Source organism: Rhipicephalus microplus, chromosome 7 (assembly GCF_043290135.1).
Source record: "Rhipicephalus microplus isolate Deutch F79 chromosome 7, USDA_Rmic, whole genome shotgun sequence".
Lineage (NCBI taxonomy): Eukaryota > Metazoa > Arthropoda > Arachnida > Ixodida > Ixodidae > Rhipicephalus > Rhipicephalus microplus.
The window spans coordinates 153,139,604-153,427,961 of record NC_134706.1 but is presented as its reverse complement, the minus strand read 5'-3'; the positions used below and the strand labels follow the sequence as shown (position 1 = coordinate 153,427,961).

At 44.8% G+C, this 288,358-nt stretch overlaps 1 protein-coding gene and 1 long non-coding RNA gene across 2 annotated transcripts; both read right to left on the bottom strand.

Moving 5' to 3' along the window:
* Positions 1–46,752: 46,752 nt before the first annotated feature.
* LOC119184696 (uncharacterized) lies at positions 46,753–279,771 on the bottom strand. The gene is made up of 7 exons (XM_075870148.1): positions 279,634–279,771; positions 252,934–252,952; positions 250,171–250,251; positions 138,302–138,495; positions 53,463–53,663; positions 51,353–51,570; positions 46,753–48,408 (listed from the first exon to the last, which is right to left on the bottom strand). Exons 1-7 carry the CDS (start codon positions 279,769–279,771, stop codon positions 47,760–47,762), a joined length of 1,500 nt encoding a protein of 499 aa, XP_075726263.1. The 3' UTR covers positions 46,753–47,759.
* On the bottom strand, positions 190,098–192,618 carry LOC142767675 (uncharacterized). The gene is made up of 3 exons (XR_012885092.1): positions 192,326–192,618; positions 190,917–191,002; positions 190,098–190,552 (listed from the first exon to the last, which is right to left on the bottom strand). It is a non-coding gene; the product is annotated as an uncharacterized LOC142767675 (long non-coding RNA).
* Positions 279,772–288,358: the final 8,587 nt, after the last annotated feature.

Sequence of the window (288,358 nt, the reverse complement as noted above, 5' to 3'; positions counted from 1 at the left end):
CTAATGTTTACTATGTAGAAAACCTATACCTAAACTAAGTCCTAAACCTATACCTAAGTCCTCCTGTGGCTTGCAGGAGCTCAACATTGCTCTAGGAGCCATGCCAATCAGTTCACTGAGTGATCGACGAGGTTGGTTATAAGAAATGTCTGAGAGATGCGGGAAAGGGCACATACATCGCCAAAATGGGCCAATGTGTAAGTGATCGACTTATGAAACACCAGTTTTCAATAAAGAACGCACAAAGATCTAGGACCGTATTCCCAAAGCTTTCTCTTGGCTACGCAATTTTTTAGCCAAGAATTCTGTTATCTCGAGAGAATACGATAGCGCGGGTACTAATTTAACTTTTTCGGCAATTAGGAGGACAAGGAGGACACACGAAAGCTGATGAAACGGCAAGGAAAGAAAGAAGCGTGAGCCGATAATAGCAAGGTAACACGCAAAGCGTCTAGCATAGAAAGCATAGAGAGGATAACCAATGATTTGCTGCACCTGAGTTTCAGTTCCGCATGCGTCTGCTACTGCGCTTACGCAATGCCGCGTCGTAATAGACGCCTGGTGTCCTGCGAAAAGCCAAGTGCTCGCGTTTCGTCAATGACCGTAGCTAAAAAAGAAATTGCTCGAGGCCCTTAGGCAATAATCCATGCACTGTCCCGCCAAGTACAAGTAAACAACACTTCAGGTGCACCACATCAATGAAACCACACAAATATTGAGGCATTCAATGTTTGAAGTTGTACCTTAAAATCTATTTCCTTGTTTAACGAGACCAGTGTCACAGAACGAGCGCTAAAAAAGAGCGCGCCGCCAAAGCCTTGCGACAACGGGCGGCAGAAACGCCGCGAGGTAAAAAGAAAAAAAAAGAAAGCAAACATCCAGGGCTCCCGGGCGCGCGCTCTCCCCGCAGAAGCACGGCTTCGCAGACGATCCTCCTCACCCCACATCGGCGGCCCAGCAAGACCGCGATTTTTCTAGAACGAAGGAGGCGGGGTCAGACCGAGTGAATCATCCTCCGGAGAGGGCAGTCGAACCATCTCGTGCCTCTCCCCAGCCTTCGCTGCGTATCGCGCCGACGAAATGACGAGAAACATCTGGAAAGTCGCGCGCAAGGTATTTAATCGAGCAGCCGAGACGAGAGAACAGGAGAAGACGGAAAGTTAGCGCCGGAGCGCGTAGGAATTCCGCCGTGTAGTCGGCGAAGGTTCTGCCCGTAGTGACAGAACAGGAGGAGACGGAAGTGAGCGCCAGAGTGCGTAGAGATTCCGCCGTGTGACTAGTCGGCGAGGTTTTGGTCCGTAGGGACGGCTCGAGCTACAGGCAAGAGCGTGGGTTTACCGCTATCGAGCGAAGACGCGGGCAACAGCTGCGTGTGTGAAGCCGACGGATTTCCGGCGAAGAAGTTTGAAGCTTGGAGAGTGGCCATTTGAGGACGCGAGGTTTCCTGGAAGAGAAACTTCGAGAACTACGGAACGACAACAACGCTGGACTTTGAGTGAGTGATTCTCGGAAGAGTATCATTCAGACTTTTGTTCCAAGGACTTTGGACTGAATAGGTTTTCTATCTCTTTAGTCCTTAAGTGTCTTGGTTGTTCAATGCATGCGACTGCATTGTAGTGCGTATTGTTGTCTGTGTCCGTTGTTTCAAGTGTGGTTGATTGTACTGTGTAGTACGTTGTCTGTTTGGTGACGTATTGTATGTAACTATTGTGGAGTGTGCATACGTGTGTATTGTTTTGATCTGCCGTTAATGAGAATATAATTTTGTTTGTTTATCAACTCTCGGCTCTGACTTGTTCTTTGGGCCACAGCCGGCGTCCGCTGGCGCACCAAAAAGGACCACTTCTAAATTGTCCACGCTTTCGTGGTGCGGTTCGGGGGGCCGATACTTCGGCTCTTGGAATTAGCCCGGCGATTGCCTCCCTAATAAACGGGACAGGTGTGACAACCAGTTAACTAACATTTTAATGAAGCTGCGGTGCTGCTCAACTAATATGACGTAATCGAGCCCAATAAAGTGTTGAACGTAAGGGTGTTTTGTAGCTAGACGATATATGGTGGTTTTGGAACGTTAAACCCCACATATCAAATCCAATTACCTAGACGTACATGGTTGCCTTTCTTACAATAATCTTATAACAAGACACAAGAGTTGTTTTTGTGCCTGCGTACTAATTCTGCACAAAAATAGAACAGCAGTACACAAATGAAATTGTGATTGCGATTTCGCAGGTTACATGCACCGCAGCATTTTGATAAAGCTGGAATGAGAGAACGTGCATACGCTTACGTTTAGATATGTGTCTACATAAAAGGAGGAAGACTCGGCGGCGGGTGTTTCAGTGCTAATACTTTTCAGAAAACGTAGTGCAGTGACTTCGTCCAGCAGTGTTTGAGTGAGCAAACAAAGCAAGGGACGTGTATACGAATCTTGAAGTCAAGAGACGTTACCATGCATTTGCGCCCCTCTCCATAATATATGTAAGTATATAACCGAAGTAGTAAACTTTCCATGCTTGAACTTAACATAGGGAATCTATGCATCTGCTGGGCTAAAAAATTTGCACATGTTATAGTGCTACGTGAATAGCAACAAATTTAGTTCCGCCAGGTCAACTCACCGATGGCAGCATTTGGTAGCCGTGAGTGTCATCGGGACCAAGCGTGCTCTGGGGCATAGTCAAAGAACATCTGCAGAAGGGAAGCTGCCGATGACATAGCAATGAAAGTCTCTCCAGACGTGCACGTCCATTGATATAGAGTAAGAACTGGCCATGAGCCGCTGTTTTCAAGGCTCTAGTGCCATGTAAAACGATGGTCACACGAACTCGAAAACCTGTAGTTAGCCGGTGTCTGCCTACAACTTTATCCAAACAAGCCACCGGTTATATCTTTGCTCTTTCTGAGGCCTGGAGGAAAGCGTGACGTTCACGGGCTCTAGCTGGCACATAGAACCGAAGAACAGTCTAGGCGGGCTGGCAAAGCAACACGATCCACAAAAGAATGTAGTATCTCACAGCTTCGATTGGTCACATATTGGCACTCAGACTATGGTTATCACAAAAAGGAGAAGTAACAAGTTAACAAACAAAAACGCCAAACCCCACCGCCACAACATCGCAGGGCAAAACAGTTATCAACGCTCTCTTTCAATATTCGGTCACACGAGCACAGCCTCTTCAGAAGTCTTGCAATTGTCAACACAGCACCACTGTTCACAACGAACATCATTTCACTGCCGAACACTGGACTGCTTACAAGGAAATAAAATGGCGCCGTATCTGCATGATTCTGCAAATGTCGTCGAAAGACGATAGTCTTGCGTGTGGAGAGAGTGAACAAGTCATTTATTTGATGTTCTGCGTGAGAAAATCGGTGAGTGGTATTCTGGAGGCGCTGCATTAGAGTACCTCGAGCGTTCAGCGGAGGCGAACGAGCGCATCAAGTCACGTCAAACGTGAGACATGAGCGTCATCTGGCAGTTTCCTTTAAAAACAAAGCGCATGGCTCTGAGATGGGTGTGTGTGCCCATCTCAGAGGTGATAAGGTGTAGAAGTCAAGGTGACGGTAGGTGCCACCAGCGTCTCGTCTTAGTAAAGCGTTGGAAACACTCCCCGTTCCATGCAAGCGTTGCAAGGTCAGCGCAGCGTGATAAGAACTACTGTCCTTCAAACTAATTATGTATGCCTTTTCTAGTAAAAGACGCACATGCAAAATATATACGTGTTGTTATGGTGCCCCAGACATGCGCAATAAGTGCTTTTTAATTGTCGATTGCACAAACATGAACGCTCAATGTTTAGCAACATTGGTGGGCGCTGCGGATGGGGTCGACCGTTTCAAGTATCCGATGACATTAGGGGTTGACAAACAGACAAATGTACAGACAGACAGACAGACAGACAGACAGATCAAAATTTTGCGTCGAAGGCCTCCAAGAAAGACTGTCGTCTTTAATAGAAGCGTACGGGATAACCAGTGACGAAGCAAGAACCAAACACAGCGCGTAGTTGATACGTTTTCGTACGCACGTGTTGGTCACTCAAGTAACGGGCCAAAACGCTGTCAATCCAAAATGTCACACAGAACCCAGCTGGAGACTGGGAAGTGAAGCGAACGAACTGTAACCAGCGCACAAACACACAATGCAGCCTTCTCGAGTGCTAGTTGTCGTTGCTGCACCTGCGGCGATCTCGCTTGATAAACACACCGAGGCACAGTCTTCGGCACGCGTCACCGTACACCAATGCACTGCCGCTGGTATTTACATGGCTTAATAGCACCGAAAAAGCAGCGATAATCAAAACACATTCAGTCGAACACTGAGTGAACTCAAGCGAGACGCGTTTGTTAAAGTTCGCACCGACTGATACGCTGTTTACGACGCCATGTCGTTTTAGACGACTGCGCAGCACGTAAGAAAGCTCTTAAAAAGCACTAGCACACTTTTCACAGCCTGACAATATTTGCTTTTATGTGCTAGGGGGGTGGTATGATGAACGCGACAGGCGTGCCAGAGCTAATGTTGAGCCGACAGGCGTGCCAGAGCTGATGTTGGCAACGTCACGGAGTGAGCTGATGTTGAGAGTATTGCTTCACAACCAATCACAAGCTGCACTTGCCGACCAAGCCGTCGTCTGCTCGCGTTTGTCGTCTCATTCAATTAGAACATGCAACGGCGTTTCTGCCTTCGCAACGCAATCATACCCAGGTCAAGTGGTCCCTGCATCACGCAAAATACATGTCAGTGGCTTACTCAACTTTGAATAATATTCGTGCGCCAAGTTCAACGCCTGGTAATTGCCTCAGAGACGAATTCAGCCAAGCTTTGTTTCATAATCATGAGGGTTTGCACATTTCCGTTGTCATTTAAAACTACTATAGGGTCATTTTATCGCGATTTCTCGCCATCTTATCACGGCTTATATCGCTTTCCGAACAATGAAGGCGGAAAAGCTTGATTTCTTTGTAGTTTACGCTTCAGTTTACAAAATTACGCGCCGTTCCAGATCGCTCTAAAGTGTATCGACAGCTATATTTGAGAGATAGCACCCATTGGTCAGTTAGAGTCAATCAACTTACACTAAAGCACAAGCTTTATGAACCGCTAACTCAAAAGTTCCGCTGATTTTTATATTCAATAGCGTGCAAGGAAGGTGCTCCTATAGACCTCTTTGGTGGTAATTTCCACGAATGAGGCAAGGCTCTCGAGATGTACTTTTAATTGGATGAAGTGGGGTGCAACACAAAAACATAACAAATAAGGTTGATCATATGCTGTGCCGCGTTTGAATGCACCAACCATTCACGTAACACATTGGTTGTCATCCAACCACAAATCTCTACATGCATAATTTTACGCTATTGACGCCAAATAGGATTTTTTGTTACTGCGACTGCAAACTTATTAAACGGCGGTGGTTTTCAATACAATCTACTGCGTACAAGGGAAGCATTCGTTTCGTGAATTCACTTACGCTACAAAGTTTCTCTTGCGAAAATTTTTTTAGGTAAGTGAGTTTTGTGAATACGACCCCTGATCTGCCTCTTCACTACAGCGCATGCCCGTTTACTGCTTGCGGTGATTGATGGCTGCTATTCCAAGCTACAGTTGAAATTAAAGACCTCTCGTCTCGTCCGATTGTTTGATATGATTGATGTGTGGGGTTAAACGTCCCTAAACCACCATATGAGAAATGCCGTAGTAGAGGGCTCCGGAAATTTCGACTACCTGGGGTTCTTTAACGTGCACACAAATCTGCGCACACGGGCCTACAACATATCCGCCTCCATTAGAAATTCAGCCGCCACAGCCGGGATTCGACCCCGTGACCTGCGGGTCAGCAGCCGAGTACCTTAGCCACAAGCATACCGCGGTGGGGTCACTTCTCGTCCGTGTTTTGTCACCTTGTTTAAGGGTTTCCCAATATTTTCACAATACACTGCTTACACTTATAGCAGGATAGAACATTTCACTCGATGTGATAGGTGCTATGGGTTTAAAGGTAATGAAGGAAGTCAAAGAAGGAAGAAAGCGAAGAAAGTTTGCATGTAAAAACGGTTTTACACTCGAGTCCTCAGTCCAGGGCTCTATCGACACGAGCAACTGACTGAGTCTGGTCTAGCAGAGCTATGTGTCCCTGTTCTCTTTCGTTCGCAAGCCATGCGTATATTTCTGACTGTCTGTTAATCATGTCTGGTTCGTTAATAAAAGGCAGTACAGGAACACGAAGGCTTCTTCATGAACGTGTTGAACAGTAATGCTTTCTCAGAAATACCGCAGATATCTTTTTAAAGAAGCATCCCGTGTATATGCAATTTATCTTGAAAGGACCACCAGGTGACGCCGTATTGTTTGACTGGCCGCATACAGTGCTCCGCTTTCACGCGTTCTTGGCCCGTTACCAGGCCCCGCCCGTGTCTGTACAAGCTCACTATTCCTTCTAGAAGACTTCCGGGACACGCCGACACCATCCGGGCCCCGGTCCGACCCGAGGCTGGCCCTCCAGGCCCCTTCAAAAGCACAAAGCGGCGTGGCGCCACACTAACCCTTACGCGCCGCGCCTGCACCTCCACGATGCAGCATCCCGCCCAGCACTCCACACCAACGACAACTGACGCCCTGTCGGTAAGCCCAGCCTCCTCCGGTCGTACCGCTGATACAGCCGCGCCTCCGCTGTCAACATCTGGCAATGTCACGAGCCCTGCGCCGACAACAATACAGCAACACGCAGCGTTACTCAACAGCGCGCACGGTCTAGCAACGTGCAACGCTGGTGGCGTCTCTGCCCCTCCCAGCATGATAGCCACGCAAATGCCGGAGCCCGAGAGCCGTAATGCAGCGTTGGCGTTGCAATCAACGACGCCTCCTGCTCTCCCCACCGTATCTGCGTCTGGCCTACCCATTGGGAATTTCGAGTCTGTCGACAAGCGCGTTTCGACGAGCATCGTTCCTTCCATCGCCGAAGTTTTGCCTTTTATCACTTTAGCTGACGACTTATCGACGGAAATGGACTTCACGGCGTCGCAGGTCAACGAAGACAATACGCCATCCCCTGATGGCAGCTGGTACACCGTTAGTGCCAATCGAAAACCTGCCTCGACCGCCCGCCCCGCTCCGTGCTCATCACCGTCGGAATCCAAATTCCACCCAGAACACTCACGCTGAAACTGCCTCGCTATGGCCTGCTTTCTGCCATCATAGCCACCACAAATCTCTCTCCCAAGACCAGTGCGGAGGTCACCCTTCAGGCCAAACCTGCTCAGAGCCTTGTGTTTCTAAGAACGCACTCACCTCTCACTGCCCACCTCCTACTGTTCCTTACAAGTCTGGAGCCTAATGGTAAGCCGATCACCATTAGGCCCTATGCCCCCAGTCCTCCAATATCATGCTTAGGCGTCATACACAACGTCGGCGGTCACTTCACATTATCTAAGCTCTTGCATGACCTAGAATCCTTTACTTCAGGCATACTCGCTGCACGTATGATCGGCTCCACTGAAACCGTCCTCATAACATATGCTGGAACAATCATCCCTCGCTTTGTGTACTTCAAACGCGTCTCTTTCCGATGCCGTCCACATAAATCTAAGCCCCCTACTTGCACTCGGTGCCTTGCTATAGGGCACCGTGCTCATCAATGCACCCAACACAGCGTTCTGGCCAAGTGCCACCGCTGTGCGTCTCCTCTACCAGCAGATCACTATGCTCACGTTTGCGCCCAGCCCTGGTGCATCCATTTCCAAGTCAACACCCACTCATCTCTCGACTCCACCTGCCCCTACCTTCTAGCTAAGCAACGCAACTGTGCCCAAGCAGCTTCTCTCCGTCGCACAGCCTTTCTCCGAGCCACTCAGCCTTCGCCGCCCTCCTCTTCAGCGCATGAGTGTTTATCACCTCCCGTCACATCCCCCGCAGGCTCATACGCCGCTAAGGTTAAGGGCACACCTTCTGTGTGCACTTTATCAAACACACCTTCACCATCCTTAAGTAACGAGAGCCGCTCCTTCGATATGTAACTGGCTATGTTGGAGCGCAACCAGAGCGAGTAACAACGCTTCTCAGATGAGCTACATCAGAAAATACTCGCACTGAAGCAGACACTAGCCACTACCACATCCTCTCTTACCTCTCAACTCACGGAGCTAAATAAGCAACTCGCCACACTCACCACCCCGACCTCCAGCTCCCATGTAACCAAATTGGCCGACATGGTCGAAACCACTACCACTGCGCATCACACTCGTTTGGTCCAGCTGGAAAATTCAATTGTCCGGATTCTTACGACCCTCGAAATCCAATCCTAGCAACTGGAATTTTTCACCTATATGCCTAACTCCCTGAAGAGTCGCTTCCACCGGCAAAAAAGAAGAAATGCGCACGCGCAGGCGCTTCCTCTACTTCAAAGACCTAGATGGCGCGTGAAAAGGACCTCGATATTTTGCAATGGAACTGCCGCAACTTTCGTCATAATAGGACCCCTCTCCACCAATATCTTCTCACCCGCCAAACATTACCCCATTTTCTCCTTATACAGGAGACTCGGACGGCCCTTTCCTTCGCGGGCTACCATGCATATCACGCTACGACGGGAACGCCACTTGCGTCTATTTATGTACGCATTGACGTTCTCGTTGAACCACTAGACGTACCCTCCCCCCTCCTTAAACATTTAGCTGGTGTGGTCTATTACCAACCATCTACCCGTATTTCTCTCGCTCTGATGTCCTTTTACAACCCCCCTGTCACGTCCTTTTTGTTTATTGCTAATGGCAAATTCCTGCACTCCCTTCCATCGACCACCCATATCCTCCTTGGGGGTGACTTTAATGCTTCTCATAGACTCTGGGGTTACCCCCAAACACTCAAACCAGGTCGCCTTCTACACTGCCTCGCCCAGGAACGCCATCTCACCCTTCTTAATACCCCTGACACCTCTACTCGAGCGGGCACTGTTTCACAGCGCTCCACTACACCCGATCTCACTTTCTTTCAGAGTTCCCTTCCTTTTCACTGGCAGGTGTCCGCTGAAAACCTTTTCAGTGATCACTTTCCCATACACATCACCACCCCTCTTTCCCACAACAGGCGGAAACAACAAGTCGCTCACATTGACTGGGAAGCATTCCGTAATAACCTTTTGTCTGACTCATTTAAAACTAACGACGACTGGACGTAGCGGATCTCTGCAGCAATGACATCCTGTAGTTGCCGCGCTCGTTTTCAACTCCCCATTCCTGACCGTGATCCTCACTTCCTCCATTTATGACGATGTCACCGACGTTTGAAACACGCTCTTCGCTCCCAGCCACATAACACCCAACTTTCCTTCCGCATTGATGCTCTGCGGGCTGAAATTATCGCTTACGGCACTTCTCTCGAACACTCTCGTTGGAACATGCTGTGTGACGGCCTTGACTCCGCAATGGACTCGCGCTCTACATGGTCTCTGTTTAGATCTCTCTTACGTACCAAGCCTGCCGTTGCTCCCACCCTAGTTAAAGCTCTCACTCAAAGGACTCCATCTGATGTTTTTGACAATATAAATCTCTGTATCTCCCCCCCCCCCTTACACCTTCCTACCCAGATTACTGTGGCGAAGCTAACCCAGACCTGACCGCCCATTCACGCTCAGGGAGCTGGAAGCTGCCTTAGCCGCTCAATCTACCCGCTCGGCACCCCGTGAGGATAAGATAACATATACTACACTACGTAATCTCCTCGACAACGCGAAGCAATTTCTCATACACACATTCAACGAAGCAAGGAACAGTGGCTGTCTTCCGAGCTCTTAGACATCCTCTCTAATTTGCATGATTCCGAAGCCGGGCAAACCTCCATATCTCTCTAACCTACGCCCTATCTCTTTGACGTCATGCGTTGGCAAGACTCTTGAGCGAATGGCCTTGACTCGAGTGTATGATTTTATTGATGCGAAAGAGTTTTCCCCTCCTCTTATTGGCTTCCGACGCCACGTATGTGCGCAGGACATGTTTCTTGTTCTTCAGTATACTTTTCTTTCACTTTCTCGTAGTCAGATCCATGCGCTTGTAACCGTCGATGTACGGAAGGCATTTGATGGCGTGAGTCATGACCACATACCCGCTCAGCTCTCGTCCCTGTCATGTGGCTCCCGCATGTATTCTTACATCCGATAATTTCTTTCCAATCGAGTTGCTCGCTTTAGAGTCGATACTCGTTTGTCTAACCCGCACTGCCTCACCAGCGGCACTCCTCAAGGTGCCGTACTATCCCCTACTCTATTTAAAATGGCTATGGCGCCCCTTGCCTCCCAACTGTCCCAAATACCTGACCTCCACCATAATTTTTATACTGACGACATGACTCGCTGGTGTACGTCTGGATGTCCCGGCCACGTGCAGGATACATTGCAACGTGGCCTGGAGCTTATCGCATCATTTCTCGCTACTGCTGGCCTGTCCACTGCACCGGAGAAATGTGAACTACTTTTGCTAAACCGGTCTGCGCACCTGCGCTTCCACAATGCCCTCATCTCCCTACATCTTTCTAGCACTCTCATCTCCACTGTTCATCAATGCAAAGTTCTTGGCTTCCCTTTGCACGCGTCAAACAACGCGCAGGCCCTACATCACGCTGTGAGGACTTGCCACTCGGTGACCCACCTCCTGCGACGCGTTGTCACTCGGCAGTCGGGGCTCCACGAGGTTCATGCGTGCCGGGTTGCACATGCGCTTGCCCTTAACAAGTTCTTGTACTTTGTACCCTACGTTCAATTCACCCAAACACAACTCAACACACTCGAAAGAGCTCTATTAGCCCTCTACAATACAGCTCTAAACCTCCCTGTCACTACCTCTACCACTAAGCTCTTTGCCACAGGCCTCTTCCATCCATTTACGTTCTCTTATTTCTCTGCACCACGACTCTCAGATTGCCCGTCTTTCTCTCACTCGTCAAGGCCAATGGCTATTAGCCCAAGCCGGCATCCCTCACATTCCCGTTTCCGTTCCCACCTTGCCTTCTGCCGCTAGCATCGCTGCTTCCAAGCTTCGCATCCTTACCCTACCATCTAATATGTCTCCCGTTCTTCACGCCGGCAAGCGTCATGCGGCAGCATAGCACCATTCTGCTCCTCCCTCTACACAGGGAGTTACCTAAACGGATGCCTCATACATGGCTCCTCGGGGCTCGTGTGGCTACGTTATCTACCATCCACACCTTTCGGCACCTGACACGCACACCAGCGGGTCATACTTGCACCCGCCAAACGTACTTTCGCTTGAGGTCTTTTCCATGGTCCACGCCATGCAGTCATTTTCCTCCCTCCCTTCTCTACTTGAGTACACGATTTACTACGACTCTCACGCCGCCATCCATCACATACAGAACAACACGTTGCCCCCTGCTCTTCAACAGGAGGTCGAGCGAGTGACCTCTGCTCTTCAACCCTCCACTGTCTTCCTCCGCTGGATTCCTGGGCATTTAGGTGTTAACGGCAATGAGCTAGCTCATCAGCTTGCCCGCGATATATTGCACTGGGCACCGTTCATTCCCTGGCCCACACCTTCGGAAGACAGTGAGAGCTCCGCGAATAACAATGGGTAGATCTCCTTGCGTCACACTATCAAGGATGTATATCTCCAGCTCCGGCTAAACAAGCGTCTTTACCCTCCCCCTCATCCATCACTTACTGCGCTCGAGGCTCGAACACTACGGCACATCCAAATGAACTGCCTGATAACCCCATCTCCCCTTTTCCTTTATAAATATAGGTCTAACCCCTGCTGTCCTAATTGCCGCTCCCCATACGCCGACCTGTCACACTGCCTGTTTTACTGCCCAACTGCTCAGCAATCCAGCTATTACCCTCCTCCATCCCTTTCCTTCACCTCCTGGCTCGACTGGATCGGCGCCGAAGGGGAAGAAGAACAGCGTCGACTGGTCGCACAGGCGGTCGAAATGCTCGGCCTGTAAATTGTGGCTGAATAAAAGTCTATTACTACTACTACTATCTTGAAAAACAAATCAGTGATTGAAATGACAAGTCCGATAGCTGTCCCTATTTTCAAAGGCGGGGCAATATACCTTACGTCAGTGAATCACGGCAAATCTTGTCCCTTTGTCAGTTAAAAAATCTTTCTCCACAGGGTAAGCGATGCTTTGAATTATTCACAAAAAGTTGATCTCACCTGGGAATTGTGCAAAAGCGTAAATTTGACTTCGTCTGGGGTTCTTTAAACCTTTACCCCCCCCCCCCCTCTATACAGGGTGGCATTCAAATCTTTAGAATCGTAGTGTTTAGCGAGCCATGGTGATCCGAAAGTGCCTGTCGGGAATGCCCCGACGAGAAATATATAGTACCATGCCAGAAGCCATGCAAAGCATATGTATGCATCACGTTCCGTTCGTGGGTGCAGCAAATCACACAGAATCGATCTATCATGTCTGACAGCTCTCTCATCGTCATCGTCATTACGGACTTGCGCGCACGTTTCTGCATGCATGGTTTTTTTAGCTCTGATATCGCTGGTTTTAAGTGGATTTCGTGCGGGTAAGCTCCCTGAGTCATTTCTGCGCGATGTGTCTTTGCATATGCACAGTTCTACTCATGAGCTGCACTTAAGAGGTTCCTCGGTATTAGCCGAGACGGATTCGCTCTTCAGAGGCGCCTGCCAATATGACGTGACACGAGTTGTCGCTTAGCAGGAGCGTGCGCGAATGAGCCCTAATTTAATTTGCTATGGTGCGAGCGGATTGGCGGGCCTCGTACGTTAAGTACTTGCTGCAGTGCATGTTTCATTACGTCGTCTGCGAAGGGAAGTAGAGATAGGAGTTATTTCTACGTGGTTATCATTGCGCGCTGTGGAAAGCATAACTGCATTACAAAAAAATTAATGCCAATTGGTGAAACGATTATTTGCCATAGAGTGAGGTCCTCGAGAGATCAATATATGTCACTCAAATAAGGAGCACTGATATAAAAACAAGCTTTTATCAAACCCACGTTAACAACTCCCTTTCGAAAGGGCAGTAGTTGGACGAATAACCATTATTAAATTAACCCGATAAATTTAAAAAGTTCGTTTTGCAGAAATTCGGGCGTCAGCTTCGGAATCGACGTCGTTGGTTGTGAGCGAAAAATCATCATCTTATGCGTGATCAAGAATCGAGAACAATAAAAACAAAATAAATTATAAAGAAACTCTGCGCCGGGCTAAACTGCGAATCTGTGGAGCGCAGTCGAACGTTCCTGCAGTAGCTGGTCCCTTCGGACTCTTTCTGAAGGTGGTTTGGCTGAGCCTTGGGTGAATTCGACCTGTTGAAACTAGCTGACGTTGCATATTACTTGTTAAAGCAATCGAATTAGTGCTAATGTCTAATTTGTCTCCTGGCCAAGGGCACAGCCTTTGGTCAGCCTTCTAGCTTAATGATGACTTGCCATTGGAATATTTTTTCCGCAGTGGTGTTGGCAGCATTTCTGTTAAGCTGGTGCCCTCGAGTGGTGGGTTTATTAGGCTCAACAACCCAATGGGTATCCAGGCGGAGTTGCAGGCCATGACGCTGCACTTCCAGCAGATAAGTGATGTTCGTCAATTCGGAAGCGGTGGTTTAGTATACAGATCGTCAGATCCTTCATGCGTTTCTGACATCCTAAAGTGCAAGACATTTGCTTCGGTACAAGTGAGTGCGTTTATCCCGTCTAGTTTGGCGCGCACTAAGGAAATTGTACGAGGAGTCGACTCTAGAGAAACGCCCCCTGAGACTCTGCAAAAGCTGTCTGATGTTGGAGTCATAGCTGTGTACCGGTGCGACCAATTAGCTAACGTTGAGAAAGTCCCCACTGAATCGGCGATTGCTACCTTTGCCGGCACTTCCTGTCCATCCAAGTTGAAAATATGGCCACTCATTTTCAGAGTCGAACGTCTCGCTTCTCGTCCTATCCAATGTCAAAACTGTTGACGTTTTCGTCACAGTGTAGGGGGCTGTAAATCAAATTCACGTTGCCGCATCTATGGCGATAACCATCCATCGAAGGAGTGCAACGCCGAAACCGAAAAGTACTGCCTCTGTGCAGGATATCATGCGGCCGTTACCTGAACTCTACAGCAAGGTGCAATGAAACGCAACTGCTAAAAATCACGGACAAACGTCGTTGCTCGCGGCGAGAAACAACAGCAGTTGTGAAGGAAAGAACCTTTGGATATGCCGGAGTCATTTCGAGGCACGAACAACTAAGCGAGACGAAGATTCTGAATCCTAATGAAGCTGCAGTATTAAAGGCGATGTCGAAAGCGCTGGAACACATAGTTACGAGCGTGAGTGCATCTCTCAAGTGTTTTGCTCACAGATGACACAGCTGGTCTCTGGAGTAGCAGTACCGATAGCCAAGTCGGCACCTTGTGCAGCGGAAGAGACGCCGAATTTATCCCCACAGTGGCAATCCCGAAAGGAAAAAATCCCAGTTGTGTCTGTACCTTCTACGGCGACCCACGCGGAGGACCAGAATGAAATGGACGTATGCCAAGAACTGAGCCGTCAGAAGCGCACTGGATTTACTGTAAAATCTCCTTGCCCAAACTCAAAACCTAAAAATGGCAACGAAAATGCCAGTGCACTAATCAAAGAGACTGTTTCAGAAGCTCTAGTTGCTGAAGTGTTTTGCTCGTCAACATAGATACCTTGAAAGTAGTACCGTGGAATCGTAGGTCTTTGATCTCTGCTTCTACTGACTTACTTTGCTTAATTAATCTATTATATCCAGGTATAATCTTAATACAAGAAACCTGGCTTAACGTCGCTCAGAATTATCATGTAAACAATTTTACAGCAATTCGGCTAGACTACCGTCACTAGGTCTAGTTATACTAGTCTCGGATAAGTTTTGCCGCACAGCGAACATAGCTTTTCAGCTTATGTCCTCAGGCTGTGAAATTTCGGCAATAGACCTCAGTCTGCCATGACACCACCCTTTTTCACTTATAAATGCATATTTTATTAAGGGTTTGCATAACAATCAACCATTATATACTGCCTTAGCTAATTGTAAGAATGACTTCCTTCTGACTGGTGATTTCAACTCAGATCATGTTTTGTGGAGATTTCGAACAGACCCTTCCGGTACTCTTTCGTGGGATTGAATGATTAATAAAAACCTTAACTGCCTAAATGAAAGACAGCATACATTTATTCGTGGACGGACAGGATCGGTATTAGATCTTACATTTCGCAGCTTGAGTGTTTCAATAAAGTCTTGGAAAACAATTGATTTCTCTTCAAACAGTGACCGTCTTCCTATATACCTTGAAATCTCATATGCTGTGAAATATATTGAAAGGACAGAGCAAATATTGATCAATAACAAAAAAATTAAAGACTGCTTGCGTTCAAATATTAGGGCAGTGTCCAGTGGTCACAATGAGGATCTTGGCAAAAATGTCTGTTCCGCTTTAAAAATCTTCAAGAAGACTTCAGACTTTGTAATTGCTTTAGCGTCCACCAAAAATGACCAACCTAGTAGATGGTGGAATAATGAGTGCACACGAGACTATAGAAGAAGAAAAGCAGCATGAAAAGACTTATATGCACTCAGAGTCCAAAAGATTCGAAGGATTATCAGTTAATTGTGGCAACATTTAAACGCACTGTATCGTGAGCGAAAGAGCAGTAGGACCAAGAACACTTCGAGTACCTGTCTAAATCGAAAAACAAACGTGCTTTATTCCATTTCCTTTGTAGTAGGAAGACCCCTATACCAGGAAACGTTGACTCAGTAGTTCACAGGAATCATAAAATCAATTGGCTGAACGATTAGAAAACAGGTTCTCAACGCGTCTTCCTCATTCAGCTTACACAACAGCCATCTATGACTACACAGAAATATCGACTTCCGAATTAAATCACGCTATAAAAATATTGCCAAATGGAGCACCAGGTGCCGATGGGATAACAAATACAATGCAAAAAATACTACACAGTGAATATCCAAACGATCTTTTAGGTCTCCTAAATTATTCCCTTAGAAAAGCATGGATCCCTTGTGAATAGAAGATTGCGAAAATTATACCATTGCTTAAGAAACGGGGGCAGTCTATAATTTGGACAACATACGACTAATAGCCTTAAGATATAATGTAGTAAAACTTATTGAAACGGTACTTCATGGTCGTATAATTAGGTTTAATAATGAGAAATGAGACTTCCTCCACCAGGGGGCCCGGGTTGCTTGAGCGGTTGCCCAACAGCTCAGACTTCGGACCTCAAGTCCCCGTCAAAACTGTGAGTAATAATCTTAATTTCCTTGCATGGTTTTATGAGGCTTCGGAGCACTTTGAGGAGCACGGTTTAGCCACCCAAATCAGTTACAACTTGAGAGATTAACGACTCATACTTCGGTTAGGCCTAACAACAGCAGCCACTGGCTCCACTTCGATCAAATCAGGAATCCCGCAAGAAAAGCTACTACGGACTTCTAAAACCACCCTCGATTCTTCTTGGGACGTTCCGGAGCCTCGCCGCTACCATCTTATTTTGAATTTGCGGGAAAAAACGGTTTTTCTTCACCGAAAATCAACTGTGGGTAACACGTGTATCCGCCCAACGGGGCTGCCATGTTGACAGGGGAATTTAGCACCTGCCCCCTCAAGCTCAAAGATTGAATGAAAAGGCAAAAGATCACAACAAATATTGGTAACATTATTAAATCACGCAGAAGGAAGATTTCGGGCTCTGAGCTCAATCTTACCTGTTCCTGACCGGCCAAAACAAACCCACAAGAAATTTTTCCCACCTTATGACCATATGGGGGCCGCCATCTTGGGTGGGACCAGGTCACTTTGAGGACAACGAGTCATATCTCGGCTTTTACACACCCCAGGACGACAAATCAGGTCTCAATTGAGTCATTAAAATCCAGAGATAGCCGTAGAAAAAACCGCGAGCGCCCAATTCAACTGAGAGCGTCAAAAGAGACTTATTCAGGAAGACACACTCAGTGTTGCCGGACTGCTGTCACTGCTTGAGCGGGGTTTGGCGAAACAGCTTCCACAGCGAATTAAGACCACCGGAACTGCTCCTCCACCTCTTAGCCAATAAGCACAGATTATTCCAACTGCGGGAGCGGTAGCGGCCGCGTCAACAGCACGGGTAAGTGAGCTCTGTACTTATCTACCTATAACTTTAGCAATTTTGGTCCTAGGAGGGTCAGCGTGGTGTCTATTTGTTCGTGAAGATACAAGGAGTTTAACCGCTACAAATACTGCTATTACAAACGAAAATTTTAAATTTTAGGAGCGGGAAACAGTGTGAATCTGTGAAAACAACAACAGTCGGACCACGTGCCCAGTGCTGCGCAGTTCCCAACCGGGAAGAAAAAAAACCCGCGAGTTGATGGAACTGCATTAAGAGGCCTGAGGTGCGGCCTCACCGGTAACCACCGCCGGGAACGCACTCCCTCACCAGAGAAGGATTGGCCACCCTGGTGCAGTATATGGCCACTACCTCCCACATGGATACGCCAAATACCTCATGGCCCTCAGTCCTCAGCAGCTGCGAAGCAACAGACTACGGCGGCGGTCAGATCTGCAACGCAGCAAAGGGTGCTAAGAATCTCTGGACTACAGGCCGCCATTGGAACCTGAACTTGGCAACGTTTAACGCTAGAACCTTATCTAGTGAGGGAAGTCTAGCTGTACTATTCAAGGAGCTAGAGGGTGTTAAATGGGATATAATAGGGCTCAGTGAGGTTAGGAGGACAGATGAGGCCTATACGGTGCTACAGAATGGGCACGTCCTTTGCTATCGGGGCTTGGCAGACAGAAGAGAACTGGGAGTTGGGTTCCTAATTCACAGAAACATAGCTGGCAACATAGAGGAATATTATAGCAATAATGAAAGGGTGATAGGTATTGTAATAAACTGAATAAAAGATACAAGATGAAGGTAGTACAGGCTTACGCGCCTACATCCAGCCATGATGACGCTTCAGTTGAAAGCTTCTACGAAGACGTGGAATCGGCAATGAGTAAGGTAAAAACACAGTATACTATAGTGATGGGCGACTTTAATGCAAAGGTAGGGAAGAAGCAGGCTGGAGACCAGGCAGTAGGAGATTATGGCATCGGCACGAGAAACGCCAGAGGAGAGCTACTAGTAGAATTCGCAGAACGCAATAATTTACGGATTTTGAATACCTTCTACTGAAAACGAGAGAACCGCAAGTGGACATGGAGGAGCCCTAATGGCGAAAATAAGAACGAAATAGACTTTATAATGACTGCACACCCAGGAATCGTGCAGGATGTGGAAGTGGTTGGCAAGGTACGATGCAGTGACCATAGAATGGTACGGTCTCGAATTCGCCTAGACTTGAAGAAGGAACAACAGAAACTGATACGCAAGAAGCCAATCAATGGGCTAGCACTGAGAGGGAAAGTACAGGAATTCAGAGTGTCGCTGCAGAACAGGTACTCGGCCCTTGGTAAGGAAACCAACCTTAGCGTAGACACAATGAATGATAATCTGACGAGTATCATTACGGAGTGTGCAGTGGAAGTTGGAGGCAGGGTAGTTAGACAGGACACTGGCAAGCTTTCCCAGGAAACGAAGAACCTAATTAAGAAGCGTCAAATCATAAAAGTGTCAAGTACAACAGACGAAATAGAACTGGCAGAGCTTTCGAAGTTGATTAATAGACGTGAAGTATGCAATGTAAGAAGGTATAACATGGAGAGAATTAAACACGCTCTGAAAAACGGAGTAAGCTTCAAAGCAAAGAAGAGGAAACTTGGGATAGGCAAAAGTCGGATGTATGCACTAAGGGACAAAGAAGGCAAAATAACTACCAATATGGATAGGATAGTCAAAATAGTGGAGGAGTTTTACAGAAATCTGTACAGTAGCCGAGACAACCACGACCTTAATACGATAAGAACTAGCAAAAACCCAGATGACACCCCACCAGTAATGATAGAAGAAGTCAGAAAAGCTTTGGAGAGCATGCTAAGAGGCAAAGCAGCTGCTGAGGATCAGGTAACATCAGATCTGCTGAAAGATGGAGGACAGATTGTGTTAGAAAAACTAGCCACCCTGTTTACAGAGTGTCTCCTGACGGGAAGGGTACCAGAGTCTTGGAAGAACGCGAACATCATCTTATTACATAAGAAAGGAGATGACAAGGACTTGAAGAATTACAGGCCGATCAGCTTGCTCTCTGTAGTGTACAAGCTATTTACAAAGGTAATTGCTAACAGAGTAAAGAAAACATTAGAATTCAATCAACCAAAGGAACAAGCAGGATTTATAACAGGCTACTCAACAATTGACCACATTCATACTATCAGTCAGGTAATAGAGAAATGCTCAGAATATAACCAACCTCTATACATAGCCTTCATAGATTACGAGAAGGCGTTTGATTCAGTAGAAATATCAGCCGTCATGCAGACACTGCGGAATCAGGGCGTAGATGAAGTATATATAAACATTCTGGAAGAAATCTACAGGGGATCAACTGCTACCATAGTGCTTCATAAAGAAAGCAACAGAATACCAATCAAGAAGGGTGTAAGGCAGGGGGACACAATCTCCCCAATGCTATTTACCGCGTGCTTACAGGAGGTTTTCAGAAGCCTAGAATGGGAACAGTTAGGGATAAGAGTTAATGAAGAATACCTTAGTAACCTGCGCTTCGCCGATGACATTGCATTGCTGAGTAACTCAGGGGACGAATTGCAACTCATGATTACGGAGTTACACAAGGAGAGCAGAAAGGTGGGTCTTAAAATTAATCTGCAGAAAACGAAAGTAATGTACATTAACCTCGGAAAGGAACAGCGCTTCGAGATAGGTAATAGTGCACTTGAAGTTGTAAAAGACTATGTCTACTTAGGGCAGGTAATAACCGCACAGCCTAACCACGAGATTGAAGTAACTAGAAGAATAAGAATGGGATGGAGCACATTCGGCAAGCACTATCAAATTATGACAGGTATATTGCCATTATCCCTTAAGAGGAAGGTATATAACAGCTGTATCTTGCCGGTAGTTAGCTACGGAGCAGAAACCTGGAGACTCACAAAGAGGGTTCAGCTTAAATTGAGGACGACGCAGCGAGCAATGGAAATAAAAATGGTAGGTGTAACCTTGAGAGACAAGAAGAGAGTGGAGTGGATTAGGGGACAAACGGGGGTTAAGGATATCATAGTTGAAATAAAGAAGGGGAAATGGACATGGGCCGGGCATGTAGCGCGTAGACAGGATAACCGCTGGTCATTAAGAGTAACTAACTGGATTCCTAGAGATGGAAAGCGGGTCAGGGGGAGACAGAAGGTTAGGTGGGCAGATGAAATTAAGAAGTTTGCGGGTATAAATTGGCAGCAGCAAGCACAGGACCGGGTTAACTGGCGGAGCATGGGAGAGGCCTTTGTCCTGCAGTGGACGTAGCCAGGCTGATGATGATGATGATGATGAATGAGAAAGAACTGTTGAGTTCTTCCCAAATTAGCTTTAGAACGGGACATTCCATATGGCATGCACATGTAGATCTGGAAAGTCGTAATCATATTGCACGTCACAAAAAGCAGGTTGCGGCTTTAGTAACGCTAGACATCTGTAAAGCATACAATAGTGTAGTGTATTCTATCTTGGTTAATCAGTTATGGAGTCATGGAGTTCCACCTTATATTGTAGCAAGGGTGACGGAATCTTTAAGTAGAAGAGAATTCTATTGTTATCAAGGTGGTTTCTCTTCCTGTAAGCGCAAGCAAACTCGAGGTGTACCTCAGGGGTCAGTACTTTCCCCCGAGTTATTCAACATATTGCTTAGTACCATCCCCGTTCAGCCAGATGTGAAAACCTATGTTTATGCCGATGACATTGCTTTCTTTGCTATGGCACATGACTTCCCCTGTCCTTACACTATCTTCCAAGCCTATCCAAATGAAATAGAGCATTCGCTGGATGGATTCATGTTGAACCTGAATACCAGTAAATGTGCTATTCTCGTTTTTCCTTTCCGAGATCCTGGGCACATATCTATTAGTTACAAGCTTCAAGATATCCCACAAGTGCAATCATTGAAATATCTTAGAGTTATGTATAATGAACATCTCAATTGGCGCTCTCACATTGAATACATCACGACAAAAGCAGTACGGGCGATGGGCGTATTGCGGAGGTTGAGAAATTGTAGATCAGGTATGAGAAGGAAGGCACTTTTGATTGTATATAAAATGTATGTCCGACCTGTGTTAGAGTTTGGCTGTGTTCTTTTTTCTGTGCGCCAGCCAACAAACTTTGGCCGCTCGTTCTATTGAAAAGAGAGGCTTTACGGCTTCGCTTTGGACTTCCAAAGTATACTGCAAATTCAGTGTTGTACCTTGAAACACGAATAACAACCCCGTTATGTCGCTTTAACATTTTTACTCTGCAGACCTTTTTACGACTATATGAAGCACCATTTAACCCTGAACAATCTTTTTTATTTCCAATCCTGATCTATTCTTCTCCGTGCATTGGCCCAGATTTCACAAACCATAAATAGTACTTGTTCAATCGTTATTTGAGCCTCTAAATGTACGAGTTCGTGATATGATTCCTTTAACTGAGCAAGAGTCGTTTCTCAGACACCTTTAGACACACAGGTATCGTCAGCAGTTGAACAGCTGCTACGGGACGGCTTTATTTTCTCCCATAGTAGAGTACCTGGTACTCTAAATTGTTAACTACTTTCTCTAAACACAAATTTCGCCAGAAATGGTTTACAATGATATCTTCCAGATTCACGCTAAGCTATTGCCTACAGGCATTTTAAATTGTTTATGGCAGGGCCATATAAGTAGTCTGCCAACAAATGTCATTATTGCAACGGACGCATCGCAATCAGATGAAAATTCAGGCATTGGAATATATTGCCCCATACTTGATTGGTCATTTTCACTTTGCATACCAGAATTTCTTCCTGTCTTTCTGGCTTAACTTATGGCAATAATGTTAGCTTTGCGAAAGGTAAGTACTTCCATTCCAGTCGTAGCAGTCATAACTGATTCATTATCAGTGTGCTCTTCTCTGTCCGCATCCGGTCACTCACCCACACTGAAACTTTTAAATCATTGGCTTCCTGTCATCTCCGTATTATTCATTTATTCTGGGCACCAGGGCACAAAGGTTTGTTGTTAAACGAAATAGCCGATTCACTTGCGAAGGCATCACTTTCGACACCCATCATTTCTATTTTCCCTCATACAGTACACATTACGGTGGCGCGATTTCGCACCCTTAAAATCAGGTAAAATTTTTCAGACCCTGCACTGACGGCTTCTCCGGAGTACAACCACTTGTTATTTTTCTGGCGTAGTTAACTGTGTAATTCAAAGATGATGGAAGTTGTCATCGCAAAATTTCGTTGCCGCTTACCTCTCAATTTTTATTTGCATAGATCAGGCATACTGAATTCCCCTCTGAGCATTTACTGTATTGAAGACGAAACGATCAGTCATTTTTTATTACATTGTCGCCGTTTCAATTTATTCAGGCAAAGCGTACTAGCACCACCTCTTCAAAAACTGGGCTTGCAATGATCACAACCTGATCTTCTTTAATTTGGAGCCTCTACTCTGGGTTTCAACCACAAGGATGTTTTATTCACCGTTCGGTAATACATCACTGCGACTAAACAATTTCCCTTGCCAAATTACGGTTTCACTATTTTTTTCTTTTTTTTTTCTGCAAATTCGCAATGGGCATTTCAAATCTGAATTAAATAACAAAATTTTTTTAGGAATGACGCAATGTTGAAAGTATGCGGCAAACTCACTTTATAATCGGCCAATCCCCTCCTTTGGGTACGAGCCATTTGCACAGGGAAAACACAACAACAACAAAAACTCTTGGTCAGTATGGGAACCAAACCAGGGCCGTTTTGGTCCAAGTTGGAATCGAACCCGGGTTGTTTGGGTGGCAAGTGGATGTTCTATCACACGATAACATCTCTGCTCGTGATAACAGTGAAAAGAACTTTCTATGCTTGAAAAAGCAGTGAAAGTAGCTTTCATGCTTCACAAACACACGCGTCCAGTATGAATGCTTCACAATGCAACGTAAAATATTGCAGTCCCCGCCGCGGTGTTCTCATGGCTGATGTACTCGGTTGCTGACCCGCAGGTCACGGGATCGAATTCCGACGGCGGCGGCTGCATTTTCGATGGAGGCGAAAATGCTGTAGGCCTGTGTGCTCACATTTGGGTGCACGTTAGAGAACCCCAGGTGGTCAAAATTTCCGGAGCCCTCCACTACGGCGTCTCTGATAATCATATATTGATTTCGGGACGTTCAACTTTACATATCAATCATTCGACGTGAAATATCGCTGTAATAATGCTTGGTTCAAGCGCCCACTCCCAGAGTGCTTCGAAACATGAGATTTTCATAAAGGCTTCAAAGTTTAAAGCCGGTCACCAACTACAAAAATACACACACTCTGCGGCGCCTATTCCCTTAAGGCCATGTAGTGGGTGCATAACAAGTTCGAAAAGGTTTCATGCACTAAGTATTTGAAGCACGCACAAGAGTTCGAATATTTTCAACAAAAGGAAAGTTCATATCTGCCTTGTGGAATCTGGATTGAGCTAGAGAATGTAGACGCTGCAAAGCTGCATAAAAAAACTCCTTACCAATCAATGTCCTACTAATTCGAGAAATTATTTATATGCTAAAGCTACGTTTAAAAGAACTGTTCCCTTATAGAAAGATGGCTATGAAGAAAAATTGGTATAGCTATTTATTCAAGAGCGGCAACAAGAAAGATCTATTCAGATTTCTCCGTGATTGTAAAGCTATTGCGGCAACTGTAAATATTGACTCAGTTATTCTTTTTCCAAAGGAGTTCGAAGATATATAACTAAAATTGTATTAGGATAAGAGAAAAGATTTACATCACAAATACAAATAATGTTTGTAAAACCTGCACTCGGAAATGATTTTATTGAAGCAAGTAGGAATGAGCTTGCGCACGTCGTTCGTATTCTGCCAAACACAGGTCCTGGACCAGATGGTGTTACTTCAGGAATGTTAAAAATTTTATTCCACATCTCTCCTGAAGACCTCGTTAACGTTGTCAACGATTCACTTGAAAATAGTTGGATAACTTCCGACTGAAGACTTGAAAAATAATACCACTTCTTAAAAACAGGGACATAGAATGCAGATAGATAACATTAGGCCAATCGCTTTAACATCACATGTAGTTAAGTTAATAGAAAGAATACTTTACAATAAAATTATAAAGTTCATAAAATATAATGCAATACTCAGAGCGAGCCTGATTGCATTTAGACCAGGCTACTCTATATGGCGGGCGTACGGTGATTTAGAGGATCGTATAAAGCTTGCTCGCCACATATGGCAATATGCGGCCCTAGTAAACCTTGATTTAGCCAAGGCATTTGATAGTGTTGATCATGCTATTCTTATCAATGCCCTGAAAGACCTACCCTTCCCCCTTCCCGCAGTGTATAACAAATTAGATTTACGTATTTTTAAAAGACAGAAAATTTTATTGCTCCCAACGAGGTGTTTCCACACCGAAGTATAGCCAAACGAGAGGTGTTCCTCAAGGCTCTGTTCTATCGCCAGTGTTATTTAACATTTTCTTAAGTTCAATACCACTGGGTGATAAGGTACAAGTATATGCATATGCAGATGATATTGCGTTTTTTGCATCCGACCGTGATACTCATTTACTGCATTCGACTTTACAGTTTCATTTGGCAACATTAGAAACATGGTTTCAGAAAATTCATATGAAACTGAACGTAACAAAAAAATGCTATAATAGTTTTTCCATTGGACGTACCAGTTTCTCTTTCTCTTCAGTAACATCAAAAAATAATTTCCCAAGTTAACTGTATTAAATATCTGGGTGTATTGTACGATAAAAACTGAGCTGGCGTGATCACATTGAACATAATAAAATTAAGGGTACACGCGCTGTTGGGATGATAGGTAGGCTTGGCCGCCTCCGTTCCGGTCTTCGCAGAGATACGCTGATCATGATTTGTCGCATGTACGTTCGTCCAATTCTTGAATTCGGATGTCTACTATTTTCTGGCAGACCAGCATACAAAATAAACCCCTTAGTTCTATTAGAGCAGAAAACTCTTCGAAGTTGTTTAGGTGAGCCAAAATTTACAGCTAATAATGCTTTGTATCAAGAAGCTCAGGTACCCACTCTTGTTTGCAGATTCCGTATTTTAAAAGTTAAAACCTATTTAAAATTTTCGGAATCCACTTTAAGAAGGCGGCAATTTGTATTCTTTGCCGAGCCCGGTATCCTTTTCAATGACCATTGGTCTCGTGTATATTAACGCCAAGTGCTATTTGTTCAAACACTTCTCGATGCTTTATATGCTAATATATTCGAGATCAGATTATCTGACAAACCAATCGGCTAACTGCAAATATTATTTGACGATATCTTCACAATGAATGCTAAACACTTGCCCTCTAAAATTTGATTGGCTTATTAGAACACCTGTCTCAATTAGGTACTAATATAGTATTTGCAACGGATGCATCTATGAGTAGCGAGAAGGCAGGTGTGGGCAGGGCATTTTTTTTCTCTCTCATTATTGTGGTCATTTTCATTACGCCTCCTAGATTATACAAAAATATTTGAAGTGGTATTAATGGCCGTTATACTAGCTATTCGTAAACTTCCTGCGACTCATTCGACAGCTGTGATAGTGACTGACTCGTATTCCGTGTGTTCATTTTTATCATTGTGGTCGGCATCAGTAGTACTAGAAACTTTTAAATCATTAATCACAGCAAACATTCGTCTAGTGTGAATGATATGGGTGCCAGGCCATTGTATTATATTTATAGATGAGATGGCTGACACACTCGCACGAGCATCCCTTGATCTTCCGATTGTGCCAGTCATGCCTCTTATAGCTTATGTAACAGCAGCGAGGTTCAGAAAACGTTCCCTTCTTGAAGACTCATCAAAAATTGCGATACCAAATCCATATTTCTCGCAACTGCACTTCGCATGGAATAATAAATCGTGTCCCATGCGTAAACTGGAATCCTTTCTAACAAAATTACGTTGCCGTGTACCACCTCCTAATTTCTACATACATATGTCTGGTCTGGTGCCATTTCTTCTGTGCTCAAGCTGTAATGAACCCAAACATATCGACCATTTTCTTCTGACATGTCACCGTTTCAAAAATCAAAGCAAAATTTCTTTCAAAATTTTATTCAAGGAACTAGGAATATCACTTCTACTTCTAATATTTTGTCTTTTCGGGCCGCTTCCTTAGGACACAGCGACAGGAACATCTGTGGGGCTCTCTGCGAATTCCTATGTATCGCAAGAAGATTACCTTGCTGAGCCAATGATCAGCTCTCGATTTTTACTAGCCAAACCAAAATTTATTATTTAGCTATTACACTTTAATGATTTAACCTTCAGAAGAATTTCAAATAACGATTACACCTGAGATAGTCAACAAATTCTAATATTTCTCTTCTTTCCTTTTTTCACATTGTGCCAAACTAATTTCACAGTCAAAACAAAGTAATCCTAATCCCCTAGCCTGGATAACATGAAGGTATTGACTTGCATTAAGCACCGGCTTCTTGGCCAATCCCCTTTAGTGGGTGAGAGCCACAAAAGAAAGAATCAAGCAAGCAAGCAAGGATATCGCTATCGCGTTCAACTTCTAAAGGCGAAGCTTCGGGATCCCCTAGTTTTCGATTATACTGCGCAGTAACAAGCACAATTCAAGAAGGTTGTATAGCCGACCAATTAAAGCGTTGACCGCGCTCTTTTGCGGTCACTCACAGGTCGCCCCTCTGCTGATCACAGGGCCGCAAAAAAAAGGTGACGCTAAGCTCATTTGACATTTTTCAGCTGAGCTCAGATCACTTTCCCTATGTTATAATAATCATCAGCCAGACGACCCCTCCCCCATGCATGGCAAAATCCTATCTCATGTTCCTTTCATGAATCTAGACCTGTGGTTGCAGCTGCCACGTTATATCTGCAAACTTCCTAATCTATTCTGTCCACCAAATTATCTGTCTCCCATGGTGCATCTCGCGTGCGGCTTCTTTTTAGTCTAGTGAGTTGTACTTGAATACCAGCGGTTTTACTTGAATACCCTGCATACGCGCTACGTACCCCGCCTTTGAACATGTATTCATCTACATTTCAACAATAGTGTCCTCAACACTCGTTTGATTTGACCCGCGAAACAGCAGGAAGAAGCTGTGGCAAGCAGCTAAAGCAAAGAAAATGCAGGTGAAAAGGTAAATCTCGTATTTAACAAATTGAAAATCAACGGTGAAGTATTTGGATGGGATAAAGAGGCAAACTGCATTCGGCCTATTAAGCGCAACCCTCAGCAAAAAACGAAGAAACTCAACTGCGCACTTTGCGACCACGTGATACCCAGAAACGCACCAAGTAAAGTTCGCAAACATAAACGTTCGCAGCATTACTCTCAAGACAACCTGGCTAAAATCTTTTTAAGGGCGAAGCTCCTTAAGGCGTGGGCTGTGCGTCTCCTGTATGTAGCCACCTCTCGTTTAGTTCTTGCAGTGTCCACTAGATGGCGGTACCGTCTCCCGTATGTCGCCTCCTCTCGTTTAGCTCTTGCAGTGTTCACTAGATGGCGGCACCGTCTCATGCATGTAGCCACCTCTCGTTTAGTTCTTTCAGTGCTCACTAGATGGCGGGACCTGTAGCTGATGATGAAAAGATGCAAGATGTTATAAACTAGACGGCGGTACTTGTAGTTGATGATGAAAGGTGCGAGATGTTATAAAATAGGAATGATGTCACATATGGCACGTGTCATTGGTGGAAGGCAATCGTTCGATTTAGTGCGGCGACGTACGCTAGGGGGAGCATTGTAATAAAATCGAGTAGGCAAAATGTACGGAAGATTCATGGTTTACCAGGTTTTCCTCCAGAGCTTCGCCCACTCATCATCATTCACTTCGTGGATATGGCGGCACTTTTTTACTTGGCACAGATCCCAAATTCGTCGCACTCGCTGAAACGTGGCTGTCAAATGATGTCAGGGACTTCGAGATAACGCCGCCAAACTACGTAATCTTACGTGAAGATAGGACTACACGTGGGGGAGGTATGGCCATCCTAGTTAGAAAAAATATCGCCTTTACAGCACTCCCCGATGTCGAAGGAGTAGAAGCGGTATTCTGTAAAATCCACTAACCACTGTGACATACTTTTCTTCTTCTTCTGGCACGACACACTTGGGACATAAGCTAATAGTGGGTAGTCTGCTGAGGAGAAAGAAGAAGTAGTTGGAACAATGGCGGAGATGCAGTAATAAACCGCGCTGTGTTTTCGGAACCGCGTTTCACAGTGCCATATTCATTGGTGACCCGGACTACGAACGCGACTTTCCATGGAGCAGCGTGAGCATCTCGACAGCCTCAGCCCTGGTACCACTGCCACTGCACCTGGCAATGTACCCTCTTTGGGTGTTGTTGGAGGTACTAATACCATGTCGCTACCACAGCTGTGGCTTGCCGATCTCTCCTTATGGTTCATTAAAGTCGAAAACAAATTCCGCATTCCTGGCATCACGTCCGAAGTTCGCAAGCATGAGCTCCTCGTTGAAGCGTTGCCGCCACAGGCAATGGCCGAAATACGCGACATCCTCGAGGGCCCGCCTGGTGACACTCCATATACGACAGTCAAACAGGCTCTTCTTCACCGACTCGTTCCGCCTAAGCATCGGCGCATTCAGCATCTTCTGTGCAACAAAGAGCTCGGGGATCGCCGTCCCACACAGTTTCTACGTCACCTGCAGCACCTGCTTGGGGACCAGCCGGACGGCTCAGAAACATCCATACTACGTGAGTTGTTTCTACAGCGTCTTCCACCTGCCATGCGAATGGCTCTTGTCTCATCTCAGGATAAGCCGCGGTCGTAGTTGGCAGAAATGGCCGATGACATGATGGACGTTGCTCCAGCAGTCATAAACGCTGCCCACACCTCTCCGAACTTCGAAGCAGATTCCCTTCGAGAAACGGTAAAAGATCTCGCAGCTGAAGTCGCTAACTTGCGTCTGCTATTGCTGAGCATTCGCCACTTAAATGACCAGCCTCGTCCAGATCGGCCATCTCTCACATCGGCTGCTCCGCAACGGCCCCTCCACCAGCCCGAGCACTGCTTTTCACCGCAAAACAAATACTATTATCACCGGCGTTTCAGTGCCGCGGCTCGCAGATGTGTGCCACCTTGCTCATGGCGCATGGGAAGCGCTCCGGCCGATCGTCAACAACAGCGCCGGGCGATCAAGGCCAAACATCAAGCCGCCTCTTCCACATAACCGACAGAACCACAGGTCTGCGCTTGCTCGTGGACACTGCAGCAGAAGTCAGCATAGTTCCAGCTCCGCAACGGCCCCTTCACCAGCCCGAGCACTGCTTTTCACCGCAAAACAAATACTATTATCACCGGCGTTTTAGTGCCGCGGCTCGCAGATGTGTGCCACCTTGCTCATGGCGCATGGGAAACGCTCCGGCCGATCGTCAACAACAGCGCCGGGCGATCAAGGCCAAACATCAAGCCGCCTCTTCCACATCACCGACAGAACCACAGGTCTGCGCTTGCTCGTGGACACTGGAGCAGAAGTCAGCATAGTTCCAGCGTCCAAAACTGACCGGCGTCTTCGCGAGAAGTCAACTCCTTTACAAGCGATCAATTCTTCGGTCATCGCAACTTACAGACAGAAGTCTCTGACCCTTGATCTTGGTCTTAACAGGAAACTGCAGTGGTTATTTTGGATAGCAGAGGTACGCTATGCAATCTTAGGTGCCGATTTTATAAGGCATTTTCATCTGCTCCTGGATATGAACCACTTTCGCCGGGTGGATAGCTATACCGGCTTATCGGTCAATGGTTTTCTGTCACGCGCTACGGCCCTAAACCCCACTTTTGTGAAACCCCCCACGTCACCATATACAGCTCTGCTCAACGAGTTTCCGGAGATTACAACGCAGTCTCCCGTGAATAAGACCCCCAAGCACACTGTGACCCACTGTATCGTTATCACAAGACCACCGGTTCACTGCCGCCCTCGGCGACTTGGCCCTGATAAACTACGAATTGCTCGCAACGAGTTTGAGCATATGTTACAGTTGCAAATCATTCGTCCGTCATCAAGCTCGTGGTCGTCGGCACTACACATGGTTCCCAAAAAGAACAACGACTGGCGGCCCAGTGGTGATTATCGGGCTCTCATTGCACTCACCGTTTCAGACCGATACCCGTTACGCAATATTCAGGATTGTACTGCCTTTTTAACCAGCACCCACGTCAGCTTTTCACTCGACTGCGTGATTACGACCTTGTCATCAATGTAGATAAGTGTTAGCTTGGAGTCTCGGAGATACCGTTCTTCGGACATCAGATCACTAAAGATGGCATCACTCCTCTAGCTGACATGGTTTAAGCTATCCTTGAGTACCCACCTCTCACATTCATACGCAGTTTACGACGTTTTCACGGACTCGTCAATTTTTATCGCCGCTTCATGCCTACATGCTCTACACTGCTGCAGCCTCTGGAAGCACTACTCTCGACTTCGCAAGCCGAGTCAGCCGCACTTCGCTGCGACACGGTCGCGGATCAAGCTTTTGCCGCCGTTAAGACCAAGCTCGCCCAGGCCACTCTCCTGCACCACCCTTCACTAACTGCTCCCACTAGCCTCGTGGTGGATGCTTCTTCAGAAGCAGTTGGGGCCGCTCTTCATCAATTAATCGATGGTGCATGGGCTCTAATTTCCTTTTTTTCCCGCAAGTTACGCGACACTGAGCACAGATATAGTACTTTCGGACGTTAGCTCATCGCAGCCTACCTTGCGGTGAAGCATTTCAGGCCCTTCCTAGAAGTGCGACAATTTGCCATTTTTACCGACCACATGCCCCTTGTTTTGGCTTTACGTTCTCGCAGTGCCACGTACACTCCTAGAGAACTTCGACACCTTGCTTTCATTGCCGAATTCACCACAGACATACGCTATGTAAAAGGCAGCTTTAACAGTGCAGCGGACGCTCTCAGTCGTATTACCATCAATGCCGCGACAGGTACCACCGACCTTTCGTTGTCCTCGCTCGCGGAGGCACAGGCATTAGACGATGAGCTTTCACGACTCCGATCCTCTACTTCCCTCTGACTGGAACAAGTCAAATTCCCCGACAACGACTTTACGCTCTGGTGCGATGTTTCACACAGCTGCACTCGTATCTGGGTTCCTTCACAGCTTCGTCGTGCTGTTTTTGACACCCTCCACTCCATCTGCCATCCAGGCGTAAGAGCTACGCAACATCTGGTCACTGAACGCTATGTCTAGCCGCGCATGCGCGCTAACATTGGTGACTGGGTTCACACTTGCAGAGCATGTCAGCGTATCAAGTGCAACGGCACACCAAGCCTCCACGTGGAAAATTCCCTCTCCCTGATGCACGTTGCGACACCATTCATTTGGACATTGTCGGGCCATTACCTCCATGTCGGGGATATACGTATTTGCTTACGTGTATTGACAGGTACATTAGGTGGCCTGAAGCAGCCCCAATGCCTGACATCACGGCAGGAACAGTTGTTCGTACCTTTCTTGCTACCTGGATTAGCCGTTTCGGTGTACCATCAACGGTGACTACTGATCGAGGCAGACAGTTTGAGTCAGCGCTTTTCTCCTCCGTCACATCTCTACTTGGTTGTGTGCGTATTCGCCCAACTGCGTATCATCCAGCATCAAATGGCTTAGTAGAGAGACTCCACCATCATCTAAAAGCAACACTCGCCACGCAGCCTCACGCCGAAGATTGGGTATCACACCTCCCCATCGTGCTTCTCGGCCTGCGTTCAACACTTCGGCCAGAACTTGCCTGCTCTGTAGCCGAGATGGTTTATGGCTGCACACTCCGTTTGCCTAGTGACGTCGTCAGCCCCCTTACTACGCAGACTGTTTTGAATCCACCTTCTTTCGTTCAGCGTCTGCGGATCTTCATGCAAAACTGGCGCCCATCACCAGCTTCAGCTCACACTAAGAACGACGTTTTTCAGCCAGCAAACCTACAGACATCTTCACACGTTTTTGTTCGTGTCGATGCGTCTCGCCGTGCTCTTCAGCCTCGCTATAACGGTCTTTTCCCAGTCACCAAGCGTTCTGAACATCATTTTACAATCCTGCTTAATGGGCATGAAGACACAGTCAGCATTGAAAGGATCAAGCCGGCACCCATTCTGACAAGCTCCGTCTGATCATTTTTTCTTCTTCAAGTGCCCACGGCCACTTGTCTGCAGGGGGGGCCTATCTGTGGCATACTTTTCTTCTTCTTCTGGCACGACACATTTGGGACATAAGCTAGTGGGTAGTCTGCTGAGGAGAAAGAAGAAGTAGTTGGAACAATGGCAGAGATGCATTAATAAACTGCGCTGTCTTTTTGGAACCATGTTTCAGAGTGCCATACCACCTATTCAACGATAACTGGTTGCGTTTATCGTAGTCCCTCATCCCCTTTAAAAGCAATGCATTCATTGTAATAATAGCTGCACCTTCACGCTCTTGCAAGTAGACTAATACTTGTTTGCGATTTTAACCTTCCCGATGTCGACTGGCTCACCATGAACGATAAATCACCCTCGTCCGACATTATTATTGACACTATGCTGACATTTAATTTGTCTCAACTTGTTAAAGAGCCCACACGTGTGCAGGGGTGTTCTTCAAATGTGCTTGACCTAATTTTTATTAGTGACCACTTCCCCGCAGATAAGGCCACCATTGAACTTACACGTGGCATATCTGATCACAAGATAGTGCTGGATTCCCTTAAATCAGCGTGCCAGGCATTCCAACTCAACTGTGTCTTATCTCGACTTCAGCATTGCTGATGACACTAATATACTGGACCACTTATCACCCGACTTAGCTCATTTGAGCAGCTAGCCAGTCATCCGGATATTGATTTGGAAGCCTTGTGGCAGAATTTTAAAGAAATTGTATCTTATTGCGTATCCCGCTACGTACCAACTAAAACAAAGAGGAAAAGACGGTTCAATCCATGGCTAAATCGTGACATTATTCATGCAAAACGTAAAGTAAAGCGCCTGAGAAAGTCTTTAGAACAAACATAAATGCCATAAAGACTAAGCGCCTTACAGACACCATTTGTTCTATGAAGTCTCAAATTAAAGCAGCCAAAAATTACTACCTTTCTTCCACTTTACCCAACTTTTTAAATGATGCACCTCAAAAGTTCTGGAACTATTTAAATCCAAAAAATGAAAAAGATAGCATAATATCTCCAGATGAAAGCAGAGAACGAGCTAATTTGTTCAATAACTACTTTAATTCAGTTTTCACCACAGACAACGACATCCCTCCACCTCTCGAAATTCATAGCAACATTCCCATTGAACCTGTCCGCTTAAGCGAAGCAGGTATATTTGGCTTTTGCTAAAAACAAAGTTCAAGAAACAACCAGGGCCTCATAATATACCGAATCAGTTTCTCACCCGTTATGCCGAATGGATAACCAAATATCTGTTGATCATCTTCAGCGTGTCTCTGACAAAATTCTCACTTCTAAATGACTGGAAAGTGGCAAGAGTCGCTCCAATTCTTAATTCAAGTAGTGAGGTTGACGTCGCTAATTATCGCCCGATCTCCTTGACAAGCACTACTTGCAAAATACTAGAGCAAATTATTCTTAAGCATATCAATACTTACCTTGAAACAGAGCACATTTTGTTCCCATTTCAGCACAGGTTTCGTAAAGGCCTATCTACCGTTACGCAACTCACTGAATTAATACATGAGCTGTCATCGGCCATTGACCATCAAAAGCAGATTGACCTTATTTCACTTGACTTTCCAAAAGCATTCGACTGGGTTTCGCATCAAATGTTAATTAAACTGCAATCTACATTATGTAAAGGCCCAATAACAAAATGAATTAGCGCATATCTGACCGAGCGAACACAGTTCGTAAAAATAAACCAGCAAACATCGGAGCTATCAAAAGTTACATCAGGTGTACCACAGGGCAGCGTCTTAGCGCCTATTTTATTTCACATATTTATTAACGATTTGCCCCAGTCCATTGGAACGAACATCAAGCTTTTTGTCAACGATTGTGTTATTTATAAAGAAATTACCTCTCTTTCGGACCATATTGCTCTTAGCAACGCCCTATTATCGGTATCTAATTGGTGCACGAAATGGCCGATCACCCTAAACGTAAAAAAATCAGCTTTGTTATGAATATCGCTTAAACAAACGCTATCATATTTTGACTATACTATTGACGACACACCACTAACTTCCCTATAACAGCATAAGTACCTAGGACTAGTGATTTCTAATAATCTTAGATGGTAGGCACATGTTAACTATGTTACGTCTTCAGCATTAAAAAGATTATTTTTCCTAAATAGACGACTACGTTCTGCACCACCTCAAACAAAACTATTATCCTATAAAACCTTCATCCGCCCATTATCAGAATACGCCAACTTAGTCTGGTTCCCGACAACAAAGAACCTAATGAAAAAGCTAGGAGGGGTACAAAGGAAAGGTTAGATTTACCTATAATAAATGCAGTTTGCTCGACTCACCCTCTGAACTGATCGCAAAAGCCGGGCTACTAACATTACGAAATCGCGCTAAACTTACACGCCTAAAAATGCTTTTCCAACTTAATCATAGGCAGCTAAACATCGACAGCTCGAGATTCATATCTACTTCAGAAACCTGACAGACACGCCATAAACATCCACTAACATTACAAGAATACCGTTTCAGCACCAACTGTTTCAAGTACTCCTTTTTCCCACAGTCAATTAGATAATGGAATAGATTGCCCACTTGTCTGACTAATACTAAAGATTTGAATACTTTTTTAACTTTGCTTGAAAACCACATTCGTGACACTCTTATCTGAAAGGATGTTTTTCCTTTCTATGCTTTTCTTTTCGTTTGTAAAGTTCCGGGTGCTTCTTGAATATGTCATTGTTACCAGTGCATTACGTAATATATTATTTTTGTGTACACCTGCCTGACATAGGTTGTGTTTTTATACTCTTCATGTATCATTATAAAATATCTGCTGTCACGCATTCTCGCTTGTAAGTGCAAGTGTATCTATTGTGTATTTGGTTGTATATGTATTTATTTTTATTTTATTTTATTTACAGTACCTTACAGAGCCATGGAGGGGCATTGTGTAAAAGGGGCGGTACAAATAATATGTTAGAAAAATACATAAACATAATATCTACACATACATAGGCAAATAATGCATATAATAGAAAATGCAGTTCAACTTATGAACATGTAAGCAAAATACATACTAGAAAAGCGAGTTACAGTATGTGAAGGTGAAACACAAAAAAAAACTATTATGACAGTAACTACAACCTAGCAATAGTGCAAAAACATCGGCAGCAGTCCTATAAACACAGATGATTACGAAGATGCGATAGAGCAGTTTTTGGTGCATATTATTTATTTTTAAGAGTATGATAGAACTTTGTGTGGTCTTGTTCTGACGCAAGATTATCTGGCAAATCATTCCACAAACGAATAGCTCGTGGAAGAGCCGACTGGTTGAAAGCGTTAGTATTGCCGTACATGCGTGATAAGCTAATGGTGTTATGTAGTCTGCTCGGAGTTCGATGTGCTAGATTAAGGTGAACAGATGACATCATGCTGGCTGTGGATGAGTTTGTGAAATAGTGATAAAAGTGAGATGTCGCGGCGAATTTTCAGTGGCTCGAGTGCAAGACTATGTTTAATCTGTGTTACGCTGGACGGGTAGCTGTGATTACGCGCTACGAATCGACTAGCTCTGTTCTGTATACATTCTAACTTATCTATGAGGTATTGCTTATATGGTGACCAAATGGAGGATGCGAACTCCAGTTGAAGACGGATTAGAGCAAGATAAGCCAGTTTGCGCACATCGGAGGGAGCACTGTATAGATTTCGGCACAGAAAACCTAATGATCTTGATGTGTTGGCACAGATAAAAGTGATATGTGTGGACCACGAAAGTGTAGAAGTTAAGTTTATGCCTAGGTATTTGTAATGATCAGTGCGTTCTACAATGCTATTATCAATTTTGTATTGGCTATTAAAGTTACCACGTTTGCGACTAAAGGTGATTAGTTTGCATTTGGAAACATTAAATGTCATCTGCCACGTTTAGCCCCACTCAATTATATGCTCGAGGTCTTTTTGAAGAGCTTGATGATCGCTATTGTTTCAGATGGCACGATAGATAATGCTGTCATCGGCAAATATACGCATACATTAGGATAAGTTGTCAGGCAGGTCGTTAATGTAGATGAGGAAAAGTAAGCGATCAAGAACACTGCCCTGTGGTACACCAGAGGAAACGTAACAGAGTGATGAAGAGTGATTGTTGGCGAGAGTGAATTGTTGGCGGTTAGTTAGGAAGTTTCTGAGCCATGTTAGCGTGAGTGAATCAAGTTTTAGTGATGACAGTTATATCAAGCGACAATGAGCACGATGATCGAATGCCTTTGCAAAATCAAGAAATAAACAATCTGTCTGTAGATTACTGTTTATGTTAGAATGTAGGTCGGTGGTGACCTCAAAGAGTTGAGTTTCGCAAGAATGACCCTTTCGGAACCCGTGCTGGTTTGAGAAAAAGAAATTGTTAGATTCTAGATGCGCATAAATGTTAGAAGCTATGATATGCTCAGGCATCTTGCAACATATGCACGTCAAGGAAATGGGGCGATAATTTCCAGGTGAACTTTTACTACCAGTTTTATGAACTGGCACTACTTTCGCTATCTTCCAGTCAGAAGGCAACATTCCTGTAGCGAGCGACTGCAGAAAAATGTGAAACAGGATATTGCCAGACACATAAACAGTGTTCTTTAATATTTTTGAATTGATATCGCCACTACCAGAAGATGATGACATCTTCAGATTTTCAATAATTTTAACTATGCCTTCAATTGTGATATGTATAGATGACATGAATGAGTAATCGCGTTCAACAATTTCTGGAAGATGATCATGCTCGCTAGAAAACACGGATGAAAAGAATGAATTAAAGACATGTGGACAAGCAGTGTCGGCAAAAGAAGTGTTATTTAGATCGTGTAATGAAATGAAGTTATCGTCCCGATCAGGACTTATTACTTTCCAGAATTTTTTCGGATCAACGCATCTAGTGCCTTTAAATCAGTTTTATTGATCTCCTGGAAAGGAAGACTATATGTTAGACGACTGCATCTCATGTTTATCATGCTTGCACCAGTATCATACCTTCGTCATCCATTCACGTACCGTACTATCAAATTTGGTATATGTGACGCTAGCGAAACGGCCGCGAGTGCATCATGAGTGTCACATGTAGTCATGTTGTTAAATGACAGGCATGTCATGATTTTCATTTTGGGGTCTGTCGCTTATGTTCGCCATTCAATCATGTTACCATACCAGTTTTGTAACATGCCATGTGAACGAAACCATCGCAAGAGCTACAGGACCAGGAAATGTAAATCGTGACATTCATGACATACGTGTCTGGATTTCATGTTACGAGTAGTCAAATATGTTCTCCATAGAGTCATGTTAAGCCATACCAAGTTTGGCATCGATACCGTTGTTGAAACGGCCAGAGAGAGAGAGAGAGAGAGAGATAAAGATGCAAAGAAAGGCAGGGAGGTTAACCAGACGCACATCCGGTTTAGTTAACCTCCCTGCCTTTCTTTGCATCTTTAAAAGTCGTAGGCAGCTACATAGATAGATAGATAGATAGATAGATAGATAGATAGATAGATAGATAGATAGATAGATAGATAGATAGATAGATAGATAGATAGATAGATAGATAGATAGATAGATAGATAGATAGATAGATAGATAGATAGATAGATAGATAGATAGATAGATGGATAGATAGATAGATAGATAGATAGATAGATAGATAGATAGATCTAAAGTTACCGAAGGTCGCTAAGAAATGCTTTGCATTCAAATGGCTACAAGAGCGTGTGTGGCGTTGGAAACGCATGTGGGACATTAGCGACGTTATCAGAGAAACAGCGTGTGCGAACACGTCATCGTCGCCACTCAGTCAACATGTTAACAGTGCAGCGACGTTACCATGATTGTCGTGCTGTATTTTTGCCAACTCAACACACTCCTCCCACAGGCGTGTTCGTAAGAGTGTGTGCTTCTTCGCACGGGTTCTTTCATTCCACCGGAAGCATGGAAATTCCCACTCTTGAAGGCAGCAAGGGTGCACGCAGCACTTTCGTGCTGTTCGCTTTCGCTCCTATCAAGTATTTCGGATAAATGTAAGGACAGGTGGTCAACAGGGGCGCTCACATATTGAAGGCAACGTGGCTGTGCTTGGATACGTCGTGAGCGCGGTGAAATTAAATGCGAGAGATCATAGCCGCGTTATCACTTTTACTTCTGCGTGCATGTGTGCATAGTCTGCGCATCAAAGCTGATAGATTCTTCATGCTGCTCGACATGAGTACTGCTCCTCACCAAGAGCAAACGTGGTGGGCGTACCCGATGTTCACCGCGGGCGTCTGGCGATCAAGCTGATGGACGCGTGAACTCGGATACAAACTCGTTGATTCTGAGAAGGCCGGAGTTCATCTCGGGACTGTGATGGGGCTGGTGTGACTGTCAAGCGTTTGATGTGGTGAACGCTAAGCGGCAGCTCCTTTGCATATAAAATGTTTTGGTGACCTTACACTACTTGTCCTAGGCTGGAGCCATGGTGGAGATAACGTAGCTCCTTGCAGCTTTTTAAGGTGGTGGTCTACTCATGTGGATGATTGGCTTCGAAGTGAAGACCGCATCAGCTGTGTCTCAAGTTTTATTTGAGCTAACTGACTGAGGCTTAATGACCATTACACTGAGCTGTCTTGTCTTTAGTGATAAGGCTTCAAATAAAATGCAATGATCTCGGGCGCATTCATCAAGGTGATAATCAGCATGAAGCTATTAAACGTAATCCTGATTATCAGTATACTAATTGCCATATGATTAGTAAGGGTTAATTAGCGCGGTTTTACTTAGTGTGCTCATATTTAACATTGTGTTAATTTTCATAGTTAACTTAGTTCATCAACTAGAACGCAGTAATTAGCCCGGTTCTAGCTTTACATGGCTTCATCAGCACGGTCTTCTGAAGATCTGGCGTAACTAACTGGGCTTTGTCAAGTCTTGGCGTAATTCGCTTGGTCATAGCATGTTCTTGCCAAACTAGTAAAATATAGCGTTCAGCCAAATTGCTAATTAGCCGGCCACACGCGCCCGAGTGCAAGCAGGTGTTGACACCATAGACGACGCGCAGTGGCCGACCAGCACGCTTGAATGTACGCGCTGACACGTGACCTCGCTAGAAAATACAGATCGACACGTGGCCTCGGATTTAGCGGCTGTCACAATGTTGTAAGACGCTCGGCCAATACTGATCTTACAGACCACCGTGCTGATTATTCTAAAACAGACTTAGTGCAAGCATTAAAAGCTTCAAAATAAATATAAACACCACTTCCTCCGAAAAATATTATCACGAAACGTTTTTCGCACTTCTATTGCATCGATGCACTTCTGCACTTAGTGGAACGACCAAACAAATGAAAGAAGATGCGTCTGGTTTGAAAACACTGCCCAACTTAGTCAAGCGTCCTTGAAGCGATGACTGCTTCATCGTAACCAATGAAACGCAGCGTGCTGAGGGGTGGATTTGACTTTTTCGTCCTGTTGGCTCCTTTATGAGAAGGTGTCGCCAGAGCTCGGGAATATCCCAAATTTCTCGAAATTCGGCCGATCATGCATATCACCCCCCTCTATTTCCCATTGCGCCCACCGAAGTGCCAGTGAATCCCTGAACATACCAGTGCTACTACCGTATACCTGCGTCCAAAAACGTACTGTTATCACGCTGGATAAGCTGGATTTGGCATTGGGGGTGTCTTTATATCTTTTAATACAATAAATTATGTTGAGTGATGACCCTCCCACTGAATATCCAAAGGCAAAGTCCTTTGGATATGCAGTCACCCATACTCGTTTTTGTGTGTTATCTCGTCGGGAACGTATGTCTTTTAATATACAACTAAAGTAGAATTAACACTATTATATCAAAGCCACTTGATCTCTAAGTGGGCACTATCAGAAAAAAACATGTTTCCACCATCTTGGCAGTGGCAAAAGATGGCTTCACTTCTGCTGGCAAGGCGTTGCGGGAGCTTCCACTCCAGCAATTTTTTATTTTTAATCCTCCTTGGACCCTCCAAACAGAGGGACAACTCTGTCTATGAAGACCGAGTGCTTGAAAACATGGCGACTTCACTCTCCGCTGATAAATTCTCCCTGCTTGTTCGTACTACTCCAAGACTTAGCGGAGCTTTTCTCTTTAACGTCCACGTTCCGTTTTATATATTTTTTTACAAAGCAGAAGAAGTGATTAGGCAAGCCTTTTTCTTTCTTTAGGGAAGGCGGGGATTTTACGCTTATCATACGCAGGATTTTATCTATACATTTTTTTCTGTGGTAATGTAAAGTGAAAGTTGGGTGTACACGTACATGAACTTCATTTTTTTTTTCAATCTGTGCTATTGTGAGATCGCATTATTTCAGAGGCGAGCCTTGCACACTCTTAAGACGGAGGGAGTCCTGAAATAGGAACTGGTATTTCAGAACTCATAGCAACTCACTTCTTATACTTAAGACGAAGATATTGCGTGCATCGCATGCAGTAGTTTCTTTTTTTTAAAAAATTACCGCTATATTTGACCTTCTCCCTTGCAAGCACATTACAATACCCGTTTGTGCCAGGTGACTAGCCTGTGTGTAAGGCAAAACTAAAAGTTGTGAATATTCGTTGTTGCGGCTATTAGGCACCGTGGAAAATACCATGTACATACTATATGCACACCTGTAATATTAACACTGAACAATATGTACAATGATATATGCTAGTCTTCTGATACTACTTGTATTTTACGAAGAAAAATCATTTGCCGATATTTTTTCTAGCGAGAAGGGACCTTAGTACAAAGATTTTGAGGCCTTCGTTGCGGCATGAAGTGGTTGATTAACCATGTCTGTAGTTGGAAGCTATATGAAGCTGAGCACCGGAGCCGGTCACGGGTATTCAGTGGGGATTGAGTGTAAACCCAGATTAAAACGGATACCACAGGTGCGATATGAAAGGCGTGTTGGCCACAATAGAGAACATACAGTGAGGCGCACAGCTCATGTAGGAAGAAGGTTAAATACGAGTTTGTCACCAGTTGACAACCTCGCTCTGGTCAAATTATTGATGGAGGGTTCGGCTTACTTCTGTCTAGTTGGTAGCATAGCTTTGTTAAGTCAGCAGATGGCGAGTGTCCTTGCCCGACCCCCGTATGTCACCATGTACTCAGATGGCACTCGTCCCAGCAACAGGAGTGGGCCCGCTGATTTCAGGGCGTGGATTCATAGACTGCGGCTCACATTACAGTTGTTAGGTACAGTGCGGCTAGATATGTTACGGAAAGCGGTCGCGAAACATAGGATATGTGCTCGTCTCCGTGTTCGCTGCGTGCCACTTTAGATTATGTGCTAATAACGTTGCGGTTGGCCCTTGTCGTCAAGGCAACCGTAAATATGACAACCACAGTAAAAGCGAAAAAGGGTGCAGTATAACACAGATGAGAGGACACGTGTCATCATGAAGGCAGTTTAATAAAGTGCCATTCCTTTCTTACGGCGAAAAAGGAAGTGGTGCTGTGAAAAAACCAAAAATATCATCTCTTAGTGCATACAATCACAACAGACGAAGAAGATTTAGTGAAAGAGCGCCGAATGCGAGATTGTAATGATGTGAAAAGAAATGTCTCATCAACAGACTTTTTCAGTGTGTGCAATCTCGCAGAACTTACAGGCAGACAATATTAGGGGTGTGCAAATGTTCTAAATTTCTGAATAATATATGCTATTTCGCTATCAAATCGAATATATGTAATGTGTTTATGTTGATGTTTTTAGTGCTTTTCAATCGTCCAACTGTGTCTATTGCATTCATATAAGTGCACACTTGGTCATGAAGTATAATGGTTTTAAACCAGCGTGTTCAGCGTGTGTATAAAACATGAGAACTAACCACAACTTAGCAGACAATGTCACTCCGGAAGCCACACTTTACCAGCCTTGTAGCAACCATTTTATATTAGGTAACTTATTCCGTGTTTAAATCAATATTCCTACTTTTACTTGTGAATCATTCACCTTGCTAGCGCTAAAACTAGGAATAAAAGGACGTGAGCGTGGCCCTGACAATAATTGCCAAACATCTGTTTAATATTCAAAAACTACACGAGCATTATCACTTAGGATTGCTGATAGCATTAGAAAGGTGAAATCATAATTCGCACCCTTCTGTCAAACTGGAACAATTGATTTATATGCGGAAGTTTTCTCATATGTGGAATTTTCTCACGTCCAAAAAACCTTGTATATCTGTCATGCCTAATGTATGGTCGCTTTTACGGCATTTATAGCTTTCACTAGAAAACAATATTGCACCAACAAAACCCCGTGGTAGTAAATTGGTAACAAATGAAAGCTTACTTTTTACTGGCTACTCATGAAGCCTCAGTTTGTTAAGTTAATGAATTTACCAACTCACTTTATGAATTACCGTCGCTCTATTTGTGTCATGATATGCATTAGAAGACACATGATGGTGCCAACAGTGTAAGTGCTAAAAGGCATGACGGCGTCTGCAAACCGAAATTCTTCAGATATTCCTTTTCTTCAATCTTTATTTATATTTCTTTCCAATCAAGTCGTTTGAATACTACTAGACAGGGTGTGAATGAAAGTGACAATATACCACGCCTTTCACAGACTCCTTTCTAAAGCATTATCTAGCTTTTTTTGAAGACAAGCAGAACATCCGGACACGCACTCTGTTGTATATTTCCTAATGCATTTGAATGTTAATGGCAATCCTTGTCGACGCCAGATCTCCGGAACAGCTGCTATCTCTGCCGAATCGAGTGTACAATGATAGTGTATAAGTGTTATTTTGAATTTTTTACTTATCTGATTTCTCAGTCATTTGAATAACCACTTCAGGGCTGATCACGATAGCCCATCCTTTCCTGAAACCAGCTTGTCCTCTAGATTGAGTAAAGTGAAGTAGATTTTGTACTATACAAAATTTTGACCCTGATTATTTTGTACAATGCTGCAAAAGCTTCATGGGTCTGTATGTAGTTTTTCAAGCTTCCCCCGCGTCCCTATTTCGTGTATTACCTTTGCCTCCCAAATGGCAGGCACTCACCGTGTTCCTCTCTGTCCCTCTCAATCACCGCACTCCACACTAAAGTAAGGAGCATCACCTCGCGTGCCCGCATACCGTGAAAGGGCGCATTCACTGAGCGTTCCGGCGGCGGCGTAGCACGCGCCCGAAAGGAGAGCGCACGGGATTCCAGAGAGCGCATGTTTTGTTGCCACTTACGAGCGAGAATGACTAGACTGCCACAATCTTCTGGGTACACTTATTACAAGTATTATTTTTAATACTGCATTTATTTTGGTCTAATTTACGAAGAAACACATGAAAACTGCTCAATTTTCCTGACATAGATCATTGTAACGAGGTATCAATTCGTCTGTAGCAGCACTACTTTTTTTTTTATTATGGCCCGTCAATTTAGTCTCGGTGCTAAATACGTCAATTTTAGAAATATAGACGCATTGTAGGATCCGTCTTTTTTGAAGACGTGTATAACTGTTTTAAATATTGTCGTTGAATCATGTTGCTCTCATATCGTTAAATATTGCCCTCCTATCGTGATATTTTACTATTTTATCGAATACGAATATTTATGAGGTGATCAACCAAAGCACAGTTACGCTGTATGTAACTGAGTGCCCTGGTCATGTCATCGAAATTAGGTACGTGAGAAGCAATTTTGTAAAAATATTGAAGAATGAGTAAATTAGCCATCCTACAGTTACTCCGACGTCGTTCACAGTGAAACTGCCTGAGTTTTCATCGTCTCTTTTTTCATAATCTCAATTTTGGTTATGTTCTAATAGCCCAAATGTTTTATCGCTGTCGAGTTCAATTACACTATACTCTAGGCAGCATCCAGATTAATGGGTCGCACATACAGCATAACGACGTCTTTCTGAAGAAAACTAAATAATCGTTGGGGTAAACTACTGAAGAAAGAAGGGCAAAGTGTCACTGCTATTTTACGCGCAGTGTTTTATAGCAGGTCCAATAAACACTGAACGCACGTTGCATTCTTCTTGAACAAGCGAAGATTTTCATGTTGTTCTTACCATGCCCAACGTATGCACTGAACACTGTAAAGCTCCTAGTGCGTAAAACTCAGAGTCTGTAACCAGCCCGTGTTCATCGCAGAACCGGCAATGTTCAGTCTAGATGTAGTGTAGACGTATGGCGACCACATGCACCCCTTCTCTTTGTCTTCCGCTTCTACTGCTTGACAGGAGGTAGCTGCATCGAAAGGGAACCTGGGGAAGCCTCGCGGCCGAGTGCGAAGTGGGATGCGCTATGCGAGCGCGGCATTTGCGTCAGCTGTGATTACATGAATGTGTCTGCGATGATTCCTGAAGCGGCTTTACGATGTAAAACAGGTCTAGCTCCATGAAAGAAAAGATACAGGAACCCATTTATTCGAGTGTTACCCATGAGCGCAGAACGCAGCAATTTTCTTAACTTCGCCTACGCATCCGGCTGTCACTTTTTTTTCTTCGCCAGTGCCGCCATACCATACAGTACAGAAACTTCGAAGTTGTTAAGTTTGCCGCACTTACGTATATATTTAGGACCCATCGCGATTGTGATATGCATGGCACCAACCTGCAGCAAATAAAGTCCGTTTGAGTATGTATACGACTGAGCATAGACTTTGCCTCTCGTACACCATAAACCGACATTTTTATATGAGCGGCAGCCTATGTATATGCGCAAAAGCATTTTTTCCTCACCAAATGCAAGCTGTGCCAACAGTGTGGCTGCCTTTTCAGCCCTCTGTGAAAGCGCCGCGGTGTGGACATAAGAGCGCGCCACACCCGTCTCTGGACACGCGCTCTCGCCATGCGGTAGGGACGACTGGAGAGAAACGCGCCACCCGCCCACCATCTTAGAGGCTTTGGTTTCAATTATATTTTCACTGTTTTAGATGCGGAGCATCTTATACTCGCGCCTTGTAGTGCACCGTCCGCGCCGTCCGCGCCGTCCGCACTGCTTCTCGAACATTCGACAGCTGACGCGCGCGCATGCGCCGTCGCGCCGTCGCCCACTCTTCCACCATCTGTGCATCCCTTCCTCCTCTACACACCGCGCGCGCTTCACTCCTCCACCATCTGTGCACCCTTCCTCCTCTACACACCGCGTTCGACATCTACAATTCTCCTGATTCTCCAGTGGACGCGCATGTGGCGTCGCGCTTCGAGAACATTCAACAGCTGACAGTGCATGCGCCGTCGTGCTGTATATATACTCAAGGTCGGCGCTCGCACGCTCAGTTGCCGCTCGTCGGTTGGTTTGTACGGCGCGTCGACGTCCAAGGTCGCGGTGAAATGAATTCCAACGAATCCACAAACACAATGATCGACGTCCCTTCGACCAGCGCCGCCCTTTCGCATACGTGTGTACGTGTTCACTCATTTAACACCCCCTCCTACAACCACGTTAACCAATTTAGCCATCGACCCAAGTAAGTCGCAATTTAACACCCCATTTCACAACCACGTTAACCAATTTAGCCATCGACCCAAGTAAGTCGCACTTTAACACCCCGTTAACCAATTATATGGTCCGCATCCTCCTCAGTGTTCCCCCGAGGGAAGCTGCGGGCAATTTTTTTCAAATGTATTGTATATTTTAATATATAAAGCAGAGCGCGTACAGTGTTTTAAAGTTGTCACATACAACGTCTTCTAAATTGCTTAACAATAGGGTTGTTATGAATTCTTCCCAGGGCGATTTTTCGCTGTAATTTCTTTAGATATCTGCTAAGTTCAACAACAGGTACTGTTAAAACTCGCATGTTTTTTGTCAGTTTGCGTTAGGTCTATTTTATTGTCTTTCTGTTCAATTGGTCTAGTTATGTGTATGTGGACTCAACCACATCCATTATACCATTAAAATTGTAATATCAATTCCCTCATTTTAACGGCTGTTTTATAGTGTTGTCAATAATTTTAACATACGGTTTTGTTTGTGACACCCCCTCTCCTGCTATCTCTGTTTCAAATAGTGGTATTTCATGTCTCTAGATCCACTTCCATCGGTCACATCGGAACAACTAACCATATTCCACTTTGTCCAATGACGTAGTATTTTGACTCGTTGGCATCATTTTCTAATAAGTCTGTATTGCTTACACACAGCTGGTTTGATTCCTGAGTTAGTATTTTATGTCCAGTTAAGTGCTGCTTCAGGATAGTATACATTATTGGGGTTTTGTTCGTATCCTTGATGTCATCTTTTCCATCTTGTTTATCTTTAACTATTCTTTTCGTTTGCCTCGACAATCCAGCAGTCCTCTGCTATTTAACAGAGAATAAACTTCGAAAATGCCCGCAAGCGCGGTATCATCCTCCAACCTAATTGATGAATACATACGCTGTATTAAATCCTTAATTTCTTCTTCTTCAATATTGCGGTGGAATACAAAACACAGGTAAGAATTGAAAACAGGTCAATCTATTCACGAAAATGACGTAATGTCGCTTTAAATCACACAACCATCTTCAGAGACTTTCTTTCTTGACTAAGTCACAACGTGGGCCTTCCTTGTCAGAGAAAAAAAAATAAAAAAACATACCTGCGTCATCTAAAGTTCAAGCACACACATGCAAGCATGCAAACAAGTACACACTGACGCATCATTTCTGGTCTTCAACAGCTAATTTACTAAGTTCTGACGTCTTTCGTAACCCCAAAGATACCCGCACCCACATTTGCACTTGAAAAGAAGTTGTAACGAAGACATATACATAATAAATAGAGAACGAAAGAACCACAATGTCCCTTGCAAAATCTAGGCAAAGTCACTGTCGCACATCGAAAAATGTGAGACCAGAGAATCCACACCGCACGATTGCAAAGGCCTGTTGGGCAGCAGACACGACCACAACACTGTTCATTTCAAATATGTGCGAATGTCACATGAACAGGAGTGCCTCAGGCAGTTCCGCCAGTGTATAGCAGATTCTTTCGCTTGAAAATTAGGCACAGCTTACACGATTCCACGCTTCCCTCACGACGATGGAATACAAGCCGTACTGCGCACAATATGTACCGCCCAGAGGTGCCTTTGTGTTTGTAATTTATCATGGTGACGATTACGAACAATTCCCACTACCTATATATTATTTCTACGACGGTCAACTGAAGCCGTGTGTTGCACTGACTGTTTCCCAATTTAATATTTCTGTTCCACTGCACTGTTTTGTTTGCGACTGGAACCACCTTGAGTTGGATTCCTCGATTGCTATTGGATCTTTTTTGGCATCTTAAGCACACGAGGCAATCAGGGCCAAAATAATAAAAAAAGATCCTCATTGGTCTCATTCATTGTCGAAAGGACGTTGCATGTCACAGTAGCATACGATATGTCTTCGCTGCTCATCAAACCAGTGCATCGTCGACGTGTGTCGGGTGTCACTTCGTGGTTCCGTCACCATCCTTACCACGCATCCCTTTCGTCATCCCCGTCCACACCGTCGTCATCGACCGCTACGTGGATGGAAGCCGATTCGTCCTCAGACACTACGTCCCTGTTCCTGTCCCCACGCAAGGACACGTCACCATCGTCGTCAACGCGAACGTCCCCACCACCGACACTAACGTCATCGTCGTCGTCTGCTAGCTCTCTTCTGGAGGTCCGTTTGCTGCCCATTTGCGAGATTGAATCCTCGTCCTCGCAACCGGTGACGTCAGGATCACTGAAATCGTCCTCAGCTGAGCTGCAGCAGTCCCGCTGCTGCTGTTGCTGACGTTGCTGTTGAACTCCTTCAATGCTGATGTCACCTTCATCATTACAGCCGCGTTCCTGGAGCTCAGGACGTACCAGAAAGCCCATTGGTTGCTGGACTACGAGTGGAAAGCCGCTCGCCGTCGTTGTCGCCATTGGTAACCGCAGTGGTGTCACGTGTTTCGCCTGTTCTCGAGAGCCTCCTCGAGACGCCAGGAGACTTTCGATGCTGAAGGCGGACGACTTGCCTCCGCCATTGCCACCACTCACGACGACGCCTCCTCCAGGTGGAGTGCCGGTTGCTAGTAGAGTCATGAAGCGATGAGCTGGCACGTCGGAGGAGCTGTCATCCGCAGAAGATCTGAAAAAATTAAATGAAATAAAAGTGATGCTGCTGGTTAGCCCACTCCAATTATGAACTTCGACGTAATAAGTTGGTTAATAAGATGATTAAAGAAAACACTACTTTGTAGTGATCAACTAATCACTGACGTGTTTCTTTAATTAGAAGTGACTGTCAATGTTAAACTTTCTTTGATCAAGCAATGTCGATTCTGATTGAGTCAAACCTATAAGACAGTCACAATGAAGTATAGATATAACAAGCCTTATAAACACATTTCAGAAAAAAGCTGTAAGATTCCTATGTCATCGCTATGACCGCGACTTTTCACCCTCTTCTACTATTTCTTCACTGAACTTAACTTCGCTCTCTTCGCGTCGCCGAATAGAGTCACTAAAATTCTTGCATAGCATTGTGACGTCTTCGGTTAAACTTTCAAATGACAAGGACTACATAAACATTGCACCCCAGTCAACGACAAGAAGCTATCACAACTTAAACTTAACGCCTTACTATGCTCGAACTAATATGTTCAAGTTCAGTTTTTCCCCCCGTTCTATTGAAGGCTGGAATTCGTTACCTGGTACTATTCGTTCACGCCCATCATCCAATTTTCAAGCCGACATCCATGACATGCGTCTGTAACATACCCTCATCTATTTGCCATTGGTGTTAGCTCTTGAGTTGCATTGTATCTTTATTCTATTTTCATTCATGTTAATCACATGTTTGTGCACTTTTGTCCTTGTATAACCACACATCTGTATTATGTTACCTGTTTACATAATTTTCATTCCTGTCTGTTAAAATACCGCGTATTTTGTACACCCACTCCTGCCATAGCGCACTTAGCGCTGCAGTATGTGTAAATAAATAAATAAATAAATAGCTCTGCTTGCCAAGGAAATGTGACGCACAAATAGAGGCCCATATTAAGACATAATTTATTAGTTGTTAATATTTGCCAGCTGTGCTTCATACTCAATTTCTATCTGATATTGTAGGAAACGGTAATTTTTTAAGCAAAACTGCAATTCGGCCTAGTTGGAGCATACCCATCTTGAAATATTGGCGCAGGCACACGCCCTGACATTGACAAGTCTCTTGGCAGAATGCCAAATCTCCATCAATGTACTAGGGCTTAAAAAGTCTCGATCTTTTTACACGCACAGAATAAAAAAGGTAGCTGTAAGGAAGGATGTCAACGTGGTGTTTTCAGCCAAAAACAAATTTGTAGGAGAGTGCGCGTCAGTGAACCAGAAATGCGACAAAGTGAGAAGGATACATAAGGAATGCAGCATAACACACAAGCGCCCAATTTGTTCAATGTGCACACAAGGTGGTGTATTGTGTATCTCTGACGTCTGGCTGTGTATATATAGGGTAGGCTGAAAGATGTAATAACACGAGCCTAAGGAAGCATATGTCGAGTCTGAAAGGTCACTTGAATACACATTTATCACTTCATTGCGATCAGTGCGCATGTTCTCCTTGTTTTAGTGAAACTAGCTTGTAATACAGGCATCAAAATAGAATTTTAAGAGAAATAATGAAAGCCTATCTGATAGACAAGCAGAGAGTTAAGTGTTTTAGCCAACTTTTGGTTGCCCTACTAGCGTAAGAAATTGCGCTCCGGTCTTGTGATTGTAAGCTGCTTTTGATATGCGCGCAGTTGAAATGGTTTTGGTAACCAGATGGCGCAAATCTGGGGGTATTAGGCGAATGTTTTTCAGAACATAAACCAGTTGTTAGATTTTGCCCGTTTGTGTTCTCTTTTGTGTCCTCATGAGCCTGCGCAAATATTTCAAGAAAGTCATTTCTTCCCCCACTGGGAGCAATAATCACGGCTTATTTGGCAACACTCTTGTTTTGAGAACAAAATGCTTATTTCAAAGTGTGCATTTTCTTTAATTTTTCCTCCGTGCCTTGTCGAATTGGCTAACCTATGGTAATACTATTTAAATTAAAGAAGCTATTTTTGTCAGATATAAAGTGGCAGCAGCGGATTCTGCATAGCCCAACAAACCTCAAACGTCTAACTTAAGTTAGTTATGGCCGAGCTAAGTAATACTGGTTACAACAGCTGTAAATTGATAAAAAGGGATTTTTTGTAGAACTACGACGAAGAGTTCTACGATTGAATACGCAAACATATTAGCGGCAACTCGGCAAATATGTAGGTACCCGATGTACGTACCCGATGCTAAATTTATTTTGTTCTATTTATTTTGTTTGATTTGATTTGTTACCAACCATCGTGTTATAATGTTTAGAAAACTATGCAGGCACCTCCCCCCTTCTTCTTATGTAACGCTTTCGGGCCCCTAACGTGTAATAAATGAAACAAATAAATAAAATTTGCAGGGTCCTCCAAGTAGATGATATAAAGTTTTGTCGTGTTCTCGTTTTGGTAAATGGTACGTGGAGTACAATTAGTACGACTTGACTACGGTGTCTTGATTTTGAGTGTTTCGTATGTTTGGTCTTGTGCTCCAAAGCATATATAAGTGACAACCGAATCAACGCGGTTGCTTACGGGTAGAACACAATCCTGTGGCCGAATGGTTAGAGTATTGCATTGGTGTACAGAGGACCCAAGGTGAACCTCCTTAAACATTTATTTGGTCTAGTCGTTTCTAATTTTTTAGGGGTTAAGCCTCACTGTGCCATACCAATGTATGGCAATGTAGTGCCTGTCGTCGGCGCAGAGAGATGAACCACTGGCACAACACGTTAGCTTATAAACGGTATGATAACTCAAACATTTTCACGTGAGGTGGCGCTAAGTTCGTTGCGGCTTTAAATAAAGTGCTCGCTTCTCCAGTAACTTCTTGTTTTGACTCGTTGCAGGCTAAACTCCTGATTGTCCTTCACCGTGCCTAGTCTCCCTTCATTAGGCTACACGATATACATCGTGTGGCCGTGTTTCGGGGTTAGACGCGAATGCAGCCTATACACTAACCTGGATGGCGGAGCCCCATCTTGTCGCCGTGGTGGTTCAAAGCGAGCCCGCGAAAGGACTTCGATGACGTCGAAGCCGAGCGTCTCCAATAGGCGGAACGTTTCCGGGCCAACCAGGGTCCGTGGTTCCTTGGTCGGATTGGTGTTCCATAGTTCGGTTAGTGATTGCTGGATGGTTTCTCGTAGACTCGCAAGGTTGACGCCAGGCTTGAGGCGGGCCTGACGGAATTCATGATTGAAAAAGTCATAATTAGATGAACAAATACAATCGTAAAGGAGGAGAAAAATGTGGTGACCCAGAAATAGCCGGAAGAAGGGGCAATATCATAGCTACTAAAACGAGCCTAAAACTTGATTTTGCCAATATGCACGTAAGACAAGGACGAAATAATGTGAGAAACAATGGTTCACCACGTGTGTCATAGTTCCTTACCTTACTCTTTTGGTATTGTGCTAAATGCACTGCTTCCTAAGGTGAATATTTTGCAACTTGCTAAAAGTAAGTTCTGCTACCCCGCGCATATTCGGGATTCAAACCCCCCCAAAAAAATATGAACGCTGGTGAAAGACATCGAGAATTTACACATGTCTAAAGAAGCAAACGTTATGGCTCGTTGGGTTCTTCAGAAAAGTAGGAGCAAAAATTGCTTGACTATATGTTCTAAACCTCTACGTAGTTATAAAGAACTACACAGTGGCAGTCTCCTTATTTTGCACCCCTGAGGGTCTTTAAAAGTGCACCTAGTTCTAAATACACAGGTGTCCTTACATTTAGAATTCATTTCCTTACAACCACCATGGCCATTATTTCAACTAGCTAAAGTTTCGCAGCTGCTTTGTATTGCTAATTGCTAATATTGCTTCGATTTGCTAAATTACCTAAACTTTTGCCAAGAAAACCACATCAAGCCTTGATCACTCCGCATATTACTTACAAATGAATATCTGGAAATTATTTTTGAACATGAGGCCACATGTCTTTGTCCCTAGCCGAAAAACAAATGGAGAAGTGTTTCGCAATGTTCACAGCGTTGTATGGGTGATGGTAAATGTGATACCCAAATATTTTTATTCGACCGCCCTGTACGTAAACTCATTTTTATAATACGAAACTCATATCCAGCATGGCGTTCGTATGATGTACTCTAAGATTGCTTTTTATTCATAGCATATGTGCGTCATCTATGGCCATTATCCACCATAACGATGGCAAGTTATTCCTCAGAATGAGGAATACTGTAGTGGACATCATGGAGTTTTTTATAAGTACATTAGAGGGAATGCCAGTGCTAGTGTCTATGAGAGCGGCACTGAACAGCGCTTCCGCAAGCACGGGACATCGGCAGAGCACAAATTTGTGTAATCTTCCTTCTTTCGGCTCCATTCGGCTCCGCGTGGGAAGACAAAGGGCGAATGTGCAGAAGATTCAATTCGCCACCTTTTAGGCCCACCAATTCTAATTGGGTGTCAAAGTTGACAACGCTCCGTTCTTTTATTTTAAACAAAACCAAAGCACAACAATAAACGAAGTGCCTTTGAAACTACAAGTCCGACGACTGGGCAAATTTGTGTACACCAAGCATCTCTTTGGTTGCTGAATGATCGCGACGCGAGAGTACCCTATTGTTAAATTTAGGAAAGTCCATGGCAGACATGCTGGAGCCATGGTGAGCTCTATTTTTTTTCTTTTTCTATCAAGTAGGAAACCTCTGCGTCTGCGTCAAGCTGAAAACTCTGAATCAGCACTGAAAGAGAGCAACTAATTAGATCCGTATATGCACACACCTGAAGGAAATTCTTACCCTATGCAGCTGTTCCCGTGCATTCTTTTTCTCTTTCGTTCATTCCTCACAGTACTTCTGTACACCCAGAAGCATAGGTTGCCAATATGTACTGCAGGGCGGGCGAACGGCTTAAGCCGGGTCAACTGTCTATTCAAGGAGACACCACACCATACTGCCAAGCATGTCTCCAACATATCCAATGCACTATGGATCCTTATGATAGGAAACATTTCATTACGACGATAATATATGGTAATAGACGATGAACAAACTTTCCATAGGGTTTCAAGAAAAAAATGCCTCGAAAGTGACACGTTATAGGCGCACCTGCTGCAGCCTCTTGGCCTGCCTTTCGAGCTGCTTCCGTAGTTTCTTCTCCCGACGGTCCCTCTCTCGTCGCTCGATCTCTTCGGGAGGAATGGGTTCGCCCGAGCAGGTCTGAGGGTGCGCATTGTGAGCTGGCCGACCGGGCCCCTTCTTGGTGTTCTCCTTCTTTCGCCACTTTGCACGACGATTCTGGAACCACACCTGCAAAGTAGAACAGACAGGAAAGGCGAGTTTAGCGACTGCAGAGACTGACGCGAATGAATTCTCCCTTTTATTGTACAGAAGCAACACTGTCTGATCTTTGTAACCAAACACCGGCAGAATAGAAGCTTTCCCGTTCCTGACACTGCCAACCACTTCTGCCTGACTCTCACTTGAAGTCCCGCTTTTCGTGCATTTACGGGGCCATTTTACACAGCAGCGTTGAGTTTTATTATTACTTGAAGCATGTAAAACACCAAAATGACCACTGTTCTTTTGACATGATGCTGCGGAAAAGAAGAAAATGTCGCAGAAACGAAATACAGATGGCTACGACACCATAAAATGCCCGTCATTGCTAACCCTTACAATGGTTTACGCAATAAATTTCGGAAGTCTATTTTCAGTTCCTCGCCAATTTTGCGTTCTTCTGTAGGATATGCGTGTAATATAAAGAACTGAGCAAGAACTCAACGAATTCAATATGTTTCAGCAAACTTTGGTGAGTCATAGCTGTCTACATGCAAAAGAAATTGAATAATGGTCGACCTTAATGTGGAGACGACTAAGTGTGTAAATGATGATACCATAATACAGAACCACCAATTCAATGCGACATGCAGTAGCGCCATAACTTCAATGGAAATTAATGCACACAATGTATAGCCCAGCTGTGCGCTATCGATGCAACGAATAAGCAGCCGTCATGCTGTGAGAACAGAATTATAATCCACACAGTGATCGCTCACGAAAATTAAACATAAATATTGTTACATTTCTGTCAGCGGAAAAAGAAGTCGGAACTCTAGCTTTTACCAGCATGTGGTCAATTCACTCCGACCAAAGCATAAATGCAATTGAGATTCTGTTGATTGACTTATTCGGCGAAAAGGCGAAAAAAAAGGTAAACGAAACCTCTTGAATAAGCGGACCCATTACCTAGTTTACACATCCGTTTCGCCCACTTTCCGTCCTCTAGGCAGCATCATACCTCCAAGTGGTTACAATAACATCAATGGCGGGTCTTTGAGACAGAGAGAGTGGCGCATAATGTAGTCGCTGGCCAAGATTCAAAGAAAAAAAAAAACAAAGAGAAGTTGTACATTTGGGACTAACTGATCACTATCTCCAGGGTCTCGCAGTTCCTCTCCTTTTCCATAGACTGTCTATTACATCACCCTTAATCCTCCCAAGTTCATTTTTCCCATCGGTTCGAATCATTTGCGAATTTTCCTCAAAGCGCCCTAATAATCAACAGCATCTTTACCTGTACGCGTGCAATGCGCAGAAACGTCACACGACGACTTAAGCAGTAGCACATCTGCGTTTCTAATCACCGCATTGTTCCTTGTTGAGTGCGTGTGATTGCAGGGGTGTAAGCAAGAACTTTAGAACTGAAGTTTCCCGGTTATATAATAGATTTTCTTGCAGCTTCGGTCTCCTTTTGTTAACACATTATACCTCTGGTGTATAATGAACCCCCAGCGATGCCTACACGCTCATAACGCCAGTATTTATATACCTCAGGTTACGAAGAACTTAAACCTCCGATTTCAAAAGTGGTTTTCCAATCAATAATTTTCACATATGTAGAAATTTGTGCTAGGAATACGCCAGAGTCAAAAAAGAAACCGCGATTTGTGTTCCTCTCAAAAACATCAATAAGAAATAACACGAGTGAATAACGGATCTTGTGCCAGATCTTGCTAGCAATGGAAAGAAAACATAAAGACGAGAAAACCAAGAGATCATCTGAAAGTGAAATAATCCTCCTTTTGGGGACAAGGAAAGCCAGAAGCAAGCACTCATTCAGCAAACCCACAGAAAGAGAAATAAATCGACTAGAAAAGAACCAGAGCAAACAGCGGTGGTTGCAAAGGATCGGTGGTTGACGGGGAGTGCACATCCGTGGCTCTGTTTTCGGGCGTGATCGGACGTGCGTGAACGCGACGGGCTTCCTCCTGGCGACAGGCCCCATCATTCAGGAGACAAAGCAGCCGCAGCCCCGGTAGGCGACCGCGGTGGTGGCTCGGGCTGTGGAACTCCACTCCTCCTCAGGCGGACGCCCATGTACTGACCACAACGGGAGGTACTGCAGGGCTTGCAGCGTGCATCAACGTGTTTGTCTGCTTGCACATTAGTACGCGTGAATATCGATGTATTTTCCTTACACCCACGCATCCTCACCCCCCTCGTATTACCAAACGATGGCCACACATGCACTATTCACAATTCAAGCACAATATGACAGGTTTGGTATGGCTGCTTGCTGGACAATCGGCAGCACTCAAACCCTATAATGATTCAGATAAATCTTTATCACACACCAAGAGCAAAACTATGAAACAGCAGATCATTCTTAGTCTGTTGTCGGCGGCACTGTACAAAAATCTTGCATGTTCATTTTAAAACACCGCAAAAGACGAAAGACACAAAAGAAAAATTAACAAGATAAAGGCTGTGTCATTCATCTTTACCACTGTCTCAAAATTAACCCGAACCTAATGACTCAACTCTCACTTCTGCTGCAAACGTATATGCATTTGTGGAGTTTTCACAGAAAGCACATCTCTGGTATCATGTAAACTTCTATTATACAATTTTTAGAGATAACCAGCTGCGAAAATAGTGGTCGTTCATTATTAAGTACCCATCTTTATCTGAAAGCAGGCATCTATTTCCGCTTATGATATTATTCTAAGACAAGATGGAAGACGTGTAAACAGCATAGTGAGTGTATATGATGAACCGTATTACACAGCAGATAATTTGAGCATTATGACGCGGAATTTACTGGTTAGCCTCAACGTTTTTTCCGCAGTATTTTGTTTTATTATGGGCTCCGCAAAAACATTTCCAAAGAAATACTGTTCAACCGTTTTTATTCCCGTTAGTCACGAGCTCAAAACGTACGTAGTTTCGCATTTTGTTCATTTGTTCATTTCATTAGGCAAAGGTATCTTGTTCAGACATTACTTGAGGAGCTGGGTAGAAAATGGTTACCCAGACACTACAAATTTAAACTAGGATCATCTCAATCAGTCACGCTATATTAGCGGGATCATAATAGTGGACTTCGTAGGGCCACTCATTAGAGTGCCTTACTTTGCCCAGAAAAACAGACTGTTGAAAGAAAATCATACGGTGGAAGCGGTATTACCTATGGGGAAGCTAGGTGATTGTTTGGAAGATCTAGGGCGGAGTGCTCCCGACAATTTTTCCTCCATCATAATTCCTAAGAACTTCTGCAGACCACTAGAGAAGTTAATATTTCCACAAGACGGAAAATAACAACTTTTTTTTACTTTTTGAATTCCGTAAAGTCTTTATAAAAGTACGACTTATAAGCGGGACTCTATTGAAATACGAACCCACGCAAGGCTGCCTCATTCGATGCCTTGGTAAACATACGTAACCAGACGATGGTTCAAATGACAGCATTGATTCCGCTTTAGGAGGGTCAGTCATACTCTCCATGCAATCATCATGTCTGACAGAGGTGCAAGCAAAAATTAGGGGCACGTTTCAGGGTTTTGTGCTGTCTTTAAATAGATTCGTCACTGTACAAGCGGGATAGGAAGACGTAGCGGAAGAAGAACCTCGTTCGCGACAACAGCCAGGCAGTGGCTGGTCATCCATCGTCGTACAAAGTGCGTGGCTTGCAGCATGCGTGCAATATTGAACGTATAGCGGCATGCGCGCTGTGCACTTCGTTGGAAGAACGAGTGAGTGCTCCTGCTGGAAAGGAGAGACAAATTGTGTTCGCGCAAACAGATCACGCCCACTTGTTCTGCACGCCTTGGTGCGGGTGAGAAAATAAAAATGGCAACACCATTTACAGTGATTAGATTTCACGCGTTACCATTTTGCTCTTGATCCCCAACCGTATTCGATATGAATGATAGTTACGTGCGACGTTTCCGGTTCTCAGTGGTTTCGTGCATTATGACAAATTATTGAAGAAAACATTCATATGTTTCCAGCACCTTAAGTTAATGAAAAACCACCATATGTAAGTTACGAGGCAGATATGGGCGCATACTTCCGGAGTGAGCTCGAAAAGTGATGTAGGAGTCTTTAAATTATCGCTAGTTTATGTTGTAGTAATGTAATTACGCACACCTGCGCCTCTCAGATGTACTGAAAAAAGTACTGGAATAAAAATAATATCTTTTGACGAGAGGTCTACGCTTGTTGAGCTAGGCACACTTCCAGCCTCAGCCTGCCTTAGACACTCTTTCGGAACATGTTACCAACCTAATGTGAAGCTTTCGTATGCTAAACCTTTGGTTGTTGTTTCTTTTTTTGTAATCCCTCAGTAACTTAGCTAAAGCGATTAAATTACATCTTAGTATTCTACATTTCAAAATGGCCACGAGACCTACTGTAATGGGCAAAGCTAGAATACCTGTATAGTTACCTAGTGTTATTAAGAGTACATGAAACAAAAACTAAGCAAAAGAACTTTCCTGCATGTTGTCAAACTTGAATGTGGTGTCCTCTGCCCGGAATCAGACCCTCATTACTGATCATCGCAAATATTTTGTGTCATTTTTAGTCCGCTGGCTAAACCTATCGGTAATACTCAGGCTTGCCTCAAGAGATTTCTATCAAGCGAATAAACTCATGCAAAGCTGATATGGAGGCCTATCAACACCAGGCGAGTCCTCGGCTGACCTTTATTCCCTATCGCATGTCTCTGAAGTGCAAGTTGAGCCTCCAACCAGATACATGCGTTGGTTAGTGCGGGCACACCTTTAAGAGACACTAAAAATCAACACAATTCTTTTTTATTTTAGTAAACTACTCTTTTACTTTACCAAAACCACAACGACTGCTGAAAGGGTACGATTAGTAAACGAAAAAGTGTGAAACGAAAAGAAAGTTTGACTGGCTGCGCTACTTCACACCATTCGCCAGGACGAAACTTTTTTTACTGGAAATTCTTGGATCAGCGGAGTTTTAAATAGGTAAAAAGGAAGCAGGTTGTCCTGGGAGTTAGCCAGGGACTTCACATACCAAGTTTCAGGAAATTTACTTGCGCCCAAATGGTGCCGAAATGCGTCAAGCACACTTCGAAATTCGTCATGTCACGCGTAGGGATTGTGTCGTGTAATTTAAAAAAAGAAATGAACTCTGTTTCTGCTTTTTAATAACTAGTCTATAGGATAGAATTACCAGAAATACAGTTCTCAAAACACAATTTATGAATCTAAAACAATTAGTCAATTTTCTCCGCATCGCATCACACCCTGTCTTTCATGGGTTCCTTTGAGACGACGCGCGAGTTGATGCGCGTTTTTATAATGACGATGCAGTCTTGCTACATTGCGATGTTTGAGGTGGTCCATGGCAGTGTCAGAAAATGAGCACAACGTAAGATACGATGTTCGGCGCCCGACCTGCAGTACAGTAGAGGTGCAACTGCACCGGCGTCATTGTTGTGCAAGCCTGTTCAACTGCATGTAATTGCAAACAATCCGAGATTTTGCATTACTCCCCGCAGCAGTGATCGCTTTGCATGCAGCTGTGGCGAGCAAACACTTCCGCGGGTGTCGCAAAACGCTACAAACACTCTCGCTTCACAGGTGCGTTTGCAGCGAATTCAGCGTCGCGCGAAGCGTTCTTCTGCAAATCACGTCCGCGTGCCAGGAGGCAGACGGGTCATGACGTGTGCGGTCATCACGGTAGGTTACGGCGCCAGACGGGAGAAGCTCGCTGCACAAGTCATCGGTGTCGGCGCACGCAAACACCCGATTCGGGCTTCACGCCTGTACGTCTGGTCGGGGCGTTAGATGATACTGAGATTTAGTGGCGGCTCTTTCAAGACGCTCACTCTCCGTGTACTTGCGTTCTTTAGCACTCTACCCGCTTTTTAACGCGATAGCGTTAGAAAGCTCGTGCCGCAGAAATTTCGCCGTTGGCACCATTGGTAGTGAGCGAAAAAGGGTCCGTGAGCGAAAAATCCATAAAGAAGCAAATAAAATAAAGAATAAAATTTTTGGTACCATTGAAGACTGAATTCGGGCCGTTCCCGTGGCAACCAGGTGTCCTACCTCAAAGGCACGATGCTATTTGCAGCTGCTTTGGGAAAAAAACACTACATAAATGCCATGTAGTGGAAGGAGTCTCCTTGAAGCGTTTTGTTCGACAGGTGTCTCGACGAAAACGAGACGATTCGGCAACTTGCAGGCGCATTTGGGTGGCCATCAAACTACGTCTAATACTTCTGTCACACGAGAAAGTTTCATATCATTTTAGTCTAATGACATTCGACACATCGAATGACATTAGGAAGCGAATGACATTAGAAAGGTATAATGCCACTTGTAAATGATGGCCATTGCAATGTCGCGAAAACGGGACTGAACAAAGGACAGTCGCAGTCTGTGTAAGAAACTTATTATGTATACTAAACAGTATAAAAATGTTTCCACGTGAATGAAATTGAGGATAAAGGTTCAATTGCAGTTTTTGAACATCGAAAGAAAAGCTCGTAGCTCATACTTAGTCGAGGCGCGACTAGAGCGACTATCGCTCTTGGGTCACATGGTAAATGTTCAATATGACTGACATGGCGGAGTGCATGTGAGAAAGCCGCTGCAACTTCTCGCGTGATCTGATAAGAAGCGTTGTCGTGGCGTATTTCTCCCTTCGTGCCAATCATGTTAACCAGAAAGGCCGCTTCACATCGAAATCGAAGAACAGGCTAGTAAGTCGCGATATGTTGAAAACCGGCTACAAGCTTCAAAGGCTAGCGTAAACACTGAGCACACAGCAGACATGACCAACATGGCCGGTGACCTTTTTAGAATGTCGCTGTAAACAAGAATATTCAAAATTTTTTCTAACGGTTCAGCTGAATCGAATGCAAATAAATTAAAAATATTTTAAATAAAACCATAATAATACCTTTTACGATTTATTAACCCGTTCATATATACTCTGTTCACGTCCCTCTTCCGGCGAGAGTACATCTTGGCGGCGAAAACTCATTCGAATGAGTTCGGCTAGCTCATTCGTTTTCCAAGGCCATTTTCTTTCAATGACATTAAACGCCCCCATGTGACAGTCAACTATTGTCACTAAATGTAAATGTCGTTCGGTGCAAATGTCATTAAACCTTCTCGTGTGACAGGGGCATAGAAAGGCCTGAATAGTGGAGCCATCGCCGCTAAAAACACACAGTAACTTTCAAACAGCTCTAAAAATGGACAACTATGTCCATAAAGCGGAAAACATGACATGCCTTTCCAGAGGCGTTGATCAACCAAACAGCAAACATTAGATAATGTGCTGCCATCTGTGAGGCATTGTGAGACTCCTTATGGACTTGAGATGGCGAACGCGCGGCGTGTATCTTGGATGCCATGCGACTCTTGCCTTATATCAAAAACCTGTATGTACCATTCGTGCGTGCCCGCGTGTGTGTCTGTGTGCCATGTGAGACATTGTGAAAAAACGTGTCTGGACTACAGCAGAGCGGGTTATAGCAGCAGAAAGAGGTCACACCGCACAGTAACTGCACTGCTACAGATACGTCGCGCTTGCGCACGTGTGTGTGTGTGTGTGTGTGCGTGCGTGCGTGCGTGCGTGTGTGCGTGCGTGCGTGCGTGTGTGTGTGCGTGTGTGCGTGCGTGTGTGCGTGTGTGCGCGTGTGTGCGTGTGTGTGTGTGTATGTGTGTGTGTGTGTGTGTGTGTGTGTGTGTGTGTGCGTGTGTGTGTGTGTGTGTGTGTGTGACAAAACTGATTATTGAGCATGCACTTCGCGGTAAAGGGCGCACTAGAAGCCGGATTTCTCTATTGCGTTCGACTCTTAAGGGGAAGCTTAAGAGTCCCCCAATTTTTAAATGCGAAGCATTTCTTAGTGAACTTCGGCAACTTTGAGCGTATCTATCTATCTATTTATCTATCTATCTATCTATCTATCTATCTATCTATATATCTATCTATCTATCTATCTATCTATCTATCTATCTATCTATCTATCTATCTATCTATCTAGCCGCTTACGATTGGGTGCTCTCGTGGTCACCTCCTTAACCAGGCGTGAACCAAAACTAGCTTGGGGGGTAAGAAAATTTGATGAATATGATGCGCTGTTCAAGACATGAATAATGTCACAACCCCGTCGTGCACGTCGTGAGACACTTCCCGCCAGACAGTGGCACATACCTAAGGGCGAGTATGTGCCGTTGGTAAGCGGGTATGTGCCACAGGTGAATTACACTTAGTATCTACCCAGGAACGACGAGAACAGACATAGGAAATTTTAACGCGTGAGCGTTAAGCAATACCCGACATCGGTAGCGTCGACCCAACGAAAACATAGAATAAATGTCATGGTTACAGCTGAAATCGAACAAAAGCATTCTGCGTGGCATTGAAGCATTCTACCACATAGCTACGCAGGGTCTCGGAACTACCTTTCAAATAGACGCTAATTTTCGTGAAACGTCAGTAGTGGTTGCCAGGCTGCCTACCCAATGTTATAAACTATACATATGTACTCTTCCGATAGTGTCGTCACATCGAGTTAACGTCAATTGTGGCTAGTCGCCATGCGCTGAAGTTGATTTATGTAGCAATGTCCAAGACCCAGCATCTTCGAAAGCATCAGCGCTTAATATCAGCTTCCGGTGTTGCTAAGACGCATGTTACAGTTGATATTGTTGTGCAAGTGCAAACAGCTGGTTATATAAACACCTACAACTTTTCAAAATATCTCTGTGCGTGCAACATTTGTACATATATTTAGCATCATTTCATGACCTGTCACTCAATAAAAATTTGCAACATGGTCACCTTCCCTCTGCATACCTTGCATAACGTAGATTCTCAGGTACGTAAGATCTGCCAATTTTTTTTTCCTGTTCCACGGCCGCACCCAGCAAGAATACAAGTGAACGCAAGACCTTGGGCTGCGCAAGTCACTTGTAGGTCACGACACTATCATTCCTTGATTATTAATGTGTAGACCTCCAAGTGCCGAATCCACGACACGATTATGAGGAACACCGTTGTGGAGGGCGCCGGAAATTTTCACTACCTTCAGTTCTTTGACGCGCTTTTGTATTGTGCCTTGAACAGTCCAAAGGTGTTTTAAGTTGACATTGTTCTTTTAAGCGTGAGTTCGTGAACGGCAAGTCCTGTTACCCTCAAATTGTGACAATAAGCTGCGATACTGCTGCTGAGCACGATGATCCCTTATTAAGCATAAGCTTGGTACCACTGTATCTTATTTAAATAGTGGTATACCGCCACGAATCCTGTATCGCTCAAGACCAAAAGGCAATAAACAACACTATCTCCTTTATCATTTCGGTGGTTATTCCATGGGCCAGTAATACCAGAGCTCATGATTCAGCATCGGTTCTGCTTTCTTGTGCAAGCACGGGCTGCCCATTTAGGTCAACAAGAGTTTTCGCTACGTCAATAAGCAATGACCAACTTCAATGAAACGTGAAAGCATGGCTAGCCAGCGTAGGCCGGCACTTCATTAGGCATTTACAAGTGGACCTGGAGACGGTTAGTTTCCGAGTAGAGTCTCGTACAAGTGCATCCGAATCATAGAAGTTAGCTTATCCGGGACTTTAGATGGGAGAAGCGTGCAAGCCCAGAGATACCAGCTTGAGCTCTATACGAAGACTCGGCTCCACTCGGAACAAGGCTCTCAGTCATTCATAGTTGGATCCGAAGGCAGCGCAGCTGAGACTATGCGAAGGACAAAGTCGAAGTAGTTCCACTTTCTGTAAGCTCCCTCCTATACTAATATGCCAGGGAATAAAGCAAGGCGGCCCGTTGGAGTTTCGGTAAGCCACGTAATGCGTTGTATGGGATTAAGCACCTCGGTTTTTGGTCATATGTTCAGTGCCTACAGGACTCTATTATTAGTGCTTTTACATTTTGCAGATTTAGCGGATTGCCGTGTGAGCATCATACCTGCAGTGCAAGGGGTTAAGGCTGCATTAACAAAAGGTAGCATAGTTAGTAATCTAAAGAAATGCAAAAATTGATCACATAATCTGCCGAAATACAACACAAATGGCAAGAGCAAAAACCAATGGCGAAACCAATAAAGCTGAAAGCACACATGCTATTCGTTGCAATCGCAGTGGTGATCAAGATAAAACCCCCTGGCATTGTTCGTGGCTAGAGTGTGCCAAATCGGCTGCTTTGGCACCCCATTATTATCATCATCCTTATCAGCCTGACAACGCAGACTGATAGAAAAAAGCCTCTCTCATTATGCATCAATAAACCCGGTCTTGCGCTTTCTGCTTCTACGTTATAACTGCGAACTTTTTTTTAATCTCATTGACCCACCTTGCCTTTGATCTTCCCCTCGTGCGTTTGTCTTTTCTGGTAATCCACTCAGTTACCTTTAATGACCAGTGGTTATCATGCCTACGCACTACCGTCCCGGCCCATGTCTATTTCTTCTTCTCGATTTCAACTATTACGTCCTTAACTCCGGTTTCTTCCCTGGTCTACTCTGCTCTCTTCTTGTCTCTTAAGGTTACACCTATCATTTTCTTTTCCATCGCTTGCTACGTCGTGCTCAATTAAAGATGAACCCTCTTTGTAAGCCGCAAGTCTTTGTGTGTGTGTGTGTGTGGGTAAGTACCGGCAAGATTCAGCTGTTATGTACCTTCTTCTTGAGGATTAGTGGTAGTTTACCATTCAAGAATTCAGAATGCTTGTCGAATTCGACCTACCCCATTCTTATTCTTCTAGTTATTTCACTCTCATGACTCGTCTCCTGGGTTACTATCTGTCCTAAGCAGAAATATTTCTTCACAATTTCCAATGTCTCTACACCTATCGCAAAGCGCTGTTTTCTGCCGAGGCTTTTGCGCATTACTTTAGTATTGAGCGTACTAAGTTTCAGACCTAATATTCTGCTTTGTTTCTCCGGATCAGTAATTATGAGCGGTAATTCGTCCCCTGAGTTGCACATCAAGGCAATGCCCTGAGTTAGTCGCAGGTTACTAAGATACTCCACCTGACGACAAAAGTTTCAGGTTGGCTCCACGGCTTGTTTGTGGCTAATTTGAACTTCAATATTGACGAATGAAGCAGCCACTTTCTTCAATTTTTTTCGTACCGAATGCACTGTTCTCGAGCTTTTCTGTCGTACCTGCTATTGTGCGTGCATCCTCACTTCACCAGCAGACTGGTGCTCATCGACGCAACCCAGAACGAGATGCGGCGCGTCGCGCATGTATGCCGCGTGAATAGCATGCACGCAAGCGGATGATCCCTCCCTGTTGATTCTACGGGTAGGTTTCTATTTCCTATGCTGCACGCGTGTTTTAGGGCGAACTTGACAAAGATATATATCTTCAAGAAAACGGCGGATGGTTGTTCATCTCAAACCGAATTCCATTGTGTGATGCTAAACTTATACAATGAAAACTCTACAACTCAAATTGTTTAATGGACTTGTTTCAATGTTACCTCGTACCTGCCGTAAACTGTCTATTTCCCACAGACTATATGATGATGCTGATGACGATGATGATGATGATATGTAGTCACACTTAACTTATTACATTTCATTTGTGTGCTTCTTTTCTTAGCCTTGAAGACCAAGCAAGAAACGAAAATATTTACCAAGGACCTCCGCAGCATTAAACGCGTTCCTTAGGAGTAAAAGGCTAAAAATGAAATAAAAATTTACAAAGGTATTTTTTTTCAGTAAGCACATTCCATTGGTTCATTGTTCATGCAGAATGAGTTAATTAACACACATGATTGTCTTTTCAGGAGACTCCGGCATTTCGCAAACACAATCAATTATCTGATATGTAATGAAGTTTCTACAGGTAAGATTTTTGTGTTTTACTTTTATTATATTGCTCAGAGGTTAAAAAGGTAATGTGCTTATTATTTTGGGTAGTAAATGAAGTCTATTGCATTTCAGCAATTATTGCGGTGCACAGTTCTGCCCCTCCACCACAAGATGAACCTATCAGCTCGGATTTGAGTTCGCTCCGGAGTCTTAATGAAGCAATAGACGTGTTCTCCTAAATTGCTGGCACACTGGTAACAAATACCATCAGTTCTTAGTCAGCATGCGAACATTTTATATTCTTGGAACGGCCTTGCTTATTCAAAATTATAAAATTGTTCATTGTCCACTAGTTAGCCTACTGGTGCGCTTATGTTTGTTCTGGCTACATAATTCATGTTAACTTGGCTGGGACGGCTATCTTTGGCGACAATTTAGTATTTGCACTTTTCCAAACCCAGCCAACAGAAACTCTGCACTCTTGTGCCTTTGTTGATGTCTTGGCTTTGAGCAACCATCATTGTCACCTACAGTTCATAGTTCTTAGCATGGCCATTTCACTGCTAAAATTGACTTATGCGACGGTATGGCCGGCTGTTGAGTGATACGAACTCATAAACTGAGAATAAGGCAATATGATTTGTAACTTGTGACCCTACTATACGCGACCCCATGCAAATGAGCATAAGTCATGTGCCTGCACACCGTGCCTTAGTACTCATGCCGAAGAGCGTTGAGGTAGCGTTAAGCATACTTTGTTTCCCTTCATTTCTAGAAACTCCCTCCTGTGGCAAACCGATTCGCGGAATCGGAAATACCTGTCATGATTGCTTCGTGTAAAAGCCTAAGAGTGAACGATGCAAAGGTCCTTGAATCGAGTAGTTGAAGTCACTAAATTGAGTAGGCGTAACTTTGGTCAACGTGTCCATGCAAACTTTCTTCATCTTCGAGATGGACAGCAGAGTAATTTTCAAAATACCCGTTTGTTTTATCTCCTTTTTCAAGACAACAAACATCAAGTGATTTCTGAACGAACGGTTGGGTCACCAAAGTGACGTGCGGATTCGAAGTAATACAACGAAAATCGAAAAGTGGCGAGAAAGTTCCTAAAACCTTATCTCAGTACATAAAGTTCAGCGTAGACGTATAGCCTTATTTGATACTATTTGATTAGTCATTCTTTAAAATGTTCCGCTCCAATATCTTTCTTTTATTGCGAGCATCAATTCAAAACGGCTTCATTTTATCACTCTCCTATCACTAACGAAAGCACGAAATGAGCCGTTCAAAGAAGGTGGAGTCGAAGAAAGTTAGTGACATGGGGGTGAGGACTCTGAAGGCGCTACGAAGACGCCGACAGAAATAAACCTGGAGGTGGAGCTGTGGCGAAGGATAATACACTAGAGTGAAGGGGGGCGAGGGTTGCAAGTAAGACTGCAAGAAGCGATAAATAGACCCGCACACGCGCGCTCGGACGGCGGTGCAAGCCTCATTCACAGTCCCGCTCAAGAAAGCCGCCTTCAAACTTCACGAGAGGCGCTAATGGAAGCGCCTCTCTCCCGCTCGCGAAGATGCCCCCCTGGGCTGCCAAGTTGCCCTCTTGGTGTCTTAATTAAACTCTGCCCGCTGCAAGTGAGGATGTTGGTGTCCCGGTCATCAGAAGGTCGCACGCGAAGCGCCTCTCGATGAGCACAACTCGCACCTGGTTCCTGCAGGAACCCTGGCTTCACCATACGACGCGTAAATGTTGGGCGTGTCTACAAGTGCTGGTTGCGGTAAATTCGTTGCTGGAATTTATTTTTTGTATAGTTACGTGAACGCTCGCATTCCACGTCAGCATTAGAAATTTGAGCGCTGCGTCAGTGCAGATGAAGAGCAGCGTGTTTGGCGTCGTATCGTGTAATTGCCAACATGCGTTCAATTTTAACGCTCTGCTTTTGCATGCGTTCCCTTTGGGTGCCTGGATAAGCGCCAGCCTGCTGCTGGGGGAGGACAAGCGGGCGCGAAATAAATGCTGGGAAACACTGTATCGTAAATATTAATTTCTCTAATTAGAGACGTGGCCACTAAGTTAAGTGTATCAAAAGAGCAGGCGGGTCATCAACCCGAAGTTTTCGTCGCCAGATAATCAATTTGGCTCAATGTTGACACCAGTGGCGACGCACACAAGCTGACGGGTATTGCCCAGTTGCAACTTATTTCAAAAATTTTCGATAACGTTTCTGTTGTCTTGAAAACAAAAAGAAAGTATGAAATATACTGCTAGTTACCGACTACCTCTATGCCAATACTTTACACCAACATATAGGTAGAGCGTGCACCTCCCTGTTATATTCGGCTATGTGTAAAGTGATTAACACACTTTATCACCAGATGGCACTGTACTGCAAGCGTTCTTGCTCCCTTATATATTCCCGGTAAGCGGTCAACGGCAATAAACGCATGAACAAAGTAAAGTTCTAAATAAGAGAGTTCCAGTTTGCCCGTGAACTAAATTTGCGTATTTAGGTAGCCGTAATAGTGTAGGTACAGGGCGCTGCTGGTAGCGAAACCTGACGACTCATAGCTTGAACATATACACGCAATGCGAATGTTGTGGTCATTATATACCTGCAGGTACACAGAATTCCCATCCCCGTGGTGCTTTGTCTTGGCACTAGTTTTCCCATACTTGCTTACTGTGCTAGAACGTTACTGATAAGACTAGAAGACAGGGAGCATTGAACAAAAACAATCATGTAGCCATGAAGTACGAAGCGACACAAACCAGCTCAATTCATAGGACCCGCCGCGGTGGTCTAGTGTCCAGGGTACTCGGCTGCTGACCCGCAGGTGGCCGGATCACATCCCGGCTGCAGCGGCTGTATTTCTGGTAGAGGCGAAAATGTTGTAGGCCCGTATGCTCAGATTTGGGTGCACGTTAAACAACCCCAGGCGGTCTAAATTTCCGGAGCCATCCACTACGGCGTCTCTCATATTCATATGGTGGTTTTGGGACGTTAAACCTCACACATCCGTCAGTCAATCAATCAATCAGTATTAATGAAGACTTCTCGTTATTATTGTATCTGACAAAGAGCACGAGCACTTGAATTTATTACTTCACTATCGGGTATGATCAGCATTACCATCAAATAAATCAAACTGTGCACAGCCTATATTCCTCAGTGCAACCTCCTCTTTCGCAACCATGTCAGACTTTTGGGAGGAGGGGTGCTCGTTGGAGGGCCTTTCGCTGTCTCGAAACAATCTTCAACGCCACGGCTCGTCTTCAAAGACTCATGGTGTGAATGCGTAATTATATTACACGCCTGACGAGCATCGTGGATGCTTGAGCACTGTGTTTATTTTCCTTTACGCAAAGCTTCCTCTCTTGCATGAACTCTATTAGCGCTCAAGCTGACCCACCAAGTTTCGTGCCATAAGCTCACTCATCCCCCCCTTCCCCACTCCGAGCGCTGTTCACTGCAACCACGACCACCTTCCCGCCGCCCCTTTATTTTTTCGCGCGGCAAAAGAATCACCTTTTACGAAGCTTCCCTCCTCCCCACCTCTCTGTAACACCTCCATAACTTCATCTGTTTTATGTAAGTTGCCTTCGTGAGGAACGCACACACTCCATTCCCGACGCAATTAACAAGTGGCCCCGAGCGGCCACGCCCCTCCTAGCAGCTTTCTCGGTTGTGTGCATACCACCGCGCGCGGCTCTTGTGATGAGGCCGCCACAGCGCACGCCTCACGGCCGCAGAGGAAGATGGGTGATAACACTCGGAGATTACGCGCTGCGTTTTGTGTACAAGCAGTTGCTGTATCCATTGACGAGGCTTTCCGGCGTAAGCCCTGCAACTGATCCGGTTAAAATTAGGAAATAGAAAGAGAACATTCTATGTAAAGAACTCGGGCATCTCTTAAACATTTAGAGAACAAAACTTCCCTGTTTAAACATCTACTCCAGACTACATCACGGATTAGAACACCTCACAGTACGGTCAACCGCTCAGCGGCGTAATTGAAACCATATTCATGAAGATTCGACCCAGTAAATACAGTAACCTCTTACGGGCAGATGGAGGAGAGAGAGAGCTCGCCATTTTAATCATGGCCCCGCAATTAACGTGACGTTTTAATCACCTAGCTTTAGCGCCGCCTATTCCTGCGCTCCCCTTTTTAAGTGGCAATCATTTGCCTCCGCCACAAAGAAGCCGCCATCGCAGCAGCTCATGCCAGCCGCTTGGTGGCGCTGGAAGCATACGCCGTAGAAAGACGAAGAAAAGGGCGGCAAACCAAAAGTGCTCAACTCACCAGAGCCACGGCGCTGCCCGTCTGATGGAATTGAGATAACATATTTCGGCTAGGTGTAAGGAAGATGAAGGGGATGCCACACGCTTCCAGCAATTAATAACTTTCCTTCGGCAAACTCGACAGTTGTTGCCTCATTGTATGTTAAAAAAAGCAGTGCTAAACGCAGCGTCCATGCACGGTCTTCTTTCCCCCTCGCATTATCTTGCGAAGAACGAGTTCAAACGGGAGCGCTCTGCTGTGAAGTGTGCGACTTCGCAAGGTGCTGGACTCGGCAATGTGCACTGTAAGAAAAAAAAAAGTCACAACTTTGCCGCGAAGGCAAATCATTGTATGCGACAACAACATACTGGAATGTGACGCGAAGAGTAGCAAGCGAATGAGAACGTACCCCGTGTTTCTCACGAAGAAATGGCGCACGAAACGTACTTACAGGTACAGATGAACGCGAATAAGTGTCTCACTTGTTATTTCACAATGTCTGAAAAGCGCGCCCTTTTCGCAAACTGAGAATGCGCAGTGAGTGCAGTAACCTTTGTGCGTCTGGTAACTACCACAGGATCATTCCGGTAAAAGCCTTTAACGCTTATGATTCTCCCCACTGCGAGTTAAGCGCGCGCACGCTTTAGCGTCAACCACCGCCCCATTCCACGTGGCAAAGTACGCATGTGAGATCAATGAGTGCGACATCGCTTCGTGAAGATCTAGCGACGTGCGCTTATTGCGCCGTCTCGCTGTTAATGCTGCAGACGCGATAGTTCCCCCGAGAGGCGCACGCCACCGTAAGGGGTAGATATAAATAGGTGGCCGTTTCAACGTTGAAGGAGGTACTCCTTCGTGGCTAAGCGGCTAACGCCACACACAAGAACGCAAGAACGTGGTGTTGCAAATATTCCCTCGTTAGTGTTTTTGATGGCTCATGATTGTCCCTGCATTGACAATCAATCATGTGCGAAATTAGGTGTTAACTTATTCTTTCCAAGCAGTCGTGAACTTTTTGTCGCTAAGCCATTGTGCTCAATGTTTTTTTTTTCTAAAGCGACTTATGCTGCTGCTGGCATCGTTACGCAACCGTAAACATGCGACCATTTAACATATATCTGTGCGCACGATGCTTTTATGTATCTTTGGCGTTCTTTTGAAACGTTTCGCTCAATAAAAAAGACAACACAGTCACCTTACCTCTTCACGCTTCGCATAACATCGATTGCCAAGACACGTCAAATCTATATTTTTTTTAATGATGCATAGCAATTCTTACAATTGAAAATCTTTAGCTGCGTGAACGTCGTTTCATAGAGGGCCCTCTAGGCATCGACGCATCGAAACAGAGACAAGTCACTGTTGCATTACGATGGAATTGTTGAACATACGTACGTCTTACAATGAGGCTGAACAAGTTCCATCCAACAACAAAACCCAAGCATACAAACGCGAGCGCGCGCAAGCACGCATTCCACGTTACGCATACCGATGCATGCACACGTACGCATGCAAACATAGAAATTGCACATCCATGTGTGTACACAGACTGATGCGCATGACTTCCTACGACGGAACGCCGATCAGCGCAGATGATACGTCTTCTTCGCCTGCCTATACAAAAGCAACAAAAACAAACAAAAAAAGAAGTGGAGTCTCTCACAGGACGCGGCATGTCCACGCAAGATGAAGTCGACAAGGGCGGGAACGAATCTTTTGCCGGCTGACCGCACACCGATGCGTGGCGGCATCTTGAAAGACTCGCCGGCTGGTCAGCAAAAAAGAAAGCAACAAGAATAAAACGCGGTCTTCAAGAAGTGCAATAAAGGAACAGCACGGCGCGCGCACGCCCGTGCCTCGTCACAAGGTGCGAGAACGTAGATAAAAATTCATTACGGTCGGCGGAGAGACCAACACTCGGGGTGTACATAGATAGGTAGCAGGCGTGAAATTCCGGTTCCATCGCTAGCCCTTGCTTCGTTCTTGACCGTTCATTTATTCTGACACCCCTGACAACAACTCCAACACACCCCATCACGGCGGGAGCCCAGTTTGCGAAGTGCCCTCGGAAAATAGTTTTTCGCGGTGTGCAGGACGGGAAAAGAGAGAAGCGAAGGGGGACTACGCTCTGCTTGACGAGAAAATGAAGCGAAGAACAAAACTTTGGACGTCTGTATTGAGAGCTGCTTAATGAAGCCGTCCAAGGCGAGAAAGCTCGTTTGTCTCTCGGCTCCTTTTTGTGCCGTGACCAAAGATGTGAGGGGCGTAGAGGTTGTTTGGTAAAAGCCGCGTTCCTTTATGGGAAAGCATTTGGACAACTCATCTCTATATTTTGCGCGCCTATGCTGTGTGTATGTGTTGGCCCTAAACGAACGCGCTGTGATAGCCGATAAAACATAGCCACAAAAAGTTGGCAACATAAATACGTCTTAAAACTCGAAGGCTTGTTTCTGCGCTGTAGAATGAGCGTGCGCACGCTGGAACGTTACGCAAATACTAAACACAGCAGCGCTTATTATAAGCTACAACATGCTGCAAAGCACTCAAGCTGGTGGTGGTGGCGACGCGAAAAACTTGTTGAATTAACTGCAATACCGTCTATGGGCCATATAATTGTCATGTTTTTGTTCTGTTGGTTCCACCTCATGGTTTAGGCTATGCGACACTTTTGCTGTGGCCATTACAATTCAGGTTACACTGAAAGCGACCGCATTTACCTGTATAGGTATGTTTCTATAGTACATTACAATTACATACACATACATACATACATACATACATACATACATACATACATACATACATACATACATACATACATACATACATACATACATACATACATACATACATACATACATACATACATACATACATACATACATACATACATACATACATACATACATACATACATACATACATACATACATACATACATACATACATACATACATACATACATACATACATACATATGCTTGTGAAATAATATTATCGAAAATAGTGATTCAAACGCTTTAGGCCAAAGCACCCCAATAATTTCAATTTATGTCTATCTCTTTTGTAGTCGATATCGATGCTGTCACGATTGAGTAAATATTTCAAGCCAGCGATTTGTAGACCAAGGCATCGTGGAATTATAGGGTCATAAACTGAGCTACAAAGCGCCTTCATTGTAAGAATGAAAGGAAGGCGTCTGGCAATGCGTACAAATGATTGTGCAATACGTAGACAGGTGCCGTGCATGCAGCCGCAGAGCGTGAAAACGGCACGTCCCGAGTCTGTGGTACGAAAGGAGAAACAGCGCTGCAATACACCACCACCCCTTCCTCCCCTTTTGCTCGTTGTCGATGCTTGATTTGCCTATAACCTGCGGATTACTTCGAGTAACGGAACACAATCAATGGAATGTCACCCGTAGTTTGTGATGGCGCTTGTACGAATACAGAAAATAAAAGCGCGAGAACGGTACCAAAGTTCCATAAGATGTCTCATTTAAAGAGAGATGCATTTTCGGATGGTTGCTAGGGTTTAGGATTCGCGAACGCTAAGGGTTAAAATTATATGCAAATTTCAAAACTGCGTACAATTAGCATGCAAAGACGACACGAATATCATATATCTAAACCTCTTTCATCCGGGCTTAGTTCCCTTTGCACGTCTATAGCATATGCTCGCAATGTTACAATGCCTCTCGACTTCACACCCTCCTAAAAAGTAGATCCGTTTCATAAAACTTCGTGCCACAGCCAACACGACGAACACTGAAAAAAACGGAGTATTTGAGCCCGATGATCTTTTTCAGATGCGTCAACAATGAATCTAAGCTGACTTATTCACACGTTAGACGCCGTTTCAAGCAGATACACCCATAAGCACTGACGAATTACGTCTCACAGATATTTTCTCTCACTGCGGCACACTAAATTTGCGAAATTTCCATACCATTGTAGTTGGTAATGCTGTCACATTTTTGCGTGGAAAGCGTTTAATTTCCCATATTTAGGCCACAGAAGATCGGTTCAATCTGTGACAGCGCACTATTTCGGTCTCTGTGCTGCTTTTTTTATATAATATATATGACCGTGGTGCTTGGACACTCTTTAGAGCAGCACTTGTGAATTGAAGAAGCCTAATAAATTAATTAAATTCATACGAGATCGGGGCCTGGTTGAACACTCAGGTATTTAGTAATAAAGTTACCTTATTAAACATATGACCCCTTTTCTATAAGTTCAAGCAAATTTTCACTTTACTCTATCAACTTCATACCGTGACTAAATCTCAAGCGCACCCGTGGGGGGCGATGCGGGCGGAGAAAAAACACCGAGCTTGTAACCATGGCTATGCTGTGTATGAAAGAGGTTTTTTTATTCTTTTTCTCTCCACTTTGTTAATCTAATCATTTCTTCAGCCTACACTGTACGTTTTAAAAAAGGTGGTTGAACTCACTGGCTGGCGCACCTCATTTGCCATCTGTCTTTCTCTTTCTCTCTTATTACACACACACACACACACACACACACACATATATATATATATATATATATATATATATATATATATATATATATATATATATATATATATATATATATATATATATATATATATATATACAACATCAAGACTGAAGGCATGAAACTTTAGCAGTGTAAGCTGCCTTGTTCAAAACTTGCTGGTTAGCAGCCGAATGCCTTATCCACTTCACCACCGTGGCTGGTTCTTGTTCAAAACTTGGTATATAGAACGGTTGTGTCGTGTTTCGTGCCTATCATCCTTTTTTCTTGGTACGATAGGTCGGAAAACTGACAGGACTTATTAATCGTCATCATGCACAAACGAATCATAATTCTCTTTTAAACGCGCGGATAAGTTGGTGAATTGTTTTCTGTGCTCTTCCAACAGTTCGGTACATGTACGTAAGCACCTAGTCAAAATACATGGCAGTGCACATGATAATCGGACAAAGCAATGCCGTTTATGCATGTCCATGAAGTCTACAGATATATATAACTTGTACACGTGTAGACTGTTGCTTACAGTAAACGGCCTCAATTTTGGTATTTTCTGCGACTGGCAGTTGAGTTGGGGTTGGGGACAAAGAGGTGGTGATGTTCTTTAAGTGGTGATTGATTGAATGCAGTCCATTTTCGCGTACGTCAGGATAGAGCCTTTACCAAGCGCTCTCTATTGGAGTCTGCTGTCAGTCCGATTTGAACCCAGCAACTGTTATGCCAGTGACTCAAACCCATACATCATTGATTCGGCAAAGCATTCAAGCTGATATAACGTCTGATGAAAGTGGCGTCAACTTCAGTAGAGCAGCTGATGCAACCAGCGTCAATACCAGTGAGCTGCCTAATACAAAGGGCGTCAGACAAGTCGCCAGTCTCATGCAATCCACGGCAAGTTTTGCGGTGCGCCTGACGTATCCGACGGCAATATTCACGCAACGTGTGGCAAGCCCTCTCATCTACGTGTTCATATCCAGAATGCGACCAATGGCGGTTCCTGATTGGAGGCTTCGAACCATTGGCTGTTCCTAGCGAACCCCACAGGATGTAAAAAAACCAAGGTGCCCAAAGCCGCAAGAAAGCGACTGGAGAAATCCAGAGTCGTCACCGCATGCACCTCAACGCGAGTTTAATAAGCAATCGGCAGCAGTGCCGAATATGTAACGCCTATGTTTATACTGTACATACATTCTTGCCTTAACTCACCGTCACTTTAATTATCCGCCTATAGTCTTCAGATCTGCGCAGGGGCAGCCCCAAGCTGAGATACCAGATATCCAACACAACGCAAGCTCAAATGGACAGCTCACTATATCATATGCGCACCTGTGTTTGTAAATTTCACCCCAAACGAAAAAGCGATCACTGTTTACAATAGTCAAAGCCGTACCCTGGTTTTTCAAAGCCCAGAGCCTTAATTACTAGCTCTACATCGGGGAATACAATATCCCTTGCACTATTAGGCACTAAAGCAAAATATGTACCGAAAGACATGAGTGCTGCATTGCGTACTCTGCGTGTACGACGCATATCCTCATTGCAAGAAATAGCGCGAAAAAAGTTGGCCTGAATGGAAAGGGACATGTCGCCCATGTTTGCCTTCTGGGTGTGGTGCAATGGGAAAACAAATGCATAATAAAATCATCAGGCTACCGGTCATGCAACTGAAAAGGTTGGGCTTCATTTACGCGGCCATAATTTATTTTAATATCAATTATATTATTACTATTTGCCTTAGCCAGGTCTGTACCGCAAATACTTGCGGTGCCAGTGGAAGGTGACTGAGCCATTTGAGTTTACCTCGCGGCTTTGCTACTAATTTTCCGCACGACACGACTCGTTAGTCCTTGCCGTTAAGTGTGTTTGCCGCGAGCAGACGATGACCTCACCCTGATGGTGCTCCTCTATTGTCTATACGAGGCACGCGATCGTTTGTGGTAGATAAATACTTCCTTAGTGACAACTATGACACTTTAGTCATGAAATATAAATGATGACGCAGTTACATGCAGAAGACGGAAGAAATCACTTTGCTTTTTCTTCTGTTCAACTTGTTCTAGTTTGTGAGCAAGCATTTATAAAAAAATGTCGAAGCTGAAGACGCAGGTGCCTAAGTATATTAGCGATAACACTCAGCCATTACTGCGATTGAGCGAATCTGCCAACGATGTCTCTGGTGGCCAATGTTGGAGGGGCTGCTGTGGTTGATCGAAACAAAATGGCGCTTGATTTAGTGCTTTGCCAATGACGCCTCTGGTGGTCGGTAATGACTGCATCCCGGGGGTATTTCCCTGACCCGCTGCCCTTCGGTTCTATGAACTGCCAGAAGTGGGATCACACTGCTACGAAGGCGTCAAAAATATGTTGACCTGAATCGTGTGCCTGGTTGAGTACTGTTTTTTGTCATTTTCACAAGCCTGCGACCCCTTTCTTACCGACCCATTGTGCACTGCTTATGCGAGCTGGGAGACTCAGAACCTCGACCACACAGCTACTATTCGTTCCTCCCTCGTTGATAGAGGTCAAAGGGGCTGTCACGATGGTCTTGCTGCCGCCTGCACCAACGACTCCGCCCTTGTAGTTCGAGGTTGGAGCTTCTGATGAGCGTGGGCACGATGGTACAGTGTCCTGCAGGTCCTTCATAGCAAGCATCGAAGAACGCCCCGCGACGAGGCACCGACACTGACACAGCTCGTTAGGCGGGCTTCGCGATCCACACCTGAGACTTCGTGTGTGGATTCATCTCGCGACATTCCTTGACGGAGCCTAATACTATCACTGAGCAGCCAAATTCAATGCTGTCTATCGCAGGCTCTTCGTCACTTGAACACGTGAAGAGGCCACAGCGATGTCCTAGACCTTACGGAAACGCCATACATGGCCCATATATGAGTTATATCTGGCCATATATAGGCATATATGGCAGCATATGTGGCCATATATAAGCATATATGGCAGCATATGTGGCCACATATAAGCATATATGGATGTATATCTGGCGGAGTCGGTTCATGTATGGGGTTATATACGGCCATATATGACGCGGTTGGCCCATATAAGGAGTCAAATCCGACAAATAAGGCACGGCCACACTATATATAACATATCAAGTGGATCCTTATATGTGGAAGTGCTCTCTTATTTGGGATGAACCACGTATATATTTAGCACCGTGATCACACTTTTATGCGAATTGTAATATATAACAATTTGTACACAAAACTGACCTGCTTATTTTTCATAACAATAGGAGTATTAAATATATATGTTGTTTCTTCCATGCAAAAAAACCGAAATTTCTGGTCAGCTTTGTGTACGTGATAGTTGCAACTCAGTTGAATGCATATATGCATGCATTCGTGTAATTTAACTCGTACATTTTTCATGGCATTTAGGTTTGAAACAATAAGTTGTAATTATTACGACGTAAATAATGTATACAAGAGCAGACATGTTTTACGAGGAAGTAATCGTGTCAAGTCACAAAACGTATTGAAGCTTCCGAACCTCGCTATTATTATAGAGCAATCCTATATAGTATTGTGTAAAGACAAAATGCATGCAACTTATATTGTTCACATTAATGCATTGTTTAAAGTGGCAGCAAGAAATAGTAATTTCAATGCACTTTTAGCTTCCACATCGGTGGACAAAATTTCTGATTATTTGAAAGTTTTGATGGCTATATGCTCCCTTCATATAACAAGATTTCTATTAATCCTGTTGACCCCTCATCTGTGATTGCTTTCAGCAGCCATTTACTATAATTGCATGCGCAGTGCAATGTTTAAGGGAGTATTTTGAAAAACAAAAAGAACTTACGTGAATGCAACTTGCAGGCACCATTATCATTACATTCAAGATGGAAGTTGTACTAATTTATTGCAAAAATACATCTTGCATTTCCTTTGGCTACGTATAATGTTCATGGCTGTGCACATAGTAAATTTATCGAAAATTTTATGATTGCACAAGTGAACAATTAATTTAGTGTAATGTTTGCAAGCGTCAAATAAATCCCACGTCATACACATGTACGTTAAAAAAGGTGCAACTGACTCACACGTGATACATATTTAATGGACCATGTAATGAAATGCTGAAGCTTTATAGCAACATTTAACGTAGGCTGCCGAATTCACAAAACTTCTATTTTGTGTCGGTGTGTCATTACTTGGTCGAGGTCACTAAAGCGCACGTGCCATCATCAGGATTAGCCTTAACATTGCCTTGTGAATACAATTAGTATGACACATTTTTTGCGGGCTGGCGTGATACCTAAGCCAAAGTCTACATTATGTAAACAGCCCCTTGCTGTGCAGGCGCGTAACGATTCAAACTGCTTGCGAACATATCCTTTCAACACCAACACGGTAGTGCACTTACTTATAAAATATGTATGCCGGTACATACCCACCAAACTGCGCAAGTGCACGCTCGCGTATAGAGATTCATGGGCACCCGGACACTGGCATTTTATTCAATGTGGCTAGATATTTTCGGCCTTGTCAGAATGATATGAGTGTATTATTATTATTGTTATTATTATTATTAATATTATTATTATAGTTGTTGTTGTTGTATTTCGCAAAACGTCCAACAGCAAATCCATATGCTGTCATACTGTGTCGTTATGCAAGTTTTGTGAGATCAGTTATCTTGGTGTTCTTTTTGATAGCATGCTGAATTTTTTCTACTTGCATTAAATGTGCTGCCATGCGAGGCCTTCATTCTCTTCCTGTTGGCTCAACATCTCGCGAGAATCCGGTTCTCCTACAGCCTTCTACAAATTGTACACCGCGATATGTCGTGGCCAACTTGAGTACATATGCATATTTGATTTGGAATGGCCTTGCTAAATCCAGCAGTAGCGCCACTGAGTGAGTCCAGAAAAATTTCATAAGCATTTGCCCCCATCGTTTCACTAGAATCCTTTCAACACTGCTAGAATATTATATTTGCCATCAGTTAACGGCCGGCAAAATTGCGCTGAGCTGTTATTTCTTTACAAGCTAGTTCAGGGTGAGATATTCTGCCCTTCTTGGTTGTAATAATTTTGAAACTCCGCGTAAGTTATCGAGAGAGAATCGACCGTTGCATGTACCTGCCAGCTTCTTTCAACACTCTATCCTTTACAGAATACCGAGTCTATCTAACGTCAACTTTCTTAATTCGTTATGTTTTTCATAGTCTACAGTCATTTTTTTTGTCAGTGAGGGCTGCCCTGTCCTAACGTAGCTTTGCACATGCACAGATTCTTCCCTTTTCTGTCTTTCAGGAAGCCTTCGGCACGGTTATGTATATTCCACATTATTTTTCAGTCCCATTCCATGAATATCTACTCTTTTATTTGTTGTTTCCATTGTGCGTTGATTTCTTTTCGACTGCTTGTTTTTGCTCTTTTTATTGATTTGCATTTCTGTGGACAGTCTGTATTGTTTGTTTTTGTTTTCTTTTCGCGCGCGCCAGCATGAAAGACCCTATGCTTGTTCTTGGGTATGTTAAGAAATGATTGATTGAATATTGGTTGGTTGAATATTATTATTATCATTACAAATGCTTGCGAAATAAGATGGCAATTCGGCTGAAACGCGTCTTCGTAGCCAGCGTACACGAAGCAGCGATTTCAGCTCCACGGAATGCCTGTCTCAAAGGTCTTGCACGTGCAGCTTTCTGGGCCCGCTGGAGGAAGTTGAAGTCCATTGTCCGAAAAAACTCGCCTGACTGCTAGGTTGCAAGGGGTGCGCACAGTAAAAAAATACAAAAAAGGGCGCCCGTCGGATGAGTGGAAAATTCGGAGAAAGTTGTTTGAAGAAGCGCGGCGCGTAGGCACCATGTAGCCCTGCCGTGGCATACAACAGTCTGTCGACACAGCAGGAAAGAGAGTGCCGCGGCCCATTTCAAGTAACGACGAAGAAAATAGTTTGCACAAACATTCAGTCGTATGGTAATAATATTGCGTCAATAATTGTTAAAAAATAAAACGTCGTTCGCCAATGGGCTCAGGAAACTTTAGTTCTAGTGAAAAGTGCGTAAATCATTGATCTCAAGGAGTAATGTAGTGTCCATTGCAATATTCATTGTCAAGCATGCATGCACTGCATCCGTCCGCGTCATTGTTGTTTTTTTTGCTCGCCGGAGTCATGGGTGCCGTGCTGATCAAGTTTGTTAATTTTCATTCCTTTCGCTCTTATTTCGTGTTCAACTACTGCTTCAATTTACACAAGATAATCGCGCAGATCTCAGGAATCTACTTCGCTGTACGTGGCGAAATTGTGGACGGACGTGGAAGTGTTTTTGTGTGCGTGTGCGTCTGTACGCTGCTGGATTGGCGAACGTCAACTTTTCGTGCGAGAAAAAAATGGATACCCATGCTTGCGGGCAAGCGTTCCTTCAAAACTTCTTCCTAAAGCAGTACGAATGGACGTGGTGGCTTTAAGGTGTGAATAGGTTATCAGGATTAACAGGCTCCTTGAAAGACAAGTCTCGGTTAAATGTTAAGGTAAGTTCATCATTTTCATTACCTTCGCACGTTGTTCATAAATATTATGATAACTCGAAAACATACCACATTGCATGCTTGCTGAGTAAATAACTTTATGCTAATCGTGGTTACGTCATTAGGCTGTTTTGTATAAGCGATACGACAACACTTTCTTTTTTTTTCACTCTATTCAGACAGTGCTCTATTTAATCAAAAAATCTACACCAGGAAAATGTTGGTTTCGTGCCATTGTACTTTTCATAAATATATTGATGTAAATATACTTGTGTTGTATCTTTCTCATTTTAACGCTTGAGGAAAAACCAAGAATAAATTAAAACTTGCGCTATTACAAATAAAAAAGAGTTGCATATCTCCAACTCCAAGGGTGTCATGAGATTTATGAGCCCACGTTTGAATTTGTCTTGCGTTTGAATTTATCTTTCTTCGTCTACGTTCCGCTTGTTTTTATATTTACGTGTGTTTTGATAAGGGCACGCAGCTAAAATTTTGTTGCTAGTTTGATTCTTCAAAACAGGGTGGTATGTCACGGATCCAAATGAAAAAACTTAAGAATAGCCCGTAATTTCGTTTCCGCCGTCTACAATCAGGGTGATATAAGTGTAAATTTGACTGGAATGCGTACATGACAGGCGACATTATCGTTACTGATGTCGCAACATCGCGTGGTTATATTGAGGAACTGCGCATACCCGCATACATAGTTACACAAAATAATGTGATGTCACGTTTTAATCCGTGAGCACTGTAGATAGTTTTACGCAAGCCGACAAATAAACTGGTATGATGCATTAGGGCTTGCTACTGTGTGAAAAAACTGGGGGACCGTTAAGCTCCGTTTTTCACAGTTGAACGTGATAGCTGTATCGATCCTGTTTCTTGTGCGTAATTCAATCACTTAGTGTGTACTCTTTATTGCATGATGCTACTTGAACAAATTTAATTGTGGAATAGTACTGTGTAATTGAGACGGTTGAAAGTGTCTCAATGAAGGTTTCGCACATGGCTGCATTTTGTGTAAAAAAGGGGTAAAATAGTTCAAAGAACAAGAAATATTAGGTAATTACTGAGTTGCGCGAAAAAATTGAAATACAAAAGGAAGACACCTAGACGCAGCACACACTGACAACTGAAACATTGTTGGAGAAAACAGACATACGTATATATGCGGTTACGAGAACACGTGCGGTGAAAGAAAAGGATTAGATGAGCAGACAGATTGTATAAATGATGCGCTTCCAGGAAAGCTACCTCAGTAGCAAGCAACATAAGTGAGAGTTACGTGACACATGAATCCCCAGCTTTGTTTATGAAATTCGCCTCTCCGATTTCCCGTGCTATACCGTGTCACTGAATTTAGCTTTAACTACCGTATTCCAAACAAGGGCGCGCAGCCACACTCTCTAGAATATGATGATTGGTTAAAGAATGGTTGTTAATTCCTTTAGAGAAGCTTTGTGATCTACAATTATATAAATAAATTCTAAATAATACTTCCCACACGACAGCGCAGTGCCGTCCACCACACGATGTCCACACTGTGAAAGAAAATGATCAGATGTCTGCTCGTCTAATCATTTTTTTCCACCTCACGTGTTGTCGTAACCGCATACATATGTCTGTTTTCTCCAATGAAGCTTCAGTTGTTAGTGTGCGCTTTATCCAGGTGTCTTCCTTTCGCACTTCAAATTTTTTCGCGCAACTAAGTTAAGATGAAGTACCAACTCGCCCAGCAGAACGTGCTTCTCAATATAATGTGTGTAAAATGTTTTAGAACTTTATGCACCCACTACGCAGTCGTGAGGGAATACGTGCAGTAACCAGTGTGCCTTTTGTAATGGTTAGCTGTCTTTAGACCGCGAAGTCACGTTGGTAATAACGTGTTCCGATGCTTCATGACAATGCACGCTTGTATCATGCAATATAGCTGCGATATTAAATGTTGTATTGTGAAACCTGTATGCAGGATACATGTATTTGTTAAGCATGACAGTTATTTTCCTTGCATTTACAACAAGAAGAAGTTATTCATGCTTTATTTCCAAGCAGATGCATAGCTGTGTGGTAGAGCACTTGCATGCCATGCAAATTGCCTGCATGATTTCGATCATCACTCAAACCCAAAAGTTTATAATATTTGTTTCATTTGCATTCTCTCAATTTTCGATCATTGACAAGACGATTTTTCACGGAGAGCCACCGATGCCTACACCGGAATTTCTGCAGAATGAGCTCTTTACCACTGTTACGTTAATGATGCATTATTGGCAAAATGAAAAACGGATTACGTTTACAAAGTACATTTTTAGTGTCCCGTTGGCAAGAAATATTGTTAAATGCCTCCGTTCCCACGCGCACAGAGACCTATAGACACCAGTTTTAGCAGTCGTTCTATAGGTCATTAGTCACAATACTTGTACATAACAAGCTTGCATACCAATCACTTTCGACCGAACTCCTTAAAAGTTGATTATCAACTCATTTAAGTTATTCAATGCACACGCAGTTCATACGGTCAATAGCAAGTCAATATTTCGTTTTGACTGACTATGAACGCTCCATTGACACACGAGAAAAGTTTTAAACATAACACACTGTGAAAGATATCTTTACGAAACTCAAATTGGGTTCTTTTATGCTATTTATTTTTGTCAAGTCGGAATCGATAAAGCGGAATATTTACTTGCACCGTACTATGTCTCAGACCGTGTTGACCATAGGTTCAAGATAAGAATAATCGCATGCAAGACTGGCGTGTTTCAAAATAATTTTTTACCAAAAAAAATTACAAGATGGAACCAGCTGCCTTCTAGCATTGCCTATACACTCCCAAATATTTGTTTTATTTCATGTTAGAATTGTTCCGATTTATATGTTAGAACATGTTCCGATTTATATATAAATTTCTCTTGCAGATTGTGATTCTGTTTAGCTGACTATGTATTTTTTGTATTCTACTTTTTGTAAATGCTCCCCTAATGTAATGCCAATTGGTGCTGTGGGTAATAAAATAAATAGATAAATGAAAAAGTGTCGATAAGTAAGCAATATATTTAAGCACAAAGAATGTATCTCTTCAGGAAAAGTGGACTAACAGTGACATGTGCCCACCACAAACTTTGAATATGATGCCAAGTTACATTCTAGCAAATAGTTGTTGAGAATAACTTGAGATATATTGAGGATAACTTAATTGAACAATAATGTTCAGGGGGTATGTACTGCCTTTGTTTTCGAGATGATAGTGACTGCATGCAGACCTTTCAACAAACAGGTATATTTCTAGCTGAAGAATGATTTGAGCAGCTATATTTTTTGCCGGTGACACAGGCTGAACTAATATAGATGAATCATTTGAATGGCTTTATATAAAGGTATCCATATAAGGCCATATATGAAAGCATCCATATAAGACCTTATATGGATGCTTCTATATATAGCCATATATGGCCATATACAGCAACACCCATATATGGGGATATAAGGCCCATATATGGCTATACCAGGATTTGGACATATCAGGTTATATACGGCTCATATATGGGGATTCCATATATGGGCCGTATGAAACCTGATATATACGGCCCATATGATATATACGGCTAGTCCAGATATGCCCAATTTCTGATGTAGCCATATATGGGGATTTTTATATAAGTCCATATATAGGATTTTTGTAAGGGGATGCTTTGGCTGCATCGCAAAGGTGGTTTATGGCCACATGCCATTTCCGATAATCCAGCAAAGCATGGCAGGTGCCAAGGAAAATTATTGCGTCGGCCAATAGAAAAACGTCTTTCTGAAAGCCAAGAAACTGCGGTATTTCGCAGGAAGGTTGGATGTTAAGATGGCAGGCGAAAATCCAGATTGCGCCACCGACAAGAATACTGGTTGCTCTGAGTGCTGGTGGGGAACGCCAGAGCTTGCGACGATTTTCGTGTGCGCAGGGCTCAAGTTTTGGCGTGGTGACCGGAGCCAACATGGCATTGAATACGCACAATGTTGGCAATGCGGCAGATGACGGCTTGGAGCTCAACGCTGTCAAGGCGTTAGACATGACGCGGAATTGCGAGATGGTATGCTGCCGCTGCACGGCACTGTCGTATGAGCCTTTTGAAGAGACAGGGCGTGCATATGCGAGAGTATATAGGAATCATGGTCCTCTTGTTGGTAAAGTGCATGACCAAGGACGCATGCACAGCATCCCTTGGGAACCCAGATTTGGCCAGCGTCCTAGACACGGAATCCAGGGAAGCGGAACTCATTTTTTGTGCCGTGAAGTGCGATATCGACGTCCATGAAGCGAGGTTCACCCACCGAGGAGGCCTCAACGTTGTACACGGAGGGCAATTCAAGAGCAGATAGGCTAACAGGGGCCGTATCTACGCCGTCCCTAGGCGAGATGAGCACATGCGCATGTTGGCGCGAAGTAATCGTCACCGGAGAAGTTCCGCAGCACCACAATGCCAGCCCGGGCGCCGCCCGCTGATAGTGTGATCGATACTTGACGCGACGGTCACTTGCCCCGTTCCGTCAGTGGGGAAGCAGCACAGTGTTGCACAGGAAGACGTGTCGCATCTGGGGTTCACCAAAGCATTTCGACGACTGTACAATCGTAAGAGAAACAAGAGAAAACACCCGTTCGCTGGACCGGCATGATCTTGTTCTTGTTCAACTTCTCTTGGGGTCTATAACCCCAGTAGGAAATTGATTGAGTGATTGGTTGGTTGCTTTCTCGACATCTTGGCGCAGCCCACTCAGAGGGATAGGTCATGAATCGGACGGTGCCTTGCTTATAAATTAATTCACATCTTGAGGAACCTTTTTCGCCTGGTGCAACCTACTATGAGGTATCGGCCGTGAAACGAGTGGTTCGGAAAATGAAAGAATTTGTTCGTAATGTCAAAATGGTAGGCAATAGATATTCTTGAATTACTTGTTAGATTCTTTCATGAGAAAAAAAGAAGGAAAAAGTTTTTTTAAACAAGTATGCTTGAGTTAGATAACCTCAAAATCAAATTTGGGGGTTGGGCCAGCTCTTTTTATTTTGCCCTCGTCTTTCTCTACCACGTGCTGGTTGAACACGAGCCTCAGGCTACGCTGCTGCTGATCGTCACCACACTGTTCACTTTCTTCTGTATTTCTGAAACACATCTTTTCACGTATTTGTAGGAATACGGAAAACTAAATAGAGAAGCGAAAAAAAGAACAAACTACTCGAGAGTTTAAGATGCGCGGGACACCCCAGTTCTCGAGCGTTAAATAGGCTGGGGAGAAGTAGGGGGCTGTATGCTGAAGGGTCGTGTTAGGGGAGCGTTCAGCAATACAGCAATACGTTCAAAAGAAAATGCGTAAGCAAGAGAAGAAGCTCTGGATGGAGCAGTGGGGGATGAGGTGGCAGTACCTCCAATCGCCCTGCTTTACGGTTCTCAAAAAGGTTGACATACAAAAACGCAACGTCGTCCATGAAGAAAACTGAGAGAGGAAAGCCCATGGCGCCGAGCGTGGGGACAGAAATCTCGTGGGATGCGTGTTGAATGTTCCCGCTTACAAGCGTCCTTTCAATCGCAGCCATAGATCTTCATTACGGTAGGGCCTCCTCGCGGGTATGGCAGGCGAGGCGGCATTGGAGTCGTCTGCTCATTTACGGCACCTTCTGCTCATCGCCACTCCTTGCCAACGTTCTCTTCATGCCGTACTTTTAGTAAGGCAAAATGTTTTTATATGCCTCCTCAAACGGGCTGAAGTAACCATCGGTGTCAGCGATCACGACACGAGTGATGCAAGAAATATAATCACGTGAGGACGTCCCACTATTGCGACATCATGATGTCCCTGGTCGCCAGAACTCTTGCCGTCGTGACGAAGTCACCGTGACATCCCATAATTTGTAGCCTGACGTCACACGCTGTCTTCATTGCATGACATCATCGCTTGCTGGGAAGTAGGCCGACACGGGAGGCGCTGCAAAAACACGTAAGGTCTTGAAATCTTTAAATGACTCTGATTCCCGAGACAGTGTCAAACTACAGGGATTACCGGGACAGGAGTATGGAGGGTGAGGGGTTGATGAGTGTGTAGATTCTGGGTGTAAGGGTCTCCGTGTGAGGTATCTCCACCCCACCAGACAATAAAGCTTCGCTCACGCCTCCGTGTACAAATCCCAAAAGAGATTCAGCTCTGCTTGTTACCCACTGTCACAAAAGAAATATTTTTTACAGCAAAGCTGTGCATGGCAAAGGCATGTACCTCGTCTGCGGGCAAAATGTATGCGCCACAGACATTCAGCAAAAGTCGCCATTCATCACTGGTCCATCAAAAATGAACAAGCGAACACAGAGGCTGCAAACACAGACATATGTGCCACACTTGCATATTGGGCACAACGCAATACTCATCAGCATTATCCCGACAGAAAATTTACCAAGCTTCACTAACTTCATAACAGACATACTAATTAAACAGAGGAGCTAGTGACGTTTTGAGTAGGTCCTCTCTTTTTTTCATTTCCTATGTATATTCTTATATTCGGCTGTTGTTTCATTTGCTTTAGTAGTCTTAAGCATTTTGATGCAACAAGACCCGCTGATATTCCATACAACGTAGGTGAATAAAGGTGAGTTAACTATGAACAAGAATTTTTTTTTGCAATGGTTGACGATTAAATCAGATACAATCACTGTTACGACTCATTTATTGTTTTGTCTCCCTCAACAGTCTGCATCAGAATAACGTCGCCGTAGCCGTTCACGCACCCATTTTGGGTGAGACTTCAGGAGAGCAATTCTTCTTCGGAAGGGCACAAGACCGGAAAGTACAAAACCGAAGATTGTAGCAGGGTCCTTCATTACTTTTTCCTGGCCGTCGAACAACCGTGTAACTCAATGAGAGTGTTTTACATACTACACGAACGTTCCATGGTGCAGCGCTGGAGCACCTAGACGGAGTATACGAGAAAACTAGCTGCTGCTGGCCGCCATTAGCGGAGTATGGGCGCGGAGTGGTGTTGTTTGTGTTTTCTCCATCTTTTTCCTCTTCCCAGTCACGTCTTCGTGACAGCGTTGCCCAACACCTGTTGTAAGCCTGTCTGTCAATGGGGATACAAGGGCACCTTCAGAAAAGTCCCTCTCTTCTTTTTACCAGCCGACGCAAAATAACGCGACAGGTGGAAACGTGCAAACCCGTGACGGGATACTGATATTTTCGTTCTACTCCAAGTACGTGCGCGAAAAACATTTCACTGCACAGGATATTATACGAGTGGACATCTTCCCAGTGAATGCAAAGATCGATTCACTGCCTCGAGTTCAACCAACTTTGGCGGAAGACGCCGTACTTAGAATCTGTGAAGTTTGCCTGCTTACTAACTCAAATCAAAACAGTGTTCACGCTTGAGATTGATACCTTGGCAGTTATTCTGGACAATATACAACTGGAGCTTGCTATATGCATTCAAGAAATGATTCGTCATTCGATGAAGGACTGCATCTTAGCATATATTTGGGGCTATGTCGTAAATAGGTCCGCTAAAATATGGTGCAAGGACTACCTCCAAACGCTCAGAAGCAGCTCCCCAGAGCCAGCCGCATTGACTGAAACTAAGAAGTCAATTTTAGTAAATTTCATCGAAGCAACCTTTGTGCCTCTTGCAAATTGTGGAGGAATGTAACTTGTAAACCGTAGAAATATAGGCTGTGCCAATGTCTACAAGAACACGGTTGACAATATACTGCTGGATGACCGCAGTTCCTTAGCCTGCCATGCTGACTGTAAACACATTTTGTGAACACTACGGCAGATGTGAACTTTTCTGTTAAGTGCCTTTTACACTTTTCTACGCGCGAACAAGACGAACTGTTCTGTGCTGGAGGTCGTCCATCCTGTCCGGCCATTGAAGGGAAAAAACAAAGGACCTAAATGTTTTCATGGGATATTGTTTTGTGTCATTCACTCCTCCTCTCAACTTCTCCAGCACAATTTATAAAACGCTCATTTATTAGGTTGTACGTTCCTGTGCTAATGACAATTTGAGATTCTCGAAATGGGCCAGTAATGACACCAACAAAGTTAAATATGTGACGAGTTTCGCCCACGTTTGCTTGCAAGGCGTAGTGTAATTCCAATATTCAAAAATATGCCCACTTCCAGGTAAGTGGCACAAAACTTTTCTTCCTGTTAGGCAGACATCTGTCGCATTATAAACACACCATTTGGTTTGAAAGAAATATCTAAGTGTATTAATAAAGATTGTGGAAAGGTTCAACGCTCTTACTTGGCATTATTAGCTTCAAAGCTATAATTGCCAAGTTAGGCCCCGCCGCGGTGGTCTAGTGGCTAAGGCACTCGGCTGCTGACCCGCAGGTCGCGGGATCAAATCCCGGCTGCGGCGGCTGCATTTCCGATGTAGGCGGTAATGTTGTAGGCCCGTGTGCTCAGATTTGGGTGCACGGTAAACAACCCCAGGTGGTCGAACTTTCCGGAGCCCTCCACTACGGTGTCCCCCACAATCATATCGTGGTTTTGGGACGTTAAACCCCACATATCATGCAAATTAATTGCCAAGTTAGGCTGCTATACAGGCTTGTTTTCGCCACACGAACTTCTATTCGCAGTGTAGTGATGCCCTAGAAAATTAAGTGACAATCAGTCCAACATTGAGCGTTACGTACAGCCAGAGCCGGTCTACTCTGCAACTTCTGGCGCAAAATATCTTACAAGATGAAGCGCATATGAAGCGCCTATAGATACAAAACGAAGCGCCTACAGTGTCAGCCAGGGAAATGAGAGTCGACGCTCAATCTGCGCTCGGGAGTTTCTTCTACATCAGTCACCAGCAATTTCTTCCGAACGAGAAATCCCGGGAATCGGGGAGGGGGGAAGAGTGTGAGTGTGGAAAAAGAAAGAAACGCAGAATTTGACTTGCGAGAAAAGGCAGCGTTATAGGCAAATGGGATGGGCTCGGCCGGCGGGCTGCGAGAAACCCTTCATTTGCATATGCAAATGAAATGCTGTCATGCCAGAGTGGCATCGAAGGGCTCATGCTAGCTTCCGCATTTCTGGTACGACCAGCATGTCCCTAGCAGTCGTCGTCTGCTATCCGCTGGCGCACATTACTGCGCAGCGAAAGGGCCGATCCTACCCTCCCTAAAATGATTTCTCCTTGCGGGGGAAATTACAGTGGTATAATTCCCAGCTAAGCACCGTGATTACTTTTCCTGCTCAAAGGTCACGTGGTGCTGTGATGGTTTCGTAACCCTTCTGGATCCACCATTCTGTCTGTTTTAAGCTCGTGCACCCTAGTTACTTTTAAGAATAAATTATGTACTATAGGTTATGGCTCCCTAAAATGGAGCCGCCGGCACCTTTTTTCATACGCAAAATAAAGCGTATATAAACATCATGCCTGTATAGTATATGCGAAACGATGCTAGCGGAATAGTGCCAGCGAAATTCTAGGGTGCTGAGCGACGGCGGGGACATCTTACAGCACTTTCTTGAAACACAGTTACTGTCACACGGTTGTCATACATGCGCGAAATCCCAGATTCCTGCCACTAGAAAATATCAGGTTCCAACACTAAACACAGGGTTATATTGTGGACCATAATTGTACTTGTGATAGATAACCTTTTGAATTACGTGTACAAGACTGCTGTTAGAGCCGAATAATGCCGCCGAAAAAAGCGTAACGCAACCATGCGAAATTATCACCTCTGAGCGTCATTTTTTTTTCGTTGACATATGCTGGGGTGTTTTCACGAAACACAGCCCACTTCAAAGCTTCTTAAAGCAACGGCGTGCCAGGGCATTTCACATGTGCTTTGCTAATGTGCATATTTATCTCGGAACTTTCCATTGTTAGCAAGCTATTGCCGAGTTTTCGAGAACAGAAGGCTGCATGCTCTAACATTTAGATTTTACATTCCTTGTCATAATGTAGGAAAACATCGTTGTGCACCAAGTTCGTTCATTTTGGAAGCACCAGAGAGAAGGAAGAGGCAAGGGTGATTGCAGGTCAAACAAAATCATGGCTTTAAATATGAACGAGAATCCAATTACCAAAACAGCAGGGTACGTGTGTTCACCTTAGAAGCAGCGAAATTCATCATTTCTAAACAGGAGCCCACGTCGCTTGCATAATACAATGCAAATCAGATGACGGGGTCAATACGCAGGAGCCAGAGAAACAAGAACACGCACACAGTGCACGAGAACGTGGAATAGATGGCCATCGAATGCTCATGCTTGGGATCAGTCACGTGGCGTTCAAGAGCCAAAGGCAGGCAGAGCTCTGTCATGTCGCTTCATGAATTTGTTCCGACTGAGCTCGAGCTTCACGCCGGATAACTAGAAACGGACCTTTGCTTGCACCAGTGTTAGAACCATCACGCACTGCAAAAACAGTCCGGGCATGTTCTTGAGCATTTGCTCAGGCAAGAGCGTTTGGAGCGAAATATTGGCCACAATTTGAAGGCATCATAATAAGAAAAGGGAACTCGGCAGGGTGGATTAGGAAACAAACACGATGTAGCCGATATCATAGCTGATTTAAAAATATGAATGGGTACGTCAGTTGCATATAATGTTACAATATGTTCAAATTGTACAATAGTGGTCCAAAGTGTAACTCAGTAAGAAGTAGCGAAAAACTATTTTCATTACGCTGAAATTTCAAATTTTGCAGGCCTCGAATCAAATAAGCTCGCTAGTACATCAGTAACTGAGATTCATTTATAGATGGCCTTAGCAGTTATTGCACAAAATAGGCCGATGAACAAAGATAGGTTACAATAGCGATACTGATTACGTAGGTCATGCATCAAATAAAACTCAAATTTCATGCATTTCATGAGACTGAAGAAAAAGTTAGCAGGGTGAAACACTGACGGAAATTGAAGTTCAAGCACGTGACTTCATGTATAACTCCCCATCATAAAATTACTAAAAGCAGCAGGTTGGTGTGACTTAGCGTTGTTGAAAATCCATTGCAGTGCAACGACATTTTGCTTATCAGATATCTCAAGCTATCTTATTGGTCTGTCAGAGACCTTATTACACAAAGTAAGCGATACGAATTAACATTTTTGCTGTCAGTTTACTTATTACAATAAAACTAATAGTTTCCTGTTTGCATGTGAAACCAACCTTTATTGTAAGAGGACAGTACGCATGCGGTCGTTCCTGACCCGTCACCTCAACTCATAAGAGACAATCATCGTAGCGATTACCTTTATCAGCATCAATATTTTTCTACTGAAAGGAATGAAATTCGTGCAGCGATTTCAAATCACGCGTTTTCTTCATCATATTGGCGCATTCTCGAAATGTGCTACAGGTTTCTCATACTCATCAACCGTGCTTACATCCATATCACTGCTGTCCACATATTGTGCCATTAGCTACAACTTTCTTTCACGGAATTGTTTATGGCGGAGTCCACTGCTGCTCCACTGACGTGCTTCCGTCATGAAAGGGACGTCGAAAATGCATACTAGGAGGATAAAAAAAAAATTTACGAACCCGGCTGAAATGGGCGTCGACGCGGGTGCTGGAAGAACTGTTAGAAGCGAAAGTTGGTGGTGTCTTTACTCGAAAAACGTTTCTTTTAAACGCAAATACGTGAGGAGCGGGTTCACTGTCGTGTAAGTTTCATCGCACATAAACGAGCCCAAAGGGTGTTTCCACTCGACGTGTAGTCAAGCGTTGCAGACGGTGGAGAGGGTGAAGCGAGAGAGGTGTCTTGTGAGTGGGTGGAGGAGCAACACCTGTAGGTGTTTTGGGTGGAGCCAGCAGCTGCTGTGAGGGAGAGAGAGAGTGACGTTGAGACTTTACCTACTTGGAATCAGGCACTGCGCCGTGCTCCCGACCGGGTTGCAGAAATTAGGTGCCTTTCCTCATCTTCTAAGCACTACCACCACCTACTTGGCATCGTTTCGACAACTGCCTTGGAAGCAACGCAGTGTGTCGCTTCGGCACGAAGACATGGAAGAAGCGCGTTACACAGACTAGTCAAAGAGCTGCTTCGCATCTAAAACCAGAGGGCAAGCATGTGTCTCGTGGCATCGAACCAACAACTTCATGATTCTCAGCGCGCGACGCTGACCACTACGCCGCAGAGCGCACGTTGTCTGGAATGCTAAAAGCAAGCCATTTTTATAAACCATACAACGTTTGGCAGCCCTGAGAGCTTCAAAACTTTAGCGCGTTTTCGTTAGCAATGGCGAGATGGGCGACACGCTTACGTCGGGCGCACTCAAGAGGCCGTCTCCTTCACTAAGCGCCGCCTCCACGGAGCGTGGTCTCTCCTACACGCGCGCTTAACGAACCCGTATTTCGGAAGAGGACGAAGGTCACTTTGCACGCTCCCACGGCCGCGTTTAGGAAAGGTGCGCGCTGCTGACACACCACAGAGAAAGAATTATGATAGTTGTTCGCGCTTGTCCTGTGTATACTTGTGTGCTCGTCTCGTGCGCCTTTTTTTATCTTTGAACAGCGGGCTTTAAATATCGAGCTGTGACAGTTGTTAGTCCGCGATCGACCCGTGTATACGAATTTAGTGCGTGATTTGTACTTGGGATGTACGCTCCACGTTTCCAGCTCCCTGCCGCTCCTAACTTGACCTTGCAATGTGTTGCTTTTGCTGAAACAATGCACAATAAACACTCAGCACCTCTGTCGAGACACGTTTCACTTTCGTGCTGAACCAATGTCTATATAGGCGTATCAGCCACGTTTATTCGCGTGATGCTTTATTTTAGTAGCATGAAACAACGTGCAAACAATGCACCACGAATCCAGCTGCCTCTGAAGAAACGCACACGCGTAAAATTCTCCCCCCCCCCCTTAATGACTGATTCATGATCACCTGAAAATGGGGAGGCTAGTACTAACTGTTCTTTTTTATTTAAATATGAAAAAGCACCATCTACGATGGCAAAATTGCGAAAGCGCCACAGCGTGTGGGGGAGTAACACGTTTCTTGCAGTATCATCTTAATTCATTGCTGTTGTGCAGATGTTGATGATTGTTAAAAATCGTCGAAGGTTTTCGAGAAGCAAGAAAAGAGAGCAACGCTCAAATAAAAAAAAACGCAAAGTCAAAATAACGATCAACGGAAGAGGGACGTAACTGCCACACCATCATTAGGAGAAAAGGAAGTCCTTGCTAAGTAAGCTAAGAGCGTGCATTCTATGCAGCCACGAAATGCGCGCCAAATTATCCGCATTTCACTCTTCGCCACCTTGTGCAGTGCCGACGCAGTCCACACTTTACAACTTTTCACACGCAAGGTTTTCATGCTCATCCAGTGACAACACACACACACACACCATTCGGTGTTTAGTGCCATACACGAAACACATTTGCGACAGCGGTTCACGGGGGCGCCGAGGGCCACAGACGGACAAGGCTGGGAAGAAAACAAGCGCCAATATTTCTAATTTGCTGTCTTTCATGCAAGCGTCTTACTAAGCAACGGAAAGAGAGAGCTTGCTTAGGTTTCCAACTCAGGTGCTCTTGACAGACGAACCTCACGTTAGGCTTACGTAAGTGATCTCCGGGTGCAAAGTGGGCCTGGTTGTGGGCAGCGATCGCGTGAGCTAGACCAGCTAAGAAGACAAATGATGAGCGGTCAAATTAGGCACGGTTTTTTTTGAAGGCCCGCAGCATTTGGGGGCGGAAATGACAGGCGAGCAATCGAGAGTTAGCCGGCGCGCGTGTGCACAGGACACGAAAACGGTCGGCGCTTCCGCTGTCGTGAGATCAGTGGTGGAGGCGAGGTTTCGTCACCGCAAGACGGCGCCTCTATGCGGCGCCCGTAGCGGCGCCTGCTGGCGTTCTTCTCCCAAGTTATGATTTTTTTCTGTTTGTTTCGTTTCTCTCTCACTGATGGCACCTTTCTTAGCGAGAACAACGGCAAGACAACAGCTCGCGCCCAGTCTTTACACTGCCCCTCGGCGTATGGGGCTCACTTAAACGTTCGTTTCCGGTTGCCTGTGTTTCGTGTTCGAAGACACCTGTTGCATACGAACAGGCCTCAGGCAACCAACGATGCAGAACCTCTGTATTGTTTGGAGTGTTCTTTTAGCTTTTCAGTTCCAGTATTCTGCATCAGTTTGGCATGTAGATTTTTTTTATATAAAAGGCCGTAGCAATAATTAGGAAGCTTCGTTCAATGTGAACAGGAAGCTGTAAAAAGGTGAGAAAAGAGGTGTCGACAATCATGAATTTCGTGTCGTACTTGCTGGTAAAAGCTCGTTCGAGTGAACGTGTGCGCAATATTATAATGTTTAGTCCTATAGTAAGCTGTAACAGATCCACACTTCGGACACTGTGAAAGAACGATGCTTGTGGTATGTGTTCTTTTTTTGTGCCGCAACACATTTGAAGCAAATTGAATCCGGACAACGCATGCATGATGCGTAGTTGGAAGCAAAAATATTGTCTTAAAATTTAAGTGATTCGAAGCACCAAGACTGCTTGAAATTTTGATGAACGCTCGAGACTATCGAAGTGAAGTGTTTTTTGGCGATTGAATAAGTTCAACGTCATTATTCTTGTGCCCTCCTGCACTAAACTCTAAGCCCTTAATGCATGCGCACGTGAGAACCTGCTTTAAATGCGGAAGATGGTGTTAGCACAAAGTTCCAGAGCCAAATATTAAGAATGTGTTTTGAAAATTCATCCATATAATGATTACAGCAACAACAATAATGAAAATAATAATAATAATTTTAATAATAACGAATATTCAAGGACTCTTTCAGGGAGCTCTGTTGTTCGCTACATAGTCGCTGTCGACTCCTATTGATGACATACGTACACATCTGCCATTCAACACTTACCACGGAATATTTAGGCTCGCTGCCACGCTTCGCTATTCTCTGAGCAATATTATCATTGAACCACACACATAACAAAAATTAACCTGCCTACAGCATAACACTTAGTTTGTGCAGTGAAGCTCAGCAAATGGGACTCAGTACCAGACTTTCATTCATTTTTTTTACTCAAGTTCTCTCTCTCTCCCTCTCTCTTCTTTCTCTCTAACTTCACTTTTCTTGCGATAAAGATGAATGTTGTCGAGTAGTGAAATGAAGTTTTGAAAATCAAGCTACGCTTCTAAGTTTTAAAGCAATTTTATCACTTGGAATGACGCCAGATGTCGACTCTGCCTGCACCATGCACTTACTCGTATTTCGATCGTCTGTTATGTCGCTGTTCAATACATTCTTCATGAGGCACAGTCGTAAAGTACCATTCATGATTTCGAAAGGCCTCCCAAATGCACTCCACCCCGTTCTTCTTCCCTTGAGACGCATGTATTGGATCTCCGGTCACGCCCTGAACAAGGTATGCGCATTCCTTTACAACTTCCAGTACCTCGCTGCCTATAGCAAAACGCGGCCAACAAAGCACTGCCTTGAACTTCAAGGATCCAACTAAACTCCCTCACAATGAGGCATGAAAATGGGAGCATAGCAAGGCAGGAGACGTCACTATTCCGGTTGATCGCAATGTCCCGAATCACGCGAGGTGCAGTAGTTCCCGCCATCCAGCAAGCTCCCTAAATAAAGCCCGTCCTTCCGCGCTGGACGCCCATCCAGTCATCCCTCCAATGTAGGCGGCGCTACATGGTCCATCGATTGCCTACTCTCACCAGGAAACCTTTGCCCACTGTCCCCCGCCGCTTTTTCCCACACGAACCTAACACAATCTCGGACTCACGGTGTAAGCGTCCGGGTATAAGTTTCGTGCTGTCGATGTCGTATGCTTTCGTTTCAAATTGCACGTTGTCTGTTTCTCTCTTTTATGGAGCGGGATCACCTCTCAGTGGGCGTTCAAACGGGAATTGTGGGCAGCTGCACACGCGCAGGCGAACGTGGCCCATTTCCCAGAGTGCACGAACAGCTCAATTCTGCGAGGCATGCAATTTGTGGTTCCACACTGCAGACGTGCTTGATCTTAGCCGTAAGTGAGGTGTATATAGCGTGCGTGGCGTTATAAAACTTGCGCTTCGCTATTACGCAAGAAAAGATCGTTTCTCTGCGGAGCTGGAAATCGCATACAAATCACTCTGGACTCTGGGATCCCGACTGAAAGCGGGGGCGTCACTACAGAAGTTGCTGGAATGACCGGAAGCAGACGCGTGAAGTTCAGCAGCACTACATCCCTTTTGTGCTTGATCCGGCTTTGGAAACGTGTGCTTGGATGACCGTGTTACCACAGTCATGTGCTGAAGCGACCCCCCACTGAAACACTTTTCCTGGACGTTGTGTGAATACGAAGGTTTCAAGCAGTTTTCCGCTAGTTTACACGCCAAGTTTTGCTTAAGACTGATTGCTGGGCAAGTTGGCATGAATTCATGCCAAAAATTTTGTAGCGCAGGCAAAATACAGGGGCACACAAAAAGAAAGCACAAGTGAACAGTCTAGTAAAAACTGATTTATTTAGAAAAAGACTAAACATATCAGCACGAATAATCACCGCAAATCGTGCGCGCAGCAAGACATGACTTATATAGGGTGAATACAAGTTAAGCCAAATTAAGAAAGGCATTTCTTCGTTTGTATCTTCTTTATGAGTGTGCTCATCTTTTTTGTGAACTACCAATTTTATTACATGAATGGCGCCAAGTTTTGTTAGTGGCGCAGCTGAGAAAAAGAAAAAGAAAGTAAAAAACCCTTGATTTGTAGGATATACCACGCACGTTCAAAGCAACGTGACATGCTGCTAAGAAGGTAAATATGAAAACTGATTGATTAAGGGGCTTTTGAAAGTTGATTGATATTTCAGGCTTAACAGCCGAAACCACCATATGAATATGAAAAACACCGTAGTGGAGGGCTCTAGAAATTTCGAGCACCTGGGGTTGTTCAACGTGCACTGAAATCTGAGCACACGGACCTACAACATTTCCGCCTCCATCAGAAATACAGCCGCCGCACCTGGGCTTCGATCCCGTGACCTGCGGGTCAGCAGCCAAATACCATAGCCACTATAGACCACCGCGGCGGGCTAGAACTTTTGAAAGACTAAAGATATGAAAGCGATGCCGAGGAATAAAGACAGTTCCGTTGCTATGCCGTCACAACGAATGCGACAGCTACAAACTGGAATGTGAAGTAAAGCTTGGAGATCCGATGGAGCGTAAATCAACAGAACGCAACAGAGCCGCTCCAGAGACCTCACTGGATTTCTGGCTGCCAATCCAAAAACGCGCAACATTGGGAGAACAGCCACTTCACTAGCCATTTCTGAATATCTGACGAAATTTCATTGTCTAAGAGTGCAACGGATGACTAGCTGACGCAAGCGATAGCATCTTACTCTACATGGTAAATCTCTACCACATATCGTACCCTCGTGCTTTCTGTCCATGGATTCTAGACATTGCGCAAGTTTTTTTTGTTTGTTTTTTTGTGGGGGGAGGGGGGCATTACGCTTGTCAACGGAAGACTTTCTTTGCCAGAACGTACACAAGAAGTAAAATTGTGAGTGTTGACCAGCTTTGAATGACAGGACCAAGATAGGTTTTACTGATCCGAGGAGTTAATATCGGCAAGTATTGGTGCTATAAAACTCAAGCCTGTGGTAAGGGTACTGCAGCATAATAGAGAGTTATGCTAGTTGGCTGGTATTCATAGTGGAACAGCGCAGAGATGAATCACAAAGAAGATTTCAACAACAGAAGCGCTGGTCAAAACTGCTGGATTAGTGAAGTCGGAGATGACACACATAAGAGGGAATGAATACCAGCCAACTATCCCAACTTTCCAGTTTGCTGCAATTATTTACTTGTTCAACGGACTTTTTTAATGTGTGGTAACCTCGACTTCCCTAATCCAGCAGTTTTCACCAGTGCTCTTGTTGTTCAGATCTTATTTTGGTTCCTCTGTACTGTTCCTCTATGAATACTGCAACATCATGAACTTAGCAACTTCAGCCGTCAAATGTAGCACCTGGCCAAGTTCTTTAAAAGCTTTTAGTAATTCAAAAATAAGGTTTATATTATGATTTCGACCCCTTTAATCCCCACATATTGATAAAACGTGTTGCGTTGACTCATGTCTGTACGCGTCACCTCTCTCTCGCTTCACCCTCTTCACCTGTCGCATGTTTTAAGCGCACACAAAGTGATAACAATCGGTTGGCTCGTTTATCTGCGATGGAGAGGACGCCAAAACATGCACCTCACCGTGGTAGTGAAGGCGAAAGACGCGCCAGCTCCAGTCCATTACCTGTCTCCATTCTAAAGAAACGACAAGACGTATACACGCCAGCTATCGCTTCAACCGAATCTTCCAGCGCTCACCACAGCACCCACGTTAGCACCGTTCAACCCGTGACGCCACCCGTGCGCAAGCTGCTGCTTCGCATCCCACCAGGCTTCCCTTTGGGAAGATGGTGCGAATTTTGCTCTTTCTATTGTCTGTGTTTCACAACGTGTCAATCGTGGCTTACAACTCAAGGTGCCATCCTATCTGTGGGGCATGTGCAGTGATTTAGAATCAAAATGCGAACTGTGGATACAATGTTATTTAAGATGAGTTATGTCATTCTTCGTATACGACAGTACACGGTGATATCAGTATAATTTCGTTTTGCACGCTTAACTTGAGGTCCAAATCATTTTAGCAGCCATATGATAACGGGTAAGACACATTACTCTAGAGCGAGCCCCCACAAAAGCTTATCAACTCACTCACTTCATATTCACGTTTTACTCATACATTACTGTACTTACATTTGCTCATAACCAACACATCATATCTATGAATTTACATTTCTGCACACATCCCCAGCAATGTCCTCAAACTTCATTTATGACTGGAAATTTGAACAAGCGACGCCGCTACTCTCAGCAATTTAAATAAATGATTGGCTACAATTGAAAGAAAAATGTGGCAAATTTTGTTAGCACAACAGTTTGAAAATCGTATAGGAAAAATTCACAAAGCTTTCACTTCGTAATCGCGCTCTACCGTGAGACGGTTGGCGTCAATAATGTTGTGTCCGTCATCCCGATTGGCCGAGTGTTGTTCTTGTGAAAAATAATAAGGCACAAAGTTTTAGGAAATACGGAGCGTGTATATTGTAAAACCGGGTGTCTTATTGAAACTTCACCTCAACTTCCATGCGAACTTTGATATACAACATAAGTAACACTGAATGGGCACTTGTCTCTTGTGGCTTCATGCGTACAACTCTCGTGGTTTTAAACAGAACATTTTAGGGATAAGTAATGCCCGTAATTTCGTTTTAGCGTCGTCATAGCGCGTCATAGCGAATTAACTTTAGCGAGAATGCTTACGTCAAAGCAAACGTTGCCTTTCGGCTATATTCGTGCAGACATGGCATCGTTATCTGTAGACATTGATTCAACACACCACTTATTCCTCTTAAGTATTTCATTACGAGTTTTCGTTCATCAGCATGACACTTGCTGTGTACCTCAAGCACACAATACCGACTTGGAAGGATAGGGCGAAACGGCAGACACCGAGTCAACGAAAGCCTCGTTTCCGATTCATACGAATAGTGCCTCATTTTCGCCTACGGCATTGTGGCAGCCATTGTTTTGATCATCGTCTGCGAGAACCAAAGAGGACCTCGTGAGACTCTCTCGTTTTGCGCTCTAGTAAAAAACAGAAAAAGATGCCGCTGGCTCCGTCAAAAAAACAAAAAAAAAACAACGCAAGCTCAAGCCCTGCTGTGCACGTAGGTAATCAGGATGAGCGAGTTTGTTCTGACTATTACAGGGCAAGAAAATAATGGGATTGGCTACGCCACTGCGAAATACAAAATAAGAGGTGACGTGAAACAGTGCTTAGAGGTCGAGGGCGCGGAACAAAGCTAAAGAACTCTACCAAGCCGTCAAAGGTGCTGGTTCTGCGGGCGTAACAAAAGGGAGCTCCTTTTAAAATGCTAATTAGTGTTGGCGGGAAAAGCACACAAGAGTGCAACAAAAGGAAGAGTAATCCATCGCGCCGCGTAAATAAAGGCAGAGAAGCAGAACGGTGAAGGCAAAAGCAATCCCTTAATGACCTTTTAATTGAATGGGTGATTAAGTCGTTTCGATTCCATTACGACTCCAACAGGGAGTTCACGAGAGCTGGCAATCCGGGAAGCGTCCGCGGCAAAGTTTAAATCAACAAAACAGAAACTTGAATACAAATGTGTGCCTTATTAGTGTTTCTAGCAGTAGCGATACCCTAAAAAAAACAAGGTAAGTGAGACCCAATGGTGAAGTAACGATTCCTATACACTCGCTCAGTGGAATTCACCGGCATTCACCAACGCCCGCCTTCATAATTTGGACCCACACCTACAGCTCCGTCTTCCATCAGGAATAACCAGAGCAGAGGAGACACTTTTGTGCCGTCTGTGGATTGGGGTGGCCTTTACGAATGCTTATTCGTTTCGAATCGGAATGGCCAGAAGCCCGACATGTGACAACTGTGGCTGCGCAGAGACTTTCTCCCATCTTCTCTGCGAGTGTCCCCGCTTCAGCGTGCCAAGAAAAGAACTGTCAAAAGCTTTAGATAGAATAGACAATCGCCAATTGTCGGAAGAAAGGGTATTAGGACACTGGCCGAGACCGTCCTCTGCACGCAAGGCATTGAGAGCGTTGTTGCGCTTTCTGCGGGCAAGTGGTCTTAGAGACAGACTGTAAACAGCGTCGTGGATCGTCTGATGACCTTCTCTCCCTTTTTTTTTTACAACGTCTCTTTTCTCTCATCTTTTATCCCCCTTACCCCCTTCCCCAGTACAGGGTAGCCAGCCGGTCTGAGAACTGGCTAACCTCCCTGTCCTTCCTCATTTATTCCTCCTCCTCCTCCTCCTATTTTGCGAAAAGAAAACAGGTTTCTTTATGTGTGTTCTCTCCGTTCAGTCATTGCTAATTAATTATTCATCCCGACTTCGTATCACCCATTAGGAACAAACAATGAGGGCCAAACTATGTATATATTTATTCTATAGCAGGCCTTTCGAAAGCGCATTTGCGTTTCTAATTCGGGGCAGCTGCTATTCATCTGCTGCTTTTCTGATAGCCCTAACGGGAACGGCGACTCCATCTGGTACTCATTATTGGAAAACCATGACGAAGTGCGTACACGCGGAACGGTGGACGTTAAAAGAATATTTAATCATATCAGATTCCAACGCCACACATGTGTGTATAGCCCGGAAGTTACATATCGCTCGTTGGCTTGATTGATTACACGCTGGCAGTTTCGTTGACAGATTTGAAAACACGAGCAACCGTTGAAGGCACATGATCTCTGCAGTTCCGCATGGTGGGTAGCGTTGAGAGCGAATTTGCGATGAGAGCGAATGATAGTCCTTCTGGAGTTCGCAGCAGACGACAAAGCTGTAATTGTTGCTTTTGAGGCCTAAATGATCAGTCGTTTGATCGAAATGACTGTTATGCTGTGTTTCCCATTTACGCAAGCCGCACCACATAACAATAGCTACAGACTACGGCTAATCAAATGTCGAATATTGTACATAGAGCAGTGCAATAGAATTACGGCCCCGGTTAACATTATTGCTGTATCGATGTCCGAACGATTACAATTCAGCATCTTGCCGTCAATGGTGTCTGCAAAAAATGACTTCGATGGTTATTTTTCATACGCAGTTCTAAAACGCCACGCCATAGATTTGGCTGCGCGGACAGGAAACATATGCCAGTCGAAAAAGTTGGAAACTCTGGAACCTGTACACTCTAAAAACGGCGGAGGGTATCACACGAGCTAAAAAGGCCAAGTTATTTTTCAGAGTGTTGTTCTACACTCGAAGGGCATCAGATCGAGGGAAAAGCTTTTTCCCTCTGTTTGAAAATAGAGAGTGAAACTGCTTCGGGCTCCACCTATCTCTGAGAGAGTGAAATGCCCATATGTACTCTTCAGACATCAGCGAGTAAAACTTGGTTATACTCTTGCTCCCGAATTATATATGTATGCGCTGGCAGACAGCGATTGCTCACTACCACCTAATAACCACACATATATGCAGTAAAAGGTAGTGCATTTGTTTGTTGAGGCGTTGGAGAGAAGTAACAAAAAAAAACAGCATAATGCACCTCCAAGTGAGCTCAAGTGCACAGGAAGGCACTCGAAATTCTTAATATCGGCGTTTTTCGCTGCGTACTTGTGAAGTTATGTAAGCGAGTATGATCTCATTGAGCCGGTCGCGGTGGAAACTAAATTCAAAGGGTTATTTTATATCAATATTCAATTTACTCCCTACGAACATCGCGCTCACAGGATGCTGCCGTAAGCCTATAATGTATACAGCACAGGTATACAGTTAAGTATTATGGCTGCAGTCGCAGGACGTGAACAAGATATATCCAACTGGGTGAGAAAAACTGAATTCATCATTGTACGGTTAACAAGTGCAGCGTTTCGACACAAACATCACTGATTGCTTAGTGAGAGTGCAAATGCCATTCAGGTAATCGGTTATTCTACTATTTCTTTACTGCAAAGCGTCTCGGACGGACATTCTGATCTCGCTAAGCGCAAAACAAGCACTTGAAACGGGAGACCCGTAGTTCGTTTCGCTCTAACACGCGCAGAAACCCTCAAGTCTGTAATTTTTAAACAAGAAAATACAGACTGAATACCAATATTACTTGTCACACACAGATACACATACACAATATAAAAAAAACACAAGCCCTGAAGTTCCACCTTTTAGCGTGTTGTAACGGTAGCGTGTCAGGCTCACAGTCTAACTTGCCTGCGAGTTCTTGCGTTCGAATCTGTCTCGCGGGATTGTTTCTTTCCTCGGCTGTAGGGCTCGATTTTTTTTTTTCGTGCTGTAGGGCTCGTATTTAGTCATTGCAACGTACTGTGCGGCGGAAAACTGTCAAAAACACCTATAAATCCAAGTTTTGGCCAACGATTTGTAATTTTTTAGTGAAGTAGAGTCCTACTCCCTTTGATTGTTTTTTTTTTGTGTGATGTAGTACGACAAATATTTTCCCGCCAAAACTTAATAAAGGAGTCGCTCTGCTTGTTGGGTGGTGAAGGGACTTGGCTACTGCCATACCAGTCGCCAGTCGTCTCTGTACTTTCACGTAGTGCAGATCGAGTTAAAGGGTGCCTATAGTCATCCTCACAATGAACTTTCTTGGAGAAGCGTTACGCGGTGTAGTTTTATTTCAAATTAAATAAAACTGCGCGTGAGCTCTATGGAATGGTCAGAGCTAGTCGAAGTTACGCCATGGTAGTGCCGTACTTTAACGGCAAAAAGTGACGACAACAGAGCGCCTCTAACTTACTCGCTAGACATGACATCACCAAGCCCCCCGGCCACCCCACAGCTCTGATGTCTCTATTTGGGTCTTATTCCTTTTTTCCACGACGGAAAAGATTCACGAAAGCATGGCCCCACGGCTGTGCCCAGTAGAGGCCCTAACGAGGGCGCTGTATATATTTTTAATTTTTGCGTTGCACAAAGCTTCCGGTGATTGCCAAAGTCGCTGGAAACACTGTGTTGATGCAGAAGTGGCATAATTATAAAACTATTTTGTTAATGTGTTAGAGTTGCATATATATATATATATATATATATATATATATATATATATATATATATATATATATATATATATATATATATATATATATATATATATATATATGGTGGGGTGATATTCAATGGATCCGGTGGAAAATGCAGTATAAAAAGAGGTCGACAAACGTGCGAAAAAACACTAGTTTTACTAACGTTTCGGCAGGTGGGCCTGCCTTCGTCGGAGTGAATCAATGAATCAATTCACTCCGACGAAGGCAGGCCCACCTGCCGAAACGTTAGTAAAACTAGTGTTTTTTCGCACGTTTGTCGACCTCTTTTTATACTGTATATATATATATATATATATATATACATATGTGTGTGTGTGTTCACGCGCGCGCGAATGTGTGCGTGTGCGTGGGCAATGAACGAATCAAGTGCGTGGGCGCGGTGACAATACACCTGTGGCTTGAATATCGGGTGGCAGTGCGGATGGGTAGTGTGCCACACATTTGTGCTCTTCGGGCACTCGAGTGGTGCGTGCGGGACTTCACAAAACACACAGGTTAAGCAGAGGTCTTCAGCGACTCGCAGTGAAATGGCAGGCATACCTTATGGAAGGCAGGATCACCGAGAACACTTGCAATTTGTCACCAAACACTGCATGCAGGAGATTACTGATTTTTAGGACACTATGCGAAAAAAAACACAGCCGAAAAACACAAAATATGCGACAGGCGCAGGTTGGTTACAACAACTAGTGTTTAACGGCCCAAAGCTGTCATGTACCCATGAGAGAAGCTGTATATGGATGGCTTCGGAAATTTTTACAACCTGGGGTTCTTTAACGTGTACCTAAATCCAAGTACATGGGCCTCAAGAACACCTCCATTGAAAATGTAGCGACCACCGCCGGGCTTCAAACCTGCGACATTCGAGTCTGCAGTCAAGTACCATAAACAAAAGACCACCATTGCGGGGCGCGCAGAGACGCGGAACAAGGCACAAAGGTATGCTCCTCCCAAGACTAGTGTTCAATATTTTGAAGCAGACCTGTTAGTCAAATCATGAAAACGGCTTCCGTTGGCAGAAAATTTCGCCACGTCATTGCCACAGCAACCCTCGCAGCTGCGCACCATCTGGATTCGCCGCGGTTCACCACCGCAACTCTCCAAGCTGCAGATGCGCCTGAGTCACGCCGCCGCAAGGCCGATAGAGAGGCTGCCGTGCCAGACAAGTACGACATTCGGTATCGCGTACAGCCGTGCCACGCATGCGCAGCACAGCAGCTGAGTAGAGACCACGCCAAGCTTAAAATTGGCGTTGCCTAGACACTGCTTACGTCTGAACTACGTCACAAATATTGGAACTGCGCATGATCGTCATAGAGCAGCCGGACTTCGCTGTGCCGAGGCATATCTGGCCATAGGCAGTCCGTGCTCTCTAAGAACAGGTTTCCTCATCGCGAGGACGCGCCTGCTTCTTTTTATCACGTTGTTTTCTACTGTTTGAGGTCCTGCGCACCCAATGAAATCTTTTTCTCTCTCTTTCTTTTTTACCGTGCGGTTTTCTTAGCTATATATTCCAGGTGTCAAGTTTGTAACCATTTTCTTTGAACTTTGTTCTTTCTTCCTCCAGAATTCAGTAGAAGACCCTTCACTCCTCGTTGCCACAAACTTCCAAGTCCAACATTTCAATGACACATAACAGACAGCACTGTTTTCACCACAGTTGAGTGCTTCGTTTCTTGCGAAGACACCACGTGCACCCAGAAATGAAGACGAGTACCTCATTCCTCATGCTCCTCTTTATTTGCTGCTTGTTATATGTTTCGAAAACTATCTGTATTTTTTTTTTTTGCAAAGTCTGCTTGTCAAGTTCTGTCAGTATAGTACTTTGCTAGCATTGGTTATTGAAAACTACGTTCAGTTCAGGCTTGCATACATGTGTGCGGCCCTCAGAACTAGGCAGCCGAGCTTTCAGCGTATTCCATAAAAATGTACTGCAGTTTCCACTGCGTCGCAGTTCTGTTTGTATTTCAATTATGTACAGCAATACAACTTTAGGAGCACTACAAACCCTTATAGAGGTTTTAAATTATGCTGGCAGAAGTATGTGACGGTTTTACAGTCCTAGATTTAGGAATTTAAAACAAAATGTGTTCAAGAACAGAGTTAGAAGTGTTCTGAACGCTATGCGGCCAACCGCCATGAGGTATCCAATCGGCTGGACCATTTAGAAGCGGGCCAGCGAAAAGGTCACTAACGCGTAGAAGGTGTCATATGCACCAACCAGCTACGCATGCACTGAATCACAAAGCACGGATCATCAAAGCAAATGCACTAACAGGGTTCACAGACAAAAAGTAATGTGTTTGTAAAGCACTGAATGATATGCACGCAAAGCTCTCATGAAGATTTTCCTTCACACGCGAATTGCAGCATGAGCGCCGCGCGTATTTCGGTCTCCCCCATACTGTAACGCCATCTCAACTCACACAGGGAAAGCATCTCAACTCACACAGGGAAAGCTATTCGTGGCTCAAGGTCATCAGCGAATACAATCTGCTCGCGCCCACTACATAAGTGGAGCGGCCAGTTCTAGCACTTATTCTTACACCATGCCCCGTATACAGTAGCACAAACTTCCAAACTCTCCCTCACTTTCCTTTTATTGCATCCCATTTTTCCTTCCCGAATGCGAGGTAGCAAACCGGAGACTTTCGCTGGTTAACATTTGTGTCTTTCTTCTACCTATCATTCCCTGCCTTGATAACTGCTGCTAACAGGAGCGGCAAATGTAAACAGCCAGTCGGCGATGTATGCTTCTATAGTTTGTAAAACATTAACGTTTCTTAGCACTCTTTCGCCACAAGTGGTCTGTGAACAGCAAAACAATGTGTCATCATCGTCAGATCATCACGTGCCAACAGCAGCGTAATGCCGAACTCACCTTGCTTGCCAAGTCAAATGAAAACATACATGCTCAGTAGTGCATTCATGCACTTTGCCTCTGTACTATGCCTCAGCTGTGGATTCATGCCCCGCCATATTACCAGAAGCACGATATTCTTTGTACGCGAAAAATTAACAAAAACGAACGTTTTCCACTCTCACCCTACGAATGCATTTGCCATGAGTCAAATAGTTCCGGAGAGATACGCCTCAAAATCTCCCGGTGTGTTATTCGTTTCCTTCAAAAGGCTCAAAGTTTCGGGAAAACTTATTGGCATTAAATTATCGAAATTCCCACTGATGTACATTCTCTTCGTGAGCAGCTGCAATCTCTAAACAAGACACACTCGAAAAGACCATGTCTTCGAGATACTGTAGGCGCAAGCGATGGCTTTACCTCTGCCGCTAAAGCGTTGTGAGAGCACCTCCTCAAGAAATGATTTTAAACCTCCTTGGTCAACAGATGTCACTTCTATTCAGCAGCTGCTGCATCTTTTTATTCCGCGAAATGCGCTTACTATATGCCATAAATTATTACAAATTGGATAGTCGAACCACATCTCGCTTTGTTTTGATAGGCAGGGCTGCAACAGACTATGTGGTCCGTATTCTGGCTAAGTCTGCAGCAGCGAGGCGGTGCAATGGTGCTCTCACCGGGTCATCTGCTTCAAGAACATAGGCAGGATAAAATAATGCGGAAACCTGGTGGAAGCCTCTATTCAACTGCTCAGAGCACCAGCATCGACATAATACGAGAGACCAAGGCGGTAGCACTCCATAAGGGTTTTTTTTTCTTTTTAAGATGCGTCAGTGGTAAGAACCGTCATTGTCTGCCTGACAGCTGCCTTTGAACTCTGCTGACTGATCACTCGACAAAGTTGTGGTCGTTTCAGTGTTCTTCCAGCATCTGCCGCTTTGCCGGTGAAATTTAGTTTGTCTATTCACTCGGTGAACAATACGAACGCTTCCGTATCGCTTTTTGTCTTCCGCAGATGGCGCTATTTGCAGGTGCCAAATGGTCGCCACGCGTACGTTTGGCTGCTGTCCAATTGACCGCGGTGCTCTTTGTTTCTCGACTGCGGTGAATTTCGTGCCACACAGTTGATACTGACGCCCCTACTGAGCAAAAAAGCACTAGGCAAAATATAAAATGCCGCAACGCCCGCCTGTGTGCACGCGTATTTCTTCGCGACGACACCTTCTGCACCACCTTCACGGATCCCAAAATGGCGGGTGGTTCGCTGTTCGGTGGCGTCTCGGTGGCCAACCATCAACATCGAGTTGCTGAGTTCATGTACTTTGTTACGTACTTTGAAGTTTTTGCTACACAAGCGGTGACAGTAACGCGCGCTAAGTTTGCACACAAAAGACTGATCTCAAAGGGCCGTAACGGTTGCACTGAGCGACTGCATCTCATCACAATGCGCGTACTATATGTAGTATGCGCGCGTAGGCACACTATACGACTTTGTTTAGTTTTTTACCTTCAACTTCCATCATGTCTGCCTCCTTCGCGAATTTCTTCAAACCACTCCTTTTATGTCAGGTGTTGCTTAATGAATATACTATAAGCTGTGAGCACGTCCACAAGTAATGAAGACGATTCGACATTCGAAAAAGATATATCAGAAATTGTTCTTTGTAACGCTAGAGGAAGCGAAAAATCCGGCGCAGGCTGCTACTCGCCGACATGTTAGCATAAAATAAATTCCCATAATGTGAGAGATGTCCGACGAAATTTTGTTGTCATCGCCTCTCATTCATGTTCTTCATACACTCATGCCTTTCTATGCACGATTCGCATAACATCTATTCTCGAGGTACATAGGATCAACGGATTTTTTTTCCTCAGCTGTACCACAATATGGCGGCCTCGATAACGTCCTGGAACACCACCTATAAGTAATTAATCACCTTGCTTATCCTTCCTTCAAGTTGCAAGAAAACACAATTATTCCAACGGCTCTTCGAGGAGCCGCCGTGTTAGGGTGCATTCACATTCAGTCACTTGGCAGCGACAGTACGTAGAATACGCTTCGGCGGCAGTGACAACCGCTGGAATGGATCGTTTACACTGGGCTTTCCACACGCTGGAAGGGCGCGGAATATGGTTCGGCGGTGGCGAGATGCGCCGAAAGGGTCCTTTTCCCATCGGTGGTTCGCGGACATATTTTCGTGGCATCTGCCTGCGAATTGCTTCGCCGCGGACCAATAAAAGCGCTATTCGAGCAATTGGGGAAAAGATGGTGGCCAAATTCAACTCGCTCGTCACGTCTCAGTGCACGTCATTGAATGTCGTAACTCATTAAAGTTCAACTGAATTCCTGTAATACACGTCGAGATCTCGCGTAAGAGACAGCAGCCGGCGTCACAGAGCTTGTCCCGATCTTGCAGAGCAAGACGAACCTACTTTCTCTACTGGCATCGTCGTAACGACGCTTCCTTTCTTTCTGCTCTCCATGCATTGCAGTACAGCGACTTGCCAGCAAAGTAAGCAGTACTGTTTTTTTCCCGCTCAGTCGTCAGCACAGTCGTTTAAAGCATTGAAAGTGCCCGAAATACAAGCGTCGAACTACACACGACCGGGTTTGAGTGCGTTCGGTCGTAGTTAGTGGCGTAGTTGCGAGCCACGACAACAGTCGGGTGAAAGGGCGTCCATCCCACGCACGCCTCGTGGTACATGGTTTACTCTGCAGATGGCGCGCCATGGCGATCCGGTGGCACGGTGCACGTGCAGTACAAACGAACAGACATTGATATTTCGTTGACAGGAGAATTCTCCTCGCGATAAACAAGGAATTCGCCAGTGTGAACTGAACCTTCAGTGTTTGCAATACACCACATCGCAATCTCGCAGAAAGGGTAGCGTTAGCTCGGTGGCAACACGCTTTTGCGCTTCCGCAGAACAGGATGCACCACCACTGCCTGCGTCACTTTTTCATGGGTGAATGTATGCCTCCACTCGTCATGCATCGCCAAAATATAGGTTGTCAGCAGACTTAGTAGTATTACGACTCTGCTCCCGTTTACGTGATTCGCCATAACGACACGCAAACACAGCGCTGCACGGGTTCTCCCCGTACAGCGCTGTGTTTCCCCCGTGCAGCGCTGGTTGGTTCCCCCCTGTGCAGCGCTGTGTTCCCAATTTGAGCCGATGCGAGCCACCACCGACACCTTCGCCGATATGTTGAGTCGCGGCCGGCTGTTTAGATCACGTGTTTTGAGCTAGTGCAGCCAAAGCTGTGAAGCAGAAAGAGGATCCGCTTTCGCGTTGCAGGTAAATTGGTCTCGGACCATTTTTTTTCGTTAAGGCCTGGCGACCACAACGCGGTGGTCTAGTGGCTAAGGTACTCAGCTGCTGACCCGCAGGTCACGGGATCGAATGCCGGCTGCGGCAGCTGCATTTCCGATGGAGGCGGAGATGTTGTAGGCCCATGTGCTCAGGTTCGGGCACACGTTAAAGAACCCCAGGTGGCCGAAATTTCTGGAGCCCTCCGCTTTCATAACTATATGTTGGTTTGGGACGTTAAACCCCACATATCAATCAATCTATCAATGAATCAGGCCTGGCGACGTGGTTTCCCGGCCGCTTACGTGGCGAAGCGGGTGAATTTCTGCGGAGTTGTGCCGCTTTCTTTCTCATCTAGGCCAAGTATGAGCGCGCCCTTACAGTGAAAGCTGTATATGGCTACGAGAAACGGAAAATCGTCCGGAAGCGGTGTTACGAGCAGTGTGCACTGGCTGTGCACACCGCTCGTAACACCGCTTGGATATAGACTGGGAAAAATCTCCTCTCATACTTACATCCGAATGTAAAGCAGAAGGCACGACTCTGTCCGGCTCGGAGAGCACGTGAGCTGCGCAGCGCACGTGTCATGACGATCCGAAACTAATGAACAACATTCTAGGCTCAACACTCTAGGCTAGCACGACACCTTTGGCAAAATCATTTCGTCCCAGTATTACAGCGAATAACAGCTCACCTAGAACGAAGCAAGTACAAGAGAACGCGTGCTAGATGCACTGACAATAGTAAGTGTTTTCACGTCATTAATTCCGCAAGTGTGCAGACAACACGATCGGTCGTGCGCCATCTACGGTTGCATTCCGCCACGCAGCCGGCGCAGCGTCCGGCCACTGTGTCCGTGTTTAGCGTGAAACTCACCGGCGTCAGCATTCTGCGACCGTGGTGACTTTGAGCACGGTGCAATTGATACTTGAACGCGGTTGCTGTTACGTTGAGATCACATGCAATGCTTGGGGAGAGTATACGAAGCGGAAGAAAAAAGGTGTTTTAATACGCACATGCAAGTTGTTACTGTACACACACAACACGAAACTACGTATGTGCGCTAGATGCACTGTCCTCATTGGGTCTTGCATGGTCCTCATTGCGTCTTGCTGGGCTCAACAGCGTCGTCCGTTGTCACAAGCAGGAGCACTGCCCAACCGTCACTGAATTGCAAGGCGTTCGTCGTCGTTAGGCTTCGTCATGGTGCCCAACGCAATTTCGCTGAACACTAATTGCTTCATGCGCGTCATCCGCCGCACGATATATAGATATGCACTCGTTCTACGCATTTTGGAAACACCGTGATGGACAAAAGGATTTGTAAACGTTGCTAAGAGTACAGTAACTCCCAGGAGAACAGTGCGTAAACAATAACGGGGCGCAGAGCACGGATATTGTCCGCCACGGCTCAGCACGAGACCTGGGGAGGCACACATGTCACCGCCAGAAGCGGCCGCTCACTGCTAGATCAGCTCCAATGCGCAACACGCAACCATAGCAACGCCATCATTGTGCCCAGCGAATATGGCCGCCATGATGTCATTTCCCCCCCCCACACACACACACTTTTCACGCCACGCGCCGGCTGGGCATGCCATCTCCTACCTTTCCTTCCTCTATGGTACCCAAGCACGCGCGCCATTGGGTTCCTTGTAAGTCATAGAGTTTCTTAATATACACTAGAGGGAACTCTGGCGCTAGTGTCTATGTGAGATGCAACACACGGCCCTTCAGCGAGCATGGGAATGATGGGTAGTACACGTATTTATCTAATCTTTGTACATCTGGCCTGCTTCTGGCTCCATGTGTGTTCGTGTGGCTTGTAGCTGTTTTTTCACGAAAACATAAATTATCAAATGTTCCCCGTTTGCACTTCACCACCTTATTCTTTTAGCCTTACCATTTCGAATCAAGTCACTAAGTTCAAAAGGGTTCATTTTTTTTTCTTTCAAAACGAAACCGCAACCAGCAATAAACGAAGCCGCAAGTATGATTCGCCACCCGTAAGTACGAAGACTAGGCAAATGTGTGTACTACGCATCATTCCCATGGTCGCTGAACAATCGCAGCGCCAGAGTGCCCTCAAGTTAATTTTGGCAAACTATGTTGTAAGTGACGTCGTCCATCCCGTCACAGCCTTGGCCCCGGGAGCATGCGCATCCGTTTCTCCTGAAACCTTTCACGTGGGTATGACACGGACAACTTTAGAAGCGCGCCCACAGCAGAAACCTGAGAGCGCTTGCATTCGCCGGGACGACGGTGCAGTGCAACCACAAACAAATGGCAGCATATCCACGGAGTGAATGATGGAGAGTGGGGCGAAGGATCCGTTCGTCCATTCGTTCTTGCTTCCCTCCGTCCATGCGTCCGTCTGTGTGACCGTCCGTGCGTGCGTCTGTTCGTGCGTCCGCATGTCCATCTGTGCGTCCCTCTCTGAGTTCGTTCTTGCATCTGCCCCTGCGTCCGTCCATGCGTCCATCTGTCAGTGCAGCCATCCGTGCGTCCGTCCATGCATCTGTCTGCGTGTCCGTTAGTCCATCTATTCAACACTCCAAGTACCACCATCTCGACTCTTTTCATCATATAATCCCCTTATAGAAGCACCGCCATTCAGCGGACATTCCAAGTACTAAACGAGAGGTGGCACACGCACACTTTCTTACGGCTTGCGCTTCGTCTCTACTTCCCACCTTTAACCAACTCGAGTTCATGGTATAAACTACTTCACTGTATTCTTGGCACTGCGGCCCAACGCTCGCTAAACCTTTCTCAAGCCAAGAAGGTTACGCCCAGTGAGTATAACGTAGCAACCTTTTTTTGTCAGATAGTGCCCAATGTACAGGCCAATGGCATCTCATGGGAAATAAGACACAGGAGAATTCGGCTTTTACTTTCTTACGGCTTGCGCTTCGTATCTACTCCCCAGCTTTAACCACTTCGAGTTCATGGTATATATACTAGTTCACTGTATACATGGCACTACGGCTCAGCGCTCGCTAAACCTTTCTAAAACCAAGGAGGTTACGCCCAGCCAGTGTACCGTAGCAACCCTTTCTTGTCAGATAGTGCTCAATGTACATGCCGATGGCTGCTAACGGGGAATGAGAGACAGGAGAATGCGGCTTTTAGTAATGCACCCGCTGCGAATTTTTTTGTTCAACAACACGGGAGAAATTTCCAACCAGCATCACCTTGCAGGTCAAAACGTAAGTCTTGTTACACACTACGACTACGACTTCTACGAGGGACGAACAGGTGCCGCTTTAAGAAGCTTCGCCCCAAACTAGTATCGCTCTCTCTCTCTCTCTCTCTCTCTCTCTATATATATATATATATATATATATATATATATATATATATATATATATATATATTAAGTAAGAATACACCTTATAAGCGACCCCGAACGATCCACCGCCGTCGGCGGCGTCCGCAGTCCTCTCTCTCTCTATCTCTCTCTCTCTCTCTCTCTCTCTCTCTCTCTCTATATATATATATATATATATATATATATATATATATATAGCGCCTTATATCTAGATGGTAGCGTTGCCTCCGGAACATCCATCGCACGACCCGCTCTCGACGAGAGACTGAGAGAGAAGGCGGGCGCGCGAGAGAGAGCGGAGGAGCGACACCGATATCAGCGGCGCGTCCGTGGCTTATTCAGGAGAGCGTCGCGCTGCGGCCCGCCAAGTCCTCTTTCCTTTAAAGATAGAGAGAAGACTGCGGACGCCGCCGACGGCGGTGGATGGTTCGGGGTCGCTAATAAAGTGTTATCGCACTTAAAAAACAGGCCGCTGAGTGCCTGCTGCAACTGCGTACCGATGGCCGGGCATCCTTCCAAGACGCGCTAAATCACCAACGGAAATGCAAGCGCCGGTGGTTAGCTCGCAATTTGAAACGCTAGCAACAACGCGGCGTTGTCGTGTTAGTGCGATGATTGCGGGAGCGCGTTCGCCGGGGCAAATGTCTGCTTTAGGCGCGAGCTTCTCCCCCGGCACATTGGCTTCGGCTGGGACGTCTGTGACCGCCTGTGGTTCGGCAACAACACTGCACTGTGAACTATACACTGTGATTAACGGATCACGAAACGAATTTAACCAGTGATTAACACTCCTTCATGACTGTGGTTGTGAAATGTGTGGTATGTGTAGTAAACAGTGTTGTAAGCCCAAGCCTACGTGTGTCTAGCGTCATAAGAAGCACGAACACGAAGCCAATAATTTTGGAAGGCTTGATTGGCACGTCAGGCTGAAATCACTGCTAAACACCAGGGCCGCAGATTTCAGCTTTCGCTGATTAACAATCTTTACGGAGTGCTTGGGTGGTGATTTTTTTTTGTGTGTGAAAGCTTTCCAAGACTGCGTGGTGATTTAGCGGCGCAGTTGATTGATAAGCGGTGTGCACGACGAGGGATTTCGGCGGCGCGCGAATTGTGCTCGCTGTAAATGGTGGATTATTTAGCTAAATCGCGGCATTAGAGCTGCCATACCTCTAAAGAGTGTAATATGAACTCACCCAGAAATATGAAGTTCCCTACCTGAATTCATCTCGACCATGGCACACGCAATCTTGCCGTTCACTCATACGTGGCAATAGCTCATTCTTGCACCTCTTCCTTGAATGCATCAGTAGACCTGTCTGCCGAGACACTACACGAAACACAGTCTAGAATGCATATGTTGTTTTCGTTAGCAGTCAAGTCTGCTACCGGCAGCAGGCCTTTCGTCATTATGTTGATTAGCGCGTCGATCCATGGGGTCTTCACGTTCATGAGAAACATAGACTTAACGCGGGCCATTAAAACGCGTGCAAAAATATTGCGGTGTGGCATGTGGAAACCATTTGCACGATAAACCAAGGCACAGCCCGGGGCACAGTGACTGCTTGGAAAAGCAACGAAGAACGCAGCGGAGAAAATAGCTGCCGGTCTTCACAAAGGAAATGGCTGTGGCGCCGATTATGACACTGCACCTCTTCATGTCTTGTGCCGCAACAGGAGAGAGACAGCGAATACAATTTGCGACGTGGATCTCACGAGCCAGAAACACGTGAGCCGAATGGGCGTCATTTGCATGCCATCTGTAGCCGAACAAACCACGGAATTGTACAACAGTGCAAATGAAAGAAAGAAAAGCAAAGCGGGCTGACTTCATTCCGTCTGCTGTTCCGCTCGAAACCATGGAGCGTCGTCCACTGAGGCCCATTAGGTGCCAATTTTGGGCACCTTCCCCCTCACAGACACATTAAATGAAGAACCAGGGAGGTGAGGCGGTGAGATGAAGCCCTCCCTTCCCCCGTATTCTCCAGGCTCAAGCAGGTGTGTACAATACGCAACGAAGGATGACTCCGTGACGCGCGACTGCATGTGCGAGCCGTCGTTCTTATTTGTTTTTTTTTTTTCAGCGGGTGGCGAGCGTGATTTTGCGATGTCTGCTTGAAAAAGTTTTTCTGCTGTCCGCGAGGCCTACTGTAGCTAGTAGCCAATTTGAATCTACATACTGTAGCGACCGACGCAACGTTTGCTGAGCCATCTGCTTATTTAGTTCCCCTTATACCCATCGTGATCTAGCTCCCAGACAAGCTATAAGCCTAACCTCAGCCAGTGCACTTGATGTGTGTTCTGTCGAGCACTTTTTTGCATCACTTACATTAATGACACCCCCTTCGGACCTCCAATAATTGCCCTATTATTCCCTTGTATCAGACCCACAATGTCCTGTTTCAGGATGTGAGAAATTACGGGTATTTCAATGTTGTTTCCGGTGGTGTGGACATAGCACTTTAATTATTCTTTTGTTCAGTCGTCCAACAGCGTATTCCAACGTGCACTGCATTTGTAGGCGCCTTAGAGATCGTTTGGAGGCGTGGCAGTAATTATTTCGGGCAGACACCAACTTTCCCGGGAGAGCACAGACGACAAAGAATAAATATTGATAAGTTCGGTCACCCGTAGCGGGAAAGACCCTGTGTTTTGCAATCGGAAATCGGTGATTACGATCATACGCGAAAAATGACACGGATGATGTGCCATATGTTTGGTAAGCTCCTAGCGGTACAATGACGTTAGGCTCTCTGCGGAGGCTCATGCGACGCACTGAAATATAAGAAGTGAGCTCATTAGGTGTCAACAAGATATGCCTTAAGTACGAAATTTTAAAAAAAAAAATTGCCCGCAGCTTCCCTCGGGGGAACACTGAGGAGGATGCGGAGCATATAATTGGTTAACGGGGTGTTAAAGTGCGACTTACTTGGGTCGATGGCTAAATTGGTTAACGTGGTTGTGAAATGGGGTGTTAAATTGCGACTTATTTGGGTTGATGGCTAAATTGGTTAATGTGGTTGTAGGAGGGGGTGTTAAATGAGTGAACACGTACACACGTATGCGAAAGGGCGGCGCTGGTCGAAGGGACGTCGATCATTCTGTTTGTGGATTCGTTGGCATTCATTTCACGGCGACTTCGGACGTCGACGCGCCGTACAAAACAACGGACGAGCGGCAACTGAGCGAGCGAGCGCCGACCTTGAGTATATATACAGCGCGACGGCGCATGCGCTGTCAGCTGTCGAATGTTCTCGAAGGAGAAGCGCGCGCGCGGCACAGATGGCGACGGCGCGACGGCGCATGCGCTGTCAGCTGTCGAATGTTCTCGAAGGAGAAGCGCGCGCGGCACAGATGGTGGGCGACGGCGCGACGGCGCATGCGCGCGCGTCAGCTGTCGAATGTTCGAGAAGCGGTGCGGACGGCGCGGACGGCGCACTACAAGGCGCGAGTATAAGATGCTTCCGCATCTAAAAAGTGCAATGTCGCCAATAAGCTGCGTAAGGAATGACGGAACAAAACTGAACGCTTTTGAAAACTAATCTGCCTAAAGTTGTTGTAGGCCTCAGCAAAGGAATGAGGATTGTTTTTTGGCTACTCTTAGCTCGTTGCTAACTTTCATTTAAGTCATTCTAGGATGTTCCTACGGTGATTTTCAGCGCATGAGAGGAGGAGGAAGAAAGTTTAAGCGGAAACACAAGGAGGATAGCCAGTTCTAAGACCGGCTGGCTACCCTGTGCGGGGGAAAGGGTTGAGAAGAATAAAAGATGTTAAAAAGAATTGTTGCGAAGAGAGAGAGAGGTTCGAGTTAAACCATTGACACTGACAGACACGGTACGGATGTCAAAACTTCAGAGACAGAAACCCGTGCGCAAACCCGTTCTTTTCCGTGCGAAAGGAATAACATGTACGTACACACAAAAACTGATGCTAAATAATTTCAATATCGAACTTTCAGAGACTGTCAAAACTTTGGGCGTCATCTTTCATCAACATATGTTCTGGAATTCTCACACTGAACAATTGTGTATTAAGCTAAGAAAAGCCCTTGGCGTGCTGAGAAGGTGTCAGTCGTTTCTACCGCTCCCCCAGAAACTTCTTATCTTTAATACGCTTTTTTGTTCTCATCTACGCTATTGTCAGTTGGTATGGGCTTCTGGAACTGAAACATCAAAACAAAAGTTGTATACACTTCAAAAAAGCGCTTTGCGGGCTGTTGCAAATATAGGTTACAGAGAACACACATCCCATTTATTTGTCAAGTTTAAAGTTTTAAAATTTTGTGTGGCATATGAACATAACTTGTTGTTGTCTTTGAGGTCTGAAATTCGAAAAAATTGCGCAAACCTGAGAGGCTTAGCACATTTACAGCCGAAAATTTTGTTGCGTCCGATGCGGAGTTCTGAACACTGGCACATCCCCCGACCGCGAAGAAATTACGGACTCCAAATGCTAAAGCACTCTGTTCCCCATATACTAAATAAGTTCAAGCTCACAGAACAGCAATTGCGTCTCCATTCAAGTAGTGATATATTAAACCTGTTTGTATAAGGAACTATAAACCCAGAAAAATTACACCCAGTACTTGTAAATGCATGAAATTTTAAGTGTACCCCTTTCTGTTATAGCGTCTTATATTGGTTGCCTTTTTTCCCAAAAATTGTTTGTTTGTAAACACCCAAGTGTGCATCTATTCTGTACTTCATAAACAACCACTAGAATGTTATTTTCTTTTCTTTTTTCTTTCAATCATACGTGAGCACTGTATGGAGCTTGGTGTGCCATTGTTTCTGTTGCCTTGTACAAATGGGAGGTGGGGCTAGTCAAGCTGCTATAGCGCAGCTTTTTTCCTACTTTCCATGCCACAATTGTTTCTTGTTTGTGTAAATCACGGTGTATCGTTGTGGTGAAATAAATTTCAACTTTCAACTTTCAACTTTCAAACCAATTGTTCGAACCTCCCATAGATCTACGGCTAAGCCGCCGTCGGTGTACGCCTTCCATCGCTTCGGTGTCTCAATTTGGGCAGCCGTCGTTGCCCTTCCCGTTAATTAGTAACCAGGGCTCCACTTGTTCTCCCCTTTCAGTGCACAAGTGGTGCGTGTGTTTCCGCGGCACATCCCTGTTGATGATGATGCTAGTTCTTTTTTTGTTTTTGTTCGTCCGACAAGGAAGCATCTTGCAGAGAGCTACGGTGCTAGAAGCTGAGATTATCATCATCTCCATAGACAGCCTCGGTAGATTAGTGCCTAGAGTGCTCGTCTGCTGACCAGAAGGTCCCGGGTTCGATTCCGGCCCTGCACCGATCGCATTTGAATGGAGGCAGAATGGTAGGGGCCCCTGTAGTGTGCGGTGTCATCGCACGTTAAAGCACAGCAGATGGTCAAAATTTCCTGAGCCATCCAAAGCGGCGTCTCTGATAAATAAATCGTACTTTTCGGACATAGTATTCCACATAAAATATCATAATCTTCATCAAGTCACGGAGTACGAAAATCATGTGCGCACTAGTAATAGATTCCTACAATATAGCAAGAAAGAAGCAGCCTAGTTGAAAAGAAGACCTGCCCACTCACTCTAAAAGTCAACGCAGAGGCACCGAATGTCAAGCGTTACTTGTTTTTGCATGTCATGGTTCTCGAACTAGCATTGATGCTTTTGTTAGGTAATGTGGCGACTTTTTTTAAACCATCATGGATTGTCGCCCCCGAGATGGTCACCGAACCCTCTTTAGAAAATTTCTTGGCAAATGCATGCGACAACATTGAATTTGGACAATGTCGAATCTATACCTCTGCTGTCTAAGTAATACAAGATCAGTGTAGCGTATAACATAATCTTCTAATAACACTTGATGGCAAAAGGTGCTAAAGTAGAGCTGCAGCCACTTGGCTCTTGAAGTGGCGAAGAGAAGGACGCAAATCTTGAAGTTGCGATTCGAGTTTTGCTGGGAATAAACACCGTTACTTTCGGTAGAGGCACAGGGTAGCTAGCAATGATTACGCCAGTGCAATGCTATAATAATTATATTAATTATGCCATTACATGAAACCAACTCTTCAAGTACTGTAAAACCTACACAAATTAGCGTCAATATCGCACGAGCATAATCATATATACGGTATAAGCGCTAGCATTACATTACAGTGTACAGATGGTCATTTTTCTTAGTGGGGAGAAGTTTCAAAACGAAACAATGCCTTAACACTCACACTGTCCGGCCATGTGCGAAAACATATAGTGGGGAAATGAAAATATAGCCCGGCCACGCACTCGAATTCAAATTTCGTCTGAATAGGACTGCATGAAGCCATGAGCGCTCGACTCTATTCATGCTCCAAACGTTCTCATGACACTTGTGGATATAGCGCGAGTGTTGTCGCTGACTAAGTTACGCTTAAAAAACTCGCCACGTTCAGTGTGACTCACGCAGCATGCTTCAATGGAGTACACATGGACACGAGTGGACACTTCAGGCATAACGCCCTGCTACTACGTGCAGGCAAAGTGGCCGCTTATTCATGCTCATCAAAATAATTCATAATGACTGAAGTTAGGGAGACAATGCACACACGGACAGAAAACGAAGAACAGATGGCTTTATAATGCTGACCACGCGCCAAAAACTTTATTTCAGAAAAGGCACATTCTCGGAGATGCACATAAAAAATCACCTACAAAACAAAAAAATAACTACAAATAGGAAACCAGATTGTACACCACCTGAACATATTGAGATGAAAGCAGTGCCGGCGCTGCCGCAGAGAAAAAAAAACGAGCAAGATGGCGCCACAATAGCTCTTGTTTGATCAGAGTGCCTTGAGTGCAGCTTCCTCCTACCACTCTGAAACGTGAGCCGGGTATACATAGACCCATGCATAATCTCTTATTTGCATAAACCTGCGTTATAGACATTTGTAGAAGGTGAACCGATTCACGCCAATGCGTGCTCTAAAAGATATGAGTGTGTTCGTTCATTGGTTCCTATTTTCCGGCCTAAAACATCGAACGTCACTTTTTTCACTCCTTCAAATCCCGAGGCATTTCCTCCCTGCGCATTCATACTATCACGGTCAGCATTCAAAATTACGGTGGAGCGGTGCTATAGCAGCGGCAGTGTTCCATTAATGAAACCGGACAGACATTCACCGCGATCCACGGGTAAGCTAGCAAACACAAAAGAATGCGAGCTCAAGACTGTGCTATAAGAAACAAAACAATAAAGTCACAATAGGGTTAAGACCATGAGGTTGGATCGCAATATAAAAAAAACATTCCGCCTAAGCCGAGTTTCATGGAAAAGCAGGTGGCTACGCAAATTGTGGGACCTACTAGCCCTCTGTCTTGAAATCGAAGCTACAATCAGTGCATTAGGTCTATAAGTCCAAAAGTACTTCGACATATGCAAGGAATGTCTGTACACAATGCCACATATAAATAAAACCTAAATGATGAACACACTCTAATAAATCAACAAACTGCGGCGTTCACACAACAAAACGTGTGGATGGCTTTCTTCTTAAATAAGCGAGGATTTTAAAGATAATGAAAGCAATAACCGGTGGACATGCAAGCAAACTACGTATTCAATAACGATAAAAAAAGCAATCGAAAAATTGATATAATTGGACTTGTGAAATGCGTATATAGCAACACACCGCGAATGTATATAGGATTTGTGCCAACGCTTAAGCTTCGCCTTCAAGATTTGAAAGCGACAGCGGCAACCTGTCTTTAGGGCGTACTTAATTTAAAACAGCTTGTGTCAGTGAAGCATTCGCACATGGCTGCATTCTCTGTTTCCATGGGCAAATGTGCACGTGAAATATTTTAAAACTTGCTATGCATCCACTACGTGGCCTTAAAGGAAAAGGCGCAGTAACATATTTGCTTTTTGTAGTGGGTGGCCCGCTTTAAACCATCAATTCATTATAATCGCATGTTCTGGCGCCCGATCACAACGTATGTTTGTGCCACGCAGGACGCCTGTGTTTGTAAAGCATGGAAGTTATTTTCACTGATTTAATAAAATGATGGTGGTGCAGCAGGTATACTAGCAAGGAAAAAAAGAAGAAGGCAGGGTAGGGCGCAAGACTTTCAACTCGGTTATTTTGCTCGTCCATCATTTTATTAAACTAAGCATCAACTCGCCCAACACCACGCTCTGCTACAGCATATTACTTTCACTGCATTTCCAAGCAGAGGAAGTTATTTCCACTGTATTTCCAATCAGGCGCGTGGCCCTGTGATTGGACACTTGCTTGCCACTCGATGGTATGACACTTGCTTTGTTTAATATTCACTCAAACCCAGAATTTTTATTATTATTTATTTGAACCTTTTTCAATTTTTTGATCACGCACATGATGATGATTTTTTGCCCACAAGGAGGTGTTTAAGGCTACGCCGTCAAGAAACAACCCACCGCATATACTAGTGCGCGTGCCAACACCACTAAAAACAAAAAAAATGACAGCACTATCAAGCCCCGTTCAATAGGTATGCAACAGGAGCACAGAGATCTGCAACTCCCTCAATAATACTTTATGCGCAGTAATTAGCGACTGCTTTGGAAGATCTCAATGTGCAGTTAACGAAATGTTACAGTTCGCACAACACGCTATTACTGTGACCAAGAATCCGACCCCGAGACATGAAGTCTAAGGCTTTTAGGATATATGAAACCACCGGAAGCTTCCAAAAACTGTCTCGGCGGGGCCCACTGAGCACCCCGTAGAGGAAGTTGGAAGAATACGCGGTGCAGCTAAGAGAAACTGCGATGAAAGTACTGAGTGGAGAAGTATATTTTTACTAAAGGGCCTTAGTGCAAGAGGATAGAGGGGGAGAGTAAATTGCGACAATATGCGAGAAAAAAAAAGAAAGAACGGAAGAAAGAAAGAAAGAAAGAAAGAAAAAAGAAAGAACGAAAGAGAAAAATAGAAGGAAGAAAGGAAGACGGTGCAGCCATGCCTTGTGTCTCTGCAGTACGCAACGCTCATTGGGTGCGATCTGCTGAATACCAGCAAAGCCCACGAAGCGCACACCTGCAATTACAGTGCCTTGTACGCCATCGACATCGCGCGCCCTACATGGCGCCGGCATTTTCGGGCGCGCTAATCACTCCCGCTGACCCCGCAGCAATCATCATCCGAGCGGCCCTTTCCCGTTGCTCTGGCTTCGAAGAAAGAATATCGCGGAGAACTGAGAGCGAGCAGGCAGAACGCGTGCGGGCAATATGTGTTGTTCACGTCGTGGAAATAGTGTTTCCGATTGCGGACAGCGACGCCATCTTTCTCGCCCCTGCCACAGCAAACTCCGCTTGCACAAACAAGCGCGCCGAGTGCGTAAAGAGCGCGCCTACGCAGTGAAGCCCATCGATCTTGTGAAATTGAGCATCGTTGACAACCGAGACCGGTTTTCAATTACACGTTCCGAGCCAGAGCAGCAGCGGCAAGCACTTAGTCGGCCAGCCAGAGCATTCGTTGGGAGGTTGCTTCTTCGCGGAATGTCGAGTCATTATATATGACGTCTGGGAAAACATAGAAGATGTTTTTGGGTGTTGTCTTCTTGTACATACGTATTTCCATCATTCTGTAATAGCGTACCACGGAGTGCGTGAGATGGAGTAAAAATAAGATTTATTTTTTTACCAACCTTAAATTTTTGCTACTATTCGCCTCGGGCATAAGGGTGCCACAAGGTAAATTAAAAAAAAAAGCTGGCGTACAGACGCTTGCCGCATGAAACAATTAGGGTGCAATGTAAAGAGTTTTTTCGTATATACTTATAAAGGAAGCTCTATAAGAAATGGCATCATAGTTTTGGGAAAGGACAAGTCTTTCGTAAGACATAAAAGACTTCACTTGCCTAAACTTCCGTGTGCCTGAGAAGTTACTGTGAAAGCACCAATTAGACCAATCAAATAAGCGAAGTATCCATTGCTATCCCTGTGGAAGAACGAACACAGCAGCTCTATTGTGCTTTTCAAAATTGATCACTCGTCCACGCCTCTCACCAGCATGGCCATCCAATAAAGTTCTAGTTCGCGGCTCGCATAAGGCCAAAAAAACGTATAACTCCTAAATGCAACTGTGTCACGCAATGGCCGATATAGCGCACCGACATTGCAGCGGATGCTCATGCAAGAAGGCCAAACAAACGGAAACAATGAATGCCACGGAAATAGATAAACTGGAATGGCAATTTTGAAAAGGCTGCCACACAACAAAGAAAAAAGTAGCGAGTCGAGAACGAGGAATGAGCTACCAGGCGGCGCGACCATTTCTCTCCGCAAACTGCGCAGGCGTGGTGCGTGAAGTCATGAAGCCATCAGGGTCTGCAGGATGGCACGGTTGCGCATATACCTCAGATTAGCTTCGAGCCAACGGCGTGACGAGACGGCCGCCACTCACGCAACGCTCTTTTTTTGGAACGCTGCTGACGCTTGCCTCAATAGGCGAATTCGCAAGCGCCGCTAGGGTGCGTTGGCAACAGCTCCCTGCGCACGATTCTCGGTTTAGGGACAGGGAGGGCAAAATAGACTTTAAGCGGGTAGAATTAACTAGAAGAAGGTTATCTGATTGGTGGCTAAAATCAAGGCGCGAGTGAAGATTAAACCCTTCACTGCAAAGTACGAATCCTCAACCTCTATAATTTAACAAAAATAAATAAATCTAGTTTTTTTATTCATTCAGTATTACGGCTTGGTGGCGCTAGCCACCGCCCGATCTAAAGGGTACAGCCATATCCATCCATCCATCCATCCATCACACCAAGTTTGAAGTTTCCCCTTGGTTGCACTGTGCTGGGCTGTCTTCTTTCATTCGCTTACCCTTAATGTCGTGTCCGAGGGACGTACGGTGGGACCGCGAAGGTTCCACGACTGTCTTGAAGCAAACACTTTTGTTTTCAGTTACTTGCGGCTCGTGATCCAGTACCTATGCCACGCTTTGCTCGCAGTGCATCTCCTCAATGTAATAAACGCACGTACTTGGAACTTCGTGACCATAGAGGATCAAAGATGCGCCCGCTTCGGGATCTGTCCAAGACGAGAAGGAAAGCATTTCTCGCGAGCTGTCAACCACGAACGCCCATTTCTTTTTACCTCAAAAGCGCGGAAACATTCCGAAAAACAAGTCTTCCAATAAGAAAAAGAAAAAAAAACTGAAGACTGTTAGGCTTTGACGTGCGCGCCATACGAACGCGTGGTTTCTTTTGGCACTAGAGGTCATTGTCAGCTCAGCGCATGCGCACAAGTGGTGAGCAAGCAGGCGAATCGAAACTTTTTTGTTATGGTCAGCCTCATAGGCTTCTCTGCTTCGTATACTTATTATGCATGGCCAGCAGTGCCATCCGTCCGTCTGTGACGACTGCATTAGACTCCAATCCGAGAGCAGGTGTGCGTTTCTAATCGTGTATGCCAATGCGCGGCGCTCTCAACCGACATGAAGAACGCCTTCCTTCGTGCATGCATGAAAACGGTAGCAGCTTCGCGGGCATACACCACGGCGTCACTATAGAAAGTGAGTATTGTTAACGCTATATGAAAACGCTCCGCGCATCCGCCAACGCTAAAGGTAACGACTAAATTATGCCCTCCCAAATATAATGCTGTCGTTAGCCCAAAATAAATGCATTAGAAAGGCTTCAAGAAAAACATGGTAAAATATAAAGGACGTGCATGCTGCAGCCGCTGCAGTGTACCCAACAACGCATGCACATGTATGGTTTACGGCAGAAAAAAATTTATCGCGAAATTATCAATCACCTAATATTTATTCCATTACAACCAAATTCTCATTAACTGACAATCATTCTACATGGAATGCTAGAATACTGTATTACTATGCAGTCGCGCTGCTGCATCAGCGATGTCGCGCTTTTCGATTTTTACTCACGGCAAAGTATATTCTTCAGCGTCACAGAACGGCCGCCAAGTGTACATTCATTATGCATGGAATCACAAATAATTAGTATGCCCCGCAATCGAAATGACAAGACTACGGTGAAACAATAAAAACTTAGGCCATACCTTTCTAGTAGATCACTCACTCGGCTTAAAAGACCGAGGTCTGAGCTTCGAGAAAACTTGCCACCTTTAGTCATAGAAAGACGCTAATGTACATATGACGAAGTACATGTGATAAATGCCGGCTCACAATAACGCTTCCAATTGAAGAGTGGACACACTGCCTAGTGGCTATGAATATATACTCAATAAGGGAACGGAACAGGCTGTTTTCTCCTACAATCATCGGGCTATATAGAGTCCTCTAATAACAGTCATAAACATTATCGATAACTCCCGGGACCACCTGCGTCAAGCGAAACTCGTTCCTGAGGCAGCGTCTGTGAGAGAAAGAGAAAGTTGAACGAAGTTTCGTTCAACTACGTCAAATACGAAAGGCACGAGCATTATACACACTGCAGGCTCACAGTCTTCCAGCACACATATGGGCACCACTACGGCCACGTCCAAGGAGAAAGATCTGCATTCGGCTATATACATAGAGGAGGAGAAGGCGACCAATAAATCGCTGGAAGACGCGAGATGGGGGCGGGAGGCCGTATCATTGGGGACCGTACGTGCGATGTATCAAGAGCACAGCAGTCTACCAAAACCAGACGACAGAGCTCGCCATTCACGTAGCAGACGACAAACGCTTGGCAAGACACCGGAAAAGCACACCTCAAGCGCTCCATGTCGTGGATATTTGGCCAGCCACCGCCGCAGTGCCAGCGGTGGTGAGGAGCGATCCTACTAAAGTTCACGATGAAATAACCGTGACTGAAACAAAGCGACAAAGGAAATACAAAAATGTTGCAAAAGTCATGATATAAAGGTTAGGCCTACCTTAAGGAGCACCAAACTCCCCTTTTTCGGTACGGACAAAAATACGGAGGTGCACCTGATATCTCGTTTTCTCTTGCTCCCTGTTAATGGGCGCGAAATATTTATCACGTACAACCGCTCTCGCCCTGTGCAAACCGATGCTGCAGACATTAAAGGGAAACGCTCCAAGCATAAGCGATGATGGCGAAATGGCATTACGTGCCGCCATCGAGCAGAGAAACAACACCCATGCTCCGAGCGTTCTCTTCCTCGCTAAGTATAGTGCGTCGACGGCTCGTTGGCCCAGCCGAGGGTCGAGCCAAGCAAAATCGAGTGATTGAGGGTGGCTGAGGAAGAGAGCGTTAACAAGTCTCACAGAAGTACGTAAGATAGGGCTGAGGGGGTGCGCACTTCAACAACCGCGGCACCCTGTTCAGACGAAAGAAGCTTGTCTGGTCACGGCCGTTACAGACGCCACTGGCGCAATTATATGGCTCATTATTTCAACAATCCGGCGATTCACGGTGCTCAAGGGAAGATGCCACGTAACCTTCGCGGTGTTGACGCAGCAAGAAAAACTGAATGAAATAGGCATCGCCAAACACAGTTACAGGGATAAATGTATAGTAGAAACGTGATAAAAACCTCGATGCGTAAACGTAGAAAAAAAAGAGTAATCAAAATATAAAATGAAGCATGGCAGACGACGTCCGTGCGATGTCCTGTTCGATAAACCAGAAAAGCTGATGACTCCAGAAGAAAAGGGGGAAAAAGAGAAGAAACATTTCCTACCGGGAAAGCTTCCTCGCCACTCAGTTTTCTGCTACGTGCACGCACTAAATTTTCATGTACGTTCAATGCCCAATCGCATTTCCGGAGCTTTAAGAATTGAAAGCGCTGTTCCTACAAATAGGAGGTCGTTAGGTGCCTATAGTTCGAGCTAGATGGCACGTAACTATCGGATTTATTTTCTTTTACTCGTTACGCTCTTACTAACTGCACGTGGTACAGCCGCCATCTTTATGAAAGGGAACATGCGAGTGCGTGGCGAATTGGCTCTTGCTAGAGATGTGGCGTGGCACAGTGGTGAAACATGAAGATAAATGGAGAGACTGCAGGTGTCACTGTTCGCATTGCGTATGCACTTTCAGCACAATTGTGTTTATCTTTAGTTTACTCTTTCTGCTCGGTATATATCTACTGCAGGAAAATTCCAGCAATCAAGGATTGCGTGTCGCTATTAGATTTTCGAAATGCTGCATTCGGAACAACATCAAGTGAAAAGTGAAACTGCTATAAGGGCTACAAGCAATACCAGTACTGGCACCACCCTCTTCATTTAATTACGGATTCGGCGAACGTGCCGAGCCACATGCGTGGTTTGATGATATTTGGCACGCGTTCGCGTCTTCTCTTTCATAAGAATAATAGCTTTACATGGGCGATGTAACAATGTAAGAATGTAACAAAATAACGAACTACGCCAGCACCACTTTCATGTGTTCCACGCGTAGTCACCGTGTTAATTTCATCCCTTTTATGCTTTAGAATCATTAGTTTTTTTTTTAGTAAAAATGAAGAGTGTAGAATTAAACTTCAAGGAAAAACCGGATTTCTTCGAATAACTTGCTCACGACCTGGTTGGCAATTGCTTATCAGCCATATTCGGCGTGAATAAGTCACCCGTGTCGATGTGTTCACGGTCATCGTCTCGGTTGTGTAGCATTATTAGCGGCATTGATGCCCTCATCGGCATTTTTTTGGGACTAAACTTTCTACCACTGTTTAACTTGTAGGTGAATCTAAGAAAATATTACCATTCCACGACGATCACGTATACTATTATCGCACAATCTCTCACAGCTTTGCCACAGTTTCTGAGCAGGTGTACTCAACAGTTCATGTGAAATGTGACTTGCTACATTTTGTTTGCGGGGAACACGTAGAATCAATTGGGCCATTCGCGAGCCTGCAGCACAGAATAACGCGTCAGAAAATTGCCCACCATTTTACCGAGTTCGCCAGACTGTTTAGCGTGGCGCAATTTGGCTGACAGCTGCGTTTGAAGGAGCTGAAGTTCGGCCAAGAAAGGTCACCTCGAACGATATTTCCCTCCCCCTAATCAATAGATACATAAAAATAAAGAAGAATTGCATGAAGCAGTGAAGGCAGGGCGGTTGTGGGATAATCTATCGCATACACTTACGCTGCCTGAGTGGGCGCGTCGAAAGAAGGTGAGTCGTGTAGCGCTTTTTTCTAAGGCGAAGTTTGTTTACCTGCTGTATAAGGGGATGTGTATTCAGCGTCTGGGCGCTCGAAATCATGAATTTGACATAGTGGCTGCTTCAAAATTTGCTGGGTGCGTGCTGTGCAAGACAGTATAAGCTACAGAGACAGACGGGACTGTAGGTCACACACTTGTTTCTTTCTCCTCCGGTATCTCGCCTTTCTTAAAAAGGGAAAGATATTTCACTCTCTCACGTACATCACAGGAAAACTAAAAATGATCTAACGTTTATGCACAGTAACTACATCGTGGATGATCTATGGTTCTGTGTAGTAACCAGTTGCAGTAACCAGACGCCTGATAAGCAAGCAAACAGGCAGAAAGAAAATAGATGTGACAACACCATCTTGATTTTTTTTCTGTCTCGTTGTCATGATACAATTTATGGTATATGTGACGTGTATACCGTATGTATGTGGTATGTTCATCATATATAGTTGGTATCTGTGTGGTATTATAAAAAAATAGCAGTAGTCATGCAGAAACTGCGGAATCAGGGCGTCGACAAATCATATATAAACATCCTGGAAGAAATTTACAGAGGATCAACTGCGACCATAGTTATACATAAAGAAAGCGACCGAATACCAACCAAGAAGGGTGTAAGACAAGAGGATAGAATCTCCCCCTGATACTATTTACCGTGTGCTTACAGGAGGTTTTCAGGGCCCTAGATGGGGAACGATTAGGGATAAGAGTTAATGGAGAGTACTTTAGTAACCAGCGCTTCGCGGTTTACATTGCATTGCTGAGTAAGTCAGGGGACGAATCGTAACTCATGGTTACTGAATAAGGCAAGAAGAGCAGAAATATAGGTCTTAAAATGATTCTGCAGTGAATAACCACGATATTGAAGTAACTAGAAGAATAAGAATAGGCTGGAACACATTCGGCAAGCACTTTGAAATCATTAACGGTGAATAACCACTAAACCTCAAGAGGAAGGTACATAACAGCTGCATCTTGCCGGTACTTACCTACGGAGCAGAAAGCTGGAGGCTTACAATGAGGGTTAAGCTTAAACTGAGGACGACGCTGCGAGTGATGGAAAGAAAGAATGAGTGGTGTAACCTTAAGATACAAGAAGAGAGCAAAGTGAATCAGGGAACAGGGATGAACGATATCACAGTTGAAATCAAGAACCAATGTTCATTAGGGATAATTGACAGGGTTCCCAGAGAGGGCAAGCGGGTTAGGGGGAGACAGAAAGTTAGGAGGTGTTATACCACAGACATTTTCCTCGTTCGAGAATACGTCTCACGAGATCGAGCGCTGTTCCGACGAACTGTCTCCCCCCTCCCAGCGCCGCCTTCCGTGCAGGAGAACCGTGCTGTTCCGGGAATAACGTCGCTTCCTGCGCCGAACCACCTTGCAGTTCCGGGTATGGCTGCGTCTCCTCAGCCGAGCCATTGTGCCGTTCCCGGGAACTGGTCTCGCAGAAGAGTCCAAAAATGCTATTTAAGGCCATGCCGGCCCCATGTTTAGAGAATTTGCCCCAGCCGACGTTGTCGTGCTGGCCGGCTCTGTACAAACGACAATCTGCTACAGTAAACGCTCCTTCTTGTTGCTGTGTTCAAAACGGATTGCCTTCCTGCTTCGCCTTCGGGCAAAGGCTTCAGCGAAGTCCGCTCGACGGCTCGCCGCTCTTCGCCACTGCTACCATCGCGACACAGCAAATTCCTAACAGTGGTTGGCAGCTTCGGGATACATTACCCTGTGCTCAACGTTTTGCTGCTCTGGGACCCGCTACCCAATCTCAACGGCTGAAAAGTTGGATCGGATCTCTGAGCACGAGGACGACCGCCGTGATAGCGTTTGGCTACGCTGAGATACGCTTCCCTGTTATCATCGTTCGGCAAGCTGGGACAAGCTACCCCGGATCTCAACATTGGGAAGTTGGACCGGATCCCTGACGACCTGAGGACACCCACGACACTGTTCGACGGCAGCCACGAGTTGGACCATTCGTTGGCTACTTTGGTTGGGTGGGTGCCCAACGTTTACTACTTCTGTTCCTTGATAGGCTGGAAATTCGACCGGAATTCCCAAGCAACCCATGCCCTGGAAAGGTGCCAATTCTGGGCTCGCCAGTGGACACCGGTCGCGGCGGTCGTGCCTCAGGTCGGACACTGCAAAGCTCGCCTTTTGCTAGCTTTACGTCACTGTGCCCGGTGTCCAATATTGCAAGAAGGAAAGCGTGCCCATTTCGACCCTGCCATTTGCTTCAACTGTACAGCGTGTGCTTCATATTTAGGTCCTCTTCGGTTTCCATAAACCAGAGTGGAGTGCTCCGGCGTAGAGATCGTCGGCCACTCCAAATCCGCCAGTGTTATTTATCATTATGTACAACCTTTTTGGATGTGAAGCGGCTTATGGCGGAGTTTATTCCGGTATGCGTTACAACTCTTACTGCCCATGTGCATCAGCTGGCCCAAGCACATCCAGAAGGCACTCACGCGCTAGAGCGTTTTGGCGTGTTTAAGGGGCTGGGTAACACGCTGTAGCCTCCCCTCTGCAATCATGTGATAGGCCGGGGGACGAGATTCTGCTGACGCGCGAAGAACTAACGCGTTGTATCCTAATCAGAACGCGCTGGCACATGCTAGCGCGTTCCGGCCTGGTTAAGTGGTTCTGTAATAATATAGTAAGATGATGTGGCCTCTCCTCCTTACACTCTCACAGCAATCACCTGATGGCATCGGGGAACGAGATTTTACAAATGCGCGATGAACCCACGTGCTCCCGCGTAGCGAGCTCCAACCAGAGTACGGGACGAGTAACAGGAACAGAAGCTACGGCGAATTCATGGTTTGCTCCACTTGTAAGGACGCGATAATATCAGGCGAGGGGCCCGTGATGAACGGAACTTTGAGTCGACCCACACGCTGCTTCGCATCCAATACTAATAGTTCTCTTTGTAGAGAATGGTGTAATTTCCGTCTCGCTTTCTTTTATACTTCACGAAACGATACCAGGCATCCTCTTGCGTCTTATAGACCTTTTCATTCAAGGCATTCTGGGCGCCGCCATATTCCTCTGGGCTGTTTTCAGTGCTCGTGACCCCCCAAGAAATGCACTGCCGAAGCTGTGACGTTGGCTTTCTTACTCTCGTGCAACAGCCCAGAAGGGGGGAAATACCTTACTCCGTCAAAAAAAGTGCATAGCCTGCACTCATGCATTGGTACGTAGGCTCATAATAGTCGTGAATTGCACGTGAATATACGGCTCCAAATATCTGGATTATATTTCTCCTCTAGTAGTGAGTGTACAAATTATGTAAAGAGTCCAAGCAGCAAAACCGCGGGATTATTAGAGCGTTTACCGTATCACGGCTTCGGCTTCAAGTGGCTAGCCATGAGCTGTTACTGTGCTGCGAGGCGTAACTAAGGAAAATATATAACAAAAATGACGCTACATGAGAGAGAGCAAGCCTGAAAGTTCCACATTTCTTTTTTTCTCCGTTTTGCCCGTTTTTATTAGAAAGTGCGTGCTCATGGACACTCAGAACCACGTGTCTGCTAAGCAGAGAGATAACATGTGTAAGGACGCGTGAGTTCTTTCTTTTCTTTTATTTATTTCTCTGGCAACTTGCGCGCGTGGCTGAGCAAGTTATGAGAGGGTGTTCTCAAAATGGAAGGTCGTAGGACAATGGAAAGAAATGTTGTTCAGTATTTGTTATTCCTAAGCCAGCCTATCCAGCAGATATTACGTGCAAGGCATGGTTGGGGCATGGTTTGATGCATTCGGTTGGTTTGGTTGCCCGTGCTTGAAGTCCTTTCCTGCGGGGCTTCAGCGCTTTTCTTTCAAAGTGCTGCATCATGGCACGCGCAGCATCCTTTTAAATATGCACGCCTCCGCGACAGCCTAGAACGTGATAGTATTACGAGGATATGCAATCGTTCCTCGTTGTCCTTCACACCAGCTCCAAGAACACTACAACGAGACAAAGTGTGACGATGCAGCGTATTGCAGGCAGTGAAAAGATAGTTTTGGCTTTTTTTCGTGCCTTGGTGCGTTTATGGACTGTACTTGACGCATCCTGGAACACAGTGCTCTATACAGATCGTTCCTTTTGGCCCACATTCACCCTCCTTGTTGTTCAACCACATTTCCCAACACACCGCCGCACAACACCAAAAGCTCGTGTTATCTGCGGCATTCATTGAAGTTACACCAAGCAGGCCACTCTTTTCCTTTGGTTCGAGGCCAGCCGGCTTTTTCACAGACCTACGTGTCTGCTGCAATGAATACCAACCATTGTGTGCGGCCTATCTTTTCCGCATGCTTGCTGTCAGTGCTTGTACACCATCAGCAATGGAGTATACCCGAACGTGCCCCACTCGAGCTGGTGGTGCTGACAGGCAGCTGACAACTGGTGTCATAATTATTCAGGTATGCTCCGACACCGTTTGTTGAAGCACAAAAAATCCTGGGCCCACTGCGACACATTCTAGCGTGCGTGCGTCGACAGGAGAAAAGAAAGAAATGCTTGGAAGTTGACATTCAGAAGCATGTGGTTCGGCACTACCTGCTGGGCAGTCCGGATGGGGTCTGAAAGGAAATGAAATGCTCGAAAAACAGGTCACATAAATTACGTCATTTATTTTTATCCCAATAGAACTATCAGTGGCGTAGCGAATAGGTGGCACACCAGCCTTGTGCCAACCCGAATTCTTTTTTTTTCATGACATATATAGCCCAAAATGGCACTCGACCACACCTTCATGTCAGCCCCCCCCCCCCTCCAAAACAAGGTGATGCCACCACCCCGAAAAACATTTCCGCCTATGTCCTAGACATCTAACGTGCGCTTTCCTGTCATTTTCTTGCCGCTCCTTTGAGGTTCAGAATACGTATGTATAACATACGAATAAACGTAGTCCAGAAGGACACTTCTCCGAACTGCTCAGCGGCATCTCCAGGAGCGATTCAGTCACATGCGCATACATACTGTAACCGAAACTGTAGCTTCATTTTTCACACGCACGAAAAAGTTTTATACGGGAGTTCTTAACAGCTCCAGTGACGTAGTTGCGTCACGAATATAACGTTGTAAAACATAGGCTGAGTGACTGCAAAAAAATGGCTCCTTATATGAATTTTTCCCTGCAAATGTCGTCGAAAGACAATATTCTTGCGTGTGGAGAGAGTGAACAAAATGTTTATCTAATGTTCTGCGCGAAAAAATTTGTGAATCTATTCTGGAAGCGCTGCATTACAGAGTCTCGATCCGTGCAGCGAAGGCGAACGAGCGCATTGGGGCACGTTAGACACGAGAAAAATGCGCGCCTGTCTCGGAGGCGATATGGCGTAGAACGCAAAGTGATGGTCAGGTGCCACCACCGTGTCGTCTTAGCAAAGCGTTGGAAACGCTTGCCTTTTTGATCATCGCATTGCACTGTCAGCGCAGCGTGATAAATGCTACTATCCTTAGAATTACTTGTGTGTGCCTTCCATAATATAAAGACACACATACAAAAGATCGGTGTGCTGTTATGGCACCACCGATTTGCGCAATAATTGCTTTTTAATTGACAATCACACCAGTGTGAAGGCGGAAAGTTGAGCAGTATTGGTAGGCGCTGTGGATGGAGTTGGCCACTGAGAGTCCCGTTTGGTGCCGTTTCGGGTATCGTTATGGCGGACAAACCGATAAATGTACAGATAGACAGACAGACAGACAGACAGACAGACAGACAGACAGACAGACCAAAATTTTGGCGTCGAAGATCCCCAAGAAAAACTATTGTCTTTCAAATCATAAAGGCAAGACGGTCGCGCTGACTCGAACGAGCAACCCCTCGATTCTTAACACGCGGCGCTATGCACTATGGCACGGAGTGTACGTTATGGGGATTGCTAATGGAGAGTCATTTATATACACCATACACCGTTTGGTAATCCTCAGAGCTTGGAAACTATAGGGCATTTTCGTTCTCATTGGCGAGATGGCGTGAAGGGCTCCCGTGGGGTATAGAGTAATTGTATATACAGTTCCTCTAGCGTTGGGCGCGCTCTAAAGGTCGTTGCCTCCACGAAGCGCCGCCTTCACGGAGCGTCGTTTCTCGGTCTTTTTTGCGCGCGCTCTTATCAGACTCATAATTCGGGTGAGAACGAAGGTCTCTCCGCTCATGGTCGCGGCCGCCTTTACAAAAGGAGCGCCCAGCTGACACACGACGAAGTAGGAATTGTGACAGTTGTTCACGCTTGTCCCGTGTATACTTGTGCGCTCGTTTCTTGCGTCTTTTTGCTTCAACAGCGCTCTTTAAGTGTCAAGCTGTGACAGTTGTTAGTCCGCGCTCGTCCAGTGCATGCTCATTTCAATCGTGCATTCTGCTTGTGATGTGCGCTGCAAGTTGGAAGCTCCTTGTCTTTATTAAATTCTACTGAAACAATGCAGAATAAACACTCAAAAATCTCTGTGAAAACACGTTTCGATTTCGTGTTATACCGTTTTCTATATAAAAGGATGAGCCACATTTTTTTAATATTGTTGTTGCACATTTCTATGTGTTTCTTCAGTGCTCCGTACCCTTAGTTTATATGAACGAATCAGCAAGAGGAACCACAAAATAAATATTCTTAGGAGTACGGCATGTAATTTCCCTCAAGTTCAGCAACTGTTTCAAAACGAGAGTGATTTTCCTACAACAAGCGAAAGAAAAGAGAAATTCTGCATAGCTATTACGGAAACTAAACGCGGAAAGCGCCTGTGAGTTTGCCATCTTCTGCCAGTCGAGTGCAAAGGGAACATTTATTTTCGGCGCTGAGAGATCATCAGCCTCGTTTTTGTAGAATGGCGCACTCAACAACTTCGCACACATTGCGCGTAATTTGATGAACATGGGAGCAATGTGTGCACCGAACAAGCTGGCGCAACGATTACGACAGTTGCGAAAGAGAAGGATCTGCTTAGAGCATACGCCTTGAACGAGGCGGGCAATTAGACTAGTCTCCATTATCCCTTGTGAAACAGCGGTTCAAGGATGGTGCCTCACGTATGCACCAGGAAACAACGTACACGAGGCACGCATCAGAGAGAAAAAACATCGCAAGATGGCAGCACTAGTTTTGTATATGTTGATGGGATACTTCCTAATGTCAGAACTAACCCAACGCGCTCACGTATGAGTGCTTGTATAGTGAGTTAGTGTGAGTGTGTGTGTATGTGTGTCACAGTTTTCGCCACGGCTAGTTTGTCATATGACACTGCGTATGGCGAGGTACAACGCAACTCTCGTTAGGTGGTTAGTGAGTGTCTGTCGGTGTCAATACGATTTGCGTTCATGTGCACAGTGTGAAAGGGTGGTTTTCTACGACGTGTTTGTGTGCGTGACAGTGATCAGCTGCTGCACGGAAGAAAACGGCGATTGTTGTGTATGTGTAGTAAAGGAACAATTTTTGCAACAACTACAAGAGCGGAACGTTTGCTCAAATCTGATAATCGTAACAAAAATAACGGCTCTGTTCGCTTCGTATGCCCTTTGTACAAGCGCCTCGCTCCACTGGGAGCAGACACGGCGATACTGCGACCTCGCAGAAGTTTCGCTTCTTGTTCAGAGAACGCACTAAATGTCGCATCCGCTAAAAAAGAAGCGTTTCGAAGGGCTACGCGAAACTCTTGACCAGAGCAATTATAAAGAAAAAAAAAGATCAGTGCGCAAAGCCCCGTTCCTTGTACTATACGGAACACGGAAATCATGAGGACTGTTTTTTTTTTCTTGTGAAGGCGCACTACATCTCTAAGCAAAGCAGTCTAGAGCGGCTCGTTAAAACCTTGACGTCTGCTTCACGCACAAGGTGACAGACAATGGGTGGGAAACTATAGGGTGGAAAAATATGTGGCTTCGACTGCGCCACTCGCTTAATCGGGCAATCCTGTCACTCAAACGAGACGCGGGCGAAATAAAAAGGATGCGCTGTAAATATAGCAGCAGCCGATCACTGTAACCTTCGTTTTATACTTTGTTCGTTTTTCTTTGTTTTCTTTTTAGTACCGCAGCAGCCACGTAACAAATGACGTCGGCAACACACGCGCACACGTCTGCTTCTGCACCCTGTGGCGGGACTCTCGCTGAGCCGTCTGCTGTGCAGGTGGCGTTAAAAAAACGTGCCCACGAAGACGGCTTAGAAGACAGCTTTCAAGACGGCACGAGTGATGGCGATGTTACACCCGGTGTTTTAGGTGGGCGGGTAAGCACGCGGGGCAGAGCCCGCAGTTGTTTCTTGCTATGATGTCTTCCGCGTGAACAGGCTTGCACGCGAACACGCGGTATAGTGTAGTGGAAGATGACGTCTCAATGCGCAAAGGCTGCCAGCCACTCGTAGAGCTTTTGCAGAAGGGATACACGAACAGAGCTTATCTATCAGCGCCTGCAGGAGCGGAGACTAAAACAAAGGACGCCGTAGGTATACTATACGTGATGTGAGGGATGCTAGATGTGCGAAAAAGCAGGCTACTTGTGCGAAGAAAAACGACAAGAAAAGAAAAATAAAACGCCCAGGATTCTTCATGGCTGACACGAGAAGGCGTCGTTCGCATCACTGAAACGAGTACCCGCGTTCCTTTCAGAGAAGACGCAAAACTTGGCTTCGGAACATGAAGAAGAAATCAAGCCGTTGTCGACAGCGATGCACGTAGTGATTAGATCATGTGGCGCTTTTATTTTCTGACACTGGCGGGCTGTGAGAAACTCGCCCGAAGTACATTATCAGTACAACTTTTATTGTTATTGTTGTGTATGGGTAACAAAATATCTTAGCATTTATATGACTGGGCATGCATGATGTAAAAAATGAGCAACGTGTCATGATCACATTTATCACTTTCACGCTGATGGTTACTTCGACAAACATGAATGTCGAGCTTCAATGTACGCAAGTATGCGTGGAAATATTGATGTTTTCATCATTCGCTCTGACTCATTTAGTTTTTGTCTTGGCTTTTTTTACAATTTCGCAAAGCATACCTCAGATTCTCCTTCATTTTGTTTGTTTGAGTTTCGCAATCGAGAATAACACATAGAACACTGACTCTACACATATCTCAACCCAGCATTGCTCTATGAAGCATCCCATATAGACACCGTGCAGAGGGTTCACTCAGCTACCGACACACAAGGCTTAACGTTCAGGTGATAAACAACACGCTTTAAGGCGGACGCGGTCGTTGCGCAGATCTAATAAAAGATGCGTGTACGTTTTCTTGAGGAGGTGTTATACCTCCTCAAGAAATTGTGAGGTGCTAGTGACATGCAAAGCTGGAAAAGAATTGAGTGTAAGGCCTAGGAGGCGACATGCTCTAAGTGACGTCACTGACCTGTACTCGTGACTCGATGAGGTCTAGCCGCATGGCGAGAGCCTCCCTCATGAAGACGTCCGGATAGTGACTGGCCTCGAACGCCTTCTCGAGCTCCTCTAGCTGCCAGCCATTGAAGTTGGTCCGCGTCCGACGACGCTTGCCGCTGCCACCGTTGCTGCTTCCGCCACCATCTTTGTCTGACTCTGCGGCGTCTGCGATACGAGACACGAGACACGCAGTGTTGGGTATCTGCAGTTCGCTCATTAAAGGTTCGTGGTATTCCTACGGTTATAAAAAGATGAACGAAACAGGGAAGTTGATCGCATACTAGTAACAACAGTTCAGGTGAGTAAAACTGTCTGGTATAACAATATCACGTCAGTGACTACAAACAAGAGAACATAGACACGATGCAACTTACAGCACTGCAATACTCCCACAGATCGCGAATCACTAAACAAAACAAATGCAAAGGAAAACAGAAAAAGCACTAAGTTTGAACAGAATCCAATAATACTTGTGACGAGAAGGAATTTTTTTTGTCCTTGCCAGTGAGTTTTGAAACGGCAGTAGAGGAAGCTATATTCCCAATTACGCACGCAACAAAAAAAACTATGGACCATCTCGCCGAAGGAAACCCTGATGGGATTCGAAGCAGCAGCGGTGCACACGGCGTTGACCCAAGTGAAATGGGCGTCGACGCGGGTGCTGGAAGAACATTTTGGAGCGAAACTCAGTGCAGCGTTTACTCGAGTGAATGTCTCTTTGTAACGCAGTGACACGAGAGTTGGGACGCGTCGAAGATGCTTGCGCTCGCCTTCTTTAGCTCGCGTCTCGTCGGTATTACCCGTGTGCCATTTGGATTCTCGTGCACGATCGGTGTTCTTGACTCACACCTCGATGGTGTCACTGGTCTTCCACAGCCGACGCTTGCATTCAGCTTTTCTGGCTCAAGCCTCCTGTGTTGACGTCACTGTTCGCGAACGCGATCAGCTTCACTAACACTCGCAAAGCGGGTGGCAGCCGAGAAAGGTACGCACATACTAGCGGGAAGCATGCCACGACGGCGTCTCGCTCTTCGGCGCAATTACGCCGCAAGCAGCTGCGCGCTATCTACATTCTCTGCGCCGCGACATTCTCTAGGCGTGCGCAGCCCGCGCACCCGCGGGCTCGCGGTTTCTCGACGATATATCGAGAAAGGTGGCGCGGTTGAGCTGATTCCCGCGTGGACAGTATGCTCGAGCGTTGCGAGCGGTGGAGTGGGTGATGTGAGAGAGCACTGACATGTGGTGACCACGCGGCCGGCGAGAGTGAGACGTCACTGCGCACTGCAAGGAGGGCTTCAGCTACTTGGCACCGTTCCGACTCCTGCGACTAGGGGAGCGGTGTGGACGGAGGGACAGCGCTACACAGGCTAGTCAAAGAGCTGCTTCACATCTAAAAAACGTGTATGCCACCTTCTGATGAAGGCATCTTCACCCTGCGTTTCCATCTGTTGGTAAGGTACCGAAGCATGATCACTCTAATCTTCAGTAACGCTGGGTATGCAGCTCGTTCGGGTCGTCGGCGTGCTTCAACCATACACGGCAACGCCACAAGACGAACATCGTGACATAAAGTACTTGTTCAAATAAGCTTTTCCTGCGGTGTCCGCCCGAAAGAACTGACATTCCGAATTGGTGACGCACGACGTTCCACACGCCTTTGGCCGCCACTAATCCAAACATCGTATGGCGAATCGTTTCTTTTTTGCTGCAGTTGGGGCAGACATATACTGTTCTGGTCGGGCGACACCGTAGCATTTTCAGTTTGCTGCGAGTTGTGAAGACACCGCCTACTACTTCCTGTGCCCTCTTTGCCATATTGACAAACAAGTGTACACTCTCTGGTACACCGCGAATAGTATTGATGAATGAAATCTCATAATGTATATTTTCTGCTCATGATTCTCAGCTCTATTCGAATATTCAATTCCTATTGGTATTTCTTTCGCCATCATCATTATTAGATAACTTTTTGATTTGGTTTTATATCCCTAATGAAAATCCTGGGTTGGTGATGGTGGAATCGTTAGTGGATATGGTGGAAAGAATTGTGGATATTGTGGAAATATTAAAGAATATGGTGGAAACTGTTGTGGGCATAATGGCTGATGGCAGCGAGAGTGAAAAAAAAGGTGGCAGATGGTGGTGGTGGTGGCGAGCCAATGGTGGTGACGCTAGAAAATGCCGGCTGATAGTGGCGAGGCAAAACGTGTTTGGTGGAAAGCTTGGTGAGCAAGGTGGATGACGGTGGCGTGATGGAAGCTTGGTGGATGATAGAAGAATGATGAAAAATCACATGATAGTATGTGAAATCGCTTATTTGTAGTGTTTCATTCTTGAATGCGCAGAGATTGTATTTACGGTCAAAAGAAACCAATGCCGTTCATTACACTGTCTAGCAGGTTTATTTTGTTATTGCTGTGGTGTCAACAACGCTTTAACTTTTGTGGACCGTAGCATGGGTGGCCGTGAATGTGTTTACATTTCGCGCACGTACTTACATCACTTTGACATCCGCGATGTGTTTCTTTGTTGTGATGTCTAGAAGACTAGAGGCGTCACTGCGAACATGACAATAAATGTCTAACATTTGCGCACAGTTGTCGACAAATAAGTGAGCTCAAGTTCGAAATTGCCACTTTAAATGTTAGAGCAGAACACGGCGGTCACTTGATGTCGCCACGCTAGAAACGCAACGCTGGCAATTCTTGCACACTATATTGCTCGAGCCGTACTTTTGAAGTTAACAAAGTGCATGCGAATATGCATAAACTTTAACTTTCGACATGCATCGAGATGAGCCCCATCAAATTTGACTTTCACTCTTATGTTTTACCACCATGATTTCCACTGAAGGTTAGTCCTACCGACCAAGCCCGTACAAGACTTATCAGCGCTTCTGGGTTTCAGAATACACAATTTTGACGTGTAAAAATGACAATACAGCACAGGTGTGGCATCATTTAACCCAAACTAAGCCTTTATTATAGTGTAAGGTGTCCACACAAGAAGCGACAAACATCGATTCGACGCGCTTGCAGCACTTCCACCCAATGTACGCATCCCCTCACCGACAGCCACCGGTCGCTGGCAGCTGTCGGTGAGGGGAGGCGTACACTGGCTCTTCACTGGCTTTTATGCGAGAACACAGACTCGTCAATTCGTATGCTTACTGAACCAATATGATAGCATAATGTTTCTGGGGCACTGCAATCCTATTGGTCAAGGCGTTATGTAGTTGTTCCTAACGACAGAGCAACAGCGGTACGCTGGCACGCCTGCGCTGTGCGTTGCGCGAAAAGCATCAAAATCAATTGCGTGGGCGTATCTATACCAAAGGAGCATAGAAGCGTCATAAAGCCTGAAGAGATATCGCCCTTTGTAAGGATCGAGAAACAGATAATAAACTTCGCAGTAACCGCCGCTAAACTGTATACCCGCTGCTCAGTCCACTGGCTTGTCCTTTTTTCTTGTGGTTGTAAATTGTAACAAAAACATAGCGCTGTTGCCATTATAGCAGTGGCAATCATTACGGGCAGCAGTTGTTCGTGTTTATCAAATGTGCAAATTTTAGTAGCAGGTGCACATCCCATCCATCTCGTATAAATGACAAACACAACTGAAGGTTAACAGTAAGTTTGTCAGTTGACTACTTCTTTAACACCCAAGTTCCCATCTGTCAGCGCGAGTGTAAAACTAACGACACAATTGATGAGTGGCTTGAATATCTGGGACCACTTATTTGTATGAAGGAATTCTAGTCACTATGTAACCATTCCGTTTGATACCGCTGTACGTACTGTTTATGCACTGTGTATTATTGTATTATGTGCCAAAGTAAATAATAATAAAAAAAGTCGACGTGGTGCAGTTTTTAGTGGGCTCAGTCGGGAATCTGAAGGTATCAGGTTCGATTCCGCGCTGTCGCATGTTTATTATTTTCTTTACGGGTGCTTTCTTATTTTTTTTATTATTTCTTTAGTGGCAGCTCATGACGGTGATTCTGACACTGCTTCGCGCTCCAGCATCGCCGGCTAGAGCGCGCCATCCACCATCCGCTCCACCATCCGCTCCACCATGCGCCGCCATACACCATGTGCCACCAACTTTTCCAGTACCATAATCCACCAAAGTGGTGGATGATGGAATCGACCATTCCTATGGTGGCCATTTTTTTTAATAGGGATTGCCCATTCGCGCACCACTAACTTTCTCTAGACCACTTTTCAGCACAGCGCCAAGATGTGGCCTAAGACTGTAAATGAACGACAATCTGGGTACCCAAAGTGCCCCTCACTTAAAAACGATACAATATTACCCAACACCTATTCATTTCACTAAACCCATTCAACATGCACAAACACAAGCCGAAGAATTTCCTTGTGGCTACTGCCACTGTGATTGTTGGTTATTTCACCAGAACTTGGCAAGGGTCACTCCTCTTGTGCACCACAATCAGCAGGAATCGGCCTGAGACGACTTTAGTGGTGGAATGCTTTTTCGATATGGCAGAGTCTGTGGGTTCGTGCCACGACAAGGCTCTGCGTATGTGAGTGCGAAATACCATGACCGTGTTCATGTATGCCATGTTTTTGTTCCCAGGCGTTAAGCTTGAGCCGCTGCGTTCCTGATTATAAATGTTTTTGTTTACTCTAAAAACAAGTTTTTTTATTCAACAACACGCTCCTCGAACCTGTGTGCCAATGATTTCAAATATCTTATAGCTGCGTTATATTTATCCTTTGATTTTACTTATCACCTTATTAAATGCGAACCATTTCTTAGCGAACTTCGACGACATTGAGCATATATATATATATATATATATATATATATATATATATATATATATATATATATATATATATATATATATATATATATATATATATATACTGTAGAAAAAGAGGTCGACAAACGTGCGAAAAAACACTAGTCTTACTAACGTTTCGGCAGGGGGGCGGCCTTCGTCAGAATGAATGGTTACACATGGAACACAGGGCACATATATAAGCCGCTTCTTTGCGTATCACACGGCTAAGTCATTATCAGTAGTTTAAGAAACAAGATTACATATCACCAAAGGTACGTGGCTATAGTGCATATACAGCTGAAAACGCGTATCATTATACAATAGTGAATTGGCACGTATTAGATACCCTACAACTTGTGTGGAATGCAACAGGTCTGCAAAATAACAGACTGCGCACGCAGTACCTCACTTCGTCATACGTTCTGCGGGATAATCACAGCCTAAAAGCATTCAGTAAGCCTTTAAAAAGAAAAAGAAGTCCAGAAAGATAAACAAAATCGCAAAGCAGGCAGAGCAAAATGAATGCTAGTAAAATGGTGAAGCGACAAAGGCCACCTACATTATGTAGGTGATATTTAACAATAGGCCAACATCGTGCAAACAATATACACTTGTCAGTAAAACAAAAAGGCGATTTACTAAGGCAATATGCAAGTAATCGTACCCGGGCTCTCGTTCATGCCGGCAAATGGTGCTTTGAATTTATGAATTAAAAATGACTCTTTTACTTCGCGTTCATGGTGGGATTTAAAACCAGATTCCAGTATTGTAGCTATCATGTTACTGAATGAATGACCTGCCTCGGTAACATGCCTTGAAATCGGTAAGTTAGGAAGGGCATGCACATGAACTTTATGATTATTGAAACGGTATCGAAAAGCAGTTTCAGTATGACCTATGTATTGTATATAACAGATTGAGCATTCTAGCAAATATACGACATTTGCAGTATCACAAGTGAAACTGCCCTTAATTTTGAACTTGAAGTTCGTCGCAGTACTGGCTGCCAGTGTTGTTGTGGTCATGTGCGCACACACTTTACAGCGGGGCTTTTTACAAGGACGGCAACCAAGCGTCTGGACGCTATTGCTCTGTCTGGTTTTAGAGGAAGTTAATAAATCTCGCAAATTTTTGCCTCGTCTGTACACAACACGTAGTGGTTCTGGAAACGCTTTTGCAAGGCGTTCGCTCTGCATAAGTATGTTGTGGTGTTTACGAAAAATAGACGCGACGTTAGGTGCCGATGCGTTATGGGTTAAAACCAGGTTAACCTGTGAATGACTATTAGGATTTTTCATGGGGATACAGAGTACTGTACGGTCTTGTGCGTCGGCACGCCTTTCTGCGTCATCGACTAACTTGGGCGGATATTTCTGTTTAAGAAGTGCAGTGCGTAGCTGGTGACAGTTATTATCAAAGTCAGACTGCTCAGAGCAAATTCGCCTAAAGCGTAAGGCCTGGCTTTAAGGTATGCTGGATTTGCAGTGCCTTTTGTGGCTGCTTCGAAAGTGTAAATACCTCTGTCTGTCATTCGGCTTGCGGTACAGTTTAGTGCTTAATTTTGCATTATCGAGACATACTGTGACATCTGGAAAGTTAATAGTCTCTGGTGAATATGTGTGCAAAAAGGATATGGAAGGGTGAGCATTACTAAAGTCCAAAATAAAAGACAAAAGTTCCTCCTCTCCTTGTGGCCAAATCATGAATATGTCGTCAATAAATATTTTATAATAAAAGGTTTAAGCGAACGACCCGACAAGAATTTATTCTCAAGGAATCCCATAAATATATTCGCATAGCTTGGCCCGATCTTAGTACCCTTAGACGTACCACTTACTTGAACAAAATGCACTCCATTGAATTCAAAGTTGTTGTACTGAAGAATCATTTCAAGCAGTATAGCTATAGTCGAGCTATCAATGGACTTGTCGAGAGCGGAGTGATCGTAAGCCTCAACCACGGACCTTATACCATCCAAGTGCGGTATGCTTGTGTAGAGAGACGCAACATCGAGAGTGACAAGAAGAGCGTTGTTAGGTATAATAAGGTTGGTAATATCGGAAAGGAAGTCGTTAGTATCTCGCAGAAATGACTGAAACGTAGGGGGTATCTGGTTTATCAGGCTATCTACGTAACGCGACAAGCTTTCTGTCACGGTACCTATGCCGGAAACAATTGGGCGACCAGGATTGTTGTGTTTATGGATTTTCGGTAACAAATAGAACCTACCAGTTGCCGGACTAAGAGGGATCAGAGAAGCTGCCCTATCATTTAGTTTTTTCTCCTTTATTAATTTTCTTATTGTGCCGTCTAATATCGCTTTATAATTCTCAGTCGGATCGGCCTCGAGTCGCTTATAAAACGACCTATCATCAAGCTGACTGTTCGCTTCAGCAATATATTTGGTCGTGTCCATGAGAACAATGGCACGTCCTTTGTCCGCCGGTTTTATTGTGATGTCGGTGCGTTCGCCAAGGTTTGCTATAGCTTTTATTTCTAGGGTCGATAGGTTGCGACGAAAATACTGGGGTTCATTATAAGCTTGAATGATATCTCGCTGCACTGCTTTAATAAACATGTCCAAGTGTTTGTCACGTTGTGACCCCGGTGTCCAACGTTTAGCCGAGGGTAAAGCGGTTGGGTCGTCAGCGGGAGTCTGCTGATCGGAGAAATATTAACGTAGTCTCATATTTCGTGCGAAGTTGTCTAAATTCTTGTATAATTGAAATTCATTATAGTTAGCACTTGCTGGACAGAAGCTTAAACCACGGGATAAAAAGACTGAGTTCTTTTTTAGATAAGATAGCAGTTGAAATATTAATAATGTTGTCGGGTGCAGGTTTATATGTTATTTCCTTGGCTGAAGATGGGGGCGTTGAGTTTCGAAGTTTTACACCATCTCTGAGCAACGTTTTGCGTTTCTGTGCGTTAGGCTCAGAACGTTTTTTTTTTCATATGCTCTTAGGGACGATGATTCTTCGGGAGAAAGGCTAAACTGATCGAGTAGTTGGCGCTCCCTGTTAATCAGGGATTTCAGGGAAGATCGATAATGGTTTAATACAATGTGTACTAGCTCAAGCGAGGCGTTCTTTAAGGTGTCAAACCACTTCCTCGCGTTGCACTTCGATAGCTTTGATGTTGCTGGCTGTAGACAGAGACTTAAACCTCTAGGCGAAATGGAAGCCGCTGAATATGCTTCTAGAGCAGACACATGTAGCTCGTAACAGACACGTTTCTCGATACATTTCCTAATTATTTGAAACTGCTTAGAACACTTTGAACTCACGGTACTATTTATTCGACAGTGAGTGCTGCAGTCAATTACTCGGTTTTCTTTCTAAAACGTCTGAATATTTGCGTTGAAGTGGGTACCTGGAGCCCGTAAGGGAAACTGCCGTCTTTCGTGGGTCTTGTGGAGCCAAACTGGCTGATGTTCCTGGTGCGGAATTCCTCTGGGCAGAGCAGGAGTAGCATTTCTCGTTCCGGGGCACACAAGGATGATCCGATGACCGCTGGTTGGCGGACGCTGTAGACGTTGATTCGGCGAGCATGGCGTTGCCGCGTGGCTTCTTCAAGATGGGTTCGTTGCGAGAAGAACTGGCATGACCCGGGATACTTTTGGTCGGCCGGCTAGCCCCAGGTTGCCTTTTGCGTGTCTTGGCGGTTTCTGGCGTAGTCTGGTGGCTTCTTTGTGGGGTAAGCCTCGAAATTACTGGGACGAAGACACAGCGTCACCCCAACTATATAAAGTTGCTTCACTTGGGGAGTCGAAGCAAAGCTGGCGTATGTGACTTGCCATCAGCGCGACGCCCTCAAAGCTCACGTGCAGTCCATCGGCTGCCAGTACTCGTCCAGGTGGCAGCCATTTGAACATGTGATCCAAAACACATGTTCGAATGTTCACATGTTCGAATGGCTGCCACCAGGACGAGTACTGGCAGCCGATGAACTGCACGTCAGCTTTGAGGGCGTCGCGCTGATGGCAAGTCACATACGCCAGCTTTGCTTCGACTCCCCAAGTGAAGCAACTTCAAATAGTTGGGGCGACGCTGTGTCTTCGCCCCAGTACCTTCGGGGGCTTACCCCACAAAGAAGCCACCGGACTACGCCAGAAACCGCCAAGACCCGCAAAAGGCAACCTGGCGCTAGCCGGCCGACCAAAAGTATCCCGGGTCATGCCAGTTCTTCTCGCAACGAACCCATCTTGAAGAAGCCACGCGGCAACGCCATGCTCGCCGAATCAACGTCTACAGCGTCCGCCAACCAGCGGTCATCGGATCATCCTTGTGTGCCCGGGAACGAGAAATCCTACTCCTGCTCTGCCCAGAGGAATTCCGCACCAGGAACATCAGCCAGCTTGGCTCCACAAGACCCACGAAAGACGGCAGTTTCCCTTACGGGCTCCAGGTACCCACTTCAACGCAAATATTCAGACGTTTTACAAAGGAAACCGAATAATTGACTGCAGCACTCATTGTCGAATAGTATCGTGAGTTCAAAGTGTTCTAAGCAGCTTCAAATAATTAGGAAGTCTATCGAGAAACGTGTCCGTTACGAGCTACATGTGTCTACTCTAGAAGCATATTCAGCGGCTTCCATTCCGCCTAGAGGTTTAAGTCTCTGTTTACAGCCAGCAACATCATAGCTATCGAAGTGCAACGCGAGGTAGTGGTTTGACACCTTAAAGAACGCCTCACTTGAGCTAGTACACATTGTATTAAACCATTATCGATCTTCCCTGAAATCCCTGATTAACAGGGAGCGCCAACTACTCGATCAGTTTAGCCTTTCTCCCGAAGAATCATTGTACTAAGAGCATATGAAAAAAAGAAACGTTCCGAGCTTAACGCACAGAAACGCAAAAAGTTGCTCAAAGATGGTGTAAAACTTCGAAACTCAACGCCTCCATCTTCAGACAAGGAAAGAACATGTAAACCTGCACCCAACAACATTATTAATATTTCAACTGCTATCTTATCTAAAGAAGAACTCAGTCTTTTATCCCGTGGTTTAAGCTTCTGTCCAGCAAGTGCTAACTATAATGAATTTCAGTTATACAAGGATTTAGACAACTTCGCACGAAATATGAGACTACGCGATTATGTCTTCGATCAGCCGACTCCCGCGGACAATCCAACCGCTTTACCCTCGGCTAAACGTTGGACACCGGGGTCACAACGTGACAAGCACTTCGACATGTTTATTAAAGCAGTGCAGCGAGATATCATTCAAGCTTACAATGAACCCCAGTCTTTTCGTCGAAACATATCGACCCTAGAAATAAAAGCTATAGCTAACCTTGGCGAACGCACTGACATCACAATAAAACCTGCGGACAAAGGAGGTGCCATTGTTCTCATGGACACGACCAAATATATTGCTGAAGCGAACAGTCGGATTGATGATAGGTCGTTTTATAAGCGACTCGGTGCCGATCCGACTGAGAATTATAAAGCGATATTAGACGGCACAATATGAAAATTAATAAAGGAGAAAAAACTAAATGATAGGGCAGCTTCTCTGATCCCTCTTAGTCCGGCAACTGGTAGGTTCTATTTGTTGCCGAAAATCCATAAACACAACAATCCTGATCCCCCAATTGTTTCCGGCATAGGTACCGTGACAGAAAACTTGTCGCGTTACGTAGATAGCCTGATAAACCAGATACCCCCTACGTTTCAGTCATTTCTGCGAGATACTAACGACTTCCTTTCCGATATTACCAACCTTATTATACCTAACAACGCTCTTCTTGTCACTCTCGATGTTGCGTCTCTCTACACAAGCATACCGCACTTGGATGGTATAAGGTCCGTGGTTGAGGCTTACAATCACTCCGCTCTCGACAAGTCCATTGATAGCTCGACTATAGCTATACTGCTTGAAATGATTCTTCAGTACAACAACTTTGAATTCAATGGAGTGCATTTTGTTCAAGTAAGTGGTACGTATATGGGTACTAAGATCGGGCCAAGCTATGCGAATATATTTAAGAGATTCCTTGAGAATAAATTCTTGTCGGGTCGTTCGCTAAAACCTTTTTATTATAAAAGATTTATTGAAGACATATTCATGATTTGGCCACATGGAGAGGAGGAACTTTTGTCTTTTATTTCGGACTTTAATAATGCTCACCCTTCCATATCCTTTTCGCACACATATTCACCAGAGACCATTAACTTTCGCGAAGTCACAGTATGTTTCGATAATGCAAAATTAAGCACTAAACTGTACCGCAAGCCGACTGACAGACAGAGGTATTTACACTTTCAAAGCAGCCACAAAAGGCACTGCAAATCCAGCATACCTCACAGCCAGGCCTTACGCTTTAAGCGAATTTGCTCTGAGCAGTCTGACTTTGATAATAACTGTAACCAGCTACGCACTGCACTTCTTAAACAGAAACATCCGCCCAAGTTAGTCGATGACGCAGAAAGGCGTGCCGACGCACAAGACCGTACAGTACTCTGTATCCCCAAGAAAAATCCTAATAGTCATTCACAGGTTAACCTGGTTTTAACCCATAACGCATCGGCACCTGACGTCGCGTCTATTTTTCGTAAACACCACAACATACTTATGCAGAGCGAACGCCTTGCAAAAGCGTTTCCAGAACCACTACGTGTCGTGTGCAGACGAGGCAAAAATTTGCGAGATTTATTAACTTCCTCTAAAACCAGACAGAGCAATAGCGTCCAGACGCTTGGTTGCCGTCCTTGTAAAAAGCCCCGCTGTAAAGTGTGTGCGCACATGACCACAACAACACTGGCAGCCAGTACTGCGACGAACTTCAATTTCAAAATTGAGGGCAGTTTCACTTGTGATACTGCAAATGTCGTATATTTGCTAGAATGCTCAATCTGTTATATACAATACATAGGTCATGCTGAAACTGCCTTTCGATACCGTTTCAATAATCATAAAGTTCATGTGCATGCCCTTCCTAACTTACCGATTTCAAGGCATGTCACCGAGGCAGGTCATTCATTCAGTAACGTGATAGCTACAATACTGGATTCGGGTTTTAAATCACACCATGAACGTGAAGTAAAAGAGTCATTTTTAATTCATAAATCCAAAACACTATGTGCCGGCATGAACGAGAGCCCGGGTACGCTTACTTGCATATTGCCTTAGTAAATCGCTTTTTTGTTTTGCTGACAAGTGTATATTGTTTGCACGATGTTGGCCTATTGTCAAATATCACCTACATAATGTAGGTGGCCTTTGTTCCTTCACCATTTTACTAGCATTCATTTTGCTCTGCCTGCTTTGAGATTTTGTTTATCTTTCTAGACTTCTTTTTCTTTTTAAAGGCTTACTGAATGCTTTTAGGCTGTGATAATCCCGCAGAACGTATGACGAAGTGAGGTACTGCGTGCGCAGTCTGTTATTTTGCAGACCTGTTGCATTCCACACAAGTTGTAGGGTATCTTATACGTGCCAATTCACTATTGTATAATGATACGCGTTTTCAGCTGTATATGCACTATAGCCACGTACCTTTGGTGATATATAATCTTGTTTTTTAAACTACTGATAATGACTTAGCCGTGTGATAGGCAAAGAAGCGGCTTATATATGTGCCCTGTATTCCATGTGTAACCATTCACTCTGACGAAGGCAGGCCCGCCTGCCGAACCGTTAGTAAAACTAGTGTTTTTTCGCGCGTTTGTCGACCTCTTTTTCTACCGCATTTTCCACCGGATCCATTGAATTTCACCCCACCATATATATATATATATATATATATATATATATATATATATATATATATATATATATATATATATATATATACGCCTACTTATCTCTCTATCTAGCTAGCTGCATACTACTTTTAGCTCTCCTGGCCGTTTCGATAATGGTGTCGATACCAAACTTGGTATGGCATAACATGACCTTAGACGAGCATAAGTGACTAATCGTAACATGCAAATCATGACATGGACGCATGCTCCTGCAGCTCTTGCGGTGGTTACGCTCACATGGCATGTTGCAAAACTGGTATGATATGACATGATTGCATAGCGAGCACAAGCGACAGACACCAACATGAAAATCATGACATCCGCGTCATGTAACAACATGTCTACATGCCAAGCTCATGATGCGCTCGAGGCTGTTTCGCGAGCTTCTCATGTACGAAATTTGCTAATACGGTGCGGGAATGGATGAGGAAGGTGCGTGACTGGTGCAAACATGTTAATTATGAGATGCGTGTCATGTAACAACATGAATACATGCCACGCTAATGATGCTCTGGCGGCCGTTTCGCTAGCTTCAATTATGCCAAATTTCGTACTACGAGACGTGAATGGATGATGAAGTATGATACTGGTGAAACATGATAAACATAAGATGCCTCCCATGTAACTACATAACCACATGCTACGCTTATAATGCGCCCGCGGCCGTTTCGCTAGCTTCACATGTACCAAACTTGGTATTACACAACGGGATTGGACGACATCGATAAATGACACATACAAACGGAGACGCTCCCTGGATTTCGTGCCGACCGGTTGTGCGCCCGCGCGCTCCGCGCGCTCGCGACCTTCGGCGTCATCGTAGCTCTGGCCGACTGGGCTGGCCCTACGTCATCTCCTGTCGCCGGCTGTCTTCGGTGACAGCGCAGCTCTGACCTACTGGACCTGCTCTACGCCATCTACAGACGCCGACACCATCTCTCGCAAGTGTACCCCGTCCTCGGACTCCAGTGACCGTTTTTCCATCTTTCCTGTCTCTTCTATCCCCTCAGTTTGTTGTTGCTTCTTCTTCCTCTTTCCTATACTTTTACCTCTACCCTTTTATCCCTCCTTACCCCCATCCCTTTGTGAGCTCTGTGGCGGTGTCGCTCACTGAAGCAGACAATAACGGGGCTCACTTTTCTCTTCCTTTCTCTCAAGAACCACTCCGACACATACAAACATGATAATCACGACATCCGTGTCATGTAACAACATGACTGCATGCCACACTCATGATGATTCGCTAGCTTCACACATGCCAAATTTGGTATTACATGACGTCAATGGATGACGAAGGTATGTGACTGGTGCAAACATGATAATCATGAGATGTGGGTCATGTGAGAACATGAATAGATGCCACAGTCAATTCGCCAATACATTTTGACATGACGCGGTGCGCGTGCTCACCGCCGTTCATATCGACACGTCATGCCGGCGTTGCGACGCCAGGCGCCGGTCCTGCCATAAACTCGCAGGCACGCGCCGCGCTGCGTTGCTTTGACGCACGCGCGTTTGAGCGCGTCCGGCGTCCCTCCGTTACGAAAAGAGGGAGAGGCAGTGCTGTCTGGGAAACGCATCGGCCCGAAATGCAGCATGCCGCATTTCGCACCGGTTGCAGTCAGGCCGCGCCGGCGGACGCTGGTCGCGCCTGGCGCCAGACTATAGTGCTCGCGCTTTGCTAACGTAGAGTCACTGTGGCCAGCGTGCGCGCGCGTCAACGCTACAATGAAGTACGTAGGGCCCTTCGTGATGCGCTCACGGTCGTTTTTTTAGCTCCACATATACCAAATTTGGTGTTAAGTGACGCCAATAGGTGATGAAGGTATATAACTGGGGCAAACATGATAATTCTGGCACGCGTGTCATGTAAGAACATGACAAAATACCACGCTTATAGCGTGCTCGCGGTCGTTTCGCTAGCTCCACATATACTAAATCATCACGTGACCTGAAAAGATGACGAAGGTAAACGACACATCCAACCATGATAATCATGACACGGAAGTAGTGTACGGCATAATTTACCTTCACCTCGTGACTTGGTGCTGATTTCAAAGGGACTTATCAACCTTTCTCATTCGTGCTTCGCATATCATCGATTCCCATTGTACGTGGGATCTGCCAATTTTTTTTCCATTATGGAAACGTGCGTCAACGAACTCAGCGGAACGTGAATAATTCCCGAAAGCGCTGTTTTCTTCGCCCAACAAACCGGTTTGCTTCCGGCGAAAATAATCTCTGACGCTGTGCAACACGCTTTTAGAGCGCTGAGGCGTCGCTACCTGTCAATCAGGTGTCCTGTCCACGCTTTAATTTCTAAGTGAAGGTGAAGACAGTTCTTGAAGCTCACTCCCTTTTATTATGATACGACGCGGATCAACTGCTCGTTTGAAAGGAAAAGTGCAGCACCTCAATATGATGTGTCGAATTTGACAGATGACTCATTGCGAAGCATAACTAGGCGCAGCAACCTGCTGCACACAAATATGTACTGCTTCGAAGAAGGGTAATCTTAACACAAAAGATTAAGGCGTTCATAAAACAAACAAAATGACATAGAAAACAAAGAGTGCGAACCCCTGCGAAATACTGAGTATTAATATATATATATATATATATATATATGCGCCTGGAGGCAGCCGGCTGTTGCAAAGGCGGCGTGTCAACGTTAAGCAGGAGGTTTTTCGCCAATCATTACGGACGAGAACGACGGCGTTCACAAAGAACGTCGTGAAACAAACACGTCTGCTCTCGTTTTTCGGCAGCTGCGTGCCTCGGTCAGACGACCACGCGTCCTCTGCCACCTGCTAGGCGGCCATTTTTCAAGCAAAAGACAAGATATCCATCATCCTTACTTGTACGCTGCCATATCTCATTACGTATGAATTTATGAACATTATTACGTCATTCAGATCACGCTTTAGCGCCTTGCGGGCCGCTCCCACGTCAGAACAAAAAGACCAAGTATTTGTGCTGGGTCGCGGGCCTGATGTACTGCCAATAACTGATGTTCGAGTCCGGAGATGGTAATAGCACCCTCTCATTTGGACGGCGTGATGACTTTACCGAACATGGGGCACCGCCACAGCATCTGTTCTAAATAACCTATATCATTGCAGAAGAAACACGTATTAGTTGGCTGTATTGCTGGATAAATCCTGCGCTACATAGCGCGGAGTTAGGGTACGCCCAGACTTGAAGAAGCCTGAGTGTCAGAGGCTGAGGTCTGCTTAGTTTTCTGTGTGGTGATGGGTATTGTCTCCGCGCCAGATAAAAATGTTTTATCAATTGGTTATACACGGTTAAAGGTTCCCGATTTTTCAAAACGTCAGCTCCTCCACCCCCCCCCCCCACAAACAGCGGCGTGGTTTACCAGTCCTCGCGCTTATCATTACGTATGATAAACTTTTATTGCGCCTAACACAGCTTGCGTCATCTATCTTCATCAAAGTTCCGAAGCAAGTTCTGGTTGTTAATTTTCCTCCTGCAACAATGCTGCTAAAATCTTCGCTCAAGTAGTGCGCCTCAATATTAGTTGGCAATTTCCTATAATGAAACGGTCACGCGTGATCTACCAAGAGCATGGAAATGCCACAATTCATTAACGCTTGTTTTGCTTTATCTGCGTTTCAGCTCATGATGTAATAAGAAAATATTTCTACAGATCACTCTTCATTTCTTGAATATCATGTGTTCTTCTTCACTGACAGTATACCCGCATTTCAGTGTATGTGGAAGAGAAATAGAAAGCTTTTGAAATCCTCGCTCAGGGGTCCCGTTATACATTCTGAAGACGCCGAAGTTTATTTATGTTCTCTACCATCGTCGAGAGCATGTATTTGCATATAAGCTGCACTATTGAATCGATTAATCAAGGACTGAATTATTCGGCGTGCCCACGCTAAGCTTGCCGTGGTGGAACAGCCGTTAAGGTTTTTGGCTGTTCTTCCGAAGGTATGACGGCTTCTAATTCTGCTGTGGCTGTCGCCCATGTACCTCGATTTCGGCTCATGTCGAAGAGGCTCATGTGGTCGAAATATTTGAAGCCTGCAGCGATTACATTAGTGCTATCAAGTTTTCGGATAATCGAGCACTCAGTCAATCGATCACTCGGTTTATTTTTCAAACACGCCTTTTTACTTTCAAGTTCCGGGATTATTCAGACACTTCTTCTTTCATATTCCTTTCAATGCTGCAAAATAATTCAATAAAAAATTGCAGATAGCATCATTTGCATCCAAACATATTATAATTTGCTCAAACCAGAATGGTAATTGAGCACAAAGATGTACATCTACTGCAGTTTTGGTATTAACCCAACAAGTTAACAAAGCCTTGAACAACAATAAGATAGCCGTCGCAGTTTTTTTAGACATAAGAGAAGCTTTAGATTCCGTCAACCACAACATCATGTTAAGTAAGCTTCATGAGTATACGGTTTTCGAGGCAAAATTCACCAGCTTCTCAAATCATACCTATCCGACCGCCAGCAACGAGTAGTGATGAATGGTGTCGAGTCCTCTACTCAATCAATAGTCTCTGGGGTACCACAAGGCTCAGTTATTGGACCCACTCTTTTTTTCCCTTTACGTTAACGATTTTCCCTCCATCCTACTATATTCAGAAGCTTTAATGTACGCAGACGATACGGCACTAATCTTTGTTGGTGACAGCTTAAGAGACATCGAAGATAAAATTAACGAAGAGTTACAGAGAGTACAAGTATATTTTAAACGAAAGCACCTAAATATCAACACAGAGAAAACTAAATACATGGTCTTTCACTCTAGGAAAAAAGAACTCGACTTTGCAGGTTTCAACTTGGTTTTAGATGCGGCACTGCTACAGCCAGTAGCCTCGTTTAAGTACTTAGGGGTCTTGTTTGACTCGCACATGAACTGGAAATCGCATATAGAAAAGACACGTTCCAAGCTAGCATATGGGCGTCCCACGCTACTAAAAGCCCGTGAATGTTTTGGCGCATCGATTTTGCGCATCCTATATTTTGCATTCGTGCACAATCACTTGAGCTACTGTATAGCATCGTGGGGCAGTACATATAAAACTCATTTGAAATGTATTAGCCGCCTGCAAAAGAGGGCAGTCTGGATTATTACATGCTCAAACAGGACGGATACTGCAAAACCACTGTTTCAAATGATGCGTGTACTTCCACTGGACTCTGTTCACGTTTCTAGTGTTGCTGATATAGTGCATGGAATAATAAAACGTGATGACCCATTCCCATTAAGCACCTTCACGTTACCCGCGCGCTGTACAAGAGCTGCAGCGAATCACTGTTTTAATTTTCCGGTAGCCAGAAATGCCTACGGTCGAAGGCTCATAGAATTTCACGGCGCTCTCATATGGAATGCGATACCGACTGATGTGAAAGAGGCTAGAAATTTTTCATTGGCCATGAAGCATGCACTTCATGCGAACTTTCCAAGTAATACGTCTGCATAGTCATTTAGTATCATTATTATATTATTATTATTATTATTATGATTAGTATTATTCTAGTGCTATTATTATTCTGTGCTATAAGTAGCTATGTTTCTTTGTATAGTTCAATCATGTGTTTTTTTTTGCTTTTTTCGTCTATTTTAAACATTGTATCCAGTTTGATGTCTTTTGTCGCTGTGTAACCGCTTGCGCAAGTATGTAAGTATGTCACACAATTGGTCCCTCTACTAGCCAATTAGGCTATGGGACCAAACAAGTGTTTGCGAAGTTTTTTGTTACATGGATGTGAAAGTTACAATAAAAAAAATCGTGAATGTCACTGGATTCAAGGTTTCTACAAAAGCTATTCTTTAGATAAGCTGTGTTAAGCAAACGTTTCTTTCAGTGACATTGGTGTTTTAATTATTTCTCATAACTTGAAACCTCTGTCATTCAATGAGCAACATGTCTTTTTTTTGACGTTTAAATACAAGAGCAATGCCATTTTTGACAATGTGTTTCCAGAATGATACTGAACGCAATGTTCAGTATCATTCTGACAATTCTATTGGTCCCTTCAAAACCTTAAACGAGCAATGAACGAAGTTATTCAGCCAATAATTCAGAATGTAGCTTTTCTCGACGAGCTCCCGAAATTAGTGTTTTCCTATGTAACGATCGCGTGATTTCTGGTTTCCTACCGAAAGTAAGCCGTGATAAGATCTGCTCCGTGGTTTAATATTCATCTCCAATACCATCGAACTCCCGAAAACAAATTTGGAGCTTGACGGCCCTAGAACAAACCTGGCGTTACAAGCAAAAAAAAAGCAAACAATGGTAACAAAAGAGAAAGGTAGTCAATTGAAAGAAAGGGATGAGCTGCGTCTGTTGCAAGGAAGACCGGTAACGCCCATGCGGTGTTTCTGATCACGTGACCTGGCTTAATTAACCTGCTGCAGTTCTCGGTGAAGCACGTCGACGACGACAACTTGCGCAGCGCTGGTGAAAGCAAGCTTATCTCAGCAATCTAGTTTGTTGTGCGGCTGCGCTGCGTCCACTCAAGTTTCTTAATTCGATTTCAACCCGCAAACAAAAAACAAAAGGTGCACACGTTTCAGGGAGCTTGCGCAGAGGTTTGTACGTGAAACTCCGAACCTAAAAAATAAAGATACATCTTAAACGTTCCGCTTTTTGGGTAACATGAAGCGTTACTGCACATGAGCAAGTGGTGTGCTTTTGAGCTCAATATAGTTGTGGGCGTGGCACTTTTTGGTGCTTTCGTCGAGCAGAATGCGGTGCGCATACACCACAGGTATTGTCTGGAATGCGGCGCTTGTTGAGGACATTGATCGGAAAACAGGATGGTGCAATAGAGCGCACGAACATGGAAGATCAGGGCTTTCATTTCGTGCTACATTTAAGGGACGCAACAAGCAAGATGGTTTCACCTGTATTGGCGAATTACTCTCTCACGCTACAATAAGCGCCACTCTTACCGCGAGAAGGTGAGCCAAACAGTCGTTATAGAAGAGTGACGACGCAGTATTTTGATGTTCCCAGAACTACTCACTTTAGCATCAAAATTTTACATGTGCTTCTCCTTTTGTCTATGTGATTACCGCATGCGCATGACGCAGGACCCCACTCGAGTGAAAATCGCTTCCTCCAACTCTTGGCAATGTCCAGATTTTGCAAAATGTGGCAGTTTTCCAGCAACAAATCATATATATATATATATATATATATATATATATATATATATATATATATATATATATATATATATATATATATATGGGATTGATTGATTTGTGGGGTTTAACGTCCCAAAACCACCATTTGATTATGAGAGACGCCGTAGTGGAGGGCTCCGGAAATTTCGACCACCTGGGGTTCTTTAACGTTCACCCAAATCTGAGTACACGGGCCTACAACATTTCCGCCTCCATCGGAAATGCAGCCACCGCAGCCGGGAATCGAACCCGCGAACTGCGGGTCAGCAGCCGAGTACCTTAGCCACTAGACCACCGCGGCGGGGTATATATATATGGGAAAGAAGTGTATATAACTAAGGCCTTGTTTTTCCGTGTTTTGACAAAATATAATGAGATCTAACAGACAGTTTTGCCAAGGAATGTATAGGGGAAGTTATTAGAACCAATGTAATGTAAATAGGAAGAAAAGTGGGTGCAAAAAAAACTTGCCGTGAGCAGGAGTCGAACCTACGACCGTCGAATAACGCGTTCAATATATATATATATATATATATATATATATATATATATATATTTATATATATATATATATATATATATATATACACAGTAAAAGTTTTTACACCCAGAAGGGTGTAAATGAGCTTGTCCCATGGACGACACCCTAAGGGTGTTAATTCAGCACCTTCCAAAAAGGGTGCTTTTTCATGCACCCTTAGAATAGGGTGTACATGTAAAAAAACTGTAGGGTGTTACAAAAACACCCTTAAGGAAGGGTGCCTTCGATGTCCATCACTTTTTTAGCACCCTCTGAGGAGGGTGCGAGAAGGGTGCACAAGGGTGTTGAGTGCCCATGGCAGGGGTGCCAGTATTCTTTTAGACTGCACTAATAGATATCAGCATGCACTGATTACACACTACTTGAAGAAAGTGGTCCTGATTATCAATGGTGCGCCACCTGTCGAGCTCCATTCATTGCATCTGGGCAAAAATATAAACGCGTACTATCGTGTATGAACTTGTGCTGGATCTATATATAGTTCACAGTATATGCATAATGCACGATACAGAAAATGAAGCCTTGCTGCCCTTGCATATTGCGTTTATTTAATAGGCAAATAAAACATAAACTTTTCTTCTGCCACACAACTTTTTCACCAGATATACGTTCACGTATACGTACACTACACATGCAACACCTCAAATGTTTATTATATTTATTCAGTTTCACTTCATTGACAATTCTTTGCAACATAATATTACACTGGTTTCAGTTTAGTATACTGCTTCAAGTACATAGACGCTACAAATGAAATATACGCTAATACATCCCTAATATTCTTTCAGGCATCTACAATCACAGTGGTTTCCAGTTTAATACTCCTTCATGTACACAATCGGTTAATAGGAATGAAATACAGGCAAATATATACTTATGATTCTTTCAAATATATACAATCACCATGATTTCACTATATACGCCTTCATGTACACAATCGTTCCCAAGAAGTGATGCACACAAAAATATATATGGATAGTGTTTTCAAATGTATACAATCACAGTGGGTTAAGCTTTGTATTCCTGGATGTATAACAATTGGTTATGAGAAATGATGTACATGCAAACATATACGGGTTTTCGCACATATAACTTTAGCGAATACTTAAGAAACCAATACAATGATCAGAAACACAATAAGCTAAAAACAAACACAAAACTGAGTCAAAACACACCAAAAACAAAGATAATGCATAATTATGGCTAATGACACAGCTGGGTCACTTTATGCCAAATGTCCCAGCCATTTTGGCAACCATTTCAAATGTATTCAAAAAACTTGTGCTGCATTGAAAATAGTGAACTTCTGGAATATTTAGGAGAGGAAAAATATTTGGTCACGTGGCTGCCCTCTGAACTTCCTGGAATGCCGTCTAGGTGTTGTATGTGAAAAATTTTATTTTAAAAGCACCGCTCCTTCTTTCCATACGAAACTCGGTGTACGTGTTACGTAACAAGAGCTTAATTTGGGAGAGTTGGTTCATCGTGGTTGTGTGCTAGTCACAGCGCGACAACTTTACGAAGAGACAGAAAGGACAGGAAAGAGCACCGACTGTCAACTGAATTTAATGAATGTGCTACGAGCGCTTTTATACGGAGTACAAGAGCCGTGTTCATGCGCGACGACACGTGTGAGCACTACAAAATAATCTTAACTGTGAAAAGAATACTCCCTCTCGGAAAGGATAAGTGAACGTGTAGTGATGCACTGATCATTGGTTTACCTGATAAAAAATTCTTCTACAAACGTTAAATTGGCATTAAGTAAACCTATTCTCGTGACGAATGGGGCAAGATTGACTATTTCTGTTGCTGTTTAGTACACACACTTTTGAAAGCTTGCAAGGGGTGGAAAACAACACGCTAATATCATATCTGCTGGCTATTTTTTTAATTGTGAGACACATGATGTGGTATAACATGCAAAGGTTTTGGTCATTGTTTTTTGTTGATCCTGTCTTCTTTAACTTTACTTTCTGCAGGAAGGTTTTGCAAACCGGTGTGATGATTCTGTTGGGATACCCAGCATCTTTTAGTCTTTTAATCTGGTTTTCAAACCTGCCTCACCCTTGTGCTAACATGACTTCTGAAGGATGGCCTGAGTACATGTGGTATCAATTCCTCTTTCTACTAATTTTGAATGCCCACTATGAAAAGGCAGAACATTCTTAGCACTCCTGGGCTGATAGCACCAGCCAATATCCCAACAGCATCATCACACTTGTTTGCGAAACCCTCCTGCAGAAACTAAAGTTAAAGGAAACAGGACCAAAAGAAAAAGAGAATGACCAATCACCTTTGCATGTCACACGGTACTACGTACATAAGGCGTCTCACAATTTTAGGAAAAGAGCCAGCCGATATGACATTGTTGTTTTCTACCCCTTGCAAGCTTTCAAAAGTGCATGTACTTACAGCAACAGGAATAGTCAATCTTGCACCATTCGTCGCTAGAATAGGTTTACTGAATGCCAATCTAATGTGTATGAGATACCGCTAACACGTGGAAAAGTAAACATAGGACAAACTGGGCAATGCTTCAATGATCAAGCAAGACAGCATGCTTTAAGTGTTAAGAAGGGCTATAGTAGTCTCATGGCCGGGCACCGTAAAGAATGTAAGTGTAGTCCTAGGTTTCATAAAACACGGTTTTTGAAAAAAAAGCAAGCAGAAAAATGAGAGATTTTAGAACTCTTTATCAGGAAGGCCAAAGATCAATGCATCAGTACACCTTCACTTATCTTTTCCGAAAAAGAGTATTCTTTTCTCGGTTAAAATTATTTTGTCATGGTCACACATGTGTTGTTGCAGATGAGCCCTGGTCTTGTGCTCAGTATAAAAACGCTCGTAGCACCTTCAATAAAATTCAGTTGACAGCGCTCTTTTCTGTCCTTTTTGCGATACGATTTTTATTACAGAAAAAATTTCATTTCCTTACAATTTAGGTATAATGATGAGTTTTCATTGTATCACAACATGGAGCAAATTGCATCTCAATACGGACAAAAATCACAATTTTGTGAAATTCGTGATATTTTCTCGTATATTTCAGCAGCTTGAGAAGTGTAAAGATATTTTTTCCTCATAATATACCTTCTGTGGAGTAAGTATTCACTGCTCAGATATTCATACAAAGTGCAATATTGCAATAAAAATGCAAACATAACACATTTTGGCTTTATTCTTGGAAGCGAATGTGGCAAAAAAATGGCACTATTATTATTGAGCTTCAAATACCTTACAGAAGCACATTTACTTAACAGGTAGACCGAATTTGCTTTAGAAAAAATAAGCTGTAGTTTTAAAACGAAATTTTCCACAAACAGCACACAGACGGCATTATGCCAGGAAGTTATAAGCCAGCCACATGAACAAAACTTTTTTTCTCGCTGAAATATTCTAGCAGTTCACTGTTTTCAACGCAGTAAGTCAGCACTTTTTTTTTCAAATACAATTCAGATGGTCACCAAAGTGGCCGGGACGTTTGGCATGGAATGGTCCAGCTATACTTAAGCAAAATAACTTACACAAATAACAATGTTTGTTCATCTACCATGACCACACTAGAAAAAGTTGTTCAGGCATTGTGACAGTAAAATTTTCAGCGTCGTACTGCCTGAACAACTTCTTTGATAAACTCCAAACTCACGCCGAGAAAAAGCCGCTCAATCACGGTGGATGTTAAAGGCCTTGCGGCCGTAGACAATGTTGAAAATAAAAAAAATCAACTCATCAGTGCTGTCACTCCTTCTTCGTCATTACTGACACGGAAAATTTTTCGGTTATCCATGTGGAGGTTCAGGAAGTAGGCTTGCTCTAGGCTGGGGCCGGGGGGTAGACTACGCAGGACGTCAGCGGCACCCTCCCATCCTGTAATAAGAGCAAATATGACTTCTCATAAAAGGATGTTCGTGCTGTTCTGGCAGCACCATATATAAAGAATGTGTAGTTTGTATCCTTCGAAATGGCGTGTAATTGACATTACACTGAACTCGAAGCATACAACCCATACATTCCAATAATTTCGTATGATAAAGATAAGAGTTTTTCAGCATACAGCAAATTCCCGAAATGAGGTGAAGTGTAAGACTACAGCTCAAAAATGGCACTTACGAAAGCCTGAACTCACCTAAGAATCAAATTCCTTCTAGGGTAGTGAGCCAGTGTGAAAAACAATTCCTAAAGTACAACTTTCAGAACATGTAACATTAATCAAAATGCACAAGAAACTTACCTCTTCATGTACAAACAGTGAAGACGTCTCTGCTTTCTCTTTTACATGAGAACAAATGATCTTGGGCGTGGCACTAGCGAAGAGGTCTGCAAAAAAAAGTAAAAGATTTACTGACTTTAATCACGCCTCTAACAATCTGAGGAATTGTTACAAGTCACCAATCAGTGCTATTCTGACTGCCTCTATAAGGGCATCAAAAATGAACAATTTTCTCGTTCTTTCTACTCTCACAAGACGCTCCGTCAATGGAATCTAATCCAAATTTGACGCTGTGCTTCCTATTTGCCTGCTTTCTAGACGTAGGGCTGCGAACATGTGTTTTGTGCACCTAATTTAGCACAGAAATTCGTCATCTATAATTAAATCATCTTAATTCATTGTAATTTGATAAAAGATGTGATAGCTCGTCCAGTTTTTAAAGAGTTGCGGGCCTGCAATAGGCACTGCCTTGCACGTATGAAAGTACTTCTTTTTTAAAAAAAATTCAAAGCTTGCTTTCAGAAAAAGCGTCTGGCATATTTCGACAACCAAGCCCATCCTCTGATGGCAGTCAGGGGCACGCTATTAGCGATTATTGACTACGGGATTTACAAACGTAACCCGTGCCTAAATACTCAGTTAAACACAATCACGCAAGTAAGAGCGCTCGAACAACACCAACGCGCGCGGACGCCGACTACGTTGCAGCAGCCATGGCTTATGCTAGAGCTACCGCACATAGCTCTAACAGTCACGTATACTCTCTCGATTCTGTTATAACGCCGAACATTATCGCAGAAGAAAGCGAAGCACAAAAACAGCAAACAGAAACGAGGGAAAACAACGCACGGCGATGGCCACAACAACGCGCCTTTGGAAGTCTGCTAGATCTTTCCCTGTTGCTGATGGCACTTGTCCTAAATAGCTTAAAAGACCGAGGCGCACGTGCTGGGAGCATCGCGGCATATCAGCACCTCCAACTATACCGTCTTTAAGCAAAAAAAAGCCATTTCGTACAGTGCGCCTCTGTACATAATTTTTGCTTTTTCTTTCTTTTTTTACGCTTACACCTACAGAAGCACGTTGCACATTTGAGTATTAATAGAAATGTTATTACGATGTAGCCCAAAGCACATCTTAAAACAATATCAATCACTTTGTGCAGTGTAGAGACAATGTGCGATCAGCAACTAATCCCGCCCTTGTTAAGTGATCACATCACTCACTGTATGAGTGATGCAGGCACTTACACAACATCGCGCATAGCAGTGTGAACTCGTTAAGTCACACGTTTAATCGGGCATCTGCAACAGGCCCGCGAACGCATGCTGTTGTAAATGGCTGGCAGCCTACTTCGGCAGAGGTGCTGCCGGCGCCCAGCTAGCGCTGTATGATTACTACCTACGAAAACAGTACACTCACCGTTAACAGGCCCATGTTGTCCGTGTCCGCCACTCCATGAATATTCCTTAATCCGAGCGTCACTTCGAACACGGTGTCATGCGTGACCACCATTGAATATGCGCCTGTTCGCTAGAACACACACAGCGGCCAAGACCCCAGACCAACGCAACGCATTTGAAAGACGATGAGACAGAGAGAGCGACGTTGAGATAGAGAAGGAGGAGGCACTGGCGGCGCCGCAGCTGTTGACGCTGGTGTTCGGTGACGCAACTATTCGCTTATCTACGCCGCCGTTGTGGGAGCAACGCTGGCCGTGGTGAGCGGGGTGGGGGGGGGGAGCTTGAAACCCGCCAGGACGGCGCCGAAAGGCAAACACTATGGCGCATACGGCGGACGGCCGTTCGTCGCGGAATGACTCCTTGTAAATGGCAACTCTCCTTCCAGCCAGTCGCACAGCGACGCAGGTTATTTACCAGCCTCGGGTTCTTTGAGTATTTTGACGGAATGCGATTGCAGTGGGCGAAAAATAGTGAAGCAAAACTTGCGGAAAACAAAGTGCACCATGAAATGGCCAGAAACAATAATTATTTCGTCCTCGGTGGCATTAGCGGAAGAGCATCGCTACACCTTTTTCCAGAGGAATTTCTTTTTGCATTGTCTGTGTCTGGCACTTCCGCGTACGGTGCCGCAAACTCTGAATGCGTAGTCGAAGCTGGAACAAATTAATCCGCAGTCGCGGATGTTTAAAGGCTTGTCACGCACCACGAAACGTGCCGAGGTTGTTATAACAAACTTTTTGCTGACCACATGATCAGCACACAATTCCATATGGTTGCCCAATGAGCTAGCTAAGCACCTGTAGCAAAGGCAGGGCACGTTCTTGTTAAACGTTGTTAATATAAACGATGATTGTGCATAAGTGCAGTGACAGCTTTCCGTGCAAATTGTTCATAACCCACGTTTTCGAGCGTAGAAGCACCTCAGCGTACCTAATCAGCTACCACAGCAAGTTCGTAAGCAACGATCAGGTACGAAAATGTGCAGCTGTTTTCCATGTACTGAATAGTCCGTGTACAGTGCGTTGACCACCGCCATTCCTTAAGCCACCTCCCATATAGACTCCCAGTCTGAACAGGTGTGGGACCTTAAACAATAAGAAGCAGTGCTTCCCCCCCCCGCACACACACACACACGAAATTCGAGGGTGCACGGGCTGATACACACGCATACTTATTCACAGGCGCACACACATACCGTACACTCTAAGCCGAAATTCGGCAAAGTTGGACTAACTGCAGTCGTTAAACCAATGGACGAACGGTTCGTCCAACAGGGACTAAATGTGTGACAATGCGTGTCTTGCGCAAACGCCTGGCAATGAAGGGACCAACGGGGAGGGAAACTGCGCCGCGATCGCCTCCTGTCGATGCTGCACTGCAATTCTCGGCGTGGTCGGCGATCATGAAAACAAGTTATATAGGCTATACGCCACTGTGAAAGTGAAGCACTATGAAACGAATAGAAGATGTTATGAGAGGAAAGTAGTACAACACGCAGTCAGTGCACACAGCAAGCAACCTCGCGTTTCCACCATGCCGGCACGGGCGGGCCGAAACCAAGTGAAAATCGCCGAACACGGGCAATGCGGATAACTCGCTTCAATGTGCTGAATAAGTTCGAACTACGTTGAACACTGACAATGCTAATAAAGGTAAGCTGTTCATCAGCGGTCGTGTACCCACACAGTGACCACAAGTTCAAAGCGATATATAGGAAAAGTAGGCTTCGTACGTCATCGGTATCAAGCGGGCTGCCGGTGTGAGTGCATTGCCGGCACAAGCGAAGGAAACGTCGCGTACAAGTTCACAAAAATAGTAGCTCAGACAAACCTATGTCTTTTTATTCATGCGACAATCGTTATCAAAAATCCAACGTGTAGGCGATCGCGGATACGACTAATCGTGCGGCCGGCGGTACACAGCGAGCGACTTACCAGCACGATGAAAGAACCGTGCCTGCGAACGGTCTCGTCGCTTTAAGTATACAGATATCTACATCACTCCGTAAGACACAGCGAACGTGGGGCACTTACCTATTGTTCATTTGTGACTATAAAATAACGACGACGAAAATTCCACGCGAGCCGCATGTTGCGATCGCCGGCGGTCGTTTAGCCGTACTCGTCGTAAGCCTAGCGACGCCGTCGGCAAGCCGACACGGTATGGCATCGGCGGGGCACCTGGCTGCTTCACCGGCTTTCCCGCATAAGCGCCGCTGCTATGTTTGTGTTTGCGGACTCGTGCGCCAGCACTGCGAACGCTGGTTCGGCCGACATGATCGAATACCAGCTGATAATTCGTATTCTCGGGCTGGAGGCATGTTGAAGATTAGATGGATCCATATTAAAAGATAAATGCGCATCGGTGCTACGAATAAGCCCATGTAAATTTTCGCGTTACGGTGGCAATATTTATTGTTTTCTTAAGCCGAGTGAAAGTCGCCCACTGGCACTGGATGGGAGGTCAAAATACTGTGCTATATATACCCGAGAGTCTGTTCTCTGTAGTACGGCGCGGGCAGTCAGTGTTTGCGGTGTTTTACTTTGAAATAATAGTGCGTATGTATGTGTGTGTGTGTGTTGCATGAATAACATACTATGATCTTCAGTGCTGATTAAATTGGAATAAACATAAAATATACTGCACAAACGCAGTGTCGCCATTTTTTTGCCATTGTTCCAGACGGTTCAACTGTTAGTCCCACTGGAGCATTCTACTGGGGCGAACATTTAAACCAAGTGGAGTAAGTGCTTGGCGTAACAGTTGAGCCCTTGCGGTTACTCCCGCAGTTAGTCCAAAATTGGTTCAAAATCTGTGGCAGCGCATTTAGACCCCTAAAGGACCAATGGCATACCCCACTTTAGTCTTTTTCGGCTTAGAGTGTATACACACATACGGCCACACACACACGCGACCGTAAACGCACGCATGCATGGGCGTACACATGTGCACAGGCACGCTTAACACAAGCACGGACTCGCACATACACGCGCACGCACACATGCACGGGTGTACACACAATCGCGCTTACACGCACACACACCCATACTCGGGCGAACATTATTTTTGTGTATATAATCCATAGCAAACATGCAGCTTATAACCAACGCTAAGGAAAGCTTTCGTAACATGGATTGCAGTTAATTGCCATTATAGATGAAACGCGATTTGCTTCTGCTGACATTCTGCTGTATTCGGAGAGCACCTTCACACATTCTAAGTCAATTAGGCCGTCATTTAACGCAAGGTCCACATATTCGTACAGTAGCTGCGCTGCTCGGCCGCCAATCCTAAGGTCGCGGGTTCGATGCCGGCCGTGGCAGTCGAATTAAGGCGGGGGCGAAAAGGTAGAAGCCTTTGCACTGTGCGATATGAGCGCTCATTAAAGAACACCAAATGGTGAAAATCTCTGCAGCCTTCCACTACGACGACCCTCATAATTATATCGAGGTTTTTGAGACGTAAAATCCCAAATATTATAAATATGTGTTCTTCTTATGCTGCATATTCCATCTGATGAATCGGCACCTACACCCTTCTCAGGCACAAAAGCACCCTTAGAGCCTATTTTAGGGTGCTATTGAGGCAAGCACCCAAACAAAGGGGTGCTTTTTTTTCAATCGACCATTTATGGGTGTTAAAGGGTGCTGCAAAGCGTGCTTTCTCGTAAAAGCACCCTTTTTACACCCTTTTGGGTGCAAAAATTTTTACTGTATATATATATATATATATATATATATATATATATATATATATATATATATATATATATATATATATATATTTATATATATATATATATATATACATCGGAAACAATACTCACAGAGAACAAACGCGTCTTAACTACATTCGGAGCTCGACACTTAACGCGCTTCTCCAACACGACGTACGAAATATACGCAGATGTGTAGACAGGACGACTGCATGCGAACAAATGTCACAATTGCAACTTCTCTGTGTTCGAGCAGGGCTCATTTTCGCCAACGGGGACCCTACAGTGAGGAAAGTGACATTTGCGCATTCTATAACCTGAAAACAATCTTTCAGGCGAATGCACACCACGTGCACACTGCCCCGTCAGAAGATGAGCATGCGCGCGTCCGAGCACGGCAAAGTGCAGGTTACGAGCCAGCGCATCTCGACGACGGAGGCGCATTGCAGTGAGATGGCGCGCACTGGAGACAGAGAACAGGCTGATATTGCTCCGGCGTGTCGTCAGCGGCAAATGATATGCAAAAAGACCTCGCCATCAGTACACGCTGAAACATGTGCGCTGAACGCGGCTCAGCGTAAAGGAGCCACTCGTCCAATACCGCACCTCAGAAGAAGATTTCCCCAATTACTCTTCTCCGTGGTTTTTATTTTAATATTGCATATACGGGGCATAACGGGGACGACAATATCCTTTTATTCACAATGAAAAAATATCGCCAGCACCGAGAGAGCCACCAGATAGCAAAACTGTCCTGTAGTTTTGTCACGCATCGATATATGTGTGAGCTCCGTGTACGCATTAAATATTTTTTAGCTTTTTACGGCGGCATCTAGCGAGGATGATGGTGCATAAACTGAGTGATCATGGTGAAAGACCCGTTTCGTAGCCACACTGCGTACAGTGAATGGCTAAATTCGTGTGCGGCTTTACTTCCAGAGCCGGGAAGTCTGCCATACAGTTCAGCCCCCAGCTTGTTTCCAACCATGGAACACAGCTTGGCGAGTTGATTTTCGACTCGTAAAACTAGATTCAGCCCATACTTATGGGAATCTTTTTATTCTATGTGACAGAACATGGACATACGGCAGTATTACCAATCTTCTTCATTCCTGCGCCTGCTGACGATGTTGCCACCTTTGGCATATGCTGCTTTAGAGGTCTGTTCCACAGACTCGGGGAAGCCAGCAGGTTTCAGCCGTATTACCTGCTCGTCAAGACCGTCCTGTGCCAAATGATGGCACAGCCTGGTAATAGCTGATATACGGGGAGGTAAGGCTATTTCTTTTAAAATTGCTTTCAACTGGAAGGAAAGAAAGCTGAAGGGAAGACTGCTAGACCGAAGGGCGTACTTGCATAGAATGCACGGTCAGCGGGAAAATGCAGCGCAAGGTCTAGAAACTGCAGGGTGTTTTCAACCGGCACCACGCAAATGAAACTCAAACCTTCGCTTCGCGCATTGAAGGCTACAAACATTTTCATTTACACACTGTGCCCCACTAGCAAAAAGTCCTCTCCATAACGAAAGAAAAAATTCGCCAGACCCCACGTACCTGGGAATTGACGTTATGCGAAGCATGCGGAGGGAAGGTTATCGTGTTGCAATTTTTGTATTCAACGACACTTCATGAAATGGCTCTAAATATATGTAGAAACGTTGCACGCACAGACATATGTCGAAGAGTTGCAGGTCTTTATCTATAAACCAGTTGTTTGCACTTGCACGACAATGCCAACTGCGACATGCGTATTAGGAACACCAGAACCTGATATGAAGCGCTGATGGTCGCGAGGATTCTAGACCTGGACACTTCTACAAAAATCAACTTCAGCGCATGGCAACTAACCACAATAATGTTAACTCGACGCGTGTCAGAGAAGTACATGTGTAATGTCTATAAAATTGTGTTGGCAGCTCTGCAACCACTATTGATGTTTCACGAAGATTAGCGTCTATTTGAAAAGTAGTTCCGAGACCTGGCGTAGCTATGTAATAAAATGCTTTACTGCCACGCAGAATGCTTGGGTTCCATTCCAGGTTTTACCCTCACAATGAATCTTTGCATTCGTCGGGTCGACGCTACCGATGACACGTATAGGTAAGCGTTTGGGCGTTAAAATTGTCCATGTGTGTTCTCGTCGTTCCTGTGTAGATACTAAGTGTCCATCATCTGTGGCACATACCCGCATGCCAGCGACACATACCCGCCCATGGGTATGTGCCACTGTCTTGGTGGAAGTGTTTGACGACGTACGCGACGGGATTGTGACATTATTCATGTCTTGACGAGCACATCATATTCATCCAACCTCTTACCTTCCCATGCTTAATTTGGTTCACGTCAACTTAAGGGGGTAACTAAGAAAGCACCTAAACGTAAGCGGCTAGATAGATAGATACGCTCAAAGTTGCCGAAGTTCACTAAGAAATGCTTCGCATTTAATAACCTAACAGATTCTCCATGCAAGTCTAGCAACACGTCGTGATACATCCTGCTCAAATATGTATCGCTCAGGAAGGAGGCCACCTTGGACCCAATGCATACTCCAGATGTTCGGACATATAGCTTGTCCCGAAATCCCGCGAACGTAAGGTTCAGATAAAAACTAAGCCGCTCTAGGACGCCCTGTGCCCTGATTACAAAGCCGTTTCTAGAAACAATCTGTTAGTTGTTACTGGTCTTCCGCCATGGTGGATCAGTGGCTGCGGTGATCTGCTGTTAATCCGGAGGTCGTGGGTTCGATCGCGGGCACGGCAGTATCATTTCGGTAGAGGTGAAATGGTTCAGGCCCGTGTGTTGTGCGATGTGAGTGCACACAAAGAACACCAGAAGGTCGAAATTTTCGAAACTCTCTACTGCAACTTCTCTCACGTTTATATCCTGCTTTTGGGACGTAAAACTCCAGATAGTATTTATATATTATCTTAATCCTTGGGAAAGCAGTCCTTAACCCACTTCAGCAGGAGATCACGCGATAGCTAGTAAAACACGTATTTTGTATCAATGCATACACCGAAGCAATTTATGCGGTTACCAGTATATATATAGGCCTTCAGTGACTTCAGAAGAGTTAAGTACGGAGCATGGATCAGATATTACAATAATAACGCGATTTACAATAATATATCATTGCCTTTACATAGCCTGATGGAGTTGGCTACTCAAGGGGGTCAGAGCTGATAGTCGAAGTGCGTTACAACTGGGTCTGTTTTCAAGGTGGTATAATAAAGCTACCATTTTTGTAATTCAGTGCGTTTGTCAAGCATCTCCGTGGTAAACCGCATACCAGGACGATTAAGGATGCAGCTGTATAGGTACGAACGATTATGAGATTCGAATTCGATAACGCACTGACCAGAAAAGTCTAGGTTTCAGGAAACATTTTTCTTCTGGCAATGTGATTCCATTTTAGGATAGCTGTAGTTCAACCTAGGAAAGTACGCAGCATTCGAGCACAAAATATTCCCATGAAGCAACATTGCAAATCTTGAGAGTGCTCGCACCAGAACCGAGATGAGATTACAGAGGACGGACTAGAGTGGGAATTGTGGATTACTTCTGAGAACATCGAATTGATTAACACTGCAGCTTAAATACGAACACAGGGGCGATTTTTTGCTTTTGACCTTCTCGCATAATGCGGACGCTGCAGCTGAGAATCGAATCCATGCCATTTGTTCCTAGCAGCCAGAACACAGCCGCTAGGCCGCCTTGAACTTGCTATCTCCTTCTCAGAAAGTTTTAAAATAATTGATCAAAATCAAAAAGTAACATGCCTAGAATTCCACTTATATAATTGGTAATTAGCTTGTAATAAGAATGCACTGAGTGAGTGCAGAACAAAGTGATTTGTTCTCCTGTTTCACGCGTTTGACCAAAGAAGGAGCTGCCTTGTTCACCTAGTAAAAAAGCAAAGGCCAGAGCTTGCACGGAAGCGTGCCTGGTTAGCTCAGCTTCCAGACTACAGCATTAACCAGAGCGTGACTGCTCAATATCCGTGTGAATCCTGGCTTTTTTATTTAATAATTTTTTCTGTCTTCTTTTCGTTGTGTTTAGATCCAGTCTATCTTTTCTTTCCCGGCCGATACAAAAGGGAGCAGCAGGCATGCGACGCTTCGTTATAGACGCGTCCGAGGTAACGGAAAGCTCCGCCGCATGGTGTTCATTAACCCCTTAACTGTATTTCCATTCGTTTAACGGCTCTATTATAGGCGTGAGCCATAAATCAAACTCACACGCCTTAGTTAACGGCCATGTGACCAGGCAGGCACCATGGTGGTTGCCTGTTCTGAAACGAGTTCTTATGTGATTCTTCTGCACCGGAGTGCGACACCACAACAGTAGCTCACGAGGGATGGAGGTATGGAAGGATTGAAAGGATAGAATTAAAATGTATATAGATAAAGAGATGAAGTAGGGAGCAAGGCGCAGGGACGGCGAACGAAAGAAAACGACGGAAGTAATGAGGAGATAGGGAAGATGGACAGGGTTGGAGGAGTCCGAGGACGGGGCACCACTCAGCGAGAGCTCTTGTCAGCGGCAGGAAATGGCGTATGGGCGAGCCAGTCGGCCAAAGCTGCGCTGTCGTCGGAGATCGCGGGGGCACAACCGGTCGGCACGAAATCCAGAAAAGAGTTTTGCGCTTTAGTGTTATATGAAGCTTTGATTTCTAATCATATTCTGGTGTTTATCAACAAAGACTGCGTTATTATTATGATGTGTCATACAAAAGGTTCTTCAACCTACCTCTAAGCAGACTTCTACGAGCGTTTCACGCAATAATTCAGCAATATATGTGGTCAAGAGGATAGGCAATCACCCCCACATCTTTGCGCTCAGCAGTGTCGCACTTTATCAACCATGATACGCCGTTTCGAACGACATGTAATATTTCAAGAGATTGAATGAATACACAGGTACTTGATCTATTGTAATGATATCTGGGGTTTCACGTCCCAAAACCACGATGTGATTGTAAGGGATGCCGTGGTGGCGGGCTCCGGGAATTTCGACCGCCTGGCGTTCTATAATGTGCACTGACATAACTAAACCTAAACACGAGTCCCTACCATTTTGCCTCCATGAAAATGCAACCATGCACCGCTGCCGGGATCAAACGCGCGAGCATCGGGTGAGCAGCCGAGAACAGCAACCGTTACGACACTGCGGTGGACTGCCTGATCCATTGTCGTACTCTTTTTTGGCAGAGAGTGTATTGTAAAAGACATTTACATTCTTTAAACAGCTGTAATTGATGATAACTCGCATGAAGATAGCCTGAAAGTTTCGCAAATAGTTTACTTTCTACCCAAGAATAAGCAATGATGATCCTTGCTTTCTATTTTTTTTACATCGGCATTTCGTTTCGATTCGGCTAGCGACTAGACCTAATCATCCAGTTTACTGGAATGTGGTGTTACTTCACCGCACTGTTACTTCAAGTGTTACTTCACCGCAGTGTTTCTAGGTTTTTTTTACCTTCAACCATGTATCACCCCGTCCTGAGGGGCTTCTGTCAAACTTTAAACTTCGTCACAGTATACAGTTTAAAGTGCCACCCATACTTGTTGTTTTATTTATTCACGCTTATTTTTATAGTATTCTGTTACATACACCTTTTCGTCCTCGGCTGCGTGATTTGCTCACCTTTTCTTTCTTTGACCCAGTTACACTGAAGCAATCTTGTTGTCGCAACCACTGAGAATTTAAAAATTCCGCCATATCCACGAAGTCAATGACGATGAGTGAGCAAAGCTCCCGTGGAATCCTCCGTGCATTTTGCCCACTCCGTCATGATGTAAAGACGTTACAAACACAGCGGTGGTACGGTATATACACAACATAATATTTGATTCGTCATCGTGTATTACGGCCAGCTCCCGCTGCAACCGCCTATAGCGAAGCCCTCCGCTCCACCACCTTGTCTTCTTCGTTCATATTATGATTATGGAAGTGCACAAAATGAGGACTGACCTAGCATACGTGGCAGTGTAGCGAGCGCCGCAGAGCCATCTAGCGGGTGCTCGAGTACTAGCAACTCATTAAGACGCAACAACGAACAAGCCTCGACCTCAAGAAGCTTTGCCGCTAAAACATGATCTAAAATAACCAGCAGGCGCCTGAATGGTGAACCGCGAAAGTTAGCATATAAGGCTTTCGATGGAGCCATAAACAGTAGCTCGACCACTGGCAGGCGTGGGTGCCACCATTCAGATTACTCGGGAACTTCCAGAGCCAAGAGAGATATTTGGGCGCTGGACGTGAATTATTGTGTTGCAGAACATCGCGAATGTGTACGGAACAAAATTCGAGTGAGACGGCGCTCAAGGACGTTCAAGTATAAAGAAGCGTGGGCGATCTTGTTTCGATCGTCGGCAGCAATGCAAGCACCCGAGGGACAGCCATATATTGTTGGAAAGTTTGCACGCCAACCCTATGCCAAGAAAATTTGTTTGCAGAAGCGACGACGCCCGCGAATAGCTCGCTTCAAGTTCATAAGGCGCCGCACCACTCACGGTTCATTAGCGACAGCCAGCTCCTTCGCGAATTCACTGAGCAAAGTCAACGCACTTCAACAACCTCGACGCACTGGCCGATCGCACACACACGAACAGGCTTCTCGACCTCGAAGATATAGTTTCTATTTCCATGCAAAGCACCAAGTCCAATACAACTCGATTCCCACGCAAAGCGTCAAATGATCTAAGCGTGTGCGAACGATCGAGCGAACATGAACGCACGCACCCACACGCAATCATCGTTAGGCCTAAGAGCAGCGCCTGTCTTTATTATGTCCACGGGGGTGTGTACTCTATGTATAACCATTTCGCCTATATCCGCTCACATTGATGATAACACCCAAGTTTTTGACCTCACGATTTACCGTTGGAAAAACAGGTGATTTAACTTCCAAAATACTTCAGCTTCGTTTCAGGAGTAAGGGCGTCTCACTTCTGACGGCCTTCGAACTTTGCAGCTCGAAAGTAACTGCACTTCCTCCTCTAGATGACCAGACACAACTCTCCTGTTTGCGCAGGTGATTCTTTTTCGACTGCCTGCTCTGCAGTGCATCTTCTCGCAATTTCTATCTTTTCTGTCTCTGTTTCTGTTGTTGTTGCTCTTAGTTGTGAAACCAAGTTGGGGTGATCCTGGTCGCCTTTGGTGGCTAACCCATGGCTCCTCCCTTGCGTCGTTAAAGCAATCGTGACAAGTTCCGGCACAACTTGGTTGCTTATGGAGTGAGCTTGTCAGTTTTACCTGGCAAAATGGCAACTATAGAACTACATGTATCAGATCTTATTCCCCAGATTAAGCCTATAGTTTCAGAGCTTAATAAGGCACACTCTCTGAAAGAAGAATGAAATTCTTTTCATTAAGGCTTACGACACACCACGAAAGCTGCTACCTCGCGGGGTTGACGACAAAGAGAGGGAAATATCCGAGTCACCCATGTCAACCTGAAAATTAGAAAAAAATAACCGTTTCTGGTGATTTCAGTCTAGGGAGAAGCTAAACAGAATCACTCATGGGCGTTTATTCGGAGCATATAATGACAACAATTTCTCAACTTGAACACCGACAAATCTTTTGTCTTTAGAGACGCATAATACGTAGTCCACTAAAGTTAATATAGCTTCAAAGAAATTTACAACAGCCTGTGATAAGAGATGCAGATTGGAGCAAGAAAACTGACGAAATGTTTCGCCACATATATACGGGCGAAAACGTGTGCTACCCTGCACTGAATGGGAGGTACGAAAGAATGAAAAGATCTATCTGTGAATGAACATAGTCATAAAGATGAAGTGTATCAATACAAGTGGTTACACAGGCCAGTTGATTTCACAAACAGCTCCAAGCAATTTGCTTTAGAACGCAAGCATGTTGTAGCACTTTCCGTATACGCATGCAAGGATTCCTATATCCCAGGTCCGTCACAAGAGATCAGTGGCTAAGGCGCTAGGCTGCAGGCCTGGAGGTGGCGGGTTCGATTCCTGCCGCGGTGGTCACATTTCGGCGGAGTTGAAATGGTAGAGGCCCGGGTAATGTGCGATGTCAGTACACGGTAAAGAACACCAGGTGGTCAAAAGCCCTCCAATACAGCGTCTCCTTTAATCGTATCATGGTTTTGGGATTCAAAACCCTAGATACTATAACTATTTTTATGTTGTAGAAATGCTACTGTGTTAGTGTATACCTGTGTGTGCATACGCAGACCGAAAATGAAAGTTTCCGGAGGGAGAGGAAAAGCTTGGAACCACCCACACCCCTCCTCACACCCTTTTGCAAAGCCATTGCTGTGCATATACGCTGCTCGCAGACTACATAGCAGCATCCACTGCAGCGTATCTGGTTCTCTTTGCTATGTTAAACTAATTAATGCAATCAACCAAACTCTTTCACTGATGGCAGATTAGACTTCAGCAATAAACGTAACGGGGTATAGAAATACCAACCACGAACATAAGGCTAAAATTATCAACCAGCTCAACTTCACAGACACCGATGAAAAATCAAAGCTGGTGGCAATCCTTCGTCAGGCTAAAATTTTTTCAAACATGTTGTGTCACTGCCCAAACACTCATTGAGGTGGTAGTATAGTTTAATTGTACTTTGACCATGCCACTCTCATGCGCAGGTTTACAATGAAGCCTTCGCTTAAGATGCTCTTATATATGGTATTCCTGGTCTTTACGAAATACTTCTCGTTCAGTTTTGAGAATGCAGGGAGTCTAGCCACCAACTTTTATAACAATAAGGTATCAAGTGACAACGGTGTGCGCGGCATTTGTTGGGCTCACTGTTGCTTTCTTGTTTATTAGTGGACGTAGGGTGTAGTGGAATTTCCCCAAAATATCTGTGGCGTATACGCGTTTCAGATGACAGTTTTCAGATAGGCCACGAAGCATTTTGTTGCGTGTGCCTGTGTATGGTGCCCACAACCATTATCACGGATCGCGGACATGAAAGTGTCAACCAACAACAACTCCACCGTTGAAGGGCGTGAACCGATATCAGGGCTTATATTATACAACTATACTAACTTCTCACTGTTGCTTCTCCAAGGCAGTCACTATAAGCATTAAGGGCCATGTTAGTAATGTTATTAACTTGGCAGTCACTACCTTTAGTTACGACGCATCCAGTGAATGTTGCGATAGACGTTCACTACCTCAAACTTATCGAGTACCAATTTTTACAATGAGTATCGCAGGTGCTTATACCACCAAGAAATGGTTCAACATGCGTTTCTGCCATGCGCGTTAAAGAAGGGCTCTGTATAAAAAACTGTAATATTTTTCATAGAATTGTGTACTGTTAACATGAAGGAATCGACCCTTCCAGATGCCAATTAAAAGCGTGTGAATGCGATACACACGCCACCGGGTGCTGAAGATTATAGACAGGCCAATGTCGCGACATGCACAGGCGCCCTGAAGGCCCAGTGGAAGCCGCTAATAGACACCCGACACCGTGGAGCTCATTAGCGTTCGTCGAAGCCGCCTCGTTTTATTAATTAAGGCTCGAAGAACAACGCTGCGTGTAATAGCGACCGTGACACGTGCGTTATAGGAGCTCATGGACCACGCCTCCGAGACAGCTGCGCTGTACAGCTACTATAACAGTATACTGAGCGAACAAAGAGCTAATAAAAATGAAGCTACTTAGGGGAGGTCATTATTTCAATGTGGGAAGAAGCAGAAGGAGAATAGGGTTCATGGGCAAACTCTTATGGAGTCAATGCTCCGGTTAGGTCAAGGTCGCGTCTTGACTAAGTTCGGGTATATTTTCAGGGCACTGTCTCTAATACTGAACAGCAATCACGTAAAAGACAGGAGTACACGGACGAACATCACGTGATAATAGCATGTAAGACAGCGCACAAGCTTATATATAAGCATATATTGAGAACCTGAGCGTCTCGCCACTGCCAAGAAGCATCAAAACCTAAAGAAGCTCTTTTTTCGCATAAGCGTCGGAGTCGCCGACGGCAACAGAACCAATGAAAATCTGGTTTTGTGTTGTCGCCTAGAAGATCTTGGCATATCCCCGAAGTGAGTGATGATGAGTGGGCGAAGTAGTGGGCTGTTCGGTGTTGCCGTAAGTCACCCGTGGCATCGACCACTCACACATGCATGTAAATGAGGGGCAAAGCGGTATACAGTTATATGCACTGTCTAATGGTCATAAGTGGTATGTTGTGTTGACTTGCAAATTTCGTTTCGCATTCATCATTCCTGGTTTGGGGTATCGCATCTAGCTGGAAGTTGAGCAAGACGAGGCCGTAATTTAGCAGGACGGATACCTACAGCACAGAACCGTGCATGGTTACACGAAGAATAGAGAGAAATTTTGGAGCAACACAGTCTATATAATGACAAAATTGTTGTAGGATATTTGCTCACGAAAGTACTGTGCTCGCAATCAGCCAAGCCATTTGAAAAATACTGCTTTATTATTAAATTCGAAGCTCTGACAAGATCAAGTTTGCAGTTGGGAAAAGAGTGCCAAAACGAAAACGTTCTCTATTTCAGGACAAAGACTTTATTCTATTCTCAGTGCATTCCACGCAAAAAGGGATTATTTCTATTCCCATCTATTCCTCGGAGCGTTCTTGTTACTCCATTCTCATTTCACTCACAAATCGCAAAAATGGGGAGTGATTCCGGAGTCATTCCGATTTGGTAGTTTCTACTGCGTAGACTGTTCCCATGAAACCACTGATGCCTTTTGTTCGATGCACTACCAAAATGATCCGTAAGAGTAGTCTGTCCATACGTGGGACGGCTGTTCATTTTGTTCATACGGACCGACGTGTTGACGGCACGCTGAAATGGCGCGATAACATTCTTCAATGAAATTCCCAGAGATGCTTCTTACCGGCAGTCTGTCTGAGAGATCACTGGCAATCACTCGAGGTCCTAAGTTAGGATTGGCACCTGCGAGCGCACTAAATTGAATTTGGCTGCGCAGCCCTTCTTAAGGCAGCTGAAGTCACAAGCAGATCAAAGACCAGTTTTGCGAGGCAAGCTCTCCAGGTGGACCTGAGCAGTGACGCAGATGTGTGTGTCAAGCAGTGAGCCGTCGGTATGCTTTATGCTTAACGGAACTAAAGCTCGCTTTTACTAGCTGAAATATTAAGTGCTCCTCTTTCTTCTAAGCTTTCTTTCGTTTACTTTTGTTGTCGCAATTCACCATGCCATGTGAATATTCCATGTTCCATGTGAAGTCTGTATTCGCAGCAGGCGTGGCTGTTAACTATAACGTCACTCCATGCCGACCCATGAACTCGAAGGGGCAAAGTTTCCTTCCATATTTATTTTGTAGAAGTTTTCTGTCTTCGAAAGTGTCATGCGAGTTCGTAACTGTAATACTTCTTTGTATTTCACAAAAACATCTCATCAGTAAACTTTCTTATTCTCTCATGTATTCTCTCATGCCTTTATTATCAGCCTGAAAAAGCGCTAATCGCTCGTACATCGTACGAACACAAGACCACCGATATGATCCTTCTTTTCAGGACAGACGCATGCCAAGCAGCATCGTCACCTGGCTCGTAATATATGCGCTGGAGCTGAAAAATGGGTTAGTTGGTGGTGTCGCCAAAATGTAGACAAGGACTCAGCCCCCTGTCGTATCTTCCTCAGTCCTTGTCTCTACTGTTGCGCTGTTTTCACTCCCTTATTCGTAGTCTATACGCTTGGTGGAGTGAAACACGCCGAGTATATAAGGCACACTCGACTACACCAAATCAACCGGACGCTATATTCTCTGCCCCCAGCTGGACATCATTGACGTGAAGCCTGACTTTTTTGTCATCTTTGGTTGGGCGTTGCATTTACGAAGGCATATACACAACCTTAATCGGAGCGACCAGCAGTGTGGTATGTGAAGTGTGCGGCACCGTGGAAGACATTGAGAATCTTCTATGTCGCTGCCCCCGATATGCTTCTGAAAGACGATCGCTTTCTGGTGAGACTATATATTAGACGACCGGCCGCTCCCCGCTATGAATGCTGCTGGAGCACCGTTGCATGCCAAAGCTCGTCGGCTTACAAAGCAGTTGAAGCGCTATTGTGTTTCCTAAGGGCCACGGGCCTCTGCGAAATGTCGGTGACTATTGTGCTGCGCCAACGCCACATACATGTGAGAGTATTTGATGATGATTTCCTTCCTGTTATTTCCTCTTTCTGTCTCTCTCGCTGTCTCTCTCATCCTACCGCTCCCCTTTCCAATTTCCAAGTGGACGATTGGGCCAGTTGGTGATACATGATTTAAGTATACTACGCAGTAGAAAACACGGACCGAAAACGCGTTTGTCCTTGCCTTTTTCTCGTACGTGTTTTCTACCGCATAGTATACTTAGTTCCCATTTCTCCCAGCGTCGGCTACCCGAACTCACTGCTGTCTGGTTAAACTCCCAACCCTCTCCCTTTGATATTCCTTCACTAAATTGTTGTGTATATCTTAAATTTCTATACGCATCGTCTGGCCGTCTGATTATCTTGTACAGTTCCATGTTAGGTTGGTTTTGCTGTCTCTTCAAGGCGTAATGCAAGCCAGGTCAAGCAGTTGAAAGAAATTGTTTCAAAGACTTAGCTGGAAGTTAAAACCGTCAATTCAGCTCCTTCTACTAACCGTTCAGGGAGGCTGCTGTATCGTTCTTCGCATAACACGATAATAACTGTTATCACAGCGAGTCGTACCACGTTGTGTCTGTGCCGCTAATTACCCGTCATTTTTCCTTCTCCCATTCGCAGAGATGGCCCGCTGCCACCCGCCTTCTGTCGGGCCACAAGAGAACCGCCCGAGCATGAAAAATAATAAGCGTCGAGGTGACCATGGCGGTCAAAAGATGTTTCCGCGAAAGAAACAATTTACTCTTAAAAGCTGCCTCAGAAATGAATGCCTCAAACCGTGCTATTATCATGCGTCCTGCATTTGTACCGAGTGGTTTGAGTTTCTGACCCTTCCGTAATTATGTACAGTCGACAACGAGGTCCGAGCAGGTATATATATGTCTATAGGTATATTCAGCATACCATGCCACAAAAAACAAAATGAAAGAAGAAAGAGGAGGTACGGCTGAACGTTTTAGTAGACATTTCCTATTCCTTTGTGCAGACATTGGCGTACCAACTCTTTCGCAAGGGGGGGGGGGGGGGGCTAACATACCGCACTTGTCAGTCGATATATGTGCTTGCTTTCTCGTACGTGTACCAGCATCTCTTCTTATACGTACCAGACCCACTGAACTTTCTCACTGCATATATGTATGTATATATATATATATATATATATATATATATATATATATATATATATATATATATATATATATATATATATATATATATATATATATATATATATATATATTGCAGAGACAACTTCTTTGCCGCACTCGCACTTTCATGGCATTTTTCATACACGCAGCACTTATTGAATAGTGTAAGAAAGCAGGGCAGCCAAGTTTAAGCTGCATGCACTGGGACGACGCGTATATGTTTGTCATGTATGATGCATGGAATAATATTACACACGACACTTTTTATGTTATACCTCCCGACTTTCAGCATAAATTGAAATATGTTGATGATGGCCTCAACAACAATAAATATTTTAGCATTGAATGAAATTTTAATGACTAAAACAGCTCACAAAGATTTCAGTTTTTTAACATAAACCACTCCTTGAGGAACCAAAGGTATTTTAAGCCCTTCTTTTTATTATTCTAGCTTCCCTCTGAGCTCCAGTCCACTGCTTTATTCGTCGCCGCTTTGCAAGCTGCCTCCATCGCTCCATGTTGCGATAAGCAAGGCTGATCAGATTTATCGGAGATCAAAGTAGACACCGCTCTTGGCGCTTCGAGTACGGCAAAACTAGAATATTTAGAAACATTAGTCGCAGTCTTGTGCTCACAGCCGCTTCGACAAAGCATCGCTGATGGTAATCCGTTTTGATGAAAGAAAACAATTTTGCCGAAGCAGCAAATGCTTTGGCTGGTCCATAAAAAGTTCGTTCGTTCCCACCTATAACTGCATCGTCAGTTGCAGTAGAATAAAAACATGAAAAACTGATGTAATTATTAGGGCACCTGTTGAGCGCTAGGCTACTCTGCCGTGCTACTGCACAGGGCAGAAGGCGTCGCAAAAAGCCTTTAATGAAAATCGTCACTGAAGAACTGCTGAAAAATTATCACTACAATGTATCTTTGCTTTGTAATACTTCCTTTTTCTCGTAACAATATAATTGAGTGATTACCAGTGGTGATGGAAAATTTTGCCTTAGTTGTTTTCCCCAGCGTGCAGCAGAATGTGACCACTGTCGAAAAGAGGGGGGGGGGGGCTCACCACTCTCTCGACTTTTCTCAGAGGAAAGGGGGAGCGTGCGCCTCCCTTGCCTCCCCGGCTGATACGCCTATGAGTGCAGAGTAAAAAATACCTTCCCGACTGGCTTAATTCAAGCGGCATACTCCTTCTCAACGTCGTTCACGTGACAGTTCACGTGAAGTAGCCAAAGCTCTTCCATCCGTGAAGTAGTTCGGCTTGCCTTACTTGACTACACTTAAAGTAAATCACGTTGCACATCAAGTCTGAACACCTCTGTACTGGAAAAACTTTCTGCAAAATTATCATATCTTTCAGGAATTTTCTTCTCATTTAGTTATATTTTTTTGCACGCTGGACTGTCCAGAGAACGTGTTTCTTCGCAATTTACACATAAATGTAGAGTTATTTGTAAGGGGACCCCAAGCGTAACCAATCACAAATCAATTGGTTCTTTCGGTGGAATGGTTTCACACACAGGGAAAACTGAAGAGGTACTTTGCTAAAAGACTTAGCCTGTATCGCAAGAAGTTTATTGTTGTCCAAGTCTTATGAATAAACAGTACCTCTTTACACACACACACACACACACACACACACACGCACGCACACACACACACACACACACACACACGCACGCACGCACGCAGGCACGCACACGCACACACACGTACACACACATACATACATACATACAAATACAAGGCGGTAGAATGCACGCAATGACAAAACAAAGAAATAAGGGGTCTGAATCCCTTGGAGCGCCACCACAATCAAAGGTCAGCGCCCAAACGAGGATCACCAATAGGATAGCCTGGCCTTTTGTCGAACACGTTTATAATGACGTGCGGAAAGCGTGCACGAGTGTTCAGTGAGGAATGGAATGGGAGAGGAGAATGGCTAGAGGAAGGAGAGGCGATCAGCGACAGAACAACAAAAAAGCTGTGCCGTTCTGGATCGCTTACGTGTAAAGGAAAACGACGAGCGACAAAAACGCCAGACAACAAAAAGAGAGAGAGACGACAACCAGCAATACAAAATGAGCGACTCGCGTAAAAAGCCGCCGACAAGGTGCACCGGAAGCGGCGCGCTGCGTGTACGTGATCGCTGCTGCGAAGCGCGCTGCGAGCGCCTCCCTCGAGTGCTGAGTAATTACAGCTGAAACGCGGCCGCCTCTCCCGCGTCATGTGATACCTGTGCATTGTTTAGTTGCGTGCAGCGCTGTCAAAGTTAACTATGCAGGATGGTTGTCAAGTGACGGTTAACTCCATACCTCGCTGGCTATAGGATGCCGCCCGAAAGGTTTTTACAGGGGGAACGGGGGTGGTTTCTACCGTTTTGTATATTCGTGCATGCATTTTTATGTGGAAGTATGTATATCCTCCCGTAAAATTAAAAAAAAATTACCATTGGGTAAGAAGTCTCGCCCTCCGTCCAAACACTACGCCGATGTTCGCTTCGTTAACTAGGTGCACATCTTAGGTACAACTTGACGTTGTTCAAGACCAACCATTTTGTTTGGTATTGAAATGCGAAGCAGGGCTGAACATGCGAAGGGCCAATTTTGTGCTATTTGCCCCCACCCTCCCCTCTTTTTTGCAATGTATTCTTACCTTTTTGTTTCTTTTTTTGCTCCATTTTGTTCAAGCATGTCTCGCAGGAATAGCCAGCTAGGAACACTCTTTAACTTTTCAGTCCACGTGGAAGAAATTTCAGCTGGTCGAGATTAAATCCCTATAGACTGGCTACAGGGTGCTTCTATTATACAGCTCCAGATCTTTTTTGGGATGTTAAACACGATAAATGAGTGAGCTCATTGCATGAAAAGGTTGATTATTCATCATGCAAATAATTTTTCGAGTAAATATTAGAACCTAATTTCCTTCTGGTCTGGAAAGTGTGTTTTCTCATTTAAACTGCATGCTGCACATAACTGGCCTCACAAAAACACCACGAACAAATCAAACGTGTTTGTGTGAGCCCTCATTAACTGATTCATTCTGCAAACATATATCACCACTAGGAATTTCAGCCTTTAATAACGTCCGTTTATTCATTAAAATATTAGTGGCGAGTGTTTCCGTTGAGCAAAAGCGAACGTGTTCTCGCTTCTACAAATGACCTCTACCAGGTGTATTAAGACTCGCACGTAAGAACATTAAAAAAATTTCTCAACTTATAGGCGCCATCTTTCGTAGATTCCCCAAGAACACCAGCGAAGGCCACTGTGCATTCTGAAGTCTTAATGCATGACATAAGATTGCGACAGTGCTAACGCTGACAACTTATTTCCTGTCTGTAAGCACCTGCCCTAACAATTGTCTGCTGACAGGTTTTTGAATTCCTATTTATTGTTGCTGGTTGAGATTTTCAAATCTAGAAAAATGGATGTGCGAATAACACGACACATTGATGGTCGTGACAAAGCCGACACCAAGAAAAACGGACCCTTTTCAATCAGCTTTCGTTGGCTTTCTCTTAAGCTGATGCTGTGAAGTTTTAATCATAGTAACGTCTGCCCTGAACTGAGCAGCGAGTGTCAGGCTTATGCGTCCACTCCCATCTATTCGTTACAACCCTAATGTACAAAATTGCATGTTGCAAAATGCACTGTAAAGTAAAAATAAAGGTAATTACCTAGAAGATCAGCGACCGTGGTCACATTTGTGACATTGAAGGATTTAAAAGACAGCAAAAGAACGTCTAAGACACATTCGGTTTTAAAAATCTGCCCTAGCTCGTAGAACACTGCGCAGAATTCTAAGCATTCGCCATGCCACTCGCTTTTTTTTTTTTCACAGTTGTTAAGGGCTCAACTTGGAGATGTCACCTGCTCCATTCATGCTCTTTCTGTCGCCTGTTCGCTGACGCGTTGGTAAAGTCTCGTTTAATTTCTTACTTTTTTGCTTCCGCGGCAGTGTTTCTTTTTCTATTGCCGTATATTTGCCGTGTCCTTCGTGGGGTAGAAAACACATGTGGCCGCAGGTGCATCTTTACACTGTAGTGACGTGATGTCGCCCGAAGGCCCCGCTGCCACTCATTTCGCCAAGCAATGTGTGACAGAGGGCGCGGCAGTTTCGCCGTTACTTCTTATTAGAAGATTTTACTTGTACTGTGTAGTAAGTTTCCAATATTTTTCCTATTATTACATAGCTTTAGAATACCGTTTGCAAGCGCTACTGGCGTTGCGGGCGTGCGACTCATATGGCACCAGCTACGGCCGCCATATGAGTTTTAGAATAGCGTTCGCCCTGCTGCAAACCGCAACGCACGGTCGCAGTGACACCGTAGTTTCGAAACCAGCGCTTGCGGACCACATGCGGACCACCATCGCCACACGCAATTTCGGATTTTCTGCGCGCGGTCCGCGAACGCGAACGCCGACTCGCGTTACAACGCATGCGCAGTGGCAGCGACCGCACTGCAAGGTCTCGCGGTGCGCTATTTTAACACTCGCTATTGTGACTAGTAACCATGCTTTGCGTTATTGGCGTTGTGAAAGCAACGAAAAAAAAAAGCAATGTATTAGGCTATAGTTACAATGCGGCAACTCTTTTTATGGTTACTCCTAAATGTTTGGAGAACTAGTTCTTCATAACTGTCCAATAGGGCAAAGACAAATCCATGAGAAAGTAATGGATGTTCAGCATACACAGCAGCATGCATACTAATAGGACGATAAATACATGACTAATTATTAATAATTCAGTGATTTCTTGCATATATGTATATTCTATATGTTAGAATATTCATTTATTCGTCGTCAGTTTCTGCATTGAGTATTTGTGAGTCAGTTTACCACAATGTAATCAATTTAATCAAATGGCATATAAGCAGCCTTTGTAGTGTTCTTGCATCATTATAACGTTGGCCAAGTCCAGAGCTGTAATCTAATTCAATACACTTTTATTGCGATAGTAATTATATGGACACTCTCGGCTCGATTTCGGCGTGGGAGTGGGCGTCGATGTCATGCACCGTAATAGTATGCGTGTCTATATGTAAGAACAACAAAGAAAGGAAAAAATACACAAAAATGGCTACGGAGGGCGGAATTGAACAAGAGACCTCCGCGTTGTGAATGCGAGGTGTTAACAACTCAGCCACCCTTGGGTACCTCCTTAAGCAGCAAGCTATTTATATCTATTACTTACCGCTGTTGGCGGGCATCTCGCGAGGGAACTATCGTGTTTTCAGCATTATCACCAAGATGGCGCAGTGAGCGCGTGGCGGCTCTCATCTCCCACGTGTACTTTGGCCCACGTAGAAAATAAGGGGGTGTAAGCTCAGTCGTGCACCTTTATCTTGCAGTGGGGAGCACCGCACGTCTGGTCCATATTCTGTTGTAGTTACCGGGCGCACAAAGGTCACTGCAATCGTTGCACATCCTCCACACAGTAAAAATTTTTACACCCAGAAGGGTGTAAATGAGCTTGTCCCGTGGACGACACCCTAAGGGTGTTAATTCAGCACCTTCCAAAAAGGGTGCTTTTTCATGCACCCTTAGAATAGGGTGTACATGTAAAAAAACTGTAGGGTGTTAAAAAAACACCCTTAAGGAAGGGTGCCTTCGATGTCCATCACTTTTTTAGCACCTTCTGAGGAGGGTGCGAGAAGGGTGCACAAGGGTGTTGAGTGCCCATGGCAGGGGTGCCAGTATTCTTTTAGACTGCACTAATCGATATCGGCATGCACTGATTACACACTACTTGAAGAAAGTGGTCCTCATTATCAATGGTGCGCCACCTGTCGAGCTCCATTCATTGCGTCTGGGCAAAAATATAAACGTGTGCCATCGTGTATGAACTTGTGCTGGATCTATATATACTTCACAGTATATGCATAATGCGCGTTACAGAAAATGAAGCCTTGCTGCCCTTGCATATTGCGTTTATTTAATAGGCAAATAAAACAAACTTTTCTTCTGCCACACAACTTTTTCACCAGATATACGTTCACGTATACGTACACTACACATGCAACACCTCAAATGTTTATTATATTTATTCAGTTTCACTTCATTGACAATACTTTGCAACATACAATTACACTGGTTTCAGTTAAGTATACTGCTTCAAGTACATAGAGACTACAAATGAAATATACGCTAATATATCCCTATAATTCTTTCAAGTATCTACAATCCCAGTGGTTTCCAGTTTAATACTCCTTCATGTACACAATCGGTTAATAGGAATGAAATACAGGCATATATATACTTATGATTCTTTCAAATATATACAATCACCATGATTTCACTATATACGCCTTCATGTACACGATCGTTTTCAAGAAGTGATGCACACAAAAATATATGTGGATAGTGTTTTCAAATGTATATAATCACAGTGGATTAAGCTTTGTATTCCTGGATGTATAACAATTGGTTATGAGAAATGATGTACATGCAAACATATACGGGTTTTTGCACATATAACTTTAGCGAATACTTAAGAAACCAATACAATGATCAGAAACACAATAAGCTAAAAACGAACACAAAACTGAGTCAAAACACACAAAAAACAAAAGAGGTAATGCATAATTATGGCTAATGACACAGCTGGGTCACTTTATGCCAAATGTCCCAGCCATTTTGGCAACCATCTCAAATGTATTCGAAAAACTCGTGCTGCATTGAAAATAGTGAACTTCTGGAATATTTAGGAGAGGAAAAATATTTGGTCACGTGGCTGCCTTCTGAACTTGCTGGAATGCCGTCTAGGTGTTGTATGTGAAAAATTTCATTTTAAAAGCACCGCTCCTTCTTTTCATACGAAACTCGGTCTACGTGTTACGTAACAAGAGCTTAATTTGGGAGAGTTGGTTCATCGTGGTTGTGTGCTAGTCACAGCGCGACAACTTTCGGAAGAGACAGAAAGGACAGGAAAGAGCACCGACTGTCAACTGAATTTAATGAATGTGCTACGAGCGTTTTTATACGGAGTACAAGAACCGTGTTCATGCGCGACGACACGTGTGAGCACTACAAAATAATCTTTAACTGTGAAAAGAATACTCCCTCTCGGAAAGGATAAGTGAACGCGTAATGATGCACTGATCATTGGTTTACCTGATAAAAAATACTTCTACAAACACTAAATTGGCATTAAGTAAACCTATTCTTGTGACGAATGGGGCAAGATTGACTATTCTTGTTGCTGTTTAGTACACACACTTTTGAAAGCTTGCAAGGGGTGGAAAACAACACGCTAATATCATACCTGCTGGCTATTTTTTTAATTGTGAGACACATGATGTGGTATAACATGCAAAGGTTTTGGTCATTGTTTTTTGTTGGTCCTGTCTAACTTTACTTTCTGCAGGAGGGTTTTGCAAACGGGTGTGATGATTCTGTTGGGATACCCAGCATCTTTTAGTCTTTTAATGTGGTTTTTAACCTGACCTCACCCTTGTGCTAACATGACTTCTGAAGGGTGGCCTGAGTACATGTGGTATCAATTCCTCTTTCTACTAATTTTGAATGCCCACTATCAAAAGGCAGAACATTCTTAGCACTCCTGGGCTGATAGCACCAGCCAATACCCCAACAGCATCATCACACTTGTTTGTGAAACCCTCCTGCAGAAAGTAAAGTTAAAGGAAGCAGGACCAAGAGAAAAACAGAATGACCAATCACCTTTGCATGTCACATGGTACTATGTACATAAGGTGTCTCACAATTTTAGGAAAAGAGCCAGCAGATATGACATTGTTGTTTTCCACCCCTTGCAAGCTTTCAAAAGTGCATGTACTTACAGCAACAGGAATAGTAATCTTGCACCATTCGTCACTAGAATAGGTTTGCTGAATGCCAATCTAATGTGTATAAGATACCGCTAACATGTGGAAAAGTAAACATAGGACAAACTGGGCAATGCTTCAATGATCAAGCAAGACAGCATGCTTTAAATGTTAAGAAGAGCTATAGTAGTCTCATGGCCGGACACCGTAAAGAATGTAAGTGTAGTCCTAGGTTTCATAAAACACGGTTTTTGAAAAAAAAAGCAAGCAGAAAAATGAGAGATTTTAGAACTCTTTATCAGGAAGGCCAAGAATCAATGCATCAGTACACCTTCACTTATCTTTTCCGAAAAAGAGTATTCTTTTCTCGGTTAAAATTATTTTGTCATGGTCACACATGTGTTGTTGCAGATGAACCCTGGTCTTGTGCTCAGTATAAAAACGCTCGTAGCACCTTCAATAAAATTCAGTTGACAGCGCTCTTTCCTGTCCTTTTTGCGATAAGATTTTTATTACAGAAAGAATTTCATTTTCTTACAATTTAGGTATAATGATTAGTTTTCATTGTATCACAACATGGAGCAAATTGCATCTCAATACGGACAAAAATCACAATTTTGTGAAATTCGTGATATTTTCTCGTATATTTCAGCAGCTTGAGAGGTCTAAAGATATTTTTTCCTCAAAATATACCTTCTGTGGAGTAAATATTCACTGCTCAGATATTCATACAAAGTGCATTATTGCAATAAAAAATGCAAACATAACACACTTTGGCTTTATTCTTGGAAGCGAATGTGGCTAAAAAATTGCACTATTACTATTGAGCTTCAAATACCTTACAGAAACACATTTACTTAACAGGTAGACCGAATTTGCTTTAGAAAAAATAAGCGGTAGTTTTAAAACGAAATTTTCCACAAACAGCACACAGACGGCATTATGCCAGGAAGTTATAAGCCAGCCACATGAAGAAAACTTTTTTTCTCGCTGAAATATTCTAGCAGTTCACAGTTTTCAACGCAGTAAGTGAGCACTTTTTTTTTTCAAATACAATTCAGATGGTCGCCAAAGTGGCTGGGACGTTTGGCATGGAATGGTCCAGCTATATTTAAGCAAAATAACTTACACAAATAACAATGTTTGTTCATCTACCATGACCACACTAGAAAAAGTTGTTCAGGCATTGTGACACTAAAATTTTCAGCGTCGTACTGCCTGAACAACTTCTTTGATAAACTCCAAACTCACGCCGAGAAAAATCCGCTCAATCACGGTGGTTATTAAAGGCCTTGCGGCCGTAGACAATGTTGAAAATAAAAAAAATCAACTCATCAGTGCTGTCACTCCTTCTTCGTCATTACTGACACGGAAGATTTTTCGGTTATCCATGTGGAGGTTCAGGAAGTAGGCTTGCTCTAGACTGGGGCCGGGGGGTAGACTACGCAGGACGTCAGCGGCACCCTCTCATCCTGTAATAAGAGCAAATATGACTTCTCTTAAAAGGATGTTCGTGCTGTTCTGGCAGCACCATATATAAAGAATGTGTAGTGTGTATCCTTCGAAATGGCGTGTAATTGACATTACACTGAACTCGAAGCATACAACCCATACATTCTAATAATTTCGTATGATAAAGATAAGAGTTTTCCAGCATACAGCAAATTCCCGAAATGAGATGAAGTGTAAGACTACAGCTCGAAAATGGCACTTACGAAAGCCTGAACTCACCTAAGAATCAAATTCCTTATAGGGTAGTGAGCCAGTGTGAAAAACAATTCCTAAAGTACAACGCTCAGAACATGTAACATTAATCAAAATGCACAAGAAACTCACCTCTTCATGTACAAACAGTGAAGACATCTCTGCTTTCTCTTTTACATGAGAACAAATGATCTTGGGCGTGGCACTAGCGAAGAGGTCTGCAAAAAAAAAAGTAAAGATTCACTGACTTTAATCACGCCTCTAACAATCTGAGGAATTATTACAAGTCACCAATCAGTGCAATTCTGACTGCCTCTATAAGGGCATCAAAAATGAACAATTTTCTCGTTCTTTCTACCCTCACAAGACGCTCCGTCAATGGAATCTAATCCAAATTTGACGCTGTGCTTCCTATTTGCCTGCTTTCTAGACGTAGGGCTGCGAACATGTGTTTTGTGCACCTAATCCAGCACAGAAATTCGTCATCTATAATTCAATCATCTTAATTCATTGTAATTTGATAAAAGATGTGATAGCTCGTCCAGTTTTTAAAGAGTTGCGGGCCTGCAATAGGCACTGCCTTGCACGTATGAAAGCACTTCTTTTAAAAAAAAAATTTTCAAAGCTTGCTTTCAGAAAAAGCGTCTGGCATATTTCGACAACCAAGCCCATCCTCTGATGGCAATCAGGGGCACGCTATTAGCGATTATTGACTACGGGATTTACAAACGTAACCCGTGCTAAATACTCAGTTAAACACAATCACGCAAGTAAGAGCGCTCGAACGCGGCAACGCGCGCGGACACCGACTACGTTGCAGCAGCCATGGCTTATGCTATAGAGCAACCGCACATAGCTCCGACAGTCACGTATACTCTCTCGATTCTGTTATAACGCCGAACATTATCGCAGATGAAAGCGAAGCACGAAAACAGCGAACAGAAACGAGGGAAAACAACGCACGGCGATGGCCACAACAACGCGCCTTTGGAAGTCTGCTAGATCTTTCCCTGTTGCTGGTGACACTTGTCCTCAATAGCTTAAAAGACCGAGGCGCACGTGCTGGGAGCATCGCGGCATATCAGCACCTCCAACTATACCGTCTTTAAGCAAAAAAAAAAAAAGCCATTTCGTACAGTGCGCCTCTGTACATAACTTTTGCTTTTTCTTTCTTTTTTTACGCTTACACCTACAGAAGCACGTTGCACATTTGAGTATTAATAGAAATGTTATTACGATGTAGCCCAAAGCACATCTTAAAACAATATCAATCACTTTGTGCAGTGTAGAGACAATGTGCGATCAGCAACTAATCCCGCCCTTGTTAAGTGATCACATCACTCACTGTATGAGTGATGCACGCACTTACACAACATCGCGCATAGCAGTGTGAACTCGTTAAGTCACACGTTTAATCGGGCATCTGCAACAGGCCCGCGAACGCATGCTGTTGTAAATGGCTGGCAGCCTACTTCGGCAGAGCTGCTGCAGGCGCCCAGCTAGCGCTGTATGATTACTACCTGCGAAAACAGTACACTCACCGTTAACAGGCCCACGTTGTCCGTGTCCGCCACTCCATGAATATTCCTTAATCCGAGCGTCACTTCGAACACGGTGTCATGCGTGACCACCATTGAATACGCGCCTGTTCGCTAGAACACACACAGCGACCAAGACCCCAGACCAACGCAACGCATTTGAAAGACGATGAGACAGAGGGAGCAACGTTGAGAGAGAGAAAGAGGAGGCACTGGCGGCGGCGTGGCGGCGCCGCAGCTGTCCACGCAGGTGTTCGGTGACGCAACTCTTCGCTTATCTACGCCGCCGTTGTGGGAGCAACGTTGGCCGGGGTGAGCAGGGGGGGGGGGAGGAGCGGGAAACCCGCCAAGGCGGCGCCGAAAGGCAAAAGCTATGGCGCATACAGCGGACGGCCGTTCGGCGCGGAATGACTCCTTGTAAACGGCAACTCTCCTCCCAGCCAGTCGCACAGCGACGCAGATTATTTACCAGGCTCGGGTTCTTTGAGTATTTTGACGGAATGCGATTGCAGTGGGCGAAAAATAGTGAAGCAAAACTTGCGGAAAACAAAGTGCACCATGGAATGGCCAGAAACAATAATTATTTCGTCCTCGGTGGCATTAGCGGGAGAGCATCGCCACACCTTTTTCCAGAGGAATTTCTTTTCGCATTGTCTGTGTCTGGCTATTCCGCGTATGGTGCCGCAAACACTGAATGCGTAGTTGAAGCTGGAACAAATTAATCCACAGTCGCGGATGTTTATTACAAGGCTTGTCACGCACCACGAAACGTGCCGAGGTTGTCATAACAAACTTTTTGCTGACCACATGATCAGCACATAATTCCATATGGTTGCCCAATGAGCTAGCTAAGCACCTGTAGCAAAGGCAGGGCACGTTCTTGTTAAACGTTGTTAATATAAACGATGGTTGTGCATAAGTGCAGTGACAGCTTTCCGTGTGAATTGGTCATAACCCACGTTTTCGAGCGTAGAAGCGCCTCAGCGGACCTAATCAGCTACCACAGCAAGTTCGTAAGCAATGATTTGGTACGAAAGTGTGCAGATGTTTTCCATGTACTGAATAGTCCGTGTACAGTGCGTTGACCACCGCCATTTCTTAAGCCACCTCCCATATAGACTTCCAGTCTGAACAGGTGTGGGACCTTAAACACTAAGAAGCAGTGCCGCCCCCCCCACACACACATACGAAATTTGAGGGCGCACGGGCTGATACACACGCATACTTATTCACAGGCGCACACACATACACGTATACACACATACGGCAACACACACACGCGACCGTAAATGCATGGGCGTACACATGTGCACAGGCACGCTAACACAGGCACGGACTCGCACATACACGCGCACGCACACATGCACGGGTGTACACACAATCGCGCTTACACGCGAACACATGCGCAGGCTCACGCACACACACCCATACTCGGGCGAACATTATGTTCCTGTATATAATCCACAGCAAACATGCAGCTTATAACCAACGCTAAGGAAAGCTTTCGTAACATGGATTGCAGTTAATTGCCATTATAGATGAAACGCGATTTGCTTCTGCTGACATTCTGCTGTATTCGGAGAGCACCTTCACACATTCTAAGTCAATTAGGCCGTCATTTAACGCAAGGTCCACATATTCGTGCAGTAGCTGCGCTGCTCAGCCGCCAATCCGAAGCTCGCGGGTTCGATGCCGGCCGTGGCAGTCGAATTAAGGCGGAGGCGAAAATGTGGAAGCCTTTGCACTGTGCGATATGAGCGCTCATTAAAGAACACCAAATGGTGAAAATCTGCAGCTTTCCACTACGACGACCCTCATAATCATATCGATGTTTTTGAGACGTAAAATCCCAAATATTATAATTATGTGTTCTTCTTATGCTGCATATTCCATATGATGAATCGGCACCTACACCCTTCTCAGGCACAAAAGCACCCTTAGAGCCTATTTTAGGGTGCTATCGAGGCAAGCACCCAAACAAAAGGGTGCTTTTTTTTCAATCGACCATTTATGGGTGTTAAAGGGTGTTGCAAAGGGTGCTTTCTCGTAAAAGCACCCTTTTTACACCCTTTTGGGTGCAAAATTTTTTACTGTGCATTTGCGAAAAGTGCACCCTTATAAGACAGGGCGAAGTAATAACTGAGACGCTTATTCACGTTCATCTGTACTTGCGAGTACATTTCGCGCGTCATTTGTGCATGAGAAATGCGGGGCACGTTTCGATCTGCTTGCCATTCTGTGCGTGACCTTTCAATTTTTTGCTATCGCGTTCATCGCTTCGCCTTTGCGGCAAAACTGGGACTTTTGTTTTAACTGATGCGTTGACACTGTCACGTGTTTCATAATAATTGCAATATAGACGCGAAGGAAATAAAGTGCAGGAAAAGACAAGTTGCTGCGGGAAAGAACCGAAACTACGCCATTCGAATAAACGTCCCATGCTCCCACCGCGGTGGTCAGCTTCCCGTCTACACTGTCGCATGCATAACAGCGGGGAAATGGCAGATTTATTTTTCAATCTCAGCGCCAATTTCCAAGGTCGCAGCCTGTTCCTACTCTTGAACGCAGATTACACTAAAAATTTCTACTTTTCCCGCTAGAACTGCCTGCTACGTATCCCTGCTGTTTGGTATAAATATATCCTCATAGATAATTACTTCAACAAAGCGTCACTATCAAATGACTTGCGGTCTCGCACTGCTGAGCGTCGCATGCAGCGGTCTCCTAGGTGGCGCCATCATCGGGCGGCGGCTTTCTATAACGATGACCCGCCTACCGGTGCGAGAGAACAATCTCTTCGGTCGTCATTTGTTGCTACGGCGCTGGATCTATACCTCGCTACTCTTGGTACGGGCTTGCGCCACTTTGCGACGGGACCACTTGTATTTATGCTTTTGTGTAGATGTTCAAACTCTTCATTCTTGTCTATATTTATTGTTGCTAGTGTTCGTATGGTCTTCCTTTCACCACGCTCAGCCACACGTCAGGCCACCGGAGCTGCGCAACTGCATACAGCGAGCCAGCAGATGCCAACTGTGCGATGTCGCTTGCTAAACGCCGAAGCACCAGCCCCTGCTTCGATACACCTGATGACGCTGACGTGAAACGTGATCTCTCATTGAACTATCGTTTTTGCTCTTCAATGATAAAATAAAATGTGACGTGCAGCACAAGCGTAAGTACGGTATCCACACACAAAAAAAAACATTACACCGTTTTTCTTAATCGAAATATCGAAATTAACCATACGGTGCACCACCACCTGGGAGATAGAATGAGGTCACATCAGATAACGAATTATAGAGGAGTACATGCGTGTGTACTCTTATGAACAAGTACTGTGCATTTGGTATGAACGAATGTTTCGGTGTTGCAAGGCGAACAATATCAAGGTCAACAGCAACAATTGAAACATGTTTGACGGCGAAGCTTCTTAAGGCATAGGCAAGTCCCGCATTGTAGTAGCAATCACTAGCACTCAGAGCGCTCACTAGATGGCGCTGGGGCACTCGCTTCACTCACGCTAGTCACCTAGTCAGCAGCCAGGTGCAGGTTTCAGAAGGAATGTCTGAACAGGTCATCATCGCCGGTGACTCAAATTTAGTCCGATGCGCAGCGGCAATCAAAGAAAGGGTGAAAGGCGACAAGAGAGTTGCGATAGGGACGTTCCCAGGACAAACGCTGGGGACAGTAATGAGTCAAGCGGGTGAACAACTCGCAGCTAAAGCTAACAATCGTAACCTCGTTGTAATTGCGGGAGGGTTAAATGACGTCCTGAAAAAAGAATCGTCAGGACTAGCGACGACCTTGGCGAAAGGGGTGGATGACATGCGCACCGTGTCCCCCCAGGTGCAAATTGTAGTATGCACAGTACCGGAAGTACCAGTACGCAACGTCAACCTGCAAAGAGCGGTTGTCGACGCAAACAAAGAGATATGGCGAATTAGTCGAGAGAAGGGTTTCGAGGTAGTGGATTTAAACAGGGAAGTGCACAGGTGGGGTGGATTCCAAAGAGACAAGATTCATTTCGATAAGAGGCTTGGACACGAGGTGGGCTGGCGACTGGCAGGACGCGCAGTAGCTTTTTTGGGGGGCTCACGGGCCCTTCGGAGTCCGGGGTAGCTCGTAACAGGGAAAACAACCAGGAGGACGCTTTGACAGGTAGAATTGCGAAAAACCAGAAAAAAGGTAAAAGAAAAAGGAAAAAGGCGCGTGTTGCAATTAGTTACATAAACATGCAGGGTGGCAGAAAGAAGGCAAAATGGTTAGAGATTGAGGAGCAGTTAAACAAAGAACAGATAGGCGTGTATGCGGTTACAGAAACACACCTTAGAGACTTGGAAGAGCCACCACATATTAAAAATTATGTTTGGGAAGGGTGTAACAGGACCATATCGGAAAGGAAAGGTGGGGGTGTAGGAATGCTAATTCACCGCGGAGCCAAATGGGTTAGAGTGAAACAGACGTGTTCAGAGCACCTCTGGGTTCTGGGCACAGTAGGTGGAAAGGAAACGTGGCTAGGGGTAGCCTACTTGTGGACGGGGAATAACTGCAGAGAAAAGAATCAGGAGATAGTGGATTGCATGAGTGCGGATATTAAGGAATTTGGTAATGGGGCCGAAATCATCCTTCTAGGGGACATGAATGCCCACATACATGACCTTGACGGATATTCAGACACCAATGGGAAGTTATTACTAGATCTTTGCGAGCAACATAGTCTGGAGATAGTTAACACGGGGCCTAAATGTGACGGCCAGATCACATGGGAAGTCGGAAACAAGCAATCAAGTATTGATTATTGTCTCATGACTGAAGGAATTTACCACAAACTGACAGAAATGAGGATAGACGAGGAAGGCATTAACAGCTTGGGTAGTGATCATAAACGAATAACATTACAAATGGGATACGAAACTGAAAATATGAGCATGGAATCAAAGTCTGGCAGCTCGTATTTAAATGACAAACAAATAATAAATATAGCCGCAAGAGTCGAGGAAGAAGTAGGCGAAATACCAGGCAAGGACTGGGAGTATAGTGAGCTGTTACATCTAATGACGAAGGAGATAGGGAAAGAGAAGAAAACTGTTTGCTGGAAGGGAAAAAGGAAGCCAAAAAGTTGGTGGAACAAGGAAATCCGGGAGGCGATCGAGAAGCGACGCGAAGCATCACGGGAGCATAGAAAGGCAAAAAAGGAGAAGCGGCCGCAGGACGAAGTAAAAAAAATATGGGAAATATATTTAGAGAAAAAATCCCTTGTACAGAAATTGGTAGAGGCGAAAATTAAAGGTGAAAGTGAACGCTGGATGACAGAGATACACGAAAAAAAGGAGGCCGCGCCTAGGATTTTTTGGAGCCACATAAAGGCGCTAGGTAGGAAGTCTGTCACAACGCAACAACATATTCTAGATGAAGGAGGAAATCAATTGGAAGGGTACGAAGCGCTAGGTTACATCCAAAAGGTAACAGTCGATTCGTTTCAAAAGAGCGTCCAGGGGATCTCCCCGGTGAGTAAAAGTGTGGCGGAGAAAGCAACAGAGGAAGAGCTAGTACTTGATAATTTCAACTGGAAAAAGGCCGAAGGAAAAATTCCAAAGCGCACTGCCGCGGGTTTAGATGGGATTCCCGTTAGCCTCATTAACGAACTAGGACATAACACTAAAGAAGCATTGTTAAAAGCAGTAGAAAAAAGCTTAAAGGACGGACAAATACCGGACAGTTGGCGACAAAGTAGAATGAACTTAATCTATAAAGGCAAGGGAGAAAAGGACAAGATTCGCTCGTATAGACCACTAACCATTACATCGGTACTATACAGGTTGGCGATGCAAGCAGTAAAAATGAAAATAGAAACATGGGCCGAACATAACGATATTTTGGGAGAACTTCAGAACGGATTTCGAGTCGACAGGCGGTTAGACGATAACCTGTTTGTTCTCACTCAGTGTATAGAAATATCTAAAATAGAGAATAGGCCCTTGTACGTGGCTTTTCTAGACATCACGGGGGCATACGACAACGTTAATCAGGAAATTTTGTGGGATATATTGAAAGGAATGGGCATGGGCGACGACTGTATACAGCTTTTGAGGGAGATATACCGAGAAAATACAGTTTGCATAGAGTGGGAAGGAATGCGTAGCAAAGAGAACGTTGAGGTTAGCAGGGGTCTGAGACAGGGATGTCCTTTGTCCCCGCTGCTATTCATGCTGTACAAGGTGAGTATGGAAAAAGCGCTAGAAGGTAGCAACATTGGTTTTAATCTGTCACACAAACAGGGCGGCATGATGATTGAGCAAAAGCTTCCAGGTTTATTTTATGCGGACGATATCGTCTTATTTGCGGACAGTCGAGATGATATACAGCAGCTGGCGAATATATGCGGAAGGGAAGGTGAAGCTCTTGGACTAGGATTCAGTGTAACGAAGTGTGGATTGATGGTATTCAATGATCCCTGTGATCAGACGGTGTCCATACAAGGCCAAGAAATACCGAGGGTAAGTGAATACAAGTACCTTGGAGTATGGGTAAATGAGAGTGATAGATACATGGAGGTACAGGAAAAAGCCTCGGCAGCAAAAGGAAAGAGGAATGCGGCAATAATGAAGCACAGAGCGTTGTGGGGATACAATAGGTATGAGGTGCTTCGAGGTCTGTGGAAGGGTGTAATGGTTCCAGGGCTTACTTTTGGGAATTCAGTGGTGTGCATGAGGGCAGTGGTGCAATCGGGAATGGATGTAAATCAAAGGACTGTGGGACGCCTCGCGTTGGGTGCTCACGGGAAGACGACAAACGAGGCTGTAAAGGGCGATATGGGGTGGGCAGGTTTTGAGGCGAGGGAAGCGCAGAGCAAAATAAGGTTCGAAGAAAGGCTAAGAAATATGAAGGAGAGTAGATGGGCAGAGAAGGTGTTCCGTTATTTGTATAGGAAGAGCGTGGACACACAGTGGAGAAAAAGAACTAGAAGACTCACTAGTAAATATACGGCTGGTATTGTGAGCCATATGTCAACAAAGAGCGTTAAGGGAAAAGTCAGGGAGGCGGAGAGGATTTACTGGATGGCAGCTATGGAGAAAAAACCGGCTTTGAGTAACTACCGAAAGGGCAAAAATGAAATAAGGAGGGAGGCATTTTACGATAATTCAAGGGGAAGCGCTTTACTGTTTGAAGCGAGATCGGGTTGCCTTAGAACGCGTAGTTATAAAGCAAGCTTCAGTAAAGAAGAAGAACAATGCACATGCTGCGGGAAAGATAAGGAAACGGCGGAGCATGTTCTGATTGAATGTGGAGATATCCACCCAGGTGTACGTTTGGGCACGAGCCTACAGGAAGCCTTGGGTTTTAGGGACAACAATGGAAAGCTGAACACACCCGCGATTGAAATAAGTAAGAGACGGTTAGAGTATTGGTGGCAGAAAATTAGAGAGAAAGGACAAAAATAAATATTGGAAAAATAAAATATGGACAGTGTGCCGTAAATGGCAGAGAACTTAAGCTGAAAATTTACCTTTTTTTCCATTAAGATAGAATTTATCGAAGTAGAGGCATTAGGCCAACATAAAAAAAGAAAAAAAGGTTTTTTTTTTTTTTTTTTTTTGTCGAGCCTGGTGGCATACTTGTCACCACCCCGTTATAAAGGGGACGCTCATAGCATCCATCCATCCATCCACTCCGATGCGTGCTCTTGTGTGATAGGGCAACGCGTTTGCTCTTGCCGCGCTTCCTGTTTCGCCAGCAGTCTGCGTGCTTCGACCATAAGCAACGAAGACAAGGCGGCGGAGCAGAGGGCTCGGAAACAAGCTGCAGCGCGTGCTCGCCGTCTTTTTATCATGATATACTAAGCAAGACTTACGGATGATTCACGGTTAACCGATGTACCTCTGAAGATTCGCCCGCTCATCATCATTCACTCCGTGGATATGCTGTGATATTTTTCACAGACCTTTTTTGTGGTAACACTTATACCTATACTATAACATAAAAATTTTGAATCTATACTTGATTTTGATTTTATTTTAGTGCTAAAAAATGCACTTCGCGATGAGAGGACTAATATCATTCACGCCTAACGAGGTCCTTTCCTGGAACAACATTTTGCGCGCAAGCAATGACAACAAAAACGGAAGCAATTGAACAACTTATATAAAGGAAGTAGTAGATCACATACAACTTTACATACATGTAGAAAGATAAAAAAAAGCCACTTTACGGGTAAATATAAAATCAAACGTATCTATGTTGAGACGGAAAACATTGAACACAAATAACGGGCAATATGCACTGAAATAAACACAATAGAAAACTATGAAAGAAGTAGTACACGTAATTGGTGATTTATTATTTTTTACTTATTTGTGGTGTCTTATTAGGTCTTCTATACTTTTTGTTGTTGTTCAAGAGTGCACGTGTCGTGTTCTGGTAGTGCAACGTTTGCGAGCCATAGTTTGTGCGTATCCTGTTATTGCTAACACGTCGGAATGTATATGGAGGATGTTTTTTTCAGGATTGTGTAAAGTGAGTCAAAAGGTTGTGTCGCTCTTAAGTATAAGTGATGAGTCTCAAAAGCCAGCCGCAAGGCTTCCGAGTATACTGTATGTTTAGTATTCCCAGTCTGGTCCGCTGTTAGTTTGTAGTGTCTCGATCATGCGTATTACTGACGGGTCAAATGTTTTTTGTGTGTGTGTGTGAAAGAAGCAGAGATTGCAAACTAGATTGCGTATTGTTTCCCCGAATGAATAGGCAGTAATGAAGGTATGATTGCATAAGAGCGCAGTACATTTGTTTCTCCAACCCCAACGGCAACAAATATCTCATTTTGTATATTATGCCAATAGAACTGCAGAACTGAATTTAAATCCTCTTTCGGATACATACGCGAATTTCCCATGCGGCACACCAAACCTCGTCTTCACGCGAAATTGCGGTGCACACCAAGATGTGAAAACAATATGTAGTTCTAGAACAAGCACTTTTTTTATTGTCTACATGAGGGAACGCTGCTTTTATTTTTTGCGAAATTTATTCAGCTTTCCACTGCGACATCTCTCATAATCATAAGGTGGTTTTGTGACGGTAAATCTCATATTTCTATTAATAAACTACTCTCTGGGCAGGTTGTAAAGAGTCTGCGCAATTAGCCTGTACCGCATCCGCTTCACGCATTTCTTGAAAATTCGAACAAATGCGGACGAGGAACACCATAAAAACTTTTGCAGCAGCGGCGTGCTCCCGTTAGGGACTCGCTGCATAGAGATATATATATACTTCCGTGAACTATAGGCGTGTCCGCTGAAACATCTCATCATTTATCTCGGCAATGAACGTTCTGGCCAGACGTTGTCGGATAAAACAACGTTACAGAAAGATATATACAAAAAAAATAAATGAGAGGAACCCCTTTACTGGCGTTCAGATCAGGCTCACAAAACCACAACGGCGTTGCGCTTATATGAAAGTGCTGCCCGGGACGATTCATTCGTCGTTACAAATGATTTTCGCTGGCACCCCCCTCTCCCTCTTGGTCGCCGCACCGCATGTATGTGTACATGTAGCGGTCAGTTGTGTGGTGTCGCGTTTTGCTTGTGTACGTGTCCCAGCTCGGAGCTTTGTGCTGGGCCTGTTGTGTGTAGGAATGGCATTACCCTAATTATTAACGAAAGTAAACGGTCTCACAAAGAAAACATAACCGAACAAGGGAGATAGCGCGGTTAAAAGCAGAAAAGAAAATGCACAGAGGCATGACGGTAGTCACGTGCTATGAGCGGGGAAGTGATACCGCGAAGCCAGGTAAAGCATGGGATACGCCTCGACAAACAGATGAAGTAAGCTGAATACGCATAATCACACAAAACATCAGAACTAAAAAATACACATACGGTATTTCAAGCATACTTACACGCACACACACACACACACACAAACACACAAGGTACAGAATCAGGCAAAAAGGAAAATTGAGGAGCTGCATCTATAGCATCTATACTACGAAACAGCAACAAGCCGACCACACAGACGGATATGCAGACTTTACCCGCACTGATCGGTCGACGCACATTCACGGTAGGCTAAGCGAATGCAGAGATTGGCAAATAAACTATAACGAAAGAGATCGGGGCACCAAATGCGCCGCAACACCGGAAAACCAGGCAGCCAAACAAGCGCCACTCAATCGTAACAGACCGCGAAAGCGCAGCTGCTTGCGCTGGTGTTTGTGGGCGGAGCCTGGCTGTGATGTCACATTCACGTGACGTGTCTTGGCTCCACCCGCTCCGCTCTAACGTCCTTGTCCCACGGGATTCGCCTCTCGGCGACACAGTTGTCGGGAACCGCTGCTGCAGGTTCTGTCACCCGCTGAGGCAGGCGGCCGCAATGGGAATAGCGTCCGCGACAAAACTTGTTCGGCGCGTCCGGCTGTCGCCGCCGGCTCGTCATAATGAGTCGCCTTTCCACGTATCCGCTTTCCCGTTCACTAATTTCCGCTCGTTAAACGTCGCGCGGCCGCGTTTTTCAAGGACACAAAGGCACTCTCGCGTATCGTCAGTTTCAGCATGATGATTTCCTCGTGCAGTTCTCAAATTATGGAGGTATTCATTCTGTTACTAATCCCTGATTAACTTGCTGTAAAGCTATAGGCACACGTTTTGAAGCGAACCAAATTGCTGATTGTATCAATGGCGCCAATTGAGTTGATATTGTAATCCTCGTTAATTGATGATTGCAGTGTTTGTGCGGCAGTCATTCAGAAACTTGCAATAATTTTTTATCAGAAGATTTGAAGCGCTATCCTGCAATGAACTTCAATCCCTAACATTAGCAAGCAACTGTAGAATGAACACTGCCATTACGTGGTAAGATTGTTCTAAACGTGGTGACCCTGTGCTGCGTCTTCTGCACAATGTGGCGGTACTGGGCTAAAACGATCAAGCACGTTCACTGTGACTGCCCTCGCTACAACGTCCAAAGATGGCTGCTAGCTGCTGCGTTATCTCGCCTTGACGACAGACCTTCATCAGAACAGTCAGTGCATGAATTGATAGATTGATGTGTGGGGTTTAACGTCCCAAAACCACCATATGATTATAAGAGACGCCGTATTGGAGGGCTCCGGAAATTTTGACCACCTGGGGTTCTTTAACCTGTGCCCAAATCTGAGCACACGGGTCTAGTCAGTGCATGACAGCCAACGTGATCTGTCTTCACACAGAAAATCAGTGAAGGCCTTATTGAACTCTTTGCGTGGTAGTGGCCTATTGAATAGGCTATAGCACCCCCGCTCTTTTTTTCTTTTTCACGCGTGTATTTTGCTCATCGCTTTCTTTCTCATCTTTCTTCCCCGTTCTTCTTTCCCTTAGTGCAGGGTAGCAAACCGGATGCCCCAATTTCTGGTTAACCACCCAGCCTTTCCCTCCTTTCGTCCTCTCTTCTATGTAACTTCAATGGCAGTCTACCCACCATGGTGGTCTAACAGGTAGGGGCGCTCGACTGCTGACACGCAGGTCGCCGGATCGGATTTCAGTCGCGGTGACGGCATTTTCGATGGAGGAAAAAATGCATGAATACCAAAATAGCCGAATGCTGGGCCTGTTGGTACAACATAATGTGGAAGTACATGAGCGCACAAGGTAGAAGGAAGGAAGCACTTGACAGAAAAGAAGCTGAACTTAAGAATGCCGACTTGGAAAAATTTACTGCATGAGGATGCTGAAACGCGCAGGCGTAACATATATATTGCTAGAAAGTGTGCTTTTCAAGTAGTTGAAAGAAAGAAAGAAAGCAAGAAAGAAAGAAAAAGAAAAATAAAAAAGAAAGAAAGAAAGGAAGGAAGAAAAAGAAAGAAAGAAAGAAAGAAAGAAAGAAAGAAAGAAAGAAACCATTTGTGGGGTGACGTTATTCGGTTATAGTTGGCTGTGCCTGCGCGTTTCGGTGTTCTCGTGCAATGACCAGCGACATACGCAAGCAAAGCGCGCGCGCTTTAGATTCCGCCGCGAGGGGTGACCGGCGTCTGTAAGCACGCCCCCGCGGCCACCTGGTAGAATGTTAGTGCAACGAATGCAGGCTAGGACGTGAGCATGACACATTCAAGGCCTTCGCCTTAAAACCACGAGACGTTAAATGTGGACCCATGGGGGTTCTTTTCGGGGCTGCAAAACGCACACAAATGCCCAACAGCTCATTTACACCTATAGTAACGCGGTGGCCGCACTGTTGGGAATGGAACCCACCCCTTCGACTCTAGAGCAGTGCGATACCGCCACAGCACAGCCACCAAAACGTTAATTTGAGCCCTCATGCTTGGTGATTGTTGCATCTATGGAAATCGTAATTAGGTGCAAGGTAAAACCTTCTTTTTGATGTTCACCTCTCAGTGGCCAATTGACAAAAGCACCATACAAAAGCATGAATAACCATTTGCCGGACATTTTGCTCTAATTCCGCCACACGTTTTCTTTCCCGTTGCTTTCGTTTCTCCTAAAGCGGTATTTTTGTTCCAAATCACTGTGTTTAAGCAGTGTATCCCCCCTAAACTACATACACGGTGATCCCCCACTCAAAAGAATGCCAATCGCGTCTACTTGCGAGGCGCACCAGCAGCCACTAAAAACGGGCCCCGTTTATTTGGGAGCCCCCATGGCCCCACTTTGCGAGTGGCGCCCCTTGGCGCTGCCCAATACCTCTACGCAGAACGCGGGGTGTCGGAACATGAGGCGAGGCACTCAACCGAGCACGATGTGCATGCACGCGACCGACTGACGGTGTACGCGAGTCCATCACTCAAAACGCCGACAGTAAGCGAGTCGCCCCACAACCGTGTCATTTTCAGCGTGCTCGCACGCATTCCCACCCTGTAATATCGCGGTTCCTCGCGTCAAAAGGCCCCTCCGAAGGTGGTCATTTTGCCGTGTCATTCCTCCGCTTCGAAAAACACGGTTGGAGGTTGCCCCTTTGAGCATGACTCTTTCCCCTCCTCCCCAGCACCTCCTCTTTTCTCTCTCGCATCGTTTCGTGCATGCGTATAGATACACGGCCCGGCTGGTGATGAAAACAAACGAACGTTACACCAACAATGTGCTATACAGTGCTATATTGAGCCAACGCTTAGTTTACGTAAGTCTCACATTGACAACTGAATACACTGTACTAGATGCGAATACGTATATGGGAAGCAAGGAGAAGCTGCCTCAAGGAACGGAATGCCTGTTTCAATGTACTCCCAACATGACATTATTGTTCACTTAGGCTTCGAAACAGAATCTCCAAAAGCATTAGTTAAGGAAGAGGATAATAACAGATGCCCCAATCACTGATATGCTTAAATGAGTTTTCTCCGAGTGCCGATTATTAAGGACGCAGGGGACGTTGTTCGGGAGAGTACGTTTGCTTAGAAAAAGTGTTTAACGATTTAGAGTACATCGTACTCTACTATAGGAGAGCATAATGCCGTCCCGATTACCCAGCGCTTTTCCTGTGTGACCCTACGATCAAAGATATCGACAAGTATGGAAGCTCTGGGCATAAGAACGACAACGTAAAATGAAATTGGAGAGGACATGCCAATACTCTGGTCATGGTTTGTTACCCAGTACATATTTATTTATTCACTTATTTATCTATTTACATATTTATTTATTTATCACACTATCACCACCATTAGGCTTTACGGCGGTCTCTTAAGCAGAAGCAGTAAAACTTGATTACTCTTTCTCAACCCTTGTCCCTCGCCCATTACAACAATTCACTTTTGTGATGGATTGTCTTCCATCATATTGGTGGATTTTGTAACGGACATTGTTGAGACATGGGAACTGCTATATTGTGTATATAGTGCCACATTGTGTGTAGAAATAACCCGACTTAAGCCGTCCCTTAATCCCTCCGGAGAAAATGGGAAACCAATGAATTTACGGGAAGTTTACTATTCCTCCAACGAGCGTCCAGAAATAAAAGTGATTCGCAGCACCAGCTGCGTATATATATATATATATATATATATATATATATATATATATATATATATATATATATATATATACGATACGCGTCTTGCGCTACGGGCGAGCTGAGTAGATGTCAGCAAAAACGTTCCTGACGTGCTCGGAAGGGCCAACAAAACCACGAGCCCACCATGTTTGCACTATGCGCACTAAAATATCAACACTTATATTGAAAGACAAAATGCTTCATTCGGGTTGAATATTGGCTGAAATAAAGTGGGTTATAGTGCTGCATTATGGAGATATGTTCATGGTTGAAACCTAAAGTATGCAATTGTAGTGTAACTGTGCAATAACAATGGAGAAGAGGCCTGTTGCAAGAAGATGTGATAACGAACGTAGAAACTAAAATCCCCAAGCACGAAGTCTACTTTCATACAAACACGACAAACTGTTTCATACAACCGCTTAGAAGATTCTGTATTAGCTATTTCTTTTAATGTTGCAAGGTGCAGTCGATATATTGAATCAAACATGCGTTAATCAAACTAGTGTGTGCTCGTGCTGAACACATTCGCATTAGAAACCAGCTCACAAAAGTGGAGACACGAATATGAAAGGCCAAGTGTAGGTGTTATGTTCTTCAGAAATGTGTAAATATCCATATTCCCTTTCGTAGAACATTTGTTCAATGTAAATCATGTGCATTGTTGGCATGAATTGTCTTTAACTCTACTTTTTTTTTTGCTATCGCCCTTTGCCACACTGAGGCTGGGACGTGAGTAAAGCTGTTCCATAGAGCTTTTTCTCCCTTTCCCTATCACTTACTGCAAAATTGTATGTAGAGAATAAACTCAAATGAATTCAAGTACAGATGAGACTGCACAAATACACTTTAAGCGGTTGGCACGAGAGAAAGCAACCGACCACGACGGCCCCACTCACGCGATCGGAAATAATTGTCCAGGTATGCGGCTGGCCGTGCAGGAGACCCGCCTCATAAACAGCGGTTACCGACACCATCACGTGTGGAGTGTATCTACTTAGCTTCCACACAAAGAGTCGCCATCCCTGTGAAACGCTTCGCTCGCCAAGGCCGCAACGTCTCTGCGAGCGCCTCTCAGCGACGCGTCATAATCACGGCATCCACTCGGTGTACACTGTAAACCAAATTACACCCATATAGGTGTTTTATAGTGTCTATAACTCACACCCCTACACCCCACGAAATGGGTGTATCAAGCAGCACTACACCTATACCGTGGGGCGGATTTCCGAACTTACACCCTATGGCACAAACATTTTTGGGGTGTAAAAGCAAATGTACACCCACGTAGCCTTAAGGGAGTGAGGGTGTAAAAGCGAATGTACACCCAAGTAATCTTAAGGGCGTAAGGGTGTAATATTGCTATGACACCCTAACACCCTTAAAAAACAAAAGTAGTGTAAGGGTGTAATTCGCCCAATTAGCAAAAAGGGTGTGGGGGTGTTCATGCTGAATAATGCCCCAACACCAATGCGAAAAGTACCATAATTTGAGTGTTACCCCTTTCCAGTAGGCCCCTGTAAAAGCACGTGAAAGCTTACCCTTTAGCTAGAACTTTCATGTGCAGATGTCCTATTGTAGTGGCTCCTGCCACAGTGTGGTAATCCTGGCTCTAGCACAGCTTTTATGGTGCATATATGAAGCACGGCATATAAGGTTCTCACATATAACATGTAATCCTAGCTGCGTGCGAAGGCATCACTCAAAATGAGTTGTCATACATAACAGAACGTTCACAAAGACATGCCATAGTGCAAAATGAAATCAAGCTTTATTTTATTAGACACAGAGCACATACAGGCTTCAGAGACAAATTGTACCTAAATCAAAAGCCTTTTTCAATTGTGCAGAGCAGAATGCCATCTGCTACAAAAGAAGACCGAAAATCAGACGTCAATGGTACGGCATGGAGCTCTAACGACCGATGCATGCATATCAAAGTACAAGAGAAGAGCCTTTATTTGCACTTAGAAATGAATGATTAATTTTAACACGCTTCAATGCAGCACAAAAGCACAGCGCAGTGAAGCATACAAACAGCAGGAAGAGTAGTGCAATGCAGCATGCCTTATTTCTCCAATATACTGAAATAATATATCAATGCACACTATAATTGCCTCATTGATACGCCACAGTTTGCATGTGTTGTGGCATTCCCTATGCATATTATGCAATGCTAGTAGTATTCTAATGAATGTAATGACAAAACAGTCTTAAAATGGCATTTTCATTTCACAATAACCCTTGTGTGTTCAGACATTCAGAATACTGGAAAAACAATAATACACGAGTAAAAACAATAGGCAAAATTACAATAGCTTAACAGTGTCACTAGATACTAACCATGCAGAATAATTGATTTAAAGATGAAAAATATCAAGCGCATCACATAATATGTCCCCCTGAAACAATGCAACATCAAAGAACATAAAATGAACACAAAAGCAGGGTGAAAGAGTAACCACTTACAGCTAGCAGAGGCGGAGCAGCCACGCTATCATCTGGAGCAATATTTTGGAGCATCATATCTTGCTTTTCCAGGGAGAAAATTTTAATTTGGAGCAGGTTTCAGGAAAAACAAACGCAACATTTTTGAGCCTGAAATTCCAATTTACAGCATTGATAGATATGTGCAGTTTAGCGTCCCAAAACCACCATATGGTTATGATAAACGTCGTAGTGGAGGGCTCCGGAAATTTTGACCACCTGGGGTTCTTTAACGTGCACCCGAATCTGAGCATACGGGCCTACAGCATTTCTGCCTCCATTGGAAGTGCAGGCACCGCAGCCCTGATTCGATGCCGCGACCTGGGGGTCAGCAGCCGAGTACCATAGCCCCTAGACCACCGCGGTGGGGCTCCAAATTTACAGTAGTACAACAAATTAGACTGAATCACACAAAAGGAAAAATATATGTAGAAATTAATTGACATCCGCTAATTCATTCAAAATATACGAGAGCCGAGCTATTTCAATAAAAGCACTCTTGAACTGTCCCACAGTGCAAACAATGCTAACCTCCCTATTTACGAACGCTCCTCGACTCGAATCTCGTCCTTCACCTGAACTAGCTGAGCACAGTGCCACCGCTTGTCTAAAAATGACGCTTTTCTCGAGAATCGCTGCAGATTATCCCTGATATTGGGTGACTTGCTCTGCCTAGAGACTGCGCTGGAATGAATTTTCTCAAGTCAAGGTGAAGCATTTAGTCAAGGGACGTTCTAAAATAAGGGGCTAAAAACTCACAGTAGTATTTGCCCAGCTTGCCAAACTGTTTGACAGGCGACCCAGAAATTCCATATATTCGTAAAGGAGGAGCTTAAGGGGGTGGCGAAAACAAAAAAGTGGCATAGGATTTTTTTATTGTCACTTCAGGCTGCAAAAACCTCATAAATCACTCTGAAAGACAGCCAGCACTCATACTAGTACTTGTTATTGAATGGCATCTGCATGGCAGAGTAATATAGGGAAAAAATATTTTGTGTCCTGTGACAGCGAGTATTAGTAGCCACTTCCAAATCATAAAGCACTTTTCTGCAGAGCGAAAGCGTACTCTGGCAAAAGCGACTTATAAAGCATTATGGACGTCATAGAAAGGGGCGGGGAGAACTTTCTTTTAAACCGTTCCACTCTTTTCTTTTGCTGTGAGGATAGAATTAGGTCAATTAAAAGTTATAATTACGGTTGGCGCATCTGTATTAGATTGGATGATGATGACCCCGCCTCGATGGTTTAGTAGCCAAGGTAGGTACTCAGTTGCATTTTTCATGCAGGCGAAAATGCTGTAGGCCCATTTGCTTAGATTTCGGTGGAGAAGAACCCCAGGCGGCCGAAATTTCTGGAGCCCTCCCCTAAGCGTCTCATAATCAAATGATGGCTTTAGGACAATAAACTGCACCTATCAATCAATTGGATGGTGATGTGCAAACTTACGTTGAATAATGAATGTTATGTTTCATGATAAAATTAACAATACTGAGAAATAATTGAGGCTGGTTGTGTATTTCATAATGGTTTTGTGCTAAATTAGGAAATTGTATCCGATTGACACAATTGACGTGGCTGCTGTTCTCTTGAACATGCAAATATGGATACGAAAATAGCATGTAATATTGTGCCATAGACATTAAACATGTGCTGTCAATAGACATGAATGCCTGAATTGAATAGTAAATTTTGCGACGAAACCACGACCGCACAAAGAAAACACATGGACAGAACCGCTGCTCACTAGCAGCTGTTTGTACCATATATTTATAATATACCATATATTCATACACACAACCTTAAAAAGGTGGCGAGTTGGCATGAAATACTGATGGAGTTCGTGCCCCTAACAAACTAGCAAAGTTGTGCTGGTGCATCGCTGAAAATCATGCTGAGCAGCTGAAAGGCTGTAAAAAGAAGTATGCGCGGCCATTCACGAAGTCTGTCAGTGAAGCGGTTTACAAAATACCCCTATTGTGCAGAAAGAGACATGTTGGCCAGACGACGAGGCGCTGCGTCAATGATCGAGTGAGTGAACACGCCCTTACGGCAAAGAATAACGACGGTGCCCGTTCAAGAGCGCATGTCACTTCACGTGGATTCACACCAAGAGCAATTTCGAAGGACTTTCACAAAAGAAATGGGGTATCAATTGCGTTAGCGAAACTTCGCTCATCATGTATGAGCTGGAAGCACGGTATCTAGCGATCATGTGTCCTATAGCATCATTAGGTAAGGGACGGCCCGAGTAGGTTGCACATGCGTTGACGAAAAGTTGGTTTCTATCAGCCTGTTTCCTCAAGAAATAAACAATTGCAAATGAGTGCCCATCTCGTTTATGTGTTCTATTTGTTTGTGTGGTCGTCATTTTGGCGCAAAATTGACTAATGTTTAATGCAACATGCACCAACTATCCCAACAGCGAGTTCTACTAGACATGAATGCCGCTGCTGCACATGTAAACAACAATAGCACGTGCAGCCGCCTTAGAACTGTCAAAAAAGCAGCGTTATACAGTGCCTCAGAGGAGGCACTTTCAATATACTTCTTGGAAAATAAATGGCTTAATAAGCATAGGACTTTTTTCTGTGTTCATGACACGCTGTTAGAGTGATTTCATGCCAAACGCCCAGCCATTTTGGCAACCATCTCAAATGCATTTGAAAATTATTGTGCTGATTATTTGTATTGAAAGCAGTGAAACGGTAGGATATTTTGGAGAGAAAAAATGTTCGGTCACGTGGTTGCCTTCGGAACTTCGGGAATGTCGTTTGGGTGTTGTTTGTGAAAAAATTTACTTTAAAAGTACGTTCTATACCAAACTTGGTCTACATGTTGAGTAAAGGTTCTTGTGTAAGGTGTTTGAAGCTCAGTAATAATATTGCATTTATACTGGCACATATGCTTCTAAGAATTTAACCAAAATGTGTTATGTTTGCAATTTTTTTATTGCGATACTGCAGTTTGTATGAATATCTGAAATAGTGAATACTAACTCCACGCAAGGTATATTTTGAGAAAAAAATATTGAAGACCTCTCAAGCTGGTAAACTTTATGAGAAAAAAACATTAATACTACAAAATTGTAATTTTTGTCCATATTGAGATGCAATTTACGCCATGTGGAGGCTCAACTAAAAATTACCTGTATACATAAATTGAAAGCCAATAAACAGTTCTTTTCATATACCATCATTACAATTTTTGTTTTGAGGAAGAAAATAATTTTTTAGCATTCCCATTGGCGCCTATCTTCTCATTTGGTCATACGACAGCTGCCGCCTTGAATTTCCCTATTTTCACCAATGGGAAAGTTCAAAACTTATTTTCTTCCTTAAAACAAAAATATGTAATGATAACAATTGGCGCATGAAAATGCCTTTTCTTTTTTTTTCGATTTAGGTTTGAAGGTCATATTTATTTGGACCACTCGACAGTTCAAATCACGTCTCAATATACACGAAAATGACGATTCTGCAAAATTTGTAATTTTTTCTCGTAATGTTTCAGCAGCTTAAGAGGTCTCATAGTATTATTTCCTCAAAATATACCTTTTGTGTAGTTAGTATTCATTACTCAGACATTCATAGAAAGTGCAGTATTACAATAGAAAAAATGCAAATATAACACATTTTGGCTAAGTTCTTCAAGGCGTGGTAGATGAAGAAAGTGCTTAACAGTGCAAACGACAAGAAGGGAAACAAGAGGCGAGAACAAAGCCCTAAACAAACAACCAAAGTTTATTGCAAACCAACTGCAATATATGGAAAACAGAATCTGCGCATAACCACGCACCATAAGCAGAATTGCACATACATGCACCATACGGCCTACCTTATCAACAACCGGTCATATAAGTGGACCCCAGATAACTAACTTCACAGCAGTTAAGAAAAATTGAGGGTAGGCTAACACAGGAAGCACTAAGTTGTTGAATAAAGAAGGCTTCACTAATCTCGTGCTCGCGCCGATTTTTATATCCCCCGTGATCAAACACTTGTCAAGAATTGGCTGGCAACAAGACTTATTACAATGGTCTGCCAAGTGGCGGGGAAGGAAACTTTTTAGAGAGTTAGCGTGCTGCCTCAACCGATCGTTCATGCATCGCCCTGTTTGGCTAATGTTCACAAGTAAATAATATCTTGTAGAGAATCGCTAAAACACATTCAACATGGCAAATAGTGTGTTTCTTAGTGCATGCTTCGTTCTTAGGTCCTGCGCTGTTCACTATGCGACATAGGCCAGCGAGCTTGTCGCGTGCGCAGAACGCAACTCTTACACCCATTTTTCCAGTGACCTTCTTTTGCCTATGGGAAACTTTGTGTACGTAGGGAATAACAGCCTTGCTAGAATGAGGCTTGTTGAGTTAGCTGTTGCTTTGTGTCTTATCAGGCAATCTTAGTGACGTTAGGAGAGCCTCGGCAATAGAAGTTAGCAGGGGATTAGAAAAGCCTGCTTGTTGGAGGCGGTGAAATAAGAACGAGAAACTGCACTCTATTTGGCGGTGACAAGAGCCAGTTAGAATTGCCTTTAGGTAGGAAAAAGTGGTGCTTCACTTGACTAGCTTAAAATGGGTGGACGTAAAAAGAAGAAAGCTTTTCCTTGAGCAAGGTTCCTACCGCCAATATACATGATCAACCAAAAAAAGCATTTCCAAGTGTAGACATCGTAACTTGTCGTCATGAATCAAACTCCGACTTTAATTCCAGTTGCTTCATTTCACCCCACAAAATGTCAAATATCTCACCAGTGCAGATGTGTGCATTGGCTCATGTTTAGCACCAGTACTTTGTGACCTTTTACTCGCGCGGCATGAAAGAAGTCCCATGGCTAACTTTGATCACACGAGTACAGTTAAAGTGTTCGGCTACGTTGACGACTTTTTAGTGTTTTACCGCATCGATCAATCTGACCCTCGGCGAACCACCAATGAGATATTTGACATTTTAGGGCGTGAAATGAAGAAACTAGAAATAACGTCAGAGTTTATATCTGACGATAACCTACGTTGTCTACAATTATAAAAGCTTTTTTTTGTTGATCATGTATATAGGCGGTACGAGCTATGCTCAAGAAAGAACCTACTTTTTACGTCCACCCATTCTAAGCTAGTCAAATAAAGCATCGCTTTTTTCTGCCTAAAGGCAATTCTAACTGGCTCTTGTCACCGCCAGATAGAGTGCAGTTTCTCGCTGCAAGTTCACGGCCTTCAACAAGCAGGCTTCTCTAATCCCGAGCTAACTTCCATTGCCGAGACTCTCCTAACGTCACTAAGAGTGCCTGATAAGAGACAAAGCAACAGCTAACTCAACAAGCCTCATTCTAGCAGGACTGTTATTCGTTATACGTACACGAAGTTTCCCAAAGGCTAAAGAAGGTCACTGACAAAATAGGTGTAAGAGTTGTGTTCTGCGCACGCGATAAATTCGCTGGGCTATGTCGCAGGGTCAACAGCGAAGGACCTAAGTAAGAAGCATGCACTAAGAAACACGCTACATGCCATGTTGATTGTGTATTAGCGATTCTCTACAAGCTATATTTTTTACTTTTGGGCACGGTTACATTGGCCAATTAGGGCGATGCATGAATGATCGGTTGAGGGAGCACGCTAACTCTCTAAAAGGTTCTCTTTCTAGCCACTTGGCAGACCATTGTAATAAGTCTTGTTGTCAGCCAATTCTTGAAAAGTGTTTGATCATGGGGGGATATAAAAATCGGCGCGATCACGAGATTAGTGAAGCCTTCTACATTCAACAACTTGTGCTTACTAAGTTAGCGTACCTTCAATTTTTCTTAACTGCTGTGAAGTTAGTTATCTGGGGTCCACTTATATGACTGGTTGTTGATAAGGTAGGCTGTATGGTGCACGTATGTGTGATTCGCTTATGGTGCGTGGTTATGCGCAGATTCTGTTTTCTATATATTGCAGTTGGTTTGCAATAAACCTTGGTTGCTTGTTCAGGGCTCACCTCGTCTCTTCTTTCCCTTCTTGTCGTTTGCACTGTTAAGCACTTTCTTTGTCTACCATACAGCACCAACCAGCCGTATCAAGCACTTTGTTAGTCTTGGAGTCGTATGTGCCAGTGAAATTGCACTAATATTACTGTGCTTCAAACACTTTACACATGAACTTGTACTTAACATGTAGACAAATTTTGGTATAGAAGCAAGGAGCAGTACTTTTAAAATAAACTTTTGCACAAACAAGATTAAATTGACATTCCGTTAAGTTCATAAGGCAACTACGTGACCAAAATTTTTTTCTTTCAGAAATATTTTACTGTTTCACTGTTTTCAATGCAGTGAATCATCACAATTTTTTAATAGATTTCAGATGGTCGCTAAAATAGCTGGGATGTTTGGGGTGGAATGACCCATTCGTGAATCCACCTTTTAAGTTGAAGACATCTAGGCCATCTCCAGTTGATCATACAACTCTAACATTATGCATTGTATACAGTTTTCTACACGCACTGCTGTTGATCTGATGGCAAACTGATACTCATATTGGAAAAATAAATAGGTATTTGGGACACATAGCTTGAGATGAAGCCTTCCCATCAGAGGAATGTTCCTGAAATGTACAAGATATTTGGTGCACCCAATGAGTAGCGTCCACCACTGCTGCAACCCTTTGAGTGAGGTCGTGAGCCCGGAACAGCTGCTTTCATGTTGTGATGAGTGCACTGCATCGTCAGCACTCAGTCCGTCGTAGAAGACGTAGTCTGCTTTCCTTTCAACCTTCTGCATGTAAGAGATGCACAACATTCAACTAAGCATTTAAAAAATACTGGGAACAATCAGAATCTCATTATGATGTGTCATATAATAAAAAGCTCCAGCTTCCCCACTTTCAGCTTTACCACTATTCACTTTTACATTTACAAGCATCTGTGCATATAAGTGTACGAATGGAAGTGCCATGTTTGAGTCTACACCATGGTGGTGGTGAAAAAGTACTTCTCTCTTGAATCATGCACCTACCAAGAAGTTTGAAATATACTGGGATGCTCAAATTTCAGCGTTTTTACCAAGTTTTATTGCTTAGCTAGAATACCCTAACCAATAGGCCACTACAATGGGTGATACAAAAACTTATATAAACCCATTCAGACAGAAAAGTAGCAATATTTATCATTTACTTTGAAGGATAGTTTTGTAGACATGTACACATCACAGATGTACAATCTACTGTGTGACACTAGTGTAAAACATCGAGCAAGCTCCAATCTGAAAGGATCAACAGCACTTATTAAAGGACAACTGCTGCTGAAAACACAGCACTGTGTATTTGTGGAAGCTCACCTCTAAATTTCTTCTCCAGTTACATAAATGTGGGGTACTGGATAATTTTATAATGTGTCTTTTACAGGTTGCTTATTGGTCAACAAAATGATTACTTTGGCTTTGAGTAAAACTGACAAATCTCAAAAATAAATAAGACGTGCTAATCTTATTCTTCCAGTGCATGCAGAAGCAGCTCATTCGCAGTTGAATTTTTTTAATTCATAAAAACAGCCATACAACAGATAATGTATCACAAGTAAGTTAAGTATATGCTCAATAAGCTCTGAACTGCCGGACTTTAAATGTAAAATTTAAAAAAATGCACGACTTCTTAGAGAAGTAGCTAACAGGAATATATGCATGGAGGGCTTATTAGTTGGATCAGTGTGTTTGCATTCCTAAGGATGAAACCTGCACAGACAAAATGCATGAAACAGACAAGAACTGTTAGGTCTGCCTGCTTTCATTTACAGCCACCTGTGTCGCCATCCTCATTTTGTTTTTCGCGAGCGTGTTCTTTAGTGGCTAACTATGCCTACACCATTATCATCTGTGCTGTATCAGCTTAACTTAAAGTATTGTGTGGGTGTTTGTTGGTACACTTTGGCTAAGGTTTCATATGTAACCACAGCGCCGAAACCCTACACCAAAATATACAGAAATATTCTATTCTACAATATTCTATGTGCCGCACTACAACGGTGCAAAAATGCAAAAAGATGTGTGCAATTGAGTGTGGCTGTTCAATCCCTTATTAAAGCACATCAATATTTCCATATCCTGATTATCTACGATATACTAGAATAAATATAAACAAACCTAACAAGGCATAAAAAGCGCAAATCACTAACCAAACAAGGTACATCTAAATTTTTTGGTTAGCTGCACAATCGTTAACAAAACACATGTCACGCCGCTGCAAAGCGCAGGCATCAAAGGGGTACTGATACAAATTTTAAGTATTTTGGAATTGTTACTTTAAATAGCGTATTTACTCGCATTAAAAACGCACCCCTATCTTCAGTCATTGAACTCTGGATTTTTTTCTCCCGCGTAATAAACGCGCCCCATTTGTCCACTGCAGTCCCACTAACTGACAACTGGTGCCTCATTTACCGTTGATCTGCTTCGTTTATTGTTATTATTATTATTATGCCATTTCTTTCGCCCACCTCGGCTCGCTCACCCCCCCCCCCCCCCCGCCTTTTTTTTCTCACCCGCTGCCGCATGCCCTAAGGTCCATCTGCGCGCGGCACATCCCCCCGTTTTCTTTAACCCTGCGCTACAGCGAGGTTCACGAACACTGCGACTGTTAAGACATCCCAGCTGATAAGCACAGAGCGAGCGAAGGTCACGAAGCTAGCGGCGCCAAGAGACGGTCGCTTCCTGCAATTACGAGTATCGCGGGCAAATCGGGCGTCGGCAGGCCGGCACGCACTTCTGCACGTCGTTGTTCGCATGCACGAAAGCTTACCTTTTCAGCAATAGCACGAAATCCAAAAGCGTTCACCATGTAGCTCCCAGCGCACACTCCGTTGATTGCTTGATCGGAAACATTCTCCTTGCGGCGTGCACAAGCTTCAACGAAAGCCGTTGACAGAGGACACACACTCCGCCGCACCGAAGTTGTTCTGTACTTGCCGACGCGCCACAGCTTGCAGTGACTCGTACTGCATCTACTGTAAGCTCGAGTTGAACCGTGCAAGCCGTATAAGTACACATCCCAAGCAAAGCAAGTGAATAGTAAAATAATAAACCACCGTCAGCCTGCAGCAAACACGCGTACGACATGTTACTACCCAATTCAAAGTCTGCCTGTTGACGATGGCGATGGGCAGTTGCCCCGGGACCTCAAAACCGAAACCGAAATTCATAGCAGCACCCTTTTATGATATAATTTCCAAGCTATGTCAAGCCTCCAAGATATAGTGCAAGTTTTATGCTTGACAACATATTTATTTGCTAGCAGAGCTTCAAAGTAGTTTTTTTTTGCCGAGTGAGGCGTGGTTGTGGTGTTGTTTCGAAATTTTGGAGTCAAAATTTGTTACTTGTGCAACATAGATATAAATAAAAAGTTAGGGAAGGGCGGCGGGGAGGTTGTTCTATATTTGACACATCTCCACCTCTTTCTTATGTTCGTTTGAGGAGCCTTTTTATTCAAAATGGGGCAAATCTAGCACCGAAAAAAGCTCAACGGAGCTGCATTGGCATATACTTGAAATCAACGTTTTTCTAGAACAGTGATAATTATAAATAATGTTTTAATATTACTGTTTTAGAGGAACGGTGAACGTATGTATGAGCCAATTGAGTGTCATTGGAGCTACTTTCGGTTCAGAATTTGGCCCATTTCGCACAAAGAAAAAAATGAAAGCTCCCGATTTGGTTTCTCAAGTATGCAACCGCAGGCAAAAATGTACATGTAAATGGGTCAGGCCCCCCTTTTTTTTCCTCTTTCTGTCCCCCTGAATGCATAAATCTTAGCAACACCCCCGCTGTGCTATTAGCTTCCTTTAAATAACACTCTGCCATTCAAAAAGAACCTGGGGACTATGCTTTTTTTACCAACAAAGTATGAATGAAAGTCCTAACTTGTGTGTGAGCATAGCAATGTGCGATTATCAGTGCATTGTAACGTCACAGTAACAACTATCAATTACAATGCTGCAACTAGTCAACTATTCTCCATTCTTGTGGCACGGGTACGTTGGGCTAGTGTTGTCTACGATCGTTCACGTGTATATTAAGCGACGCGCAAGCGTTCAGATTAAGGATATAAAAAAGAACAGTAAGTGCCCACAGAGTGGTGCATACCATTGTACGAGTTCACCCGGGCTTAGCGGATGTACGCTAAGCTTGTCCTGCAGCGAGGCATGCGTGCACAGCAGCTGCATTAGAGTAAGCTTAGCCTGTTATTTGTAAACATGCCTAGTTCCACGGCAATTCGAATGGTGCAAACATTCAATTTGAACTCATCCATGTTCATAGATCTAAATATAACTCACTGAATAAATCAGGGACGTGTGTATTATAGCGAAATACTTCAGTGTGAGGAAATATGTGGACCCCCATTAAAAAAATTGGCCCCGTATCTGCATGTTTCTGCAAATGTCATCGAAAGACGACAGTCTTGCGCGTGGAAAGAGTGAACAGGACATTTATTTGGTGTTCTGTGCAAGAAAATCGGTGAGTGGTATTCTGGAGGCACTGCGTTTGAGTCCCTCGAGCGTGCAGCGGAGGCGAACGAGCGCATCAATCACCTCACACATTAAGGGACTTTATCACACATAAGACATGAGCGCCATCTGGCAGTTTTCTGAAAAAAAAACAAAGCGCATGGCTCTGAGACGGGTGTGCGCGCCCATCTCAGAGGTGATAAGGTGTAGAACGCAAGGCGACGGTAGGTGCCACCACCGTCTCGTCTTAGCAAAGCGTTGGAAACACTCCCCGTTCCGTGCAATCATGGCATGGTCAGCGCAGCGTGAAAAGCGCTACGGTCTTTAAAATTACTCATGTATGCTTTTCCAGTAAAATACGCACGTGCAGAATATATACATGTTGTTATGGTGCCTCAAACATGCGCAATAATTGCTTTTTAATTGACGATTGCACAAGCATGAACGCTCAGTCTTGAGCAACATTGGTGGGCGATGCGGATGGGGTCGGCCGTTTCAAGTACCAGATGCCGTATGGAGTGGACAAACAAGATAAATGTGCAGGCGGACAGACAGAAAGACCAAAATTTTTGCGTCGAAAGTCCCCAAGAAAGACCATCGTTCTTAATAAGCCAGGAGCTCTGGTACAAAAAAAAAAAAAAACTTAGTGTGATTTCAAATGAGAAAGCGCCCACGATAGCCTGTCGAAAACCATGTGTAATCGTTTCATGTTATGTTAAAGCGCATCATAATCTCTTTTACCGATGTCTCTGTGAGAATTAGGGAAGAATGGACATGAGCGGCAGCAAAATATTTTTAGTAAGAATCCCAAAAACGTAACCCTTGTATTAAGTCGTTGAACATGTGAGAAATGTTCTGAATGATGTAATTAGGGGGTGGTGTAATAAATATAGTACATACCACGATATACTTTGGCTAATGATACGGGAAATGAAAACAAAGGCCGAAACATTGATATTTTCTCCAGAACTTTGGCATGCAGTTTGATTGCATCCGTTGAGATGTGATATGTATTGATGCTCTAAACTATATGCATATATGATAGGTGTAACATTCAAAGAAACACCCTTGGGTGTAATTTGCGAACATACACCTATAGTACACCTAAAAATGACAAATGGGTGTACAAAAGGTGGAATTGCACAAATTACACCCGTGCGGATAAGTTTGGCAGAAATAATAGGTGTAAGATGGGTGATTTATTGAAAAATTCACCCTCAAGGGTGTGAAATGATTTGCAGTGTACCCGTGACTAAGACCGGTTTTGATTACCGGCCATCAGTCACTCGTTTATTCCGCCCGTCCGAGAGACAATCAATCAACGCCATAGTGGTCTGGTCCAACCACACATCCCTCTCGCTGCTAGGGGGGAAAACAACCATTAAAAAATGACCTAAAGAAAGTGGAGTGGATTGAAATGCGTCGCTTGCGAGAAAATCACTACCCGAATTGGTGATGGTTCTTCTTCTTACCATTATTTTGGCCAATTAGTGTAAAGGACTGACTGCTGGTCGAAGCGGGTGCCATGGATTGGTGCGGGAAACCGCCAGGTGGATATGTATCCGGGAAAGGAACGCGTTCCGTTCATTTTCCTATACACTTAAACGAGCTGGCTAAGCAGCCATCTCCAATAAATGTGTTCTTGAACAGTACTGTGCCCGGGTATGGAACTTGGCTCTTGCACAGTGATTTGCATCATGAAGATATGAGCAACAATGATGTAATGCGCAATTTGCGCCCGGAAATGTCCATTAACCAATGCAATGTTCACACATCATAAACTATTCATGCACAAGAAACGTTCATGTACAGGAAACATTCCCGCTTTACAGAATATTTCATATTACACTTATTTACAAAAGGTTATCTCGCAAGAGGCGCCATTTGTCCGCACTTGATATATAGTTGTCGTGAAAGAAAAAAAAAGGTGTGACAGATGTTAGCAGAAATATCTTGCGATAAATAATCGTGCGAACAATAATTGTTTATGTCAATAAGTAAATATTGATAGCCCTGTTTCTCCTATTAAGTATAAAATGTGGCTGCCCGTCGAGCAAATGTCGAACGTTATAATGTATTTTGAGCCAGAGTTACATTTATAAAGCATCATTAAATGTATAGGGACACACATGTGGTAACTTTCTAATTGGAACTGCGAAGTATTTCATACCGAGTACATCCAAGACTTTACATTTCTGTCATGGATATGACATTCGTCAAATGCACTGAAACGGGTAGGAAAGAAAATATTACAAAAAAAAATGACAGTATCTGCACAAGGCCGGAGAAATGAATGCGATAGCAACCCATCGGATTGTTATCCTTACGTGAGGCTCAGATATTTAGGAACCGTACGAAATGCAGTGAACCCGCCTGAATGTGCGTTGAGCCGCAGCGTTTCTCGCACGCACAGCAGCAAGCACGTTCTTCCTGTGCGTGGGCACGTATGCGAGCCCGCCTCGCTTCAGCACGACTATCGCATTCCGTTGGAGCTGGTCTGCAGTTGTTCGTACGACACGCGGTGACATCACAAAGGCCAAACTACATACAGTGCTTTCGCCGGCATTTGTGAGGCACTTCCTTCTTTGACGACAGACGACGTCGACGATACCGGAGACGACAGCGAAAAGTACAGTTTCAGTGCACTTCACCAAAACTCCACCTCCAACTGTCCTAGAGAAAGCCGCGTGTTCTTCGACGCCGGAAGCAGCCGGCTGGTGGGACAAGATCGACGGCTTGCTTGTTCCTTGATATATGGCTCCCACACACACACACCATGGAAGATTGGCTAATTCCACCTTTCCGTGGAATAATGCTGTCGTATTTCTCGTGTTGCATAACTACAACTGAAACATGAATCATTATTGAAAAATGTATCTTTTTTAAATTATTTGATAGTAAGTCAGTGGTATATATATATATATATATATATATATATAGATAGCCGCTAGCGACCCGCATAGCAAGAGCAACGCGACCTAGTTTGTTACCGCAGTGCGCTGAAGTGCGAGGAGTTGCTACAGTTCAAATCCCCGGTGGGTGCCTTGCATTCTTTTGTTCTGTTTTATTATTATGTTGTGCTTTATTATATGTATATTCATACATATACATACCCGGAACCCAGCGGCGACGGCAGAAATAGCCGAGAATGTCCATATAATTTCTATCGCAATAAAAGTTCCTCCACCAAGAATCGAGTGCACAACCACGCGGTCCACGTCGATTAGTGATGGGCGTTTTACCTGCTGCGCCAGGGCATTGACGCACACGTGCGAAGATCCACAGACGCGCCTTATATCTCTCACATATGTGCCTCACAAGGTTCTCATGGTTCGCGAGCTGGTGCCGCCGTGTGTGAGCGGTGAAGTTTTGAGCATTGACACAACCTGGCGGTAATAAGGAGCGGTTCGGCGACAATCTGATGAGAGGCTCTCAATGGCTGTATCGAACGCTGGCCGTGCTAGCATCGAGAGAATTATTTACTTGTTAAAATAATTAGTAACTTTATTAGTTCCTATTTCCAGAGAGTAGTCTTATGGGACAGAGGGTGGAGGGGAGGAACTACTTCAAGTATATATATAGGCCTCCTCAACCCTTTCAGCCCACTGAAGCATCGCCTCCTGAGGAGGAAAAGGAGGAGGAGGAATAAACATTTATTGAAACAGCATACTACGGTTTCCGTGGGTATTCCAGGGCCCCACTGGCCAGAGCGCCTCGCTCGGCCTGGTCCAAGCTATCCCTCTGGCTTCCCAGGCCCTGCCGGGTGAGTCGCACCTCCCACTGAATGTCGGCCTTCGGGCTGTCCAAGCGACTTCCCCACTTCTCACTAAAAATTCATTCCTTCAGGAAAGAAGGAAAAGGGTACTTCGGGCTCCCTTAAGCCATATGATCCGTTTTAGTCTGCTGTGGCAGAGGAATGAAACTTAATTGATTGACATTTAGGATTTAACGTCACAAAACGACCTTACGATTATGACAGACCTCGTCGTAGAGGGCTCCGCGAATTTCTACCACCTAGGGTTCTTTAGGGGCATGAAACCTACAGGAGGTAGAAGGGTAACTGGAGAGATAAATACTGTCAAGGAGGGAAAAGGAAGGAAAGAAGCAAGTCTTCGCTGTCACCCCAGAATTCATTACACAGCGGCGCGGGGGTTTTGAGCATGAGTGGTGGAAATATTATAGGCTGAAGGAAAAGTTGCCTTCTTTGTCAATTACTTCGTGCAGCTTCCGCATCCACCGAATGTTTTACCCTACTGCCTATTGCTTCGAGTGCGATAGCAGCGACTAATACAACTGCATAGCAGTGGCTACCACGTCGACGGGTGAATGTCGTGCCTTGGTAGAGTGAGACAGAGACCAGCGTGATATTAAACGTCTTTGCACATGCATGCCTCAAACATCTAACTTTTTCTTCCTGTGTTGCTGAAACACAGTGTGCGAGTGCATGCATGAGCACAGGCTTGTAGGTTACCCTCTTACCCTGGATCGAACACCGCTTGATTACCCTCCTTAACGACGACATTACCCTCCTCAACGACGACATAAACAGGACAAAGGTTTATTATGTGTTGGTTATATTTTTCGTCTTTTTTATTTCTTTGAATTTTTTATTCTTGCCTTTCATGGGAATATGTCATCCACAGATAATGTCACTGACGTCATCACTGTGTGTTCTGATACACAAAATCCTTTACGACATGCCATTAAACTTCGCAGCCTGGTTTTTTGAAGATTATGACCACGAGCATAAGGCACAGACGGCTAGATAGACATGTCACGATAAGAGTGTCTTCAAATTAGTAAGAAATATTTTGCGTCGATACGCTATGAGTGGTGACGAAGTTACTGTCTTATTAACACGAAGGTAGAGCATAAGGCATACTTATGGCACACATGTACAGACCGGCCAGACCTTCACCTTGCATTTCACTGTATGCAACATGAAAGCATAGCGCCTTCACATCAAGTTTAAACTTTCTTATTTTCTTTGCTCCCTCAAATGTCGCATAAACAAGGACTGCTGTGATTTGGTCGCCGGTGTTGTTTTCCCAACGAGCTCACTCTCTATCTTTCAACTTTTTTTTCCATTTCGAACTTCGTAGGAGAAGGCGCGATGCATATTCATGGTTGGCGCGCCCTCCTCCATTATCGCCGGCAGCGCCACCTTGCACCGTGGTGTGTGCGAGGCCTAACTTCTCTCGCGTCGCGCCCCAGGGGCTAATCGCTTCTTCGCGCTGTTATACCCTGAATGCACGACGCGTGCTATTAAGAGCAGCCACTTGCTTCGCTGCATCAGCGGCAGCGCTGATTGAAAATTTATCTCCTAGATAGACATGTACACACTGGAGGGCACGTCTGGTCTTGCAACAAAATAAAAAGAAAAAAGCAAAAGAAAGAGGCTACAGGGCATCTGATGGCGTCGTGTTAACTTTATCCTTTTTGTCCTATACGCTTTTGGTTTTCTCTTTGTACCTTGTCAACCCATTAGTGGCTCACTAGCCTTAGTTGGCTTCGACGTCCATGTATGAGCGTTATATGATTATCAGTTGGCTGTCGTTTCTTATATGTCCAAATAATCTTCTCTGCGTGTTGTTTCTTCTGCAAAAGTCTGCCGCATGGGCGACTGCAATTTAACAAATTAGTGCGCATACGTCAACTTCGCAAACTGAGTGCTGTATGGAATGGTAAAAAGTAGTAAGGAATCTTCACGCCATGAAAAAAAGATTCATTGCCATCAGAGGTTCCGTAATCCGGCGGTTATATATTGTTTGGTAATAAAAAGGTGGGACCGTGTGAATACTGCCATTACTATTGTGCAGGGGGAGCTTCCTCCACATCTCCTGACACACACACAGACACACACAAAGAAAAAGGAAATATTGCACAGGTGTCACAGCCCAAAGCATGTAATTTATCTTTTTTCCAGGCTATCCTTAAGTTCAATAATAATATTATTAATAATAATAATAATAATAATAATAATAATAATTATAATATAAACTTCTGCTCTCCTGCTAGATAGATAGATAGATAGATAGATAGATAGATAGATAGATAGATAGATAGATAGATAGATAGATAGATAGATAGATGCTAAAAGTGCTTGCAGTAAGCAAACAAGTGGTTGATATTTATAGATACATGCAAATAGAACGCAAAGGCTTGGCGCCCTTACGGCGGGTTTCTTACACCCATCTCGAAATATTTAACGTGTCACAGGCTTACACACCAGAGAATATCTCGAGGTGTTTCCCAGCATTCCAGCTTTCCAATTTGTCAAGAGCTCAGGTTAACTGCGGCCCCATAACCGAAAGATTTGCTGACTGCTGCAGAATGCTTAGCATTGATTAGCATTGCTTGTGCTGTTGTCTAAATAAAGAATAGCGTAGGTTAAATCAAGGAAAATGTTGGCAGTATCTGTTGGAGCGTTGATTAGTATTCATTGTGATGTTGACAAAATGAAGGCTAACATAAGTCAAATGAAGGCTATTATTTACAATAGACTTTGTAAATAGACAATAGAAATGAAGGCATTGATTACTATCAGTTGTGTCGAATAAATCCCGCCTAGCAGAGCTTAAATGAAGGATACTATTGTGCAGTACTATCTAAATGTTTCGATGTGATTTCTAACGTTAGCCAGTGTATATGCTTGTTAAAACAGCAAATGTCATTTAGTAAGTCAGGGTTTCATGCTACCTGGGCAAAACATTGAATAGTTCTGGCTAATTTGTGAGCTGCCCGCTGTGATGCAAGCAGCATAACCTATAGGTTCAATCGAGCCACATATACTACGTCCCATCGGTGCTAAAATGGTAATACTCGGACAAAGCCATTATTGATGCGCGTATATCATGTATCAAATGCACACTATTTTTGTTACCATTAGCACAGAGAAGCTCCTTCAACTAGGGGGGGGGGGGGGCGTGAGTTAGCTGTGGCAGCCCTTGGCTACATCACTGGCGCATGCATGGAAACCTGGCTACGAAATAGATCAAAATAGAGTGAAAATATTGAAATAAAGGGAAAAGAATTGGATTTTCAAGATATCTTGATTCTGTGACAATTCATACAACGGTGCACATTTTCAATGTAATAACGGAAACTTCCTCCACACGTACGTTCCTAGATCCTATTTTAAACTATACATAATAGGGCCGTTTGTATATTCATTTTTTTGGCTCCCGTGCGAAAACTGAAACGATCTGCTTTTATGTGAACATTCATGGTCTGCACTCATTTTAACCCATTGGGCTCGAAATAACAACCGCGACAAAGAAAGAGAGAGGGGACAGTAGCACTTCCAGCGGCCGTGGCAGAGGCATCGCATGTGTAGCGAACTGTGGCACACCGCCGGCAACTTTTATTGCGACTTTTCGCATTGTGTAGTCTGCAGAAGTCCACGCACCTTAAGCCAGAGCAACACAGCGCAGTTCAAAAAGGAAAATACCGCGAAGTCGTGGTGAGAAATAACACATCCAACCGCCAGCTTTCCTTCGCCAGAGCGAGTCCAGATCACGTGATCCAACCCTGCACGTCACAGCGATTGCAGTGCTCGCGCCTCCAGTGGTACGTAAGCCTGACGCCCAAGATCATATGGTTCCCAGCGCACATGGGAATCAATGTACATCCAAGCAAACCCAGTCTGAATGAACTACAGACCTTTTCGCTGTTTACAAACAAAAATGCGGGATGATTTCTTGTTTTGTGCACCAGTGTAGCCTCGAACCATTGGCGGGAACGAATGCTTCAGCGAGTAGGCCGCTCGATTTCAACACTTTGCTCGCCTTTTTTTGACCAAATTTTTCAAATGCACTTGCTTCTAAGCTACACGCAACATTATAGGAGTTAGTAGTTAACATTGAGTGCCTTTCTTTTAGCAGAAAGAGGAAAAAGAGTTTTTTCTTACTCTGTCACAACTGAAAAAACAAGTTTTCTGCTTCAGCTTTACAGTGCTAATTGAAGTAACTGGAAGTTTCTTGAGAAGCAACACGTGCTGCCGCTATTGCTAAAATTAGTACTTCATGACCAAGTGCGAGGTCTGTCATTCTGTGGTATTCCCAAGGCGCTATAGGCAATCCGGGATGGAAGCATAACTCCGACCCATTACTCTGTTTTCACGTAATAATGAAACACTACCAGCTTGAGCGCAGAAAATCCTTGCTCCCGCACGAAAAGCTCCCTACGCCTCATTATTCCACCCTTGGAATGCTAAAAACGGGATCTTTCCCGTCGAGAGGAAGGTTCAGTCGCGTTGCTCCGGACACCCATGCACACTGCCCTGAGTGCCTTAAAGGGTATCACTCGTTAGCTCACTTGCTCTGGCAATGTTCGGCGTCACAAAATGACTCTTTTAATGATGAAAAGAACTGGCAGGGAGGCCTCAAAAGCGGCGATTTCCACGGACCACAAAGGGCTGTCCATAGGCCCGTGAACGGGTAGAGGACCATGCATGGTTTTCCAGCCCCAACATGGTCGTGGCCCGCAACTACGACTGTATAGTCCCTTAGGGGCCAAATTAGGTATTCGGCTGACTGGCTATATGCTCGATGATCGCTTTGCATATGCATTATAAATCTCAGTCGGTTATTCTACATCATTCTTCCTTTGTTTTGTTCTTCGCCCATCTTCATTGGCCCATTGTCGTGTTAGCAGGTTTTAGCTGGCATGCGCGTGATTTTCAGGACAAGCCTATAGTCTTCCCAGGTCATGCATGCAACGCTGTTACACACCAGCTATGGCCTCAGTTTCCAGCGGCCAATTATGTCCCCTAGTTCGCCCGCCACACCACTTTTCAACCTCCTCTCTCCTGTATAGCCGCAAGATACGTCGTCCCACGAGTTTACCGGAGGGTGATTCAAGCGCGAAGCGTGCCATTTTTTTCTGGCGTCTCTTTTAGGCAGATTATGTCCTAGATATCATTTCCTTGTGTACAGACCGTCCAACGGGGTATATTTCGCACTCGTCTACGGTGAACGAAGCGAAGGCCTCTGGCGTTTCGTATGCAACGTGCGCAGAGTGATTAATGAAGTCTCGCTCTGATCACAATGACTTTATTAATCACGCCACGCGCCGCCGAGGTGCCTTAATGAAGGCGTCGGCTATATAACTCTATATACATTATTTTCATTGCTATAGCGAGTGCTTTAGTTGCTATAGTGGGATCGCTCGGTTCTCGGAGCCGGCGCAGTGCACGTAGGGGTGGGACCAGGCAACTTCTGACATGTCTGCATACAGACCATACGACTACAAATATCCTAAAAGGCTGAACTCATGCTTCGTAGAGATCTCTCCTGCATAAGTAATTTGTGAAAGTTTCTTTGGCTACCAAGGAATATTTTACCAACATGGACTCAGTTTCTTAGGGTTCCTTATTACGCACTAGTCAAAATAGGCCGTGCAAGGCACGCAGTGGTGACGTCAACAATTTACGTATACAGCTTGCACTTGTGAGAAGTCCTTATCATCCAGCAGCAACATTGTAATACATCGTGTCTAAGCAAGCGGCTAAGTGAATGCGAGGTCACAACTTCGAGAACAGTTTCCTTGAGGCTTGCGTAGAAGGTTAACCGCCGTCGGCTGATCAGATTGCACGAGAGGTTCTTGCGACTCGCTGATCAATTGCTTCCGTTATTTGTAGCGTCAAAGAGGACAGGTTACTTTACGAGCTTCATAGAGAACATGCTTCACAAATCGTGCCCGACTGCGCACCCATTATGCTTACAACTAAGCGAGAAAAATTAATCTTCCTGAGTAGAGTATAGATACAACAAAGTATACAGTGCGACAAATAAAGGGAAGTTTATTGTACACATAACTTGTACATACACATACGAAACATCGAAAACAAGTAAAGAGTGTATGCATCTTACAAATGTGCACCAAAATCTGATTGATCAGTGGGTATCTAAATGTTACAAGTAAAACGAAAATTAAAGTGAATCAAATTAATCACATTTGACAGAGAACAGCGTATGCATGCGTGTTAGAGTGGGTGCATGACTAGTACGGAACAACTGGAGTTCAGCTGCCCGTATACCTTACTCTGAAGAAACGTGTGTGCCATCGTCGAAGGAAAGCCTCTTCGCCGTGTGTTTCTAGCTGCTGATCGAGGTATAATTCCAATCAATGAGCCATATTTTCGGGAGTGCGGGGAGGCGCCTCAATGAGGCTTGTGCCGTACTTCCGCTAAACAGCGTCGCCGCCACAGTACGTACAAGGTCGCTGTAAAGACCAGTCTTGCAAACAGCCCACGTTCTCCTCGCATGCGCACTGTGCGAAAGCCATAGAGGCGTTGTACAACTAGCCAGACGCCTTTTGCAACCGAACACTGAAACAGAGCATGTTGGGCCATCGCTCTTTAGCCGCAGTTTGGACAGCGATCATTTGGAACGACTCCCCAATGTGCTAAACTGTCACGCGTAGGCAATACCCTCCACCTTCTCAACAGTCAAACTCGCGACCCTGGTTAGGTACGCGATTGCAACGCCATCGTTTCCATTTTTTAGGGCAGGATGCTGTTTCTTCTTTTTTGCAGAGTGTGCTAATTGTCACCATTTCGCTTATTTTATGTGATGAAACATCTTCCAGACTGCATGAACCTCTTGATTCCCCTGTTCGTTTCAAGCGACTGGCAGCTCTGTACAACTTAAGCGGAATTTCTGCTCGTGGTCCAAGGTATGGATTTGCCGTGATAGTTCCTTTTAGAGTACTGCTCCTGTACATCAAGAGCTTGTACCCGGATAGTTTTCGTCATCGAAAAGCTTCTGTGTTGTTTTTGCACGCAGCGCTCTCATGAATGTTGGTATGTCTGGGAGACCCATGGCAGGCCTCCATGGTTTGTAGGAAGCTGTAAAAATTTCCTTTGTACATTCGCTGGTTTTCCTCCCTAGAGGAAGGCTCTCGCAATGGAGGTGAGGCGTTCTGTTACACGGCGAGGTAGAAGGGCAATGTGTGCTATGTAAACGCAAAAGCGCATGCCTGTGTCTTGATGACTGTTCCTTTGCCATTAGTGACAGGTTAAAATGAGTGGCCGCTGATATGACATCGGTGGATCTTCTAAGTACATCATCCCAGGTCCTTTTTCAAGCATCTCCTTTTTCAAAGCCAATGCCTAACACCTTAACAGCTTGAACGTATTCGACGTCTCCTGGCGATTGTTCTCTGAAGCCTCCAAAGCGCAAAGCCTTACATTTGGTGGTGTTTAAAAGCGCACCAGACAAATAGGAATACTGAGCGAAAATGTGCAGCGTCGGTATATGTGAAAGTGTAGACTATACAGTGAGGGCGTAAAGCACGCGTTAAAATTGCCCAGCGAAAACCACGTGATGGACCCACTGTGAGTACGTATGCACCAGCCGTGAGCAAAGCGGGCGAGTGACGTTTGTCACGTGATCGACTCGACCGGCGTTCAGTGCGAAAATACTCTCATGAAGATGTTTATGCAGCGACGCGGCTGCGTTTTCATGAGAAATAAAAACCTGAGGACCCGTCGTGTTATAGTTGGGTTAACGATATGCACACACGGCTCAGCTGTGTGCCAGGCTTTGAACAGCGTATCGGACAATCGGCAAAGCCACTCCCATATTCGCGGCTCAAGCTCTGAACTCTGCCCTTCACATTTCCGAAGCACTGTGTTAGATGCACATGAACACAATTAAGTGAGGATTGTAAATACTACTGGAGAGCGCAAGCCATAGGGTTTCTCCCTTCAAATCGCGTCCCTTTTAATGGGTGAATATTGTGTACCGATCTATGTAGTGTGCTTGTTTATGAATTCTTTCTGCAAGATTCAGCATAAGCTGTGTCAAGCTGTATATTGCCTACTTCGACCTTATATTGCGTAGTTCGGGCTAAAGCGTTATCTTGGGTGTAAATCTCCGGTAATGAGATGTGCCGCTAAATGCGTCAACTTTGGTGCATCCACGTCAAACAGGGCTCTGGCTGCTAAACACAAATAAATACACATTGTGCAAGCTCTAATACGTCAACATACAATATATTTTAAACCACACTCTTGTGAATACACGCTTCTCTTTTGCATTGCGTCGATTCTAAAGGGACGGATGGTTCACTCATGTTAATAATGAGGCGTTGTATGAAAATCATAAGCAATGTCTTCGTGAATACCGCTTGCTTGTTGGTTCAACGTATTCAATGCAGGTTTGCTCAGCAGACTGCATTGGGAATCTCGTTGTTGCATCCCACGATTGTCCGAGCACAGTCAGAAGACATTCACCATGTACGGGGCCTCCCACATGCCTCCTATATTCCCACCTATCTGAGATATAATCGACAAGTTTATTTCATTTTGTTCATGTCTCTCGACTAGGCATTCTGCCGTTGAAGAGGCGTGGTAAACAAAGTTCAGGCATACACAGCAAGTGGCGTGCCTTGGAGGGACGTCGCCATGCTTTTGTAATTGATGGTGGAGTAAGTGCCGGTCCCCGAGGCGCAATGTCTTAATAATACAGTAAGGCGTTATCTTATTCAGCAGCTATATAGTTTAACCTAATTAATTCCACTGTACTTCAAATTGAGCGGATGCGCGCTCCTAACTTCCGGTAATAAACATCATCATTTTATTAATGGGTGTTATTTATTTTTCTGCCTATTTGATGCTTTGCTTGAAAGTGAAACGTATATACTCAAGCATCTATATATATATATATATATATATATATATATATATATATATATATATATATATATATATAGTCTGGTAGATCCTCCGTGAGCGGTCACAACGTGGTTTATTTCGACGTTTCGGCCTAGAGTCAGGCCTTCATCAGGAATAAAGATACAGTTTGTTGGTGCTCAGCTTTATACAATCTCAAATCAGAGGGCAAGGAAAGAGGGAAAAAAAGGAAAGAAAAAAAGAAAAGAAAAGGAAAGAAAAAAAGGAAAAAAGAGAAAAATGATATACGGTGGACGCCCCTCGGGTGCCCCCTTCCACTTCCCCCCCCCCCATCTCTCTCCCCCCTCTCCCCTTCAACTTTCTGATGTCAGCGGTCTGTGTATGTTTCCGTTCACTAGCGCATTCCTCCCGATCAGACGGCCCCTCCTGGCACTGGTGGTTCGGTGTGGGGCAAAAAAGAGCTTTTCAGGAAGTCCTAAGCCTTTAACTACTCGGGGTCCCGTAAACAATTCGTCGTAGAAGGACGGGGGTCGCATATTGTGGCAGAGGCTGGTCAGCGGGCATTTTAGGAAGTTCTAAGCCTTTAACTACTCCGCGCCCTGTCAACATTTCGTCGTAAAAATAGGGGTGCCCCGTATTGCGGTAGGCTGTGAAAGTGCGTGCAATGTGAATTCCTTGCCCGCTTCTAAATTACGCGTGTCGTGGGGGCCTCCCGGCTGTGCACATGGTTGCTGTTGGGCATGTCGTGCATGGCACAATTGATTGGGTAGTAAAATAAAACAGACGACAGCTGCACTTAGGAAGAGTAGTTACACTTGGAATTGTTTTGGGTTGTCCAGTGCCCTTCGCAGCTGCAGTGCCGTGAACTCAGTTACTATTTTCATTGTTGCCGTTATTGTTTTCTAATGCTTTAATTGCTGCAAGTGTACCAGGATTCTCATTTATTCCTCTATCGAGGGTGTTGAATCGGTGGATAAGGTATGCCTCTCGTTGTTCACGTTCTCGATTTGATTTAAATCCTGTCTCTAAGAGCGTTACTGATAGTCTGTCGAATGCATGGTCGGGAAGATTGAGATGTTTTGATAGAGGTAGACTTGGGGCTGATTTCGCATGGGCTCTGTGATTATTGAAGCGAATCCTAAATGGTGTTTCTGTTTGTCCGATGTACTGCATACCACACACGTTGCATTCGAGTAGGTACACCACATTAGAGGAATCGCATGTTAGGTTTCTTCGTATGTTAATCAAAAACTTGGATTGCGTGCTGGTCGCTTTGTCTGTTTCTCGCATCGCCTTACGTACAAGACATCGTGGCTTTAAGCAAGGGCGGCATGAATTGTTGGGGGGTGATGTGTTAATTTGGGAGTGGACAAGGGTGTCTTTGAGATTACGTGGTCGTCGGTAAACGACGCCTGGAGCGGATGGGAATGCACGTTTCAGACGTTCACTTTGTTCCAGAATGTTGTAATGTCGTTTAAGGATTTTGTTTACATTGGGGAAGTTTGTGCTGTAAGTCAAGCAGAGGTTTGTTCGTTGTGGGTCTTCTCGTGGTGGTCGCTTCATAAGTAAGTCTTCACGCTTTAGTTTTCTCGCTTTTTGAACAGCGTCATTAATTACATGTGGGGGGTATTTTTATTGCTCGAGCATAAGTTTTAGCCTCTGTGAGCTCGTGTCAAAGTCAGCGTCTCTAGAGCAGATTCGCTTAAGCCGGTGAGCCTGGCTGTATGGAATACTGTTTTTACAGTGGCGTGGGTGATCGCTTTGGTAATGAAGGTATTGTTGTCGATCCGTTGGTTTGCGATATAGGGTTGTAAAGAGCTTCTCTTCTTCTATCGTTATGATAACATCAAGAAAATTTACGGTAACTTGCGAGTATGTGTGTGTGAAGTGTATGTTCGGATGTACAGCATTGTAAGTGTCTATAAAGCTGAGAAGTTCGTCCTCGCTGTGGGTCCAAATAAGAAAGATGTCGTCTATGTATCTTCTGTATAACATTGGTTTCAAGGAACTTTGTGCAAGAAATTCAAATTCTAGCTTTCCCATAAATATGTTGGCATAATTAGGTGCCATTTTGGTGCCCATAGCGGTCCCGCTGATTTGTCGAAAATACTCTTGGTTAAACTCGAATGAATTTAATTCGAGGACCATCCTCGTCAATGTTGCAATGGCAGAGAAATCTGGGGTGTTAGATTGTCTATGGTTTGTGTACATGTTTTGTAATGCAGCTATGCCGTCATCGTGAGGAATATTTGTAATAATGAAGAGACATCAAGAGTAACCAAGTACGAGTTTTTCGGCACATAGATACCCGCAATGTCTCGAAGAAAATGTGTGGTGTCTTTTATGTACGACGCGAGGGTGCATGGAATGTGGCTTATTAGTTTGTCCACGTACCCTGATATGGGTTCAGTTATTGTACCGATGCCTGATATGATTGGTCGACCTGGGTTACACACACACACACACACACACACACACACACACACACACACACACACACACACACACACACACACACATATATATATATATATATATATATATATATATATATATATATATATATAATACATGGAAACAAGACAAGCGTGGAGAAAGGAGCACAGAGATTAATTCTGTAAACGTGAACTCAGTTTTTATTTCTTAGTCACTCATGTGTTACGAAGGGGCCAAGTGTAGGTGTTAATTACCCACTTTAGTACCACATGATTATCAAAGTTTTTAGATATACGTCTAACTTCTACACACGTGTGCAGAACTAAGCGAAAACAGATCTCTGGTTTAGTTACTTGCATATTCCAGAGGAGGCTGCCAAACTTTTCTTTCATATTTTATTATTCTCCCTATTTGTAAGCTGTCACGTGCAAATTATTGTAAACGGTGGCGAAATTAGTACGCAGCTCTTGGGCTATCAGTTAAATGTTTGGTTTAACGGCCTTTTCGAGATAAGGTGTCTAAAGTTCTTAAAGTATTACGCGTGCATCTAAGCGGCTAAGGCTTTATAAGCGCTTATAACTTCTTTATACTGCTGGTCGCTACAATGCACGCATAACTGAATGAGTCGAAAATATTTTCTTCAATTCATGTATTCATTTTTAGCTATGAACAGAATCGGTATAATACGAAAAGAAAATTTGACCTCACATAAGTGTTTGGATGTTTGCTACATTGATCTAAGAAAGCTTGCACAGTGTCTATTGATGTTTCACAGCTACAGCACCAATTAACGTGAACACATAACGTCGGTGTTTTACGCGGACATTTTCGTTTGCGAGGACGAGGGGGAGGGTTCAAAGTCATGCGGCACGTGGTGGACGTTTCGCGAACTAGCCTCTCATGAGCCGGAATCCTGGCCTCGGTGCAGATGCTGAGTTTTGTTCGGTTTCGGTGTTGTGGAGCGGGACAGACGCGGCCGACCACAAGGCTCGGCATAAAGGAGTTTCGCCCACACTAGGTTTCGGCTTCGGTATGGAAACCTTGTTCACATTAAAGGTGGCCCGGTGATCCAGGATTGCGTCCGTTTCAGTACGTGGCCGATATGCCTATGTATTCTGGTGAGAGATATTGGTATCTTGTTCATTGAGGGTTTCCTTCGTAGTCTACATAAAATCAGTTCCTGATATTGACGGGAACACCAGTTCCTAAACCAGCAATTAAAGTGGTCTTCGCCCAGTCAAAGTTGTCATTAAATGTACCCACGTGTTCTGAAACTGCGTTAGACACGCGTCGTTTCTGTTTTGACGTCATTCACGTAGTCTTTCAGCCGTCTCTCGAAATTTTCTCCCTCTTCCATATAAAGGTGTAGACAGTCTGCGCACAGAATTCTATAAACACCTGGTCACTTTTCTTTTTTGAGCTAGTCCTTCACGTGAGTGCACCAACTCGTGCCTCAATTCACGGGCAGTGACATGCGTCACGTCTACGTCGAATGTTCGGAAAACCAGCGCCAACGCTTCAGCAACGCCTGGCACATATAAGATACTTAAGCGATGTTGTGGCGGGTGGTATAGCGAAACAGCGGCTCAGAGGTATGCCCCTTCTCACATCTCTTACAAACATAATAATGAATAATACCCTAGGCGTTAAGTGCCAAAACAACGATATGATTACGAGAAGCGTCGTATAGTGGAGAGCTCCGTATAAGACGTCGTCTGCTATGCCTTTTAGCACATGGGCCACTTTCTCAGACTCACTCATGTGCTCGTGTATCTGGCGGCATAGGGCGATGGCGTAGTGAATGTACGCGACGTACGACTCCGTCGACGTCTGTGCACGAGCCGCCAGTTGATTCCGCGCTGCGATCTGCCGCCCAACGGTGTCGCCAAAAAGGTCGCGGATCTTCTCTTTAAAGGAGTCCTAGCTCGTAATCTCCGCTTCGTGCGTCTCGAACCACACTCGCGTTGGGCCATCGAGGTGAAAAAGCACATTGGCAAGCATAATAGTCGGGTCCCACCTATGGCTTGCAGCTGACCCGTTCGTACCGTTGATAAGTCAGCTACGTAGCAATATTTACCATCTGGTGTTCTTTTACGTACATTGACAACGCACAGTAAACATTAGCATTGCGCCTTTAGCGATACCGCCACGGCCGGTATCGAACCCGTGACCTTCGGGTCTCTCTTACAAACAACTACAGTGCGCCGCTAAATATGGGCCTCGATATTTTGAAGTATGCTCCTGCAGACCGATACATTCACGATAACATACGGTAATTTTATCAGGAACGACATTGAGAGAGTCGAGAGTGGTTTAGGAGAACTGTGAATATCGAAGAACAGTGATAGCGGAGATTTCGGTGGATATGCGCTTTCCTGAGATTTTCACGTCGTCACGGGTGCTTTGGTGAGCGCGAGGAGACCACAGTGTTGCGTCGCACGGAGCGGAGGTCGCGTTCTGAGCGACGCGGGGGCAGCTTCGCAATGAGCCCCGAAAAGGGGCGTGGCCGAACGGCGGTCCGCCCACTTCGCTCTCCACACCTCCCTTAACGCTTATGCCCGCGTCAGGAGCGGGAAATTGTCATTGTTGAAAAGAGGACAGCAAACAAACAATCAAACGAGGTAAACAAAAGAGGGAGCACGAAGTGTGCCATTCGGCGAACGACCATTTGTTTTATCGTCTCTCTCCACCGCTTTTCGCCGGTTCATGGATTTTCAAAGTAAAACAAGGACAACTTTACCGCAATCCATGCTTTCTACTTGCCCTGTGCTTCTGGAAACCAGTCTGGTGCTTTTGCATGCCGTTTCTAAAGCCTGTCGTCTCACCGGTTACGGCAGCTGGGGCCCGTCTGTTTTGCCAGTCTTACACTAGTTGTCGTCTAAAACATGGCGGTCATGGCAAATCACCGCATCACACAATTAAAGTGAAAAATTCTTGTACATAACAGCCTAGTTTTTGTCATTAGTGGCTAGAACTGAGGGAGGAAAACCACCGCTCATCTTGTTCACAGCACCTATACACTGTTGCTGTTGTCTGCAGAGCGTTTCCTATATACATGGCCACAGCACATCTAGCCACATATTGCATGTGACGTGATCAGGAAGGTGAACAACATGGCACTCGGGCTTCTAAAGGCACAATTCTTTAGTGAGCTTGCTAAGTAAACAAAAACTCAGAGTACAAGCCACACAAGATACACATATGGCGACGATCTGCAGAGCGCTGGCCTCACCATTTCATGCTCCTTGACCCGCTTATTGTTCCTCTTGTGTCATCGCTATGCGCGATCTGGTTGCTAGTGCGCAGTGTGTCTTGACGGCTCTGAAACCCGCCTGGTCTGACATCTGTCTGAACGTAACACAATGCTCTGTGTAGTGCACGCGTTATGAGCGCTGCCAAAATCCCGTACACGTTACCCTTAAAACAAACAAACAAAAAACATTGAGGCGCATTATGGCCTCACATTATCAGCCTCAATTGGGTGGCTAGAGACGGTACGAAATACTTCCGTATTTTGGAGCGCGAGAATAAATATCGTGGAAAAAGTTCAAACGGGACAGCATGCGAATGTCTTTTTCTGATACGCTGCATTTTACACGCAAACCTGTCTGTTAGTAAACGTATTCTTTGGTTTTTTTCTGATCATAAATTGCTGCATTTTTCTCTCGCTGTCTTGTAAGCTCTTGTGAAAACTTGAATAAAAATAAAACAAAGAAAAGGGTGTGGGAAGTGGCCCTTAATCGCCTTCACAATAACTCAACTGATCAATCCGAAATGTCTGTTTATAAGACTGCCCTACTGAACGCACTTCAGTCATTTAAGGTCGCACACAACGACAACATTCTTTGTGTAGACCCTTTATACGGTTCCCATGCATAGTTTAAACAACGGGTAATTACGTTGGCTAGTGTAAACCAGGCAAAACCCGCCACGGTGGTTTGGAGGCTAAGGCACTCGGCTGCTGACCCGTAGGTGGCGCACGATCGAATCCCGGCCGCGGTGGCAGAATTTTCAATGGAGGCAAAAATGCTCGAGCCTGTGTGCCTAGATTTAGGTGCACGTCCGAGAACCCCAGGTGGTCGAATGTTTCCGGAGCCCTTCCACTAGACCGTCTCTCATAATGATATGGTGGCTTTGGGGCACTAAACTCTAATTAAAGAAAAAAAAACATGCAAGTGTTATGCGCATAAACATAACACCCCGAGAATTTTTAATTAAACTACTACAACAATATAGCGCGAGTATACCTACAGACAGCAAATAATAAATAAAATTTACCTTTTAGTGAACCTGAAACTTACGTAAATCATGAACCGACGCACCCTGAGCGAAAATTTCATCAGTTGCGATGAGATTAAGCGGCTTCTTACGCGGCCAATGCACGTAGTCGCTCTATACGCCGGCACGCACATGTGAAACAGGTTTCTACGAAACAAAAAAGATGAAAAAAGTATAATAGCGACATGTATTGTCACTGTCTTTCCGGAAAATTCTTTCTTTACGAAGTATAGCTCCAAGCTCACCTAACGCTGCGGCCCGTACATAGCTCATTAGGCATAACTAGGTCGAGACTACAACAGTATCAAGTTGCTTACCAGATCCTCAGGAATTTTCTTCGGCCCCCGGCAAACTTACTCTCTAAGGAACCCGCTTTAGCAGTGACCTTCCGCGGCTGATCCTGTACTAACTCATTTCTATGTACGACTGGCATTTGGTCGCACGTTTGTGATAACCCGACGCTTGTTTCATTCACACGAAATTACTGCCGTTGGCTGGTCCTTCATCATTGCTGACGTAACTCCATGACCATTCACTGTTACCGTTAACCTTGGCAGTTCTCAGTTTAGAGGAGTTCCTGGCATTGTAAAACCCATTAGGTGAGATCGCGCAAGTTATTAGTCATATGCGAATGTTTCCAGAACGCTGACCAATTAATTATACTGTACTAGATGAAGTAAGGAACGTGTCAAACGAAAACTTTATTTTTCCAATACTTCAAGTTGAAGACCAGTATCCTCAGGAGAGGGAGAGAGAGAGAGAAATATAGAGGAAAGGTAGGGAGGTTAACCAAGCTTGGCTCGGTTGGCTATCCTACACTTGGTGTGGGAAAAATGGGGAATAATATAGAGAAAAAAGATAGAAAAGAAGAGGAGTAAGATAGAGATGGACGAATAGTCAGCTCGACACTACACAGCACGGTCCCACGCTGTTCTTCCACATGCACTCGTATAACACTATACAATAATGCGCTGTTGTCAAGTATACACATGTTGTAAAATGGGCTCGAACACTTGAGCTATCAGTATCAAACGCTATTCAGAACAGTATAACTCTTAATCAGCTCCTGTTCAAAAGCTGGTTGTATCCAGGAAGTCAAACGAAGAGTGTCTGGTTTTCTGGTTATATTCAGCACTTAAGGCGAGACCTAATCAGGAGTGTATGGTGAGTAATGCATGGTGTCAAGAGCATGTCTCTGCAAAGTCATGAAAACATGTCACTGGCGCTCACATGAAGCATATCGCGTGAATAGCAGTTTGATAACTATGGTACGCTCTCCCATAATAGAGTTTACCTTGTGCTCTAAATTGTTACGCACTTTTTCTAAACACACAAACATTCACAGAAAAAATGCTAGCAGATGCATATAACTATAGTGAATCCCACACACATAAAAAATGTAGCTAATCACAATAACCGCGTAAACCACCTAAATAAGACAACACACATTACTTCAAAGTAAAAGGTACGAATATCGACAACACATAGTAAAGAAAGCGATGCGACGAAAGTGAAGATCTGCATATAAATTGATTATAATTAGACTGTAATCATCATAGAACTTCGTTCTGCGCCCAAAGAACCAAGTTAAAGCATGACTCTGATGACTCTATAGAATTATTCTATTGACTGCGGAATGATATGTTATACTAAGGCATAAATATTTGTATCATGCACTCTTAAAATCGGCATAATTCGTTGAATGATTAAGAAAGCGAATCAGCGTAAACTTTTGACTCTTCTAAAGGATTTCACGACGAAGTTCAACTTCAATATAGGTTATAATGCCGTCATCGGTTTCAATGTTCTTTATTTTCTATTATTAGAGTGTACTTAAAGTGTTGAGTGGCGTGACCGCGCCTCGCCACCTGATCCCTTACGCATTGCCCGTAGCGGCGGCGCTGCCGTCGAATAGTACTGAAACAGCCGAGCGCCTCGTGCAAGAACTGCTATGCGCTTTGGCTCCTCCGTCGTGCTTTCTTGATGCAGATTTATTCGTACCTGCCCTTCATTCATGTCTAGCACAAGATGCCATAGCCCTTGAAATATGACACGCCAATCTACTGAATTTGAGCTTCAGAAAGCCCTTGTGAGAGATCGAAAATAACTCAGAAAAGGCTTGTATTATACTGATTTCTTCTGTTTTAACACTTTCTTCGTTGATTAGGCGTCTAAAATATTCAGATTAACTGAGCCAATTTATTGGGAGCTATCTGTGCTCACAAAGGGGTGAGATTGAAAAACAATACCATTTCAAACGCACGCAGAACTAGGAGGCCGTAAGTGCCCCGCCGCGGTGGTCTAGTGGCTAAGGTACTCGGCTGCTGACCCGCAGGTCGCGGGTTCGATTCCCGGCTGCGGCGGCTGCATTTCCGATGGAGGCGGAAATGTTGTAGGCCCGTGTGCTCAGATTTGGGTGCACGTTAAAGAACCCCAGGTGGTCAAAATTTCCGGAGCCCTCCACTACGGCGTCTCTCATAATCATATCGTGGTTTTGGGACGTTAAACCCCACAAATCAATCAATAGGAGGCCGTAAGTAGAAAAGAGACAGAGAAGGAAATCTGAACCCCATACATGATGAAATGTTTTCGTAATTTAACTTTTCAAGGTGTACATATTTACACGCATTCACAGCGACCACCAATTGCCAAAGTTAGTTGTTCTGCTGCACCCCGTTCCTAAAAAAAAACATTCTGGGTTCTAGCCTCGCGCTGATCGTTTCCAGTTGTCGAAGCTGAATACAGCGTGCCTCTGTACAAATGAGCACAGTAATGTTCATCGTTTTGAGAGTATGACGTCCTAAAAGTAGTTCCAGTTTAAGGTAGCCATGGAAGAGAAATGCCCTACATAAAAGTAGTAGCTGTGCTAAGGGGCATGCATGGATATTGTTAATGGGGCGGTGACGTGCGCCTTAAATGCGTGTTGATATGATTGATTGATATGTGGAGTTTAACGCCTGAAAACCTTGATATGATTATGAGAGACGCCGTAGTGGAGGACTCAGGGAATATCGACCACCTGGGGTTCTTTAACGTGCACCCAAATCTCAGCACATGGGCCTACAACATTTCTGGTTCGATAAGAAATGCAGCCGCCGCAGCCAGGATTCGTTCCCGCGACCTGCGGGTCAGTAGCCCAGCACCTTAGCCACAAGGTTACTGCGGCGGGGCCTTAAATGCGTGTACTTGTAACTATATATATAATTGCAGGGAATAAATTCTTGGACGCCTGTAAATCGTATGAATAAAAAGAAGACACACGTCGAATAACAGAAAGGTTTCTTTACGTTCCGGCCATGGGACTGGCCTTCGTCAGAATAACAGATGTCACAGTGCTGCAACAGCATATAAGCGCATACGTTTCGCTTGCAATAATCACGTGAGTGCAAACATCATAAAAGCAAGTACAACAATCAGACATGAAATCTATATGGGGGGCCCCCGTATCACATCCTACTTATAAGCAATCAATTAACAAGTCACGACACGTGCAAAGGATTACAGCTGGTATAAGCAATAACATCTACAGCGGTCACTGATGCAAGACGCTAAGTTTCCCCGTATCATTTAAACTGCCTGCGATTGTATTGAACTTGAAGATGAGAAATGATTCGCGCACTTCCCTGTCATCATGCGTTCGGAAGCCAGACTCCCGAATCGTGGCTCTAATGTTGTCAAATGAGTGGCCCATTGCGTTAGCATGCTTTGAAATTGGAAGGTGAGGAAGTGAAGAGATATGAGCCTTGTGATTGTTAAACCGATATCGGAAGGGTGTTTCGGTTTCGCCTACGTATACTGCATTCCACAGATCAAGCATTCCAGGAGGTAAACTACATTACGCGTGTCGCAGTTATAGTCACCCTTTATTTTCACGCTGAAGTTAGATGCGGTGCTATTTGGGATAAGTGAAGTGGTCATATGTTGGCAGACTTTGCAACGAGGTTTGTTGCAAGGGCGGCAGCCAGTAGGTTTACTGCGTACGCTTTTTGACGACATGAGTAGGTCACGCAGATTTTGCGCTCTTCTGTACGTCACACGCGGTGGTTCCGGGAAAATTCATATAAGTCGTTCGCTTTGTAGAAGTATGTTATGGTGCTTTCTTAAAACGGAATTTAGGTGTTGCGCAGGCGCGGGAAATGTTAGAACAAGGTTAGTGCAGGAGAAGACCGGCTGTTTATTTTTGGTGCTTAAAAGCGTTTTGCGGTCCTGCTTACTTGCCCTTTTTATGGCGTCATCTATAATCTTGGAAGGGTATTTCTGTTTTGATAAGGCACTCCGAAGCTGCGCACAATTGGAATTAAAATCAGTTTCTTGGGAGCATATTCTTTTAAAACGAAGGGCCTGGCTATAAGGTATGCTGGTTTTAGAGTGCTTGACATGGTTGCTATTAAAATGAAGGTACTGTGCATCAGTTGGCTTTCTGTAAACTTTAGTGGCAAGTTTGTCGTCACACATTGTCACTGTTACGTCAAGAAAGTTGATAGCTTGTTCTGAGTAGGTATGAGAGAATGAAATGGATGGATGAGCGTTGTTGAAATCGTGAATGAACGATAAGAGATGACGTTCACCGTGCTGTCAAATCATGAATGTATCGTCAATATACCTTTTGTAGTACAATGGTTTAAGTAAACGGCTTGTCAGAAATTCATTTTCGAGTATGCCCATGAAAGTATTGGCATAATTAGGGCCTATGGGTGTGCCCATCGAGGTGCCATTAACTTGAAGGTAATGAGTGCCGTCAAATTTCAAAGATTTTAGATTTTAGATTCCAAGACGAATTTTAAAAGGGTCATCAATGTCGAGCTGTCAATATTTTATATATATATATATATATATATATATATATATATATATATATATATATATATATATTATGGAGTCTTGGTTTGGAAGACCTTTATTAGGCCCGAAGAACCGGCAACCGACAGCTGAGATGATCGGACCAAGATGATGATGCTACACGACAACGATGGGGATGCATGAGCCACACATGATAATGATGATAATGTACCGGTGAAGAGGATGCGTATACTAAATGCCCACATGAATTCCCCCCACGTGAAAGCGGCCAGCCTGGCCGCGGCAAGTCAAGGGGACAAAGAACGTCGCATGAAGGGCTTCATACGGGAGACATGGACGACCTCTGTAGTTCGATAACGGCGATCTGCTGGGGCTACAAGTGGCGTCACGCGATAATTCACTGGTGAAGTCTCTTCAAGAACTGTGTACGGTCCAATAAACCGAGGCTGAAATTTGTCGCACAAACCAGGTGTGCGAACAGGCGTCAAAAGGAGCACTTCGTCTCCAGGTTGGAAGAATACATCACGATGCGATTCATCATAAACTAGCTTTCTGTCTTCCTGGCGGGCTTCAGTGTTTATACGAGCTCGTTGGCGGCACTGTGCGAGTCGTGAAACGTATTCCTCTGAAGAGGATGGAGATGAATTCACTTCGCAGGTAAAGAAGGAGACGTCCAGGAAAGTAGTAGGGGAGCGTCCATAAACTAGGTAAAATGGCGAGTAGCCGGTTGTTCGCTGAATGGCCGTATTGTAGGCGAAAGTGACAAATGGGAGAACAACGTCCCAGTTTTTGTGGTCTGGTTGAATGTAGGCGGCGGTCATGTCAGCAAGAGTGCGGTGGAATCGCTCAGTGAGGCCGTTAGTCTGGGGATGATAACTAGAGGCAGTCTTGTGAGTTGTGCCGGAGGCCTGAAGAAGTTCGTTCACTAGTTGTGAAAGGAAGGCCCTTCCACGGTCACTGAGCAACACACGTGGAGCACCATGACGCAGTATAATGGCTCGGAGGATGAAATCGGCAATCTCAGAAGCTGAACCTGTAGTAACGGATGCCGTCTCGGCGTAGCGCGTCAAATGGTCAATGGCTGTTACTATCCACCGGTTTCCAGCAGCACTGACTGGGAGGGGGCCATAAAGATCGACGCCTACAACTTCGAATGGTGTGGCTGGGCACGGAAGAGGCTGTAGTTTACCGGCGGGAGCAGATGTTGGTAGTTTTCTACATTGGCAGGTAGTGCAGGACCCGACGTACCGAGCTACGCTAGTGGTAATGCCTGGCCAATAAAACCGACTTCGAAGGCGATCATAGGTTTTATGGTAACCAAGGTGACCAGCAGTCGGATGGTCATGAAGTGCCCTGAGGACTTCGGACCGAAGCGATCGGGGTAGAACGGGAACCCAGCGCTGACCTTCAGGATGGTAAATTTTGCGGTACAGCACCGAGTTGTCCAGCTTAAATTGCGAGAGCTGGCGACGGAGCCTTGCATTAGGTGGACGGGAACTGCCAGTGAGGTAGTCTATAATACGTCGACAGTATGGGTCAGCCAACTGTCGAGAAGGAAAATCGTGCGGGTCGTCCGAAGGCAGCTGGTCCATAGAGGCGAGAGAGGAAACCGCCGTAGACGTGGACTCCGAGGGCGTGTTGTGCAAATTGACGGCTGAAACCCCGAGTGGAGTCGCTGGTAGTGGGCAGCGAGAAAGAGCATCGGCGTCACTATGCTTCCTGCCACACTTGTACACGATCTCAAAATCATATTCTTGGAGGCGTAGAATCCAGCGTCCGAGGCGTCCCGACAAGTTCTTGAGTGTCGAAAGCCAACATAAAGCATGGTGGTCGGTCACAATGGTGAAATGGCGGCCATGCAGGTATGGACGAAATTTCTGTACTGACCAAACGATGGCGAGGCACTCCTGCTCGGTGATCGTGTAGTTCCTCTCGGCTGCGGAGAGGACGCGGCTGGCGTATGCAACGACTCGCTCTCGCGAAGAGTTGTCGCGTTGCAGGAGCACGGCTCCTAAACCGCGGCCGCTAGCGTCTGTGTGCAGGAAGGTCGGTGCATCATCGTGAAAGTGAGCAAGTACAGGGTCGGTCGTGAGGGCACTCTTCAACCTGTCGAAAGCTGATTCACATTCCTGAGACCACTGAAAGGGCATACCGGAAGCAAGTAGCTTATGAAGTGGTGCGGCTATGGAGGCAAAGTTTTGTATGAATCGCCGAAAGTAAGAGGCGAGACCAAGGAAACTTCGCAAATCTTTTGGTTTGTCAGGGCGAGGGAAGCGAAGCACTGCAGCAGTTTTATCAGGGTCTGGGCGAATTCCGTCCTTGCTCACAATATGACCGAGTACCTTGATAGATCTGCTGGCGAAATGGCACTTTTTGGTGTTAATTTGAAGACCAGCGCCCGCAAGACAAGTCAGGACCTCGTCCAAGCGTTGCAGATGTTGAGAAAACGTCGATGAAAAGACAACAATGTCATCGAGGTAACATAGGCAAGTCTTCCATTTCAGGCCACGCAGCACGGTGTCAATCATGCGCTCAAAAGTTGCGGGCGCATTGCATAGACCGAACGGCATAACATTGAATTCGTATAGGCCGTCCGGCGTTGCAAACGCAGTTTTTTCTTTATCATCTTCGTGCATGGGGATTTGCCAATAGCCTGAACGCAAGTCGAGGCTCGAAAAGTATTCAGCACCCTGTAAGGAATCTAGGGCGTCGTCGATGCGTGGCATGGGGTATACGTCCTTTCTAGTGATCTTATTGAGTGCTCGGTAATCGACGCAAAATCGTACGGAACCGTCTTTTTTACGCACCAAAACCACTGGAGACGACCAAGGACTGGTTGAGGGTCGGATTATCTCCCGTTGCAGCATATCGTCTACGTTTTCCTCAATGATTTTTCGTTCGGCTAGGGAGACGCGGTACGGACGACGATGCACAATGGATGTTCCGTCGGTCTGAATACGATGTGCTGTAGCAGTTGTCTGACCCAGGCTGGATGAATGAACGTCAAAAGAGTTTGCATGCTTTTGCAACAAATCAAGCAGCTGCTGCTTCTGCAAGTCTGTCAAGTCCTTGTTGATGGCTGCTGTAAAGGCCGAGGAAGCAGCATGATCTCCAGGATGGCCTTTAGAGGAGGCAGGGGTAAGAGGCACGACGCACACAGGCTCCAGATCGGCAACGCAGGCGACAGTAGTGCCCCGCGGCAGTAAAATTTTATCTGGTGTGGTGTTCGTAGCAGCGAGGACAGCTGATCCATCGTTGAAGCGAGCCACACCTGATGCCAGAGCTATGCCTTTATTAAGGCAATACGGTGACGGAGTGACCAAAATGTCACCAGAGTCGACGTCGTTGGACAAAACTGTCACTAATTGATGTTCGTTTGGTGGTAACTCGATGTCTACTGCAGCGATGAGTCAAAGTGGCCTGTAGGTTTCGTCGTTGAGCAAGTGGTCCGTGTCAGTAAGATGGACTACACGTTGTGCACAGCAAATAGCCGCAGAAGCAGAGGAAAGAAAGTCCCAGCCTAAAATGAGTTCATGGGAGCACGGGGATAGCACAGCAAATTCTATATGATGAAGAATTTCGTCGATTAGTACACGGGCAGTACAGAGAGCGGAAGGGCGAATCATTGTTCCCTGGGCTGTAACCAGTGTCGGTCCATCATAAGGCGTCGTGACTTTTCGAAGACGGGCACACAAATCAGCACGAATAACAGAAAACCCAGCCCCAGTGTCCACCAAAGCATCAACGTCCACTCCCTCAACTGAGACTGCAATCATATTGTAAGGGCGCGCTGGAGGAATCGGAGTACTGTGTTGGAATGCAGTTTGTCCTCCAAAAACTGCATCGCTTAGTTTTCCAGACGCCGATTCGAAGCGAGGGAAGCAGGCTGAAAAGGAGAAGAGGAGCGACTGGAGGGCGATGGTGAACGGCGTCGGGTAGATCGATGACTACTGCGCAGTTCACCGGATGCTGGCGGAGATGGAGACCGACGCGGCGGTGACGAATAACGGCGACCCTGGTACAAGGCTCCTGCGGTATAGTCCCGTTCGCGTATGTCATACCCTCGGCGCTCGTCTTGCTGGCGCTTGCGGCAAAAGCGTGCAATGTGACCACGATAGCCGCAATAATAGCACGTAGGCCGAGTCGATCGATGAGGAGGGTAGTAGCTTGCGCTAACTGCACCAGGAGAGAGAGAAGTCAGAGGGACAGGTGACGGCTCACGCGGTGGTGATGAAAAGCTCGTGGGAAAGCTTGTGGGAGGTGCGGCAGCAACCGACGCGTACGTTCGTGGCGGGGACGTCGAGCTGACGGTGCCTGGTGGTGCGGCGGCGGTGTGCGGGAACGATGGTAGAGTACGAGAGACAATGGGCTGCAGGTTGGCCATGTGGGTCATGGACGTGAGCTCTTCCCTGATGACATCCCGCAGTGACGTTGAAGAAGGCTGAATGGTAGATACTGATGGTAGTGTGAATAACATTGATTCTAATTCTTCGCGTATTATCACCCTTATCGTTTCTCGTAGGTTTGGATCAGTCGTAATACGGGCCGCGTCACTGTCCGGTTGTAGGCGCATCGACTCAAGTTCTTCGAGGCGCTGACAGGTTGTCGCAACGTCAGCAACGGTAGCCGGATTCTGGATTGCAAGGGCATTGAATGCGACGGGTCCAATGCCCTTAAGAAGCTGGCGTACCTTGTCTGACTCTGTCATTGGGGTGTCAACCCGGCGGCAAAGTGAAAGGACATCCTCGATGTAGGATGTATACGACTCCCCGATGTGCTGTTTCCGAGTCGCAAGAGCTTTCCTTGCGAGAGCTGAACGGACAGCCGGTGTGCCAAAGGCATGGCGAAGCTGATCTTTGAAGGCTGACCAGTCGGGGATGTCCATGAAGTGGTTGAGGAACCACGTCTTCGCGACACCCGTGAGGTAGAATGACACGTAAGCGAGTTTGTAGGTGTTATCCCACCGGTTAGCAGCGCCGACCCGTTCGAAATCGTCCAGCCATTCCTCCACATCTTCCCCGCGCATACCAGCGAAGGGATGGGGCTCACGCTGGAGGCTGTTAATGACGTGAAAAGGCGCGGCACGCGGTGGCGGAGTCGGAACGGCTGCAGCACCGACCTCTTCTTGGTGCGACATATTTCCGGACACCTGGCCCAAGCGGCGACCTGAACGTAGCTCCAGGGGGTAGAGTGGTCGAGAGGATGGCGGGGGATCCAACAGCACGCTCCACCACGTATGGAGTCTTGGTTTGGAAGACCTTTATTAGGCCCGAAGAACCGGCAGCCGACAGCTGAGATGATCGGACCAAGATGATGATGCTACACGACAACGATGGGGATGCATGAGCCACACATGATAATGATGATAATGTACCGGTGAAGAGGATGCGTATACTAAATGCCCACAATATATATATATATATATATATATATATATATATATATATATATATATATATACGGCAATAAAATATTTTGAAAGCAGCACAACTTAAGCTGTCGATACAAAATGAGAACTGGTTACAATGTATTTACGCAACATAACAGATGGTCTATATATACAATTGGCACTTTTATTATGTTTGTGTGCTGTTTTTAATACGTTCAATATGCAATAAGCCTTTCAGAAAGCAATAATTATTATCTTCCGCAAAACTGGCATGATAAAACTGAGTTGTAACCGATATAAATATTCTAACAACATTACTTCTACTCGGGTTTCTTGTGAAACAATCGAGCGTATGTAGGCTCATATAAGGAGGACTGTGCTCTGGATGTAGTAGAGACTGCCGACAAAACGAGCGTAAGATTCAATCGCGGTTTTGATTCTTCTCCTTTCTTCGCCAGTAGCTGCTTATGTAACGCTGCTCAAAGGGCTGCTTGAATGAGAAGCTAGGCCTCCACATTCACTCGTGCACCATGGCGCGTCGCAGGTGCGTCCACTGATACAGGCTCAGAAACGCGTCAAACGCACTAAAAACGGGATATTCCATGCTTTTGCAGGCTACGGCGCGCGCCCGCCCAATGCAGACGCTCCTGAGATCTTCAGTACCATGGGACAACAGCGCCGCCGCTACTGTCACCCGCCGGAGAATCAGCCGAGATGCGGCGTGGCCGCCTCGTTTACTGCACTGCTGCCTTCTAGCACACTGTACTATTATCCACGTTGGGAATCCATCGCGCTCTCGATACAAGAGCGGTACATGTACTTGTAAAAGGCTAGTAAACTATTCCGAGAAAAAGCAAATGGCATCCGTTTAGGCAGCTTACAAAACTTTACTCGGACTCAGAATTTTCCTTTCCCCACGGCCATTTTGAAGCTTTGCCATATTAAGAGCACCTCACCTGGTGTTGCACTACCTGTGAGATCAAACCATCTTTTACGAAACGATGATGTCATGCACGGACAGCGTCCGATGACTTTATGACACGGCGTCAGAAAATAACTTCATACTTTTTGGCGATTTCTGGTGTCGTAAAACATCATCAACTTCATTCCGCCATGATGTCATGCTATTCCCATAACATGATGGTGTTATGACGCATTATGTTATGAGACATTATTCACTTCAAAATGTCACGTGTGTTACTGTTTCCATTAGCTATCTTTGCGATGCTGGCTGACACAAACTATATGCCCAATCTTTCGGCTCTTGGTATAGATAAGGATTGCTTCTTTATAACTTTCTGTTTGTAGCGCTCTTTTAAAACCTAAAGGTTGGCGAGGACATACAAATAATGCGGGGCTTTTATTGTGCTATACTCACATTTTTCCTTGAAGTTTGACGATGCGTTCTGTATGAGTTGAAACAGTGGCGAAGACTCTGTCGGTGCGGATGAGGATTTGGCTGCGAATAAATACAAGGGTAAAAAATAAATGGGTAACTATTTCAACAATGAATGCGCGAGCCAATGCCGTTTCAACTGGCGGGCCAGACTTTGTCAGAGTAATGAACCTTTTTTGACAAAGGCTGGTCGACCGGCCGAAACGTCAGTAAATATCTAGCAGATACGCGGTCACGTTTTTTTTATTGTTTCATTTACTGATTAGAGATAAACTGCATGGGGACATCATTTCAGATAGAAGAAAGACAGGTGGTTTAGCATAGAGAATGACGGGAGGATGGCAACATTGTACTAAAATTAAAAGTATTGTGCCATGATGGCTCAATTACATGATAATTATTTCAAAATCTGACCAACGAGTGGGCCTAACAGAAAACAAAAAAAAAAGGGACAAAGTCAGAGTCGCTCAAAGCGCGTCATATTCAATCTTTATCACTCCGAGTCCGTGACGACAGACTTCTCAAGCAGAATGCATGATATAAGAACTATTACAAAAGGAAATTTTTATATGACCTATGAAGTCTGCTTTAACAGTGCGATACTCATAGGTATCCAGTGTGACTCCATATTAATGCCATCCTCCCCCACGTGACAACAGAGATAAAAAGCAGCAGTGCCTATATAAACAAACCAAGATTTTGGCAGTAAACTACGAATGACACTTTTGCGCCACACAAATGGATTGGTTTTTAAAAACCGTTGCAAACAATTTTACGAAGGTTGTGCGTGTTATCTGAGCCGCCACTAAAGCCTTGTAATGGTGAATTCCATTGGGAGAGCAGGAGAACTCAAAAGCACGCCGAAAGTGCTCTCTTCAAAACCGGCGTGTTTCAGAGGTTGAACAGGAGAAAGAGCACTGTGATCCATTGGTAGAGCGAGAGCGCTTTTACAGCTCCGAGAGCATCACTGCTCCGTTAGCAGTGATGTCGCCTGAAAAGCGGAGTAGGCGCAGTCAAGGACAGTCAGATGACCTTCGATCTTCAGTATCAGAATTTTTCTTCAGCTGGCAACTGTGGCGCCAATGGTCGCAACCATGTGTCACCACTCACCACAGTTTCGCACGGGTGGCGATGATGACAGAAGTCTGCCGAGTGCGTCGTTGCACAAACATACTATGTCTAAAAATGATGAAGAACATGTGACTGACCGCTTTCACGCGTATTATACTGCTGTCCCACAGAAAATGCTGGGACTTGAAATTTTTAAATAACATGGTCTCCTCACTCGTCTTCACCCTTTCACCTGCTCTCCGGGAGCATACTGTGTTCCAGTGGCCGATCGAGTGACCCTGCTGTCAGTGCTCTGCTCCCCAACTCCTCACTGTACGACGCCTCTGCTCCTACTTCCTGAATGGAATTCGCCATAAGTGTCCACTTCTGGTCTTGTAATAATCAATCACTCAATCATTCAATCATTTATATAACGTGCCCTAAAACAACCATGAGGTCGCAAAAATGTACTCTTCACAAAAATCTAATAAAGAAACAGAGAAAACACACACAAAATAGAAATGAGTGCGAAATGGCAAGAATGAAAGGACAAACGAGAATCATAAAAAGGAAGTGAGAAATAAAAGACAATGAATATATACACCTATGTAGAAACTTCCCTAAAATAATGAAAATGGAGGAATCTGTACAGCGTAAAAAACTATATATGTTATAACAGTGCCCAGTTTAGATAACAAAAATAGCAGTGGACTGTTAAAAACATCAACATCATGAAAGTTAACATTATAGAGAATTTGTATTCTGTGAGCAGCAGAGAGTTCAAAGAAAGTGCATAAAATGGTCGATTCTTTCTGGTTACCTGGCGCCGAATTCAAAATATTACACAGCTGAGAGGCAAAGGGCAGGATATAAAACCGTGAACTAGTTTGTAACGAAATAAGACGTCAGCGTGACTTCGTCGGACGTAATGTAAAGGCCACAATTTAAGTCTAGTAGTTTTTGAACGAGATCCAGAGTTATTTCTATAAAAACGATGATTTTAAGTGCTTATTCATTTAATCTGGACTTGCTCAATGGTGTGACTGCCAGATTTAGGGATGCCCTTCCAGACAACAGATTCGTACTTCGGTAGAAGAAGACATAATGCGGCGTAGAAGGCTGTGGAAGAACTAAATTCTCGAGAGATTTACAAACACAACCGAGAGAACAAATGCGTATAATAATAATAATGATTATAATAATATTAAGATGGTAATGTTATTAATAATAATTGTTGGGGTGTAACCTCTCAAAACCACCTTTTCAATATAAGAGACGCCGTCGTGAAGGGGCTTCGGAAATTTAGACCACCTTGAGTGCCCCTCAATACAAAAGCACACGGGCCTCAAACATTTTCGCCCCCTTCGAAAATGCGGTCGCCACGGCCGGCGTTCGACATCTCGACCTGCAGGACAGCAGCCTAGCGTCTTTGTCTTTAGACCTCCATGGTGGGTTACTTCTTGTCCAACTAGTAGTTGGCGCTGCATGAAACAATATGAAACCATACCATCTAGCCCAGCTATTGACCTCGCTGCTATATTGAATACCCATCCGAATGAGCGAACCACTTCCTCAGTCACAGCCGTTTCAATCCGGTAGAACAAGACGCGGTGGGATGCTTACATAACCGGCCACATTGTTGCCCCGGCGTGACTACGTACACAAGAGAAATATAAATGACGCAAACGAACTCACCAAGATCCAAACAACCAACCTAAGATACAAACGAAGGAACAATCAAGCTAGCTTTTTCGCAAGGGTGTCTCAAATTACGTTGAACTTGAGGAGGCAGCAATTGTTGTGGGCCAGTTGCAACATACTGCAGCACCTGTGCTTCTTTTGGCGAGTGACGGACGAGGCAGAAGGCAAGTAGCCGTGTTGCGAAGGATTTACGTCGGCGCGATTACACTAATCGCTCGTAGATGATGCTCCGAGATGGTCTCGTCATATAATTCACGCTGTTTGCTTTCCAAGCGCTCGTCCGAACAAGCACGATGCATGCAGTCGGGTTATCAGCAGAAGGATACCATTGTTGCCTTCGCTGCAGCATTCTGTCTTTTTTTCTCTTTTTCTTTTCTTTCTTCATTTCTTTCTTTCATTCTTCTTTTCTCTTTCTTTCTTTCGTTTTTCGTTCATTCTTTCTTCCAATTGTTCATTTTTTTTTCAAGAAGACTGTGTGAAATTAACGTCGTCAGGGTTGTTAGGCGAGATGGAGTATCGAGGAGTGAAAAACCTGGCACATAAATATTTGCTTAGCGAGTTGCGCACGACAAGGGCTACACGGCCCCGCTTGTGTTGTCGTGTGGACCACCGAAGTAGTCGGACGTTCGGTACAGCTAGCCGCCTTCAACACCGCACTTTCTCATACCATGCTGGAAACTTCACAGCACAGACCTTGCGATCAAGCTTTGCTTTTCTTGAAAGTTCGTATTCACGAGTGTTGCGCATGCAACCCAGCAGCCTGGCTAGAGGACCGCTTTAATAAGGGAGGCTTTCCATCTTCCAGCTGCATCTGGCAGTTAAAAATGAGCGGTAAGCCCGGAGAGATACGTAGCTCACGTAACAGTTAGCGCGTATTTCCCACCACCAATTAGGCAGCCTTCTGCAGTTGGCACGCACTTAAGCTTGATCAATGTTTGCTGAGTGTATAAGCATTACTACTGGGCGCGGTGGCTGTGCCTCTAGAGTGTCCACTAACCCATTCTTATTCGCCTTGCAGGTGGTTACCAAGGTTATCTTTTTGATGATTCTTCGGGGCCCGGACGGCGTCACTTCATCACGCATGACAAGTACGTCCACTTCATGGCATCACGCAAGTGATCCTGTGGCTATCACAACGCATCTTGATGCAACCGTTATTTACACTTCAACTGGGCGTAAAATATCGACCCCACCGCCCCTGGTCCTGGGCCCAGCTTGGCAGGCACCATCGGAATCGACAGACGGCGTAACGGCAGCTATAAAACCACCGGATCTGGGCTGCTCGCTTCGTGGGCTCGGTGGCTGTGCCTCTAGAGTGTCCACTAACCCATTTCTATTCGCCATGCAGGTTAGTCTACCTCACTGTTTATTCGCTAAACGAACGAACAATTGTACAGCTGCCGAGCCCCCGGTGTTAATTCTCGATGGTTTGTGAATGTATTGCTGTTGTGCATTTCCTCTTGCTGCAGCTCTCGGGCGACATTGAACAAAATCGTGGTCCTGATTTAGGAGCGGTCCTAGCTGAACTGAAGAAGATATCTACTGGACAATCTAAAATTATCTCGGAAGTACAAGAGCTTAAAAGTCAGATACTAGCAACCAATAACACCTTGTCTGAACTCAATAAACGCCTATCGAATGTGGAAGCCGATTGCCAGCAAATCAGCCCTTGAGGCAGAAGCTCGTAACAGTGCAAACCGACACAGCTGAAACAGCTCGTCAAGTTTGTACTATTGAAAGCCATCTTGATGAAGCGGAGAACCGATATCCGCGTACTAATTTAATATTTTATGGAATTAATGACACAAGCAAATCTGAATCATTTGCACAGTCAGAAGAACAACGTTATTCGACTATGCTCTGAACAACCTAACTTTGCCTTAGAGCCAAAAGAAATTGAGCGAGCACATCGCCGAGGTAGATACTATCTGGATCGCAACTGGCCTATTATGGCCAAACTTTCCTTTTTTAAAATCAGGGAAGCCATATTGTCGAATGGTCGCCAGCTTAAAAATACTCCTTACAGTGTGGGTGAAGGTTTTCGTCAAAAAGTACAGATCGCACGCAGACACCTAATCATCTTGCAAGAAGCAAGTCGGTCCCTTTTTCTCTCCGCTACAAAACACCATCGATTAGCTCAAAGCGCTACATGTTTGACGAAACATCTCAATCCGTTAAGAAATATAGCTAACGCGCAGTCACCTCCAGGTGTCCCGACGTACTGGGCCTGTCTCTCTAAAATCTTTTTCAATCTCAGTTATCTTTACCAATTTTAGAAGTTTTGCTTCGAAATATGAACAGGTAGTTGACCTCGTAACTACATGTGAAAGTGACTTACTTATTTTAATCGAAACGTGGCTTATCAATGAAATTGCTGACAGAGAAGTTATGAATGAACTGCTGAACTACAATGTTTTTTTCGCAGGTATAGGCAGGGTGCTCGAGGCTGTGGTGATTTATTCGCTGTCAAAAAAGAGCTGAAGTTTTCCGCTATCCACGTGACTACAAACCATGAAATTTTATGGCTTATCTGTGGAGCTAACCCACAGCTATTAATAATCGGTGTTTGCTACCATCCCCCCCCCCCCCGCAGTAATGCTGACTTATCAGGAGAACTCAACAATATCCTGGCCTTTCTAAAGAAAAATTTCCCAAACGCATGCATCTTGCTTTTTGGAGACTTTAACTACCCTCAAGTTGACTGGAATAATTATTCTAGCTCGGGTAGCAGTAGTACAGGAGTTAAAGATTCTCTGGACGTTTGCCTAAATTTTAACTTCACACAGATGATAAGGGAGCCCACACGTGTGACTCAGGAAACCGCAAATATCCTTGACTTGATACTAACCTCCCATCCAGACAGCATGTCCTTCATTAGCTATCTACGCGATATAAGCGATCACAAAATAATTCATGCAGTTTTTTTTTCTTTTTCCCTTGTCAAACATTATATCGATCGCTAAACAATCCGCTTATACGATAAAGGACAATATATGTTGCTATAAATGGCGGATTAGAAGCGTTCTACGAGTAATTTATATCGGGCTTTGAAAATCGCTCAATGAAAGAAAACTGGTCGCTTTTCCAAAACAAGCTGTCCAATCTTGCTACGCAATTTATATCAACAGCCATACTCCGGCCCAATCGTAACCAACCATTGTTCACCAACACGTTAAGAACACTTGAAAACGAAAAGAAACGGTTGTTTCGCTCAGGTAAACTTCGGCCGAACCCCAACTCCTGGGATAAGTACTACGAAGCTGAACTTGGTCGCTATTCAACAACACAAATATTCAAATATTCATTTTTTTCATTCAGATCTACCTCGCATGCTTAATAGCAACCCCCGAAAATTCTGGCAGGTCATCAACCTCAATTTATCCACTGGTATCAAAATTTCTAAAGACTGTCAAGTTATATCCGACATAGATTGTGCCACTGCGTTTCACTCCGGTTTTGCATGTTTTCATGATCGAACCACCCATGCCTCTCCCTGCATATTCTGTTCCTCTATTGCCTTCAATGCCGAATGTAAATTTTTCACCAGTCGGAATATCTGCACTGATTGACAAATACAAATTATCCTCATCAGCCGGTGTTGATGAAGTCACTTCGAAGTTATTGAAAAACACTAAGTGCATAACTTCCACGTACCTAACATTACTGTTTTCGCAATCATTGTGATCAGTCACCCTTCCAGACCAGTAGATAAAGAGCAAGGTCGTTCCAGTCGACAAATCAGGTAACCGTGAATCACCATTGAACTATCGCCCAATATCCATCACTAGTATACCTTGAAAAATCACGTAAAATCATGAATCAATACCAAACTTGATATGGCATAACATGACTGTATGAGGAACATATTTGACTAGTCAAAACACGAAAATCATGACATGTATGTCATGAATGTCATAATTTAAATTTCATGGTCCAGCAGCTCTTGCGGTTGTTTCGTACAGAAGACATGTTGCAAAAGTGGCATGGTATGGCATGACTGCACGGCGAACACAAGCAAATGACCCTAACATAAAAATCATGATGTGCGTGTCATGTAGCAACATGACTACACGCCACATTCATCATGCGCTTGTGGCCGTTTCACCAGTGTCACATATACCAAATTTGGTATTACAGTACGTGAATGGATGACGAAGGTATGTGGCTGGTGCAAACATGATAATCATGCGATGCGTGTGATGTAACAACATGACTACATGCCACGCTCTTGATGCGTTGGCGGCCATTTCACTAGCTTCACTTATACCAAACTTGGTATTACGGGACGTTAGTATATGACGAAGGTATGATACTGGTGCAAACATGATAAATATGAGGTACGTGTCATGCATATAACAACATGACTACATGCTACGCTCATGATACGCTCGCGGTCGTTTCGCTAGCTTCACATGTACTAAACTCGTTATTACGCGACGCGAACGGACGACATAGGTAAATGACACATCCGAACATGATAATCACAAAATGCGTGTCATGTAACAACACAAATACATGCCACACTGATAATGCGCTCGTGTCCCTTCACTAGCTTCACATATGCCAAGTTTGGTATTACATGGCGTCAATGGATGACAAAAGTATGTGACTGGTGCACACATAATAATCATAAGATGCGTGTCATGTGAGAACATGACTACATGCCAGAGTCAAGTGAGTGAGAAAACTTTATTTAAACAGCGGATTGAGGCGTGGGCCTAAGCCGCACCAGGGGCGGTGGAGAGACCCTGTCTCTCAGCCGCCTCCCGTGCCCGCTGGATGGCCCTTATTTGATCTGTGCGATCTGAGCTGATCAGCGCGGCTCTCCACCGCGCCCCAAGCTGTTCTGGGGAGACTGCATTTGCGTCCTTTATCTGTGTGCATTCCCTTAACATATGCTCTAGGGAGGTGCGTCTCATGCTACATAGTTTACACGAGTCATCAGGGTATAGTTCGGGGTAGATGCGATTTAGGTGCTTCGGATTGGGAAATGTTCTAGTTTGAAGTCGCCTCCAGTCACCCTCCTGAGATCTGTCTAATGTGGTGCTAGGTGGTGGAAATCTGCGCCTCGACTTTTGGTAGAATTTCATAATGTCGCAGAACCTAAACATTCTGTCCCTCTCCCACCACTCATCTCCTCCCAGTACCTCATGTGAAGCTCTTTTGCGAGTGCGGTAAGTGAGACCTCGCGCTACGCGGTGAGCCTCCTCGTTGAGGTTGCGAATGGGGGACGCACGCGGGGTGTGGGCTGGGAACCATATAATATACCTTTCTTCGGATTCCTCCGATGATATGATATTTGACTTGCGGAGGAGTATGTTGGCTGCCTCGGGAGATATTCTTCCTCGTACATAGTTACGGATTGCTGACTGCGAGTCACTGATGACATACCTATACACTTTGGGGAAATTATGGCCTGTGCAATAGCCACCTCTTCCGCGATTTCTGAATTATTCGAGCGTATGGAGCACGCGTTTACACATTTGCGGTCGGTGTTGATTACTACCGCAACGTAGGATTTGTGACAAGGGTACTCCGCTGCGTCTACGAACAACGCTTCCTTGTCTCTGCCGTAGGCCTTAAGCAGAGTTCTAGCGCGGCTTTCTCTTCTACCCTGATTGAATTCGGGGTGCATGTTTTTGGGCAGATTGGGGACCTGGATCTTTTCCCTGATCACCTTTAAAACCGACACTTTACTTCCTTGTTGCCTATGGTAATTTATCCCCAACTTGTCAAGGATACTCCGTCCTGTGTTCGTGCTGGCTAGCCTCTCCAACTGGGCAATCTGTTGCGCTTCTATCAGCTCCTCTAAAGTGTTATGTAAGCCCAGTTGAAACAGTTTTTCGTTGCTGGTGCTATCTGGAAGGCCCAAAGCTTGTTTGTACGCCTTTCGTATGAGTGCGTTGATTTTGAGTTTTTCGGCTGTATACCAGTTTAGATATGGCGCTACGTATAGAATGTTACTTATGACGAATGAATAAATAAGCCTGATGACGTTAGCCTCTTTCATGCCTTAATGTTTGTTGGTGACTCTCTTGATTAGCCGTATTGCGTTGGTGACTTTGGTTACTAACCTCTTGACAGCTTCACCGTTTGTACCCTTAGACTCTATGATGAGTCCAAGGACTCTGATTTGTTGCACTATAGGAATAAACCTGCCGTTTTTGGTGTGAACTTGGATCTCTTCGTAAGCACGGTCCCGGTTGTATCCCTTGGGGGGTCTGCCTTTAAGTGTGGGACGATAGAGGAGGAGTTCGGATTAATCTGGCGAGCACTCGAGGCCAGTACCATCAAGATACTCCTCACTAGTGGTGACGGCCTCTTGTAGTCTCTGCTCTATCTCTCCGTCACTTCCTTCACACGCCCAGATGGTGATATCATCTGCATATATAGAATGATGTATTCCGTATATTGAGTTCAGCCGCGCCGGGAGTCCTATCATTATGAGATTAAACAGCATTGGTGATATGACCGAACCCTGCGGGGTACCAGCACTGCCCATAGGCCTTTCCTCAGATCTCAGTTATCCTATTACGATAGATGCCGTTCTGTCTGTTAGGAAGTCCTTGACATACTTATACGCTCTTGATCCTAAGCTTAATTGGCAGATCTGATGTAAGATAGCCGTATGCGATGCTTTGTCGAAGGCTTTTTTAAGGTCTAACACTAAGATTGCCAGGGTAGCTCTTGTTTTGTTGTCTAGAATCTGCTGCTTAATTTGCAGCATGGCGTCTTGCGTGGAGAGCCGTGTGCGGAACCCCAACATGGAATCTGGGTAGATTTCGTTCTCCTCAAGATAAGTGTTGATTCTGTCTAAAAAAGAGTGTTCCATCAGCTTCCCAGCACAAGACGTTAGTGATATGGGGCGTAAATTCGATAGATCGGGGGGTTTCCCGGGCTTGGGGATGAGGATTACTTTAGCTTTTTTCCACTGTTTTGGTATAGTGCCCTTGGTCCAGCACTCGTTAATATTTATTGCGTGATGTTCTCTATGGCTTGGTCGTCAAGGTTCCGTAGTGTTCTGTTAGTGATCCCGTCTGGTCCCGGTGCAGATTTGGTGTTTAGCTTCTGTGGTGCGGCCCTGATTTCAGCCACACTAAACTCCTCATCTAAGAGCTCGTTCGGGCCTCCGGAATATGGTCCGTGCTCTATGGCAGGCATGGCGGGAATGTACGTGTTGCTAGCCTCAGCGATAAAGTCCTGCTCACTGCCGTTATACTGATGCACCAGTTTACGCAAGGTTTGCTTGTGTGCGGATTTGGTGTTATCTGGGTCTAGCAGGTGTTTGAGAATGCGCCATGTCTGACCAGCATTCATTTGGCCATCGAGACTATTACAAACTTGGTCCCATTGCTGTTTGCTTAGCTGCTTACAATGTTCTTTGATCTGTTTGTTCAGCTTGGCTATGTGCTTGCGCAAGGGCCTGTTGTGCCTCTGTCCCCGCCATCTATTCTGCAGTGATTGTTTGGCCTCCCACATGTGTGCGAGACGGCTATCAATCTGCTCTAGGGGTGGACTTGAAGTGATACTCCGCGTTGCCTCGCTGACGTCATTATTGACATCTTTGATCCAATCTTCTATATTGCTGATAGGGTCTTGTTTTTTCGTGTTTCTGACTTTCCGAAACTTATCCCAGTCAGTCCATCTAATCTGTCTCTGAATTTTTGCGGCAGCCATGGTTTCTATCCTGATTTCTAATATTCGATGATCACTCCCCAGATCATCGAATGTGTTTTTCCATTTAGCGGTCCCCGCGTTACGAACTAACGTTAAGTCTTGAGTGGTGTCTCTTGCAAGCCCAGTTCCCATACTCGTAGGGGAGTCGGGGTCAGTGATGAGAGTTAAGCCTGTTTCTTGAATATTCTGCCATAGCGTTTTTCCTTTGGCTCTTGTGTATCCGTATCCCCAAGCACTGTGTGGAGCGTTGAAGTCTCCACCTATGACGAGTGGATTGGGTCCCGCTATATCTACGGCCTTCTTAAAAAGAAGAACGAAGCGTTGTCGTATGCGTGTGGGATTGCTGTAAAAATTCAGAATAAATATGCGCGGAGATTTTTTTTCTTTTAGGGGCAAGTTGTACGAGTATATGTTCAATTTCTGTGATGTGGGTGTTGTGGCAGATTGATACGAGTCCCTTCCTTACTAGAGTGGTTAGTGTTCTAATATCCCCTGTTGAGGGGCCAATCGCCTGATATCCCGGTAGCTTAGCTAAAGCATGGGTTTCCTGCAAAATTAGAACATCCGGTTTGGTTCTGTCTCTAAGGTGTTGTTGCAAGACTGCTCTCTTCCCCTCATAGCTCCTGCAATTCCTCTGCCAAATAATTAGGTCTCTTTGTCTCGGCTTCCCTATTTTGAGTTGGCTATCGAAGAGGGAGGAGGGCGAAAGGAGGCAGGCCTCATGAAATTAGTTGATATAGCGACTGATGCAGTGTTCTGAGATAAGTGTGAATTTCCTTCAGTGCTTATCGGAAGGTTGGTAGCTGGAAGTACCGGAGGTGTCCTAGGGTTGAGATTGGCTACGTTAGCTTCGAGTTTATCTAGTCTATTCATGATCATAGATATTGCAAGCGAGAGGTTGTTGGTTGCCTCTGCCTGTTCCTTAACTGCTTTCTGTATTTCGGACAATGTTTGATTAATGTTCGAGCTTTGCGCCGTAGTTTTGTCATTAGACACCTGAGCTTTCCTTTTAAGAGGTGGCGGGGTACTGTCCTCGTCCATTCGGTTATCTGGCATTTCTTCGAGGTGCTCTTGGGCCGCGGAACGCATTTGACTAAAGGTTCTATTTGTGCAGTTTTTAAGACTGAATTTCCCGACTAAGTTGTGATATCAATTCTCTAAGCTCAGCGTTTTCTTTTTTCAGCTCTGCTATATCACTGGCATTATGCGCAGTCTCCCCCGAAGGCTCAGGGCGCGTCCCTTTAGCCACGTCTGACCAGCTCACCGTGAATGCCGGGTTCCTTTGATGGCCATTGCCACCCTTTGGCTTAGACCGGGATCTGGAACGGGATGTAGTGCGCCTTCTTTGTCCCGGAGACTGGGTGGTGTGGCCGCGGGGCGTTGCGCAGGACCAGGACCTTGATCTGGACCCAGGCGTTGCCCTCGTCCGGAATTTGGACCTCCCGCGTTCGCTTGGCTTGGTGTTAGGGGGGTAGTTCTCCTCGAGCGTCTCTTGAAGTTGTCGGAACCACTGGCGTTGTTTTACGATGTAGGGTGTCTTGAACTTGGCCTTGCAGAGTTTGTCAGCCGTGGGATGATCCTTGCCGCACAGCTGATATCGTGGCTGACAGTGGTGGTCCTCGCTCGGATCAGGCGTTCCACAACCCGCACATAGCTTGTCGTTTGGCCTCCAGCATACGTCACTCCTGTGCCCAAGTCTGTTGCATTGTTTGCAAAAGTCAACTTGTTTCCTGTATAGTGAACAGCGTGTGAGCACTCCTCTGTACATAACGTGCGTCGGGCCTCTGCTGCCGTCAAAAAGGACTATCACTGTCGTGGTGTTGCCAAGACGTTTGGCTGCGATGGCCGTAGGATTTCGGGCTGTAATAATAGCTGCGGTGATGTCCCGTGGGGTTTCGTTCAAAGGAACTCCTTTGATTACACCTTTGGCAGTGAGTTCCGGGGCTGTCTCGTATGCTCCCACCTCATACAACTTGTCGTTGGCTTTGATGTGCTTGATGCCTTGGTACTTATCTGCATGGTCTTGGTTTGGGGTGCTAACGACCAAGATGTTCTGAAAATCATTCGGACAAATTGTGTCCGTCTCTCTTTCTTCATAAGGGAGCTCGGCCGCTTTATACACAGCTTTGTCTAGCTCCGTTGAGCTGAGCTTGGATAGCTGCAGTCCTCCTCTTGGCCTTATAACTATCTTGAAGTCACCTGTCGGCAGTCTTGGCATTTTGCTGGCTCTGGTTATCCGGGATATCAGGTTTGCACCGCGCGTTCTAGGTGTTCGGGTAGGGCTAGAGCTACCACGGCGTTCCTGGCTACCTTTCTTCGCACGTTTTCTGTATCGAACTTCTGTCCACCCGTTGCCTGTGTCATCTTCTTGTAGGGTGACGTCTTCGTCTTCCCGTCGGGTGGCGTCTTCATTCTGCTGCGATACCTCCATTATTGATGATTACGGCCTGTATGGCGCGAATGCCGAGGCCTGGCTATCGTGAGGCCGCCCCAGTCGACGCGGAGCGCCGGTCGTAGGAGTAGTAGACGCTACTTGGTGGGGGCTGGTTTTAGGTCGTAAAATCTCAAAAAATGATCACCCACCTTAGAATATGGTCTCTTCGGATTCTCGGTGACGAGAAGAATCAGATGGTATATAAATCCGAGCGGTGCCTGGCTGTATTCGCTGCGAAATCATTCTATGAGAACGGAGCCGACGTGAAGAGCGTCCATTCACCTCGGTGACCGCAGCGCCTCCCTCGCCAGAGTCAAGGCGCCAATACATTCCGACGTGACGCGTGCTCGCCAGCGTTCATTTCTTCGCGTCACGCCGGTGTGGCCACGCCAGGAGCCGGTCCTGCCATATATACTCGCAGGCGCACACTGCGTTGCTTTGTTGCATGCGCGTTTCAGTGCGTCAGGCGCTCCTCCATCACGAAAAAATAGCAACATAACCACGCAATGAATGATGGAGAGTGGGGCGAAGCATTCGTCCATCCATTCGTTCTTGCTTCCGTCCGTCCATGCGTCCGCCTGTGTGACCGTCCTTGCGTCCATCCACCCGTACGTGCGTGCATCTGTTCGTGCGTCCGTCCCTGCATTCGTCCATGCATCCGCTCCTGCGTCCGTTCATGCGTCCATTTATGCATCTGTCTGTGAGTCTGTTCGTACATCTATTCAACACTCCAAGTACCAACATCTCGCATCTTTTCATCATATAATCCCCTTACAGAAGCGGACATTCCAAGGACTAAACGAGAGGTGGCACACACACACTTTCTTACGGCTTGCGCTTCGGGTCTACTTCCCACCTTTAACCACCTCGAGTTCATGGTATATACTAGTTCATTGTATTCATGGCACTGCGGCTCAACGCTCGCTAAACCTTTCTAAAACCAAACAGGTTATGCCCAGCGAGTATAACGTAGCAACCCTTTCTTGTCAGATAGTGCTCAATGTACACGCCAATGGCTGCTAATGGGGAATGAGAGACAGGAACATTCGGCTTTTAGTTAACGCGCACGCCGCGAACTCTTTATTGTTCATCAAAGCACAGGATAAATCTCCCACCGGCACCATCTTGCAGGTCAAAATGTAACACTGGTCACACTACGACAACAGCTACGAGGGACGAACGGGTGCCGCTTTAAGGAGCTTCGCCCCTAAAAGAGGGATACGCAAGGTTGTCTGGGTGACATATCGGCGCGAAATGCAGCATGTCGCATTTCGCGCCGGTTGCCGTCGGGCTGCGCTGACGGACGCTGGTCGCGCCTGGCGTCAAACAGTGGAGTGCTCACGTTTTCCTAACCTAGTGTCGTTGTACCGAGTGTGCGCACGCGTCAATGCAACATATATGGAGTATGTTGGGCCTTTCGTAATGCGCTCACGGCCATTTTGATAGCTCCACATATACCAAATTTGGTGTTACGTGACGTCAATGCATGTCGAAATATCTGACTGGTGCAAACGTGATAATCCTGAAACGCGTGTCAAGTAAGAACATCACAACATACCATGCTCATAGCGTGCTCACGGCCGTTTCGCAAGCTGCACATATACTAAATTTGGTATCACTTGACGTGAATACATTACGAAGGTAAACGACACATCCAAACATGATAATCATGACACGGAAGTCACGTACGGCATCATTTACCTCCACTTCGTTACGTTGTGCTGATTTTAAAGTGACCTATCAACATTTCTCATTCGTGCTTTGCATATCACCGATTCCCACTGTACATGGTATCTGCCTTTTTTAGTTCTTTAATTTCTTCTCACTTTTGATCATAATGGACTTTTTACTGCTCTTTTTTGTCCTCATTTTTGATACCCTAATCACTCCGCGTCGTTTTGTTTAAATATGCATTGCACTTTTTCTTTCTGCACCATCGTTGCATTTCGCGCTTTTTAAAAAGTTTCTTGTTTTGCTTTCTTTTTTTAAATTTCCTGTTTAAAGTTTGCTTTTATTTTTCTCAACACTTGTGTATACCCCGTTTTCGAAGACACAGAGACAGAGAGAGATAAAGGAAAGACAGGAAGATTAACCCCAAGAAGGCTGTCACTCTGCATTCAATGGATGCAACATCGGAAGGACGTGCCGCTGAGGGTGCTTACTTGGGGACCCTTTTCTGTTATACTTATGAATCACGTCACTTGTATTTCGGTGATATCATCATAAACTTGAGCTTCAACATCGAAAAACCCGTTGACTACAACACTATACCGGGTATCCTTCAGGATTATTGAAAACAATCTTGGCCTTCATATATCAAGCCACTACCTCTGTGCTTAGCAGCGTGAGACTATAGTTGCTAATCGACTAGGGCAGTTACTTATCGGCTACAACGAGCAAAAGGAAAGTTTCAAGGATTCGCACTACTTCCAATGGGCGAATTCGGAAGTCTGCGCGCATACATGATATAAGGGACTACAGCGAGCGTTTTATCTAAAGATAAGCGTACGCAACACCACAGCGAAGGCTTACTAGTGGAAAGATTCAACGACATTAGGATCAAAATCAAAACGGCGAAGCAGGCTTTGAACGCACATTCCTAGTACACAGAAGAAGGATACATAATCATTGGCGAAGGAAGCGAAGCCTCCGTAATTGTGTCAACATCATCTGATTCCGTGATGCGATTCTTTTGAATGCGTAGCCTGGCAATGCGAACACACTTCGCAACAAGCCAGGTTCGCTCAGCTAGCACGTGCGCCGTCGCGGTGTACGTGACAAAGCATGCGCAGCAAACGGAGTAGCACCACATTTATAAGCACATTGCATTACGTACCATTTTGCTGCATACATCTACCTGCTACTCACATTTTATCATATTGTAGCAGTGTTCAGAACACAGGAGTGGCTAAAGTTCGCTTCTTAAGAGCGAACCTGCGCCCACAAATCAAGGTGACTGTGGTTGTGAAAGTGTAAAGTCGAAGTCCACAAATGTCGTTCAGCTGCCCACCTCTTTTTTTTTTTTCGCGCGACGAATTGAGTGTGTGGTGCATGCGAGCCGGGCACGGCAGGCTGTTCGTGCTGCAATGGTCACCGCCTGAGGTTGCTAAGCTGAGGTACCACATCGCGCCTAGAATGTACTACAATAAGAACGGCGATTGGTGCGATATATGAATACCACCAAGATGACGCAACAGTACAATGAAACAGCCGTATTACATAACACAGATACAGCTCTAGGGCTGTGTACTCCGATTCAAGTGTTAACACACATCGTTTATCACTAGACACTTCCACATGGCGTCTGCCCTACATGCAGGCAGAGGTTTTTTTTCTCGAACCAGTGGCCGAAATTGAGTTTATTTGCTGCCGTTATCAGTCGGCGAATCGATACCAAGTAATCAACAATCACTTAGCCATACATTTGAGGTTAATCTCTGCGTGGTCGTCATAGTTATCGTCCAGGCGTTGTGGCTCGGTCAGCGAGCTCCGCCACAATCTGCTATTAATCAATAGCTTGCACGCGATTTCATAGACGCACAAAAGAACATTAACATTGAGGCTTATATGAATCACGCGTTAATTCATCTGGAACCACTTGACCAGAACTGTCATAGGGTCTCTGTGAAAATATACCTAAGAAACCAGCAGACTATTTACTGATAACATTAGCGTGACAACGCAGCGTTCTCGTTGCCCCATGCCGGCACTCCAACGTGGCTGTTTCAGTGACGTCTGTGCAAGCCTTCTTATATAGCGTCCGATTATGTATGAACAAGCAAAAGCCGATTATGCGCAAGCGATGTGCGTAGTGCCTTTGGAAAACATTCGTGGCCGGATCGTCATCAGTATCGCTCACTGTGGTTCAGCGCCCTCTTCCCCACGCGACGAAGAAGCACCGCGTACGTCTACTCCATTCGCGTTATCACACATACACGAATCATGGGTACACAGCGCCAACAGCATCACCGCCACCCCACTCGTTACGGCTTGTTTGCGCTTCACCTGTCGACGCCACCTCGGTCCTTCAATAGCACCCCGTCTCGGGCGATCTAAAGCAACGCCGAGTGCCGCACGCCCAACACTCACGTGCACTCGCCCAAGAAAGCGCGCGTCGCAAAACAAACCAAAAACCGGCACGAAACAGCTGAGCAGGCCCTGTGCACGTCGTGCGCGGCGCCTTCATTTTCCCTCCTCCAGCAAACAACGAGCACTGTCTGTGCGTGCGTGCCCGATGGCCAATACCGATGTCGAAGCGGACGGGGCTGCACGTAGCATGACGCGTGCACTTGCACCTTCTCGAAGCGGACGCCGCACTCGCACCCTTCGTCGCGCCCACTCTCGCATACACAGCGCTTCGGGAGAATCGGTGGCCACCATCAAACACACAGCGAAGAACACCTTCGAAGCCCGCTCGGCAGAGGGCGCGTGCGAATTTAGGCAGCTCGAAGGGCCACGTTCATTTGTCGCTCGTTTGCGCGGACGGGAAGACATAACCGGTGTTGCAACGCTCCGTAATTCTTACTCGAGATATTCAGAAGAGGAAAAAAAGCGCTAGTGCTCAGTGCAAGTGGTCAGTTGTGCGGATACTTTTGCAAAATTTCCCGGCGTGCTCATGTGTGTGAGTGTATGCATGTACGTATATATGCCCTAGTGTGTGTCATGAATGTGAATTGTGTGTTTATGCTTCAGCGCATGCGTGTGTGTATTAGCGATTGACCACCCGGGCGCCACCTATGAAGCACGTTGATTGATTGATATGTGGGGTTTAACGTCCCAAAACCACCATATGAATATGAGGGACGCCGTAGTGGAGGGCTCCGGACAATTTTGACCACCTGGTGTTCTTTAAAGTGCACCAAAATCTGATCACACGGGCCGACAGCATTTTCGCCTCCATAAAAAATGCAGCCGCCGCACCCGGGATTCGATACTGCGTCTGCGTGTCATCAGCCAAGTACCTTAGCCACTAGACCACTGCGGCACGACTGTGAAACGCGTTAAGTTTCATCTCCCGCATCCCCCTCCCATGCACAGGGTAGCAAACCGGCTGCTTATAGACTGGTTAACCACCCTGCCGTTATTTTCCTCCTATTTTCTTTTCCTAAAGTCTGGAGCTAATCACATATAGACAACACACGCCACACATTTAAAATACAAGGACTGAGTAGTTGCAGTAGAAAGGTTTTATAAAGTAGCATGCTGTTATGTTTTAATGACTCTTCTACATATTCATGGTGCATAATATCTAATTGTGGGACTTGTCGCTAAGCTACAAATGACGCTCAGGTGACGTCATTAATGGAATTTATTTTATCGTCTGCAATACGCGTCGGTTTTAAAGAAGTGTTTCTCGCACTGTCGTCTTGTATAAATGACAGTGCAAAAACATTGCTTAGTGCTTCAAGAGAACACTTGATCCACCTAAGAAAACTCTGTGTTTAATTTGATCACGCCGTAAAGCTTGTATATTTCTTGCTGCAGGTAATAATGTAACCCTGAACAGAAACACAAATTTGCCATGAGCGTACATGTTGATACGAAAGAAAGAGATCAACACAAGAATATGAGACATGCGGCATGTCACCACATTTCGGCAGTGTAGGGAGTGTCTAACCTATTATTAAACTCAAGCAGCCGGCAGCATCACTGCAAAGAACAAGCCTACTGGTGCACACGGCGGTGAAAGGGCGAGTATGATTGTTCTACTCGCCACGGCACGGAGGCCAGCTCTGACTGCAGGCGCAACGAGCTTGTCGTTGCTGTTGCTTGCCGAAGCCGTGCACACTTGGATGGATAACGCCTGTCCTTCGTCTCTCTCTTTGCCTTATATAGATAGAGGTCATTCGAGTGCCGAGCGTACAATTACAGGAAGGGATATGCTCCGCGCCAGATGTATGTATGTATGTATGTATGTATGTATGTATGTATGTATGTATGTATGTATGTATGTATGTATGTATGTATGCATGTATGTATGTATGTATGTATGTATGTATGTATGTATGTATGTATGTATGCATGTATGTAGGTATGTATGTAAGTATGTATGTATGTATGTATGTATGTATGTATGTACCACAGTGCGCCGCAGGAATGGCGATACGCAGACTCGAGATTATCGGACGATATTTAGGCCATTAAATATAGCTTCGTGGTATGTGGGCATCAGATAAGGTAATCGGCTGTCAAGTTCTACGATTAGAGGCAACAGATGAATAATCAATATTTATCGCGGCGTAGCCCTAGCACTCTACAAACTGAAAGTGTTAATCGCCCAATGCGAATCACGCCTGCGTGTTTGTTTTCTGCGAGCCCATTGCTCGTTACTGGTGGCCGGGGATTAATCCTCAGAAGGAACATTTGACGGCAGCTTGTTTCTCATCGCGCAGAATAGGCGTGACCAGCGAGGGTTCCCCGTTAGTGGGAATAAAGCTTCATCACGACGGGTTCATTTCTTCTCGCTATGGTCGAGGTGGAGAGAAAGGAAGCGTCGATAGAAGATGTAAATTTCTGGAATGCAACATCAGCGTTCATCGATCACCATTGCGGTTAAAAGCCTGCGTCGCCATAACTTCACCGCTTGTAGAAACGGCCCTTCCCACGCACTGTGGGAATAAAGTTGGTGCGAATCAGTGAACGGGTAGCTTCATATGTCCAAATTGTTGCTTCGAGTCAAGTGTTACCAGGTGTATCAACGTCATTGAGTAACTCGAGTAATGGGGTTGCAGCCTTCAAGAAGTCAAGAGTATACTATTCGAAACGTCCACTCCATGGCAAACAGCCTTTGTTTACCAATATTTTATTGTAGGAATATCACTTATTTACGAGGCGCGTCAAGTAGACTGGCCTTTAAAGGGTGATTAATGGTCCGACCCAACATCGACGCTCACGTTAGGACAGTGACGTCACTCTTATCACCAGGGGAACGCACTACGCTACGACGATGTGTATATCAGAAGCTGCTATCGCACAGCCCACACTAACGTTTAATTTAATGTCAGAAAGTCGAAGCTTTTCTAAAACAACGCGGGTATCATAAGAGTGGAAACTTGGGCTAGTTGGTGCGTAGTCATATTTGCAAGATGTTTCAGCGCGCGAACAATGGAAAAGGACAGGGTAGACAGAAAGAGCGCTGACTTCCAACTAACTTTATTTCACAGAGTGGCAAAAATATATACTGCTAAAAAGGATGATAACAGAGCATGAAGGTAAAATGCACGCCTAATCTGCACATCAGTAACAAAACACGTGTGACAGGTCCTCTATTGCCTCAAAGCCCAGCTAGGTAATCACGTTCAGCCTGTGATAACGCAATCGATGATGTGCTTACACATTTATCTCCTAGCAAGTGTATTTTTTCGGCTTCAATAATTTCTCGGGTAAGCTCACACAGGCCAAAAAAGATTGCTCGAGACGCCAACGTTTTTGTGGTTTTTTCTGCCCCGGAAAAATTGCAGAGGCTTTGCAAACGGGTCAATGCACCTCGTGCAAATTCTGCCTCGTGCTCTGTCGCACACAGGACGCGCTACGTCCCATGCGCAGTGGGAGTCGTTTCCTTGATTCCACTGACGTGTGGGTGCATCTATGTCGGGCAAACCGGCAGGTGCATAAATGACCGTCTCCGAGAACACCGAAACAATGTGCACAATGTGATACAAGGGCATCTTGGCATTCATTGCCGAGATTGTAGGTGCACCCCTCTCTTTGATAAGTGCTCAATATTGGCAAGGCACAGGGACCAGCTTACCCGAGAAATTATTGAAGCCGAAAAAATACACTTGCTAGGAGATAAATGTGTAAGCACATCATCGATGGCGTTATCACAGGCTGAACGTGATTACCTAGCTGGGCTTTGAGGCAATAGAGGACCTGTCACACGTGTTTTGTTACTGATGTGCAGATTAGGCGTGCATTTTACCTTCGTGCTCTGTTATCACCCTTTTTAGCAGTATATATTCTTGCCACTCTGTGAAATAATGTTAGTTGGAAGTCAGCGCTCTTTCTGTCTACCCTGTTCTTTTCCTTTGTTCGCGCGCTGAAACATCTTGCGGGTATCATAATTTTATATTTTAACATATACATAAGTGATAAAACTTACGAAAGTGATAGCATTTCATTTATAACCTGCATAAATAATATTGTCCAAATAATTACTAACGCTGAATTTATTATATGTGCTGATGACAGCTCTGTCATATTATTGGGAAACGACGTGCGAAACATGACAACAGAATGTTATCTATACTAAGAAGTTATCTACTTTATCTCAGCTAAATTAATCAATACATCATGAAGAAGCTTGGGTAACTATTCTTCAATAAAATAACAAACCGCTAAAGTAATGTAATACTATCACTTTTGAAGATCAGAATATCGCCACACTTGACGAGCACAAAAGTCTCGGCGTCTACATTTTTTGAAAGCTCACTTCGGGCAGGCATGTAAATGATCATAGATGTAAAAAGCGCTCCTGAATCACTGGCGTCTTATCAAGATAGCCCATTGTATACGTGCTATAAAAAAGGCCAAAGTGCAGACTTAAAATGATTTATTCAATGCACACTTATATCATCCTGCATTAGCAAATGGTGCAGAACCACTAAAAGTACACTTCAAAAATTTTTACAGCCATAAAAGTGTATTTGTTTTGTCCCATGGGCAACACCCTTTTAGTGTGTCTAGGAACACCCTGAACTATAGGGTGTTTAGGAACACCCTGAAACCTAAATAGGTGTTTATGAACACCCCTAACCTATGGATGTTGGATGACGCTACACCCATGCGAGTGGAATGTGATACTAAAAACTCCCTTGAAACGATGGCAGTTATATGGATAAGCATACTTGATCAAATGAAGCGCGATTAATGGCACAACAAAAGCAGAGACACAGGAGGTGATGCTTAGTCTTGTGTGTGTAGGAGAGCCGTTCATAGCACTTCATTCCATCAAATAGGCATCACCAACTGGCCCAAGCCTCAATTGTTCTCAGGGAGAAGCATATATGAACCTTTTCTGTGGCTGTCAGGGAAGAAGGAAGATACTGGTGCCACCCACTGCACTTACACCTGCATGCATGCAACTGATAAAATAAGGTGCCGTGGTTTTGAATGAGCTGCATAAGACCAGTGTATATATGTGTAGGTAGACTGGGCCGAAAACGACGAAGTGGGACGCGGAAGACACACACACACACACACACACACACACACACACACACACACACACACACACACACACACACACACACACACACAGTAGTGCAAGCAGTAACCTGTAGCGTAAGGTTCAACCGAACATAACGCCGAAGCAAAAACAATTAAGCCATATGTTAACATCTGCCTTTATTATAGAAAAACTGCAAGTCTGCATGACAAACAGGTTTCTGATGGCATACTGCAAAATTTTGAAATATCTCACGTGACCATGTTTTTCTCTCTCTATACTAGATATTCATAGTTTTTAATGCAACAAATCCCCCCAACTTTCAAAACCATTTGTGCTAGTCGGGCAAACTACTGGGAGGTATGGCGTTGATTGACACCTATACAATAGAAAAAAACACGTAAAAAGAGTAAGCGAGCCCCTGGAGTCACATTTACAACCTAATATATCTCGCAGTATAAATTTCGACATTAAAAAATGATGGCATTCGACAAGGTAGTGTAATTGGGGTTGTATTATGTATTGCCAGTGTTGGTATACTTCTAACTGCAAAACCACAGCTCGTCACTGCTGCTTGCACAATCATCTTCAGCTGCTGAGATGACTGATGCCTTCGAGAAAAGTGGTCCGAAGCTGTTCTTTCTGTACAGGAAATTCAATCCTGGAAACCTAAAATAAATACACAAGGAACAATGACCAAAATTTCATAAACAGTGCAACATACAGTATGCACCCTGCATAACTAACTGCTTTCTTATGAGTAAGTATGAATTGAGTGCATAACAAGCTTATTCAGTGGCAACGGGCTCCACTGCACTGAGAAATGCTAGAAAAGGTATGCTGAGCAATAAACGCCATAAAAAGCCTATTTTTCGACCACATACGCCTCAAATAATTTAGCCAAAATGTGTTATATCTGCATATTTCCATATCAATACTGCACTACTGCACTTTGAATGAATATCTGAGGAGTGAATATTTAATCCACATAAGGTATACTTGGAGGGAAAAATATTTTAGACCTCTCGAGCTGTCAAACTTTACGAGAAAAAATCGCTAATTTCACAAAATAGTTGTTTTGTCTATAATGAGACGCAACTTGCCCCATGAGGTCATTCAATTAAAATAGACTTTGTACCTAAATCAAAAGCAAATAAACAGTTCTTTTCATGTGGCACATTTTGTCATAGCAATTTATGTTTTGAGAAAAAGATCACAGCATATCCACGGAGTGAATGATGAGTGGGGCGTAGCGTTCGTCCGCCCGGATGCACTAAAAGATGGACAGACAGTCTGACGCCACCATAAAAGCATAAACGGACAGAAAGACGGATGGACTCACGGACAGACCGACACAAGCCCGGACGGACGGATGCACAGACGAACGGACGAAATCACAAACGTACGGACGAACGATTCGCCCCACGAATCATCATTTTGTCCGTGTATATGCTGTGAAAACCACTAACGCTATCTATTGTGCAACTCATAAAGTGGCTACATAATACTAGTACGACTACAGAGGAGGGAACGACCCACGGCCTCAAGAGCTTTGCCTCTAAATACTTTTTGAAGTTCCAAGTTCCCCATTTGCCATTTAGTCATACGGCAGCCGACGCCTCGAAGTTCCCCATTGCCGTTGATGGGAAAATTCAAAAATTATTTTATTCCTTGAAATAGAAATTGTAATGATGAAACTAGTCTCATACAAAAACTGTTTATTTGCTTTCAATTTAGGTAAAAGGTGATTTTTAATTGGACCACCACATGGTGCAAATCGCGCCTCAATACGGACAAAAATAACAATTCTGTGAAATGAGTGATCTTTTCTCGTAGAGGTTAACAGCCTAAGATGTCTAAAAATAATTTTTTATCAAAATATCGTTTCTATAAAGTGTGTAGTCACAGCTCAGATATTCATACAAAGTGTAGTATCGCAATTAGAAAATGCAAACATAACACATTTTGGCTAAATTCTTGCAGACGTATGTGGCCGAAACTTTGTAAATAATATTACCGAGTTTCGAACACCTTACATAAGCCCCCTTAATAACATGTACCAAACTTGGAATAAAAAAATGGAGCGGTAATTGTAAAATATTTTTTTTCACAAACAACACTCAAACAACAGTCTGGAAAGTTTAAAAGACGACCACGTGACCGAACATTTTTTTCTCTCCGAAATATTCAAGCTGTTCACTGTTTTCAATGCATTAGATCAGCATGATTTTTTTCAAACACATTTGCCATAGCCGCAATATTGGCTGGCAAATTTGAGATAAAGTGACCCTATAACTTTCACTCAATGTCTATTGCATACTGCTAAATTAGGACTGTTTGTTTCAATCATGCTGGCAGGCTGAGAAAGCATAACTCCTTCCCGATGCAGCGTAGGCTGTTCAGTGGCTGTGCGTGCTGTGTTCCCAGATAAATATGCTGCCCCGTCTTACATTTTGGCTGCAACACATGCTTAGATACCGTGCAGTATGTGGAACATTAAAGTGTTTTTGTGCGACAAAAAAAACTACTAATACGCTTCGCATAGCAAAAATACCTTTAACATCTGAAGTACTTTGCGAAGTTAAACACCGAAGCGAGGCGATGGCAATAAAACTCTGAATAACAAGAATATTTTGAAAGTTACACATGATGGAAACAATCTGAATAAAATGTGCTCGAACGTTTGCAGTTATGTTCAACAAAGCGTTTGCACTGTTCAAGTAGGTAATTCGACCACACACACAGACGAAAGGTCTGTTCAAACAAAAGTCCAGCTTCAGTGCTCGATCCGCTACATAGGCACGGCTGTCGGCAGTGTCACGCTACGTTGCGGGTGAACGAAAATACCGGTGAAGGCGAATTTAATGAAATTGAATGTATTAGCAAGTAGGCGAACTTCGCCAGGCACACCTAACGCGAAGTAATTTGCTGTGTTGTCACCCGATGCATCAACTCGAGTTATCACGGTAGTGTTACCGCACAAAACGAAAAAGAACCGAAAAGAACGACATGGACACCACGCCCTTGTTTTCCGTTCTCGGTCTTTTGTGCAATAAGAAAAAAAAGAGGCCAACAATGAACGGCCAACATGCCCAAGCATATGTGTCTTAGATACGGTTGATGCTTAGAGCTAACAGGCGCCGTCCCCACACATGCAATAATTAGTAAACTGAGATTGATGTTCATCACAAGCGGGCCACGTTATTTACGGCTGCTAAAAAAGGGCACCACGAAAATCAGTCCAAATTTTTCGCTGAACCTCAGCGGCGCACGCTCACACTGCTTTGTACTCCAAACAATAAAAAAACAAAGTAAAAGCTTGCCCCCAATCACACTTTTCCATCCTCCCTGTGAAACAGTTCGGACAAATATTCCCGCTAAGTAAATAAATGCTGATTTGTCATCAATTATTTGAAAACAAAATTCTTTGAAGGTGTTATTCTCGTGCTAACGCAGATAACAAAGCGCTGAGTGAAACAATGTGAGAGCGGTACTCACTATTTCACTTCCAAGTGCTTCACAATATGAATCCGCAGGTCCAGCCTTCAGGATGGTGCATCTTCGAAATAATCAGCGCTGACAGAACATACAGGTAGAGCACATTTCGATCAGAACACTGACTAATAAACTTTACTGATCAAGAAGCCACGCGCACCACACGCACACACACGGGAGGGTTTTTTGCCAGCGCACGCAGTGACATTTAGGAAGACGCCGGTCCCTTTCCCGTGCTCTGCGGCCACTGCACGCGCGCAGCAATCCCGGGCAGCCGAGGTTGTCTAGGCGACGAGGTACTTTACAGGTGTGGTCACCCATTTAACATTGGCAAAATAGTCTGGTCTTGACGACCACTCTCCATGCCAGAAACCCAGACACTTTCCCCAGTTTACTACACTGCCAGTTGCATTGCCGAACCTTTTAACCACACTGATTGTATTGGGAAAACTATCTTGATCGATACAACAAACAGCCACATCGTCGGCAAATGCCAAAATTTTAACTTCGGATTCTTGTAATCTAAAGCCACGAATGCAACTGTTTCGAGTTACTGCTAAGCCCAACGATTTAATGTATAAACTTAAAAGTAGGGGACTCAGCGGGCAGCCCTGACGGACAGAACGCTTTATGTTAATTCGCATAAATTCGCAATCGTCCGCATAAAAACGGATTCTAAAATCCGTTTTTATGCGGACGATTGCGTACTATATGACACCATTAGCACACCGCAGTGTCACCAAAAACTAAACGAGTCGTTTTCTAGGTTTTGCGCGTGGTGTAAAACGTGGCAGATGTCCGTAAATTTCCGCAAAACAGTATTCATGTCTTTTACTCACAAACGTTCCCTGTCTAATTTCACGTACTCATCCGCTGACATAAACCTCCAAAGAGTTACAGAATATAAGTATCTTGGCATTATTTTCACAAGTAACCTATCCTGGTCGAAACACATCGAATATGTATGCACAAAGTCACTCAAGAAACTGGGTTATCTTCGGCGCACACTCAGCCAAGCACCGAAAGACACCAAACTCCTGGTGTATAAAACACTAATCCGACCGACACTCGACTACGCATGCTCCGTGTGGAACCCTTACCGAAAAGGCGAAATTAACAAAATTGAAGCCGTTCAAAAGAAAGCCATCCGATTCATCTGTTGCAGGTATGACTGCGCTTTTTCACCAACCACAGCCCTCGTATCTCTAGAGCTAACCACCTTAGCTGCCCGTCGTGAAATTGAATCACTAACTTTTTTTCACCGCATCATTCACTGTTCATATCGCCTGTCATCGAACAAATATGTCACATATGCAAGCCCCACTCAGACCAGAAGCAATCACACCCTTAACGTTTCCCCGTATCATCCCCGCACAGACACGTTCAAATATAGCTTTTTTCCGCGAACAATTGAGCGTTGGAATTTGTTGCCTGGCCACGTGCGCTCTCTTGACTTGCTTACATTTCCATCTAAAATACAACTATTGTAAACTGCGTATATATACCGCTTTGTTTCCTTTCCCCCTTTGTACGAGTGCACTTTTGTACTTAGATGTGTATATTAGGTCGATCTTATGTAACCCTTTTCCATGCCGCTAAAACTGTACACTTCCTTCTATGTTGACTTTCGAACACCTGGTTTTGTCGTTACTGTGTTTTCTTTCTTTCTTTTTGCTTTTGTTTCATTATTGAACTTGTTCGATGCACGGTTTTGTGTGATGTACCCACTCCTGCTATAGCCCCAAGAGGGGCTGCAGTATGTTAAAATAAAAAAAAAATAAATAAAAAAAAATTGTATCTCCTAGCGTCTTATTGATTACCAGTCGGGTCGTGCAGTTCCGGTATCCCATAGATACTCCATCGCTGATTACAAAACCAACGTTGACATGGTCAATAATGGCAAACAGAAGGTTGTGGGAAACACAATCAAAAGCTTTATCGAGATCCATCAGTAGAATGGCTAACCCTACTTGTTTGGCATCACTACACTCGAGCAAGCAGCGCATATTTGTATATTGGTCACAATGGAGCGTCCCATAATCCCGCATGTTTGGTGCGGTCCTACCAATTCTTTGATTACCCCTTGAAGTCGCCGTGCTAGTACTTTCATTTAAATTTTGTAATCACAATTAGTTATTCATATCGGTCTATACGAAGAAACTAATTTTAACTTTTCCGAGTGTTCTGTCTTAGGTATCAAAACTGTATGTGCTTCACTAAAGGACCTGGGGAGGCCATTAAGTTTATAAGCTTGATTGAAGACATCTGCAAGTACTTGGTATAATTCATTTTTGAACTCCTTATAAAACGAAGCACAAAGCCCGTCCGGCCCCGGAGATTTACCAGGATTCATTTTATCTATAGGCCTTTCTACTTCCGTTGGCGTTATAGATAGCTCTAAAGCTGATTTGGTGACATCTGACAACTTCGGCAATCTGCTAAGGAACTCCTGCTTAAATGCCTCTGAATCAATGGGCGTGGCAGCGAAGAGTCCTTCGTAGTGTTTGCCAAACGCTCGTCCTTTGCTCTCATTGTCTGAAACTTCGATACCGTTGATTTCAATGGCATCTACACGATTTCGTCTGGCTTGACTCTTCTCTAATCCAAGTGCTCGCTTCGTCGGGCGATCATCCACAGTCATTGATGTTGCTCTGGCTCGCACTAGCGCTCCGCGATAGCGTTCCCCCTCATATACCTCTATCCTCTGTTTGATACTCCGCAAATCATCACCATTTACTCCAGGTTTTTCACATTCAAGAGCTGTTAGCCTCTCAAGTGTTCGTCTAAGCTCTTTCTCATTCTTCTTAGATTCAATAGATAAAACGCCAGATGTCTCTATTGTTTTTATTTTGATTCGCCACTTGAATAGCTCCCAATCTTCTCCTATTTTGTCCGTACACTCTATGTTAATATTACTTATTTCTTTATTAATTGATGCGCTAAACGACTCATCCCTTAAGAGGTTACAGTTCATTTTCTACTGTTTCGAAGAAAAGGCGTTCCTTTCTTTTTTTGACCCGATATTGCATTTTACAAGACAGTGATCAGAAAAAGAAACAGGGACAACATTATAACTGCAACACTGGGCTATCGCATCTGCAGTAAGGTAAAGTCGATCCAATCGGGCATTACTTGTACCTTGAAAGTGGGTATACTTCATATCTCGGGAGCTATGCAAACACTCCGCTACATCTACTAATTCGTGTTCAATAATCACCTGTGCCAGGACACACTGCTTCTGTCTTTAAAGTTGCGCCTGCTTGATCTATCGCTTTCATTCAAGACACAGTTGAAATCTCCCACCAATAAGAGTTTCCTACAGTACACATGTGTTGTTAATTGGAAAAAACTCGATCTTTCCTGGCCAATAGTTGGAGCATAAACACATATAATGCGCTATTCAGTGCCACAATAAACAATATCACATCTTACTATTCGGCCAGAAGAGCAAGAAAAGACACTTTGCATGGCTAATCCTGGCAGTTTTCTAACAAAACGAACACATCCCTCTGATGTGCCTATGGCCTTGCTCACAGTGGGAAAACACCGTGATGTAAACTTAAGCACCATGCTCCCAGCCTCCTCCTCACCTTCAAATTTCGTCTCCTGCACTGCAAGCACATCCAGACTTTCTTCCAATAACAACCGATAGACTTGGCTTTGCTTCTTGTTTGAAGCCAAGCCTCTAACATTCAGCGTGGTGAAGCTAAATGATACTTGAGGCGCCATTACAACCATGTGGAGGAGTCAGGCCCAGAGCATGGCGCTTACCTTGCACGTCTAGCGCTACGCTAGACGCCTCCAGGACCGGCCGACCGCCCGGATTCACTGCACAGTAGAATTGCATTGTTCACAGCTTTCTTGTCCGTGGTGCCACCAGCTCTTGCTCTAGTGTTGGTGCGTCTGCCAGTCGGCGTCTTACCGGTGGTTCCTCCACGCTACTTGCACTGTTCTTGTCTCCCGTCTTCACAGGTTCTTCCAATGGTCTTTTAATGGCTGGAACGGCACCGGTAGGCCAAGAGACGCAGCTGGCGTTGCACGTGTTTCCGTCTATCTTCATGTCGAAACCAACGCTACAAGACGCACCATCGACTACTTGTCCTTGTACCGACGTACGGGCAGACGCTCCGGTTACTTCACAGCCTGCGTCTGTCACTGCATTGTCAGCTGTCTCGGTCGATACAGCTGCAGAACCTGGTCGAGTGTCCACAGGTTCTGTTGTAAATTCGTCTACTGATGCTGCAGATGTACAGTTCAAATTTTCTGCGACTTGATCTCCGCAGCCTTCAGCTGCGTCCTCTGGTTCTGTCACGTCCATAATGTGTTCTGACGCATCATCGGCCTCCGCTGACGCGGTCACTGCGGCGTACAAACGAACGCATTCCGCGTCCCCGTGCCCGAAACGCCGGCAGCGAGAGCACCGTGGCACCTTACACTCGCGACGCACATGTCCTGTTCCGCTGCAACTCAGGCATTGCATAGGCTGACCTGGGGCTACCACTAAGGCTAATTCACTGGCGACTCTTATCTGATGAAGCAGGTCCTCGACTTTCATACCGCTTTTCAGCTTAATGAAAACAGTGCGGGTCGTCGAATTCTTCTCATTTACTCCTTCCACACGCCAGTGTTCCCGGGTCACTTCTGTAACTTTCCCGAACGCTGCCAAAGCCGTGCGGACATCTTCGGCCGAAACGCCGTGTAACAGCCAGTGAAGGCGCAGTCTCACCTTCTGCTCCTGAGGGTCGATAACGAGGCAGCAGCGTCCCTTAACCTGGAGTTCTTTTAGTTCAGGCTCGCCTCCTGGCTGTTAAAGGTGACGGCCCACACATGGTTGATCTGGTAGGCACCCAATGCAATTACGTCGGGAAGCAGTCGTTCCTTGTCTAGGGCGTCCCGGAAACCTTCGACCTTGAAAGGCCTCACTCGAATATCGCCGTGCAAAAACACTATGTTCAAAACAATACGTCCTGTTGGAAGATTCGGCAAGATGATCTCAAATTCCTTGTTACTTTTGTCTGTAATCCTGTTTCCGCGGCCACCAAGGACCGCCTTTGCCGCTTCGCGGGAGTCCCTGATTCCTGCGTCCGACGCGTGCGAGATTTGGCGAAAGAATGACTATTTTTCACGCATTTGTTTTTCTTTATTTACCTTTTTTTGACGTATACATGCAGTAAAAAGTAAGCGTGGGGTATATATAGCCCCTACTTCGAAGCGGCATGTCTGGCATGGAGGAGCACTTGCGTTTCAGGAGGAATATAAGAGCTATAAACCTATAGCACTATTTTGTACTACTCAGTTACGTGTGTTTGTTGACATAGCAGGAGATATTCAATCAGCCCTACTTATAAAACATTATATGTTATATTTATCTATTATGAAATGGCCACAAAAAGACATTATGTACAGTGGCCAGAACAAGGTACCGAACTCATTCTCAGTGCATTTCAATGCTTCACACAACTGATTTATCAGCGTTTAAAAGGTAATAATCGTTTTGGGGGTTTGGCGCGCCAAAACAATGATGATATTTGGAGACAAACCGCAGTGGTATAACTGTGACTGTCCTCGAGGCTAATTATCTGGTTATATTGATTTGCCGGTCTTGTTAATGTTTTCTCTAATTTACTAAGTTTGTTGTAATTGACTATTACGGCCCGTGTGGCACTTGATTATCGTTCATAAAATTGTACTTCTTCGTTTAGACAGTATTAGAATGAACTTTACATATCTCGGTTAATTTAGAACGAAATGTATTTTCTTGATCTATGTATACCTTCTGCGTCATTTTTGCGTTTATTGATAATACGTTGACACGATTCCTCTCATCAATGATCAGAATCGCATTCACACACTATTTTGGATGAGATAGTCAAAAGCTGGGTAGCAAAGAGGTAGTAATGGGGCAAGAAAAGTAGTAACGGCTGCAGTTACTACCTCTTTCGATTCATTTACTAACTGCTTACTAACTTATGTAGTAAAGGGGTCGCAAAACGTTAGTAACGGTAGCAGCTAGTAACTGTTTACTAACGTAGGTAGTAAACAGGTAGCAAAAGGGTAGTAACGGTCCAATAAAGGTAGTAACTGCTTCAGTTACTATGTATTCGCTTGCAGTTGCTACCTTTTTACTAATTTTTTAAGAGTGCAGCTTAGATCACTTGACATCACAACGCCTAAATATCTAAAACTAGAAACATCTGCCGAAACTTCTCTGCACATCAGATAGTGGAAATGAAGAACCTTTTCTCTCGAGTAATGTGGGCAAAAGTGCAACCGTTGTTCAAACACGCCCTCCTGATAAAACGAAAGGGGCTCGATAGGGCAGCCGCATTAATAGTTCACCTCAGCTGCGGCCGAATTTTGTGCATCTCTAATAAAGAAGGAATGTGAAAACTCCTTGAAACTTCCTCCTATCTGCTATGTATCTGTCACAGGTGTATTTTTATACTTATCTGGTTTTTATTTCTTAGCTTCCAAAGATGCTCTAAATTGGGGGCAAGCTTTTAAGGAAGCTTCGCAGTTTCTCACCGACGAACATTTATTTTATTCTTGTAATTCTCATTCTAGTCTACTGCGCACCTTTGATAGTTCATGTACTTTTTTGGCTGCCGGAGTAGTTTTTTTATACAGGGTTTTTTGTGGCTAACATCGCGAGTTATGTTCATAAGTTTTGCTGTTTCTTGCTTTTATAACTATTTGGCACAAATTTTTCCACGGAAGTAGCAATGACGCATTTCAATCGGTTTCACGATACCTCGACTGTCACTAAGTGGGAGGCAATTTGAAGTTCGTTAAATGATCATCAGAAACGTCATCTGTGACCAAAAACAAGTCATCTCCGTCAACATATTCATATTCAAACATCATATTCAACAAACATCATATTCAAATGCCTGAATAATTAAAACAAACGAATATTTTAATCAGCAAAGCAGTCCGATAGCGCATGCGCATAGAACAGCTACTACGCTGGAGAATAAAAAGCTGGCTAACAAAGAAAAACATGTTTTTTTCACAAACACTGCCCGCCATGATAAGCATCAACACCTAAAAAATCTGGAAGACAATTAACCCCAGCGAATTCCAACTGTTAATACTGCACAACCATCGCTAACATCGAACTCCTGATCCTAAGGCTGCCGAACAACTCAACAGTTTTTCTCTTCCGTGTTTAACGGAAGAGAAAAGTAGTTTGTGAAGTAATTGTTTTGTCGAGTGGAACGTTATCAAACGACGCTACACAAAAGTGAAGGGATTATGCGCGCAGACATGAATATCGAACAGTTGCGTATGATTTATAAAACCAGTTGCTGAGAGTTGCGCATTGATGGGAATTACTAACACCAAAAGCGATGAGCTGAAATATAGGGCCCGTGCTTGCGAAAAGTATAGCCTTGAATAGTGTTAGACAAACTTTATTGAACGGATATTGACTTCAACTGACGTTAACCCTATAGAGTGACACCTGTATCATTGTAATCCATGTGCATCGTTTATGAAATAATATGCGCCGCAATGCAAGCACAAGGGACGTTTCACCAACATTACGCCTGTGGTCTTTTTGCACTGAAGTTTCGAGACCTCACGTGGCTGTTTGGTAGAATATTTGACTGCCTTGCAAAATGCTTGGGTTTGAATAATGCTGGCATCTTAACATGTGTTATTTGCATTGGTGGGGTCAACACTGCCGATGTGGGTTTCTTAATGCCCTCATATTAAAATTACCGATTTCTGTTCTCACTGCCTTTACCTTTCCTTCTCCTTCTCGTTATATATAAACTTTTAAACGCCTGTGGCACATACCCCCCCCCCCCCCACCAATGCCCCATGGTAAACGGATATTGTGGTGAACCGGGATCTACCCGACACGTTCCCGCGGATGGGGGTTACCGAGAAGTCAGAGTTACGTCAGCCGGATTTCTGTGGTAGCGTGGCGCAACTTCGGGTAGAGGAAACGATGCCGACAGGATAGGGAAACGAAAAGCAAACAGGTTTACTGGCACTATCTACATCTATTTCCAGCATAGAAGCCAAGAGTTCCGCATACCACGAGCATGGTGGATGAACCGCAAAACCATGACTCAGAGCAACGTCCAGCACTTTGCAGCGTCGTTTTAAGCCCTGTCGGGCTCCTCCTCCTTAATTGAAACACCAATCACTCACCAGACACTGCCTTCCGGGGCATCAGTTATTAACACACGATCGGCGAATAGGGGTCGCCTCTCCTGACGCCATGCTCCTCCTGTCCCAGTTTCACTGAGTAGAGAAGAAATGGGTTCCTTTCCGGAAAAAGTTGGCGGTCGGGTTGCTGCTGTTGTCTTTCCCTAGAAGGGCAGCGAAGGAGTTGATACTTTAATCACTTAGACACGACATCAGCGATCGGCTTGCCTCATCGTCTCGCCGAACAAACCATCAGAAACAAATGCCCGTAAGGATGTTGACTCACGAACTTACGGAAGTTGCCACAATCTAATATCTTTGTTGCTTCCCGCCACTAGGGGCTGCTTTTGAGAGAAGAGCTTTGGGGCTTCCGGACGTGGGAACACCACTTGGCTCTGCTTCTCATGACAAGCATTGCGCCCTCGGATGAAGGTGACAACAATATGACTGGAGAAGAGAGTTTGACACCGCACGGGATGGGATTTCCTCAATATTTTATCGAGACGAGACATGAAACCGTAAAATCTCCTTACCCTCTCATAATAAGCTTGGTTTACCCAAAGTTAAAAAAAAGGGATCACAAGATAACCAGGAGGTAGGTGGCTGGACAGACAGACGGACAGACAGACCGACCGACAGACAGACAGACAGACAGACAGACAGACAGACAGACAGATATATAGATAGCTAGATAGATAGATAGATAGATAGATAAAAACGATCAATGTCAGAAGTTATAAAACAAATGCTACTCACATTTAAAAACCAAGGCACATGGTAAAGTAACAGTCAAGGAATGCTCTGTGTTCCTGCTTGCCCAGTTTTTTTATTTTACTATTTGATCAAGAACTTTGCATATTAGCCATAAAACAAGTGATTTCGGGGGCAAGCATCTAAATTGGGAATTATTAAATGTGTTTGCTTGTGCTAAGTCTGCGTATATTCAAAAGGCATTAGGTAAGAGTGAGAACGAAAATGTGACTGGACGAAGCAGCATCAAGAATAATGAGTACCCCTATGAAGAAAAGTGAGTGCACCGTCACTGAAACCCACACTGAACGGGCTCACTTCAGCGTGTTGGCGTGATTTCTATCGAAGTTTAGATGCATCAAACGCAGAAAATTCATTGCCGGTAATAGCATCCCACAGCATCCAAGTCAGCAGCAGTGATGCGAAAAATGATCATCACGTGATCAGGTCACCGTGACGTGCCAATGACGTCACATAACTTGGCGTTATATTAATACGATGTCGTTAAACGATGTCGAATACTATAATAACGTCATAATTGTTCAGGTTTAACGTCTCAATACTATCACATGATTATGAGAATGGCCGTAGTGGAGGACTTCGGAAATTTCGATCACCAAGAGTTGTTTCACGTGCATCTAAATCGAAGCGCATGGCCTTCTAGCATTTTCGCCTCCATCGAAAATGCGGCCGCCGCAGCCAGGATACGATTCGGCAATCTGAGGGTCAGCATCCGAGTGCCTTAGACACTACACCACCGTGGCGGTTGACGTCGAATCTTGTTCACCTGGGAGGAATCATGGAGGCAGTACCAAACCATGTTAGGCGAAAAAAGTTCTCAGAGTAGAAAAATGAGTATTGTACTCTGAGAATGATGGCTGCAAAATAATGTGTAATCTTTCTGTTTTTCTCGATTTATGGGCTTCATAATTTCATAACATTTTTCATTTTACTTGTGATATCCTGAGTGTTATAACTCTACTTCATTGCGCAGTGTTCTAGCCATCTTTATTTTCTGTGTAAGTTCTAACTTATCACCGCCACCTAAACAGCAAAATCTTTCGCAAGCGAGGGATGCTATGGTGATGTCAGCTGAACATCAACGAATTGCCCCTTTCGTAACATTACTGTCGCATGTATTCGGAAAAATAAAATGTAACAAGTTACAACAACGTGCAAGTTAGCTTAGTCAGAGCTGTCGGAACGAAGAAACTTTAAATTCATCAATGTGTTAACTTTGACAATAAATGCATCAACAATACCCTAAAACATCCGACAAAATGATCGGGCTTGCGCAGCATTAGACAATGGCACACGGCAACTATTTTCGGTCACAAGGTCACACAGTGCATGCTACCCTCGCGAAACTCCATTGCACTTATGTCGTTGCTATAAAATTTCCTCTAAGTACACAAAAGGAAACTCTTGCGCTGGTGTCCGTGGGAGCTGCAGCGCACGGCGAGTCAGCCGATATTATGGGTAATACCAACACCACCTAGACTTTTTTCAGGGCCTCGGCAAGCCTCCTTGTTGAGAGCGTGATGTCACTGCTGTGAAATCTGTGAGAAAGCAACGCTCAACTTGGTGGAGTCGGAATGGATTGCGGCCTTTGCTCATCAAATAAACAGGCAATATCTTTTGCTTCGAAAGAATATTTCACAAGGCAAACTAAAAGAAATTATTACCTACTATATAACAAGAAGAGCTTTGCATCATGTTATTTTTGAAATGATGTGTTTACTAACATGATTTATTCACCGCTTTAACCAGTTTCGTGCAAAGCTGAGCGTAGTTGGCAGGGCATGACACTGCGCCTGGCCACATTGATCTCACGTGCTCGCTCGCTCTGCTGGCTGTTTTGGTTGTAGGCTAATGGCATTTTGTTACCGCTGACGCTGTTTTTTTTGTTCTTTCTCTAGTGCTCAGTGAGCATGATTGGGTAAACTATATACACAATATTGCTACGCAGCTGACGTATCAGCGGTGAAAAGACGACAACGAGGAAGTGGTCTGTCGGTTGCGCGTGCTGCTTCCATCTTAGTCGACGCCATACGCATCATTTTGAATATAGATTTTAAATAGACACACCTCGTGTCATTTTTACGTAACATCTTTGTGGTGGACGTGCTGGGTACTTCCCCGTCTTCATCACGAAGCTCGGCAACGGCCGCATCATCATAGGTCCAACCATGTCACAGGTTGAACAACCATCGTCTTCGCCACCTGCCCCTACCGTGACTTCTACATACGTCGTTCTACCTCCTGCTCGGGATCCCGGTGTCTTTTCCGGTCAGGATGGCGCTGACGTCGACAAATGGATAAACCGGTACAAACGGGTCAGCGCAAGCTATAGGTGGGACCCGACTCTTATGCTTGCCAATGTGCTTTTTTACCTCGATGGCCCACCGCGCGTGTGGTTCGAGACGCACGAAGCGGAGATTACGAGCTGGGACTCCTTTAAAGAAAAGATCCGCGACTTTTTTGGCGACACCATTGGGCGGCAGATCGCAGCGCGGAATCAACTGGCGGCCCGTGCACAGACGTCGACGGAGTCGTACCTCGCGTACATTCACGACGTCATCGCCCTATGCCGCCAGATTGACGAGCACATGAGTGAGTCGGAGAAAGTGGCCCATGTGCTGAAAGGCATAGCAGACGACGCATTTAATCTACTAGTTTACAACAACGTTGCCACCATCGACGCCATCATTAAAGAGTGCCGGCGGTTCGAAGAAGCCAAGAGCCGCCGTATTACTCAGCGATTCACCCGGCTGCCCAACACGGCCGCGACCTCATCGTGTGAAGCCGCCCGCCAGTCCCCCACGTATGACAACGTCACACGTATTGTTCGTCGGGAAATCGAAGCCGCCTGTCCGGCTCCTCTTCAGCCACCCGTTTTCGCAACGCTCGCCTCTGACCAACAACAGCCGTCAGTGGCGTTAATACAAGCTGTGGTGAGGCAGGAGTTTGCGAACCTCGGACTTCCCTCAGCATGTCCCCTGACTCGCCCTGAAGTCCCGTCCTACTCCCGAGGACACGCTCGCCGTTCACCTCCAACAATGCCCTTCCGTAACCCTTCGGAATGGCGAACACCCGACGACCGACCTATTTGTTTTTCCTGCCACCAGCCTGGGCACGTTTCTCGCTATTACCGCCGCCGTTGGTCAAACCAACCACGTCAGACTTTTTCTACCTCGGCGCTCATGCATCCGACGAGCCCTCGACGTTCAGACGCCACACCCTTCCATTTCTATTCGTCGTCATCTTACGAGCATTCCACTGACGCCCCTTCGTCCGGTCGCCGCAGCTCTCGCTCCCCGTCGCCGCTACGTCGCCAATCCCGCTATCCGCCACCTCGGCGCTTTTCCTCGCCGAGCTTCTCTGGACGACCGCAGCAGGAAAACTAGATATTGCAGCTTATAGAAGTGAAGCTGCAATACCAATGACGACCGAAAATCCTCTACTGACGCTTCCCACGCACCATAGCCTGCTTGAAGTACAAGTCGACCATGTTCCTGTGACCGCCCTCATTGACACAGGTGCGCACCTGTATATTATGAGCGCTTCTCTACGCTGCCGCTTACAAAAGATTATGACGCCATCTACGACGCAGGCAATACGTGTTGCTGATGGCGGTACTGTACCAGTAATCGGAATGTGCACTGCTCGTGTCAGCATTGCCGGTCGTCACGCCGTGGTCCTTTTTGCCGTGCTAGCCTGCTGCCCTCATGACCTCATAC

Coding starts and splice junctions, on each gene's coding strand:
- LOC119184696 (XM_075870148.1), bottom strand. CDS start 279,771: ATGAAGATAGACGGAAACACGTGCAACGCCAGCTGCGTCTCTTGGCCT. Junction 138,496..250,170: donor GTCAAACTTCAAGGAAAAAT/GTGAGTATAGCA, acceptor CTCGTATCGCAG/ACGCCGCAGAGTCAGACAAA. Junction 51,571..53,462: donor AGGCCAAGAGGCTGCAGCAG/GTGCGCCTATAA, acceptor GAATTCCGTCAG/GCCCGCCTCAAGCCTGGCGT.